A 287165-nucleotide genomic window follows, 5' to 3' on the forward strand; every position below is an offset into this window, starting at 1 on the left:
CCTCTACCTCCTGAGTTCAAGCCATTCTCCTGTCTCAGCCTCCTGAATAGCTGGGATTACAGGCGCCCACGACCATGCCTGGCTAATTTTTGTATTTTTAAGAGACACGAGCTTTCACCATATTGGTCAGGCTGGTCTTGAACTCCTGACCTCAGGCGATCCGCCCACCTCAGCCTCCCAAAGTGTTGGGATTACAGGCATGAGCCACGGCTCCCATTCTGTGGTTAGTTTTTACTATATGTTACAAATAATTTTTAAATTCTTGCCAGAAACAATTCGGCAGGCCACTGGAGGTCTCAATCCCTTCTTAAGAAACTGGTACTTAATTCCAGAAGGTTCATTAGCTGCTGCAGTGGATAGATGCAGTAGTCCAGGAACGTGAGTGAGGATGTGTGTGGACAAAGACGCTCACTCTATATGCTTTTTTCTTGCCCCAGCAGCTGTTTCCTGTCAGTTATGTAGGGATGAGGTCATGCGCTTCATTCTGGCCAGTCATTGATAGGATTTGGCATTCTCTGCGTGCCAGGCAAGAGTGACTGCTCTTCGGGCCTGATCTTTTTTCGAGATGGATGTTATCTCCTTTTTAGGAAGGAGGAAACAGAGAGACCTGGTAACTTGTCATGGCCACACAGTGAGTCACGCAATTAGTAAAGATGGAATTCAAACCCAGGTCTGCCTGACTCTGAGCTTATGAAGTTTAACATGGTTCCATCTCAGTCCCAAGATCATCTTTGCTGTGCCAAAAGGGAAAACTGGAAATAGGGGTGGTCAGAGCAGGAAGTGCCTTGTCTGGTTTTATTTTTCTTTTAAAACAACCTGCGGAGAAAATCTAAATTAAACATTAGCAGGGATAGCGTTCTTAAAATTTTTTAGTCTTCAAAATGTAATTTTAATTACACAAATCATACAGGCTCACAAGCCCACTGGAGGAAAATCATAAAATATAAAAGAAAGTAAAAGGGGAAAACGAAAGTCACCCATAATCCCACTAATCAGAGATGATCATTTAGTGATCACATTTTAGTGATGCCTTTTGATAAGCAAAATGGGATGATTACTGCTCACATTACTGTGTAGCTTAGCCCTCACTTAATAGACATCTTCCTAGGTTAATAAATATGGATTGCATTATTATCTTTATTGGCTGCAAGATAACAAATAATAACCATATTGAGCATCTAATGTCCATCCTTTGTTCCCACCTCACTCGGAGCCTGTTTTCTCACCTGTAACAGGGACAGTTCATACTGTTATTTAACAGACTGAAATGAGCTAATGCTTGTAAACCTGTTAGCACAATGCCTGACAGTAAATGCTCATCCCATTACAAAGAGCCATGGTTATTCATCTAATAAATAAATAAATTCTAACATTTATTAAGTTCTTCCTCTGAACCAGGCATTGTACTAGGGTTCATTTAATCCTGACACCAGTCTGGGTGTGGTGACTAACACCTGTATTCCCAGCACTTTGGGAGGCTGAGGCGGGTGGATTGCTTGAAGTCAGGAGTTCCAAGACCAGCCTAACCAATATGGTGAAACTTGGTCTCTACTAAAAATACAAAAATTAGCCGGGCGTGGTGGCACGTGTCTGTAGTCCCAGCTACTCAGGAAGCTGAGGCAGGAGAATCACTTGAACTCAGGAGGCAGAGGTTGCAATGAGCTTAGATAGGACCATGCACTCCAGCCTGGGTGACAGAGCGAGACTCCATCTCAAAAAAAAAAAAAAAAAAAAAATCCTGACACCAAACCGATGAAGTAAGTCCTGTCATTCTTCCCATTTTTCAGATAGGAATAAAGTGAGTGACCAAGATGCCGAATATCTTCTTCAAAGCCAAAGAGCCAGGAAGTGGCAGAAATCCAAACCCGAGCGATTTGGGTGCCAGAGCTGAAGCAAATCCCCATGTAGCCACTGCCTCCAAGAAATAAAAATACTCACCAGACACTTCCTCTGTGCTAGGTGCTTGAGCTTCTATACCAGTTTCTGCGCGTGCTTCCAGGGCTGGGCATAAGACGAGACAGCCAGTCCCACTACATTGTTAGAATGAGTGCCTCCAGCTCTTGTTATCTAGGATGTCATTGTGCCTGTTTTAATGTTACTGAACCACACAGTGTGTTAAAAACAAAACAAAACAAGGCCGGGCGCGGTGGCTCACGCCTGTAATCCCAGCACTTTGGGAGGCTGAGGCAGGTGGATCACGAGGTCAAGAGATCGAGACCATCCTGGTCAACATGGTGAAAACCTGTCTCTACCAAAAATACAAAAAATTAGCTGGGCATGGTGGCGCGTGCCTGCAATCCCAGCTACTCAGGAGGCTGAAGCAGGAGAATTGCCTGAACCCAGGAGGCAGAGGTTGCAGTGAGCCGAGATCGTGCCATTGCACTCCAGCCTGGGTAACAAGAGTGAAACTCTGTCTCAGAAAAAAAAAAAAAAAAAAAAAAAAGCCTTCCCTATCCTGCTTGATCATAGATACTCCCTGAAGATCTTGGGTTCTCAAGATCTGTCCTCACATGACTTTCCTTCACCAGTGAGGCTCTGAGCTTCTTGGGCACACTCCTCCCTAGATCTCTTAAATCAAGCCTTGCACCTGGCTCCATGTAGGTACCAAATAAATTGATGAGCAAATGAATGAATGTGTAAGTAAATAAGTAAGTGAATGACAATAAATGGATATGTGACAGAGAAGTGAGCGAATGAACAGAGACAGCCAGTGAGTGAGGGAATGAATGAACTCCTTGGGGCGGGGTATGGGTTTGACTAACACCTAAGGACTGTTCTGAGAAGAACCTCTGACCTTTTCTGCGTGTGCACCCTCACGGCAGCATCTGCTCCTGGGTTGCTGAGGGGCAATGACTTCCTTTCTTAGGACTGCCCCCCAACCTCCTTATTCTTGAGCCTGGGCACACACACAGCTGGGTGGCCCTTCAGCTGATACTGCCTCACCTGCTTTAACTCTGCTCGCTCTGCTCCCCAGGCTTCTGCAAACAGCGCAGGTGTGGCCATTCTCCAGAGGTCTCCAACTGACTGTGACTGTGAAGGGACCGGAATAAAACCTAGTGTTAGCAAATTCGGGTTTTTTTTTCTTTCTTTTTTTTTTGTTTGTTTGTTAGTTTTTTGAGACAGGGTCTCACACTGTCCGCCAGGCTGGAGTGCAATGGCACGATCTTGGCTTGCTGTAACCTCCCCCTCCCAGATTCCAGCGATTCTCCTGCCAAAGCCACCCGAGTAGCTGGGATTAAAGGTGCCCGCCACCAGCCTAGGTATTTTATTTATTTATTTATTTTTAGTAGAGACAGGGTTTCACTATGTTGGCCAGGCTGGTCTTGAACTCCTGACCTCGTGATCCGCCCGCTTCGGCCTCCCAAAGTGCTGGGATTACAGGTGTGAGTCATCTCGCCCGGCCGCGGGTGTTTAACAATTTCACTACCGCATGTCAGGGAACACTGATAAACTAGGAGAGAGCACGCGACCTGCCTGAGTGTGGATGTTTGGCTTGCAAGACATCTTCCTCTCGGAGTTTCAGCATCCGGGCATCTGTCACTAAGTTGGAGTTCAATAGGTATGGAATGAATCAACGAAAGGGGGGGCTAAAATTAGTGAACAAATAACACCTTGCATAGAATAAACCCCTTGGGTTCTTAACCTGAAGAAAGCCAAGGCTCAGAGCCCTCTCTCCCCGCCGCCACGGTGACCATGGAGAGGGCGTGGTTGACGTCTCCCTCACAGCGCAGCCGCGACCGGAGACCTTTTATACCAGGGTCTGCGGACGGTAGGGGCCTAGCCAGTGGTTGGGTGGCGCCTGCCCCTCTAGGCATTCCTCCGGGGGTCGGCAGACGAAACGCGGAGCTCGGGAGCGACTCGGCGGGGCCAGGCGCGGGCAGAAAGGGCCACGAGGGCCACAGGTGGGAGCGGGGCGGCCGGAGTGGGCGGGGGTCTGTATGAGGGGCGTGGTCTAGAGGAGGGGGCGGGGCGACGGTCACAAACCCGCAGGCGTGCCGCGGCCGCCTAGTTCCAGAGATAGAAAAACGTAGAGGTAGGAGGGGGCGGCGACTCACCCCTGTAATCCCAACACTTTGGGAGGCCGAGGTGGGGAGGATCTCTTGAGGCCAGGAGTTAAGTAGATGAATAGCCGAGCACAGTGGTGCGGGCCTGTAGTCCCAGTACTTAGGAAGCTAGGGAGCGAGGATTGCTTGAGCTCAGGAGTTTGAGGCGGCAGTGAGCAATGATTGCACCACTGCACTTCAGCCTGAGTGACACAATGAGACCCTGACGCTTAAAAAAAAAAAAAAAAAAAAAAAGGTAGAGGTAGGACACCTTGAGCCCCAGCTACTTTGGTGCATTGCACACGGAAAGCTTACAGTGTGCATCATCTGGAAGCGATGATCGAAGTCCGAATGTGAGGACTCTGGTTAATGTGCAGTCCAGTCTTAGGTCTGTCCCGGAGCAAGCCCCACACATAGGCCTCTCCTTTTATTAGAAATAGCACTGGCCAGGCGCTATAGCTCATGCTTGTAATCCCAACACTTTGGTAAGCCAAGGCAGGCGGATGGCTTGAGCTCAGGAGTTCAAGACCAGCCTGGGCAACAAAGTGAGACCCCCCCGACTCTACAAAAAAATACAAAAATTAGTCAGCTGTGGTGGCGACTCCCTGTGGTCCCAGCTACTTGGGAGGCTAAGGTGAGAGGATGGCTTCAGACTGGGAGGCAAAGGTTTCAGTGAGAGATCACAGCACTGCACGCTAGCCTGAGAGACAGAGCTAGACGCTGTCTCAAAAAGAAAAGAGAAAAAAGAAAGAAGAAATAGTACTACGTACCGGGCACTGTTCTAAACACTCTAAAGGGATTAATTTATTTAATCCTCATAGCAAAGCTATGAAGTACCTACTAAGATCATCCCCACTTCACAGACAAGAAAACCAAGACTGGCCAGGCACAGCAGCTCACTCCTGTAATCCAAGCACTTTGGGAGGCCCAGGCTGGCAGATCACCTGAGGTCAAGAGTTCAAGACGAGCCTCGCCAAGATGGTGAAACCCTGTCTCTACTAAATAAAAACAATTAGCTGGGCATGGTGAGGGGGCGCCTGAAATCCCAGCTACTCCGGAGGCTGAGGCAGGAGAATCGCTTGAACCCGGTAGGGGGAGGTTGCAGTGAGCCGAGACCATGCCATTGCACTCCAGCCTGGGCAACAAGAACGAAACTCAGTCTCAACAAACAAAAAAAGAGAAAGCCAAGACTGAAACGGCGGGAGGGGGTGGTGGGCAATCACCCTAGGATCAGCCAAACGAAGAGGTACTTGGATCCAGTCTCATTCTAAAACCCCACTCTTCTGAACAGGGCTAAACAACTAGGGAAAAGTTTTGCAGAGCCAGGGTTTTGAGTCACAACAATCCTCAAGCATTAGTGCACCTCAAAATCTTGGAGGGTAGGGGAAGAATGCTGCTTTAAATTCAGATGTGTCCCTATCCTACCACTGTCTGGTTTTGCGGGACTGTGGTGGAGCCTGAAAATCTGTATTTTGAGCAGGCTTCTCTGTGATTCTGAAGAAGCTGCTCTACAGATGGCATTTGGAGCCTCGAAATGTTTAAAACACAGGACAGGCGGTGCATGGTGACCAAAGCCTGTAATCCCATCACTTTGGGAGGCCGAGGCAGGAGGACTGCTTAAGCCCAAGAGTCTGAGACCAGCGTGGGCAACACAGTGAAACTCTATCTCTGCAAAATAAAAATTAAAAAATTAGCCAGGTGTGGTGATGCACATCTGTAGTTCCAGCTACTCAGGAGGCAGAGGCAGGATTGCTTGAGCCTGGGAGGTTGAGGCTGTAGTGAACCGTGTTTGCACCACTGCACTCCAGCCTGAGCGACAGAGTGAAACCCTATCTCAACAAATAAAATAAAAAATAAATAAAACACCAGATAATATATACACCTAGACGACCTCTGTAGCCTCCTCTGCGGAGGGAAACGCGGGCAAAGAGAGTGTGCAGTAGGTGAGAGACTACTGACAGGTGTGCCCGTTAAAAGAATACCAGTAACCCTCTACTGCAGGCCCTACACAAGTAGACCCTTGTCCTCACTGGCGCGGACTCTTCCGGGTTCCCAGTACTTGGCGTCGCGCTCCCGGGGTCCCTAGGAATGAGACGTTGCGATCCCACCCCAAGCCGCAGAGGGCGCTATTCTGCTTCACTCCGACGGAAATGGGGCATCGATATCTTTCTGCGCTTGCGCGGCACGGAAGCCTCACTTCCGGTCCTGTGTGCTCGGGTCCTGAGGCCGCTGATAGCCGGCTGAGTGGAGGTTGGAGATTTTTTTTTCGGACTCTGAAGCCCACCGCCCTGCGAGACCTTCCCGTATGTGTCGCGGGGATACATACCACCCCAAAGCTCTCTCTGCGTGACCTCCCGACCACTCATTGCTGCCTAATCCTAACATTCCTTCCTCAGCCTCTAGGTCCCAGTACCAACCTCTCCCCACGACCCCTTTGTCAGTATGTGACCTTCACACATGTCTCACTTTATGTGATAGACCACTCACATGTCCCTTTCTCCTCCCTCAGTTGCCTTTTCAGAGGCCACCTCCCCCGTAGAGCCTTTGTGCAGGGATGGGGAGAAGTGTCTTGGGTCGAGAACAGGCCCCTGTAACCCACGGAGCGCACCTTCATTCCGTCTCTCTCTGCTCTTTGTAGAGGGTCACCATGAAGTTCAATCCCTTCGTGACCTCGGACCGCAGCAAAAACCGCAAACGTCACTTCAATGCCCCCTCGCACGTGCGCAGGAAGATCATGTCATCCCCACTCTCCAAGGAGCTGCGGCAGAAGTACAATGTCCGTTCCATGCCCATCCGCAAGGATGACGAGGTCCAGGTACGTCTGCCTCCGGCGCTAGTGGTGCTCAGACACCTTTGCCTGAGAATGTCATGTGTTCATGGCCGTGGAGCAGTCACAGACTCACAGGCCTCAGGACTCTGGCAAGTAGTGTAACCCTTCAGATATGTTAGGCCAGAGGTAGGGGTCAGAGCCACGAGAGAGTGCCTGTATTGCTTCAGAGCATTTAATTATTTAATAGTAATAGTAAAATTTAATAAAAGAGTATGTCAACCAAGCAAAAACCTGCTTTTTTTGTTTTGTAGAGATAAGGTCTTGCTGTGTTGCCCAGGCTGGTCTCAAGCTGCTGACATTCCTCCTGAGTGTTGCTCCCACCTCAGCTTCCCAAAGCACTGAGATTACAGGTGTGAGCCACTGTGCCCCGCCAAAAACTTGCTTTTGATTTAGCCTTCTGGCTGCTGGTTTGCCAAGTGTTGTTGCCCAGGGTGGCTTGTTGAACCAGACTTTGTAGGGGAAAGTGCTGCTTTGAGAGTAGTGTTTTAGTATATTTGGGTTTAGTGCGATTGATGGATGGGGATTTGTGGGAACTGGCCATGTGACAGTATTGTATTTGGCAGGGAAAATGGTAAAGAAGCAGCAAGTCACTCATAATTTCTGAAACAGTGGCCCATGTGAGAACGTGTAAGCCTTCTTTTCTCTGTGACTGGAGCTTAAAATGCATGAGTGGGGGAAGGGAGTTGGATGTAAGTGAAATAAGCAGGGGCTAGCTTCATTCCTAAGGTATATTTATGAAGCACTTACCAGACACTGTTCTAGAACAAGATTGACAAGGCCCTTGTTCTCGTGGAGATCCCGTTTTAGAGCAGGGTTTCCTAGCCTCAGCACTATTGATATTTTGGACTGGATCATTGTTGTCAGTGGGCTGTCCTGTGCATTGTAGAATAGTTAGCAGCATCCCTGGCCTCTCCCCCACTAGATGCCAATAGCACTCCCTCCCTTCACAGTTGTGAGGAGCAAAAATATTTCCAGATATTGCCAAATGCCCCCTGGGGGTCAATATCAACTCTTCCCTCACTCAATTAAGAACTATTGTTTTAGAGAATGAAATGACAAGATGATGAAGCTTGGTGTATTATCTGAGGCACTGGGATTCTCTTTGAAGATTTGGAGATACGTTAAGGAGGAACAAATTTGGAGTAGGAAAAATGTGTTCAGGAGGAAAAAATGTGGAGTTAAGTTGGGATTATGACAGGAAGAGTGGAAAGAATAGTTCAGAAGTATGATCAGCAGTTTCAACCTCCTCTCTACTGGATCCGTCCCATCAGATGTGGTCTAGAATGGGGGAATTGCAAATACTTACAGGGGATAGGTAGGGAAGTGATCATTTAGGGAAGTGAGCTGAAAAGAAATGGCAAACTGGAAAGCTCAAGCCTCACCTAAAAGATATAGTCATTCACCTTCAGCTCATTGATGCCTGGGGGAAAAGCAGGCTCATTGTTAGATTCTTGGATTTTCAGAGAGAACTGGAAATTTTGGATTCACTTACTTAGCCCCATATTTCCTTCCAGCTACTACTCTCTATTCATAACCAATCTTCTCAAGAGAGCTGTCTATACTTCCTCATCTCCCATTCACTCTTGGATACTCTTCAGTTTAATTCTTGTTCCCACTACATTATAGAACCTATTTTGGCATAGATCACCAATAACCTCTTCATAACTGAATCCAGTGGACACATCAAGCATCTCTTTTTGCTCTGTGTTCTCTACATAGGTAGAGAATAGGTAATATCTATTCTCAGAGCTTTAAATGTCTGCTCTATGCCAACAACTCCCTCTTTTATATCCTGGTCCAGACCACTTTGGACAACCTATATATCTGACTGCCTATATAGCGCAGACCTATAGATCTGACTACCTACTGAACATCTCTATTTAGAGATCCCATTGACATTTCAAAGCTTCTTATCTAAGAGTACTCTTGATCCCAGCCTTCTCACTGCCTGCAGAATCTGACTCTCCTCCCATCTTCCACATCTCAGTAAGTGCCATTTATGTCTCCCTAGTTGCATATGCCCCTAAACCTTTGTTATCTTTTTTTTTTTTTTTTTGAGACAGAGTCTTGCTCTGTCGCCAGGTGCCAAGCTGGAGTGCAGTGGCGCGATCTCAGCTTACTGCAACCTCCACTTCCTGGACTCAAGCAATTCTGCCTCAACCTCCCAAGTAGCTGGGACTATAGGCACGTGCCACCACGTCCAGCTAATTTTTGTATTTTTTTTAGTGGAGATGGGATTTTACCATGTTAGCCAGGATGGTTTCCATCTCTTGACCTTGTGATCCGCCCGCCTCAGCCTCCCAAAGTACTGGGATTACAGGCATGAGCCACCGCGCCCGGCCTACCTTTGTTATCTTTAACAACTCTCCTTAAACCCCCTCTTGGTTTTTTTTTTTTTTTTTTTTGAGACGGAGTTTCACTCTTGTTACCCAGGCTGGAGTGCAATGGCGCGATCTCGGCTCACCGCAACCTCTGCCTCCTGGATTCAGGCAATTCTCCTCCCTCAGCCTCCTGAGTAGCTGGGATTACAGGCACGCGCCACCATGCCCAGCTAATTTTTTATATTTTTAGTAGAGATGGGGTTTCACCATGTTGACCAGGATGGTCTCGATCTCTTGACCTCGTGATCCACCCGCCTCGGCCTCCCAAAGTGCTGGGATTACAGGCGTGAGCCACCGCACCTGGCCCCTAAACCCCCTCTTGTAATCTATCATCAAGGCTTGTTGATTCTACCTCCAAAGTAAGTCTTGAACTTATTTCCAGTTTAGTTCAAGGGAGCTGCAGTGCTCCCTTGAGAGCAGTTCCCCCCTCGACAGCAGCTCCCTCTCTTACCTTTGTCCATTTTCCAAAGTAGTATTATTTGCAAATCAGGTCCTATCTAAAACCTTCTGCAGGCCAGGTATGATGGCTCACGCCTGTAATCCTAACAGTTTGGGAGGCCGAGGCGGGTGGATCACCTGAGCTCAGGAGTTCGAGACTGGGCAACATAGTGAAACTCCACCTCTACTAAAAATACAAAAAATTAGCCGGGTGTGGTGGTGCGCACCTGTAATCCCAGCTACTCGGGAGGCTGAGGCATGATAATCACTTGAACCCGGGAGGGAGAGGTTGCAGTGAGCCGAGATTGTGCCATTGCACTCCAGCCTGGGTGACAGAGTGAGACTCTATGTCTAAAAAAAAAAAAAAAAACTTTGGCAGTTTTATATCTGCTAAAACTGACCTGTACATTTTATTGTATGTAAATTATGCCTCAGTTAAAAATAAACAATTGCGAATTGTGTTTGTTGCTATGAAGAAAATATAAAGGATGGTATGATATTGATTAAAGGATCTGGGAAGGCTTCTCTAAGGAACTAATAAATTAAGAGAAGACCTGGAAAATGAGGAGTTAGCCAGGTGCTTACCAGTGGTGCCTGATATGCTTATAAAATCTAAAATCATGACTGGGCACAGTGGCTTATGCTTGTAATCTCAGCAGTTTGGGAAACCAAGTTGGGCAGATCACCTGAGGTCAGGAGTTCGAGACCAGCCTGGCCAACATGGTAAAACCCCGTCTCTACTAGAAATACAAAAGTTAGCCAAGCGTGGTGGCACATGCCTGTAATCCTAGCTATTCTGGAGGCTGAGGCAGGAGAATCACTTTAACCTGGGAGGCAGAGGTTGCAGTGAACGGAGATCATACCACTGTGCTCCAGCCTGGGCAACAGAGTAAGACTAGGTCTCAAAAAAAAAAAAAAAAAAAAAATCTAAAATCATTGACTGCAAGGCCCCGTATGGTCCATTCCTGGTCTAATTCTCCAACCTCATCTCCTCCTAACCCCCATATGCTCTACACTTCAACCACGCTGGGCTTCTGGCATCTTTAAATACATCTTGATCTTTCTCTCGCTGGAATGTTCCCTCTGCCTGGAGCTCTTCCTTCTCCCCTTTACCTGGCTAACTCCTCATTTTTCAGGTCTTACCTTAAATGTCAGTTCTTTTGGCCAGGCGCAGTGGCTCACACCTGTAATCCCAGCACTTTGGGAGGCCGAGGCGGGCAGATCACGAGGTCAAGAGATCAAGACCATCCTGGCCAATATGGGGAAACCCCGTCTCTACTAAAAATATTAAAAAAAAAAAAAAAAATTAGCTGGGTGTGGTGGCGTGTGCCTGTAGTCCCAGCTACTCAGGAGGCCAAGGCAGGAGAATCGCTTAAACCCAGGAGGCGGAGGTTGCAGTGAGCCGAAGTCGCCCCACTGCACACCAGCCTGGTGACAGAGCGAGACTGTCTCAAAAAAAAAAGTCATTTCCTCAGAGAAGCCTTCCCAGATCCTTTAACCAATATTATAACGTAGCATTCTTTATTTTTTCTCCATAGCAGTAAGCACAATTTGAAATCATTTTGTTTTTAACTGAGGAATAATTTACACACAGTAAAATGTACAGGTTAGTTTTGGTAGATGTAAAACCAAATAGCCATTACCCTAATTATGATCAGACCATTAAAAAGACCTTTTTTCTTTCTTTTTTTTTTTTTTTAATCTTTTTTGAGACAGAGTTTCACTATTCTTTGCCAGGCTGGAGTACAATTGTGCAATCTCGGCTCACTGCAACCTCCTCCTCCCGGGTTCAAGCGATTCTTCTGCCTCAACCTTCCAAGTAGCTGGGATTACAGGCATGCACCACCATGCCCAGCTAATTTTGTATTTTTAGTAGAGACAGGTTTCTCCATGTTGGTCAGGTTGGTCTCAAACTTTCCTAATCTCAGGTGATCCGCCTGCCTTGGCCTCCCAGAGTGCTGGGATTACAGGCATGAGCCACCATATCCAGTCTAAAAAGACCTTTTTCAATCATCCCAGTAAGTTCCTATGTGACTTATTCCAGTTAGTGGTCATGTATTTGTGTATGTACTTATTAACTGCTTACTGGCCATCAGGCTAAGCTCCATGAAACCAGAGAGTTCATCTTGTTTGTTGCCTGACCTCAGTGCTGAACCTGACACTTGGGGAGGGGAAGAGTCAGTCAGTATTCGTTCAATGAATGAAAAAAATTTTTTGACTAGATAAGATGTAGAAGATGAGATAGAGAAGGAGGGCAAGGAGGGAGAAGGAGCTGCTATTAAGAATATGTATATATATATATTTATTATTATTATTATTTTGTAGTTTTGAGATGGAGTCTCACTCTGTCACCCAGGCTGGAGTGCAATGGCATGGTCTTGGCTTACTGCAGCCTCCGCCTCCCAGGTTCAAGTGATTCTCCCGCCTCAGCCTCCTAAATAGCTGGGACTATAGGCGCATGCTACCACTCCTGGCTAATTTTTGTGTTTTTAGTAGAGACAGGGTTTCACTGTGTTGGCCAGGTTTGTGTCAAACTCCTGACCTCGTGATCCGCCCACCTCAGCCTCCCAAAGTGCTGGGATTACAGGCATAAGCCACTGCACCCGGCTGTATATGTTTATTTTGAAATAGAGACATTTTATTTATGTATTTATTTATTTTAAAATAGGTATTACTTTGCTGCCCAAGCTGGTCTCAAACTCCTGGCTTCAAGCAGTCCTGCTTCAGCCTCCCAAAGTGCTAGGAGTATAGGCATAAGCCACTGTGTCTGGCCTGCTGCCATTTTTTGAATGCCCAAAGGTATGACATGTTTCACCCAAAGGCTATACTGGCTCAACACTTCTCCATCAGAAGAATAAAATATCCCTGATTGGGTTTGTTAAAATTGCCTCCTTTTACAGGATCTTCTGAATCTCACCTTCCTCTTTCTCTGAGAAGGTGGTGGTTCCTCCTACTTTACAGTTAAAATTGAGGTTATCAGCCAGGAACTTTCTGAAATCCTCGTTCCACACCTACAAATATACCTGTAGTTCCACCCCTCTTCTTTCCCTCCTGTTAGAATTAAAGAAATATCCCAGGCCTGGTGCAGTGGCTCACACCTATAATCTCAGCACTTTGGGAAGCCAAGATGGGTGGATCACTTGAGGTCAGCAGTCCGAGACCAGCATGGTGAAATTTCGACTCTGCTAAAATAAAAAGCAGCTGGGCATGATGACACATGCCTATAATCCCAGCAACAAGGTAGGCTGAGGCAACGCGAATGACTTGAACCCAGAAGGTGGAGGTTACACTGAGACAAGATCATGCCACTGCACTCCAGCATGGGTGACACAGCACGACTCTGTCTCAGAAAAACAAAAAAAGAAATATCCCTATTTCTACCTAAGCCTAATCCATCTGCCACTGGGTGCTGCTGTCCGCCATTATTCTTCTCTTGGAGTTTTTTTGGTCCCTTATCTTCTTTCTCTGTAGTTTCTTTTACCTCTTCCTCCATACTTATTCCTTCCCATTAGGATTTAAACACAATCATGTTTTCCCTTCTTTAAAAATAAAAAATAAAAAAAAAGTAAGTTCCCTTAGCTTTCCATCCCTCTCAAACATCTATCCCCTTATCATCTTTAGAGCCAAGCTCCTTTGGACTATCTTTTCTCACCTTCACCTTCTCACCTGGTACACTCATCACCCTACTATGTAAGTGGCTTCCATCCCACCCCTAACTGAAGGCATTCCAGCCACAGCCGCTGGTGATGATCTTGTTGTCAGATCTGTTAAATATCTTATCTTCTCTGTACTTGATGGTTCCGCAGAATTTGACATTCTTCTTGTGGCTGCTTTAACACCACACTTACATGGTTTCCCATTCTCTCTAGTCACATTAATCTCTTACAAGCTCTTCCAAAATGGTGGCTTTTCTCATATGTGTACATTCTGCCCTCTTCTCATACCATCAGCTCCTTGAGCAATGAAGCTTCTAATTGCATCTCTGTGGATGACTCCCACGTCTTTATTGCTGGCCCAGTTGACATTCCACCTGTGTCTGAATTCTCTACTAGAATGTCCCCAGATGCCTCAAATTTAGAATGTTCCAAACTAAACTATTTTCTCATAAAATATGGGGCTTCCCCTATGTTCCCTGCTTCTGGCAAAGGCATTTTCATCCATCTGGTTGTCCAAGCCAGACTCTGAGTATCATCCTTCCTTCTTCATCCTCACCTCTCCAGTCCAGTCAACCAGTTAATTTAGTCTTATCCTGTCTCCTGTCCCCTTCTTCGCTAGGTCCAAAGGTTGCCCACTTCTCTCTCTCTCTTTTTTTTTTGAGATGGAGTCTCACTCTGTAGTCCAGGCTGGAGTGCAGTGGCTCAGTCTCGGCTCACTGCAACCTCCACCTCCCTGGTCCTGGTTTAAGCAATTCTCGTACCTCAGCCTCCCAAGTAGCTGGGATTATAGGCACAAGCCACCATGCCCAGCTAATTTTTGCATTTTTAGTAGAGATGGGGTTTCACCATGTTGGCCAGTCTGGTCTTGAATTCCTGACTTCGTGATCCGTCCACCTTGGCCTCCCAAAGTGCTGGGATTATAGGCATGAGCCACCACAACCATCCACCCAGTTCTCTTTTTAAATTTTTTTAAATTAATTAATTTTTTGATTTTTATTTTATTTTATTTTGAGACAGGGTCTCACTCTTGCCCAGACTGGAATGCAGTGGTGCAAAAACAGGTTGCTGCAGCCTCAACCTCCGAGGTTCAAGTGATCCTCCCACCTCAGCCTCCCAAGTAGCTGGGACCATAGGCAGCCACCATGCCTTTTTTTTTTTTGTAGAGACAGGGTTTTGCTATGTTGCCTAGGCTGGTCTCCAACTCCTGGGCTCAAGCAGTCCACCTGCCTCAACTTCCTAAAGTACTAGGATTATAGGCATGAGCTACCATGCCCGGCCTAAGATTGTCCACTTCTCTTTATTCCAGCTGTCCCTTTGGATTCATTGTATTAATATCTTTTTTCACTCTTGGCCAGGTGCGGTGACTCACACCTGTAATCCCAGCACTTTGGGAGGCCAAGGTGGGTGGATCTCTTGAGCACAGGAGTTTGAGACCAGCCTGGGCAACATGGTGAAACCCCTTCTCTTAAAAAAAGTGTGTATATGTGTATTTTTCTTCAGTTTTGATGATAGTTCACAGACTTTTTCCTGGTGTGTTCCAAGAGTCTCTGGTCATGTAGTCTGTGGTAGATTTTTCACTGAGGTATGGTTGTCCTCTTTTCAACCTAAAAATCACTTGGGAAAGTAAGCTGAACAACCTATATGTAGACATTTTAGGAGTATTGGGGTTCTCTAGTTCTTTATATATGGTATTTCTCTGTGCTTATTAATTAGAGTCACATTGTACCTGGTATTTAATAAGCTCTTGCAGCCAGGCGTGGTGGCTCATGCCTATAATCCCAACACTTTGGGAGGCCAAGGTGGGCAGATTGCTTGAGGAGTTAAGACCAGCCTGGCCAACATGGCGAAACCCTATCTGTATTTAAAATACAAAAATTAGCCGGGCGTGCTAACACGTGCCTAAATCCCAGCTACGTGGGAGGCTAAGGCAGGGGAATAGCCTGAGCCTGGGAGGTGGAGGTTACAGTGAGCTGAGATCATGCCACTGCACTCCAGCCTGGGGGACAGAGCAAGACTCCATCTCAAAAATAAAATAAAATAAAAGCTCTTGCTTTCAAGGAAACCTTAATCTATTTGGTTTTGTTAATAGAGTAATTTTTAGTACAATAAAACAGTGTGTGAGATTTAAAATTTTTTTCTGACTATAAAACATTTGTATTAAATTTAGAAATCTTGAAATTTAGAATAATATAAATCTAAAAAATGGACATCTGTAATCCTACTTCCTACCTAATGGCAGCTGTTATCGATATTTATATATATTTTCATCACACTGCATCATACTATATATACACGAAATGTGTTTTTATATATGTGACATATATACACATATGCATATATATTACATATAAATATATATTCACACATGCACACACATACAGTTTGAGTATCTCAAATTCAGAATGCTCCAAAATCTGAAACTTCGAGTCTCATTGTGATGGTCAAAGGAAGTATTCTTTGGAGCATTTTGGATTTCAGATTTTCAGATTTGGGATGCTTAGCTACTAATGTAGATATTCCAAGATCCCACAAAACCATAAATCCAAAACACTTCTGGTCTCAAGCATTTCGGATAAGGAATACTTGACATATATATAGTTCAGAGTATATTCTATATGTAGGTTTGTATTCTCCTTTTTTTTCTAAAGCTCATATCACACATTTTTGTGGGATTCAGATAAAAAATTTCCAGCCAACATAACACAGCACAGATTTATACCAGAAAAATAGCTAACTTTTGACTCCCAGGATTAAGCTGTTTTTGTACAAAATTATATATTTAGCCCATGAGTTCCTGATGGTTAGCTTCCTCGTTATGATCATGCATTACAAATGGAGGGGGATTCTCTTGTGTATTTTCTCTTAGGTAGTTCGAGGACACTACAAAGGGCAGCAAATTGGCAAGGTAGTCCAGGTGTACAGAAAGAAATACGTCATCTACATCGAGCGGGTGCAGCGTGAGAAGGCCAATGGCACCACAGTCCATGTGGGCATTCACCCGAGCAAGGTATGGTCAAGGACTGAGTGGCAAGAGCAGTCATGGAGTATGTCGATACTGTTAAACTTATTGCTGTTTTGGTACTCCCTGCACAGGTGGCTGAGGTAGGCCAGGTGGGCTTGATTGATTCAGTAGCTTTGTGATGTTATCAAGGATCCAGATTTTTCTTCTCTTTTCTGTTTTGCCTTTCTTGGTGATGGCTGTGTCTTTAAACTGCAGGAGGCTTCCAAGTGTTCCAGGCATCACTTCCCCACTATGTAATATTCAGTGGGATAAGAGAGAATATATCTTCCTGTGGCCCTCATGCCTGCCTAGTGGAACATGCTATTTATCCTTTGTGTTCCTATTTGATATTGTGTTATAGGGTCTGTTTTCCCTCCAGAGTTTCAGTTCCTTAAAGGCTGAATGGTTGAGGTCTTACTTAACTTATGATGTCTGTATTGCTCAATAGCTGGTGAGAATGCGGAAATAAAGATCTATTTTCTCACTCCCAACAGGTGGTTATCACCAGGCTAAAACTGGACAAGGATAGGAAAAAAATTCTTGAACGCAAAGCCAAGTCTCGACAAGTTGGAAAAGAGAAAGGCAAATATAAGGAAGAACTTATTGAGAAAATGCAGGAATAAATATAACCTGTTGTGCAACCATGGTTTAACTGTAGATTTTTAGGCTAGTGTGTGTTTCTTTGGAACTTTTCAGAATGTCTCTGGGACGTTTCATTTCCTGTTTTGTTACCTGTGGCTCTGTAAATCTACTTTTACAATTTTGATTAATAATGTTTTGAATAAAGATGTTCTAATTCCAAATGGTATTTGCTTTGTTTTATAAATAAAATCCACTTGCTATCAATTCCCCTTTGCCAGTCTTTCCTATTTAATGTGTGGAACAGCAAAATCCCAGGGGTAGGGTTAAATAGCACTCCTCTTGCCTGGACCCCTGTGCTAATGGAGTAGAAAGGGCAGGGCTCTAGTCCTTTTTTTTTTTTTTTTTAATATAGACAGGTCTCACCGTCTTGCCCAGGCTGGTCTTGAACTCCTGGGCTCCAATGATCCTCCTGCCTTGGCCTCTAAAAGTGTTGGGATTACAGGTGTGAGCCACCATGCTTTGGTCCTTGATGCCGGGATTTGCCCCACTCGGTAGCAGTCATAATATGCACTGGTGTACTCAGGGCCCCACTGTCACATCTCAGGCTTGATGGATTGCTCTCTGGCCTACTGACTTGCACTTCCCCAGCTTTCCCTCCAGGTGCTAACCAAACCAAATCATGTGCAGCTCCCTGACTGGGCTCATCTTCCCAAAGTTTTGACTTTGCAGGTGCCATTTTCATGTGACTAAAATGCCCCTTTTCCTCTGGAACTAACTTGGGAAACTGGCAACCTACAGGCAAGATTTGACTCAGATGTTTTTTGTCCATATATTTTAAAATTTAAAAAAATTCCCATCATTTAAAATGTGGGAGACTCCACAGAGAATCACCTGATTCACCTGGCTGCACAGGGCTCCCTCTGTTTTGCACAGTGTTAAGTGCAGCCGAGGGCTTGGCGGGTCCCTATCCCACCTGCTGTGCTACCATACCCTTCTTACCTGGCCTTCATTGACCCCCCACATTCAATTCCTGGTCCAACGTTCATTCAAGATTTAGTTCCAGCCGGGCATGGTAGCTCGCACCTATAATCCCAGCACTTTGGGAGGCTAAGGCAGGCGGATCACCTGAGGTCAGGAGTTCGAGACCAGCCTGGCCAACATGAAGAAACCCTGTCTCTACTAAAAATACAGAATTAGCCAGGTGTGGTGGCGCACGGCTGTGATCCCAGCTACTTGGAAGGCTGAGGCAGGAGAATCACTTGGGAAGCAGAGGTTGCAGTGAGCTAAAATCACGCCATTGCACTACAGCCTGGGCGACAAGAGCAAAACTTGGTCTCAAAAAAAAAGATTTAGTTCCTTTGGCCAGGCACAGTGACTCATGCCTGTAATCCCAGAACTTTGGGACACTTTTGGGAGGATGGCTTGAGCCCAGGAGTTTAAGACCAGCCTGGTTAACTAGTGTGACCCCGACTCTACAAAAAATAATGTATTTTTTTTTAATTAGGAAAAAAATTTAGCTCCTTTATCTGAGAGGTAGATAGTGGATAAAATTTTTAAAAAGTTATCTCCAGGGTCACATCTAAAATCCCCTGTCCCTGTGGAAAAAAAAAATTTTTTTTGAGACGGAGCTCTCTGTTGCTTAGGCTGGAGTGCAGTGGTGTGATCTTGGCTTACTGCAACCTCTACTTTCCGGGTTCAAGTTAATCTCTTGCCTCAACCTCTCAAGTAGCTGGGATTGCAGGTGTGTACCAACACAGGGTTTTGCCATGTTGGTCAGGTTGGTCTTGAATTCCTGACCTCAAGTGATCCACCCACCTCAGCCTCCCAAAGTGCTGCAATTACAGGTATGAGCCACTGCACCTGTCCTAAAAAAAAAAATTAAGACAGTCTTGCTCTGTCACCCAGGCTGGAGTGCAGTGGTGTGATCTTAGCTCACTGCAGCCTTGACATCCCAGGCTAAAGCGATCCTCCTACCTCAGCCTCCCAAGTAGCTGGGACTACAGGCATGTGCCACCACACCAACTAATTTTTAATTTTTTTTGTAGAGATGGGAGTCTCAGTATTTTACCCAGGCTGGTCTCAAATTCCTGGCCTCAAGTAATTCTCCTGCCTTGGCCTCCCAAAGTGCTGGAATTAGATATGACCCACCATGACTAGCCTAAAAAATAATTATTGATTAAAATGTATCAAACAGCCTTTTATGACTTTCTAGTAATGGCTTATCTGACACATTGGAGTTTCTTAATAAATGTTGATTGAATCAGTGTTGTTTCCCATTTTGACTGATGAAGAAAATGAACTTAGGGTAATTATCCAAATCAGAGCATAAAAAGCCAGGATTTGAACCTGAGCCTGACTGCATCAAAGGCCATTCACTTCCCACATTAGCTACTTTATCAGCCTTTCTTCACTGGAGTCTGTTAAGAGACTGGACATTTATGTGGAACAAGCAAGAACCTATGTGTTTGCAGCCAGTAGTGCTACTTACGGAGAAAAGCATTATCACCAGCCGTCCAGGTCTAATTCCCTCTGCCACTGAGCGGTCATCAGCCTTTGAGCAAGTTACTCATCTCTGGGCTTCCATACAGATGATGGTAATACCTGCTCTGCCTTCCTATCTCATCAAAAATACAAAGATAAAATGGCAAGATCAGATGGATGCCATTTCTGAGTACTCTTAGAAAGCTGTGAGTATACAAATGTTAATTTCACTATTCAGTTTACTTATATGTCCAATTCTGACATTCATTTTGCACTCACAGAGGCAATTATTTTTCACAAAAGAAAGTGAGTTCAGCTGGGCACAGTGTCTCACACCTTTAATTCCAGCACTTCGGGAGGCCGAGGCAAGTGGATCACTTGAGGTCAGGAGTTCGAGACCAGCCTGGCCAACATGATGAAACCCCGTCTCTACTAAAAATATAAAAATTAGCCAGGCATGGTGGTGCATGCCTGTAATCCCAGCTACTCAGGAGGCTGAGGCAGGAGAATTGCTTGAACCCAGGAGGTGGAGGTTACAGTGAGCCAAGATTGTACCACTATACTCTAGCCTGAGAGACAGAGTAAGACTCCATCTCAAAAGAAAAAGAAAAAAGAAAAAAATCAATGAGTTCAAAAACCACAAAACTCAAGATGTGTTCTCTGACTTGGCATTGCTACATTGAATTCACTGATACAAGGTAGACAGATACTGTCCTGTCCCTGAAGTCAAATAGATTTGGGTTCAGATCCTGCTCTTGTCCTTGGGAGATCATTTTTCTGATCTTCTGTTTTTCTGTCTATGTAAAAAGCTGTCAGGAATGGTGGCTCACACTTGTAATCCCAGCACTTTGGGAGCCCGAGGTGGTAGGATCGCTGGAGCCCAGGAGTTTGAGACCAGCCTGTGTAACATAGTGAGACCCCATATCTACAAAAAAAAATTTAAAAACTAGCCAGGTATGGTGGCCCATGCCTGTAGTCCCAGCTACCCAGGAGGCTGAGGTGGGGAGGATTGTTTGAACCTAGGAGGTCAAGATTGCAGTGAGCCATGATGACACCATGGCACTCCAGCCTGGGCAACAGAGCAGAATCCTGCCTCAAAAATAAAATAATAAATAAATAAAACAGAGTAGGTGTCCGCCATACAGCAGCTGTATACTCATTAACATGCTGAGCTATGTATCTAATGAGTATAATGAGTAGGTTAACCAGTAAATTCTGTAATTTGTATTTTCTAATTTGATTCTTGTCTTCGTTCTCAACCAATACATATTTTAGGACTCCAAGAGTTGCATGAAGTCAGATTTCATACTAAACTCATAGCTCCTTACTGTATAGTCTGATACCTGGTCTGAGCCCCAGATTCCAGCCATTACTTTCATCAGTAAATTTAAGTTATGGAATCTTCTAGGAATCAGATTTGGCTTGTTTTCAGCAACTTATCCCAATAAAAATGATCTATAAGAGCTTTGAGAGCTGCAATCCCCTGTAGGCATCCAAATCATACCACATTGCTGCTGCTGAGCCAGGTGAATATAATGCACGATCAAGAGTAGGAACTAGGCCTCAAGTTGAGTTTTTCCTTTTTTTGAGATGGAGTTTTGCTCTTGTTTCCCAGGCTGGAGTGCAATGGCACAATCTTGGCTCACTGCAACCTCCGCCTCCCGGGTTCAAGCAATTTTCCTGCTTCATCCTCCCAAGTAGCTGAGATTACAGGCATGCGCCACCACGCCCAGCTAATTTTATGTTTTTAGTAGAGATGGGGTTTCTCCATGTTGGTCAGGCTGGTCTTGAACTCCCAATCTCAGGTGATCCACCCACCTGGGCTCCCCAAAATGCTGGGATTACAGGCATGAGCTACTGCACCTGTCTCAAGTTGAGTTTTAATCTTAGCTCTGTCAGTTCCCAGCTGTGTGACCTTGGGCAAACTGCTTAACCTCTCTGGGCCTCAGGTTCGTCATTTATAAAATGGAGATAAAACTAGTACTTACTTCATAGAGTTGTCAGATTTATTACTTGAGATACTGTGTATAAAGCACAGTGTGCTCAGGAAGGTCTAGCTATCATCTCTTAAAGGAGATTGGCAATGGAGTTCATTCACGGGAACGGAGTGAAAAGTTTTTCTCAAGGGAGTTCAGACAAATACTGGTTCTTGAAAAAAGGGAAGGGTTTAAGGGCTACAGTGATGTGTTGGAGCTGCTGCAGGAAATGGGGATTGGAGAATGCAAGAAGGGTGGGCCTGCCTATCGAAGTTCAGGCCATGGGGTATTAGCTTGTTTCCTGGAATGACTGCATTATACAGGTTTGTTGTTGTTTAAGACAGAGTCTTGCTCTGTGGCCAGGCTGGAGTGCAGTGGCACAATCTCAGCTCACTGCAGCCTTCACTTGCTGGGTTCAATCAATTCTCCTGCCTCAGCCTCCCGAGTAGCTGGGACTACAGGCATGCGTCACCACGCCCAGCTAATTTATACATATATTTTTAGTAGAGACGAGGTCTCACCATGTTGGCCAGGATAGTCTCAATCTCTTGACCTCATGATCCACCCTCCTTGGCCTCCCAACGTGCTGGGATTACAAGCATGAGCCACCATGCCCGGGCCCGAATGGGGAACAGTTTTCTGCTGACCTTTTCATCACGTTTGCAGATGTCCATTCCCTTGAGTGGTTCCCTTCTGCTATTCTGGGAAGATACCAAACTTTAAACTTCAGATAACCGCTTTCGAATGTCTGCTTTCGCATTGTAGAGCCATGAGATGTTCAGCCACATAATTTTTTTTTTTCAGACAAGGTTTCACTCTGTCACCCAGGCTGGAGTGCAGTGGCATGGTTTCAGCTCACTGCAACCTCCACCTCCCAGGCTCAAGCGATCCTCCTACCTCAGCCTCCCAAGTAACTGGGACTACAGGTGCATGCCACCACTCCCAGCCAATTTTTGTGGTTTTTGTAGAGACGGGTTTTCGCCATGTTACCCAGGATGGTCTTGAACCCCCAGGCTCAAGCAGTCTGCTTGCCTTGGCCTCCCAAACTGCTTGGATTACAGGCATGAACCACCACATCCAGCAGCCACAGAACGTTTGTTGTGAGGTGGATGGGCAAGTAACTGAATTTTCCAGGAACCAGACAGAACTCTACTAACCAAGAGTGCACCATTCTCTGCTGACGCTGCACACTTTGAGTAGTTCCTATCCGGTAGTTTACTAGAGTCTTTGTTCATTGGCCTTTTAAACTGGTATTTCTTAATACTTATATATGGCACAAAATAAAAAGGTAAAACAAAACAGTAGATGGTGAAAAGTATGTTTCTTTGTCACCTTGAGTCTCAGTCACTCAGGTCTCTCCAGAGGCAGTTTCTAGTTTCTTTTGTATCCTTTCAAAAACAGTATTTATTGTATTCATATACAATTGAATGTTTACTGAAATTTTGATCCATGAGGAAGTCCTCATGAGAAAAGCAGCCCATTCAAATTTAAACAGCTTTATAAGGTTGATTTATTGTCTGAACGCCATAATTACAAAAGCATGCACAAATATGAAAATGTTCTTTGCCCATCAGAAATAACTAAATCAACCACGTTCTAATCTATTCTTAGCAGGAGGGCAGCTAGTTCTAGAACAGGCTTTTAAAGGTCTCATCTCATGCAGCAGATGATGTCTGAATCTTGTGAAGTTGTGTGTAATTTAGAATTCTTTGTATGCTCACTTATTACTTGAAATAGGAGAGGCAACATGGCTTATTGGAAAGAACAGGAGCTATAAAGAGCCACATTCAGATCCCAGTTCTGTCACTTAAAACAGCTATGCTTTGGACAACTTACACATTTAAGCCTTTTGGGGCTTGTCACGGTGGTTCACGCCTGTAATCCCAGCACTTTGGGAGGCCAAGGAGGGTGGATCACCTGAGGTAAGGAGTTTGAGCCCAGCCTGGCCAACATGGTGAAACCCCGTCTCTATTAAAAATACAAAATTAGCCAGGTGTGGTGGTGGGCACCTGTAGTCCCAGTTACTCGGGAGGCTGAAACAGGAGAATCCTTTGAACCCTGGAGCCTCCAGCTCCAGGGGTGAGCCAAGATCGCACCACTATACTCCAGCCTGGGCGAGACAGAGACTGTCTCAAATAAAATAAAATAAACCAAATCTAAGCCTTTTAAAAATCCGTACGATAGATTTTAAAAGATCTATATTCAGTGTTGTGACCATTAAATGAGACAGATAATTCAAAGCGCCTAGTCCAATGTCTGGCAGATAGCAGTCACTCCAGCAATGGTGGCAGTGGTAGTAGCGGTAGCCATACGCAGTGCACGTTCCATGTACGCTACTGGGCAAAGGAGCCATAAAGCCTGCTAGGGTTTTCAGCTTCCCCCATGACTTCCAAACCTCCAGAGGAGCTTTGAAAAGAGCTTTATGACAGCGTAGCTTCGTGACTCTGCCTGCCTGTTTTTACTTATAGGACTGGGTCTAGGAAGGTTTTTACTTAGAGGACTCGGCTCATTGCACAACAGTGTTTCAGTCAACTCTTGTTTACTCAGTGCTGTTGGGGGGCCTCTGAGGTTTTTCCTCTAGTGGTGCTGCTCAAACTTTTTGGTCTCAAGACTTGTTTACACATTTAAGAATTATGGAGGATCAAAGGGACTTACATTTATATAGGTTATAGCTATTGATATTTTCCATGCTAGAAATTAAAACATCACATTTTAACACTTTAATTTTATTATATTATTGTTATTTGAGATAAGGTCTCACTCTTCACCCAGGCTGTAATGCAATGGTGCAATTATAGCTCACTGTAACCTTGAACTTGTGGGTTCAAGCAATCCTCCCTCCTCAGCCTCCTAAGTAACTAGGACTGTAGGAGCATAACACCACATCAAAATTGTTTTTTGTAGAGATGAGGATCTCATTGTGTTGCCCAGGCTGGTCTGGAACTCCTGGCCTCAAGTGATCCTCCTGCCTCAGCCTCCCAAAGCACTGGGATTATAGGCATGAGTCACTGCATCTGACCAACATATTTATTTTAAATTAATATAAAAACAGCAATAAGAAACCCATAATATGTTAACATAACATTTATATGGAAAATCGCTGTTTTTTCCAAAACTACAAAAAATGTAGTTGGGGGCCGGGCACGGTGGCTCACGCCTGTAATCCCAGCACTTTGGGAGGCCAAGGCAGGCAGATCACGAGGTCAGGAGAGCGAGACCATCCTGGCCAACATAGTGAAACCCCGTCTCTACTAAAAATACAGAAAAATTGGCTGAGTGTGGTGGCGAAAGCCTGTAGTCCCAGCTGCTCGGGAGGCTGAGGCAGGAGAATTGCTTGAACCCAGGAGGCGGAGATTGCAGTGAGCCGAGATCACGCCACTGCACTACAGCCGTGGCAACAGTGCGAGACTATGTCTCAAAAAAAAAAAATGTAGTTGGAAGAGTAACATTGTGTTACATTTTGGGAAAATTCCTTAACCTCTGGCTCAATAGAAGACAAATGCATTCTCATACTATTGCATTCAATCTGTTGTGATATGTTGTTTTAGATGAACTACAGGAAGAAAATTCAGCCTTACAAAGATTCACAGTTAGAAACGACCTGCTGGGAGAGTCGCAGGGACTCCCCGGGGGTCCTTGGACCACACTGCTCAGAGTCCTATTTGTTTCCTGAAGACTTTAGCACCTTGAAGGCAGAGAATATTTCTTCATTTGCTGGGTCACTGAATGGGGACAGTTTTCATCTGATGTGTGATAAAATGCTTTTGACAGATTGACTGATAGAGGGAGCTATAGGCCAATACTAGCCCGCATATATAATATTGAGATACTAACTTTTCTCATTTCACAGATGAAACTGACAGACTTAGACAGAATTGGTGTCTAAAGAGTTACATCCCTGGCCGAGGTGGTGGCTCACACCTATAATCCCAGCACTTTGGAAGGCTGAGGCAGGTGGATCACCTGAGGTCAGAAGTTCGAGACCAGCCTGGCCAATGTGGCGAAAACCTGTCTCTACTAAAAATTTTAAAAAAATAGCTGGGCATGTGGAACGTGCCTGTAATCCCAGCTACTCGAGAGGCTGAGGCAGAAGAATCACTTGAACCCAGGAGACAAAGTTTGCAGTGAGCTGAGATTGTGCCATTGCACTCAGCCTAGGCAACAAGAACAAAACTCCATCTCACACACACAAAAAAAAAAAGAAAAGAAAAGAAAAAGAGTTATATCCCTGCATTTCCAGACATTGCTTCTCAAAGAGACTGCCTAGAAGATAAGGCAAAGGTTAGACACTCAAAGGGATCAATTTAAGACAAAATATTTGCTATGTTTAAGAAATGGGAGGTAATTCACAACAGCCAAAAAGTGTAAGCAGCCCAATGTCCATTGATGGATGATTGGATAAACAAAATGTGCTACATACATATATGGAATATTATTCAGCCTTAAAAACGAAGGGGACAGTCTGACACTTGCACAGCATGGATGAATCTTCAGGATATTATGTTAAGTGAATAAGCCAGCCACAAAAGGACAAATGCTGTATGATTCCTCTTGAAGAAACCTAGGGTCATCAAACTCATAGAGACAGAAAGTAGAATGGTGTTTGCCATGGGCTAGGGGAGGTGGTTGGTTTTATGTTGTTGTTGGTGGTGGTGGTTTGTTTGTTTTTTGAGACAGAGTCTTACTTTGTCACCCAGGCTGAAGTGCAGTGGCGTGACCTCCTGGGCTCAAGCAATCCTCCCACCTCAGCCTCCACAGTAGCTGGGACTACTGGCATGCACCAACATGCCCAGCTAACTTTTGTTTAAATTTTTTGTAGAGATGGGGGTCTCACCACTGCACTTGGCCAGAGGTGGTTGTTTAAGGGATATGAAAAAGTTCTGGGCTGGGCACAGTAGCTCATGCCTATAATCTCAACACTTTGGGAGGCCTAGTCGGGCAGATGACTTGAGCTGAAGAGTTTGAGACCAGCTGGGGCAACATGGCTTAACCCCAACTCCACAAAAAATACAAAAAATTAGCAGGGCATGCTAATGCATGCCTATAGTCCCAGCTACTGGGAGGCTGAAGTGGGAGGATCACCTGAACCTCGAAAGTCAAGGCAATGAGCCATGATCATGCCACTGCACTCCAGCCTGGGTGATGAAGTAAGAACCTGTCTCAAAATAAATTTTTAAAGAAAGGAAGAAAGAATAAAAAAGTTCTAAAGATTGGCCAGGCGTGGTGGCTCACGCCTATAATCCAAGCACTTTGGAGGCCAAGGTGGGCGGATCACCTGAGGTCGGGAGTTCAAGATCAGCCTGGCCAACATGATGAAACCCTGTCTTAAAAAAAAAAAGTTCTAAAGATTGGTTACACAACAATGTGAATACATTTAATGAACACTTTTAAAAAGTTAAGAGGCCGGGTGTGGTGGCTCACGCCTGTAATCCTAACACTTAGGGAGGCCGAGGCAGGTGGATCACTTGAGGTCAGGAGTTGGAGAACAGCTTGGCCAACATAGCGAAACCCTGTCTCCTCTAAAATTACAAAAATTAGCTGGTGGTGGTGCATGCCTGTAGTCCCAGCTACTAGGGAGCCTGAGACAGGAGAATCATTTGAACCCAGGAAGCGGAGGTTGCAGTGAGCTGAGATCACACCACTGCACTCAGCCTGGGTAAGAGCAAGACCGTGTCTCAAAAATAATAATAATAATAAAAAGGCTAAGATAGTACATTTTATGTTACCTATGTTTTACCATTATTAAAAGGAAAGGGCGTGGGCACAGCAGGTTATATCTGTAATCTCAGCACTTTGGGAGGCCGAGGGAGTAGGATCCCTTGAGGCAGGAGTTCGAGACCAGCCTGGGCGACATGGTGAAACCCCATCTCTACACCTCTACACACACATATACACACACACACAATTAGGAGGGTCCCTTGAGGAAAGAGTTTGAGACCAGCCTGGGCAAAATGGTGACACCCCATCTCTACACATACACATGCACACACACACACACGAGGGTCCCTTGAGGCAGGAGTTCAAGACTAGCCCGGGAAACATGGTGAAACCCCATCTCTAACGCGCGCACACACACACACACACACACACACACCACTCTCTCTCTCTCTCTCTCTCTCAGGCCGGCATGGGGGCATGCACCTGTAGTCCTAGCTACTCTGGAGGCTGATGTGGGAAGATCGCTTGAGCCCAGGAATTCAAGGCTGTAGGAAGCTATGATTGCACCACTATACTCCAGCATGGATGACAGAAGGAAACTGTCTCAAAAAAAAAAAACAAAAAAAAAAACAAAGAAAGGGGCCTGGCGTGGCCGGGCACGGTCGCTCACGCCTGTGATCCCAGCACTTTGGGAGGCTGAGGCAGACGGATCACCTGAGGTCAGGAGTTAGAAACCAGCCTGACCAACGTGGTAAAACCCCATCTCTACTAAAAATACAAAATTAGCTGGGCATGGTGGTACATGCCTGTAATCCCAGCTACTCGGGAGGCTGAGGCAGGAGAATTGCTTGAACCCAGGAAGCAGAGGTTGCGGTGAGCCGAGATCACGCGCCATTGCACTACAGATTGGGCAACAAGAGCAAAACTCCGTCTCAAAAAAAGAAGAAGAAAGAAAGGGGTCTGGTGCAGTGGCTCATGCCTATTATTCCAGCACTTTGGGAGGCTGAGGCAGGTGGATCACTTGAGGTCAGGAGTTTGAGACCAGCCTGACCAACATGGTGAAACCCCATCTCTTCTAAAAATAAAAAATAAAAAATTAACCTGGCGTGGTGGTGTGTGCCTCTAATCCCAGCTACTCGGGAGGCTGAGGCAGGAGAATTACTTGAACATGGGAGGTGGAGGTTGCAGTAAGCCAGCATTATGCCACTGCACTCCAGCTTGGGTGACAGAGCAAGATTACATCTCAAAAACAAGAAAAAAAGAAAAGAAAGGAAAGAAGAAAAAAAGAAGGAAGAAAGGAAGAGGAAAGTGGGAGTAAACTTCTTTCTCTAATTTTGTTCTGACTGATCTCATCCTTAACTACTCAATTCAGTTGCACAATTACTTACTGATCACATTATATGTAGAAAGTGCTTCCAGAAACAAAGATCAGTGAAACAGTGCCTATTCTCAGGAGTTGGCCCTCTAGTAGAGGGTTGGTCAAGATACATATACAACAGGGCCAAAGACACGTGCTAACAGGAGGAAATGGGTCTTGGAGAAGGCAGTGCTTGGACTAGAACTTAAGGACCATAGGATTTCTGCTGGGGCTAAGTTTTGGGGAAGCACTGTGAGCATAAAGGAGACCAGCTAGTTTCCCACATTACTGATCAGGTTAGAAGATTAGAATCATGTCTGAAACGTTGGTACAGACGTTGAAGAGTATTGGTCCAGTTTCTCATTTAATACAGGAATCCATTCTACTTGATGAAAGTAATCAGGAGGTAATGCAATGTGGCTACTGCAAGGAAACCATGGTCCCTGGTAAAGCACATTGCATTTATAGACCTGCTTTCTATCTTGCTTTCACTTGTAGGCTTTATCAAGCTCCTCAGCCTCTCTGAGAACCTGCTTCCCTGTCTGTTCCAAGCTTGGCACATACTATAACTAACATATGTGAAAATTCTCAGCAAGTGTTATAAGCTCTGTTTATCAGCTGAGCACAGTGGTTTATGCCAGTAATCTCAGCACTTTGGGAGGCTGAGGTAGAGGATCCTTTCAGGCTAAGAGTTGCCTTGGCAACATAGTGCAGCTCTGTCTCTACAAAAAATTTTAAAAATTAACCAGATGTGGTGGTGCACACCTGTAGCCCCAGCTCTTCAGGAGGCTGAGGCAGGAGGATGGCTTGAGCCCAGGAGTTCCAGGCTGCAGTGAGCTATGGAACACCAATGAATTCCAGCCTAGGTGACAGAGCAGGGCCCTGGCTCAAAAAACAACAACAACAAAAAACCCGTTTTACCTTTTTTTTTTAGGTGGAGTCTCACTATGTATCCCAGGCTGGAGTGCAGTGGTGCAATCTCAGCTCACTACAACCTCCGCCTCCCAGGGGTTCAAGGATTCTCATTCCTCAGCCTCCAAGTAACTGGGACTACAGGTGCATACCACCATACCTGGCCAAATTTTGAATTTTTTTTTTTTTTTTTTTTTGAGACGGAGTCTTGCTCTGTCGCCAGGCTGGAGTGCAGTGGCGCAATCTCAGCTCACTGCAACCTCCGCCTCCTGGGTTCAAGCGATTTTTCCGCCTCAGCATCCCGAGTAGCTGGGACCACGGGCGCGTGCCACCATTCCTGGCTAATTGTTTTTGTATTTTTAGTAGAGATGGGTTTTCACCATGTTGGCCAGGATGGTCTCAATCTCGTGACCTCGTGATCCGCCCGCCTCGGCCTCCCAATGTGCTGGGATTACAGGCGTGAGCCACCGCGCCCAGCCCAATTTTTGAATTTTTAATAGAGATGGGATTTCACTTTGTTGCCTAGGCTGGTCTCCAACTACTGACCTCAGGTGATCTGCCCGCCTCGGCCTCCCAAAGTGCTGGGATTACAGGTGATCCACCATGCCTTTCCTGTTTTTTTTCTTACTATTCTGGCTAATTTCTACTTGTCTTTCAAGGCTCAGCTGAGGACTAGTTGGGTGGAAAGCCTTGTCTGGTCATCCACTTACTTTCACACTGCATTGAGTGACCTGTTTGTAAGGTCATCGGTTCCCTAGAATGTGAACTCCCTAAGGGGGGGTCTGACTGACTTCTGTAATTCCAGAACCTGGCACAGTGCACAAGATATACAGTGGTGCAGTAGTTAAGAGCTCTGGCCTTGAAAATCAGATCATCAGAGGTTGAATCCTGGCCCTGCCACTTACTATGTGACTTTTGGCAAGATCCTTAGCCTCCTCCCTGGGCCTCAGTTTCTTCAACTGCAAAGTGGGGATAATAATTATAATTACTTCATAGGCTGAAGTGAGGAGTTCAACACCAGCTCATGCACTTTTTTTTTTTTTTTTTTTTTTTTTGACACAGAGTCTTGCTTTGTTGCCCAGGCTGGAGTGCAGTGGTGCGATCTTGGCTCACTGCAACCTCTGCATCCCGGGTTCAAGCGATTCTCCTGCCTCAGCCTCCTGAGTAGCTGTGACCACAGGTGGGCACAACCACACCCAGTTAATTTTTGTATTTTTAGTAGAGACAGGGTTTTGCCATTTTGGCCAGGCTGGTCTTGATCTCCTGACCACAAGTGATCCACCCGCTTCAGCCTCCTAAAGTGCTGGGATTACAGGCGTGAGCCACCGCACCCGGCCGTGGGCTCATGCACTTAAACATCATGGCCCAGTGCCAGGCACAGGGAATTCAGAATAGTAAGTTGCTATTGTTAAGTTCTCTATATGTCTGTTGCACGAGTAGATGAGGCTGTAAATAACTACACTCTGTCTAAAAGGGCCAAGTTCTCATCAGAACACTTTGCTGAGCCCCTCGTGACCAAACCCCTAGCTCCGGGGTGAGAGACATGCCTCTAAGGAACTGCAGCCGGGAGTCAGCCAGGCGAGGGCGGGGCTCTGCCTCTGGGCTCCCAGAGGGATGGAGGCTGGCGCGCGGGTCACGAGGGGGCTCGGGAGGCGGGGCTTCCGCACGCTGGTCACGCGGTCCGCTGTTGACACTTCCGGGTGAGACCGAGTGAGGCGGCGGGGTAGGGGCTGGCGCTCAGGCGGCCACCATGGCGTATCACGGCCTCACGGTGCCTCTCATTGTGATGAGCGTGTTCTGGGGCTTCGTCGGCTTCTTGGTGCCTTGGTTCATCCCGAAAGGCCCTAACCGGGGGTAAGTGCGCGAGGCCCGCGTTGGGAGGGACGCGCGGTGAGGAGAGGGCTGGCGGGGAAGGACACGACCCCCAGACGGGTCTGAGAACCTGGCAGGGGCACCCCCTGCACTCCAGAGTCAGGCCCCCGACGCGGCGGAGCTCCTTGTGTTCCTTTTCGCAGCAACTTCAGTGTCCTCCGGCCTGAGCGAGTGGAGGGTGACCTTTGGCGGACCCTCGTTGGAAACGACTTTCAGGGGAGTTTTTTTTCTTATCATTGTCCTGTGTGGGGAGGTGCAGTCGGAAATGAGCAGGCCGAATCTGGGAGAAACGGGTTTGTCCCAAGTCGACTGTCTCCCTTTAGCCCTGCCTTTCACCCACAGGAGGCCTCGTTTGCCTGAACTTAAGAAAAGGATCAAATTAATAAAACAAATTGCCCTCTCTGCCTCCCATGCTGTCGCCGTTGCCTACAGAACAAGCTTGTTCGACAACATTGAGCCCAGGCCTTGCATCTAGTGGGCGCCAGGAGGTAGTTGGGGCCTGATCTAAAGCGAGATTAATTACCAAAGAGCAGGAGGTATTGTTGAGAAACCCCTGCGTCATACCTTTTGGAGGGCGCTCCGGCTCTTGTATGTGAGTGTAAGAAGTGCTTAGAATGATTGGCTAAAAAAGATTTTTTTTTTCCCCAGACTTCTTTGTTGATTAGAGAGCTTTGTCTATTTTGGAATTAAACTTTTTAACTGTAGTGTAAAATAGAGGGTTATCTTCAAAGGAACCTTGAAACACCCTCTTTCTGGTTCCTCTTTTCCTTTTTAGTCATTTTTTCTCAGTTCAAGATCATGAGAAGTACAACTTCGACTGAAGTCAGTTTGTCAGATTGAATGATCAATCTGTTGCTTCATTCCTTGAACCTAACTGGTGGCTTCATAGTGCCTGGTTTTCACAGTACCTTGTTTGCACCGGAAGCACCCAGTAAACACCTGTTGAGTGGATACTTCTATTGTCTTTATTAAAAGAAAAAGATTTCTATTACTTCCTTAATATTTTGTGACCTCAACCCCTTTTGCTCCCTGGAATACACTTGATTTATTAGACTAAAATAAATTACATTTTTTTTTAAAGAAAGGAAAAATGGTAGATGAATTTTTATCGTTTTTAAGTATCAAATTCCTCTTCCTTGGTAACACCAGTTATATGGGGTTGTCTCTCCTACCTCTGGAGGTTGATGGGCAGAGTCAGAATTCTGGCATTATTAAAGCAATTGTATTTCCCGAATTTAATTAGACTTGTTTTTCCTACTGGAGTTAGAGAACAACAAAGTGTTCCTTTGTTGTGTTTATATCTTCAACTGTTTCGTTACCCTACTGTCTGCCTTTCTGGCTTTGTACTCAGAAAAGCATTTATTAATGTACTGATAACACTGACAATTTCTTTCTTAAAGACCACCCTCTCCCCTTCCTTGGGATGTCATTGCCATTATCCAGGGTAATGAAACCTGTCCTGTTTCCACTCAGTTTCTAGCCCTAATGAGTGTCATGATTCAGGTATTTGACCAACTGGTGATATATAGACATGTGTCACTTTACAAAAGGGATACATTCTGAAGAATGTGTTGTTAGGGCTTTTGTGTGAACATCAAAGAGTGTACTTACACAAATACATGGTACACACCTAGGCTATATGGTAGAACCTGTTGCTTCTAGTCTACAAACCTGTTCAACATGTTACTGTCCTAAATACACAAATACCATTGTGTTACAACTGTATAGGCAGTTGTAACACAATGGTATTTGTGTACTAAACATAGAAAAGGTACAGTAAAAATACACATCAAAGACTTAAAGTGGTCCACCTGTATAGGGCACTTACCATGAATGGAGCTGGCAGGACTGGAAGTTGCTATGGGTGAGTCAGTGAGTGGTGAATGAATGTGAAAGACCAAGACATTGCTTTATACTATGGTGGACTTTAGAAACACTGTACACTTAGGCTACATGAAATTTCTGAAAAAATATTTTTCTTTCCTCAGAAATAAATTAACCTTAGCTTCCTGTAACTTTGTGTGTGTGTGTGTGATGGGGTCTCGCTCTGTTGCCAGGCCAGAGTGTCATGGTGCACTCTCGGGTTCAAGTGATTCTCCTGCCTCAGCCTCCCGAGTAGCTGGGATTACAGGCACACGCCACCACCTCCAGCTAATTTTTGTATTTTTAGTAGAGACAGGGTTTCACCATGTTGGCCAGGATGGTCTTGATCTCTTAACCTCGCAATCCACCCACCTCGGCCTCCCAAAGTGCTGGGATTACAGGCGTGAGCCACCGCGCCCGGCCAGCTTCCTGTAACTTTTTTACTTAAGCTTTTGAATTCTTTTTAACTTTTGACTCTTTTGTAGTAACACTTGGCTTAAAACACAAGCAAGGCTAGGCATGGTGGCTCATACCATAATATGCAGCACTTTGAGAGGCCAGACAAGGATTGCTTGAGACCAGCCTGAGCAACATAGTGAGACCCTATCTCTAAAAAAAAAATTTTTTTAAATTAGTTGGACATGCTGGTGCATGCCTGTGTTCCTAGCTACTGGGGAGGCTGAGGGAGGAGGAGTCTTTGAGACCAAAAGTTCCAGGTTGAAGTAAGCTATGATCATACCACCGTACCCCAGCCTGGGCAATAGTGAGATCCTGTCTCTTCAAAAATGAAACAAGTCCAGTGGCAGCGTCTGGGGAAGAGGCTGCAGGTGCCATGTCCACCTTCATAGGTGGCAGGAAGAAGCCCCTGAAACAGCCCAAGAAGCAGGCCAAGGAGATGGATGTGGTAGATAAGTTTTTTAAACAAAAAGAGGAGTAGGGGAAACTGGAGGATCTAAAAGCAAAGGCCACAGGGAAGGGGCCCCTAGCCATAAGTAGAATTAAGAAATCTGGCAAAAAGCAAGCTATTCCATGTGCCCGAGGCAATCGATGGTGACCCTTGATTCCATTTGTATTTAAACATCTGGATTACCTGCTATAACATCTTTTTTTTTTTTTTTTTTTTTTTTTGACATGGTCTCCCACTCTGTCACTCAGGCTGGAGTGCAGTGGCACAATCTTGCTTACTGCAACCTCTGCCTCCTGGATTCAAGCAATTCTCCTGCCTCAGCTTTCTGAGTAGATGGGAGGATGCTTACCACCACATCTGGCTAATTTTTGTATTTTTAGTAGAGATGGGGTTTTACCATGTTGGCCAGGCTGGTCTTGAACTCGACCTCAAGTGATCTGCCTGCCTCAGCCTCCCAAAGTGCTGGGACTACAGGTGTGAGCTGCTACACACGGCCCCCTGCTGTAACATCTTTTGCCACCTGTAGTCAGAATGAAGTGTTGTCTTGCAGCCTGTTGTACATTGTACATGTAAGAGTATTTGAGAACAAATCAAAACACAGACACACATTGTATAGCTGTATAATTTTTTTTTTTTAAAGAGACAGTCTTTGTCACCCAGTCTGGAGTGCAGTGACTCCATCATAGCTCACTACGGCCTTGAACTCCAAGGCTCAAGGGATCCATCCACTTCAGCCTCCCACTAGCTAGGACTATAGGTGTGCAGCACTACACCCAGCTAATTTGTTGTTGTTTTGAGAAAGGGTCTTGCTTTGTTGCCCAGGCTGGTCTCCAGCTCGTGGCTTCAAGCAGTCCTCCCATCTCGACCTCCCAAAGTGCTGGGATTACAGGCACGAGCCACCTCATCCAACTTATTTTTTTCTTTATATCCTATCCTGTAAGTTTTTTTCCAGTTAAATTTTTGTTTAACTTTTTAGACTTTTTTGTTAAAAACTAAAACACAAAAACATATTTTTCTATGCCTACACAGGTTCAGGATCATCAAGATATCACTAGGCAATAGGAATTTTTCAGCTCTATTATAATCTTATGGACCACCTTTCATTTATGCAGTCGTTGACTGAAAGGTCATTATGTGCCGATTGCCAGGTTCCTGTATTATCTGGGCCCAGTTCACAGCCTCTGCTGCAGTCCTTGCATTTCCTGCTCTGGCTGGATCAAGCAGGTCTTGGAACAGTGTCTCTCCTAGGAGGAGTTGCTATAATACATTTTGAGAAACACTGCACCTAGGTTGATGATCCCTGTGACCGTGAACAATTTAGTTAACTTTTCCATATTCCCATTTCCTCATTTTAAAATGGCAATATGCTTTTCTGTAGGGATTTTTTTAAAAAGGAAATAAGAGTGCACAATTTAGTTAACTTTTCCATGTTTCCATTTCCTCATTTTAAAATGGAAATAAGCTTTTCTGTAGGGATTTCTTTAAAGGAAATATGAGTGTACAATTTAGTTAACTTTTCCATGTTCCCATTTCCTCATTTTAAAATGGAAATATGCTTTTCTGTGGGGATTTTTTTTTAAAAAAGGGAATATTAGTGTTGACTTGTGCTACTTCCCCTTTACCTCTTGAAAATACTGCAAATCATTTTGTTTGTTTTTTTTTGTGACAGAGTCTTGCTCTGTCACCCAGTCTGGAGTGTGGTGACACGATGTTGGCTCACTGCAACCTCTACTTCCCAGGTTCAAGCACTTCTTGTGCCTCAACCTCCATAGTAGCTGGGACTACAGGTGCACACCACCTTACCCAACTAATTTTTGTATTTTTAGTAGAGACAGGGTTTTGCCATGTTGGCCAGGCTGTTCCCGGACTCCTGGCCTCAAGTGATCCGCCCACCATGGCTTCCCAATGTGCTGGGATAACAGGTTTGAGCCACTGCACCTGGCTTGTGGTGAATTTTTAATACAGGAGAGCATTTCTGATTTAAATGATCGAAAATATCTTCAAAAAATAAAAATGGGCCTGACATGGTGGCTCACGCCAGCACTTTAGGAGGTCGAAGTGGGAGGATCCCTTGAAGCCAGGAAATCGAGACCAGCCTGGGCAATAAAGTGAGACCTGGTCTCTACAAAAACAATCTTTCAAAAATTATGTAGGCATGGTGGTATATACCTCTGGTCCCAGCTACTCAAGAGGCTGGGCAGGTGGATTGTTTGAGCTCAGAATTGAGCACAGGATTGTTTGAGCCTCCACCAAGGCTGCAGTGAGGTATCTAGCCTAGGCAACAGAGTGAGACCCCTGTCTCTTAAAAAAATTCCCTTCTGCCCTTTCTTTTCACTGCCTCATCAGGTCCTATAACCTCCTAATCACCCAACTTTAGCATTCTGATGTGCAGGGGTCTCTTGGGGAAGAGAATTTAACATCAAATATGTCTTCTTTTCTCCCTTCTTTCCTCCTTAAAGGGATCCTTTATTTATCTCCTTAATGAATTTTTTTTTTTTTTAACAGAGTCTCACTGTCGCCCAGGCTGAAATGCAATGGCACCATCTTGGCTTACTACAACCTCCGCCTCCTGGGCTCAAGCAGTTCTCCTGCCTCAGCCTCCTGAGTAGCTGGGAATACAGGCATGTGCTACCATGGCCGGCTGATTTTTCTATTTTTTAGTAGAGACAGGGTTTCGCCATATTGGCAAGGCTGGTCTCGAACTTCTGACCTCAGGTGATCTTCCCTCCTCAGCCTCCCAAAGTACTGGGATTACAGGTATGAGCCACCATGCCTGGCTGAAGATTTTTTAAATGTATTTTTCAAAACAGGGTCTTGGCCAGGCATGGTGGCTCATGCCTGTAATCCCAGCACTTTGGGAGTCTGAGGCAGGCAGATCACGAAGTCAGGAGATGGAGACCATCCTGGCCAACATGGTGAAACCCCATCTCTACTAAAAATACAAAAATTAGCTGGGCGTGGTAGTGCATGCCTGTAATCCCAGCTATTTGGGAGGCTGAGGCGGAATTGCTTGAATCCTGGAGGCGGAGGTTACAGTGAGCTGAGATTGTGCCACTGCACTCCAACCTGGGCGACAGATCGAGACTCCATCTCAAAAATTTAAAAAAATAGTAAAATAATAATAATAATAGAGATGGGGTCTCACTGTGTTGACCAGGTTGGTCTTAAACACCTGGCCTCAGCCTCCCAAAGTGCTAGGATTACAGGCGTGAGCCACCATGCCTGTTTTTTTTTTTTTTAAGGGTCTCCCTGTGTTGTCCAGGCCTGGAGTGCAGTAGCGTGATCATATCTCACTGCACCCTTGATATCCTGGGCTCAAGTGATCCTCCCCCCTCAGCCTCCCAGGTAGCTGAGACTACAGGCATGCCACTGTGCCCAGCTAACTCCCCTTTTTTCATGAATATTTTCAAACATATAGAAAAGTAGGAAGAGTAGTACAATAAGTGCCATATGTTACCACCTAGATTCAGTTATTGTTTAACGTGTTCATATTTGCTTTATCCGTGAGTGTGTGTGTATATAATTTTGCTGAACCATTTGAAAGTAAATTGCAGTTATCGTGAGATTTCACCACTCAGCATGCAGCTCCTAAGACCAAGCACATTAGGAGCTGACACGTCAATGAGGGAGCTTTTATATGTAACTATTAATATTAAACAGGTGATACAAAGGAGCCTCAACTCTTTCAGTTCTCTGAGATGGTCTTTTGGAGAAGAGAGAAGACAGGGAAGAGATTCCACAGTGGGGCATGGAATGGGGAAGATGAATAAAAGCTTGACATTGAGAATCCTAGACATAATGGGTTTTGGGGGACATTGAAGGCACCTGCGCCTTCAGGAATGAAGGACTGATGTTTGAACTTACGGAGAGGTGAGAAGGATGGGTTGGAGGGAGTTACAAGTGAGGAGGTGGACTTGATTCTGTAGGTCTTCAAATATTTTTATTGTGCAACTGTCAAAATTTATTTAGCACAATCCCCCATAATATTTATTTATATTTTATAAGTATAATGTATAAATTATGTATTTCAGACAATCTCAGCAACTCTTACTGATCAGTGCTGCCAGCCTGATCTACTTGGATTATTATAATTCCTCTCAACTGGTTTCTCTGCTTTCTTTTTGCCCCTCTTTCCCCAGTCTCTTTCATCCCAGCAGAGAAATCCCATTAGAATTCGAATCATATTTTATCAGTCCTCTCCTTAAATCCCTCCAAATAATTTCTCTTTTCACTCAGAGTCAAAGCCTTTTAAGAGTGGAAGTCCTTTCAGAGGCCACAGGGCACCTCTTTGACCTCGCCTTTCCCCAGGATCCTTTCTCTGCTTCAGCCACACAGACCTCCTTCCTCTTTGAACACCAGGTACTTTCTCACCCCCTGCCTTTGAGATTAATTCTGCCTGAAATGCTCTGTCACCTTGTTCAGGTCTGCACTGAGACGCCACTCCTCAGCAAGGATTTTCCTGACCATCTTCTAAAATTTCAGCCACAATCTGCAAGCCCTGATAGACTCTGTCTCTTTTTTCCTGCCTTATTTTCCTCCATCAGCACTTACTGACCATCTGGCATATATAGGTGGATAATTGTTGTTTGTTGTGTGTTCACCTTGTATGTTGTCTGTCTCTGCCAGTGGCACATAAGCTTCATGAGGCAGGGTTTTTTTTTTTCTTTCTTCCTTTGTTTTTTTTTGAGGCAGGGGTTTTTTATCTATTTTGTTTACTGTTGTCTCCCCAGAACCTAATACATACTGGACACTCAGTGAGTGAAACTCTGTTGAATGAGTAAATGAATGTGCCAATATATTAATCAAAGAAAATACACACGAAGTGACTCATGCCTGTAATCCCAGCACTTTGGGAGGCATAGGTGGGTGGATCGCTTGAGGCCAGGAGTTCAAGACCAGCCCGGGCAACGTGGAAAACCCCATCTCTACTAAAAATACAAAAATCAGCCGGGTGTGGTGGTGCATGCCCATAATCCCAGCTACTTGGGCTGAGGCACAAGAATTGCTTGAACCTGGGAGGTGGAGTTTGCAGTGAGCCAAGATTGTGCCACTGCCCTCCAGCTTGGGTGACACAGTAAAACTGTCTCAAAACACACACACACACACACACACACACACACACACACACACACACACACACACACACCCCTTCTAGGAGATGAGTTAAAAATAATTAAAAATAGGAGTTCTGGGCCAGGCATAGTGGCTCACACCAGTAATCCTAGCATTTTGGGAGGCTGAGGCAGGAGGATCACTTGAGGCCAGGAATTCAAATATAACCTGGTCAATATATCAAGACCCCTCCCGCCCATCTCTATTATACATACTAGCCAGGCCTGGTTGTACACACTAGTAGTCTTAGCTACTCGGGAAGTTGAGGTGGGAGGATCACTTGAGCCCAAGATTTGGAGGTTACAGGGAGCTATGATCACGCCACTGCACTCCAGTCTGGCGACAGAGATCCTGTCTCTAAAAAAATAGGAGTTACAATATTTGGTTCCCAAGTTCTAGGAAATGGTCTTGTTCTTCTTAGGGTGTGGACATGCCTTTTGGAAACCAAATGATGGATGATGGGGGGGGTCATCGAAAGTTTTTTTTTGTTTGTTTTTCTTGAGACAGGGTCTTACTCTATCACCCAGGCTGGAGTGTAATGGCATAATCTTGGCTCACTGCAACCTCCATCTCCCAAGTTTAAGTGATTCTCCTGCCTCAGCCTCCCGAGTAGCTGTGATTACAGGCACCCGCCACCACGCCCGGCTAATTTTTGTACTTTTAGTAGAGATGTGGCTTCACCATGTTGGCGAGGCTGTTCTTGAACTCCTGACCTCAGGTGATCTGCCTGTCTTGGCCTCCCAAAGTGCTGGGATTACAGGCTTGAGCCACTGCACCTGGCCCTGAAAGGTCTTAAGTGGAGAATCCTGGTGAATGTTTATAGAATGAAGGAGGAGGAGGAAAGTTTGACTCTACCAGCAGTTATTTAGCCAGGGGAACCAGGTGAATTTTGTTGCTGACAATGGGAATGGGAAGAAGGAAATACACATGGGGAGAGATACTTTGAAGTATGAATTCACAGTATTTGGTGACTGTGGAGGTGCAGAAGAGGCATGAGCAAAAGATGATGGATTTGAGGGTGGGTCGGATGGGTGAAAATGGCAGAGCTTATTCTGAGGAGTAGGAGATTTAGAAGGAGAGCTTTTAGAAAGAGAGATGGGAAGAGAATAGCATGAACTGAGGTTTAGAAATGTTGAAATTCTGCTGATGAGAGATCAAAGTGTAACTTTCAGACATGAATGGAGATGGAAGAGCTCACCACTAGAGAGTCATATTTTTAGAAGTACAGTGTTACTTCGTTACAGAGAATACTACCAAATAAGATAATTACTTAGGTGTCAAAACTAATTGTCACTGTGGCGTTTCCTGTTCAGTTTCAGATAAATTTGGATTGGACATCTACACTGTGGCATCAGCACATATCTCTTTAAATGCAAATGTTTAATTACATAAACTTATCCCAGGCATATCCTGGGCACACTGCAGTCTGCTGGATATTTGAGCAGATGCAGATCCATTTTCTTGGTGCATAATCCATGCCAGTTTGATAATTTGGAAAGGGGACTTAAACCATTCTGTGATGTTTGTGTAGTTTGCTAGTTATTTAATGACATTTTTATTTTTCTTTTTTTAGAGTTATCATTACCATGTTGGTGACCTGTTCAGTTTGCTGCTATCTCTTGTAAGTATATTGTCTCTTATAAGTAGTTTTTTCTTTCTTTATTATTATTATTATTATTATTTTTGAGACAGCGTTTCGCTCTTGTTGCCCAGTCTGGAGTGCAATGGTGCAATCTCTACTCACTGCAACCTCCACCTCCTGGGTTCAAGCAATTCTCCTGCCTCAGCCTCCCAAATAGCTGGGATTACAGGCATGCACCACCACACCCAGCTAATTTTGTATTTTTGGTAGAAATGGGGTTTCACCATGTTGGTCAGGCTGGTCTCGAACTCCTGACCTCAGGTGATCCACCCACCTCAGCCTCCCAAAGTGCTGGGATTATAGGCGTGAGCCACCACGCTCTGCCAAGTAGATTTTTCTTAAAATAATAAATAATTATTCTTGGTATTTGTAATGTGTGTGGTTTACACATTTGTTTTATTGGAGCTCGTCCCTCATGTAATATCTAGAAATAGTGCCCTGAAACTGAAAATATCACACTTTCCATGTGCTCAGTATATTTACATAGAGTTGTACAGATGCTGTATCCTTCTGGTAATACAAGTGCGCTTTAATTGGCACAGATTTAAAGCTTCTAATTAGCTGTAAATTATGATTGTACTACTTTATATTTACTATGGTGAAGTATTTATTTATTTATCTATCTATCTATCTTTTGAGTCAGGGTCCCGCTTTGTCGCCCAGGCTTGAGTGCAGTGGCATGATCACTGCAACCTCAGCCTCCTGGGTTCAAGTGAATCTCGTGCCTCAGCTACCTGAATAGCTGAAATTACAGCACACACCACCATGCCTGGCTAATTTTTGTATTTTTAGGAGAGATGGGGTTTTGCCATGTTGGCCAGGCTAGTCTGAAACTCCTGACCTCAAGTGACCCTCCTGCCTTAGCCTCCCAAAGTGCTGTGATTACAGGCATTAGCCAATGTGCCCAGCGTATTATTGTGAAGTATTTAAATCTACTTATTTCACTGAAATATCTCACTAATGGAGCTAATAAAGCCATTCTTTATTGTGACTTTTGTTTAACTGATGGACAGAAATTGAGCTAGAATTATAATCAAGTAGACTAAGGATAATTTTTTAACAATTCATTGTAAGTTGTATCAAAATATACATATTGATCACATATCATAAAAATCCTAGGGATTTCTTTCAATTTATTTTTTTGAGGCAGGGTCTTGCTCTGTCACCCATGCTGGAGTGGCTCCATCGTACCTCAATCATAGCAGCCTCAAACTTAGGCTCAAGGAGTCCCCCTGCCTCAGCCTTCCAAGAAGTTGGGACTATAGTCATGCGTCATCATGCTCAGCCAATGTTTTAATTTTTTGTAGAGATGGAGCCTTACTGTGTTACCCAGGCTGGTCTTGAACTCCTGGTCTCAGCAATCCTTCCATCTTAGCCTCCCAGAGTGCTGGGATTACAGGCATAAGTCACTACACTCAGCCAGGATTTCTTTTTAGAGTTTAGAACCAGTTACTCTCTTTTCTTTTCTTTTCTTTTCTTTTTTTTTGAAGAAAGAAAGAAAGAAAAAAAGAATGAAGAAGAGGAAGAAAAAGGAAGAGAAAGAGAGAGAGAGAATGGGAGTATTGCTTTCTTGCCCAGGCTAGAATGCAGTTTAGTAATGGGTATTGAAAACCTCTTTTATACCAATAATTATACTTAATGATGTAGACAGGAAGGAATAAGGGAAGAAAATAACAAAGAAGCAGCCAACCAATATTTCATTTAAATCTATGAAATGCTATGCAATTACTGAGGAGTGATTTACTTACAATTATGTAGTCATTTTTGGAATATGTGTGAGGTGGTAATGTATTATTTGTGTTATTTGAAGTGGAGAGTTCTTTAAATGTTTATTAAGTTTACTTGTTCCAGGTCTGAGTTCAAGTCCTGGATGTCCTTGTTAATTTTCTGTCTCTTTGATCTATAGAATCGTTAGCTCTTCTTGTTACATTGATCCTTTTGCCATTATGTAATGTCCTTCTTTGCCTCTTTTGATCTTTGTTGCTTTAAAGTCTACTTTATCAGAGGCAAGAATTGCATCTCCTGCTTTTTATTTGTTTATTTTTACTCTCTGTTTCTAAACCTCAGTTCATGCTATTCTCTTCCCATCTCCTTCTCTTTGTTTTTTTTTTTTTTGAGACGGAGTCTTGCTCTTATTGCCCAGGCTGGAGTGCAATGGAGCAATCTCAGCTCATCGCAACCTCCGCCTCCCGGATTCAAGTGATTTCCCTGGCCTCAGCCTCCCGAGTAGCTGGGATTACAGGCGCCCGCTACCACGCCCAACTAATTTTTTTATATTTTCAGTAGAGACGGGGTTTCACTATGTTGGTCAGGCTAGTCTCGAACTGCTGACCTCCGGCAATCCACCCGCCTCTGCCTCCCAAAGTACTGGGATTACAGGCGTGAGCCACCGCGCCCAGCCTCTTTGTTTTGAGTCTTTGTGTATCGTTGCATGTAAGATGGGTCTGGATGCAGCATACCGATGGGTTTTGGCTTTTTATCCAATTAGAATATATATAAGTTTAATACTGGCATTTGATGCTAGCTGGCTGTTTTGCCCATTAGTTGGTGTAAATTTTTCATTGTGTTAATGCTCTTGGCTTTTTGATATATTTTTGGAAAGGCTGATATTGGTTGTTCCTTTATAAGTGTAGTGCTTCTTTCAGAAGCTCTTGTAAAGCAGGCCTGGTGGTGGTGAAGTCTCTAAGTACTTGCTTGTTCGCAAAAGATTTAATTTTTCCTTCGCTTATAAAGCTTAGTTTGGCTGGATATGAAATTTCTGGTTGAAAGTTCTTTTCTTTAAGGATGTTAAATATTGGTCCCTACTCTTTTCTGGCTTGTAGGGTTTCTGCTGAGAGATCTGCTGTAAATCTGATAGGTTTCCCTTTATGGGTAACCTGACCTTTCTCTCTGGCTGCCCTTAGTATTTTCTCCTTCATTTCAACCCTAACAGATCTGGCGATTATGTGCCTTGGAGTTGGTCTTCTTGAAGAATATCTTTGTGGTGTTCTCTGTATTACCTGGAGTTGAATATTACCCTGCCTTGCTAGGTTGGGAAAGTTTTCCTGAATGATATCCTGAAGAGTATTTTCCAACTTGGATTCATTCTCTTCGTCACATTCAGGTACACCTATCAAACGTAAATTAGGTCTTTTCACATAGTCCCATATTTCCTGGAGACTTTGCTCATTCCTTTTTATCCTTTTTTCTCCAATCTTGTCTTCTCGTTTCATTTCACTGAGCTGGCCCTCAACTTCTGATATCCTTTCTTCTGCTTGATCAATTCAACTGTTTAAACTTGTGCATACTTCACGAAGTTCTCATGTTGTGTTTTTCAGCTCCATCAATTCACTTATATTCCTCTCTAAATTGTCCATTCTCATTAACATTTCGTCAAACCTTTTTTCAAGGTTCTTAGTTTCTTTGCATTGGTTTAGAACAAGTTCTTTTAATTCACAGAAGTTTCTTATCACCCACCTTTTGAAACCTGCTTCTGTTATTGGAACACACTCGTTCTCCATTAAGCCTTGTTCCGTTACTGATGAGGAATTGCGATCCCCTGTAGAGGGAGAGGCACTCTGATTTTGATTATTCTCTGCCTTTTTAGGCTGGTTTCTTCCCTTCGTTATATATTTATCCGTCTGTCGTCTTTGTAATTACCGACTTTCTAACTAGGTCTCTGAGCGGACATCCAACTTGTTGATTCCCAGCACCGAAATCTGAGCAATCCACTGCGCCGGCCAAAACAGTGGTGTTAAGATTGATGGTGCTTTTCTGCCCGGGAATCTCTGGACTCTGCACCAAGAACTGCCGCGCTAAGGCGCCAGCAAAACCGCCGCGCCGGCCACAAGAGTCGCCCTGGCGACCCGTGGGGCTCCTCCGCTGGGAATCTCTTGGTCCGTGAGCAACAAATATTCGTCTGAAAGTGTGGCGTCCTCTCATTCTCTGCGCTTTCACTGGGAGCTACGAGCCCGAGCTGCTAGTGATCAGCCATCTTGGATCTCTCTCTACTCTCTTTTCTTGAAGAAAGCTTTCTAGCTTCCTGAGATTTCAGTGACATGGAAAGTGTTAGTGTTCACTGAAGTGTTGTTTAGTGCCCATGTGAGGTAGAAAGCAACAGTTCTGAACCATCCAATAGATGAAAGACCATGACACTTTTCTCTTCCAGAAATATTTTTAATAAAAAGTGGTCATTTCCAAGAAATACCCACTGCGTGCCCATCACTAAAAGAGAACCATAACAAAATAGAAAACAAAATCATATGGCTCTGATTTAGAGAGAAAAAAAATGCAGACACGAGCACATCAGCAAAGTCCAATATTAAAGTCACATTCCTTCTTATGAGCTATGATTAGGAATGTGATTAGATACCAGAATAAAACTTAAAACAAATGCTGAACTATTTAGGTCAAAGAACCTCTATAGAAGCATCTGTCTTCAAAGGTACTCTAGTTTGAGACTCAATTTTAGAATAAGGCATGACAAATATGTCAATAGAAGGCATACGAGGTGATGAAAGATGGATTTTACTATTCCCCACATACTCTGAACCTAATAAAACAAATCTAGATTTTTTTAAAATTCCCATTTTTCTTTAAACAATTGCCAAGACTGAAATCAAAGATAAATAGAAGGCACAACAGTTTTGCTCTGGTTGTTATCTGGGTTTTAGGAATTTTTTTGTTTTTTGTTTTTTTTTAAACAAATACAAATTAAACATGAAAGAACTCTGCTTCCAAAAAACTAACAGTTCAAGAAAAGCCTATCAGTTGCATTCTAGACATTTAAAATCTATATCACAATTTAAATTTCAATGGTAAAAACAGTAGGTTTTAGAATTGTTTTGTGATCCTATATCAAAAGAAAAATTCTGTTCCTTTTATTCAGTTTTTAAACATACCAGTGAAAACCAAACTTGTTCAAATTTTTCAGTGGCAATTTCTCCACACCAGAAGGTAGTCATGACTCTCAAAGAAGAAACAATTTGAGTTTTTTCTACCTTCAAAATGCTATTAAATCCTGTATTTCTCACAGGCTTTTGAAACAAGTAGAAAATAAGAAATATTCCAATGAATGAAACATACCAAATGTCAGTAATACGCAAGACACATTCCTTTGGGGAAATGGCTGTTAAAAAAATATATCCATTCTGTATATGCAGAGTAAGCAAGAAATTCATTTTTTTTTCTTCTTCTTTAAAAATCTGTTACTCCTAAAATATCCACAAAATTGGAAGTGAAAGACTAAAGGTCAGGAAAGGGAAGAGAGGGAGAGGGAACACACAAAAAAAATTACACAAACTTGAGCAGTTTATAACAGATTGGTGTCATACTGCAAGATACTAAAGCCTGGTCAAAGAAATTCACTGTTCTGTAGGAACTAGGGTTTATATGGCTGCATGAAGATCATGAAGATTCCCTGCCATGGAGCAAGCTCCCTTCCCACTCCAAATCATGGTTTCTGCACTATCCCTCCATGGGGAGGGCCTCGAAAGACCATGAATTTTCTTTTTGACTCTGAATCTGTGAATGTTCAATAGTGGCTTCTGCCATAAGGTTTTTCCAAGAAGTTTATGGAGAAGAGCCAAAATCCATCTTTGCCAGAGTTACTTCCATGAATTTTGGCTATCTGGCTAATCATTTGGTCACTTGTTAAATGCAACTCAGGTGTTTAAAGCTGAATCATAATACATTATAAAAGTTGTTCTAGGCTGGGTACGGAGGCTCACGCCTGTAATCCCAGCACTTTGAGAGGCTGAGGCAGGCAGATCGCTTGAGCCCAGGAGTTCAAAGCCAGCCCAGGGAACATGTTGAAACACCCTTTCTCTACGAAAAATTATCTGAGTGTGGTGGCACATTACTGTAGTCCCAGCTACTGGGGAGGCGGAAGTGGGAGGATCACCTGAGCCTGGGGAAGTCAAGGCTACAGTGAGCCGTGATTGCCCCAGTGCACTCCAGCCTGGGGGGGCACGGGCAGAGTGAGACCCTATCTCAAAAAGAAAAAAAAAAAGTTGTGCCTAATGATGTTGTTTGACTGTTTAAACACTAAGGCTCAGCTGATGAAACTCTAAAATTTACTTTAGTCTTTTTTTTTTTTTTTTTTTTTTGGTTAGAGTGTTAAAAGAGGCTTTTTTTAGGTGATAACTCAGCCTCCAAACTGGAAGTCTGACAGGTAGCATGTGGAGGGAATTCTTATCACTGTCTTTGGCTCTAAAGAGTACATAAGGCCCGGCACGGTGGCTCACACCTGTAATCTCAGCACTCTGGGAGGCTGAGGCAGGTGGATCTGAGGTCAGGAGTTCAAGGCCAACCTAGCCAACATGGTGAAACCCCATATCTACTAAAAGATATTTTAAAAATTAGCTGAGCGTGGTAGTGTGCACCTATAGTCATAGCTACTTGGGAGACTGAGGCAGGAGAGTCGCTCAAACCCAGGAGGTGGATGTTGCAGTGAGCCAAGATTGCACCACTGCACTCCAGCCTGAGCATCAGAGTGGGACTCCATCTCAAAAAAAAGAGTAAATGAGGGCAAATATGTATATTATCTATAACTTGTGTTAGTATGGATGATTGACCATCAGCCTATCCTACTGAATCGCCTATGGGAATTAGAATAAGAGAGCACTGTATCAATCCAGGTGTCAAGGATTGGTCTGTGATTGAAAAGGCCTTTGTTTTTATTGCTTTGAAGATACCTGCAATGTGAGCAGTAAGGTCAGCGGTGGTACCTTATAAAAGGGAAAATGGGGGCCGGCCGCATGGCTTAACGCCTGTAATCCCAGAACTTTGGGGGCCGAGGCAGGTGGATCCCAAGGTCAGGAGTTTGAGACCAGCCTTGCCGACATGGTTAAACCCCGTATCCTAAAAATACAAATTTTAGCCGGGTGTGGTGGCATACGCCTGTAATTCCAGCTACTTGGAAGGCTAAGGCAGGAGAATCACTTGAACCCAGGAGGCAGAGGTCGCAGTGAGCCGAGATCGCGCCACTGCACTCCACCATGGGCAACAAGAGTGAGACTCTGTCTTGGGGGAAAAAAGGGGGGAAAATGATTGCACAGAGGAATGACTTGAGATTAAACCAAAAAAGGACCAAAATATTTTGCAACTTCCTGGTTCTCTACAGAGTTCTTTGAAATGTGGTTAATTTTTATTATATTGTCTTTAAAAGAAACCAAAAACCTTTCCAGTCAGTCCCATGTCTTGCATTTCCACTTTTTTTTTTCTTTCTGAACACATGGTCTTGCTCTGTCACCCAGGCTGGAGTGCAGTGGTGCTACCATAGTTCACTGCAGCCTCAAACTCCTGGGCTGAAGTAGTCTTCCTGCCTCAGCCTCCTGAGTAGCTGGGACTACAGGCACACACCACCACACCTGGCTAATTTTTTTTAACTTTAGTAGAGACGAGGTCCTGCTGTGTTGTCCAGGCTAGTCTTGAACTCCTGAGCTGAAGCAGTCCTCCCACCTCAGACTTCCAAAGTGCTGGAATTACAGGCGTGAGCCACCACGCTCAATTATTTTTCCACTTTCAAGTATAAAATGAATAATTGGATTTGAGCCCTTGTCTCTTGCTATCTAGACGTTAGTCCATTTTTTCCTTTGTTCCCAAGCTCTGGTTAATGCTCTGTTGATGGTGGATCAGTATATAGTGATGTATTAATAAAGGTAGTACACAGTGTTCAAACATTAAATGCTTCTGGAGGCCATTTTATGGGGAAATGAGCTGGATAGTATTTACTTTATGAAATCATTTTTCTTTTGTTTCTTTGAAATCTGATCATATATCCTATTTAGCATAATATCTGAGTGAAAAATGTAGATGGAATTCAAACCCCAAAATTTTACATACCTTATCCCACAAAGGAGTGAGATTCTATTAAAAAACAAAACTGAAATTCAAAGGAAACTTCACTGTTTGGCACTGGTACATTGTCTTGAAAATGCCCCTTTGCAAGTAAGGCACACCCAAAAAGACTTTGGCTTTCCTAAACAAAGTCCTGTTTTGAAATGCATTAGTGGACTTTTAAATTGCCCTCTGTTTGTTGCAGTTTTTTTCTGTTTCCAGTTGTTCTCGTTTAAAGCTTGATTCCGTGAGGCTCAACTTGTTTGAGCTCTGTATAAATTAGGTTCTCTGCCAGTAGAACCCAGTTTCTGTTAATAGTTCAGCAGAGGAAAATCTGAATGTTTTGTCTATTTCCCTCTTTAAGGCACAAGATCACTTTTGTCTCTTAAACATACAATCTTGTTAAGTTACTATACTATATTTCTGGTCTTAGGTTAATTTTTAATGTTGGATTACTTTGTTTACTCAGTCACCAAACTCACATGAAATTAGAAATGTTAATGTTGTATTGTGAAGATAAAGTTGTTTCTTGGAAAACATGCTATGTCTTAGCACTTGACTAACTGTAAATCAAATTGGCATCATGATACAGGAAAATAAATACTGTATAAGGGTCAGGAGACCTAGGTTCTTTTAGGTGAAAGGATACTTGGCACAATTATGTTGTAGGGTGGTTTTGAGTTTTAAGTAAGATGCTGTGTGTGAAAACTAATAGTAAAGCACAATAAAAATTAAAGTAATATTATCAGTGATTTTTTTTTTTTAAGGCAAAGTCTCACTCGGTCGACTAGGCTGGAGTGCAGTAATGAGATCTCAGCTCACTGCAGCCTTCACCTCCCAGGTTCAAGTGCTTCTCTTACCTCAGCCTTCTGAGTAGGTGGGACTACAGGTGTGCGCCATCATGCCTGGCTGTTTTTTGTATTTTTAGTAGACGGGGTTTCACTTACTTGGCCAGGCTGGTCTCAAACCCCTGACCTCAAGTGATCCACCCACCTTGGCCTCCCAAAGTGCTGGAATCACAGGCGTGAGCCACCGCCCCTGGCCATTCAGTGATTTTTAAAATAAGTTATTTTAATTCAAAGAACTGTGTTATTTGTAAGCACAGTTTGCTTACAGGATTGGTATAGTGTATATTTTACTGAGCCTTATTAGAATTTATTCATTCAACGTATATTTATTTTGCATGAGCACCCACTGGATCTGGACAGTGGATGTGTAGCAGTGAATGAACAAAGCAGACAGCCTCCCTGTCCTCTTTAATGAGAAGAAGCAGATAAAACAAATCAAGAGCCAGAGAGGCCTAGTCACTCCCCTCATTGTCCCTTCATTCACTTCCCAAACAAGTTCCCCCATTCACTCATTTCCACATATACTTACTCGGTTATGACCTCAGAAGACTCCTCCTTACTCGTTCTTCAGCTGCCTATTGCTGGCCATCACACAGGGACCTGCACAGACCACAGAAACTCCACCTCACATGTCTAGGAATTTGCAAACCCAGAGCTGAGCCTCACCTCCTTCATTGGTCTTTCTGGATCCTGGCTCTAGAGCCAATTTCAGCACAGCACATAATCACCTGCCAGGGGCCAGGGTACACCACTTCGGTCTCCAACCAAGTAGCCACATGTGGTGGCTCACGCCTGTAATCGCAGCACTTTGGCCAGTTTCAGGGCTGCTATTTACTTTAACATGTATTTCTTTTTTAAGTTTTTGGTTTTGAGTTTTGAAAACATACTATTTTCTTTGTACAAAAGTAGAAAGATTAGGATAATAAACCTTCATTTGCTTACCACCCACCTTCAAAAATGATCAACTCATGGCCAATCTTGTTTTATCCCCACTCTTTTCCTCTCGACCCCAGATTATTCTGAAACAAATCCCAGATGTGCCGGTTTATCTGTAAACATTTCAATATGTATCTCTAAAAAGATACTTTTTTTTTTAAAGTATAACCACAATACCATTATGCACAAAAAAAGTTAATTCCTTTATATCATCAAATATCTTATATTTAAATTTCCCTAATTGTCTCATTGTCTTACAGCTTGCTGGAATCAAGGTCCACATAAAGACCACACATAGCAATTGGTGGATGTCTCTCAAATTTCTCTTTATAAGCTTCTTCTCCATATCTTTCTCTTTTTTCTTAGAAATTTTAATAGAAAAACTGGGTTGTTTGCCCTTTAATGTTGCAGAGTTTGGTCTTTGTTAATTGCATATTCATGGTGGTAGCACATTCTTCCGTATTTTCTGTGAGTTGGTAGCCATATCTAGAGGCTGATCAGATTTAGCTTCAATTTTTTTGACCAGTCTCCTTCATAAGTGTTGTTGAGTACTTCCAAGAGGGGTACATAATACCTGATTTTTCTTTGTATTGTTGGCCATCATTTATGATACTCTGTTTCTGTAATTTCTTGTTCATTCATTAGCTAGACTATATTGATAAATAAAAGCCAAATCTGGTGGCTCATACCTGTAATCTCAGCACTTTGAGAGGCTGAGGCAGGAGAATTGCTTGAGGCCAGGAGTGTGAGACCAGCCTGGGCAACATAGTGAGACCTCATCTTTACAAAAAATAATGATAAAAAAGTACATCAGCCAGGTGCAGTGGCTCACACCTGTAATCCCAACACTTTAGGTGGCCAAGGCACGTGGATAGCTTGAGCCCAGGAGTTCAAGAGCAGCCTGGGCAATACAGCAAAATCTTGTCTCTGCAAAAAATATAAAAATTAGCCAGGCATAGTGGCATGCACTTGTAGCCACAGCTACTTGGGAGGCCGAAGTGGGAGGATCACTTGAGTCCAGGAGGTGGTAGCTGCAACGAACCAAGATTGAACCACTGCACCCAGCCTGGGCAGCATGTGACAGAATGAGAGCCTGTCTCAAAAAAATAGATCTGTAGAGGTTTACTTCATCGACTACTTGTTTATCCAAATAACTGAAAAATAATTCATAAAGAAAAGATAGGATAAATGTGTATTTTCCCTTACCAGTTTTCAAAACAATTGGTTCCCTAGCATTTTTTTTTGAGACGGAGTTTCGCACTTGTTACCCAGGCTGGAGTGCAATGGCGCGATCTCGGCTCACCACAACCTCCGCCTCCCGGGTTCAGGCAATTCTTCTGCCTCAGCCTCCTGAGTAGCTGGGATTACAGGCATGCGCCACCATGCCCAGCTAATTTTTTGTATTTTTAGTAGAGACGGGGTTTCACCATGTTGACCGGGATGGTCTCGATCTCTTGACCTTGCGATCCACCTGCCTCGGCCTCCCAAAGTGCTGGAATTACAGGCGTGAGCCACTGGGTTCCCTAGCATTTTCTAGTAATGAGCAATGATTTTTGGTTTGTGCTAGTGTTGTTATGATCATATACATACACTTAAACATATTTGATATATTGCAAGTGCAATTAATATCCTTCTTGTTCAGATTGTCCCATCATTGGCCAGGGGGAGACTACTCTAGTTGGTTCCTGAGTCCCTTTGACAGGACGGCAGCATGTGTTTTATTTAGCCTTTCATTGGCTGGTTGTTAGTCTCTGTCTTCACCCCTAGCTTTGAAGTTCCTTCAGGACAGGAAGTATATTTTGTAAAGGTAGAATCTCTGCCTTCGCTTTTGGCATGTCTCCTATCAGATTTGGTGATGGCTGCTAATAAAAGGAGATAATGGCATTGATAATGGAAAGGGTGGGTAACTCAAATTGAATGTGTTCCTAATTTTAGACCTTCTTGCCTTTCATCCTTTCAGCTTAGATCTCCCACGTGGATAGCTAGAGAAAGCCATGTGTGTCTTATTTATTATTTATTTTTATTTTTTGAGACAGAGTCTCAGTGGAGTGCAGTGATGTGATCTAGGCTCACTGCAACCTCTGCCTCCAGGGTTCAAGCGATTCTCATGCCTTAGCGTCCTGAGTAGCTGAGATTACAGGCTTGCACTACCACACCCGGCTAATTTTTGTATATTTTGTAGAGACGGGGTTTTGCCATGTTGGCCAGGCTGCTCTCGAACTCCTGGCCTCAAGCAGTCTGCCCACCTCAGCCTCCTAAAGTGTTGGGATTACAGGCTTGAGCCACCCCACCTGGCCGCCATGTGGGTTTTAATTTGCTTGTTTCCTTCATTGAGTTTTTCTCCATTTGTATCTTTTATTTATAGTACTGTTATTTTCACCCAGAATTCATCCAGCAAGCATTTTATAGAGCACCTACTGTATACCACTTCTGTTTCCTGGGTATACAGGGAAGAACCAGATCTCTGCCTTCCTGGAGCTGACAGTCTAGTGATGAGAGTTAAACCAGCAGATTAACAACACAACAGCAAAGTTTCTTCCTCTGTAACAGACAATTTGAAATAGTACTTTAAGGGGACAGATAACCTGTTGTGATAGAAAACAGTGAGGGTGGTGGCAGGGAAAAAAAAGATTTATTCATGGTGGGGGGTCACAGAAAGCCTGTCTGAGGAGGAATCAGCCATAGGGGAATTGGAGGCAGGGCTTTCTGCAAATGTAAAGGCACTGAGGGGTGAAGGGCTTAGGATAGCCAGGGACAGGGGCTGGCTGTGGTTCCCGCTACTTGGGAGGCTAAAGCAAAAGGATTGCTTGGACTCAGGAGTTTGAGACCCGCCTGGGCAACATGGCAAGACCCTGTCTCTTTTTTCTTTCTTTCTTTTTTTTTTTTTAAAGCAGCTTGGAATGTTCTGGCAGGGTAGTGTTGTTGCACTTAATAGTGAGGTGCGGCCGGGCGCGGTGGCTCACGCCTGTAATCCCAGCACTTTGGGAGGCCGAGGCAGGTGGATCACGAGGTCAAGAGATCGAGACTATCCTGGTCAACATGGTGAAACCCTGTCTCTACTAAAAATACAAAAAATTAGCTGGGCATGGTGGCACATGCCTGTAATCCCAGCTACTCAGGAGGCTGAGTCAGGAGAATTGCCTGAACCCAGGAGGCGGAGGTTGTGGTGGGCCGAGATCGTGCCATTGCACTCCAGCCTGTATAACAACAGCAAAACTCCGCCTCAAAAAAAAAAAAAAAAAAAAAAAAATAGTGAGGTGCGGAGTGGTAGGTTCAGGGTTTATGCAAGGCCCAGGCCAGGGCGGATTTTATGGGCTGTGCCGGTCCTTGTGTGATTGATAGCAGTGAGGGGGAATCTTCCAAGGTCATAATTGAATAGGTATTTGTGGAAACAGTAGATGCGGGAACCTGTTTGGGAGGTGAATAAAGGGGCTATGAGAGAAGTGATTAGGCTCTTGATTTGTTTACTGTCTGCTTCTCATTAGAGAGGACAGTGAGGTTGTCTGATTTGTTAATTCATTGCTATACATCTAGTGCCCAGATCCAGTGCCTGCTGATGCTAAATAAGGAGTTTAGGTTTATATTAAGTGAATAGGACACGTTTTAAGATTTTTAATGAAGGAGTAATTCGAGTGCGATGATCATTCTGGCTGCTCTGTGGAGAACAGACTGTTTGGCGGGGAGAATGGAAGCAGGAACACCTATCAGGAGGTGACTGCATACATGCCAGTGAGAGATCATCATGGTTTGGTCTGAGGTGAAGGAGGAAGGCACGCAGATTTGAGAGCAAATTTAGGGGGTAGAATTTATTGGTTGTACTGATGGATTAGATATAGGAAGCAACAGAGATGGCTCCCAGTTGTAGGTTAGGCCGTTTACTAAGATGATGAAGACTTGAGACTGGATGAATTTGAAGAGAGATTCAACTGGTACATGCTAATTAGGACTGAGATTGCTCTGAGACGCCCAAGAGTTGTCAGGAACTTAGCTATAAGCAAAGAGATTTGAGGCCATAAGAACACATAGAATCACCTAAGGCAGTGGTTCTTTACTGAAGTTCCTGCTGGCCTCTAGGGACAGAGACCAGGGATGCTGCTGAACATCCTGTACTGCACAGGACAGCCTCACTTTCCCCCAACGAAGAATTACACAGCCCCAAATTTCAGTAGTGCTGAGGTTGAGAAGCCCAGACCTAAGGGAAGGGGTAGAAGAGAAAAGTAAAGAAAAGATCCGACCAAACCTGGGGAATGCCAACATTTTTGTGTTGGATAGATGAGGAAGAGCCAGAAAAGGGCAACCTTGAGCCTCCTTTGGTGAATAAGGATGGTGACTGGGAAAGCATGAAGGGATCAGGGTGGTGATCAACAAGCTTGAACTTCATTTGCCTAAGGACGTGCGGTTGCACTTCTTTAGAGTCAGCTTTTCACAAGGATGGGGGAAAATTGGAGGCAGCACAAGGGGAGGAAAGAGTTGCTAACCCCAGTTGCCAAAGCCTGAGATACCTGGCGTGTAAAAATAAGCAGCCTTCTCTGCTTGAGAGAGCTTGGTGAGAAGGGATGGGAAGCTAGGTTTCAGTTAAGCTAGAGGCAATGGAAAGTGCTGGAAGAGAAGGAGGTACATGAACAAGTAGCAGATCATCGAGCAAGAGTTACAGAGAACACAGTGGAAGGATTTGGAAGAAAAGGAAGGGATGCACCATTGTTGCATCAAATGGTGAGATGAGTGGAGCAGTCTGGGGATGGGTAGTAATAGATGGTCCTAGGAGGTTTTCAATGCCGGTAAAAATTGAGGTAAGCAAAGATATGAGACCTGTTGAACTTAGTTTGTATGTTCTGTTATTAGGCGAGAACTTGGACCTGAAGGCTTTCCAGAATAGCATGGCAGTGGAGAGGGTTTTTGCAGTTAGACATGACTGCTGTAGATACTAAAATGGTACAGGTCTTGCCTTGTTTTCATTTTTCCGTTTTGCTTTGTTTTCCCAGCATAGATATCCAGTTGTTACTGCACCGGCTTTTGAAAATCCTTTCTCCGTGAAATTGCTTTGGCATTTTCATCCAAAATTACATGATCATATCTTATGAGTCTGGCTCTGGATTGTCTCTTCTGTTCATTGATCTCTTTGTCTAGCCTTGTGGTAATATTATACTATCTTGAGTATTGCAGATTTGTGTTAAAATCAGAAAGTGTGAGTCCTCCATCTTTGTGCTTCAAGATTGTTTTGGTTATTCTAAAATAGCCATATATATTTTAAAATCAACTAGTCAGTTTCTACCAAAAAAAAAAAAAAAGAAAACTCTGTTGGGATTTTAACTTGGGTTGTGTTGAATATATCAATTTGAAGAGAACTGACATCTTCATGATGTTGAGTTTCCTAATCTCTTTTTCTTTCCTTTTTTTTTTTTTCCTAGCTTCATCAGAAGAGTTTCCTAATCTCAATAGCATCTCTATGTCCAGCCTCATGGGATCTCTCCATGTATTTAGGTTTTCTTTTGTTTCTCTCAAAAATATTTTGTAATTTTTGGTGCAGCGATCTCGCATGTCTCTTGGGTTTTAGGGGTTTTTGTTTTTTAATAGAGACAGGGTTTTGCCATGTTGCCCAGGATGGTCTTGGTCTCCTGGGCTCAAACAATCTGCCTGCCTTGGCCTCCCGAAGTGCTAGGATTATAGGTGTGAGCCACTGCGCCTGGTATGTCTCTTGTTATTTTAATGTATTGAGTATTTTAATGTCATTTTTAATGCTCTTTTAATGAAGTAGTTAGGGATTTATCAATTTTATTAATCTTTTCAAACAATCAAAATTTTAGCTTTGTTTCTTTTCCGTATTTTTTTGTTCATTTCAATGTTGCCATCTGCACATTATTATTTCCTTCCAATTCTTACTTTGGATTTAGTCTTTTCTAGTGTAATCATTTAATACAATAAAATTCCCTGTAATCACTGCTTCGGTGACATCCCACGAATTTTGATATGGTATGTTTTCATTTTACTCCTTTTGAAATATTTTCTAATTTTTCTTGTAATTTTTTTAAACCAATTGGTTATTCAGAATTATGGTGTTTAGTTTCTGTTTTTTTTTTTTTATTAATTTATAAATATCTGGTGCTTTTCCAGATATCTTCTTATCATTAATTGATTTATCATTTAATTCCATGTGGTCAGAAGACATACTCTTTAAGATTTCAGTCTTTTCAGATTGGGACTTACTTTATGACCCTGCATGTGGACTATCTTAGCCATTTCGTGTGCACTTGAAAAGAATCTATATTCCGAAGTTTTAGTATTCTATATCAGGTCAAGATGGTTCAAATTTTCTGTGTCCTTATTGGGTTTTTTTTTTTTTTTTTTTTTTTTTTTTTTTTGTCTACTACTATTAATTAAGAAAAGAGGGATGCTAAAAATCACCAGCTATGATTGTGGATTTTTCTGTTTCTCCCTTTCTTTCCTCTTGAGTTTTGATTGATTTATGCTTAATTCAAGGTATAATGTTTTAGGGTCCTAGTTTTTGGAGGGGATGAAGATTTTATTAAACTCGACTCTGGACAGGCCCTGGGCCTTGTCTACTGTTTCCTGTGCCCTTTCAGGTCTGTAAACAAAAGCTCAAGTTCATCTTGTTTGTTACATACACTCAAGGTGTAGAAAGCAACCTGTAGTCACCTTCCTCTCTGAGTAATTGCCTTCAGTTGGGTTTGTTGTTGTTGTTGTTGTTTTTGGCCTAAGAATTGCTTGAATTTCTCATGGATACATTTGAGACGTTTGTTTATAGGGAAAGGGAAGGGAAATCTAGGTACCTGGCCCAGCATATTACCTGCTATATGGAAAAGTTTATTTTTCTTAGTCTGACTTTATAATTTTTTTCTTCATAACTTGGCAGATAAGAGGAATTTTCACACTTTGAGGTGGAAGAAAATAAGTATGGAGAGAAAAAAGGAAATATATTTCAAGTTTAGAATTGTCAAAAATAGAGCATATTTCTTTGGTAGTGAAATAGCCATAGGTTGGCATTAGGTTAATGGAAAACGTGTTTATGACTTTTTAAATTTTTATTTTCTTTTATTGAGATGGAGTCTCACCACGTTGCCCAGCCTGGTCTTGAACCCTGAGCTGAAGCAATCTGCCCATCTCAGCCTCCCAAAGTGCTGGGATTACAGGAGTGAACCATCACACCTGGTCATGTTTATAAGTTCTAATCTGAAGCTTGATCTTCTCTTCCAAACTCTCATGGCTGTCAGAATTCAGTTCCATGTAATTATAGAACTGAGATCCCTGTTTCCTTGCCGGCTGTCAGTTGGGACCCCTCTCAGCTCCTAGAGGCCACCTGCATTCCTGGCCATATGGTTCCTCCATTTTCACAGCCAGGAAAAGAGAATCTCCTTTGTGTCAAATCATCTCATCCTATAGCAGTCTAGGGTTCAATAAGGAGATAGAAACCACATAGTTAAACAGGAGAAAATTAAAGAATTATTATTTTTTTTTTGTGAATTAGGTAGCCACCCAAACCAAAATAGATTGAGAGAGATTTCAGAATTATTAATTATGGCAAAATAGTTACTAAAAGATATAAAGAACTATATTTGGTTCCCTAGGACTGAGGGAGAGTACCCAAAGGACAGACTTGAAAGGGGTTCAGACCTCACTAGAGAAAGTATGGTTGAACCCATCAGATAGCAAAGGAGTTTGTTGGTTTGGCCAGACCAGAGTTTGCCTGGAGTTTCTGGGGAAGCAGTTGGCCTCTTCTGGAGTACAAGCAGCGGGAGAGGTCATCGGGGGCATGGATGTAGTGGGAGTCCCTGTCTCCATAAGAACAGGAGGCCTTCAAAGCATGTATACCTTGCAGGGGCTTTGTTGAACATGTCGAGAGGGCTGCTGAAGTTATTGCCAGGGCAAGGCTACAAGATCAGAGAGATACCATGTTCTGGCCTCAAGCCTTAGTAGGCTTCACCAAATGTTCTCACACCCACTCTGTGACCTCCAGCCTACACCTGAAATGTCCCTCCAGCTTCCTCTACTGAGAAAGCTTAACAGCGTGCTCACTTTATAGGAGAAATAAAGTAATTCACTTGTTTATCACAAAGCACACATTGAGGGGTGTGTTCAGTGCTGAGAGGCAAAAAATTAATGACTGAAACACAGACTCCAAATGTCTTTGTCAGGGACAGTCCTGTTCCTTTTAAGAACTCATCTGAGGGCTGTGTGGGTGGTTCATGCCTGTAATCCTAGCACTTTGGGAGGCCAAGGCAGGCAGATCAGTTGAGGCCAGGAGTTCAAGACCAGCCTAGGCAACATGGTGAAACCCTGTCTCTAATAAATTAAAATAGAAAAATCAGCCAGGCATGATGGCATGCACTTTTAATCCCAGCTACTCGGGAGGCTGAGGCACAAGGTCACTTGAATCTAGGAAGCGGAGGTTGCAGTGAGCCAAGATCACCCCACTGCACTCCAGCCTGGGTGACAGAGCAAGCCTGTCTGAAAAAATACAAATTAAAAAAAAAAAAACTTGCTTGAAGCCCTGCCCAGTGGTGGCAGCTCATGCCTGTAATCCCAACTACTCAGGAGGCTGAGATGGGAGGATTGCTAAAAGCCAGGAGTTCAAGACCACCCTGGACAACATAGCCAAATTCCCATCTCAAAGAAAAAAACAAAAATTCACTGAATAGGTCACATTCACTCAGGATAATCACTTCTTTTTTTTTCCTTTCTTTCTTTGAGATGGAGTCTTTCGTTGTCACCCAGGCTGGAATGCTGTGGTGCAATCTCAGCTCACTGCAACCTCTGCTTACTGGGTTCAAGCAATTCTCCTGCCTCAGCCTCCTAAGTAGCTGGGATTAGATGGGATTACAGGTGTGCGTCACCACGCCTGGCTAATATTTTGTATTTTTAGTAGAGAGGTATTTTTACCATGTTGGTCAGGGTGGTCTCAAACTCCTGACCTCATGATCCACCCGCCTCAACCTCCCAAAGTGCTGGGATTACAGGCGTGAGCCACTGCATCTGACCTGGATAGCCACTTTCTTAAAGCCAGCTGTATCAGATAATATAATCTAACCATGGAGTGACTGTCCTGTCAGATTCATGGAGTTTTATACGGAGAGTATATACTGAGAGGAGGGAACCTCGGGAGAATTGAAATCTGCCTGCAACAGAGTGGGTGGTCACGGGAGAGGAGATGGAGATGAGAATGACTCAGTGCTACATGAGAAACTCCTTTGTGAAGTTAAATAGGTTGTAGTTCATTCTTTGGCTTGAATACATTTTTAGCTGTCTTACAGAGAAGAGAAGGAATAACTAGTGTTTATTGAACATCTATTTGTCAGCCACTGCATAGAGCACTTTATTTATATTATCTCTTTAAATTGTAATACGTTGAGGCAAGGACTATTATCACCATTTTACAACAGGAGACACTGGGGCATGGGGTTTTAAGGACATTTGCCTGGGTTCATTTCACCAGTATTTAGTGTTGCTGGAATTAAAATCCAACTCTAATACCGAATCCCATGTTTTCTAGGAGTATCTACTAATGTTGCTGCTCTTGAAAGTATTTGTATCATTCAGTAGGGATGAGAGGATTTGACAGAGGTCATTTTACTGGCACTGGGGCAAATCACTTACCTGCATTTCTGCTGTCTCTTAAGGAGCTCACAGACAGAGGTCACTCCTGTTATGGCCCTGGCTGGAGGGACAGTGGATCAGAAGAGAGGTCCTGCCTGGACTTCCCCATTCCAGCAGGGAAACTGAGACTGCTCAATCTGTGTGTCACCAGGAAGTAACCCGTGCCTTTGTTCCCTGTTCTTATAGCTGAATGTGGAACAGAGGAACAAAGCAGCACTTGAGAGAGCTGAGTATAGTGGTGAGGGCATATTTTATGCTGGGAGAGTTCTAGTAACCAAGAGCTGAGCTCCTAAGAAGTAGCCAGGGAGGGTTTATAGTATGAAGCACCCATGCAAAACTCTATGAAAGCACACTCTGCTACTCTCCTTGGTTTATTTCTCACAGCTCACGAGTCCCTTTGGGTTGGCCCCTCAACCAACTCCTCTTCACATCCTTAGAGGCTAACATGGAACATGGCACTGCTAAATGAAATAAATGAAGAATCCCTAGGCTGCCTGATTTATCTTTTTTTTTTTTTTTCTGTGAGACAGGGTCTTGCTCTGTTGCCCAGGCTAGAGTGCAGTGGCATGATCATGGGTCACTGCAGCCTCGACCTCCAGGGCTCAACTCATTCTCCCACCTCAGCTTCCTGAGTAACTGGGACTATAGGCATGCACCATCACGCCTGGCTAATTGAAAAAATTTTTTCTTGTAGAGATGGGGGGTCTCACCATGTTGCTCAAGCTGGTCTTGAACTCGTGGGCTCAAGCAATCCACCTGCCTTGGCCTCCCAAAGTGTTGGAATTACAGACATGAGCCACCACACCTGGCCTGTTTCATCCTTTTTTTTTTGAAACAGAGTTTGACTCTTGTTACCCAGGCTGGAGTGCAATGGCGCGACCTTGGCTCATCTCAACCTCCACCTCCCAGGTTCAAACAATTCTTCTGCCTCAGCCTCCCAAGTAGCTGGAATTACAGGCATGCACCACCACGCCTTGCTAATTTTGTATTTTTAGTAGAGAAGGGGGTTTCTCCATGTTGGTCAGGCTGGTCTTGAACTCCTGACCTTGGGTGATCCCCTCGCCTGGGCCTCCCAAAGTGCTGGGATTACAGGCATGAGCCACTGTGCCCGGCCTGTTTCATCCTTAATAGCCTATACAAACAGCCTGGTATAATGGGACTCAGGAGTCCAGGGTTCCCCTCTTCCAGCTCTATCACTAATTCTCTCTGGGGTATTAGTAGGCTCACTAGGATTTGATTTCCTAATCGTTAAAATGCAGACTTGAACTTGACCTCAGATCCATTCCAGCTCTGCAGTTCTCTGAAGACATTATTCCGCCATAGCTACCTCAATTGTTTGAATAACCTCAGATTGGTTATCAGGGTAGCCTTCAGGTTCTGAAGACATGCAGTACAGTTTGGGCAAACATGAAAGGTACATTTAGTTCCTTTTCTTGTACACATGAAGCAATAGATTCATTGGAATATGATCTCTTCCTCCACCCACTTCCATCAATTCAGAGTGGATTTTTTTTCCCTTCCAGTTCTCTACATGTTTATCAGCTTTAAAGGGAAATTTTAAGTCAGGAGGTAGTCAGAGGGGCAGGCACAGAGCTCAGCTGATTGGGGGGTAAATTCCTCTGTGAAATTTCAAATGAACTGGACTAGACTGTTTCCCAAGGAATTTTTTTTTTTTTTTTAATCTCACTCTGTCACCCAGGCTGGAGTGCAGTGGCACAAACTCAGCTTACTGCAACCTCTACCTCCCAGGTTCAAGTGATTCTCCTGCCTCAGCCTCCCGAGTAGCTGGAACTACAGGCATATGCCACCACACCCGGCTAATTTTTGTATTTTTAGTAGAGACAGTGGTTTGCCATGTTGGCCAGGCTGGTCTTGGACTCCTGACCTCGGGTGATCAGCCCACCTTGGCCTCTGGAATTTTCTTGAACTGTGGTTTCTTGGTTTTTTTCTTAAGTGAGAGGAGTGTGTGTATTTGTGTGTGTGCATGCGTGTGTACTTTGATAACCATATGCAGAAGAGTGAAATTGGACCCTTTCTGTCACCACATACAAAAGTCAACTCAGGATGGATTAAAGATTTAAACCTGAAATTATAAAACAACTGGAAGCAAACATGCGGACAACTCTTCAGGGCATTGGTTTTGGCAAAAATTTTTTTTTCTTTTTCTTTTTTTTTTTTTTTTTTTGAGACAGTCTCTCGCTCCATTGCCAGGTGCCAGGCTGGAGTGCAGTGGCACGATCTCGGCTCACTGCAACCTCTGCCTCCCGGGTTCAAGCAATTCTCCTGCCTCAGCCTTCCCAGTAGCTGGGACTCCAGGTGCGTGCCACCATGCCCAGCTAATTTTTGTATTTTTAGTGGAAATGGGGTTTCACCATGTTGGCCAGGTTGGTCTCGATCTCTTGACCTGGTGATCCGCCTGCCTCAGCCTCCCAAAGTGCTGGGATTACAGGCGTGAGCCATCGCACCCAGCTGGTTTAAGCAAAAATTTTAAGACTAAGACCTCAAAATCACATGCAACAGGCTGGGTGCGTGGCTCACACCTATAATCCCAGCATTTAGGGAGGTTGAGGTGGGAGGATCACTTGAGCCCAGGAATTCGAGACCAGTTTAGGCAACATAATGAGACCCTGTTTCTACAAAAAATTTTAAAAATTAGCCAGGCGTGGTGGCAAGTGCCTGTGGTCCAGGCTACTCAGGAGGCTGAGGTAGGAGGATCGCTTAAGCCCAGGAGCCTGGGAGAGCAAGGCTGCAGTGAGCTGTGATTGGGCCACTGCAGTCCACCCTGGGCCACAGAGCAAGATGCTTGTCTTTAAAAAAAAAAAAAAAAAAAAAAAAGCACAGGCAACAAAAACAAAAATAGACAAATGAGACTATCTGTATTAAACTACAAAGCTTCTGCACAGCAAAAGAAACAATCAGTAAAGAGACAACTTGTTGAATGGGAGAAAATATTTGCAAACTACTCATCTGACAGGGGACTAAGTTCCATAATAATAAGGACCTCAAACAACAGTAAAAAACAAAAACAAATAATCTCATTGGAAAATGGATAAAGGACATGACTAGATATTTCTCAAAAGAAGACATACAAATGGACAACAGTGCTCTATGTTACTAATCACCAGGGAAATGCAAATCAAAACCACAATGAGATATCATCTCCCTCCAGTTAGAATTGCTATTACTAAAAAGCCAAAAAATGGCTGGGTGTGGTGGCTCACACCTGTAGTCCCAGCACTTTGGGAGGCCTAGGCAGGCAGATCACCTGAGGTTAGGAGTTCGAGATCAGCCTGGTTGGCCAACCACAGTCAACGTGGTGAAACCCTGTGTCTACTAAAAATACAAAAATTAGCTGGTGTGGTGGCAGGCGCCTGTAATCCCAGCTACTCCTGAGGCTGAGGCAGGAGAATCACACCACTGCACTCCAGCCTGGGTCATAGAGGGAGACTCCATCTTTAAAAAAAAAAAGCCAAAAAATAACAGATGCTAGCAAGGATGCAGAGAAAAAGGGAACTTTTATATACTGTTGGTGGGAATGTAAATTAGTACAGCCAGTATAGAAAACTGTATGGAGGTTTTTCAAAAAACTAAAAATAGAACTACCATATGATCCAGCATTCCCGCTACTGGTTATTTATCCAATGGTAGAGAAATCAGTATATCCAAGGGATACCTGCACTTGCATGTTCATTGCAGTGCTGTTCACAGTAGCAAAGATAGAGAATCAGTCTAAGTGTCCATCAACAGGTAAATGGATGAAGAAAATGTGCTGTATATAAACAACGGAATACTATTCAGCCATAAAAATGAAATCATGTCATTTGCAGCAACGTGGGAGGAACTAGAGGTCATTATCTTAAGTGAAATAAGCCAAGTGCAGAAAGACACATATCATGTGTTGTCACTTATATGTGGGCGCCAAAATAATTGATGTCACAGACATGGAGAATAGAAAAACAGGAGAGACTGGAAAGGAAGGAAAGGATAAAAAGAAGTTAGTGCAATGGGTACAAACATTAAACATAGAAGAATTAAGTTCCTTCTATGTTTGATTGCAGAATAGGGTGACTATACTCAGCAACAGTACTTTGTATAGTTCATACCAACTGGAAGAGAGGACTTGAAATGATACCAACACAGGCCAGGTGTGGTGGCTCATGCCTGTAATCCCAGCACTCTGGGAGGCCGAGGCAGGTGGATCACCTGAGGTCGGGAGTTCAAGACCAGCCTGACCAACATGGTGAAACCCCGTCTCTATTTATAAATAGATAGATATGATACCAACACAGAAATGGTAAATAAGAAGAAAAAAGTTTCCAAATACTGACCTGAGCAAGCAAAGTGGTCTTCATTCTTGCTTCTGGATATTCTTTAGCGAAGGTACCAAAGACTTGTCAATGCTAAGTGGATGGACTCTCATTTTCTGAATTCTCAATTTAGATTTAGCTATATTCATGCCTTCTGAAATGTTCTCAGTTCAGATATTCCAGAAGGTCACTTTTTGAAGTGGGAACATTAATCTGATCTGATTCCTGGTCTAGGATCTACTACTACCTAATTAGCATTGTGACCATAGGCCAATTACTTAGCCTTTCTCTGCCTGTTTCCTAGTAGAAGAATTAAATGAAAAGTTCAATGTGAAGTTGTGATGTTGTGAAATATAAGTTAGTCTTTGTCTCCATTTCCTGGTATACAACTCCTAAAATCCCTGGAATCTCCAAAGTCTTATGTTTCTTTGTATGCTAATAAGTTGACTGATGATTGGCAGCCCCTTGGTAGCTCCAGGAGGGATCTGATCACGAGACAACCAAGGAAAGATTAGAGTCAAGACTTTAGCCCCACAGCCCAACCTCAGGGGAAGAAGGAGGGGCTGAACGTTAAACTGATCACCAGTGGCCAGTGATGTAATCAATCGTGCCTACACAATGAAGGTTCCATAAAAACCCAAAAAGACTGAGTTCTGAGAGGTTCAGGAAAGCTAGAAGCTGTTCCTGGAGGGTGGTGTTCTCAGGAAGGGCATGGGAACTTTGTGCACCTTTCCATAGCTCACCCTGTATATCCCTTCATCTGTATCTTCTGTAATATCTTTTGTTTGTTTGTTTGAGACAGAGTCTCACTCTGTCACCCAGGTTAAAATGCAGTGGTGCAATCTTGGCTCATTGCAACCTCTGCCTCCCAGGTTCAAGTGATTCTCCTGCCTCAGCCTCCCAAGTAGCAGGGACCACAGATACGCACCACCATGCCCAGGTAATTTTTCTATTTTTAGTAGAGACGGGGTTTCACCATGTTGGCCAGGCTGCTCTCGAACTCCTGGGCTCAAGTGATCCACCTGCCTCGGCCTCCCAAAGTGCTGGGATTACCAGGTGTGAGCCACCATGCCCAGACTGTAATATCTTTTATGGTAAACCAGAAAAACGTGTTTCCCTGAGTTCTGTGACCTGCTCTAGCAAATAATTGAACCTAGGGAGGGTTGGGGCCTCCCCAGTTTATAGCCAGTTGGTTAGAAGCACAGGTAGAACAACCTGGCGCTTGCGATTGCCATCAGAAGTGAGGGGCAGTCTTGTGGAACCAAGCACTCACCCTGTGAGATCTGATGCTAGCTCCAGATAGATAGTGTCAGGATTGAATTGGAGGACACCCAGCTGGTGTTCGCTGCAGAATTGATTGTGTGCTTGTTGGTGGGGAGAAATCCCCACACGTTTGGCTGTAGAAGTCTTCTGTGTTGATTATCGTGGTGTGAAAGCAGAGGAAAAGGAGTCACTGTTTTTTTCCACTCTCAGAAATAGCATCAGTATATTTTACAAGTTCCCTGAGTGATTATAATCTGCAGCTGGGGAAGAGAATCACTCTGATACAACATCCTACAAAGTGCTGGGAAGTGGTGTTTTCATTCTGTGCTATATATTCTTAGCTACGAAAGGAGACGGGCTAGTTTAAATTCTAATGTATTTTTTATTTAGTATTTCTAAGCATTGGCCAGTTGTCTCAGTCTCTTACGAAAGTGTTTTTTCAGGCAGCTTGTATTGCCTGCTGGGATTGGGGAAGTCCTCGGTTAGTTTGGAATTTTCCATGACTCTTAGCTCTGCACCATTAGCGTTGACTGCAGTCACAGAGCTCTTGAGTGTGTCTGCCTGTGCTGTTCTCCTCCTCCTTTTTTTGTAATGTCAGATGATGTTAAACCTCAACTACAAGTCTTGGTATTATGTTTGTGTTTAATACCCTAGTTCTGAGTATGGATCAGAGAATCTCATCTGAATGAACTTTTTGTTTATTAAGTGAGTGAGCTTGAGCTATTTTGGCCTGGTTTCCTCAGGTGTCATGTTTCCTCTCACAAAATCACCTTTTGTTTCTGTAGGCACAGACTTCTGATGCGGTGCTAGCTAGTTCTCCAGCATTCTCTCCATTGGTGATCAGAATCAGTCTTTTGATCCTTTTATTGGAAAAGCACTAAAAATGACAGCAAATGGGAGAAAAGAGATCCACCCAGATAATGACCTAGTTGAGGTTTGGCTCGTTCCCCTCTTATAGGGAAATTTAAAGTCCTGAAAGTTTAAAAGGAGACTGCTGTAGTGATATATCTGCTTTTCCTTAGAAAGCGATTCCCGGTCAGGCACGGTGGCTCACGCCTGTAATCCCAGCACTTTGGGAGACCAAGGCAGGCAAATCACGAGGTCAGGAGTTTAAGACCAGCCTGGCCAACACAGTGAAACCCTGTCTCTACAAAAATACAAAAATTAGCCAGGAATGGTGGCCCAGCTGCTCTGGAGGCTGAGGCAGGAGAATTACTTGAACCCGGGAAGTGGAGGTTGTAGCGAGCCAAGATTGCGCCACTGCACTCCAGCCTGGGCAACAGAGCGAGACTCCATTTCAGAAGAAAGAAAGAGAGAGAATGGGGGAGGGACGGAAGGAGGGAGGGAAGGAAGGAAAAGAAAGAAGAAAAGAAAGAAACTGATTCCCTAGATTCCATGCAGAAAGGATAGCAGTATGGGCTGGGTACGGTGGCTCATGCCTGTAATCCCAGCACTTTGGGAGGCCAAGGCAGGTGGATCACCTGAGGTCAGGAGTTCAAGACTAGCCTGGCCAAGATGGTGAAACCCCATCTCTACTAAAAATACAAAAATTAGCCAGTCATGGTGACAGGCACCTGTAATCCCAGCTACTTGGGAGGCTGAGGCAGGAGAATCGCTTGACCCCGGGAGACGGAGGTTGCAGTGAACTGAGATTGTGCCACTGCACTCCAGCCTGGGCGACAGAGTGAGACTCCGTCTCAAGGAAAAAAAAAAGAAAGGAATGCAGTATGTTACTAAATTTCACTTTCCCAGATCTGTAGTTGGAGGTTGGTTGGGCTTGTTTACCTTAACCCTGCCCTCCTCCCCCGACCACTGCCCGCCAGTAAGAGAAGTTCAAATTCATACACAGTAGACCTTTGAATAATGTGGAGGTTAGAGGTTCTGATCCCCTGCACAGTTGAAAATCCATTTATAACTTTTAAATTCTCCCAGATTTAACTACTAATAGCCTACTGTTGATCAGGGGCTTTACCAATAACATAAACAGTCAACACATAGTTTTTATATGTATTATATCCTGTGTTCCTATAATAAAGGAAGATAGAGAAAAGAAAATGTTAAGAAAATCATAAGGAAGAGAAAATATATTTACTATTTATTAAGTGGAAGTGGATCGTCATAAAGGTCTTCATCCTTGTTGTCTTCATGCTGAGTAGGCTGAGGAGGAGGAAGAAGAGGGGTTGGTCCTGCTGTCTTACGTGTGGTAGAGGCAGAAGAAAGGGTGGAGGAGGTGGAAGGGGAGGTGGAAGCAGGAGAGGTGGGCATATGAACAGACCCAGGCATCCAAGTCAATCTGCATGGTTCAAACCCATGTTGTTTCAGGGTCAACTGTATTTTGAGTAGGAACTAAAGGCAGTGTGTATTCTGCTTCATTCCCCTGTCTGCTCAAGTGTTACCTCCTTCTCTGACCACCCTGTCAAAGTAATGCCCCCACAAGCCATTCTCTATTCCTTCTCCCTGCTTGATTTCCTTTGTAACAGTTATCACCTGACATTATATTATGTAACCTCTGTGAGGATAAGGACATTTCATTTTTCTTCACTGTATTTCTGAGGCCTGGAACCTAGTAGGTGCTCATTAAATATTCCTTTAGTAAGTGAAAAATGGTTTGAATAGCCAGATATTTGCATGTTGTCTTTTTGTTCTTTGCTTTTGTCTGAGCTCAAACTTTATTTGGCATATGAATTACCATATCATATATAAGACCGTTTATGTAGAACTTTGTAATATAAGAAAATTTAAAGATAATTTTTTTTTTTTTTTTTTTTAGAGACAGAGTTTAACTCTGTCACCCAGGCTGGAGTGCAGTGATATAATTATAGCACTGCAGCCTTGAACTCCCAGTCTCAAGGGATCCTCCTATCTTAGCCTCCTGAGTAGCTGTGACTACAGGTGCAAGTCAGCAAACCTGGCTTATTTTTAAAAATTTTTTGTAGTGACAGGTTCTTACTGTATTGCCCAGGCTGGTCATAAACTCCTGGCTTTGACTGATCCTCATCCTTTCAAAGTGCTGGGATTAAAGACATGAGCCACTGCACCCAACCTATTTTTCACTTTTAACCCTGAAGTAAGATATGACATCATTGTACTTAATTTATAGTTAGTCTGTAATACAGAGCAATACCTTGTTATTTAGATTCTGAAGTAAACTGGGGACAAGGTAAATGCCCATTTTGTTAAGTTCCACAATAGGATGTGTTACATATTTTAGTGGCGATGGGGATTAGAGAAGGGGATCTTACATGTTATAGTCTAATTGGAAGATGATAAGCTGAAATCAAACCTTTCCTTTACCAGTAAAAATCAGTGTGTCATATAGGTTGTGGGTCTTAACATCTGGAGAATGGATAAAATAAGACCTGTTTTTCCTGAGGTTGGACGTTATGATGATGATAAATTGAGATTAGGTGAAAATACTTTGAAGCAAAGATATCATGAATTCAGGAAATCTTGGATATTTGGAAAGATAATCAGGTAATGAGAGAAAAGACAGAAACATACTGCGATGAAGCCTCACTGCCTTGTGATATGTCTCAAGATGAAGGCAGGCTACGTCCTGGGAAACGTTTTGTTATCAGACGTGCTGCTGTTAGCACAAGGCATGTGGAAGGTTTGGTATGAATGGAATAGATTTAAGTTTCGCTAGTACACTTTTTCCATGCTAATTAAAAATGGTCATTTTCCAACATGATTTCACCACTTTATTGTTGTTCTCTCCCATCCTTCTTTTAGTTGGCTAATTGCAATTCTGGCCCAACTCAACCCTCTCTTTGGACCACAGTTGAAAAATGAAACCATCTGGTATCTGAAGTATCATTGGCCTTGAGGAGGAAGACATGTTCTACAGCACCCAGTCTTTGAGGTGACTATGTTTGTGACCTTTCCCATCAGTATGGTCAGGAAGTCAGAGTCTGCTGTGACTTTTTCTCAGCATTTTATGGCCATTTTAACACATGACAAGGGCAAGCTGCTGAATGCAAACACGATCTGAAGTGCAGAAATAAATTTGGTACTTAAGCCATTCACCTTACCTAAGTCTCTCAGTAAGATTCTCTTTAGATTCTGCTATTACCCTGCCTTTTTGAGTGAATACAGTTTGATTTATAAAATTAAGCTTGCATGTACTTTTTCAGACACAGATCAAAAAACTAACTATTTAGGGCTGGGTGCAGTGGCTCACGCCTGTAATCCTAGCACTTTGGGAGGCCGAGGTGGGTGGATCACCTGAGGTCAGGAGGTCAAGACCAGCCTGGCCATCATGGTGAAACCCCATCTTAAAAAAAAAAAAAAAGTAACTGTTTGTACTTAGCATTGTGAGATCCAGCAACTTTAAAAAGTGGCTGGCAGATTTAAAATTGAGCAGGTTTCTTTCCAGTAGTAGTCAGCCGTCCGGACAGAACCGTTCCTGTGATGGTGTTACACTGCTGGGAGAGGAATGTCTTGTCTTCATCCAGTTGCCTCCGCCACCGTTCTGGTGGCTTCTGGCACTGGTGCAAGACAGAGCTGTGCTTCCCTGAGAGTGTGCTAAGCATTCACTTTGGCTGCTTAGTTCTAGTCTGGGAGCAGACAGAAAAAAAAAATTAAGATGGTTTCTGAATGCTTTGGTTGAAGAAAGGTGCCTGTGTTAGTTTGTTTTGTGTTGCTATAAAGGAGTGCGTAAGACTTGGTAATTTATATTTGGCTTACAGTTCTTCAGGCTGTATAAACATGACACCTGCATCTGTTTGGCTTCTGGTGAGGCCTCAGAAGGGTTTTACTCATGGCAGAAAGCAAAAGAGAAACAGGCGTGTCATATGGTGAGAGAAGGAGCAAGAGAGAAAGGAGGAGGTGCCAGGCTCTTTTAAACAAGCAGCTCTTGTGTGCATTAACAACTACTTCACTCATTACTGTGGGGTGTATTAGTCCATTTTCATGCTGCTGATAAAGACATACCCGAGACTGGATAATTTATAAAGAAAGAGAGGTTTAATGGACTCATAGTTCCTCATGGCTAGGGAGGCCTCACAATCATGGTGGAACATGAAAGGCACTTCTTAACAGAACCAAGCAAAAGGGGTCTCCCCTTATAAAACCATCAGCTCTCATGAGATTTACTACCATGAGAACAGCATGGGGGAACCGCCCCCATGACCCAAACACTTCCCAGTAGGCCTCACCTCCATCATTGGGGATCACATTTCAACATGAGATTTGGAGGGGACAAAAAATCCAAACTATATCAGTGCCTTTTTTTTTTTGCAGTGGGGGGTGGGGGCGCAGGGACGGAGTCTTGCTCTGTCATCCAGGCTGGAGTGCAGTGGTGGTGTCTCAGCTCACTGCAACCTCCGCCTCCCGGGTTCAAGCAGTTCTCCTACCTCAGCCTCCTGAGTAGTTGGGACTACAGGTGCATGCCACCCAGCTAACTTTTTGCATTTTTAGTAGAAACAGGGTTTTGTGTTAGCCAGGATGGTCTCCATCTCCTGACCTTGTGATCCCCCTGCCTCAGCCTCCCAAAGTGTTGGGATTACAAGTGTGAGCCATCACACCTGGCCCATCAGTGCCTTTTGAAAATCAGTTGTAGCTTCTATTTTGTTCTGAGGGTCAGAGAGGTTAGGAGTGGTATAGTGGAAAGATTTATTCGCTGGCTGAGAGTCAGGAAACCTCTTATTTAATTTGTTGTGTTGTTTTCATTATTTTGTTAAGTGGAGGTTAGCTTTAAATGCCTTGACTAGATTTGAGTGCAACTTTTTTAGCTTTTTCGGTGTTACTGTAAACTGTGTATTGCCTCCCATCAGGAGAAACAGGATGTCTGACTCTCCTATTTTTAGTAATGCTAATGTGATCACTGGGTTCAGGTAAGTTTCCTTCAATTGTAAAGTTCTTTTTTGTCAAGTGATTTTATCCATAGATGATCATAGCCTGACGGCAAATGGTGATTTGCTGCTGCTTTTTTTTTTTTTGAGACAGGATCTCACTCTTGTCACTTAGGCTGGAGTACAGTGGCACAATCACAACTGACTGCAGGCTTGACCTCCCTGGATTAAGCATCCTCCTGCCTCAGCCTCCCGAGTAGCTGGAATTATAGTCATTTGCCACCATACCTTAATTTTTTGGTTTTTGAGACAGGGGCAGTGGCACCATCATGACTCACTGCAGCCTTGCACTCCTGGCTCAAGTGATCCTCCTGCCTCAGCCTCCTGAGTAGCTGGGACTTCAGGCATGTGCCACCATGCCTGGCTAAATTTTAAATTTTTAGTAGAGACAAGGTCTCGGTATGTGGCCCATGTTTTGGCTAATTTTTAAATTTTTATTTATTTTTTTATAGAGATAGGGTCTCTTTCTGTGGCCCAGGCTGGAGTGCAGTGGTGTGATCATGGCTCACCGCTACTTGAATTCCTGGGCTCCAGGGATCCTTCCGCCTTAGCTATCCAAACAGCTACAGTCATGCAGCACCACATGTGACTAATTTTTTTTTTTTTTTTTTTTTTTTAATTTTTGTAGAAACCAGGTCTCACCATCTTGCCTAAACCGGTCTCAAACTCCTGGGCTCAAGTAATCCTCCTACTTCGGCCTTCCAGAGTGTTGGGATTAATAGCCATGACCCACTATGCCCAGCCACAAATGGTGATTTTCCAGTTCTATCATTATTTATTTATTTACTTCCAGCCAGAGTCTTGCTCTATCGCCTAGTCTAGAGAGCAGTGGCTCGATGTCGACTCACTATAACCTCCGCCTCCCGAGTTCAAGGGATTCTTCTGCCTCAGCATCCCAAGTAGCTGGGACTACAGGCATGTGCCACCTGTAGTGGCTAATTTTTGGTTATTTTTAGTAGAGATGTGTTTTTACCATGTTGGCCAGGCTGGTCTTGAACACCTGACCTGAGGTGATCCATCTGCCTACACCTCCCAAAATTCTGGAATTATAAGTATGAGTCACCATGCCCACCCAATTTCTCAGTTGTATTATTACCTATGTATTCGATGAATTGAAATGCTTCTATAAAGATTTCCTGCTGGGCACAGTGGCTTATACCTGTAATCCCAGTACTTTGAGAGGCTGAGGCAGGGAGATTACTTGAGCCCAGGAGTTCGAGACCAGCCTGGGCAATGTGGTGAAACCTTGTCTCTACAAAAAATACAAAAATTAGCCAGGCAAGGTGGCGCACACCTGTAGTCCCAGCTGTTCAGGAGGCTGAGGTGGGAGGATTGCTTGAGTCTGGGAGGCGCAGGTTATAGTGGACCAAGATCGTACCACTGCACTCCAGTGTAGGTGACAGAGCAAGACTATGTCTCAAAAAACAAACAAAAAGCTTTTCCTCATCGACAAATTATTCAGTAGCCTTGAAATATAGATCATAGGACTGGGCACAGTGGCTCATGCCTGTAATCCCAGCACTTTGGGAGGCTGAGGCCGGTGGATCACGAGGTCAGGAGTTCGAGACCAACCTGACCAACATGGTGAAACCCTGTCTCTACTAAAAATACAAAAATTAGACGGGCATGGTGGCACGTGCCTGTAATCCCAGCTACTCAAGAGGCTGAGGCGGGAGAATTGCTTGAACCTGGGAGGTGGAGGTTGCAGTGAGCCGAGATGGTGCCATTGCACTCCAGCCTGGGCAAAAGCAAGACTCCATCTCAAAAATAAAATAAAATAAAAATAGGCTGACGTGATGGCTCACGCCTGTAATCCCAACACTTTGGGAGGCTGAGTCAGGTAGATCATGAGGACAAGAGATCGAGACCATCCTGGCCAACATGGTGAAACCCCGTCTCTACTAAAAATACAAAAATGAGCTGGGCGTGGTGGCACACGCCTGTAGTCCCAGTTACTTGGGAGGCTGAGGCAGGAGAATTGCTTGAACCCGGGAGGCGGAGGATGCAGTGAGCCGAGATCATGCCCCTGCACCCCAGCCTGGCACCTGGCGACGGAGCGAGACTCTGTCTCAAAAAAAATAAATAAATAAAAATAAAATAAAATGAAATAAATAAATAAATACAGATCATAAAGAAATACAGGAAATGTAGAATAAAGATTTAGTTCTTTTAATTTTCATAGTAAGATGTTGGTGGCCAAGTTACTTCCAGGGTATTCAATGAGATTTTTTTTTTTTTAATTTTAAATAATTACATTTTTTACCTTTTTTATCCTTTTTATGTTGTTTTGGTTTGTTTGTTTGCTTGTTTGCCCATGAGAGCCTGTTTAGGCTGGCTTCTACGTCCTTTTAAAGTTAGTTTTTGGTAGTTTCCTCACTTTCTGACAACATCAAGATGTCCAGGCCCCTCTTGTATATTTCCTGTCCCAGACTTAGATTTAGCTGTTCCTTCAATTGCTTTCTAAATTTCCCACTAAAAGGATGTCTGGTTTACTAGTCAGTTCTCAGGCCCACTTGACCCTAGTTCTGTTCAGTGGAAATGGTGTTTAAAAATCATGATGTGAGTGCTAGGTGTGTTTGTTGCTGCTGGGGTATAATTGCTTCTAAGACTTTTCAGTGGAAAGAACCAGGAAGTATGTATTTTTCAGAAGAAAAATAATCTTAAGTTTACGTTAGTATTTTCTCTTCAAATATAACATTACAGAGTTTTTATTTCTTTGGTTTTATACTTGTATGTGTACTCAAAATCCTTGTTCCTTTTTTTTTTTTTTTTTCCCGAGATGGAGTCCCACTCTGTTGCCAAGGCTGGAGTGCAGAAACCTTCACCTCCAGGGTCAGGTGATTCTTCTGCCTAAGCCACTTGAGTAGCTGAGACTACAGGCACACTCCACCACACCCAGCTAATTTTTGTGTTTTTGTGTTTTTTTGTTTTTCTTTTTTTCGAGATGGAGTCTCACTCTGTCACCAGGCTAGAGTGCAGTAGCACAATCTCAGCTCACTGCAACCTCTGCCTCCCAAGTTCAAGTGATTCTCCTTCATCGGCCTCCCGAGTAGCTGGAACTACAGGCATGTGCCACCACGCTCAGCTAATTTTTCTATTTTTAGTAAAGATGGGATTTTGCCATGTTGGCCATGCTGGTCTTGAACTCCTTACCTCAAGTGATCTACCTGCCTTGGCCTCCCAAAATGCTGGAATTACAGGTGTGAGCCTAACCTGAAAATTCATTTCATGCCTGACCTGAAAATTCTTGTTCCTTAATAACAGTAACTTTTATTATTCTATTTTATCTGAGGGTCTCTGTCACCCAGCCTGGAGTGCATCACCACAGCCTTTGCCTCCTGAGCTCAAGTGATCCTTCTACCTCAGCCTCCCAAGTAGCTGGGACTCTAGACACACGACACCACACCTGGCTAATTTTTTGTATTTTTGGTAGAAACAGGGTTTCACCATGTTGCCCAGACTGGTCTCAAACTCCTGAGCTCAAGCGATCCACCTGTCTTGACCTCTCAAAGTGCTGGGATTACAGGTGTGAGCCTCTGTGCCCAGCAAAATACTTTCTAGATAACGCTAGTATAACTAATAGATATGAGTTCATCAAGTTCTGTTTTCTGAGGTCACTTAAAATAACAGCTGGTACAATGGTATGTGCCTGTAATCCCAGCTGCTCAGGAGGGTGAGGCAGAAGGATCTCTTGAGTTCAGGAGTTTGAGACAAGCCTCGGCAATATAGCAAGACCTCATCTCAAATAATAATAATAATAATATATATATATATTTTTTACTGCAAGATACATATTTTTATTTTGAGGCAAGGTCTCACTGTTGGTCAGGCTGGAGTGCAGTTGCATGATCTTGGCTCACTGCAACCTCTGCCTCCCAGCTCAAGCAATCCTCCCTTCTCAGCCTCCCAAGTAGCTGGGACTACAGGCACGTGCCACCATGCCTGGCTAATGTTTAAATTCTGTAAAGATTTCGCTGTGTTGCCCAGGCTGGTCTCAAACTCCTGGGCTCGAGTGATCCACCCGTTTCAGCCTCCCAAAGTGATGGGATTACAGGTCTGAGCCACCACGTCTGGCCTGTGATTATTATTATTTCCCCTGACAGTATTGTCACCAGTTTGTTAATACAGTTAGACTAAGTTGTGTTCAATTTATTGTGTTTTTTTCTATTTTTCTTGCTGCTGTTTTTTGAATATGTAAAACATATTTCCAAAGTCAAATTATGAACAAGATATATTCAGAGAAATCTATCCTTTCACTGTTTCATTTTGCAAAGATTAAGCAAATACATCTATTTATATACATATGTATTCACACACATACACACTGCTGTTACAGAAAAGATCATCAGTTACATATCCTATTCTGTACCTTGTTTTATTCACTAAACAATATATGCTAGAGATCGCTGCATGTTGGCATATACAGATCTTTCTCATCTCTTTATAGCCATTGATATCCTTTCGGATTATTTCTAGTCTTTTGCTATTACTCATAAAGCCACAGTGCCATCCTATGCATATGCCATTTTCTGATTTTGCCGGTGCTCTTTAACGTAGCCTCCTTGAAAATGGAATCTGTGGTTTAAAGAGACATACAATTTTTCTAGATACTGCTGCATTGTCTTCCATAGAGATTATACTGTTTTTGCATTCCTACCAACAGTACATGAGTTTGTTTCTCCACAACCTGAACTTTGCCAATTTCCCCTTAAATATATATATTTTTTTATATATGTTTACACGTGTGCGTGTGTGTGTGTGTGTGTGTGTGTGTAAGAGATGGAATCTCACTATGTTACCCAGGCTGAGGTGTCAAGTGATCCTCCTGCCTTGGCTTCCCAAAGTGCTAGGATTGTAGGCATGAGCCAATGTGCCTGGCAATAATACCAATTTTTTTTTTAACCTGCCTTTTTCATCAAGTTCTGTTTTCTACTCTTTATTTCAACTATAGTGAATGTTAGCTAAGGCTGTTGATTGGGGTTTAAAGCTGAGAACTTCAGGCCTCAGTTGGATCTGGTTCCAGCATTACTTTTCACTTAACTTCTCTGAGTTTCATTTCCTTCCATTATAATGAGAGAACTGGGCCCTTTGACACTAAATAACACTGGATGGGTGGATCTGAAGACATTTTATCTGCTTATTCTTTTCACTCTCAAGTCTCTGTCAACCTGAATAGTTGACAGATTCCTCATGTTTTCACTCTGGTGAAAACAGCACAAACTTGGGCTGCTTGAAACCTTTATACTAAAGATGGTTTCTTTAAAAACAAAATGCCAGGAAGTAGGAGGGCACAGCCAGGCGATCCCTAATTATGAACATCATGTCATGCCTATTCTGCATTCAACAGAATTATAACAGTAGCGAACTCTAAGACTTTGGAGTTAACATATCAAGAGAGCTAATCTCTGCCTAGCATTAGAACAGACAGGCTCTTAAGACAGAAGGACTTGACTTTTTGGATGGTAAAGTCGAAGGACTGAGCTCTGTTTACCTTTTGAATTTTTGACTTTTACCTAATGATGAAGTGATAAAGGAATTTAGAAAGTAGATTTGGGTCTGACCTCACCTGATAAGGAAAAATGTTTGATTTTATACATGATTTATTTTAAGAGGCCAGATTTGGAAAGTAGGTATAAGCCAGTCATGGTATTCAACAGAGAAAAATGGGGACCAGTTATGAAAGCTTTAGAATAATCTTATATAGATGAAATGGAATCAATCCAAAGAACACACTGTTAAATACATAGCTGATCTTTTGCTGCTTTAATCACTGTAATTGTCATGATTATCTTTCCCGAATTAAAGAACTGAACCACAGCCTAATGAGAGGCTGAGTTATAGCACGTTATGTTTATTGGCTGGAAATAAACGTGTCCAGTGCTCACTCCATCCCTGGCTTTGCCAGCCTTGTCTGCTCCCCTTAGATTCCTAAGTGTGCCTTCATAAGATGTATATGGGACTCTGATGTCAAGGTTGCTGTTTTTGTTAATGTTCACTTTCCCACAGCCTTGTGGGTTATAGTGCTACTATGGAATCTCCTTGGAGGAGTGGCTTTGGCTTCAGACCCAGTGTCCTGGAAGTTACTTGGTTTAGCACAGCATTGTTACCTGGTAGATGAGCTGATATGGTTGACCACAGTCTGAAGCCATAGAAATGCTATCTATTTTATTATAAAGTCTGGGCCAGGAAGGAAATAGAGGATATTGATAATTAGGCCTCTGCCCTGTGCAAGCTGTTTTTCTATGCATTGCAAAAATACTTGGGTGCTTATGAGGTGTATGGTACTAAGTAGGGATTTCAAAGAAGACTGGGCTTCAAAGGGGTTTGTGATCTGTTGGGAGGTTGAATTAATGCATACTTGGGAAAAGTTCAACAGTGCAAGGTGTTGTGTGGTTAAAAAGTATATTTTTTACTCTGACCACTCTGGCTGAGTATTCTGCTGCCACTTCAGACTCAGCCATGTCTCCATTTCAGTTCCCAATATCATAGTTTTCCCTGTCAGTGTCGGAACTTGTCGCATCTTTTTTCTCCTCTTCCTCAAATCCATTTGCTCTTGTTTTGTCTCTTGTGTCTGCCCTTCCTTTGCAATTCCTCCTTCAGGCATCCAGACTTCTGCCTCAGCTTACTACAGCTCTGAGTTATGGCAGGGGCTCCTCATCTGGTGTCCCTGGCTCCACCTTCATTTTCTGCAGAACACCACTCTGTTTCTTTTCTGATGTAGCACTTCCTGAAATAGATCGGCTTGCCTCAGAAACTGTCAGTAGTTGTCTGTGGCCTGCAGCAGGGTTTTTTTGGTTTTTTTTTTTTTTTTAACCTAAGGGTCCCTGATTGTAGAGTACATGCCCTTTGAAATTTGATATAAAATGTTGTAAGCACACAGCTGTTTTACCAGGGTCACCAGCAGTCCCATGAGCCATAAAAGATAAGAATGGCTAACTGCAGATCATGTCCAGCTCTCTGACTTGACGGTCAAGGCCTTCCCTTCCCAGTCTGCCTTTCTTCTCACTGCTTTCTGCCCCAGGCCCTAGTGATACGGGCCCTACTATTTTCATGTTCTTGATCTTATTAGCTCTACTTGGTTTTTCCCGACTCTCACTACCCTACTACATTCATCAATTTAGAAAACAACTTAGTAAATACACTCTCCTGTGAAAATTCCTTCTGCTTTCTAGCCTTAGTTCACCCATTCTCTCTTAATTCTTTCTGGTGCTTTCTCTTTCAGTTCCCAGCTGGCAAATCCTAGCACTTCCTTCCTTGGCCACTTTGTTTCAAAGTGATTTCTTTTCTTCCTAAACGTATTAAGCTCTCCAGTTTTTGCCATTCATTTGGTGGTACATTGCCCTGAATCGTTACATACATGCTTAACTCCTTGTATTTAACCTCTTACAATATATATAACCTTACATATCATAGTAAAGAAGGAATTATTTTGCAAATTTATCTGAAATTTTTAAAAAGATAAAAATTAAACCCAACATATCCTTTAAGAATTATATTCACTTACTCTTTCCTGAACAGATTTCTTGATTAATATTTTTATGTTATCTTCATTGTCAGTTTTATCTTTTTTTTTTTTTTTTTGAGACAGTCTCACTCTGTTGCCCAGTCTAAAGTACAGTGGCACGATCTTGGCTCACTACAACCTCTACCTCCTGGGTTCAAGCGATTCTCGTGCCTCAGCCTCCCGAATATCTGGGATTATAGGAAGGTGCCACCATACCCGGCTAACTTTTGTATTTTTAGTAGAGATGGAGTTTTACCATGTTGGCCAGGCTGGTCTCAAACTCCTGATCTCAGGTGATCTGCCCCGCCTCCCAAAGTGCTGGGATAACAGGAGCGAGCTACTGTGTCTGGCCCATTGGCAGGTATTTGTTTGTTTGAGATGGAATCTCATTCTGTCACCCAGGCTGGAGTTCAGTGGTGCGATGAGGCCAGTGTTACAGTGAGACAAGATCACACTACTGGCTGGAGTACAGTGGTTTGATCTTGTCTCACTGCAACATTGGCCTCCCAGGTTCAAGTGATTCTCCTGCCTCAGCCTCCCTAGTAGCTGGGATTACAGGCATGGACCACCACGCCTGGCTAATTTTCATATTAGTAGAGATGGGGTATACCATGTTGGCCAGGCTGGTCTCAAACTCCTGACCTCAAGTGATCCACCCACCTTGGCTTCCCTAAATGCTGGATTACAGGCATGAGCCACCAAATCTGGTCCTCTGTCAGTTTTATCTGATGGTAACCTTAATGACTCCTTTATTTTGCAAAATGAGAACATGGACCCTTTGATTACGTTCTCCAGCCCCACCCACAATCAGCTATTTCATATCAAAGATGATAAGAATATAGGCTTCCTTAATTTACTCCAAAATCAGCTGGACACAGTGGCTCACACCTGTAATCCCAGCACTTTGGGACGCCAAGGTGAGCAGATTGCTCAAGCCCAGGATTTTGAGACCAGTCTGGGTAACGTGGTGAAACCCCATCTCTACAAAAAACAATACAAAAATTAGCCAGGTGTGTTGGCACACACCTGTAGTCCCAGCTGCTTGGGAGGTTGAGATGGGAGGATCTTGAGCCCTGGAGGTGGCAGTTGCAGTGAGCCGTGATGGTGCCACTGCATTTACTCCAGCCTGAGTGACAGTGAGACCCTATCTCAAGAATAAATAAATAAATAAAAATTTACTCCAAAATCAAACCACGTGAATTTTCCATGTAACATATGCACGTTTACATTTTATCTATTTGTTTATTTATTTATTGAGATGGAGTCTTGCTCTGTCTCCCAGGCTGGAGTGCAGTGGTGCAGTCTCTGCTCACTGCAACCTCCACCTCTCAGCTTCAAGCCATTCTCCTGCCTCTGCCTCCTAAAGTGCTGGGATTACAGGCATGAGCCACCACGGAAGCTGGGACTACAAGCATGTGCCACCACGCCCAGCTAATTTTTTGTATTTTTAGTAGAGATGGGGTTTCACCAGGCTGGCCAAGCTGGTCTTGACGTCCTGACCTCAAGTGATCTGCCCTCATCGACCTCCCAAAGTGCTGGGATTACAGACATGAGCCACCATGCCCGGCCTACATTTATTTTAAACTGGCATCATTGATCTTGAGTGAAAACTATCCCCCATTTGTATATAGTTTTTCAAAAGTGAAGGCCTATTTTTCTTTTTTTTTTGGATTGTTTCTTTGTCAAAAAATACCTATACTACGAAGAAGTCTAATCAGTGTGTTCTTAATGGAAAATTAACAAACCATATATATTCACTACTTCAGTATTCTCAGGTAAAATTTATTTTATTGGCCAGGTGTGGTGGCACATACCTGTAATCCCAGAGCTTTGGGAAGCCAAGCCAAGAGGAAACTTGAGCCCAGGAGTTTGAGACCAGCCTGGGCAATATAGTGAGACCCCATTTCCACAAAAAATTTAAAAATGAGCTGGGCATGATGGAGTGGGCCTCTAGTCCCAGCTACTTGGGAGGCTGACGCAGGAAGATTGCTTGAATCCGGAAGATCAGGGCTGCAGTGAGCTGTGTTTGTGGCCACTGTACTCCAGGTTGGGTGAGGGAACGAGACTGTCTGAAAAAAATATTAGCTTTACGCAGTGGCAGTATTGTAGCCAATGAGGTTTATCCAAGGCACGATTATTGTTCATTGAAAGCTTTTCCCAATATCCCGCCGTGACGACTTGCAGCATAGTCGGCATTGGCAATTTTTGACAGTCTCTACGGAGACTGAATTAAAAAGAAAAAAGAAAAGAAAAAAAAATTATTTAATGATTAGAGATAGGGTCAGGCTCTGTCACCTCGACTGGAGTGCAGAATGGCATAATCATAGCTCACTGTAACCTGAAACTCCTGGGCTCTAGTGATCCTGTCACCTCAGCCTCTGGAATAGCTGGGACTGCTGGTATGTGTCATCATACTGTAGAGAGTCTCACTATGTTGCCCAGACTGGCCTCAGGCGATCCTCCCACCTTGGCCTCCCAAAGTGCTGAGATTACAGGAGTGAGCCACCATGCCTGGCCTAAATTTGTAATCTGCCTGGTACTGATATTTGTACAAAGCGGCTGTTCTGCTGGCCTAAGGAAGAGAGCAGAAAATTATCGCTAGATTAAGTGAAAGATTTTATGAGGCTTTCAAACTACAAGAAACAAGTAGCTCTGGTAATTGCCACTCCTTGGCCTGATGTTGTTTTCCTAGTACATTGTAAATATAATCTGATTAGGGCATGATAGCTCACGCCTGTAATCCCAGCACTTTGGGAGGCCAGGATGAGCAGAACGCTTTAGCCCAGGAGTTGGAACCCAACCTTGGCAACATGATGAAACCCCATCTCTACAAAAAATATAAAAATTAGCCAGGTGTGTTGACGTGCCCCTGTAGTTCCAGCTACTTGGGAGGCTGAGGTGGGAGGATCATTTGGGCTTGGGAGGTTGAGGCTGCAGTGAGCCGAGATCACGCTACTGCACTCCAGCCTGAGTGACAGCGAGACCCTGTGTCAAAAAATAAATAAATTAAAAGATGGCATTGAGTTTAAGCTACTAGAAAAAGAAAAGTGTCATTTGTCACCTACACTCGAGATAGCCAGAATGGGGAGCAAGCTAGAAGACAGCCTCGAGTACAAGACCAGTGCAAGGAGCCTGCTCCCTGGGAGCCCGGCCCCAGAGCAGAGCTCGCCATGCCTTTGGGAACCTTGCTTCCATGCTGTCAGAGGGAAGGGAAAAATACAGATTCTTGAAACTGTGATGAATTCATTAGATTCCTGCACCATCAATCTCAGTCAGCTTCACTCTTCCTGCTTTCTGTGACATAGACTGTTACTTGTGTTCTTCGGTTCAGCAGTGTCCTTGATTACTGGACCTTTTGCCACAGCCCTACAAAACCTGGCCAAACTTGCACCAGACTGATTATCCTGTGTTTCGTTTATTGTTTGGCATCTACGCATTTTTAAACATTGGCCTGGTTAACTTTCTTGATGTTAACTTTTTGCCTTCCTGAGGATTGAATGTATGAGGATCAGTTACCAGAATGGTTTTGTTTTGCAGGTCACAAGAAGAGAATGCCTTCTAGATGCAAAATCACCTCCAAACTAGACCACCTTTCTTGACTTGCCTGCTTTGGCCATCAGCTGCCTTAAACGTTAACACCACATTTGAATGCCTTATTCTACAATCCAGTGTGTTTTCCTTCACCTTTTTTATACTTTGGCGAATTATGTGCCTACTTAACTTGAACTGTGTCGACTCCACAAAATGACTATGCACTCTTCTGAGATAGAAGATGCTGTTTTTCTGATATATCCGTTACTCTCTCCTTGGAATCTGTGGATTTGAAGATGGCTCCTGCCTTCTCACGTGGGAATCAGTGAAGTGCTTAGAAACTGCTGCAAGACAAACAAGACCTCCAGTGGGGTGGTCAGTAGGAGAGCACGTTCAGAGGGAAGAGCCATCTCGACAGAATCACAGCAGACTCTATTTTCAGGATGAATTTCTTATTTCTGCCATCTTTTGGAATAAATATTTTTTTCCTTTCTATGGAAATCTGAGTTCAGTGTTTGTAAAGTTCATTTTTATAAACTTTTCTATTGCTACATAATGCCTTTAAAAAAATAATTTTGTAGTCTAAACATAGGTTGGATATATAAACCCTACCATGTAGTTTGAGATGCCCGAAAAGACTGGTAAATGCTTTTTAAGCATTCAGTAACCATTTAAGTGCCTACTGTAGCCAAGGCACTGGAGAGATCAAAGATGTGTACATTGGAGTCCCTGCAAGTTCACAAGCTATTTGGAGAGATATGATTAGTATACATAGAGCTGTATATAAGGCTGTGTTTGAACTTTGTCCTTGAAAGTGGTAACATGGTGAGCAGGTCAAGGATATCTGCTAGCCGTAGAACAAGGCAGCAAATGCTGCTGAGATGGAACCATCACAGCCTCAGACACAGGACTCAAGAAGTCGAGAGTGATCAAAAACCAGGGGCAGGAGACAATAATTTTGTGTTTCAGTAGCAGGCATCTTGATACACTAATTTGAGGGCTTTATTACTTTTAAGAAATTAAAAATTAAAATGAACCTAAATGTTCACCAGCGCGTGGCTTTTGACAGCCAGCCAAGAATGGATTTCCTGTTTTTCAGTTCGTACTTTTCTATTCCTCTCAAACTGTCTGAACTCATTACTTCGCTATTCTTATTACCAAAGTGGGTTTCAAGTTGAAGTGACTCTCCTGCTCTCATTTCTTTTCTTTTCATTCTTTACTTTTGTTTTGAGCAGTCTGTTAGGCAACTCCATACTTCATCTTTCCAGCAGGAGGGCCGCATTAGCTAATTTCGTGGAATCCATGAAACACTGATGATTTGAAGTTGAAGGGGCCATGGTGATATAGGCTAATCCCATCATTTTATAGATAAGGAAGCTGAGCCCAGACAGGGAGAATTTCTCACCCAGCTTAATGCAGTTGGTCAGAGGCAGACCGGAGTAGGATCTATGTGTTTGTTTGGTTTTGTTTTTGTTTTTGAGACAGAGTCTCACTCTGTCACCCAGGCTGGAGTGCAGTGGCACAATCTCGGCTCACTGCAACCTGCGCCTCCCAGGTTCAAGCAGTTCTCCTGCCTCAGCTGGGACTATAGGCACACGCCACCATACCCAGCTAATTTTTGTATTTTTAGTAGAGATGGGGTTTCACCATATTGGCCAGACTGATCTTGAACTCCTGATCTTGTGATCCACCCGCCTCGGCCTCCCAAACTGCTGAGATTAGAGGTGTGAGCCACCGTGCCTGGCCAGGATACATGTTTTCTAATTTTCATGCTAGAGCTCCTTTCACAGGCTACCCTGCCTCCCTCAGAGTTGTCTTGGCCAGGAGCCAACTCTGGGTCTCTGGTGGGAGGGAAGAATTCTGCCATTGCAGATTATCAAGCTGTCTCCTACCAGAACAACATACATGGCCCTCAGTCAGTATTTGTCATCTGAGAAAGTAATGCTGGTGGTTACTGTGGGTACATAAAAGGATGTCACAGTCTGAGCTCTGATGGTTTGAGGAAGTGTGACTCCAGTGCTATGGTGTTCCCAGATTCTACAAGTCAAGCCCTGCAGCCCATCATCACTGGGGATCAGTCTGACACCTTCCCCACTCCCACCCTAGACTGCTTTCCAGCAGATTACAAGGTTTTTGAAACTTTTCCAAGCTGAGCCTCATGGTGACCTTAATGTGGCAGCACTTCCCTTGAGTGTGGCTTTTGTCTATCGTGAGTTCAGTTTATGCATTAGCTGACAGGGAGCCTGCATAAGTTCGACACTGCAGATCTTAGCTGTGGCGTGCCTTCCACTAGTGATGGAGGGTAGCTTTAGGGGTTCTTCTCATTGGTCATCATAGTTTGGCATGTTCCCAGTTAAATGGTGCAGTTGAAGGCAGAAGTCATTACCCTGACTGATTCAAGATTATGAGTTCTGCTTTATTCTGTCAGTTGGTAGTAGTCCATTTTTTTAGAAACCCCATCTTTCTTTTCTTTTTTTTGAGACTTAGTTTTGCTATTTTGCCCAGGCTGGCGGGCAGTGGCATAATCTCAGCTCACTGCAACCTCACCCTCTTGGGTTCAAGCAATTCTGCCTCAGCCTCCCAAGTAGCTGGGATTACAGTTGCCTGACACCACGTCCAACTAATTTTTTTGTATTTTTAGTAGAGATAGGGTTTCACCATGTTGGCCAGGCTGGTCTCAAACTCCTCACCTCAGGTGATCCACCCGGCTCAGCCTCCCAAAGTGCTGGAATTACAGGTGTGAGCCACCACACCTTGCCAGAAGCTCCACCTTTATTTTTAATCAAAAATTAACAGACTGAATTACTTTTATTACTATGCACATCAAGTTACTGAAATGATGATTTCATGTAGTAAACCCCTAAAGATGGCACTTGCAGGTACAAAGATACAGAAATGTCTACAGCCCGCAGAGGTTTACTTGAAAAGATTCTTCAACAGCAGTTTGTTATTGGGTTTCCTCGTCTAGCTAAAGATTCTCTGATTCTCCATAATCAAACTGATGTCTATGATTTTGATGACTAACAAAATTTCTAGTGAAGTGATCCACTTGTATGCTTCTGACGTGTCCTGAGTTACAGGAGACACTGGGGAGTGAGCTGGATTATGTTACTGGTTTCCTCGTGGGCTTGCTTGCTATTTGGAGGGAGTGGGTTCCTACAGACATGAGTTAGGAAGATCAGGGTGTTGACTGCACAACAACTATGGGAAACACGGGAGATGGGAGCACAGAAGGGCCTGGTGCAATGCCAATGAGGTTTTGTTCATCCTCCAGTAGTCCTCTAGGGAAGTAAAAGGCCCTAATGAGGCAGCAGCTCAGGCCTGAACTTACAGGGTTCTCTCCAAACCCTACTGTGATGTAACTTTTAATGAGACCCTGCTGGCCTCAGCATAAAGCAGGAGATCACCTTTGCCTATGAAGAAGAAAGGAGCTCATTTCCTAGCCAAATTGTTTGTCAGACATCTCCCAGAAAAATTGCTTGCAAGCTCCGAAAGGCCAGGTACTGTAACAATGCCACCACCTAACTTATACTATGGTTGAAATGAGGGAGGGAATGATGAAATCAGCTCAGGGGTTGTGAGAGGAAACTCACTAAGTTCCCTTTGCCCAGGAAGTCACTACCCTTGAACTCTAGTTGTCTCATTTATTAAATTTCTTGAGAAGATTCAATGCTGTTAATACATAAATCCAGGTATATGTTCTCTCCTCAGCTCACCCTTAAGGATGGAACTATTTTGTTACATGATCAGACATCTGAGATGGATGTTTGTGAATCATACTTTCTTAAGCATTCCCTTACCCCATTCAGTGTATGTCAGGGCCCAGTCTGGAAGGAGCTCCATTTAGCCCTTTCAGAGTTTACCAAAAATGTTCCTGTGTAATATTTCATGTGATGTGGCCTCCTGGGACAATCACTAGACTAGAAGTCCTAGGTTTGCAGTCTTATTCCATCACTTGTTAGCTGTGTAACGGGGTAAATAATTTCATTTCTGACTCTTAGTGTTTTCATCTGTGAAATAGGGATCATGCATACGTTTTCTACTACATGAGGTTGTTACAAAATGAGATATTGGTGGTGAAGATGATTTGTGAATTATCATAATACATCAGGAGTATTTTCCAAATAAATGACCAAATCCCCAGGGCACACTGACCATACTTTTCTATTAAGATAGGACCCAGAGGGACAGCCAAGTGATTTTTTTTCTACATATGGTTACACTTTGGGTTTGTTTTGTTTTGTTTGAGACGAAGTTTCGCTCTTGTTGCCCAGGCTGGAGTGCAATGGCATGATCTCGGCTCACTGCAACCTCCGCCTCCTGGGTTCAAGCAATTCTCCTGCCTCAGCCTCCCAAGTAGCTGGGATTACAGTTGCCTGCCACCACGTTCAACTAACTTTTGTATTTTTGGTAAAGATGGGGTTTCACCATGTTGGCCAGGCTGGTCTTGAACTCCTGATCTCTGGTAATCCACCCACCTCGGCCTCCCAAAGTGCTGGGATTACAGACGTGAGCCAGTGTGCCAGGCCTATGGTTACACTTTGGATTAGTCATTTGTACTTGGAGGTAGGGGTTTACAGAAAAATAAAAGGCACCCTTATCAGGCCTCCAGGCCTGAGTTCAGAGCCTAAGTGGCTGGGCCACACCCTTCCTACCCTTCCATGTTCTACCAGCTCTTATACCAGGAGGGAAGTATTTCTGGCATGATTTTGAAGATGAAGTGTGAGGATTGATTGGTTTCTTTTAGCACTGTTTTTGTTGTTTTCTTTAAGCATATAATGATGTCTAGACGTATGTCACTGCCCCAAATTTGTATTTTATCTTTTCTTTGATGTTGCTTCAAAAGTAGCTCCTTTTTGTTTAGTTTTTTTTTTTTTTTTTTTTTTTTTAAGCAATGGTAGGTGTTTGGTCATGCTGAAGTAAATTTAGAATTTGAGAAATGATTTAAAATTGTTGCCAAGACTCATGAAAAATTTGACAAGAGTCAGTTGCTCCTTTATTAACATAAATTGTTTTTAAAAATATATGTCTGCACATTTTAGAACAGTTTCATACTCTATCCTCTATATAAAAGTTCTTTTCTGTTTGGGAGAACATATGTGTTGAAAATGGAGATGGAGGCCAGGCATGGTGGCTCACACCTATAATCCTAGCACTTTGGGAGACTGAGGCAGGCACATTACCTGAGGTTGGGAGTTCAAGATCAGCCTGGCCAACATGGTGAAACTCCATCTCTATTAAAAATACAAAAATTAGCCGACTGTTGTTGCAAGTGCCTATAATCCCAGCTACTCGGGAGACTGAGGCAGTTGACTTGTTTAAGCCCGGGAGGCAGAGACATCAGTGAGCTGAGATTGCACCACTGCACTCCAGCCTGGGCAACAGAGTGAGACTCCATCTTAAAAGAAAAAAGAAATGGAGACGGAAGCAAATGTTATGTGTTACTTTTCCCTTGGCCCTTTTATTTCAGCTTTCTCTCAAGAGTTGAGTGGATGAAATTAATTGCAGAAAATTCATACTTTTCAAAGGATAGTAAAACATAAAATATCATTGTAAAGAATACTTAGTACAGTTAACTAGAAATAACCTAATGCTGACATAAGGAGCTGCTTAAATCATGTTGCTGTATCCAAATGAAGGAAAATCAATTTTGTTTTCAAAATATATGCCTAGAAAAGAGAAAAGAACAAAATTACTAGCATTGCTTGCCTCCAGATGGTAATTACAACTCTTCTTTTTCCTTTCAGCATTTTCTCCAATGAAAATGTAATAGTGTAGTAAAAAGAAACAATATAAGTTACTTTAATAGCAAAAGATAATGGTCAGATTATCATGCTACAAGAAAAAAAAAACAGGATTTTAAACTTCTATGCATAGAAACAGCCTGGTATGAAACAGACCAAGATGTGGAAAGTGATTATTTATTTTACAATGTTGTGTGTTTTCCAAATTTTCCATAAACAACATGTACTACTTTCATAATCAGGAAGAAAAAAGTATATTTTTGAGGGCATCATTGTCAGAAGTGTTAGTACTTCATTCAAACATAATTTAGTGCACACACACACACACATTTTTTTTTTTTTTTTTTTTTTTTGAGACGGAGTTTCGCTCTTGTTACCCAGGCTGGAGTGCAATGGCGCGATCTCGGCTCACCGCAACCTCCGCCTCCTGGGTTCAGGCAATTCTCCTGCCTCAGCCTCCTGAGTAGCTGGGATTACAGGCACGCGCCACCATGCCCAGCTAATTTTTTGTATTTTTAGTAGAGACGGGGTTTCACCACGTTGACCAGGATGGTCTTGATCTCTTGACCTCATGATCCACCCGCCTCGGCCTCCCAAAGTGCTGGGATTACAGGCGTGAGCCACCGCTCCCGGCCACACACACTTTTTTTTTTAAAGTTATTCAGGGTCGGGGAAATGAAGTCACTTAGATTTATGAAAACACTGAAGTTATTATGAATCAATGAAAATCAGTGAGTTCATACAGAAATTGTGATTGTTTTCATTGTGCAGGACAGAGCGCTGATCATTCCGTGTATAAGATCTAACCTCCTTTTGTACAGGTGCTCACGGTGACAGCATGGGGAAATCAAAAGGGAGCATTGATTTTGATTCTTCCCACACAGAAAAGTGGAAGCCTAGGGTATTAATGCTCTGGGGTCCCACCCAGGTTAGAAAAAGCCCAACTGTTCTTCCATGCCTAGCTGCTCCACGCAAAGCTTTCATTCAGGGTGTCACTACTTCAGTTAGAATTCCATCTCAGTGAAATGTATTGACCCTCTTTTTCCAACTCCCACCACCTCCGAGGCCAGCTCCAAAAGAAGGGAGTATTCCAGTAGCTGAAGATGCTCAGCAGCTAATACTGCCACCCCCATGAATCCAATCAAGATTCCATTTCAGTTTCTGACAGGATATTGACATGGTTTCCTTACACTGTCCACAGTGTGGGTTGCCACTCCAGAACAGAATAAGCAGAGCAGATATTTTGTCAAAGTAAGCCTGTTTTGAAGAAGCGTGAATTAAGAAGCTAAGTGTAACTTTGTCCAAGCTGCAGACACTTTTCAGCAACAGGTTGAAAAGGTAGTTCAGCCAGTTTCAACCAGGTTGCACAAATATCATCAGCTCCTGTTTTTGTCCTGATATTAGCTGCTTGAGCAAAAAGACTCAGCAACCGGACTTCCTACAACCTAGAGTTTAGCAGAGAAGAAAATTAAATAGTAATGATGAACGGTTATTTATGCTACACCATTGCTTCTCAAATGGTAATGTACAGATTGCCTGGGCATTATATTTTAACAGATTCTGATTAAATCAAGAGGGAGTAATGATTCTGTATTTCCAACAAGCTCCCAGGTGCTGGTGCTTCTGGTGGGTGGACCCCATAGGAGCAAGGTGCTGTATCTTAGGGAAGTACAGATTGCTAGGTAAGAGTGAGCACTAGAAACATTAAACTCGTGGTGGGAAGAAGGGTTCTTGAAGGAAATGACCTTTAAGAGTAAACCCGGCCGGGCGCGGTGGCTCAAGCCTGTAATCCCAGCACTTTGGGAGGCCGAGGCGGGTGGATCACGAGGTCAAGAGATCGAGACCATCCTGGTCAACATGGTGAAACCCCGTCTCTACTAATACAAAAAATTAGCTGGGCACGGTGGCGCGTGCCTGTAATCCCAGCTACTCAGGAGGCTGAGGCAGGAGAATTGCCTGAACCCAGGAGGCGGAGATTGCGGTGAGCCGAGATCGCGCCATTGCGCTCCAGCCTGGGTAACGAGCGAAACTCCGTCTCAAAAAAAAAAAAAAAAAAAAAAAAAGAGTAAACCCCAAGGATGAGTAAGAGCTTAGCAGAGAGGGTGGGGTGCAGTGGCTCACACTTGTAATCCCAGCACTTTGAAAGACCAAGGTGGGAGGATCACCTGAGGTCGGGAGTTTGAGACCAGTTTGGCCAACATGGTGAAATTCCATCTCTTCTAAAAATACAAAAATTAGCCAGGCGTGGTGGTGTGCGCCTATAGTCCCAGCTACTTGGAAGGCTGAGGCAAGAGAATCGCTTGAATCTGAGAGGTTGCAATGAGCCAAGATCACGCCATTGCACTCTAGCCTGGGCGACAGAGTGAGACTCTGTCTCAAAAAAGGCTTAGCAGAGAGGAGCGGCTGAGGTATTTCCAGTAGACCTGTGAAGTTGTTGCAGGAGTCCAGGAGAGATCGGTGTCCCAGAGTGTGGTAATGGAAATGAATTCAGAGAAGAAGCTACATTGGGGTCATAATTATTAGTTCATATACATAAACTTCAGTGAGTGATTGGTTATGGCGGGGGGGGTAGTAAGGAACAGGAAAGAATTGAGGATTATACCAGGATCCAACTGGGTGATGGAGCCCTTTACTAGTGTGGAGGCGCAGGGGATACAATAAGCTTGTTATAGCCTGATGGGTTCTTCTTGCCAGCTACCCAGAAAAGCCAATGCACTGAGAATGGCCTGAGTGTTGCAGCAGAGAAAGAATTTAATAATCACAATGCCAGCCAAGCAGAAGGACTGGAAATCATTCTCAAATCTGCCTCCCCAAGAATTCAGAGGCTAGGGATTTTAAAGGAAAGTTGGGTGGGCAGGCGGCTAAGGAATGGGGAATACTGATTGAGTTGGGGATGAAATCATAAAGGGTTGAAGCTGTCTTCTTGCACTAAGTCAGTTCCTGGGTGGGGGTCACAAGACCAGTTGGGTCAGTTTCTTGGTTATCAGTTCCCATCTGAGTGGCACCAGCTGGTCCATCAAAATGCACGGTCTGAAAGGTAACCTCAAAACCAGTCTTAGGTTTTACAATAGTGATGTTATCTATAGGAGCAACTAGGGAGGTTACAAATCTTGTGACCTCTAGCTACATGACTCCTGAACCATACTTCTGACCTTGTGGCTAATTTGTTAGTTTTATGAAGGCAGTTTGGTCCCTGTGTGATGAGGGGGGTTAGTATTGGGAAGGGATTCTTATCATCTTTGTTTTAAAGTTAAACATAAACTAAATTTCTCCCATAGTTTTCTTGCCCTACACCCAGGAGTGAGCAAAGACAGCTTGTGAGGTTAGAAGCAAGATAGAGTCAGCAATGCTAGATTTCTGTCACTATCATAATCTTTGCAAAGGTGGTTTCAAGCTTGAGGACACTGTGGAGTCTAGTTGTGGACAGAGTTGCAGGAAGCTGAGGTGTACATTGGGGGACACCCAGTGGGCAATTGTTATTTGGGCCTTGAGGTTAAGAAGGATCAGACTGGAGGTTAGAATGTGGGCACCAACACAGAGACCATGGAAAATATGGGTGTGGATAAGGGCCAGGAAGAACGTGGTGGAGTGAGAGGAGAGGCTGTCAAAGCTGCAGACCTGAGGAGCACCCACTCGTCAGGGGTGGGCCGGGGAAGAGGAGGACTCTGTAACGGGCAGCCATTGTAAATGGTCCTGGTTTGGATAGCTGTCAGCACCACTCTCACCCCCAGCTTATTAAGTATTTCACATACATTATCCTAGTAAGTAAGTGGGACACATACTGTTCCTCTTTTATAGCTGGAGAAATAGATCAACAGTACAGCAAACCTACTCTTATTCCAACAGCTCGGCTGCCTTTCATCTGGTATGTTTACAGGGCCTCCAACCAGCCCTCACTCACCCCACAGCTAAGCTGCCCAATTCTGAGATTCTAGAAGCCACTTACAGCTGCAGTTTTTTTTTTTCCTGATTTTTCTTCATTGTTATCAGTCTTATGGCTAATAATAATGCCTAACACATAGCAGTTCCACATACAGATGTTATTTTTTTTGTTATTATTATTATTATTGAGACAGAGTCTCGCTCTGTCACCAGGCTGGAGTGCAGTGGTGCGATCCCGGATCACCTCAACTTCCGTTTTCCAGTTTTAAGCAATTCTCCTGCCTCAGCCTCCCGAGTAGTTGGGACTACAGGCACGCACCACCACTCCCGGCTAATTTTTTGTACTTTTAGTAGAGACGGGGTTTCATCATGTTGGCCAGGATGGTCTCGATCTCCTGACCTCGTGATCCGCCCACGTCGGCCTCCCAAAGTGCTGGGATTACAGGCGTGAGCCTCCGCGCCCGGCCTATTATTATTTTTTAAGACAGCATTTTGCTCTGTCACCCAAGCTGGAGTGCAGTGGCGCAATCTCGGCTCACCGCAACCTCTACCTCCCTGGTTCAAGCAATTCTCCTCCCTCAGCTTCCAGAGTAACTCGGACTACCGGCACGTGCTACCACATTCGGCTCATTTTTTGTATTTTAGTCGAGACGAGGTTTCACCATGTTAGCCAGGATGGTCTTCATCTCCTAACCTCGTAATCCGCCTGCCTCAGCCTCCCAAAGTGCTGGGATTACAGGCATGAGCCACCGCACCCAGCTCACAGATGTTATTCTTAATGTTTCACATATGTTAACTTGTTTAATCCTTACAACAACCCTATTAAATACATTTATTATCTTCATTTTATAGATGAAGAAATTGAGGTCTAATGTTGCAAGCTGTTGTCAAAAGACAAAGGTATAACAAACAGTTTTAAAGATTTCAATTGGCTTTATCTGCATTCTAGAATCAGGCAACACTTCATTCCAGAAAACTGAGTAAGTCCCGAAGAGCTGAGCTTTATACACAGAGAAGGGCTGAAGAAAGCAGAAGCAAGGAACAGAGAGTATTAGTCACTTTTAGACAGAACAATAGAAATGTAACTGTTTAGTAACATCGGGTTGCTTCAGGCTATCTTTTTTGTTTAAGGATTAAAGCAGAGGAACTTCCCTATGATACTGATTGGAGAGTGAAACTGGCCTCTTTGGGAAAGTGGTTGTTGTCTGTCTCTTCTATTTCTTGCAAGATCAGAAAACAGTTTAGGTTTGGTGATCTGGAACTTTAACATGGCTGACTCCATTTTGATTTTTAGCTGGTCTGTTGGGGCCTAGTGCAGGAGCTTATTCCGAAACAATGGGCTCCTATAATGTTCTATTTAACACTGTTAAGTAGAGGACATACGGGGTTTAAATCCAGGAGAGTCCGACTTTAGGGTTCAGGTCTGTCACTGAGGCTCCACGGCATGTTTCTGATGTAAAATCCCTCACCTTACCCACTGTCTTGTAGTCTTAGCTTCTTGACCACACCTTCAACCTTTCAGTGCCTATCGTTCCCAGGCCTGAAAGGTCACATGGTTCTCATAATACCTTCCATTAAGCCAATAGATCCTGAAAATGAGGCCAGAGGCCACGTGGAGAATCCTAAACCTACTGCCTGGGCATGGGCAGGGTCCTGTGGTTCTGAATGGCTCAGAATGAATGAATTTCCTCCCATCCCTGGGATCCCAGCTCCCCTCTACCCCCAGCTCCCCACCCAGACAGGCTTGGAATTGCTAATCCCCTGCCTTAGGGGCAGACTATCAGGCCCGAAGGTAGTTCTTTCATTTTTTTTTTTTTTTGTGACACTTCAATGCCCTCATGCAATAAAAGGGACTGGCTTGATTTCCCTGAGTTGCCCAAGGGGGCTGGCACCTGCGTTTCTCGGGTAAGGTGCAGCACTTCCTGCTCTCTGCCAGCGTTTCTGAAATGTGGAGTCAGAATGGGATTTTCAAGTGTTACATTGCATGTGCATAGACAGTGCAGGTCCCCGAGAAAGCATCATCCCATCTTACCTCCCTCTGCCTGGAAACTTTCACCCCTCTCAGCTCGACCCCAGGGGCGGGTCCTGGAGGCAGTGTCTCTCCTCCTTCCCTCCAGAGGTGTGCACCCTCTGCTTCCCACAGCGACCTTTGCTTAACCCCATTATCACAACTGTACAGGACTCTCATGTCTTTTCCAGGGGCCGCAGAAGCTTTACTGGGCAGGATCACCTGTTTGTTTAAGTCTGATCCCTACCATCTTGCACAAAAAGGTGCTAAGTAAATGTTCATTCACTGAAAGTTGGCTTGTAAAAAAATGTCTTGTGAGAGATCAGCCTTTTTTTTTTTTTTTTTTTTTTGTAATTTTAGTCTCTAAGTATTGAGTTTGCTTAAAGGAAGGTAAAACTGTCTGACCTGGAGCTGTAAGTTCTTAGTAGGTGAATTTCATGTGACAGTCACACAATGCCCTTCGCTTAGAAGAGCCCTGCACGTGGTTTGATGCTCTGCTCTTGTATTGAAATTCTTAGAATTTTTTTTTATTTTTGAGACAGAGTTTCACTCTTGTTGCCCAGACTGGAGTACAATGGTGTGATCTTGGCTCACTGCAACCTCTGCCTGCCAGGTTCAAGTGATTCTCCTGACTCAGCCCCCCAAGTAGCTAGGATTACAGGCATGTGCAACCACGCCCTGCTAATTTTGTATTTTTAGTAGAGACGGGGTTTCTCTATGTTGGTCAGGCTGGTCTCAAACTCCCGACCTCAGGTGATCTGCCCACCTCTGCCTCCCAAAGTGTTGGAATTACAGGTGTGAGCCACTGCGCCTGGCCTTGAAATTCTTAGTAATTTTTGAACATGGTCCCTGCATTTTCATTTTGCACTTAGCCCTACAAATTATCCAGCTGGCACTGCATGCTAGAGGGAGACCCTCCAGTCAATCAGCAGGTCCTAATTGGGATCTACAACTATCTGTAATCCCTCTGAAAGCACCTGCACAATTAGGGGTGTGTATATTTGTGTGTGTTTTTCTGGAGAGCAAGTCTATGGCTTTCATCAGACCCGAAGCAAAGTTCTGAGCAGTGGCTAGCCATCTTTTACCTAGTGCTTATTGTGTGCCAGGCCCCAAGGACATTAGGTAATTGTGATAAGGACAGGAGGCAGGGAAATACCAGGTAGAAGAGAGTGGTTCTCTGGCAAAGGCCCCACCCACAAGCCCAGCCCGTGGCCGTAACTGAGAACTTTACACCCCTGTTTTCCCACCTGAATGTCGCTTTTTCCAAAACTACCCTGGCCTGCCAGACCCTCCCATCCTGTACCCAAAAGAACCCCAAACTCCACTGGCAGAGAAACAGAGCAGCGTGGCAGAGGACAGAAGAGAAGAAGCATCTGAATGTCAAAGAGGCAGCTGGTCGCCTGGTTAGTCCCCAGCCAAACTCCAGGGGAAGATCATCTTCCCACTCTATCCCCTTTTCCTGCTCCCCATCCCACTGACAGCCACCTTCATCACTCATTACAACCTCCACATTCACCATCCTTCAAGTCTGTGTGACCTGATTCTTCCTGGATGCTAGATAAGAACCCAGATGCCAAGAGGGCAGGGTGTAAAAGGCCGTCACCCCAACTCTCCTCTGAGCTGGTTAACATTTAGCTGTCCACAGGCAGCAGGTGCTAATAAGAGCATTAATTGTAACAAACCCCTAGAGGCTACAGTGGGGCCAGAGTCCAAAAGTGCTGGCCCTGGCCTCAGCACCTGCTCACCTGTGTGCTCCCCCTCCTGCAAGGGGTTTGAGTAAACAAGCCACACCCCTGTTGGAAGTCCCCCACAGTGGGGCAGGGAACTCTCCTGTCTCAACTGTGATAGGTTCATTATCTAATGCACAGCAAGTCAATACATCATGACAGCAGGTTGCAGCAGAGAAACAGGTTTAATCACAGGGTCATGAAACAAGGAGATGAGAGGGAACCTTAAATCCATTTCACTGAGGAGTTTGGTGCTAGGGTTTCTAAGGGTTTTGGAGTGGGCCAAAGTGTGGAGATGGTTGACGGGTTGAAGAGTGCAGAGTGGGGGGTGGGGGGAGCAAAAAAAAAAAAAAAAAAGAAGAGTGCAGCGTGAAGTCGTGGGATAGGGAGCTGAAGAAGCTGGATTCTCATGCTGATCCTGTTCCTCTGTTCCCACAGAACTGGGTGCTGGAGGTGGGGTCTGGAAAACATCTTTTTTTTTTTTTTTATTTTTGAGACAGAGTTTCGCTCTTGTTACCCAGGCTGGAGTGCAATGGCGTGATCTCGGCTCACCACAACCTCCGCCTCCTGGGTTCAGGCAATTCTCCTGCCTCAGCCTCCTGAGTAGCTGGGATTACAGGCACGCGCCACCATGCCCAGCTAATTTTTTGTATTTTTAGTAGAGACGGGGTTTCACCATGTTGACCAGGATGGTCTCGATCTCTTGACCTCGTGATCCACCCGCCTCGGCCTCCCAAAGTGCTGGGATTACAGGCGTGAGCCACTGCGCCCAGCCTGGAAAACATCTTAAGTGAGCCTTAAGCAAAAGGCTTGTGATTCTAATGTCAGAGATCCTGTCTATAGGAACAATGGGGATGGAAATCAATTCTTTTTTTTTCCTTAGATGGAGTCTCGCTCTATTGCCCAGGCTGGAGTGCAGTGGTGCGATCTCAGCTCACTGCAACTTCCACCTCCTGAGTTCAAATGATTTTCCTACCTCAGCCTCTCGAGTAGCTGGGATTACAGGCACATGCCACCACACTTGGCTAATTTTTTGTATTTTAGTAGAGACAGGGTTTCACCATATTGGCCAGGATGGTCTCGATCTCCTGACCTCGTGATCCACCCACCTTGGCCTTCCAAAGTGCTGGGATTACAGGTGTGAGCCACTGCACCCGGCCAGGAAATCAATTCTTAAGTGGTCTCATGACCCTGATGTCAGAAGTCCTGCCTGTAGGAACAACAGGGATGCAAATGATCAGTGTCTAGTACTCCATGCCTTTTTTTTTTTTTTTTTTTGAGATGAAGTCTCACTCTGTTGCCCAGACTGGAGTGCAGTGGTGCAATGCAACCTCTACCTCGCAGGTTCAAGCAATTCTCCTGCCTCAGCCTCCCAAGTAGCAGTGACTACAGGCATGCACCACCACGCCTGGCTAATTTTTGTATTTTTAGCAGAGACAAGGTTTCACCAAGTTGGCCAGGCTGGTTTTGAACTCTTGACTTCAGGTGATTCACCTGCCTCTGCCTCCCAAAATGCTGGGATTACAGGTATGAGCTACTGTGCCTGCCCGTGCTCCATGACTTTTAGCAACAAGGAAGTGGGGGGCCAGAGGGCAGCCTGATGAATGCTTAATTGTATTTCTGGGCCGGGCGTGGTGGCTCATGCCTGTAATCCCAGCACTTTGGGAGGCCGAGGTGGGCGGATCACCTGAGGTCAGGAGTTCGAGACCAGCCTGGCCAACATGGAGAAACCCTATCTCTATTTAAAAAAAAAAATTATATTTCTGTCCAGAACCTGGCATGCAATTCTTGTCAACCCTGTGGGGACAGTTTCAGTTACATTTGTTGCTGTATGCTTCACCAGATTTTAATTGGATTGGGGCAGGGCAGAGAGTAGTATTGCACATTTCCTGCCTTCTTAATACTTCCAACTCCTCTGTCCTCACCCAGAGAGGAGAGGAAAAAACCATCTACTGGGTCCTCCCTTCTCCCATGGTGCTCACAGGAGCCTGAGCCTGTCATTACTCTCTTCGTTAGGAGGAGGGGAGAACCACCCCCTACTTTGTCCTAATCCCTACTTCAAGTCCCACCATTACTCCCAATTTTCCCAAAGGCGGTTTCTTCTTTGGCCACACTGGGGAGAGGCGACCGGGTAAGTAAACAAGAGGCTCCTTCTCTTTTTTTGAGACTATTGCCCACGCTGGAATGCAGCCGTGTGACCATAGCTCACTGCAGCCTCAACCTCTCAGGCTCAAGCGATCTTCCCACCTCGGCCTCCCAAGTAGCTGGGACTACTGGCATATGCCATCACATCCCACTAATTTTTAACTTTTTTGTAAAGACAAGGTCTCGTTATGTTGCATAGGCTGGTCTTGAACTTCTGGCTTCAAGGGATCCTCCCACTTCAGCCTTTCAAAGTGTCGAGATTACAGGTGTGTGTCACCATACTCAGCCTAAGACTGGCTGTCATGCTGATGGGTTGTCTGGCATCAGGAAAGAGGTGTAGCCAGCTCACTCGTGACCTGTGGCCAGAATCCCTCTGGCTTTATCTATAGGTAGATACTGAGTTACGCGGACTGAGTAATGAGAAGGAGACTTGGTCCTTCCTCCTGGTACTGCCTCTCTTAACATAGGACAGAAGCTACAGCTGGCATTCAGGTCTGTTGATGTGCTTTATGTCCCACTGTGGCAGTTCCAGAATGTCGTACCCATTTATTTTACACTTTTCATCTTGGAGTCTGGGCCTTGTGAAAACAAGATGAGAACTCAAAAAAAAAGCTGTTGGGTATAGTCCCAAGTTTTGCTGTCACATGAGGGCACTCTATGACTTTGTGGATTTGTGGGTTAAAAAAAATACTTTGGAAAAACAAAAAAAAAAACAATAAAACAAAAAAAATTTAAAAAAGAAAAAAAAAATACTTTGGATAATAGGATCCCCTAACTTCACCATCAATTCTCTGATTTTTAGCAGCCTCTCTAAACAGTTTACTTTCTTCACTTGGGAATCCAACTTCACTGTGTTAATGGGATTGGGTTATTTGGTCGACGCCTTCATTTGTATTTCAACAAACTGTTCTCATGGCTTCTTATCGATCTGTTCCTCCACTTTCTGTTTTTATCATCGCACTTCTGACCTCATCAACAGAATGTCTTATTGCACCTGTCATTTGGGAGTATTTTCTACAACAAATGCTAGATTGTTCTCACTCCTTAGCTTCCTGGTTTGCTATCAGTTAGAGTTGCTGATACTACCAGGGTATGTTCAGCTCGGCACTGACAAAATAAAACAAAACAAAAAAGCTATAGGAGCTATTAGTTGTCCTAGGAGTTTCTAGTCTTAGTGAAATAGTCAAAACAATTTTGAGACGAATGCTGCCTTGGAAGATAACAGAATCCTGAAGCCCCCGAGTCTCTGGCTGCCTTCCCTTTGCCGGGCTACTTTCCCTTCTCTGCTGTTTCCCTACTAAGAAGCTTCCAGGCACATTACTCCATGGAAAGTGGAGAAGGGGGGCATCTATTTTTAAATGTTATTTATTTATTTTAGACAGAGTCTTGCTTTGTTTCCCAGACTGGAGTACAGTGGTGCAGTCTCGGCTCACTGCAATCTCCACCTCCCGGGTTCAAGCGATTCTCCTGCCTCAGCCTCCCAAGTAACTGGGATTACAGGCACCTGCCACCACACCCGGCTAAATGTATTTTTGGTAAAGACAGGGTTTCACCATGTTGGCCAGGCTGGTCTCGAACTCCTGACATCGTGATCTGCTCGATCCTGCCTCTCAAAGTGCTGGGATTACAGGCATGAGTCACTGGGCCCAACCTAAATTTTATTTTAAAGAGACAGGGTTTCACCATGTTGCTCAGGCTGGTCTTGAACTCCTGGGTCAAGTAATCCTCCTGCCTCAGCCTCCCAAAATGCTGTGATTATAGGTGTAAGCCACCATGCCTAGCTGGGAGGTATCTAGTATGCATCGGGCCCTGCATTTAATCCTCAGAATCAACCTGTGAGGCACGTTATCACAGAATTAAGGAACAAACAGGTTAGCTACTTATCCAAGTAAGTTTTTCTAGCAAAAAAGCGGCATTGAAATGCATATACATCCTGCTCTTCACAAACTTCTAAGGCCTCCCTTCTGATAAACTCTACTGTTGAACTGTGGGCTTTCCAGGTCAGTCTTCTCTACTAGGTTCTGAGTTCTTCCAGGAGAAGGATTGTGTCTTCAGTGCACACAGTAGGCACTCCACAGAGGTTACAGTTATTTCTCTCCCTTTCCTAACCCCTGCCCATCACTAAACATAGGCTGGAAGATGGTTATCTAATGAAGTGCTTTGCATTCTTTCTTCATCACTCAAGGATGTGTGTTTATGCCCACTTTTTACTGAAGAAGTAATATCAACACACAAGATATGAATAATACAAAGCAGTAAGTACATTAAGTGCTTAGTTCGGTGGTAGAGAAGAGGAGATTAATGAGGGAAGAAATAGACATGGTAGAAATAGATTCTATGAAAGGGGTGAGATCTTGAGCCATGGAGGATGAACAGAATTTAGATATTAATCTGTCCTTTCAGACCACAAACAGGATCCTATGCCATGGCAGGACTGGTGCTGGGGATGTGAAATGGGGTGGGGTGAGGAATCAAGATAACCAAATGAGAGACTAGAGAAGGATATTTGGGACCAATTCTAGTGCTTTCTGTGGAAGTAAGAAACCGAGGCTCAGAGCTGTCACATGAAGAACACTGAGTCCTCTTGAGAGATCACACAGTGGAAAGAACTGACCTTTCTTTTCCCCCCAAATAATTATTTTATTTTATTTCATTTTTTAAAGATTAGTCAAGTGCAGTAGTGAGGGAAGGGAGCAGAACAAGGAGTTCCATCTGTAACTGACTGTGAACAATTGAGATAACTCACTATCTTTGGACCAGCCCCCTCCCCGCCAATGTTTTTTTCTTTGAGACAGAGTTTCGATCTTTTTGCCCAGGGTGGAGTTCAATGGTGCGATCTCGGCTCACTGTAACCTCTGCCTCCCAGGTTCAAGTGATTCTCCTGCCTCAGGCTTCCGAGTAGCTGGAATTACAGGCACCTGTCACCACGGCCAGCTAATTTTTGTATTTTTAGTAGAGATGGGGTTTTACCATGTTGGTCAGGCTGGTCTCAAACTCTTGACCTCAAGTGATCCGCCCACCTCAGCCTCCCAAAGTGCTGGGATTGTAGGCGTGAGCCACTATGTCCAGTCCTAAATAATATTTTTTTTGGTAAGATGAATGAAGGATGGAGCCCCATTGCCAACCATCAATTAGTATCTGTTTTCAGTTCACACTCTGCAAAACTCCAGTCTTCTCAGAAAGAAAATCAGTTTCTAGTGTCAGAAGGACACAGCTTTTCCTGGAGCTCTTCCAGCTTTGAGTTAATCTCATGTCTAAAGCTGTGAAGCCTTATTTAACAAATCACACAAGCCTAGAGGGGTCTGGAAATAAAACATTTGGACTTGAAATGATAATACTCTCTTAAAAGATGTCTATGTGAGCAACAGGCATAGCTCAAATCTACTATAATGAAGATTTACACATAGTGCAAATTTATGACCTACAGGTCATGTGGAAAGTTAGGACCTACGCCAACCATTTTAATTCTTTCAGGATGTGGGCTCAGGGTTGACGTTAAAAGGCTCATAGAGAACACCCAGTTTTAGTCCTCATCTCTTGTGGTGAAGAAACTGGAACTCGGAGGTCACCCTGGATCTTACAGTTAGCGGTAGAGCTCAAATTGGGGTCTTGGCTCCAAAAACAGTGTTCCAAACACATGAAGGTTTGAAGTAGGTAAAATGCCTGCACATACAAAGGATGTATGTGGAAGAAGACACAGAATGGGGGTAACTGTGGTTGTTTCTGAGAAGGAAAAATGAGTAGCCAAGAAACAGGAACAGGACAGAGATTTAATTTTCACTGAATACTTTTTTGTACCTTTTGAATTTTGTACTATGCATGTATGTTATCTAATCAAAATTTTTTAAAAATTTTAAGAATTAAATGGAGTTCTAAGTATCCATTGCTTTGTTTCCCCGCATCATATTTGTATAAAGCATGTTTTTCTGACTCATGCTATCTCGGTATGTAAATTATTCCACAGGAGCCAGGTTAAACACTTTGGAAGTGGCGATGCCAGTTGGTTACTACTTTGTGGCTAGAACAAGAAGCCAATGCTATTAGAGAGTTCCAACTTCCTGCCAACTTTGAATGTGACAGAATCTGGCAGGATAAAACCCAGAGAAACACAAATCAATTCAGAGCCAGTGATTTCATTCACTCCGGAGCAGGATATAGTCATTAACAAACCTTGATGGAAAGATCTCCTTTTGCCAAAACCTCATCCTTTCCAAGACAACGGAAGAGGGAAAGGTGGGAATCCAATGTAATTCACTAGTAAACACCTTCAGAGGGCAGAGCCTCATGCTAGGAGATAAACCTGGCTGCCCCCTACCCCAGAGAACTGCCCAGTAGAGATGAACATGCCTGTGTCCAGACAGCAGTGTAACAATGGAAGGGCTGGCCATCTGCTGGAGCTTTTTCAAATATCATATTACAAGAGAGGATGGTCTGTGATGTATTCCGGGGAGATTTAATGCATGAATCTCATGGGAACAAGTCGGGGAACTTGGCTCAAACTTCCCAAGCCAGTTTTTCTCTGTTTCAATTTTAAATTCTAGTTGATGTGGAAAATTAGAATGTGATATGTGTTAGATTTAAAAGAATTGTAATACTGGTACTCACTGTGCAGTAGGGGAAATACTCATTCCTTCATTGGGCATTGAGGCCCTACTATGTGGTTGGTATTGTGGAGGCTACAGAGGGGAGATTTACGCCTTTACTTTCTTCTTAGGTATCTACATATAGCTATCTATTAATTTTGTGTACAAAAGTATTATTTTAGTGGCTGTTAACCTGCTAAAGTCTCTGTACTTGCTAAAGTTATCTGTATTTGCCATTTAGTCCGCAGTACATCTTCCAAATGATGCAATTTAATAATTAAACTATTCATTAAGTGAATAGTTAATTCTTTTTTTTTTTTTTTTTTATAAAGATGAGGTTTCTCCATATTTGTCAGGCTGATCTTGAACTCCCGACCTCAGGTGATCCGCCCACCTTGGCCTCCAAAGTGCTTGGATTACAGGCGTGAGCCACCACGCCCAGCCACGAATAGTTAATTCTTAAATAATTTAATAATTATTCATTAAGTGCTTAGTATATGCCAGGCACTATGATAAGTGCTTTATATGAATTATTTCACTTAGTTCTCATATCATTCCCAAAAGGTACTTACAGAGGAGGTAATTGAGCTTTACAGAGATTAAGTAATTTGTGCTGCTTTACACATGGTGAACAAGGATTCAAATCCAGGCTATTCATTCAACCAGTATATAATGACTGCCTATGTACCAGGCATGAAAGGTAGAGGATAAACACTGCCAGTCCCTGCTTTCCTGATGATTATGATCGGTGGCTTTTTGATTCCAAAGTCCATGGTTTTGGCAATGACACTATACTACTTCTCTAAATCTGTGCAAAAGGGAGTACATTTTCAAAGGCGATTCCTCCTAATAGAAAACTGGCACCCTAGGCAGGTGTCTTTATTCCCCAATCTTCCTTTCCCTGTACTTAAAAAATCAAATTTCTGTTGTGTGTTCAGATCAATTCCATGCCTTTAAGGTGTATAAAAAGCATCTGGAAGAATAGGCTGTGACAAAAGACAAGGGCTCCAGCCCTAGCTAGCTCATTTACTAGCTGCCTGACCTCGGGCAAGTAACTCCTCTCAGCCTTAATTTTCCTGTCTGAAAAATGGATATATTACTACTGTATGTGCTTGCGGGGAAAACTGAGATGATAAGCCCACCATATAGTTCTCATTAAAGGGACGCTGTGTCACGGAGTCTTGTTTGTCTAGGCGCTTCTGTAACAGTGACATTGCTTATACAGTCGTATTTGTGCACTTTAAAAGTGTATGCAGTCTGATTGATACCTGTGTCTCGGAATACGTGCTAAATATTCAGTTGGTGAATGAATGAACGAACGACAAAAGGCAACGTTTGTGTCTAATTAAGACGTTCAGATGGGGAGGTCGTCCATTACCCAGGACATCGAGACAATCCCCCCGCTAATCAAGTTAGCCACTTCAAGTTTCAGCGAACTTAAACTACAAAATGGGCAAATGAACACCTCAGGCCTCACAGCGCATTTTGAGATTTGATAAAACGCTGGATTTGAAGCCTTTGTAAAAGGAACATCCTCTCCCAACCTGGGCCTGCTGCGGGGTATCGGAGACAGCCCACGCCCACACTGCAGAGGCCGGCGCCGAACCCCCGCTCCGCCCTCTCTTCCTGGTTTTTCCTGGTAACCCGCCCCTCCGGCGACACGTGACAGGGGTGCCCGGCCGGACCCAGCTCCTGATTGGCCGGGCTGCGGAACGCCTCGCGATTGGCCCGAAGCCGGCGGGCCCCCGCCTCCCTCCTCCTCCTCGCCGCGTCCCACGTGAGGGGGGCGAGTCACGCGATTTCCGGGAACCCGTCAGGAAGGACATAAACAAAACAAACCTGAGGCAGCATGGAGAGGGGCCGTGGCCCCTGCAGCGGAACCGGACCGAGTCCCTGAGCCGCCCCCACACCCACAGGTGAGCGCCGTCGCCCTCTGCCTGGAGTACCCAGAGGCCTGGGCTTAGGGGACGAGCGGAGCGGGGGGCGGAGGGCCGCTTGCCTAGGAGGCAGCAGCGCCGGGGCTCCGGGCCGGGCCGGCGTGGGGCGGGGGCCGGCACCACGGCCGAGTGCGAGGGCGCGGGCCTGCAGGTCTCGGGGGCTCCACTCCCCTCCCCCACTCCCGGCCCGGGACGGTTACATAAAAGCGCGGGGCGGCGGTGGTAGATGGGACTCGCGGGCAGGCAGCAGGCTAGGCCGAGGGTGGGCAGCGCCGGGCGTCCGTCTTGCCGGGCCGCCCGGCCCTTCCCCGCTGCCTCGGAGCCCCGGGCCGCTGCTGCCGGCAGTCGGCCTGTCAGAGAAGAGAGCGGGTGGGAGGGGCCCGGGAAGGGAGGGGAGGCGAGGCTGGCGGGGGAGGAGGGGAGAGAGGGGCGTGTGAGGAAGGGCCGGGGCCACGGAGATTGGAGCCAGGCTGGCAGGAGACTAGGAGGCGCGGGCTGGAGCTAGGAGGGGGTCCGAGCAGGGGTGTCTCGGGGGTAGCCGCTCCCCCTTCTGTCCCCGCCTCGGAGGCGACGGGCGAGAGGGGCCTCCCTCCCGGGATTTGTTTATATGTCTTCTCAAAGCAGCTCAAAGCGGCTCAGGGGCGGAGACCTCAGAACTGAGTGGCAGGCTCTGCTGTCCAATGAAGCGGGCGGACGGAGACCACTGCACCAATGGGCTCGGGGGAGGCGGTGCCGCGGGCCCCCAATAAGTTAGGCTGTGCCGGAGGTGGGCCGGGCGGGGCGGCCATGTTAGATGGGAGGGGACCAGTGGTGGTGGGTCACTGAGAAGGGAGGAGACAGGGCAAAGGGCGAGGGAGCCGGGCCGGGGGTGTTTCGGGTGTCCGAAGGCGAGTCCGATCGGACCAGGAAGTAGCTCAGGGGAGCCTGACCCCGACTCGCCTTTCTCCTCACACGAGCTGAGGAGGCAGGGAAGTACCGAGGGTAGTCAAGCCTCCCCTGGGGGTGGTTCCTGGGACTAGATGGAGCTCAGTCTCTGGATTCTCCCTCTTTCTCGGCCCTACGCTTCCTGACAAACCTGGCCGCCAAACCCTGTAATCGCCCTCCTTTAACCCAAGAAAGCAAATCTTTCTGCTGTTTCTGAGCTGGCTTGAGCCTTAAGACTACCTTAAGGAGGTACTTGGATAACTAGCGGTCTGAATTTCTGTACCAGGCCTGAGATAAGAGACAGGCAGTGAAGGGGAAGTTTTGCTTTTCTGAATTTTGTAAAAGAGAACGGGACTAGAAAAGCCGAGAAAGTTGAGGGCTGGGCGGGGTTTCTTTTTTTTTTTTATTTCAGTCAGGATGCCTTTTAAAGATTAGGCCTGGTGCTTGTCCTAGTCTTACTAGTAATTTGCCCGTCTTGTTCACATGAGTTGGTAGCCCACATTAATCAGCTTCTTAAGAAAACTGAGCCCAGAGAAAGTTATTTAGCTTCGAAGGTTCTTTAGGACTTTCTCCAGCGAATACCTTGCAGGTGAAAAATAGGATCAAGGCTTGGCATTTCTTTTTTTAAAAAAGCAGAAAACGAGACTTCTGTATAAATCTGGTGATCTGTCGTAAACTGGTTGTCACTTGATTGAGCTTTTAAATATCTTTAATCTTTTAATCCAAAATAGCTGGGATATACACCAGAGGCAGGGAAAAATGGTATGAATGATTCGAAAATCACTTATTCTGTTCTAATTGTATCATGATTTTTTCCTTTTGACCTTGTTAAATACTTAATTTAGATTTGTGTTAACATTGGATTACAACCTGTGGCCACATTGGTATTGTCAAGGGTACCAAGCTATTGATGCATCTTTGGTTAAGCCCTTAGGTGTAGGAACATGCCTTAGATAGATCATGCAGGAGCTAATGAAGAGTTAGCTGTATTAAGAATTTGAATTATCTTCTATTTTATTAGCTGGAGAAAAAGAGTAATTGGCAAATGATTCATCAATTATTCATTTTTCTTTTTTTTTTTTGAGATGGAGTCTCCCTCTGTCACCCAGGCTGGAATGCAGTGGTAAGATCTCGGCTCACTGCAGCTTCCACCTCCCAGGTTCAAGCGATTCTCTGCCTCAGCCTCTCAAGTAGCTGAGATTACAGGCGTGTGCCACCACACCTGGCTAATTTTTGTATTTTAGTAGAGATGGGGTTTCACTGTGTTGGCCAGGCTGGTCTCTAACTTCTGGCCTCTGGCGATTCACCTCCTTTGGCCTTCCAAAGTGCTGGGATTACAGGAGTGAGCTACTTCACCCGTCCCGATTGATCAATTTTTGTAGTACTTTGGCATGACTGACTCAGTTCTGTTAATAATGATACATAAAAACATAATCCCTGATTATTTGATGAACTTGAGTTCTTAAGTATAATTTTTGCAGTAAAAAATAGTTTATCAGTTTTTATTTTTCTTTATTTTTTTTGAGACAGAATTTTGCTCTTGTTACCCAGCCTGGAGTGCAGTGTCACGATCGCAGCTCACTGCAATCTCTGCATCCTGGGTTCAAGCAATTCTCCTGGTTAACCCTCCCAAGTAGCTGGGATTACAGGCGTCTACCACCATGCCCGGCTAATTTTTGTATTTTTAGTACAGATGGGGTTTCACCATATTGGCCAGGCTGGTCTTGAACTCCTGACCTCAGATTATCTGCCTGCCTTGGTCTCCCAAAATGCTGGGATTACAGGCATGAGCCACCACACCCAGCCTATCAGTTCTTATTTTATCGGGTGGCACTGCGTTGCTTTTGAAACCGTAGCTCTTCACAATACCGTAATTAGTTTAACAGAGAAGTATAGTGAAAATTAAAAACTTCATTGATACCTAGAATATTCCAGGCACGTTTCAGTGTTGTCTCGGTTGATAAAGTCGATCAATTAGCATTGCTTATATAATGTTCTCTTATTCTAAGAATGGCAAATAGATTAAATATAACTTATTTGGGTATAATTCTTTCATATGACTGGTAGATCAGCTTTGAGATTTTTAGATTCATAAACATATAGGTGGCTAAATACCTCCAGAAGAGAGTCTGGATGCTCCATTTACCGTCTCATTCTGTCATGTCAGGTGAAAGCAAGCTTTTTAATAAAGACACTGTTCTACTTACTTTACTGGGTGGATGGGTGGGTTCTCAAACACCAGTGTAAGAAGTAAAGGAATAACTAACATGGTTCCTGGTGGTGCTTACTGAATGCAAGTGACAATTAAGTACAGTGAGTTTGTGTGTTGGTTCTATTAATGTAGCTCAGTTTTCTTTTCTTTCTTTCTTTTCTTTTTTTTTTTTTGAGACAGAGTTTTACTCTTGTTGTCCAGGCTGTAGTGCAATGGCGTGATCTTGGCTCACTGAAACCTCTGCCTCCTTGGTTCAGGAAATTCTCCTGCCTCAGCCGCTTCCCTAGTCACTGGGATTAAAAGATGTGTGCCACTGCGCCTGGCTAATGTTGTATTTTTAGTAGAGATGGGGTTTCTCCATGTTGGTCAGGCTGGTCTTGAACTCCTGACCTCAGGTGATCTGCCTGCCTCGGTCTCCCAAAGTGCTGGGATTACAGGGCATAACCCACTGCGTCTGGCCTTGTAGTTCAGTTTTTAAAAGAGAACTAAATTCACTTGCTTTTAAAGCTTAATTTTTGGTCAAGATTGTCATTTATATATTTATTAAAAATATATAATATATGTATATATTTGAGACGGAGTCTCTGTTGCCCAGGCTGGAGTGCAGTGGCGTGATCCTGTCCCACTGCAACCTACAAGTAGCTGAGATTACAGGCATGTGCCACTATGCCCAGCTAATTTTTGTATTTTCAACAGAGACAGGGCTTCACCAATTTGGCCAGGCTGGTTTTGAATTCCTGATCTTAAATGATCTGCCCGGATTGGCCTCCCAAAGTGCTAGGATTGCAGGTGTGAGCCACTGTGCCCCGCCAATTATGTGATTTTGAAATGAATTAGCAGTGGCTTGTTTCCATGTAGGTTTGAACTTGGACTTTTTTCGAGGAGCAATTCACTGACACTTTTACCATATTCAGTAGCTAATTTCGGGATAGATAAACTCTTAGACTAGACATAAATTTGTCAGATAATTAGTTCTGATTATTTTAAAACAGGGGTCGGCAGACTTTTATTTCTGTACAGGATCAAATAGTTAATATTGAGGCTTTTTCAGCCATATAGTCTTTGCCACAACTACTCAACTTTGCAATCTGTAGCATGAAAACAGCTGTAGAAAATAAATATGTTTCTACATATTTTTGGGCTGTATTTCAATAAAACTTTATTTACAAGAACAGGCTGTGCCTCTATTTGTGCTTCCACGGCTATAGTTTGTCAACCCCTGTTGTAAGACATCAGTCACTGAGTTTTAAGTACTTAGATGTTAAGGTATTTCAGAATGCACAAGTAGACACTTTAGGTAAATTTGAGCATTTGCAGATTGTACCTGTCTCCTGCCTTGAAGAATTTTAAGTATAAGAGCATATGGCAACACTGTATTTTGTATTTTTACTTTCATTTACATATAAATGTTTTCTTGAAAAGCTGTTTAAAGCAAATATTGGTACAAGTCCTGTTGATTTTAGAGAAGCATTCTGATTGAAAAATTTGGCCATAAGATATGATGCCTAAGAATCTTAATACATTCAAGATATGGTCCTCTTGAGGTTTCAAAGCACATTTAGCTTATAATCCTTAACAAAACTGTGTAGCTGTTTCAAGAGATGATAGTCACGTGAATAGTCAACACATGTCGTTCTTATATTCAAATATACAGTTAATTTAGAAGCTGTTAATACACTGAGTGCTCATTGCCTGAGATGCTTGAAGAATTACTTAAAGAGAGTAGGATGCTTTTTCCAGACTCGTAAAGATACAGATTACCTTCTCTCTTTTTCCGGGGAAAATGTCAAGTGCCTAGTGAAGCAGAGATGCCATAATCTAAAAATATACACTGGCAAATACTTAACTTTTTGATAGCTTTTGCTTTGTTTTTAATGTAGTATTTCACCATTTTTGTTGACTTGGACTAGATTTCAAGTGGAAGCATAAAAGTTTAGAAAAGAGAATGTATTGACCTTTATGAACTGAAAAGCATCATGTAGCCTGCAATCTGTTTCTAGTTCTAGCTAGTCTAGGGTCTGGCTAGATGACTACAGGTAATCTCAGTTTATTAATTTATAGTGGTAGGGATCAATGATGTTTTCCGTCTCACAAGGGGATACTGGGAAATTTTTAGTTACTGTATTCTTAAACTGTTGTACTTTGAATATGCTAAAATTTTGGGTTGTTCGAAGCCACCTCTCAAATCTGCATTCGATTTTCTTCTGGCTTGTCATCTTATTAAACTGTGAGCTCCTTGAGGTCAGAGTCTTGTGTTTTATTTCTGTATATTCACTACCTCACACTGCCTGATACATTGTAGTGCTCTTGAACTGTTTAAATGAGTGCATGCTTTGCTAAGAACTGCTTATCTGTAAGGTAATAAAGTCTACTATTAGAGATGTTGGGCTTGTCTTAGTTAGAAAGGAGGAATTAAATCGCTGTCTGTTCAAACAAAAAGCCTTCATTCTAAAGTTGATCCGTTCTTTTAAAAAAGTTTGTAGAGAAGCTATTTTGATGATGTTAAAAAATCTCTAATTCCTTTGTTAATTTGTTTTCAGATGAACTCCATTAGTTACACTTGTTGAATACTCCTTCTAGGTGTTAAAAAAAAAAAGTTGTGTTTTGGTCTTTGGATTTGTCCTTAATATTTGGCAAATATGGATGGAATCTCTTTATTTTATATAGATTTGGGATAATTATTCATCTGCATAGCCAGGTATTTTTTTCAGGTCGGGGGCACTGTAAAATCATTCTTGTTAGAAAGTCCGACGATTCACCTCTGTGGGGTAGGCTAGAGTTTGGAGCAAGTTTGATGCAGGGTGCGGCAATGGTATCAGCAGCCAAGACTTATATGCATTTTCTTCCAAAATCTATATTGGAACTCTCCTTCCTAAACTGCTTTCTAAACTACTGCTCTCCCTACTAATTCTTGCCAACTTAAATCATCCTACACTCTGTCTTTTCAACGCCAAAACCACTTTTATACCTTTTGTTATCAAGTCATGTTTTAAATTATATTTGGGTATTACAGACTTTGACAATTTCCTATGAAAGCCTCACAGGTTTGCTGATTTCTTTTTCTTTCTTTCTTTCTTTTTTTTTTTTTTTGAGATAGAGTCTCACTCTGTTGCCCAGGCTGGAGTACAGTGGCATGATCTCGACTCACTGCAATTTCTGCCTCCTGGGTTCAAGAGATTCTCCTGTCTCAGCTCCCCACCACACTCAGCTAATTTTTTTGTGTTTTTAGTAGAGACGTGGTTTTGCCATGTTGGCCAGGCTGGTCTTGAACTCCTGACCTCAGGTGATCCACCCGCCTTGGTCTCCCAAAGTGCTGGGATTACAGGTGTGAGCCATACCGCGCCTGGCCTGCTGATTTCTTTTTCTTAATTTTTAATTTCTTAATTAAATTTTTTTTCTTTTTTTTTGAGACGGAGTCTCGCTCTGTCACCCAGGCTAGAGTGCAGTGGCACAATCTCTGCTTACTGCAACTTCCGCATCCTGGGTTCGAGCAATTCTCCTGACTCCCAAGTAGCTGGGACTACAGGTGCCTGTCACCAAGCCTGGCTGATTTTTGTATTTTTAGTAGAGATGGGGTTTCATCTCAAGTGATCCACCCACCTCGGCCTCCCAAAGTGCTGGGATTACAGTTGTGAGCAAATGCACCGGCCTAAAATTTTTTTTCTTAAAGACCAGTGTGATAGTAAAGCTTGCTGTTTTTTTGTCCTCCAGTTTTCTTTAGATTCTTGTTGTGTACTTGTTTTCTTCAGTATAATGTTTTGTTTGAGGGTTTGAGGTGTTCCTTTTATTTTATAAAAGCAGTTCCTTCTTTTGGCTGCTACACACCATTCCTGATGGAATTACTGCCTTCTCTGTTATAGGTTAGTCATTTACTGAGAAATTTAAAGCATTACAAAAATAAAACTTTTAAAAAGGTCCTTAATGATATGGGGAGGAACTAGGAGTAGGGTAGATATACTTTTGAAAAGATTCACTGTAGAATTCCTTAATACAGCAGGGCTTCTAGCATCCTACTTGTGTGGTATAAACGAGGTAGACTCGTGCAGTTGTTGTTGTTGTTTGAGACAGGGTCTTGCTCTGTCACCCAGGCTGAAGTGCAGTGGCACATTCACGGCTCACTGTAGCCTTTACTTTCTAGGCTCAAACGATCCTCCTGCCTCAGCCTCCTGAGCAACTGGCACTATGGGTGTGTACCACCACATGTGGCTAATTTTAAAAATTATTTGTAGGGACAGAGTTTTACTGTGTTGCCCAGGCTGGTCTTGAACTCCTGAACTCAAGCGGTCCTTCTGCCTCAGCCTCCTGAAGTGTTGGGGTTACAGGTGTGGGCTACTGTGCCCAGCTGTACAGCATTTTTTTTTTTTGAGATGGAGTCTGGCTCTGTCACCCAGGCTGGAGTTCAGTGGCGTGATCTTGGCTTACTGCAGCCTCCGCCTCCCGGCTTCTTGCAATTCTCCTGCCTCAGCCTCCCGAGTAACTGGGACTACTGGTACATGCCACCACTCCTGGCTAATTTTTTGTATTTTAGTAGAGATAGGGTTTCACTGTGTTGGCCAGTTTGGTCTCCAACTCCAGAGCTCAGGCAATCCGCCCACCTTGGCCTCCCAAAGTGCTGGGATTACAGGCGTGAGCCATCATACCCAGCCTGTACAGTTTTTTAAACTACTTTTTAGTAAGGTTTTCATCTTTACCGTTGAATCCTCTACTAGAGTTGTCCATAGACTAGGAGAAGAGATAGACATCACAACCTACTGTTAACGATAGTTTTTCAGAACAAAATGTTCTGAAAATATGGAAGAAGGACTGCTAACTCTGCCTGGGGAAAGTTGAATATTCATAGAAAAAGTGATGTTTCAACTTAGTTTTGAAAATTAGTGAAGGAAGCATTCTAGTACAGTTGAAGTATAAAAGATGTGTAGTGTGGAGTTGGGTATGAGATGGTTTGAGTGAAGGCAGAGGTGGGAGGGAGAATGGAAGAGGAGGAAACTGATTTATAAGATTCAGGAGGAAATAGGTTTTTTTTGCTTTCACTTTGTCCTCGAATTCTCTTCAGTCTGTTCTACGCCGTCATGTCTCCATTCTTTTTTCTCTGTAGCTCCCTGTACCTCTGACTTTGGTTGATTGGTCTTTTCCTCTAGTGTTTCATTTTTCTTTTAGTTCCGCCTTCTCTCTTCTAATGTGTTGGTACTAAGGTACCTTTCATGCTGACTCTATGTGTCTTTTGCCTTTATTTCACCTCCCTCCCTCTCTTTATTCCACCTCCCTCCCTCTCTTTATTCCCTTTGGGTTATATTTCATTCTTTCTTTTTTTTTTTGAGACAAGATCGTGCAGTGGCACAGTCATGGCTCATTGTAGCCTTGACCTTGAACTCAAGTGATCCTCCCACCTCAGCCTCATGAGTAGCTAAGACTACAGGTGTGTGCTACCATGCCTGGCTAATTTTTTTTTTTTTTGGTAGAGACAGAGTTTCCCCACATTGCCCAGGCTGGTCTTAAACTCCTGGACTCAAGCCATCCACCTGCCTTGGCTTCCCAGAATGCGTGGATTACAGGCATGAGCAACTGCACCTGGCCTCTTTGGGCTTCTCTTTGCCCCTACCGTTCCTTTTCATTTGCTGTATTACTATTTTTTGTTTTTTTGAGATGGGGTTTTGCTGTGTTACTCAGGCTGGCCTCAAACTCCTGGCATCAAACAATCCCATCTCAGCCTCCTCAGTAACTCAGGCTGCAGGTGTGTGCCATCTCTCATTATGTTTTATTTAAAAACAAAACAAAATAAATTCTTCCACATTATCTGCTTATTTTGCATATAAATAATGATATAAGTTGATTCCCTCTCGGAAATCTTGTAAGATCAACTAGTTTTTGATACCTGTCCAAATACTAATTATCCATTTTTGTGAGTTTCTTTTTATGAAGCATTTTCCTTTGTATTCAAAGATGTTACTTCTTTGAAGGCCACAGTGTAGAATGTGACTACCTGTGTGCCCTGTTTTCTATTTCTTATGTACCTAGAAATTGTTCTATAATAAAGTCCAATTCACCTTTTTCCTAAAGTTTTCCCAAGCTTTCCCAGGTAGTAGTATTCCCGGTAGTTGTCTATTATTTTCTAAACACCTCTTTTTAAAATTCAGCTTTATTGAGTTATAATTTACATAAAAGAAAATTCAGCCAGTTTTGAGTTTTGACAAATACATGCTGTCATCTAATCACTGTTACATCTCCCACATTTTTATCACCACAGAAAGTTCCTCATGCCGCTTTCATTCAGTTCTCTCCTTGCCCTTGTCTCCAGTCACTGGTTCGCTTTGTATCGCTATTGTTTTGTCTTCTCTGGAATTTCATATAAATCTAGTGGTAGAATCTGTTGTCTTTTGAGTCTGACTTCTTTTCGTTAACAGTAATTTTGAGATACTCATATTGTGTCTTGTATTCGTTGAGTCTTTTTTTTAGACAGGGTCTCATTCTGTTGCCCAGTCTGAGTGCAGTGGCACCATAATAGCTCATTGTATCCTTGACCTCCTGGGCTACAGTGATCCTCCCTCCTCAGCCTCACGAGTATCTGGGACTACAGGTGCCCACCACCATGCCTGATTAATTTTTGATTTTTTGTGGAGATGGGATTTTGTCATGTTTCCCAGGCTGGTCTCAAACTCCTGGTTTCAAACAATCCTCCTGCCAGAGTGCTGGGATTACAGGGGTGAGCCACCTTGCTCAGCCTGAACAGCCGTACTGGGCCTTTGTCATTGCATGCACATACCACAATTTGTTTATCTGTTTAACAGTTGATAGACATTTGCATTGCTTCCAGATTTTAGGCTATTATAAATAAAAATGCTATAAACATTCATGTACAAGTCTTTTAGATACCTTTTTCAACATTAATTGCATTTCATTTGGAAGTTGAGTTGCATAGCCCTCAAAAGTGAACACCCTGGAGTAAGCAACATTCACAAATAGGCATTTTGCTGGTTCTGTGGTTTTGAGCATCTTTCAGCTTAGATTCTTCATCTGTAAAATGGGACTAGGTGGAGATTCGAGCAAGCTAGAGAGCACAGGCCAATTTAAAGAGGATAACTCTTCTTTCAGTTCAAGTGATTATCTTTCTGGGAATATGTACCCAATGTCAGATCTAATTTTTTTCCCCTCAAAGAGTGGTATTTGAGATCAGACATCAAATTTTACATGAAATTTCACATGAAATTTAAATACTGGCAGTTAAAATTTAAAAAACGCTAATGCGTGGGCTGAACACAACTGATTTGTGGGCAGTGATTTCTTGCTGCAGTCTAGTTTGAAACCTCTGCTTTAAATCTTAAGCTAATTTTGTCTTCTGTTTTAAAATGTATATCCTCCCAGTGGAGTGTACTTGTTACGTCCTTTTTACCTTAGTTTTATAGCTTAGCATAATAACTTGCTGGTTCTCAAAATTCCCAAGTTAAAAACTAATGAATTACTGTAAATTTTGTTCTTTCCTCTGATTGGAAGGATATTAAGAATACTGAGTGCCTGATGGAGGAGGAGTGGAACTAGGTTCTGGTTACTTTATCAACTTCTTCTCTGATAGCTGCTAATTCTATTCAGTGCTGTTTTCTCAGCAGTTGGAATAATCTGCCTCACTTGTTTGATTTATCTTAACACTTTTGAGACAAGTATGGTATAGATTAAACTCTGCATGTCTCTTTATTAGAAACTATGCAAGGTATTATGGATGTACATATACATTTTATGTCATTCTGTTCCCTCAAATTGTCCAGAACTGTATGGTGAAGCTAGTATGATTAACTATGAAAAAGTGATAAATTATATGTAATTGTTTGAACAATAAAGAACAGTAATCTCTCTAAAGAAGCCTTTTCCTTTTATCTGCTACTTCTTTTTTTTTTTCCTCTTTTTTTGAGACGGAGTTTCGCTCTTGTTACCCAGGCTGGAGTGCAATGGCGCGATCTCAGCTCAACGCAACCTCCGCCTCCTGGGTTCAGGCAATTCTCCTGCCTCAGCTTCCTGAGTAGCTGGGATTACAGGCACGCACCACCGTGCCCAGCTAATTTTTTGCATTTTTAGTAGAAACGGGGTTTCACCATCTTGACCGGGATGGTCTTGATCTCTTTACCTCGTGATCCACCCTCAGCCTCCCAAAGTGCTGGGATTACAGGTGTGAGCCACCGCGCCCGGCCCCCTATCTGCTACTTCTTTATTGTGTATAAAGATGACTAGTTTGCAGCTTTATGAATTACTTTGTGAGTCCAGAGATTCTTTCGCTGATTAAAACAGCATAATTGACATTCACCCTCATAAGGCTGGGGGCAAGGGTGTTAAGTGTCCTGTGTTGCCTGAGTGTTCCATATCCACCCTGGTTCTAGCTTGGTGGAATGTGGAATTTAGACACTTGAGGATTCTGAGTTGAGTTTGGGTTTATACCTTGATAGCAGCAACATCCAAGGAATATCATATACCAAGGAATATATCTGAGAATAAAAATAGCCACCATTTATTGAATGTCTGTTTTGTGCTAGGGCTAGATACTTTATATATTATTTTATTGTGAACCACAATATCCCCACAAAGTAAGGGGGGATTTTTGCATTTACATATAGAGTAAGGCAGGCAAGAGTCCGGAATGAAATTCCTTTTTTTAAAAAAAAGTATATATATATTTTGAGACGGCGTCTCACTCTGTCACCCAGGCTGGAGTGTAGTGCCGAAATCTCCACCTCCCAGGTTCAAGTGATTTTTCCATCTCAGCCTCCTGAGTAGCTGGGATTACAGGTGTGCGCCACCACACCCAGCTAATTTTTGTATTGTTAGTAGAGAGACAGGGTTTCACCATGTTCGTCAGACTGGTCTCAAACTCCTGACCTCAAGTGATCCACCCACCTTGGCCTCCCAAATTTCAGGGATTACAGGTGTGAGCCACCACTACTGGCCAGGAAATTAAAAATATTCACTTATAATGCATAACCTTTTACCTAGAGTTTGTTCCTCATAAAGCAAGCCTTTTAGGAATATTAGAGCCAAAGAGGCACCGAGCTTTTCTCAGTGTTAAAAGAGATGACTGCAAAACCATGTTCAAATAACCTCTGTACCGGCTATTAAATAGTTTATGCTTGTATAGCTGTTTCACGCAGTAGGAAGGAATTTGAATAGAATTTGAAAATTGTCTCTAGTATATGTTCATGCTGCTTTTGAAAAGGTGCCAAATCTGATAAAGGAGGAAGGAAACAATTTTTTTTTTTTTTTTTTTGAGACAGAATCTTGCTTGTAGTCTAGGCTGGAATGTAGTGGCGTGATCTTGGCTTACTGCAACCTCTGCCTCCCGAGTTCAAGTGATTCTCATGCCCAGCCTCCCAAGTAGCTGGGACTACAGGTGTGTGCCACCACACCTAGCTAATTTTTGTATTTTTAGTAGAGACAGGGTTTTGCCATGTTGGCCAAACTGGTCTTGAATTCCTGACCTCAAGTGATCTGTCTGCCTTGGCATCCCAAAGTGCTGGGATTATAGGCAGTGAGCCACTGTGCCTTGCCCATACCATGTATTTTGAAGAAGAGCTCAAATCTTTGATAACAAGAGCACCAGAGTTGTTAGAGTGTGTGAAGAATGTCTGGTGTCAGTGGAATCCTGCTGTGTTTTTATGTGGCTGCCATTAATTGTACTGTTCTGTTTAACATTTTGTAGATTTCTGCAGAACAGCTTAGAAAACGAAGTGGTTATTTAAAATTTAAATCTTTAACATCTAAAACAAAAATATTTTGTTTTAATATGGTGAGTTTATCTTCCTGCTTTGTAGTTTAAAATATTAAAATAATGACCAGGGAGAGAACAGTGTAACATGTATCAGTCCAGTGCCTGAATTCAGTTAATTTAAATTAAATTTAATTCTACTTCTTCCTGTATCCTCTCTTCCCTAGACAAGAATTATATCAGGTCTTTAAAATTGATTAAAATTTAAAAATCATTCTTCTTGGAAATTAAAAGTTCAGGAGTACAGTTTTTCATATTTTTACTATATGATACTACAGTGGTTCAAGACTCAATTTAACAAACTAAGATGCTTTGGAGCATTTAAAAGATGCTCAATACATATATATTGAGCGATTTACTTTTTTGTAATAGTGAAGAGCGCTGCACTTTTGACTCCTTATCCAGAAGGACCTGTAGTCCTAGGGGATTTCCCATTCATTGTCAGCCAACTCTTATGTGGATGGATGACTGCTCAGAAAGGCATTGCTTTTGGCACTGTAGTGAAGTAGGTGTGAGATATGATGGTCATTCTCAAAGATTTCACAATCTGGTAGTGGAAGCAAGGGGATAGGAGAGAAGAGGAACAATATGAGCTAAGACATGAAGGTCAGAGTCTGACTACTGGAAAATTCTTAGTGGAATGAAGTGGGCCTGTAACTACCTGGAGGATTGGGAAATGTAACTACCTTGAGGATTAGGGGAAATTAGGAGTAGTAGAAGACAGGATCAGAAAGATAGTGTCATTGTGTATGAGCATTTTTTTTTTTTTTTCTTAGTAGACTAGATCTCCCTACGTGGCCCAGGCTGCTCTCAAACTCCTGGGCTCAAATGATCCTCCTGCCTCAGCCTCCCAAAGTGCTGGGATTGTGGGTGTGAGCCACTTGTGTCTAGCGTAATATCTGAGTAGTTTGGACATTATCCAAGAAACGTATGGAAGTTGCTGATGACTTTGGAGCACAATGCTAATATGATGTGCGGTAGGTTGGAAAGAATAATTTTATATTAATCATCATTTTAGGCTGAGTGTGGTGGCTTATTCCTGTAATCCCAGTACTTTGGGAAGCCAAGGCAGGTGAATGCTCGAACTCAGGGGTTCGAAACCAGCTTGGGCAACATGGTGAAATCCTCTCTACAAAAAAAATGCAATAATTATCCAGGTGTGCTGGCACATTCCAGCTACTTGGGAGGCTGAAGTGGGAGGGCCACTTGAGCCTGGAAGGCAGAAGTTGCAGTGAGTTGAGATTGTGCCACTGCACTCCAGTATGGGTGAGCAAGACCCTGTCTCAAAAAATTTATTTTAATAATTTTAATTTTTAATAATTTTAATTTTTTTCTTTTTTAAGAGACAGAGTCTTACTCTGTCACCCAGGCTGGAGTGGAGTGGCACAATCATAGTTCACAACAGTCTTGAACTCCTGTGCTCAAGCAGTTCTCCTGCCTTAGCTTCCCCAGTAGCTGGGACAACAGGCATGTGCCACCGTGCCTGGCTAATTTTCACATTTTTTTTTGTAGAGACAGGGTCTCACAGTGTTTCCAAGACTGGTCTCAAACTCTTGGCCTCAATCCTCCTACCTCGGCTTCCCAAAGTGCTAAGATTATTAGCATGAGAATAATTTTTTTTTATTTTTGAGACGAAGTTTTGCTCTTGTTACCCAGGCTGGAGTACAGTGGCGCGATCTCGGCTCACCTCAACCTCTGCCTCCTAGGTTCAAGCAATTCTCCTGCCTCAGCCTCCTGAGTAGCTAGGACTACAGGCGTGTGCCACCACGCCCAGCTAATTTTTGTATTTTTAGTAGAGTTGGGATTTCACCATGTTGACCAGGATGGTCTCGATCTCTTGACCTCGTGATCCACCCGCCTCGGCCTCCCAAAGTGCTGGGATTATAGGCATGAGCCACCATGCCCGGCCTTAGCATGAGAATAATTTTAAAATGGGAGATAAGAACTCAAGAGAGGGAGAGGAAGAGAGAGACAGGAAGACTATAGAGTAAATATTAGAATGGTAAATATAAGATGATGAAGGCCAAGTAAGGGTTGAGAAAGAGGGAAGGGCAAAGTCAAACAGATGCATTTGTGCTCAGTACAAGGTAAGTGATCTGTATTTCTTTGTTAAAAAGAATTGATATGGTTTAACTAAGTGAGTTGGGGAGAAGGTAAAGAGTCAAGGCTGAAGGCCGGGCGCAGTGGCTCACGCCTGTAATCCCAGCACTTTGGGAGGCCAAGGCGGGTGGATCATGAGGTCAAGAGATCGAGACCATCCTGGTCAACATGGTGAAACCCCGTCTCTACTAAAAATACAAAAAATTAGCTGGGCATGGTGACGCGTGCCTGTAATCCCAGCTACTCAGGAGGCTGAGGCAGGAGAATTGCCTGAACCCAGGAGGCAGCCATTGCGGTGAGCCGAGATCGCGCCATTGCACTCCAACCTGGGTAACAAGAGCGAAACTCCATCTCAAAAAAAAAAAAAAAAAAAAAAAGAGTCAAGGCCGAAATCAGCCTTCTATCCCTGAAGGTCAGAGAGTGATAGTATTATTGACAGAAATGTTTGGATAGGAATGTTTGGATGGGCAGATGGCATGTTGTATCTGAGGTGGTGGAATGTGAACATGGAGATATCCTCATCTCAGATAATAGAGTTCATGCATGCACATGTTTATGTTCAAAATGTAGATTTTGGAGTCCTTTAGATATGATCTTTGAGGCCCTAAGAGTAGAGATAGTCTTTGTGAGGATAGGTTTGTTTGGAGGTATCTATTTACTGAATGACCTTGGACAAATCTCTTATTCTTGCTGTACTTTTTATTTATTAATGTAAAAAGGGTTGGACAGGGACTGGGGGATAGAGGTTATCCTGACACTATGACTACTTTACCTAGATATTTTATCAAAATACTGGTACTTGTTACTTCACCAAGTTGTTTTATCAAATGACAGGATATAGCAATGTACTTTAATCTGTAAACAGCTACACAGATATAAACTGAGTATTTTGTCCCCATTGGTAACCAAAGTTGGCTGGGTTTAGAAATGCATCCCCTGGTTCTGTCTGAAATTATTCTGCACTCTTATTCTTGTGCTCTGAACAACTTAATTGACAGATATCAAGGCTGCAGAAAGCTTCCAATACCTTGCAGTTGATAGTTTTCAGAAATAAAAAGTAATCCTTCCCATTCAACTCAGATTAATCCAGATACATGGTTTTATAGTCTTTTTTTTTTTTTTTTTTGGCCAGGCTAATGCCCATAATCCCAACACTTTGGGAGGCTGAGGTGGGTAGATTACCTTAGCTCAGGAGTTTGAGACTAGCGTGACCAACATGATGAAACCCCATCTATACTAAAAATACAAAATTAGTTGGACGTGGTGGCACAGGCCTGTAATCTCAGCTACTTGGGAGGCTGAGGCAGGAGAATAACTTGAACCCGGGAGGTGGAGGTTGTAATGAGCCAAGATCATGCCATTGCGCTCCAGCCTAGGCAACAAGAGTGAAATTCTGTTAGTCTCAAAAACAAAAATGAGAAAAGATAGTTTTTTCCTTATTGGTTCCCAAAGGGCTTTGATTAAGCTCCCATATGTTGTCTCTGTAGCCCAAAGATTAAATAAAGTTGGATAGAAGCCTTTGGAAAGGAATTGAACAAAATTCTCACTGAGAGTTCTTTAGTCTTCCTGTAACATGGCATTCTAAGGAGAGATCACTTTTGAGATTTAGTATATTCTCTTAGCTTTTTAAGATTCTCAGTAAAATGTGGTTTAACTATATTTTTGTGGCAGACCTAATTCACCTCCCATATTTTATTTTTCATTTAAAAAATTTTTTATTATTTATTTTTTTTTTGTTTTCTGAGACAGAGTGTCTCTCTGTCTCCCAGACTAGAATGCAGTGGCACGATCACAGCTCACTCATCTCACTGCAATCTCCATCTCCCGGGTTCAAGTGATTCTCCTGCCTCAGCCTCCCAAATAGCTGGTATTACAGGTGTGCACCACCATGCCTGGCTAATTGTATTTTTAGTAGAGAGGGGGTTTCGTCATGTTGGCCAGACTGGTCTTGAACTCCTGACCTCATGTGATCTACCTGCCTCGTCCTCCCAAAGTATTGGGATTACAGGCGTGAGCCACTGTGCCTGGCTACCTCCCATTTTTAAAAAACTCTGAGTGTGAGAATAAAAGACTATTGGATTGATCAGGTATACAGAGTTTGCAAGGTGGTATGGCAAAAGGATCACAACGTCTTACAAAGTTATTGTAAGTAATGCTTTGGCTAGGAAGATGATCGTTTTTCACCCAATCAGAGGGAAAAGTTACAACTTCTTCCTCCTTACTTTTCTCTTTTCCCATCCTTCTTCTTTTTTTTTGAGACAGAATTTCGCTCTTGTTACCCAGGCTGGAGTGCAACAATGGCGCGATCTCGGCTCACTGCAACCTCCGCCTCCAGGGTTCAGGCAATTCTCCTGCCTCAGCCTCCTGAGTAGCTGGGATTACAGGCACGCGCCACCATGCCTAGCTAATTTTTTGTATTTTTAGTAGAGACAGGGTTTCACCATATTGACCACGATGGTCCCGATCTCTTGACCTCGTGATCCACCCGCCTTGGCCTCCCAAAGTGCTGGGATTACAGGCATGAGCCACCGCGCCCGGCCCCACATCGTCCTTCTTTAAAGACTAGCAGCAGCAGAATTTGGAATAATAATAAATTATAAGTAAATAATAAGTAAATAATAAGGATGTTTTGCTAATAATCGTGGCATAAAGTGTAATTATCTATTTTGAATTTTACTTGCCTATTTCTAAATTTTGGAGTCTAGAGAACTGCTATCAAAGGGTAAAGTATAGTGATTCACCTGTAGTTTTGGTTACAGGATTCATATTACATAATAAAGGGAGAACTTGAGCCCCACTTTTCCCCCAGTGTGTCCCTTGCATAGGCATCCTCTGCTGCTTCAATGTTTTGGAGACTTTGGGATATCTGATATCAACTGTACCGTGAAAACAGGTAGTGGCCTGACTTAGTAAGCATCTGAAGGACTGTTTTGTTCTACTCTTGCAGTGTAGAGTACTTTTCAAAAGGAAAGAAAGGGAATTATTGAGCAGGACAGATGAAGTATAGCAGGATGGACAGAATATGAGGCAGATGGGTCCTAGTTTGCTAAAGAGCCTGGGCAGTCTGATGAGTTGTCTTTCTAGCCAAACAAGGGAGTCACGTGGGGTGTACACATTGTATAACCTTTTAAATCACCAAGTTCGCCTTCCCTTCCTGCCTCCCTGTTTTCTTGTCTCCTTGCCTCCCTTCTTCACTTTCCTTCTTTTCCTACCTCCTCGTCCATACCCTTCTCTTCCCCTGCCTTCCTTCCTTTCCCTTTCCTGCTTTCTTTCCTGCCCTCCTGCCTACTTCCCTGCCTCCTTTCCTTTACCTCCGGTCTTAGTCTGTTTTCTGCTGCTATAACCACATATTGGATAATGGATAATTTTAAGGAAAAGAGATTTATCGGCCGGGCCTGGTGGCTCACGCCTGTAATCCAAGCACTTTGGAGGCCAAGGTGGGCGGATCACCTGAGGTCGGGAGTTCCAAGAACAGCCTGACCAACATGGTGAAACCCTGTCTTTAAAAAAAAGAAAAAAAGAAAAAAAAAGAAGTAAAAAAAAAACCCCAGAGATTTATCACTGGGCATCATGGCTTATGCCTCAAATCTCAGCATTTTGGGAGGCTGAGGCAGGAGGATCACTTGAGCCCATGAGTTCGAGTCCAACCCGGGCAGCATAATAAGACCCTGTCTCTACAAAAAAATGTAGTTAAGTAAAAAGTAAAAAAAAAAAAGAGATTAGTTTGGCTCACAATTCTGAAGATTGGAAAGTACAAGAACATGACACTGGCGTCTGTTGAGGGTCATCCCATAGTAAAAGGCGAAGGGTGAGTGCACATGAGACAGAGAAAGTTGAGTTGAATTTATTTTTTCTATCAAGAACCTATTCCTGTAACCAGTGATAATGTCATTGATACCTATCTCTTAGGATGGCAGTTAAATTTCAAACATGTTTTGGTGGGGACATTCAAACCATAGCACCTTCCTTGCTTGTCCTCCTTTCTTCTTCTTTCAACTTTACTGAGGATTAAGTCTTAGGAGAAATTATTTATTTATTTATTTATTTATTTTTTAAAGACAGGGTTTCACCATGTTGGTCAGGCTGGTCTTGAACTCCCAACCTCAGGTGATCTGCCCGCCTTGCCTCCAAAGTGCTTGGATTACAGGCATGAGCCACCATGCCCAGCCGAGAAATGATTTATTTAAATTAGGGATCATGGCCAAGCACAGTGGTTCACACCTGTAATCCTAACACTTTAGGAGGCCAAGGAGGGCATATCACCTGAGATCAGGAATTTGACCCCAGCCTGGCCAACATGGTGAAAACTGGTATTAAAAATGCAAAAAATTAGCTGAGTGTGGTGGTGCACACCTGTAATCCCAGCTCTCAGGAGGCTGAGGCACAATTGCTTGAATCCGGGAGGTGGAGGTCGCAGTGAGCTGAGATTGCACCACTGCATTCCAGCCTTGGGGGGAGGGGGTGGACAGAGTGAGACTTTGTCTCAAAAAAAAAATTAGGATTTAGAACAGTTTCTGCCTCTTAGAATTGTGGATCTGGTACAGTTCAAAGACAACAGAGAGAGGACCAAGACCTCTGATTACATGAAAGAAATGAGCATGAACCAGCAAAGGTTAGGAAAGATCAAAGTAGACCATAGTACATTAACTATACAGCAGTATGAATTTATTGGCATTTCTCTTTTTTTGGTGGCGGGGGAGATGGGAGTCTCACTCTGTAGCCCAGGCTGGAGTGCAGTGGCATGGTCACGGCTCACTGCAGCCTCTGCCTCCCAGGTTCAGGCGATTCTCCTGCCTCAGCCTCCCAAGTAACTGGGATTATAGGCACCTGCCACAATGCCTGGCAAATTTTTTGTATTTTCAGTAGAGACGGGGTTTCACCATGTTAGCCAGGCTGGTCTTGAACTTGTGACCTCAAGTGATCCGCCTGCCTCAGCCTCCCAAAGTACTAGGATTACAGGCATAGGTCACTTCTCCTGGCCTATATTGGCATTTCTTACCTAAAAAACTTAAAATTGTTATGGTAAAAGGTACATAAAATTTACTATTTTAACCATTTTTAGCTGTACAATTTTATGGCATTAAGTACATTGATAGTATGATGTAATCATCACCACTGTCTATTCCAGAACACTTTTTTTAGAGACCGAGTCTCACTCTGTTGCCCAGGCTGGAGTGCAGTGGCACAATCTTGGCTCATCGCAACCTCTGTCTCCTGAATTCAAACGGATTCTCCTGCCTCAGTCTCCCAAGTAGCTGGGACTACAGGTGTGAGCCACCATGCACAGCTAATTTTTGTATTTTTAGTAGTGACAGGGTTTCACCATGTTGGCCAGGCTGTTCTTGAACTCCTGACCTCAAGCAATCCACCTGCTTCGGCCTCCCAAAGTGCTGAGATTACAGTTGTGAGCCACCACACCCGGCCTCCAGAACACTTTTATCATCCCAAACAGAAACGATGTACTCATTAAATAATAACTATCCCAGCCCTTAGTGACCTCTATTCTACTCTCTTTCTCTATTCTAAACACCTCATATAAGCCTAACCATACAGTATTTGTCCTTTTGTGTCTATGTATTTTACTTACCATAATGTTTTTAAGGTTCATTCTTATTATAGTATGTGTCAGAATTTCATTCCTTTTTTATGGCTGAATAATATTCTGTTGTATTTTGTTGATCCATTCATCTTTTTGTGGACACTTGCGTTGTTTTTACCTTTTGGCTTTTGTGCGTAATGCTGCCACGGACGTGGGTGCACACATACCTATTTGGGGCCCTGCTTTCAACTCTTTTAGGTATATACCTAGGATTGGAATTGCTAGGTTATATGGTAATTGAATTTCACTTTTTGGAGAAATAACAAACCATTTCCCGCACCAGCTGCACCATTTTACAGTCCTACCAGCAATGCGTGAGGGCTCTGATTTCTCTATATCCTTGCCAATACTTGTTGTTTTCCATTTTTTTGGATAATACCCATCCTAATTGATGTGTCAGAAATGTTTTAACATTTGCTCTGATGAATGTTAGATGACTCAGAAGAGCTACTTACTGTTGTGAGGAACCAGTTTCCTTAAGTTGCTAAAAGGGGCCAATGGCCTAAGTCAGTTTCATATAAAAGGGGAGCTGCAGGGATTCTGGCCATCATAAATAGCATCTGCTTATTCATAGAATACTCACATTTAAAAGAGGTTTATTTATTTCTTGATGTGAACTTTTTCTTTATATGTGGACTCAGGGATTAGCTGAAACTCTTAGATTCAGAAAGAGCATAATTTAGGAGCTCTTGAATATATGTAAGCTGCCAGGACACACCAGTCAACTCTTGGGTTTGACTTTTAAAGTTTTTGTTACTTATTTCGGCAGTTCTAGGGATGAGCTTTTTGGAAGAAGATTGTACCTATTATCTTACTTTATCTTTTATCTTGTGTAACATGCATAGTAAGCCTCAATATATGTTCAAGCAGAGAAAACAAAACAAAACAAAACAGAAACAAAACCAAAAAACCCAGGGTAAGACCTAGCAGAAGGAGGCTGTATAAGAACTTGAAGCTATGGCTATCTTCAGGTGGTACCATCGCAGCCAAAAAATCATGTGTTCCTCCTCATTGCTTTAGCCATCTAGGATCTGGTTCTGTTAAAGGAGTATCTTTCTCTGCCTAACAGCTTCTGTTGTTTATTTTTGAATGAGCTCAGGTACAGGAAATCTATTGATAAATAATATTTCTAATGTACCACAGTCCTCCCTTGAAAAACTCATAAAAATTGTATTGGGGGTAGGGCGTGGTGGCTCACTCCTGTAATCCCAGCACTTTGGGAAGCTGAGGTGGGTGGATAACCTGAGGTCAGGAGTTCGAGACCAGCCTAGCCAACATGATGAAACCTCTTCTCTACTAAAAATACAAAAATTAGCTTAGTGTGGTGGTGCATGCCTGTAATCCCAGTTACTTGGGAGGCTGAGGCAGGAGAATCACTTGAACCTGGGAGGCAGAGGTTGCAGTGAGCCAAGATCATGCCATGGCACTCCAGCCTGGGTGACAAGAGTAAAACTCCATCTCAAAAAAAACAAAAAACAAAAATTGTATCAGGAACTGGTGAACCAGTGCTGTGAATCAAAGAAGGTAACAACTAGAGGAATTTAGCCTTTCCCTTTTCCCCACAACTTCTCTGGAAGAAATACAAATCTTGAAGTAGGCTTCAGGGCAAGGCGGAAGATTTAATGATCAAATAAATTTAGGAAATGGTATCTGGTATACTCACCTTCTGATGATTTATAAAACACATTAACAGTATTTCCAAGAAGTCCTGTAGTGAAGGCAGTATACAGCTTTGTTTAATGTGTTTTTCAAACCTCACGACTCGTTTGTTGAGTAACCATTGAATATTCTTTGGAACAAATATTCCTTGGTTCACACTTTGGGAAATTAGATGACTGCTTTTTAAATCTAATTTTCTATATATTTTTATTTTAAAAAATAAAGACAGGGTCTTGCCGTTTTGCCCAAGCTGGACTCGAACTCCTGGGCTCAAGCAATCTTCCTGCCTCAGCCTCTTAAGTAGCTGGGACTACAGGCATACACCATGGTGCCAGGCTACTAGAGCATCGCTTTTGTTGTATTTTAATATCAAAGCTTCAAGTAAAATATAGATATTCTTGAGTGCAAAGAAGTGTAAAGGCATTCTGAAAAGCAAGTTGTTACACCTTCCTCTTCATTGTTATTATTCTGCTTTCTAAATATTAATGTGCCCTTTGCATATGATTTGCTGGTACAGGATGTAGTTTTTGAGTAGTGTATCATGGAAGATGCTATGTAATGGTAATTTCTATGGAAATTTTTTTTCTTCTTTTACTTTTGGGTGGGCAATTTCGTTCTTTATGGTTGTGTCGCATTAATGTTTTGGAAGAGTACTAAGCTAAGCATTTCTAGAAGATGGGTGCAAAATGTTGGGGATGAAGATAGTTTGTTGTGAAGTTGTCTCATTAGTTTTAGAGACTGGGAGAGTTTATCACTGAAAAGGAGTTCCACGGCTTAGAGTAGAATTGGTCCTTTCCCTGTCCTGTTTGCTGCCACTTGCAAGACTAGGAGAAACAACTAGGTGAAAGAGCTCAACCTATTACTTGGTAGATCTCTCTGGGAATCAGTGCCTTGAAAACATTTAGCGCTAGTGCTAACAGTTACCACAGGTGTTGAGCTTCTGAGCTAGACTAGCTGTGGGACAAATAATGAAAAAAACAAAAAAACAAAGCATTGGCACAATATACCTATTATAATCACCTTTCCAAATTAATTTTATTACTACATCTTAGTGTACTATCTCATTCATTCTCATAACATTTCTATTACATAGTTAGGAGAGTATAAGTATTCTCTGATCTGGGAGCTAAGGCATAAACTTAACAAATGTGCTCTAATTCATATGGCTGTTTCAATTATGGGATCAAACCTGGAACCCAGGTCTCCTAAACAATTGCTCTTTTTGCTAACTGCATTTACTGAAGTTTGTTTTGATGTTAAATAAATACATATATTTGTATTGAAGTTTTATGGCTTAGATAATTAAATGGCCAGGAAAGAGTATTGCTTTTTCCCTTAAGATCAGAAAAATTAGGCTTAGAAAGATGACCTTACCTAGTGTTGTATACTTTGCAGGTGGTGAGAGCTGTGACTAGAATTTAGCCCTTTTTTGTCCACCGTTTCCCTGAGAAACCAAGATGCTGGTAGATAGTATCTTTACTAGATGCCAATAATTATATGTTGAACAGAACTCAATCTCTTCCTGAGTCTTCAATCCTATTTTTTTTTTTTTACTTTTAAAAATATTTTAATTTTTTTGAGACAGTTTCACTCTCCGTCATCCAGGCTGGAATGCAGGGGCACTATACTGGCTCACTGCAACCTCTGCCTCCTGGGTTCAAGCGATTCTTGTGCCTCAGCCTCCCAAATAGCTGAGACTACAGGCGCGTGCCACCATGCCTGGCTAATAAGTGATCCACCTGCCTCAGCCTCCCAAAGTGCTGGGGTTATAGCTGTGAGCCACTGTGCCCGGCCAACCCTATCTAGTAACGTTAAGTTTTCAGATTTTGAAGGACATCAAACTTTTCTTCCAGATCCAGGTTTTACACCAAAATTATACTGGTCCACTTTATTTGAACACATGACTTTAATTGGATGCCTTTTGGGGGGCCTAAGTCATAGATCTAGAAAAGGTAACTGATCTTTCTTCTCATAGGAATCAGGGGAGATAATTAGGGCAATGACTATGACTATATACCAGTTGTAGGACGACAGCATGAGATCATGTAAGGAGAAACTGAACAAGAACTGGCCTTTGGCAGGAACAGGGAACAATCTAGTTACACTGTAGCACTGAATTGAAAAGCATAGTTAACTCTGTTTCTAGGCCCAGGCTGGGCACTTCACATTGTTTCCTACGTTAGACCAGTGAGCTGAGAATGACAGCTCACTGGAGGAGAGAGAGCAGCAAATATCCAGGAAATACAAATTGTAGTCAGTTTATTAATCTAATTAAGTAGAACAATTATTGAGTCCCTTGTTGACACTATCTCTTAATTGAGCTCTTTGAAATTAATGTGATCTCCTGTAATCCCAGCACTTTGGAAGGCTGAGGCAGGCAGATCATTTGAGGTCAGGAGTTTGAGACCAGCCTGGCCAACATGGTGAAACCTCCGTCTCTACTAAACATACAAAAATTAGCTGGGCATAGTGTTGCATGCCTGTATGATCTCAGCTACTCGGGAGGCTGAGGTAGGAGAATTACTTGAACTCTGGAGGTGGAGGTTGCAGTGAGCCAAACTGGGCCACTACATTCCAGCCTGGGTGACAGAGCAAGACTCTATCTCAAAAAAAAAAAAAGAAAGAATTAATATAATGTACCATGCAAGCCCAGACAATGTGCTGACTTCAGAAGGCAAATTCAGTGTAAATTGACTCTTCAATGTAAGAAGTGACACTGCATTTAGACTGAATTAGATCAAAGATAGGACAGTGGTTCTCAAAACTTTGGAGAGGACCAGAATCACCTGGAGAGCTTATTAAAAAACATTGTCGGTACCCACTTCTAGAGGTTCTGTTTTGATTTTGCATTTTGAACAAATGTTTAGTTTGATGCTGTAGTTGGTACTGCTGGTCCTTGGATCGCACTTTTGAGACCCACTGATCTAGGACAAGAAGATGAAGCAAGTATAACTGTTTAGTTCCTCCTGATTAAGGTCTTCACAGGGAAGGGAGAAAACATTAACATTTAAGCCTCTACTCTGTCAAAATCATTCTGTGCCAGATGATTTGGTAGTCATTGTTTAACTTAACCCTTGAAACCATTCTGCAAAGTAGTCCTTGGCCCATTTTCCCTCAAACATACTCCTATTGAAAACTTGCTAGAATAATTCTTTCTTCAATGACAGCTTTTACTTATAACTGAAAGAATAATGTTGGGATATACCATTACAAGTATGATTTTATTTAATGTAGATAATATGTTAAGTTCCATTGCTATTATATATTCATTACTCTTCCTGTTAACTTATGAGAGACATAAAATGTAGATTAATTTAGCAGTAATGATTATACAGTAGATGGAATTAAATTTTGAGATATGTTTTCTCATAAAGAACATAAAGTGAATGAGAATTTGACTTTAAAAGTCAGCATATTACATCTTTCAGATCACAGAAAAAATGAGCCTATGATAATTTTGTGGGTTTTTTTAGTGTTGCCAATTTGTTATTTACCAATTCTATTTTAGAAAAATACAAGAGGAGGAATGGTAAATTGTAGAATAGTCAATACTGAGATGTGACCAAATCCTTGATAACTCAACCGTAAGACTTACTCATTTAAAGCACAGTATTCTCTGTTAATATTGTTTTTGAAAAGTCAGCCTGTTTTTTGAAAAGTCAACTTGTTTTTAATGGAACTCAGTGAAGTCACTTTGTATTGTTTGACAGACCACATCGCACAGAGTTACTAAAAAATAAAAGTGGTGATCTAAGCAGTTGAATTGGAAGCACTCTGGGGAAACCTGCTGTTTATTGTGAAAATCGTCTTTGGTCTTGAAATTAAAAGGAAAGCTGGAAAGGAATTTACAAACGAGAAAAAAAAGAAGTTTGGAATCTGATTCACAGGATCTGGGCTTGGAAATGCCTCAGGTAAATCATACAGAGTAGGTGCAAAGTTTTATATTTTCCCACTACAGAAAGTCAAAACTGTTGGTTCTATAAATTTCTTCATCTTAACACGACTTTGCATACTACCTTTTTAAGATATCTTATTTCTGATCTCAGCTAGTTTTGAGTACATGTTCTTTCTTCCATTGCTTTCTATTTTTTATTTTGTTATCACCTGAAGTTTAATGAGTTCTACATATAGTATGGTGAACAGGTAGAAGGTGGACAGATCTGCTGGCTTTATGGGGTAAAACCAACTCCCCTGAAAATTAGTCTGCCGCAGCAATCCCATTTCTATCTCCTCACTCTTCCTATTTCCCAATTCTTACCTTTCGTTTGTGCCAGCTGAATTTAGAAGTAATTTAGAGGAAATAGTGAGAGACTTCAGGCTCCCTCCCCTCACCCCTCTCATCTCTCTCTCTCTCGTTTTTTTTTGAGACAGAGTCTATCTGTGTCGCCAGGGTGGGGTGCAGTGGCACGATCTCAGCTCACTGCAACCTCTGCCTCCCAGGTTCAAGCGATTCTCCTGCCTCAGCCTCCCAAGTAGCCGAGACTACAGGTGCGCACCACCATGCCCAGCTAATTTTTGTATTTTTAGTAGAGATGGGGTTTCACCATGTTGGCCAAAATGGTCTTGATCTCTTGATTTCGTGATCTACCCACCTCAGCCTCCCAAAGTGCTGGGATTACAGGTGTGAGCCACCATGCTCATCTCTCTCTTTCTCATAGACACACACACATACGTATGTGGGCACATGTAAATACCTCCCCACAAAATATATCTAAGAATGATTATATCTGTTTATATTATGGCAACTATTCTGAATTGATCAGTTTTGGTTTGAGGCAATCACTCAGACAATCAATGAAGCCCTGTTACTCCATATTCTACTTATCTAAACCTCGTTTCTTCTCCAGTGGTTAGCACTTGCCCCTCCCCTGTTCAGTGGTGGGGAGAAACCTAGAAGTAATGAGTGGGTAGGGATTCTTGGGTGGCTTTTTGTGTTGCCATACTGAGCTATCCCTTGAGCACAGGGAATCAACAATTTGCTGGGATTGTTTGGTGACTTGGAGACAGGCAGAAAAGACAAAGAAAGGGAACTTTGTAATGGATATTGAAAAGACCAGGAGCTGGCTGGGCCTGGTGACTCACATCTGTAATCCCAGCACTTTGGGAGGCTAAAATGGGTGGATTGCGAGGTAAGGAGATTGAGACCATCCTGGCCAACATGGTGAAACCCAATCTCTACTAAAAATACAAAAATTAGCTGGTTGTGGTGGCATATGTGGCTGTAATCCCAGCTACTCGGGAGGCTGAGGAAGGAGAATCACTTGAACCCAGGAGGCGGAGGTTGCAGTGAGCCAAGATTGTGCCACTGCACTCCAGCCTGGAGACAGAGTGAGACTCTGTCTGAAAAAAACGCCACCCCAACCTCTGTGACAGATGGACTGCTTATGCCCTTTTACAGTGGTTGCCCATTCAAGGTTTAGTTTTACATTTATTGAGTACTTGCATTTGGGGCTTAAACTTTAAACTTATTTTCTCAAGCTAACTTTTTCTAGGAAGAAAGGTCCCGTGGGCCTGGAAGTGTTGGGAGAAGATAAGAGAAATAAAAATAAAATGAGATGGGAAATACCAATGAAGAAAAATATGATGAGAAAGTCTATGAAAAGGCCAGTTTGTGGAAGATAGAAAGTATGCAAAAAGAATAAGCAAATGGATTTATACCATTTAAAAACATTCTACAGAAACTTGCAAAAACAGAAAAACTAAAAAAGAAATTTTTGGCTGGGCACAGTGGCTCACGCTTATAATCCCAGCACTTTGGGAAGCTAAGGCAGGCGGATCACTTGAAGTCAGGAGATCGAGACCAGCTTGGCCAACATATAGTGAAACCTCATCTCTACTAAAAAATACAAAAATTAGCTGGACATGGTAGCACGTGCCTGTAGTTCCAGCTACTTGAGAAACTCAGGCAGAATAATTACTTGAACCTGGGAAGCGAAGGTTGCAGTGAGCTGAGATTGTGCCACTGCACTCCAGCCTGGGCGACAGTGAGAATTCGTCTCACCAAAAAAAACACAAACAAAAAAAAAAATTAAAAAAAAATCCTTTCTCTTAAGTCATTTGGATTTGGTTAAAAAAATAAATAAATAACAAGAAAATTCTTTCTCATTCTCTTCCTTCATCTTAGATTTCAAAGTGAGGCTTTACTACTACTATTTGACCCACTTTAGGAGGGTGAGCCCAGACTTGACTCTGGAGGGATTCATATAGATACTAAAATGTAAAAAGAAGATGGAGAAAAAACAAGAAGGAGAATTAATGCTGGGTCTCAGGACTTTTTTTCCCCTTTACTTATTTTGGAATGGACTGTGCCCTTTTCAGGAATCAGGATTAAGGCTACACAGCTCATGCCCAAGTTACTGGTCTTACCAAGGAGATTTTTTGGTATTTAGTTGATTCTGTTTCCATTATGTTCCTGCAGGCGTTGGTTGTACTAGATAGTGATGCCCGGCCTGAATTTTAATTTTTAATCTTTAGTTTGATTTCAACATTACTTTTAGTATGATGCCGACACCAGCTGTGCAGAAAGGGCTCTGGAGAGATGTTCATAGCAGCACACACCTGCGGCTCTTCTTTGATTCTGGAGGCTCCAGGGCAGCCGATATTGTTTCGTCAAATACATTTTTTTTTTTTTTTTGAGAAGGAGTTTCGTTCTTGTCACTTAGGCTGGAGTGCAATGGTGTGATCTTGGCTTACTGCAAACTCTGCCTCTCAGGTTCAAGTGATTCTTCTGCCTCAGCCTCCCAAGTAGCTGGGATTACAGGCGCTCGCTACCATGCCTGGCTAATTTTTGTATTTTGAGTAGAGATGGGGTTTCACCATGCTGGTCAGGCTGATCTCAAACTCCTGATCTCAGGTGACCCACCTGCCTTGACCTCCCAAAGTGGTGGGATTACAGGTGTGAGCCACTGCACCTGGCCATCAAATACATTCTTTAGGCCTTTCTGTGTGAGTGCAGAACACTCCCACATACCTGATGGCCTTCAGGTCATGGGCCAGCTTTTTAGCACTTTCTGGAGTGATAGCCTGTTTGTTCTTGGCAAGTTTCTCAATTGGAGAGGGATCATCTCTGAGATCAGTTTAGGCCCCAACAAGCAAGAAAGGAGTATTTGGACAGTGGTGAGTCATCTCAGGCACCCAGTTTTCTTTTACATTTTCAAATGGAGATAGAGAGACTGCTGAAAAACAGACTAGAAATACATCTGTTTGTGAATAACTCAGTGGTCCTAATTCGTCATAATCCTCTTGCCCTGCAGTATCAAAAAGTCTGAGAGTATATGGTTCTCCCCCAATCATAACTGTGACTGCATGGTTGTCAAAAACAGTCAGTGCATTATTGGATGTACTTGGAAATTTGTCGTGTAGGATATCAGGAGACATGTTTTACCAAGAGCACTATCACCCACAACACGCTTAATTGTCCGCATTGCTGAAATAGTTTTGTATCCACTTTAAATATTTCAAATCTGATGTTGACCTTCGCTTCTCCACCAGGGTATTGACAGCACTCTATTTTTTTCTATTTTTGGGTATTTTCCTAATTTAAGTCTACAGTTCAGTGCTAGCCAAAGCTCTTAAATATACTATGCAGTAGGAAAAGTATAGAAATGTTTTCTGAAAAGAATAAGTTACTTTGTGGGAGTAGGGTTGGGGCTCATATGTGATAAATTGGTCTCAAAGTAATCTTTAACTTTCTAAAATAAAAATCACTCTGTTGTAGCCTAGTGTAAGCGGAATGGATCCGCCTTTTGGGGATGCCTTTCGAAGCCACACCTTTTCGGAACAAACTCTGATGAGCACAGATCTCTTAGCAAACAGTTCAGATCCAGATTTCATGTATGAACTGGTAAGCAACATTTTCTTGGTGTTGGTCTTGATTGATTTGGGGTAAAAGTTTGTGGGAGAGTTTTTTATTTATAAATGCCTGAAAAGAAAAAAAAAAAAGAAGTGCTTGGGTCAAGTTTAATTCTTATGATTATACATCTAGTAATTTTATTTATTTATTTTTATTTTCATTTTTTTTGAGACAGAGTCTCACTCTGTCGCCCAGGCTGGAGTGCAGTGGCACAATCTTGGCTCACCGCAATCTCCACCTCTGAGGTTCAAGTGATTCTCCTGCCTCAGCCTCCCAAGTAGCTGGGATTACAGGCATGTGTCACCACATCCAGTTAATTTTTGTATTTTTAGTGGAGATGGGGTTTCACCATGTTGGCCAGGCTGGTCTCAACTTCTGACCTCAGGTGATCGCCCGCCTCGGCCTCCCAAAGTGCTAGGATTATAGGCATGAGCAATTGCACCTGGCCTGCATCTGGTAATTTTAAAAGTATGCATGAACCCATCAAAAATGGTAAAAGATTATCTAATTATCTTCAGATCTAGTTTTTGATAAAGAGAAGAGGCGACTTTTTTTTATCTCTCTGTCTAAAGGCTAAAGGGCTTTTCAGCAGGAAACTATGGAATAATAACATTGAGCAAGGCATGTGACATAAAGAATGTGACACAAAAATAGCAATTCCAAGCAGGATCTGAATATACTTACATTTATTCTTGAGGGAAATAGACACTTAAAATTCATAAGAAAAACATTTTAGAACTGTTTTAATTACATAAAATTGAAGCAACACAGAAATATATAAAAACTGGAAAATTGAATGCTCAAATGCATAAATCTACTAAAAATTATTGAATTGGGGCTGGGCGTGGTGGCCCACGCCTGTAATCCCAGCACTTTGGGAGGCCAGGGGGAGTGGATCACGAGGTCAAGAGATTGAGACCATCCTGCCCAATGTGGTAAAACCCCATCTCTACAAAAAAATACAAAAAGTAACTGGGTGTGGTGGCGGGCGCCTGTCGTCCTAATTACTCGGAGGCTGAGGCAGGAAATATCTTGAACCCGGGAGGGGGAGGTTGCAGTGAGTTGAGATTCCACCATTGCACTCCAGCCTGGGCAACAAATTGAGACTCTGTCTCAAAAAAGAAAAAAAAAAAATTAACTCTGGAAGACTGAAAATTTCTTCATTTTCTTCCTGTAGCTCCACCCTCCAAACCTTTGATCAAAATATAACTAAACATATGTATATACTTTTTTTTGGCATATACTTTTTGTTTTTTGAGACAGTTTCACTCTTATTGCCCTGGCTGGAATGCAATGGTGCAATCTCGGCTCACTGCAACCTCTGCCTCCCTGGTTCAAGTGATTCTCCTGCTTCATTCAGCCTTCTGAGTAGCTGGGATTGCAGGGATGCACTACCACACCTGGCTAATTTTGTATTTTTAGTAGACATGGTGTTTCTCCATGTTGGTCAGGCTGGTCTCGAACTCCCGACCTCTGATGATCCACCAGCCTCAGCCTCCCAAAGTGCTGGGATTACAGGTGTAAGCCACCATGTCCGGCCTGTATATACTTTTTAATTGGATAATAGAGATAACAGTTTTCTGTAACTTGCTCTTTTAAAAATAAAAATGGCTGAGTGTAGTGGCTCACACCTGTAATCCCAGCACTTTGGGAGGCTGAGGTGGTCGGATCACGAGGTCAGGAGATTGAGACCATCCTGGCTAACATGGTGAAACCCTGTCTCTACTAAAAATACAAAAAAAAAATTAGCCAGGCATGGTGGTACGTGCCTGTAGTCTCAGCTACTTGGGAGGCTGAGGCAGGAGAATTGCTTGAAGCGGGAGGCGGAGGTTGCAGTGAGCCAAGATCGTGCCACTGCACTCCAGCCTGGGCAACAGAGCAAGACTCCATCACAAACACACACACACACACACACACACACACACACACACCCACCCCCTCCCTCCCTCCCTACCCCCAGTGGCTTTCAGAGTCTTAAGTGGTATTTGAAATTGACATCTCCAGTGGCACACGCCTGTAATCTCAGCACTTTGGGCGACCATAGTGGGCAGATCACTTGAGGTCATGAGTTTGAGACCAGCCTGGCCAACATGGTGAAAACTCATCTGTACTAAAAATACAAAAACAAAATTATATCCCTAAAATTCATGAAGAGTATTTTACTCTGCCTGCCCAAGTATTGTTATGAGGTTTTGAAAAGACTTACCATTCTGTGGCTGAATTCCAACTCTCTTTAGATTGCTCTTTGCTTCCATATTAATTTCCCACTTAAGACATCTTCTTCTGTAATGAAGTTGTCTTTATTATTTGCTTTTTTGTTTATTTTTCATTTTTATTACTATTTTAAATTTTTTTCTCTCACATATTACATTGTTGTTTAATTGAAGCTACCCCCCATCCCCTGCCACTAAGGCGATTCCAAAATCCTTCTAATATCAAGAAATGTAAACTTTTTTTTAGGAAGAATGTTTATGGTAAAACTCAAGAGCTCTTGATATTTGGATCATACCTGAGCCTCTCAAGGGACACATTTTCCCTCTCTTTTCAATTTAATTTTTAATTGTTTTTCATTTGTTTTATTTTTACTCTTCTTTTTCTTGCCTGAGGAAATAATAATAAAGTGTCATGTCAGTAGCCTTTATGTTAAAACAGACCAAAAGTCAAGTGTTGATTTATCAATTTGATATATGGAGGTGCATATTTCCTTCTTAAAATATGATGTGCAATTTCTTTTTTAAAACCTTTTTCAGGATAGAGAGATGAACTACCAACAGAATCCTAGAGACAACTTTCTTTCTTTGGAGGACTGCAAAGACATTGAAAATCTGGAGTCTTTCACAGATGTCCTGGATAATGAGGGTGCTTTAACCTCAAACTGGGAACAGTGGGATACATACTGTGAAGACTTAACAAAGTATACCAAACTAACCAACTGTGACATCTGGGGAACAAAAGAAGTGGATTACTTGGGTCTTGATGACTTTTCTAGTCCTTACCAAGATGAAGAGGTTATAAGTAAAACTCCAACTTTAGCTCAACTTAATAGTGAGGACTCACAGTCTGTTTCTGATTCCCTTTATTATCCCGATTCACTTTTTAGTGTCAAACAAAATCCCTTACCCTCTTCATTTCCTGGTAAAAAGATCACAAGCAGAGCAGCTGCTCCTGTGTGTTCTTCTAAGACTCTGCAGGCTGAGGTCCCTTTGTCAGACTGTGTCCAGAAAGCAAGTAAACCCACTTCAAGCACACAAATCGTGGTGAAGACCAACATGTATCATAATGAAAAGGTGAACTTTCATGTTGAATGTAAAGACTATGTAAAAAAGGCAAAGGTAAAGATCAACCCAGTGCAGCAGAGCCGACCCTTGCTGAGCCAGGTTCACAAAGATGCAGCAAAGGAGAACACCTGCTACTGTGGTGCAGTAGCAAAGAGACAAGAGAAAAAAGGGATGGAACCTCTTCAAGGTCATGTCACTCCCGCTTTGCCTTTTAAAGAAACCCAGGAACTATTACTCAGTCCCCTGCCCCAGGAAGGTCCTGGGTCAATCGCAGCAGGAGAGAGTAGCAGCCTTTCTGCCAGTACATCAGTCTCAGATTCATCCCAGAAAAAAGAAGAGCACAATTACTCTCTTTTTGTCTCTGACAACTTGGGTGAACAGCCAACCAAATGCAGTCCTGAAGAAGATGAGGAGGATGAGGAAGATATTGATGATGAGGACCATGATGAAGGATTTGGCAGTGAGCATGAACTGTCTGAAAATGAGGAGGAGGAGGAAGAAGAAGAGGATTATGAAGATGACAAGGATGATGACATTAGTGATACTTTCTCTGAACCAGGTATTATAATGCTTGCAAGCTTACCAGACAGATCTTTCTATTACTATTTTGAAATAGAAAGGTTTTGCTGGGCATGGTCGCTCATGCCTGTAATCCCAGCGCTTTGGGAGGCTGAGGCGGGCAGATCACAAGGTCAGGAGATCGAGACCATCCTGGCTAACACAGTGAAACCGTCTTTAAAAAAAAAATAGGTTTTGTTTAGATGATTTCTCTTAGTTTGGGAATTAAATGACTTAAATCTTGGCTTGGATATGTGATTGGTTTCTCTATTCAAATAGCTCTAAAATGATGACTTTTGCTCACATAAGGGTTCATAAGCTGATTCCTTGAGGGCTTATTTATTATTTTTTTATTTGTTATTTTAAAAATTAAAATAGAGATAGGAGCTTGTCATTGTTGCCCAGGCTGGTCTCGAACTCCTGGGCTCAGGTGATCCTCCTGCCTTGGCCTCCCAAAGTGTTGGGATTACAGGCATGAGCCTCTGTGCCCAGTCGAGGACTTAATGTATTTTATGTTAAGTGACCTGTTTTGTAACTCTCTTGAGCATTTGTGCAAAGATGCCAAGAATTTATTGTTTTAAAAAATATTCCTGTTTATGCATATGTCTCTCTATTATAGTTGAATTAAGTTAGGAGTATACAGAATGTTGCACCAAGTGATGATGGTTTATATTACTCATGCCAATAGCCAACAAAATCTTTTTATGAATAATGTAAAAGAGAGGTTTCTTTGTGTCTGCTACATTTTAATTTATATCATATTTTCCTATTTAAGTAAAATACATGCTGTCATTTGGTGAGCATGAAGGAGCTTCAGCTTTATTTATATGCAGTGCATATAAATAAAAGGGACAAAGAAAATGAAATGTGTGGGGGAACTGGTTCACTTCAGCATTTACATGCTTGGGCTCTTGGCACCGTTGGCTTGTGCAGTTTATTTATGAAAATGATATTGCCAAGTGGCACATGGTTGAAAATGCACAAAGAAATAAAGATTTCAAATTTATACGTAAGTTATTTTCTTCAAAAATAGTATTGATATTAACTATGCATGAAAACTAAGTTATTGTTATAAAAAAAGAAACTAAAATATCAAAGAGGGTCTTTTTGTTAAAATGATGATTGCTGGAATTTCAGGCAATATAAACATAGACATTTAATTTTCTGAGAGGCGTTTAAGGCATAGTACCTATATTGTAACCAGTGAAACACTATTATTGCTGAAAGACTTTTTCCTGTGGTGAAATCTTTCTATTGCATAAATGCTTAGATTTATCCACGTGATACAAACAAATTTTTTGATCTGGATGAAGTTTCAAGTAAGCAAAAGGTACTTGAATATGGAAGAAAAGGATTTGTGCCTTCTCCGTGGTTCTGTGTCGTCTAGGTAGAATAATTGTCTTTTTACTATACAGGAAAATTTTTTCCTTGGCAAATGAATAAAATCTTCTTGGAGATGTTTCAAGGAGACTTGTCTTTGTAGGTAGGGGTAATTTATATAACTCTCTGCACGTGGAAGGATCATAGTGCTGTTCATGAGTTGTCCTTAAAGTCTTGACAGATCGGTCCTGTTGCTTTGAGTCTTGTATTTAGGAGTAGGGGAAGGGTAATTAAGGGAAATGGAAAATGTGGGGAAGGAAATGCTTTTAGTAGCTGGTGTATAAAGGAATATAGAGATCAGAAGGAGTCAGTAAAACCTACAGTAAATCCTACCATCACCAAGGCAGCAAGGACTATGTTCTCTACCTGACTTTGGGTTGTAGTTTTGCTTTTCTTTGACTTTCCCCCCTCAACTTTATTGAGGTATGTTTGGCAAATAAAAATCATATATGTTCAAATTGCACAGCATGTTCTGATATGTGTATACATTGTGAAATCATTACCAAAATCAGGCTAATTAACATACCCATTACCTCATATAGTAGAGTAGTAAGAACATTTAAGATCTACTCTTAACAAATTTTGTCTACACAACACACACAGTTTTTCTTTTCTTTTTTTGAAACAAGATCTGGCTCTATTGCCTAGGCTGGAGTGTGGTGGCACAGTCTTGGCTCACTGCAACCTCCACTTCCCTGGCTCAAGCCACCCTCCCACCACAACCTTCCAAGTAGCTGGGACCACAGGCATGCACCGTCACACCTAGTTTTTATATTTTTTGTAGAGATGGGTTTTGCCATGTTGCCCAGGCTGGTCTTGAACTTGTGAACTCAAGCCACCCACCCACCTCGGCCTCTCAAATTGCTGGGATTACAGGCATGAGCCACTGCACTCAGCTCAGTATTGTCTGTAGTTACAGTGCTGTATGTTAGATCTCCAGAGCTTATTCATTCTGCATAACTGAAACCTTGTACCTTTTGGCCAACATTTTCTCATTTCCTCCACCCACCAGCCCCTGGCAACCTCCATTCTACTTTCTACTCTCTGATCCTGAGTTTGACTTTTTCTTTAAGATTTTGCATATAAATGAGATCATGCTGTATTTGTCTTTCTGTGCCTGGCTTATATCATTTAGCATAATGTCTTCCAGGTTCATCCATGTGTCACAAAGACGCGATTTCCTTTCTTTTTAAGGCGGTATAATATTCCCGTATGTGTGGGTGCGTGCGAATAACTCACATTTTCTTTATGTATATGTTCATTGTTGGCCCCTTTGTTGATTCCTTATCTTGGATTTTGTGAATAGTGTTGCAATGAACATAGGAATGCAGACATGTCTTCAAGATACTGACTTTATTTCTTTTGGCTGTATCTCCAGAAGTGGGATTGCTGGATCATATGATTGTTCTATTTTTAATTTTTTGAGGAACTTCCATACTGTTTTCCATAATATCTGTGCCAATTTACATTCCTACCAATAGTTTACAAGAGTTCTCTTTTTTCTGCATCCTCAACAACACTTGCTATCATTTATCTTTTTGATAATGGCCATGCCGACAGGTATGAGGTGATATTTCATTGTGGCTTTCGTTTGTATTTCCCTGATGATTAGTGGTATTGAGCATGTTTTCTTATATTTCTTGGCTGTTTAGATGTCTTTCGAAAAATGTTTATTCAGATCCTTTACCCATTTTTGTTTTTTTTTAGATTTTTTTTTTATTGCATTTTAGGTTTTGGGGTACATGTGAAGAACATGCAAGATTGTTGCATAGGTGCATACATGGCAGTGTGATTTGCTGCCTTCCTCCCCTTCACCTATATCTGGCATTTCTCCCCATGCTATCTCTCTCCAACTCTCCACCTCCAACTGTCCCTCCCCTGTTTCCCCCCAACAGACCCCAGTGTGTAGTGCTCCCCTCCCTGTGTCCATGTGTTCTCATTGTTCAACACCCACCTATGGTTAGAACATGCGGTGTTTGATTTTCTGTTCTTGTGTCAGTTTGCTGAGAATGATGGTTTCCAGGTTCATCCATGTCCCTACAAAGGACGCGAACTCATCGTTTTCGATGGCTGCATAATATTCCATGGTGTATATGTGCCACATTTTCCCTGTGCGGTCTATCATCGATGGGCATTTGGGTTGGTTCCAGATCTTTGCTATTGTAAACTGTGCTGCAATGAACATTCGTGTGCATGTGTCCTTATAGTAGAACGATTTATAATCGGTTGTTTTCTTGCTATTACATTGCTTGGGTTCCTTGTATATTTTGTATGTTAGCCCCTTGTCAGATGTATGGTTGCAGATACTTTTCTTTCATTTCATAGGTAGTCTCTTCACTCTGTTAATTGTTTCTTTTGCTATGTGGAAGCTTTTTAGTCTGATGCAATCTCATTTGTTTATTTTTGCTTTTGCTGCCAGTGCTTTTGGAGTTATATATTTAAAAAAATCATTACCCAGACCAGTGTCAAGAATTCTTTTTCATGTTTTTCTCCTAGTATTTTTATTGTTTAGTTCTTACGTTTAAGTGTTTAATACATTTCGAGTTGATTTTTTAAATATGGTATGAGATAAGGGTCTCCAGTTTCATTATTCTGACTTTGGATATCCCGTTTTCCCATTACCATTTATTGAAGAGACTATCCTTTACTTATTGTTTGTTTCTGGCACCTTTGCCAAAGATTAATTAATTGGACATAATGTGGGAATTTATTTCTAGGCTGTTTTATTGGTATATATGTCTGTTTTTATGCCAGTACTATACTGTTGTTATTACTATAGCTTTGTAATATATTTTGAAATCAGATAGTATGATGTGTCCAGCTTTGTTTTTCTTACTCCATAGGTAGCTTTGGCTATTCAGAATCTTTTGTGATTTCATATGAGTTGTAGGGTCTTTTTCCCCTCTATTTAAGGATTGCATTGAATCTGTAATTCGCTTTGGGTAGTATGGATATTTTAGCTGTATTAATTCTTCCAATCCATAAACACAGGATATCTTTCTATTTATTTGTGTCTTTGGTTTCTTTCACCAATGTTGTATAGTTTTCAGTGTATAGACCTTTCACCTTCTTAATTAGTTTTTTTCTTTCTTTTTTTTTTTTTTTGGTGTGACACTATTGTAAATGGGATTGTTTTTTCTTTTCTTATAGTTGTTAGCATATAAAAATAAACTGATTTTTGAATAATCATTTTGTATCCTGCAGCTTTACTTAATTAGTTTATTAGTTCTAACAGTTTTATGGTAAAGTCCTTAGGGTTTTCTATATACAAGATCATGTCATCTACAAAGAGAGACAATTTCTTTTCCTATTTGGATGCCTTTCCTTCTTTCTTTTTTTTTCTCTTTTTTTCTTCTTTCTTTTCTTTCTTTCCCTGCCTCTCCTCCCTCTCTCCTTCCTTTTTCCTCTCTCTATCTTTTTCTTTCCTTTCCTATTTTGCATAATTTCTCTAGGTAGGACTTCCAGTATTATCAATGTATTGAATAGTAGTTGAGAGAATGGGTATCCTTGTCTTGTTCCTAGTCTTAGAGGAAAAGCTTTCAGGTTTTCATCACTGAGAATGATGTTAGCTATGGGTTCATTGTGTATGGTCTTTATTATGTTGAGGTACATTCCTTTTATATCTAATTTGTTAAGTGTTTTTTAATCATGAAAGCATGTCGAATTTATTTGAGCAAATACTTCCAGATCTTGAAGCATGTTGAATTTTGTCACATGTTCTTTCCATATCTATTGAGATGATCATATTGTTTTTATCCTTCAGTCTGTTAATGTGGTATATCATTGACTGATTTACATATATTGAATCATCCTTGCATCTCAGAGATAAATCCTGCTTGATCATGGTATATCATCCTTTTAATGGGCTGTGGAATTTGGCTTGCTAGTATTTTGTTGAGGATTTTCGCTTCCATGTTTATCAGGGATACTGGCCTGTGATTTTCTTACCTCATGTGTGTTCTTGTCTGGTTTTTGTATCTTGATAATACTGGCCTCATAAAATGAGTTTGGAAGTGTTCTCTACATTTCTTTGGAAGTATTAGAGAAGGATTGGTATTAATTCTTCCTTCAATATTTAGTAGAATTTACCAGTGAAGTCAGCAGGCTCTGGACTTTATGTCATTGAGTTTGTTTGTTTGTTTTTTTGTTTTGAGATGGAGTCTTACTCTGTTACCCAGGCTGGAGTGCAGTGGCACAATCTCGGCTCATTGCAGCCTTTGCCTCCCGGATTAAGTGATTCCCCTGCCTCAGCCTCCTGAGCAGTTGGGACTACAGGCACTCACCACCACACCCAGCTACTTTTTGTATTTTCAGTAGAGATGGGGTTTCTCCATGTTGGCCAGGTTAGTCTGGAACTGCTGACCTCAGGTAATCTGCCTGCCTTGGCCTCCCAAAGTGCTGGGATTACAGGTATGAGCCACTGCGCCCAGCCAAGAGTTTTTAATTACTGATCCCGTATTCTTACTTGTGATTGGTTTGTTCAAATTTTCCAATTTTTTTCATGATTCAGTCTTGGTATGTTTCTAGGAAATTACCCATTTCTTCTAGGTTATTCAATATGTTGGTGTATAATTGTTCATAGTTGTCTTAATGATTCTTTACATTTCTGTGGTATTAAATCAGATTTCTCCTCTTTATAATTTTATTTATTTGAGTCTTACTTTTTTTTAGTTTAGCTAAAAGTTTGTGAATTTTGTTTTCATTTCAACAGAAAACTTCATAGATCTTTTCTGTTGTTTTTTAGTGTTTATTTCATTTATTTCTGCTCTGATCTTTATTATTTTCTTCTTTCTGCTAACTTTGGGTTACTTCTTCATTTTCTACTTCCTTGAGGCGTAAAGTTTGGTTGTTTATTTGAGATCTTTTTTTTCTTGATATAGGTATTTATTATCATAAGATTCCCTCTTGAATTTGCTTTTGTTGCATCCCATAAGTTTTGATATGTTGTGTTTCCATTTTTGTTTGTCTCAACATATTTTTGTATTTCTCTTTTGATTTCTTCTTTGACCCATTGGTTGTTCAGGAATGTATTGTTTAATTTCTACATATTCGTGAATTTTCCAATTTTTCTTCTGATTTCTAATTATATATAATTGCCAAAATGTCATACTTGGTATTATTTCAGTCTTCTTAAATTTGTTAAGACTTGTTTTGTGGCCTAACATATGATCTAAACAGGAGAATGTTCTGTTTGTGCTTGAAAAGAGTGTATATTCTGCTGCTGTCAGATGGAATGTTCTATATATGTCTGTTAGGTCTATTTGGTCTGAAGTGTTATTCACATCTATTGTTTTCGTAATTGGTTTTCTGATGAGTCTATCCATTGTTGAAAATGGAGTGTTGAAGTCCCCTACTATTGTATTACTGTCTGTTTCTTCCTTTAGTTCTATTAATATTTGCTTCATTTACTTAGGTGCTTTGATGTGGGAATACATATATTTACTATATATATAATCTCTTGATGAATCAACCCCTTTATTATTATATAAAGACCTTTGTCTCTTGTGACAGCTTTTTTTTTTTTTTTTGAGACAGAATCTTACTCTGTTACCCAGGCTGCTGGACTGCACCAGTACTATCACAGCTCACTGTAGTCTCAACTACCTGGGCTCAAGCGGTACTATTGCTTCAGCCTTCTGAGTAGCTGGGACTATAGGTGTGTGCCACCTCTTGTGACAGTTTTTGATTTAAAGTCTATTTTGTCTGATATAATTATAGCCAGCTCTTTTTGGTTGCCATTTCCATGGAATATCTCTTTTAATTTCTTCACTTAGAGCTTACATGCATCTATTTTTTTTTTCTTTTTTGAGGCAAGGTCTTGCTCTGTTGCCTAGGCTGGAGTGCAGTGGTGTAATCACTGCTCACTGCAGCCTTGATCTGCCAGACTCAAGCAGTCTTCCCAACCTCAGCCTCCCGAGTAGCTAGACCTACAGGCATGCACCCCCATACCCAGCTAATTTTTGTATTGTTTGTAGAGATGAGGTCTCCCTATGTTGCCTAGGCTGGTCTCAAACTCCTGGGCTCAAGTGATCAGCCTGCCTTGGCCTCTCAAAGTGCTGGGATTACAGGTGTGAGCCACTATGCCTGGCCACATGCATCCTTAAAGCTAAAGTGCTTTTCTTGTAGGCAGCATATAGTTGGTTCTTGTTATTTTTTTTTTATTCATTTTGCCACTCTATGTTTTTTTGTTGGGTATTGATAGGTAAGGATTTACTTTTGCCATTTTGTTAATGTTTTCTGACTGTTTTATAGTTCTTTTATTACTTCCTCTTTTGCTCTATTCCTTTGTGATTTGTTGGTTTTTTATAGTGGTAAGCTTTTATTTCTTTTTCTTTATCTTTTGTGTTATCTACTACAGATTTTTCTTTGTGGTTACCATGGGGCTTACATAAAACATAAGTCCTTTTAAAGCTGGTAATAATTTAACTTCAGCTACATAAAAAATTTCTACACTTGACACTTTTTATTGATACCACAGTTAACATCTTTTCGTATTGTGTATCCCTTAAGAAATTATTTTATATATAGCTTTTTTTTTTTTTTTTTGAGACAGTCTCACTCTGTCATCCAGGCTGGAGTGCAGTGGCACAATCTCGGCTCACTGCAGCCTCCTTCTCCCAGGTTCAAATGATTCTCCTGTCTCAGCCTCCCAAGTAGCTGGGATTATAGGCACCTGCCACCACACCTGGCTAATTTTTTGTATTATTATTATTTTTTTAGTAGAGACTGGGCTTCATGTTGTTGGCCAGGCTGTTCTCAATCTCCTGACCTCAACTGATCCACCCACCTTGGTCTCCCAAAGTGCTGGAATTACTAGTGTGAGCCACCATGCCTAGCCCAAATTGTTTCATATATAGTTATTTTTAATGCCTTTTTCTTTTAACTTTTATACTAGCATTAAAAGTGTTTTTCATACCACTGTTACAGCATTAGAGCATTCTGAACATGACTGTTGTTACTTTTACACGGTGAATTTTGTACTTTCTTTTCTTTTTTTTTTGAGTTGAAGTCTCACTTTGTCTCCTAGGCTGGAGTGCAGTAGCACGCTCTTGGCTTACTGCAGCTCTGCCTCCTGAGTTCAAGTGATTCTCCTGCCTCAGCCTCCTGAGTAGCTGGGATTACAGGTGACCACCGCCACGCCTGGTTAAGTTTTGTAATTTTAGTAGAGATGGGATTTCACCATGTTGGCCTGGCTAGTCTCAAACTCATGGCCTCAGGTGATCCACCTGCGTCAGCCCCACAAAGTGCTGGGATTACAGGCTTGAGCCACCACGCCCGGCCTATGTGTTTTCATGTTGTTAGTTAGCATCCTTTCATTTCAACTTGAAGAACTCCTATTAACATTTCTTGTAAAGCAGTCCTACTGGTGATGAACTCCCTCAGCTTTTGTTTTCTGGGAAAGTCTTTTTTTTTTCCCCTTGAGAGATAGGGTCTCAGTATTTACTCAGGCTGGTCTTGAATTCTGAGCTTAAGCAATCCTCCCAGTTCAGTCTCTTGAGTAGCTGGAACTACTGATGTTCATCATCATGCCCAACTTAGGAAAGCTTTTATTTATTTTTTTCATTTGTGAAGTACAGCTTGCTCACTGGGAATGGTGTTCTTGGTAGGCTTTTTTTTTTTGGTCTTACTCTGTTGCCCAGGCTAGAGTGCAGTAGCATGATCCCAGCTCATGGCACTCTCAACTTCCTGGGCTCAAGCAGTCTTTCTGCCTCAGTCTCCCAAGTAGCTGAGGTATATGCCACCACACCTAGCTAATTTTTGTGCTTTTTGTAGAGATGGGGTTTTACCATGTTGCCGAGACTGGTCTTATACTCTTGAGCTCAAGCATTTTACCTGCCTTGGTCTTCCGAAGTGCTGGGATTACTTGTGTGTGCCACCATGCCCAACCCAGTAGTTTTTTTTTTCTCAGCACTTTGAATATGTTATCTCACTCTCTTCTAGCCTTCCAGGTTTCTGCTAAGAAACTGACAGCCTTATGAGAGTTCCATTGTATATAACAAGTTGCTTTTCTCTTGCTGCTTTCAAAAGTCTCTTTTTGTCTTTGACTTTTGAGACTTTGATTAGAATGTGTCTTAGTGAAGTTTTTTTTTTTTTTTTTTTTGAGACCAAGTCTTGCTGCTCTGTCACTCAGGCTGGAGAGCAGTGGCACCATCTTGACTCACTGCAACCTCTGCCTCCTGGGTTCAAGTGATTCTCCTGCCTCAGCCTCCTGAGTAGCTGGGATTACAGGCACCCACCACCATACCCAGCTAATTTTTGTATTTTTAGTAGAGACTGGGTTTCACCATGTTGGCCAGGTTGGCCTCAAACTCCTGACCTTAAATGACCCGTCCGTCTTGGGCTCTCAAAATGCTGGGATTACAGGTGTGAGCCACCGTGCCTGGCCTGACATTATTACTTTAAATAAGCTTTCTGCCCCTTTCTCTTTCTTTACTTTTTTTACTGTTCCTATAATGTGCATTTCATTTTGCTTGATGGTGTCCCAGAAATCATGTAGACTTTTTTACTCTTTTTTTTTTTTTAGATGGAGTTTTTTTTGTTCTTGCCCAGGCTGGATTGCAATGACGTGATCTTGGCTCACAGCAGCTTCCACCTCCTAGGTTCAAGCGATTCTCCTGCTTCAGCCTCCTAACTACCTGGGATTATAGGCATATGCCACCACACTTGGCTAATTTTTTATATTTTTAGTAGAGACGGGGTTTCTCCATGTTGGTCAGGCTGGTCTCGAACTCCCAACCTCAAGTGATCTGCCTGTCTCAGCCTCCCAAAGTGCTGGGATTACAGGCATGAGCCACCACACCAAGCCTAATTTTTGTATTTTTAGTAGAGATGGGGTTTCACCATGTTGGCCAGACTGGTCTCGAACTACCGACCTCATGATCCACCTGCCTCGGCCTCCCAAAGTGCTGGGATTACAGGTATGAGCCATCATGCCTGGTCTCTTTACTGTTTTTCATTCCTTTTTCTTTTTGTTCCTCTACCTGGATAATTTCAAATGACCTGTCTTTGAGGTCACGGCTCCTTTCTTCTGTTAGATGAAGTCTTCCGTTGAATCGCCCTATGGAATTTTTCAGTTTAGTTATTGTGTTCTTTAGCTCTGTATTGCATTTCGTTGTCTATGTTCTCTTGTTGCTCACTGAGCTTCTTTAATACAATTATTTTGAATTCTTTTTTAGGAAGTTCATAGATTTGCATTATTTTGGATCAGTTTCTGGTGCTTAATTTTCTTCCTTTGCTAGTGTCATTTGTCCCTGATTATTTGTGATCCTTGTGGCTTTGAATTAGTGTCTGTACACTTAAACCTGTGGCCACCTCTTCCAGTCTGTATAGACTGGCTTTGTCAAGGAAAGCCCTTCACTCGTCAGCCCAACTTGAGGTTCTGGGTGGACTTGCTGAAGGGCTCTGCAGTCAAGTTTGCTCCTGGAGTCCTTGGGTAGGCTGGCCTATTGCTGGAGTCAGCGGGCAGGGGGACCTGAGGCTTGGGTCTGTAGAGGTCATCTTGGTGCCTAGAACTGTGGAAGCAGGCCTGGAGCATGGGTCATTTGGGGCCCGTCTGAAACCTGGCTCCATAGAAGTTGACCTGGCTATAGGGTAGGCTTTGAGCCTGAATCCATGAGACCTTACCTGACACCTGTATCTGTGGGGGTGGACTTGGTCCTGACTCCACAGGCACCAGCGTGGCATGGCGGTCTACTGGGGAAGACTTGTCAACTGGGACTGTGGGTGTGGGCCTGGAGTCCAGGTCTCTAGGGGTGGGTAGGCCCTGAGCCTAGGTCTGCAGCTGCTGGCTTGGTGCTAGGGTGGGCCTGTGTTCTGGTTCTGTTGGGGCTAGCTTCGGTCCATGGGAACCATTTTGGAACTTGGGGCCATACTTTTCTATGATCTTTAACTCCACTCTAAATTCATCCTTGATCCCTTGACTTCATTCCCTCTGGATATGTTGAGAGATAAGGGTCTGTTAAGGGAGATCACATGGTTAATTGATCCCCATTTTTATTTTCTTATCCCTGTGACTCTCACAGGGAGGCAGAACTAGTGTTATAGTTGTCCTGTCACGTCACATTCTCTTCTCTTGACTTGTAGGAGAAACCTTATTTGTTGCATGTTGTTCTTACATAACAAGGCAGTGGCTTTATACATTAGCTGGCATTTGGGAGGGTCAAATTCTCTCCTTGGACCTATTTGACAATTATCCTAAATTTGTAGATGGCATTTAGTTCATTAACTTTCAGTGGACTTTTGAAGTAAAACTCTTTTGATTAGTATGATTTGGACAGTTCTCACAAATGTTAATGAGCAGCATGCTTTAAACATAAAACTAACACAATTTTGTGGCATTATTTGGGCTTTATTCACTTTTGCTAGTAAAATTTTCTCCTTTTCGTAGAAGAGCTAAACAAGTGACTTTAAAGATGCAAAAGTGAGTTACTGGTGAGGAACAGGAAGAAATTCTTTGTAGCAAAAGAGTAAAGATAGCTATAGTTTCTTCAGTGCTAGTGTAGGGTGGGTTGATTGGTTTAATTTATAGCTGACAGTTTACAAAGGCCCTTTTGTGATGACTAGCTCCCTTGATGCTGTTTCGTGGCACTTGGCTACAACAGTTCATGAGCCTACAAAGTTTCAGGAAAGGTGCAAAATGGAGTTTTAGTCTCTTTTCTGGATTGGCTCCCAAATTTCAATAGAGTCTTTTCTGTGGACAGGCTACAACTGTTTAGGGTCATGAAATTACATGGTTGTAAGACTAAGAATTGGGGTCCCAGAATGAGAATTTATTTTGTAATCTTCACTAATCATTTTCACAGTTGACTGTACCAGCTTATTGACAGTAGTCTGTACTAACCAGAGATGTGTGATTGAAATTTTAGGCAGTAAATGTGGTCTTTTCTTACTTTTTTTTGGTAATCATGTCAGATAGGAGTCAGATCAGCATGTTAGTCTATCACGTGAAAAGAAAAGGGAAAGGGCTTAATGGGAAATGTTGCGTTAAACAAAATCATTGATAAAATTTTGAGTACCTACTTTTGTGGAAGGCACTATATATATTAGGTATTGGCTATACAGAGATGAAAAAAGTAGACATCTTTATCTTCATGGAACAGTGTTAAGTGAGTTTATTTACTGTTATGATTTCTTAGATAAGTGAGTTTATTTACTGTTATGATTTCTTAGAGTCTTTTAATGTGTCTGTGTGTGCTGTGATTTGGCAAGAGAGGTATACAGGATGAGAGATCCTTAAACTTACCTGACTACAGAATTCACTTCGGGTAAAGCCGTATCTTATGATGATAGTGTTCTTCAGAACCTAGTTTGAGAAATATTTAATGACCGTCTCTAAGTGCAAGACCAGTGATCTAGGGGTATAATTTTTTTCATTCTGTTTGATCATTGGTAGTCTCTATATTGAAGAAGTCTCTATATTGGAAGTCTCTATATTGATGGTAGCTGCACATGGTAGTTCATGCCTGTAATCTCAGCACTTTGGGAGGCTGAATTGGGAGGATTGCTTGAGCCTGAGTTCAAGACCACTCTGGGCAACCTAGGGAGACTCCTGTCTCTACAAAAAAAAAAACAAACAAATTTTCTCAGTGTGGTGGCATGTGCCTGTAGTCCTAGTGACCCATGAGGGTGAGGAGGGAGGATTGCTTGAGCACAGAAGGTCGAGGCTATAGTGAGTTGTGATCACGCTGCTGCATTCCCGCCTAGGTGACAAAGCAAGTCTCCATCTCAAGAGAGGTGGATGGCTTTAGGCAACAAATTTGGGGGCGGTGGAGGAGAAAGAGAGAGAGAAAAAGAGAGAATACGTGTGTTTGTGATGGTGAATTTGTGGTGTATGCTATTAGAAAATGTTGTTATATTAAGTCGTAGAAAACTGATGGCTACTTCTGGGAGACTGAGTGTGGTGGCTCATACCTGTAATCCCAGCACTTTGGGAGGCCAAGACAGGTGGATCACGAGGTCAGGAGATTGAGACCATCCTGGCCAACATGGTGAAAACCTGTCTCTACTAAAATATGTTTTAAAAATTAGCCAGGTGTGGTGGCGTGTGCCTGTAGTCCCAGCTACTTGGGAGGCTCAGGCAGGGGAATCACTTGAATGTGGGAGGAGGAGGTTGCAGTGAGCCAAGATCGTGCCACTGCACTCCAGCCTGGTGACAGAGCCAGACTCCATCTCAGAAACAAAAAAAAAAAACAAAAAAATTAGTTGGGCGTGGTGGTGTGTGCCTGTAATCCCAGCTACTCGGGAGGCTGAGGCAGGGGAATTGGTTGAACCAGGGAGGTGGAGGTTGCTGTGAGCCAAGATCGTGCCACTGCACTCCAGCCTGGGTGACAAGGCAAGACTTCATCTCAAAAAAAAAAAAAAAAAAAAAAAAAAAAGAGAGAAATACATGCAGGAAAAAAATCTATTCTTAAATTAGGCACAAGAAAAGTGGGAAGCCCACTTGGAGCGAGACCCCTTGAGTTGTGAGGCCTCACTCAGTCCCAGCTGTGTCAAATCATGTCAAGCCTCCATGAGCATTTTAGTTTGTATAAATGGAGCTAATAAGTTCCTTCCTAACCAGGGACAGTGTTTTGCCAGAGTTCCAGGTGAAGTTCCCCATGAAGAGGCAAAGGTAGTTACTATCTAAGGGAGCATATCAAATAAAGCATCCAGGACGATGTTAAAAACACACACACACACACACACACACACACACACACACACACGGAAGCTATATGTAAAATTTTTTCCCTTATGCTTTGGGCTAGGGTAGGCTTAAGTGTGGAATACCAATTACTGACATTGATAGGAAGGTGGGAATGTTTTGGTTGGTTCATCTGCTTCTTGGAGGTATTCGCAGTCAAACTAGGGTAATCTATGTGAGCCAGTAATTTTTGCTTACCTAGTGTAACAAGGGCCTTTTTATTTTTCATTTATTTATTTTTTGAGACAGACTCTTGCTCTTGTTGCCCAGGTTGGAGTGCGGTGGCATGATCTTATCTCACTGCACTCCACCTCCTAGGTTCAAGTCATCTCCTGCCTCGGCCTCCCGAGGAGCTGGGATTACAGGTGTGTGCCACCATGCCCAGCTAATTTTAGTATTTTTAGTAGAGATGGGGTTTCGCCATGTTGGCCAGGCTGATCTTGAATTCCTGACCTCAGGTGATCCACCCACCTGGGCCTCCCAAAGTGTTAGTATAACAGGCATGAGCCACTGCACCCCGCCCCTCATATTTTTTTTATAGTCATCCCTTTCCTTCAACCCCTGGCAACCACTGTGACCATATAATTTTTCCTTTTCCAGAATATTATATAAATGGAAGCATACTCCTGATTCATTCTTTGTTTGGAGAAAATTTAGTAAAATTCCAAAATTTGAAGTTTTACTCAAAGCAAACATATCACCTTCTTATGTTTTCAGGAGGGAGAATGACCATTTTACATAGGACCAATGCTGCCTAATTTTTTCGGCTTACCTTAGGTTTGGATTGTGTACATTCTTTGCACAGCCCATTTCCTCTTCCTCATGTACCTAGCATTAATGATCTGGAGTACATCAGAGGTGGCCATTCTCTGATGGTATTTTAAATTTATAGGTCATTCAATATTGGGTCTGACCAACAGTTCTAGCAACTCAGAATTAAGTATTTTCTGAAACTTTCCATTAGTCAGGAAAATCCCCCCTTCTTAAAAAGTGAAGTTAATGGCTGAGCATGGTGGCTCACGCCTGTAATCCCAACACTTTGGGAGGCCGAGGCAAGTGGATCACCTGAGGTCAGGCGTTCCAGACCTGGCCAACATGGCAAAACCCTTTCTCTACTAAAAATACAAAAATTAGCCAGGTACGGTGGCAGGCGCCTGTAATCCCAGCTACTTGGGAGATTGAGGCAGGAGAATTGCTTGAACCCGGGAGGTGGAGGTTGCAGTGAGCCAAGATTGTGCCATTGCACTCCAGCCTGGGAGACAGAGCAAGACTCTGTCTCAAAAAAAAAAAAAAAAGTGAAGTTAATACAAATAGCTTTCAATAAAATATTAACTAGAATAGGCATATAAGTTTTTTATCTGATAACCAGTGTGAGAACTGTCATCTTTTATGCTTTTCCAAAAGTAGGGTGAGAAGTAGGAAGAAAACTAATGTAACCTCATAAAATTCTGCCCAGTAGAACGCTATCATAGAAATGTACACGGCTAGGGCATGGTGGCTCATGCTTGTAATCCCAGCACTTTCAGAGGCCAAGGCCAGAGGGGCTGCTTATGAACCTAGGAGTTCAAGACCAGCCTGGGGAACATAGCGAGATCTCTATTAAAAAAAATTATAAATAAATAAAAATAAATAAATAAAAATTTTTTTTTTTTGAGACAGAGTCTCATTCTATTGCTCAGACTGTAGTGCTATGGCACAGTCTTAAATCACTGCAATCTCCACCTCGTGGGTTCAAGTGATTCTTGTGCCTCAACCTCCCAAGTAGCTGGGATTACAGCGTGCACCACCATGCCCTGGCTAATTTTTGTATTTTTAGTAGAGATGGGGTTTTGCCATGTTGGCCAGGGTGGTCTTGAACTCCTGACCTCAAGTGATCTACCCATCTGAGCCTCCCAAAATGCTGGGATTATAGGTGTGAGCCACTTTTCCCAGCCTACAAAAATTTTTTTAAAAAGAAAAACCAATTAAAATATACTAAAATATATGTATTTTTCTGTCTGCGATGTTTCAGATACATAACTATTAGAAGGAAGACATTTAATAAAGTCATGATATATGTGTCTAAGTACTATTATCTGATGGTACTTTTGATAATCCTGTAGCTATCCTGTAATTATTTTCTTAATCCTGTGGAGATAATAAAAATAGTATCATATGCTAACTTATAAAAAATCAAAGAGAAACCCAAGGAAGATTAACAGTGTAGTTATCTATGTTTATTAGTCTCTGAATGTTTTATGAGTTAGGGATTTGCATATTAAAAGTTCTCTTATAGACCTGGTTTATTATCTTTGACATGCCAGTGATGTTTTCATATGTAAGGGAATGTACCAAGTTACAAATAGAAGGGATCTTTTTGTTTGTCCTGATTGACTTATTGAAATTTATGGAGCTTAAAAATTGGGGGACCTTTTTTTTAAGGCTATGAAAATGATTCTGTAGAAGACTTGAAGGAGATGACTTCAATATCGTCACGGAAGAGAGGTAAAAGAAGATACTTCTGGGAGTATAGTGAACAACTTACACCATCACAGCAAGAGAGGATGCTGAGACCATCTGAGTGGAACCGAGATACCTTGCCAAGTAATATGTATCAGAAAAATGGCTTACATCATGGTAAGAGGGAATTGCAGTCAGATATTTATTGTCCCTTTAAGTTGAGATACTAATCCATAATGCTTACTCTGTGTACCTAGGCATTCAACCCTTCCTAGCAAACTGGAGGCAGGGACTTTAGAGCTGCTACATTTGCCTTATTGCCCTGCATCACTCACAAATAGCTTTTACCAGTGTTAGGAGTCCTCACCTAAGCAGGGAGGAAGGACTGTGCAAACATGATTTCATTTCTAGTCCCTTCTTAATCTACTTACCCCATCCAGGAACCGACTGCTGGTTTCTGATCTGTCACAGTTGCTATAACCAGAAGGGTTGAGGAGAAAGTGAACAGGCTCTCTTGCATTCTTGTCTAATCCCCAGATCTAAATATAATGGGGGGACTGGAATTCAAATGGTAGTGGGGATAAAAGGGTAAGGAAAGAAAAGAAAGGAAAGATGGTTATAGAGAAAAGGAGTAGTAGAGAAGAGTTGAATACCTGTAGGAGGAATCAGAAGAAGTTTATAATCTTAAGTAGGTCAGGCCGTGTGCTGTGGCTCATGCTTGTAATCCCAGCACTTTGGGAGGCTGAGATGGAAGAATCCCTTGAATCCAGGAATTCAAGCCTGCAATGAATTGTGGTTGTGCCACTGCTCTCCACCTGGGCGATAGAGTGAGACCCTGTCTCTAAAAAATTTTTAAAAGTGACCATCTTAGGTAGGTCAAATTTTGAATTGTGAACTCAGGAAGCTGTGATTAAGTAGAATTTATTCTGCACAAATGTTATTTTTAAATCTAAAGTTTCTAGTTGTTCTGCTCTGAGTGAAAAAAAAAAAAAATTCAAAGTCTACTGAAAAAAGTGGGGAGGGGAACTTCTAGTAAGCCTGATGGTCAGTAAACAGGCATTTACTCATCGTACAGATGTGAGTTGCTAAGAATTTTTAAGGACAAAAATTCCATCTGACATATGTTTGTGCCTCATTTTCCCTTTCCACTAGCATCCAGGTGTACTATATTGTCTCTCAGTAAATTATTACCAAGTTTTTACCCTCAGATAAGTTTTCTATTGGAAATGAAACATTAAGTCCAGTCAATAATTCCAAGTAGCATATGATAGGTACTAGGAAAGTTATAGGAGTTTGGAGGACAGAGCCATCCCTTTTGCCTGGAATGATAGACCAAGACCCCTTGGGTCTTCTATAATGTTATTTATCAAAGTAACCAAAGAAGAGCTTTTTTTTTTTGAGACAGAGTTTTGCTCTTGTTGCCCAGGCTGGAGTGCAATGGTGCGATCCTGGCTCACTACAACCTCTGTCTCCCGGGTTCAAGTGATTCTCCTGCCTCAGCCTCCTGAGTAGCTGAGATTACAGGTGTGTGCCACCATGCCCGGTTAATTTTGTTTTTTTTTTTTTTTTTTTTTTGAGACGGAGTTTCACTCGTTACCCAGGCTGGAGTGCAATGGCACTATCTCGGCTCACCGCAACCTCCGCCTCCTGGGTTCAGGCAATTCTCCTGCCTCAGCCTCCTGAGTAGCTGGGATTACAGGCACGCACCACCATGCCCAGCTAATTTTTTTTGTATTAGTAGAGACGGGGTTTCACCATGTTGACCAGGATGGTCTCGATCTCTTGACTTGGTGATCCACCCACCTCGGCCTCCCAAAGTGCTGGGATTACAGGCTTGAGCCACCGCGCCCGGCCCAATTTTGTATTTTTAGTAGAGATGGAGTTTCTCCATGTTGGTCAGGCTGGTCTCGAACTCCTGACCTCTGGTGATCCACCCACTGTAATCCCAAAGTATTGGGATTACAGGTGTGAGCCACTGCGCCTGGCCCAAAGAAGAGCTTTTAAACAAGGTTATGCTTACTTGTTGGATTTTCGAGTTCAGTACAAAAATGTGTATGTCTGACAATTTTCAGGCATAGCATCAGAAACATCTTGGTTTGGGTAAAATCTCTAAACTCTCTTCTGACTGTATCTTATACCCTAGTCCTGATTTTGGTGTTTAATTGAACTTATACTCTGATCCTAATTTGAGGTGCTTAGTATGCCATGCAGATAATTAAGAATCCGTCATTCTGGGACTAGAAGCCTAGGGTATGGAAGAACTTAGAAAAATTAGAACTCTGCCATATCACCCCTGTTTCCTGCAGCCACAAGATGGGAAGGAGAAGAGGCTAGCCCTTCTAGGATAGATTGTTAAGCTTGCTGACTTCTGAAAAGAAAAGGTAGTGGTGGGGAGTGGTTAAAAATGTGGCTGTGAAAAATGTGTCTCTTGTTAATTAAAGTGATCTAACTTAAACTTCTTTTAAACTGTTTGTAGGAAAATATGCAGTAAAGAAGTCACGGAGAACTGATGTAGAAGACTTGACTCCAAATCCTAAAAAACTCCTCCAGATAGGCAATGAACTTCGGAAGCTGAATAAGGTGATTAGTGACCTGACTCCAGTCAGTGAGCTTCCCTTAACAGCCCGGCCAAGGTCAAGGAAGGAAAAAAATAAGCTGGCTTCCAGGTAAATGCTAATAATGTTCACTCATGTGAAGAAAGTTTAGGAGGTGAGGTTAGTCCCTAAGTGAGTTTTTATAGAAGGTCAAACACTTAAACCATTATTCAGAAATTGTATTTTTCTTTTATAAATACTACAATGAGAATATTATAATTTTTCTTTTAAAGTAGAAGATGGTATTTATGTTTTTTTAAGAGGGGAAAGATGAATGGACTCTGGTGCATTATGTTATAGTATAACAATAAAAAAATTTTTCATAGCTTTATTTTTTGTTTTTAGTAAGTTAGAGTTATTGAGCTATAACTTACAGTAAAATGTATACCTTTTAATGTATATACTTTTATGAGTTTGACAAACATATCCAATCATATAACCACCACCACAATCAAGATATTGAACATTTTCATCATCTTAAAAAGTTTCCTTATGTCTCTTTGTAAAAGCAAGCACTTTCCTGCACCTGAAGCCCCTCAAAACCACTGATCTGTTTTCTGTCTCCATAGTTTTGCGTTTTCCAGAATGTCATGTAGATGGTATATGTATGTAGCCTTTGATTTAATCTGTGTTCCTTTTTTTTTTTTGAGACAGAGTCTCACCCTGTCGCCCAGGCAGTGGCCTAATCTCAGCTCACTGCAACCTCTGCCTCCCAGGCTCAAACTATCCTCTCACCTCAGCCCCCTAAGTAGCTGGGATTATACATGTGAGCCACCACGCCCAGCTAATTTTTGTATTTTTTGTAGAGACAGGGTTTCACCATGTTGCCCAGGCTGGTCTCAAACTCCTGACCTCAAGTGATTCACCCAGCTTAGCCTCCCAGAGTGCTGGGATTACAGGCATGAGCCACCACACCCAACTGAATCTGTCTTCTTTCACTCAACATGACACATTTGAAATACTTCCATATTGTTGCCTGGAGTAATAATTTTTTCGTTTTGGTTGCTGAGTTGTATTCCTTTGGTGGGGACATAATACAATTTTATCCATTCACCAGTTGAAGGGGATTTGGGTTGCCTCCAGTTTTTGGCAAGTATGAATAAAACCACCATGAACATTCACTTAAACATGTTTGTGTGAACATAAGTTTCCATTTCTCTTAGATAAATATCCAAGCATATATGTTTATAAGAAACTGTCCAACTATTCTCCAAAGTAACTGTATGTACTGTATGTACTAGTAGGAATGTAAATTCGTCCTGGCAACATGTGAGTTTTCCCATGCTTTACATCTACAACTTTTGGTATTATCAGTTTTTGTTTGGTTGTTTTTGTTTTCTAGCCACTTTAATAGGTTTGTACTGATCATAGCTTTATTTTTAAATGTGTGCTAAATTTTTAAAAATCAATTTGCACAAATGATTATGCTGTGTTTTCTGGTAACTCATTTGATAAACGTCAGTAGGCAGTGGTTTTGGGTTGCTATTAGAAAATGAAAGACAAATAGTCACTTAAAAAGGAAAGTAGACTGGGCATGGTGCCTCATGCCTATAATCACAGCACTTTAGGAGGCCAAAAAGGGAGGATCACTTAAGCCAGGAGTTGGAGAGTAGCCTGGGCAACATAGTGAGACACCTTCTCCATAATTAAAAATAATAAAATTAAAATTAAAGAAAAAGAAAATGAACTAATTGCTCCTTCCTTTCACAGAGCTTGTCGGTTAAAGAAGAAAGCCCAATATGAAGCTAATAAAGTGAAATTATGGGGCCTCAACACAGAATATGGTAAACCTAAAGTTTTAAGAAGTTGATTAACCACCTATCGATTTGCTGATCACTCTCTCTTTTCTTTGTTTTGTGATTTGCGTTCCCTGTATTCTGCCTAGTTTTTGGCTAGCCTTCTATATATTTATCTATTTGGTAAGCTACATGCTCGCTTTTCTTCATTTTTGTCCTCCTTTTAGTATAAGTTTCTGTACTGGTGACTTCCCAATCCAAATCTCACTGTCTACTAACAAGTTGATCCACATATGACCACAGTTATTTCTTTTTTTTTTTCCCCTGTAAAAGATGTGGAAAGTTTTATAAGGATAGACAGCAAAAGCAACCTGCATTTCTCAAAAGATCACAGTAATTTCTTACTTCTATTTTCTAATTGTGTTACTGGGTCAGCCAGTTTTATTGACAGATTTTAATATTTCCCCCAAATTGAATAATGCTATTTTAGGTTTTGTATGAATAACTTAGATCTGTGTTTTTCAGATTTGATTGCTCATTGGAATTGTCTGTGTACTTGGTTAAAATACACATTTCTAGGCTTCTCTGCAGATCTCCTGAATTAGATTGTGTACAAGTAGAACTCAATAATCCATCTTTTTAACATGTGTCAGATTACTCTTTTTTGTGTTTGTGTGAGAGAGGGTCTTACTCTGTTGCCCAAGCTAGAGCGCAGTAGTGTGATCACAGCTCACTGCAGCCTCAACCTTCCGGGCTCAGGTGATCCTCCCACTGCAGCATTTTGGGAAGCTAGGGGTACAGGAGTGCGCTACCATGCCTGGCTGATTTTTTTGCATTTTTTATAGAGATGGGATTTCCACTATGTTGCTCATGCTGTCCTCAAATTTTTGGGCTCAAGCAATCCGTCCATCTCAGCGCCCAAAGTGCTGGGATTAGAGGCATGAGCCACTGTACCCAGCCAAGATTATTATTTTTTTTTTGTGAGGCAGAGGCTTGCACTGTCGCCCAGGCTGGAGTGTAGTGGCATGATTTTGGCTCACTGCAACCTCTGCCTCCCAGGTTCAAGTGATTCTCCTGCCTCAGCCTCCTGAATAGCTGGGACTACAGTCCTGCGGCACCACACCCAGCTAATTTTTGAATTTTTAGTAGAGACGAGATTTCACCATGTTGGCCAGGCTGGTTTCAAACTCCTGACCTCAGGATTTTGAAGTGATCCACCCACCTTGGCCTCCCAAAGTGCTGGGATTACAGGTGTGAGCCACCGAGCCTGTCCCCAAGATTATTCTTAATGCAACCATTCTAGCACCTATTTGGAAATGATTAGTTTTTATCTAAACCAAAGTGCTTCTTGGCTTTTCACATTGCAGCACATGTAGAAAATTGTCATCTTTGAGGCATCATGGAGTATAATAAGAGTAGACTGCTCGTGGGAGGAGGTCGCTATGAGCTGAGGGGATAATTATCTTACACATTTGGAACCCTTTTACAGCACTTCAGGGGTATGGGAAGCTCTGGTTTTGATTTTCTGTGATAAGAACATGTCTTTTCTCTCTTACTTTGTTTAAGCCTGGTACTATAAGAGTTAGTGTATTCATTTGCCTCAAAAATTGTCCTCTTCAATATGTAGTTCTCGGGTAAATTGAAAGTGAAACAGTGTGAAAAATGATCAGTTATTTGTTTCTAGAGGTTTTCTTGAGTTTAGCATGTCTTGCACATAGGTACTCAATAAACTTTGTGCAGTTTTTCTAAATCCTTTATTATTTTATTTCCTTTGTTGAGGGGAGGAAAAGAATTTCTAACTGTAAAGTTTACAGCTGTAAAGTTTATGGGTGAAATGAACTCATGTTTTATTTATTAGCAGCCACTCAATAAATGAATTAGATAAAAATAATTGTTGGTGTGTTCAAATGCAAAGCTATCCATTTTCCTATTATTCTTTCTTGCTATTGAAACATTTTGACCTTGAGCTCAGTTAGTGGTGCCCTGGCCTCCTAGATATCTGGAAGCCACTCTGTTACTTCTTTGTGGAACACTTATTATCCATTATCCATCAGCCCAATGGTTTCTAGAATTTGTGATTTACAATTTGAAAAAGATTTTGAGACTTGAGAACATGGACTTACCAACTTTATATTTTGCCAAGTGAGAACATTAAAAAGAACATCATCTAGTATTACTATAATTTCATATGAGGAAGAATATTTTAGTATTTAAAAAATTGAGAAGGTCATAATCTCATAATAGAAGATAAATTTAGCTTTATGAAAAATGTACTCTGTTGTCTTTATCAGTTTTAATATGTCATGAACTGGAGCGGTTGCAGGGACTAGCTTCAGGGGCCCACTGTACTACTCATCTCATCCTATCCCACCAAACTTCCTTCTTCTATTCCTACTGCCAAAGCTCACTGGAGATTGCTCTGTGAATCCCGTGGAAACTTGTTGACTCAGAATGAGAAATAGAACTGTTAGCCCTTCACCCTGACTGATGGTATTTTGTCCCTAAGAAAGCTGTATGGAAAAATTAACACCAGAAAATTCCTTCATGAATATGACATCAGAGGAGGAGGATCTGTTTATGAGTTGAATGTTTGGACTCAATTTCTGAGAGCCAGGTGCTTCTATTTCCTAAACCAGAGGTTTGTGGTAGCATGAGAGCCCTTTCCCTTTTTTCTCTCCCTGCCCCATAGTGTGCTTGGACACTGTCAAGGCTTGAGAAGAACTATTCTACTGTTTTACTTTAGATTTTATAGTGTTTTTTCTTTTTTTTTTTAAATTATACTTTGGGCTCTGGGGTACATGTGCACATACTGCATCCTGCAGGATTGTTGCATAGGTACATACATGCCATGGTGGTTTGCTGTCTCCATCCCCCCCAAACCCGTTGCCTACATCTGGCATTTTTCCCGGAGTTAGCCCTTCCCATCTTCACTGTCCCTCCCCTCCCCTCCACCCTTCTGCCTAGCCCAGTGAGTGTTGTTCTTTTCCCTGTGCCCAAGTGTTCTCATTGTTCATCATCTGCCTATGAGTGACAACATGCGGTGTTTGGTTTTCTGTTCTTGTGTCAGTTTGCTGAGAATGATGATTTCTAGATTCATCCATGTCTCTACAAAGGACACAAACTCGTCTTTTTTTATGGCTGCATAGTATTCCATGGTATATACGTGCCACATTTTCCTTGTCCAGTCTATCACTGATGGGCATTTGGGTTGGTTCCAGGTCTTCGCTGTCGTAAGCAGCGCCACAGCGAACATACATGTGTGCATGTGTCTTTATAATAGAACGATTTATACTCCTTTAGGTATATACCTAGTAATGGGATTGCTGGGTCAAGTGGAATTTTTATTTCTATCTCCTTGAGGAATCGCCACACTGTCTTCCACAATGGTTGAACTAATTTACACTCCCACCAACGTGTAAAAGTGTTCCTATTTCTCCACATCCTTTCCAGCATTTTGTCTCCAGATTTTTTAATGATCGTCATTCTAACTGACGTAAGATGATATCTCAGTGCGGTTTTGATTTGCATTTCTCTAATGACCAATGATGATGAGCATTTTTTCATATGCTTGTTGGCTGCATATATGTCTTCTTTTGAAAAGTGTCTGTTCATATCCTTCACCCACTTACTTTAAACCTGTTGAGTATGGGAGAACCCTATTGTGCAAATATCCTTGAGTAAGTAGTATTCTCTTTCAATTATTCATGAAGAAGAAACAGATTTTTTGTTGCAAGTGATTTAGGAAGTTAGCTGTACTTTCCTTGTTCATTGACACATTTTACATATATTGGCCCTGAATATAGTTTTTAAATTGTCCCTCTCCCCCATTATTTCTCACTTTCCTCTTCAACTGCAGTTTAGATTGGCCCCTTCTCAGTATTGCTAGATGAAGAATAACAAATCACTGGTTTCTACACCAGGCGTTGTGACACGCTTCTGTAATCCCAGCTACTCAGGAGTCTGAGGTGGGAGGATTGTTCTGGATGATAGAGAAATACCCCGTCTCTTTAAAAACAGAACAAAACCCCCAAATCACCAATGCAGTCTCTGAAGAGGTAGAGATTAATTTCAGACCGTAGGAATCCTGTGTGCTGAAATAAAAACTGTGTTTTCCTCACAGTTTTACTGAGGTGTAATTGAAGTACAATATCTCTACAGATTGAAAGAGTATAATTCAATTAGTTTACATATATGCATATATATATGAAACAATCAAGATAATGAATATTTCCATTTCTTCCGAAAGATTCCTAGTTCCCCTTTCTGTCATTCCACTTTCTACTCCTATCCCTGGGTAGCCACAGTCTGCTTTTTGTCACTGTAGACCAATTTACATTTTCTAAGATCTTTCATTAATGGAATCATACAATACGTTTACATTTTTGCCTGGCTACTTTCACTCGGCATAATTATTTAAAAATTCCTCCATGTTGTTACCCGTATCAGTAGTTAGATCCTTTTTATTGCTAACTAGTATTCTCTTGTATGGATGTACTACAATTTGTTTATCTCTTCACCTGTTGATGGATACTTAGGTTGTTTCAAGTTTTTGGCTATAACAAAGGGGCTATGAGTATTTGTGTAGAAGCATTTGGATAGACATATGTTTTCTCTTGGTTAAATACCTAGATATAGAATGACTGATTCTTAAGTCTGTATTTAATTTTATAAGAAACAACTAAACTGTTTTCCAAACTGACTGTACCATTTTACATTCTTAAAAACAGTGTAGGAGGGTTCTAGTTGGTCCACAGCCTTGCCAACACATGGCAGCGCCCATCTTCATATTTTTACAAATCTAATAGGTGTGTGGTGGTATTTCATTGTAGTATTTTTGTTTCTCTGATTAATAACACTGAGCCTCTTTCCTGTGCTTATTGACTATTCATATGTTTTCTTTTCTGAAGTGTCTGTTCAAATAGTTTGCCATTTAAAAAGATTGGTTTCTCTTCAAAAGATTCTTTATTCTGGGCTGGGCGCTGTGGCTCATACTTGCAGTCCCAGCACTTTGGGAGGCTGAGACTGGTGGATCACCTGAGGTCAGGAGTTCAAAACCAGCCTGGCCAACATGGTGAAACCCCATTTCTACTAAAAATACAAAAAATTAGCCGGGCTTGGTGGTGGGAGCTGTAATCCCAGCTACTTGGGAGGCTAAGGCAGGTGAATCACTTGAACCCAGGAGGCGGGGGTTGCAGTGACCCAAGATTGTGCCACCTAGGCAACAAGAGCGAAACTCTGTCTCAAAAAAAAAAAAAAAAAAGTAAATAAATAAATAAATATTCTTTATTCTGGATATAAGTTCTTTGGCTTGGCTTTTTGTTTTCCTCATTGGTCTCCCCCCTCTCTCCTCTCCCCTCTCCCCTCTCTTTCCCTCTCTTCCCTCCCTTTCTCCCTTCTTTCTTTTCTTTTTTCTTTTGACACAGAGTCTCGCTTAGCTGTCCAGGCTGGAGTCCAGTGGAACGATCTTAGCTCTCTGCAACCTCTGCTCCCGGTTCAAGTGATTCTCATGCCTCAGCCTGCCAAGTGGCTGGGATTACAGGCATGCACACCACGCCTCGCTGAATTTTGTATTTTCAGTAGAGACAGAGTTTACACCATGTTGTCCAGGCTGGTTTCGAACTTCTGGCCTCGAGATCCACCCACCTTGGCCTCCCAAAGTGCTGGGTCCCAAAGTGCTGGGTGGAATTATAGATGTGAGCCACCGTGCCTGGCCCTCATTGGCATCTTTCAAAGATAAAACATTTTTAATTTTGATGAATCAATTTGTCAGTTTTTTTTTATATTTCATGATTTTTTGTGTTGTAAGAAACCTTTGCCAACTCCAACATTTACAAATATTTTCTTGTATGTTTTTCTTAGAATTTACATAGTTTTAGGTTTTGCATTTAGGCTTATGATCTATTTTAGGTCAATTTTTGCATATGGTATAAGGTAAAAGATGATGTTCATTTTTTTCCATATAAATACCTAGTTAATCAAGCACCATACATTGAAAAGGCTTTCCCTTCCCTATTGAATTGTTTTTGCACCTTTGTTCAGTCAATAGACCATATATTTATGGGTTTACTTCTAGATGTTGTATTCTGTTTCATTGATACATTTATCTTCCTTTATGTGGATATAAAACTTCTTTTTTTTAAATAGAGATGGGACTGGGCATGGTGACTCATGCCAGTAATCTGAGCACTTTGGGAGGTCAATTGGGAGGATTGCTTAAGGCCACAAGTTCAAGACCAACCTGGCCAATATAGTGAGACCTCGTCTCTACTTAAATTATTTTTAAAAAAGAAAAAAAGGTTAAAAAAAATAGAGACAGGGTCTTGCTGTCTTCCCCAGGTTGGTCTTGAACTCCTGGGCTCAAGCTATGCTCCCATCTCAGCCTCCCAAAGAGCTGGGATTACAGTCATGAGCCACTGCATCTGGCCATGTGGATACAAAACTATCTTGATCACTGTACAAAACTGTCTTGATTTACTGTAAACCTTTTAAGTCAGGTAGCGCTAGTTCTTGTTATTCCTCCAATTTTGCTCTTTTTGTTTAAATGTTTTGGCTATTACAGGTCTTTTGCATGTCTGTATACATTTTCAGGTTACTTTATCACCTTTTACAGAAAAGCTTACTGGAATTTTGATTGGGATTGCTTTGAATCTTTAGATCTATTTGGAGAGAATTACTATCTTAAAATAGAGTTTTCTGATCCATGGATCTAGTATCTCTTTCCACCTAGCTAAGTCTTCTTTAGTTTCTCTCTGCCATCTTTTACAGTGTTCAGTGTAGAGTGCTTGAACATATTTATTAGATGCAATCCTGAGTATTTTATATTTTTTAGTGCTTCTGTAAATGGAATTGTTTTTGAAATTTTATAATTTTCTTTTATAATTTTTTTCTTTTTTAAAGATGGGGTTTCACCATGTTGGTCAGGCTGGTCTTGAACTCCTGACCTCAGGTGATCCACCCGCCTTGGCCTCCAGAGTGTTTGGATTACAGGCGTGAGCCACCATGCCCAGCGAAATTTTATTTTTGAGTTCTTTGGTATTAATATATAAAACATATTTTTGCTTTGTATATTACTCTTAGTTCCAGCAGTTGGTATGTAGATTCCCTGGGATTTTCTGCTGACACAGTTATCATCTGCAAATAGGAATGGTTTTATTTCTTCCTTTCTGATATTTATGCCTTTTCTTTTTCTGTCTTATCAAAATGTCTAGAACAGCCAGAATATTAAATACAGTGGTGATTGCCTTGTTTACAATCTCAGGGGAAACCTTGTATCTTTAGAAATGATATTTGTGTTGTGCTTTTCTGTAGATGAATTGTCCTTTATCATTTTGAGAAAGTTCCCTTCTATTCCTAGTTTCTTTTATTATGAATGGGTGTTGATAATTTTTTTTGCATCTGTTGGAACAATCATGTATTGTTCTTTTTTATTCTGTTAATACATCACATATTCACCTGTTAAAGTGGCAAATTACATGTGCTAATATTCGGATGTTAAGCCAACCTTACATTCTTGGAATAAACTCTACTTGGTTAGCCGCATTTTCCTTTTTTTATATTGGAGTCTATTGCTAATATTTCATATTATTCTATCCTAATATTGTATGTTGCATTTCGTTGTTAGTGTTTTGTTAAGGATTTTGTGTCAACATTCAAGAGGGACATTGGTCTATGATTTTTCTTTTTTTGTAACGTTTCAGTGCTAGGGCTATACTGGCCTCATAGAATTAATTGGACCATGATCTCTCTTTCTTTTCTGTTTGACAAAGTTTTATTAGATCAATTTTATTTCTTCATCGTATTTATGATAGAATTTGCTATTAAAATCTTCTGGTTCTCTTTTGGGAAGACATATGGTAATTTCAGTTCTTTTACTAGAAAAAACTATTTAGATGCTTTATTTCTTCATGTATGGGTTTTTTTTTTTTTTTTTTTTTTTTTTTTTTTTTAAGACAGTTTCTCACTCTGTTGCCCAGGCTGAAGTGCAGTGGCACGATTTCAGCTCACTGCAACCTCTGCCTCCTGGGTTCAAGCAATTCTCATGCTTCAGCCTCTTGAGTAGCTGGGATTACAGGTGTGTACCATCATGCCCGGCTAATTATTTTTATTTTGAATACAGATGGGATTTCACTGTGTTGGCAAGGCTGGTCTGGAACTCCTGGCTTCAAATGATCTGCCTACTTTGGCCTCCCAAAGTGCTGGGATTACAGATGTGAACCACTGCACCTAGCCTCTTCTTTTTTTTTTTTTTTTTTTTTTGAGACGAAATCTTGCTGTGTTGCCCAGGCTGGAGTGTAGTGGTGCAATCTTGGCTTACTGTAACCTCTGCCCTCCTGGGTTCAAGCAATTTTCTTGCCTCAGCCTCCTGAGTAGCTGGGATTACAGGCATCTGCCACTATGCCCAGCTAATTTTTGTATTTTTTATTTTTTATTTTTATTAGAGATGGGCTTTCACCATGTTGGCCTTGAACTCCTGACCTCAGGCAATCCACCCACCTTGGCCTCCCAAAGTGCTGGTATTATAAGCATGAGCCATCACGCCTGGCTTTCCTGGCTTCTTCGTATATGGATTTTAAATTGTGTTTTCAAGATATTTGTTCATTTCATCTAAGTTGTTAAATTTGTTAGCACCATATTTTCTTTTTATCTTTTTAATATCTGTAGATTCTAAAGTGATAACACTTTTTTCGTTACAGATGTGAGTGATTGGTATTATCACTTATTTTTCATGATGGAGCTACCTGGGTGAGGGGTTGTCAGTGTTGTAGATCATTTCAAAGAACCAGCTTTTGGCTTTGTTAATTTTTATTGTGTATTTGTTTTCTGTTACATAAATTTCTGCTCTTTATTAGTTCCCTCCTTTACTTACTTTGGGTTAACTTGCTTTTTGTTTTGTTTTAAAGCTTTTTAAGGTGGGAAAATTTGTTTTTAAAGCTTTTGTTTTTAAGGGACTTGGTTTGATTTATTTAATAAACATTTACTAAGGTCCTATGATTCCATATAGCAGTCACTATCAGGTCTTAAAGCAATGAAGACAAGTAGGGCAAGTTGCTTACAGGATAGTGGACATTGATGCATGTCTACAGTGTGTTGTCTTTTTTCATTGCCATTTTTTTCTGTTGGAGATGGGATCTCACTGTGGTGCCTAAGCTGGAGCACAGTGACTGTTCACAGTCACCATGCTAGTGCACTACTACCTGCAACTCCTGGGCTAAAGTGATTCCCCTGCCTCAGTCTCTCAAGTAGCTGGGACTGCAGCTGCACACCACCACACCTGGCTACAGTGTGTTATCAAGAGTGCATACCCAGTAATCTTGAGGGTTTTGTTGTTGTTGTTTTGTTGTTTGAGACGAAGTCTTGCTCTGCCACCCAGGCTGGAGTGCAGTGGCATGATCTTGGCTCACTGAAGCCTTACACCTCCTGGGTTCAAGTGATTCTCCTGCCTCAGCCTCCCGAGTAGCTGGGTTTACAGGCATATGCCACCACACCTGGCTAATTTTTGTATTTTTATTAGAGACGGGGTTTCACCATTTGGCCAGGCTGGTCTTGAACTCCTGACCTCAAGCAATCTGCCTGCGTTGGCCTTCCAAAATGCTGGGATTACAGATGTGAGCCACTGCACCCAGCCAATCTTGAGATATTTTTTAAAAACAGGTACCACATCATTTGAAATTAGTCTCTTTGGATAGGAGCTGCTTATAATAATTACTTCTTAATGTTTTCTTACACATTCTCCATTTCTTAATTATCTGTTGTACATAATTAAAAGGAAAGTCTTTCATGGTAGTGACATATTCCAAGTGTTTTGTTCTGTCTTTTCAGATAATTTATTGTTTGTAATCAACTCCATCAAGCAAGAGATTGTAAATCGGGTACAGAATCCAAGAGAGGAAAGAGGACCCAACATGGGGCAGAAGCTTGAAATCCTCATTAAAGATACTCTTGGTAAGAATAATATTAGATAAATTCATAACAATGATAACATGTAGTATAAGATGTATGATTTAAGGGGATATTAAAAGTTCTTTAAGGAAAAACTCAAGTGCTCTCATTGTAGTTACTCTCCTTTATGAGTAATTTTATCTTTTGGGATTTAGTGTTCATAAACATGTATTGCAGGTGACCCCGATTTGTAATTTAGACTTAATCATGAAACTATTTTAACACTTTAGAAAAACAAACTTGTAGCAACTTTACCCTTTCATAGAAGACAGACAGTCCCAGAGCTGTCAAGCCTGCAGTTTGCACTTTAGTGTAGAGATCCTTACTTGTTTTACTCAGTAGTGCATTTCACAGGATTCTGACAAAGTTGGCTCTCTCGTTTCCCATCCCTGAACAGATTGCACAATGTGGGGAGGATCACAGAAGCAGGCATCTAGATGTCAGGCCAAGTGAGAGCTGACAGGAAAGAGAGAGCTAGCTAGTGTAGACATAGACGTGAGAACTCAGCTCATAGGAGCAAGTCACCTGACAGACAGTAGCATCGAAGGCACCCAGCATTATACAACCCATGAAAACCACCCAAATTAAATTTATACAATAAAAGGTCAAATGTTTATCTTGAACAAAACTCTATTTATATTGAGAACAATCAGGTGGAGAATAGACCCTAAATGTCAGTATTTTCCTCAGCAATCACTTACCTCCCGCTTCCATATGGATTAATTCAGGGCTTGACTTTTTCTTCAAATAGGTTGATGCTATTTTAATGTTTTATATATTCCTTCATAGCATTTCTTTCTTTTCTTTCCTTTTAGTTTCTTTTTTTTTTTTTTATTGCATTTTAGGTTTTGGGGTACATGTGAAAAACATGCAAGATTGTTGCATAGGTGCATACGTGGCAGTGCGATTTGCTGCCTTCCTCCGCTTCACCTATATGTGGCATTTCTCCCCATGCTATCTCTCCCCAACTCCCCACCCCCCACTGTCCCCCCCACTCCCCCACAACAGACCCTAGTGTATAGTGCTCCCCTCCCTGTGTCCATGTGTTCTCATTGTTCAACACCCGTCTGTGAGTGAGAACATGGTGATGTTTGATTTTGTGTTCTTGTGTCAGTTTGCTGAGAATGATGGTTTCCAGGTTCATCCATGTCCCTACAAAGGACGCGAACTCATCGTTTTTGATGGCTGCATAATATTCCATGGTGTATATGTGCCACATTTTTCCTGTCCAGTCTATCATCACTGGGCATTTGGGTTGGTTCCAGGTCTTTGCTATTGTAAACTGTGCTGCAATGAACATTCGTGTGCATGTGTCCTTATAGTAGAATGATTTATAATCCTTTGGATATATACCCAGTAATGGGATTGCTGGGTCAAATGGAATTTCTATTTCTAGGTCCTTGAGGAATCGCCACACTGTCTTCCACAATGGTTGAACTAATTTACACTCCCACCAACAGTGTAGAAGTGTTCCTATTTCTCCACATCCTCTCCAGCATCTGTTGTCTCCCGATTTTTTAATGATCGCCGTTCTAACCGGCGTGAGATGGTATCTCAATGTAGTTTTGATTTGCATTTCTCTAATGACCAGTGATGATGAGCATTTTTTCATATGCTTGTTGGCCTCATGTATGTCTTCTTTTGTAAAGTATCTGTTCATATCCTTTGCCCATTTTTGAATGGGCTTGTTTTTTTCTTGTAAATCTGTTTTAGTTTGTTGTAAATTCTGGATATCAGCCCTTTGTCAGATGGGTAGGCTGCAAAAATTTTTTCCCATTCTGTTGGTTGCCGATTCACTCTATTGACTGTTTCTTTTGCCGTGCAGAAGCTGTGGAGTTTGATTAGGTCCCATTTGTCTATTTTGGCTTCTGTTGCCAATGCTTTTGGTGTTTTGGTCATGAAATCCTTGCCTACGTCTGTGTCCTGAATGGTTTTGCCTAGGTTTTCTTCTAGGGTTTTTATGGTGTTAGGTCTTATGTTTAAGTCTTTAATCCATCTGGAGTTAATTTTAGCGTAATGTGTCAGGAAGGGGTCCAGTTTCTGCTTTCTGCACACTGCTAACCAGTTTTCCCAACACCACTTATTAAACAGGGAATCCTTTCCCCATTGCTTGTTTTTATCAGGTTCGTCAAAGATCGGATGGTTGTAGATATGTTGTGTTGCCTTCGATGCCTCTGTTCTGTTCCATTGGTCTATATCTCTGTTTTGGTACCAGTACCATGCTGTTTTGATTACTGTAGCCTTGTAGTATGGTTTGATGTCCAGTAGTGTGATGCCTCCTGCTTTGTTCTTTTTGCTTAGAATTGACTTGGCTATGTGGGCTCTCTTTTGGTTCCATATGAAGTTTAAGGTGGTTTTTTCCAGTTCTGTGAAGAAGGTCATTGGTAGCTTGATGGGGATAGCGTTGAATCTGTAAATTACTTTGGGCAGTATGGCCATTTTCACGATATTGATTCTTCCTAACCATGAACATGGAATGTTTCTCCATCTGTTTGTGTCCTCTCTTATTTCGTTGAGCAGTGGTTTGTAGTTCTCCTTGAAGAGGTCCTTTACGTTCCTTGTTAGTTGTATTCCTAGGTATTTTATTCTCTTTGTAGCAATTGTGAATGGCAGTTCGTTCTTGATTTGGCTCTCTTTAAGTCTGTTATTGGTGAATAGGAATGCTTGTGATATTTGCACCTTGATTTTGTATCCAGAGACTTTGCTGAAGTTGCTTATCAGTTTCAGGAGATTTTGGGCTGAGATGATGGGGTCTTCTAGATATACAATCATGTCGTCTGCAAATAGAGACAATTTGACTTCCTCCTTTCCTAATTGAATACCCTTTATTTCTTTTTCTTCCTTTTAGTTTTAAAAGCATATTTATTCTTCCTTTTTATTCTTTACCCTACAGGGGGAAATTTAACATTACAAGAAAAAATTATTTTTACCTTTTTATTTTTTAATGTAAACATCTTATGTGTTTGATAAGCTTGTGTACTCCCTTTACACTTGAAAGTCAAGTTTTACGAAGTATGAAATCCTTGACTCATTTTCTTTCCTTAAGTATCTTGAATATGATTCTCCATTTTCTTTTGGCATAAAGTGTTGCTGTTGAAAAGCTAATATTGGCTGGGCATGGTGGCTCACGCCTGTAATCCCAACCCTTTGGGAGGCTGAGGCAGGTGGATCACTTGAGGTCAGGAGTTCGAGACCAGCTTAGCCAACATGGTAAAACCCCATCTCTACTAAAAATACAAAAATTAGCTGGGTGTGGTGGTGGGCACCTGTAATCCCAGGTACTCAGGAGGGTGAGGCAGGAGAATCACTTGAATGCAGGAGAGGTGGAGGTTGTAGTGAGCTGAGATTGCACCACTGCACTCCAGCCTGAGAGACAGAGAGAAACTCTTGTCTCAAAAAAAAAAAAAAAGCTAATATTCTCTGATTATTTTATCTTTATAAGTACTTTGCTGATTTGTTTAGGTGCCAAAAGGATTTTTTCTTTAAGTACCAGTGATTTTACTAGATTGTATCTTAAGAGTTGCTCATTTTTGGTTGGCATTTTCATGTTTATATTGTATTCTTTCAATATGTAGTTTCAAATGTTTTTAGTGTTTGATCTGTTCCCTTGCTTTGCTTTTCTTCTGTAGAGACTCTTATTACCTATAGATTGGCTCTTCTTTGCTCATCTTTATTAAATTTGTCACTTTTCCCCCCTCCCCTCCCCTCCCTTCCCCTCCCCTTTGTTTCTGTCTTTCTTTCTGAGACAATGTCTTGCTCTGTCACCCAGGCAGTAGTGCGGTAGTGCTATCTTAGCTCACTGCAGCCTGCACCTCCTGGTTCAAGCAATTCTCCTGCCTCAGTCTCCTGAGTAGCTGGGATTACAGGTACCCGCCATCATGCCCAGCTAATTTTTGTATTTTTAGTAGAGATGGCGTTTCACCATATTGGCCAGGCTGGTCTCAAACCCCTGACCTCAAATGATCTGCCTGCCTTGTGTGACTTTTTCCTGAATCATTTTTATCTCTTCATTTCTTTTTTATTTTAACATTATTTCTCCATTTTACCTTATATTTCTCTTAAAGCATTGTTTTCTGTGATTACTTGGCTGATCTTAGGTTCCTTTTAATTTCAGGAATGAATTTTCCTCTGTATTTCTAATTCTTTTCTGAATTCTGTCATCTTATTTCTTAGGTATTAAGTTTTATGTTCTTTCATGTCTCGTGACATTTAATATCTTTTTTTTTTTTTTTTTTAGAAAAGTTTTTTATGGGATTCTGACCTTGATACTTTCCTGTTGCTCATATATATGTGAAATGAGTTTCTCGGAACTTTTAAAAGAAGGTTTGACTCAGAATAGCTTTTCTTTTTTCACAGTTTCTCCTTTGCAGTTAACATTTAAAAACATGGCACGCCAAGTTTGGTGGCTTGCGCCTGTAATCTCAGTCACTTGGGAGGCTGAGGCAGGAGGATCGTTTGAAGTCAAGAGTTCTAGACCAACCTGGGCAACGGGGCAACCCAACTCTGAAGAAAAAACAAAAAAATGCACCTGGCTTTCTGAGATTTCTTATTCTGCTCCCCTCTCTCATTTTATTTGGACCATCTCTGTTTTGTATCTTTAGTTCCTTTCTTGCTTGATTTTAATTTCAACCTGAGGGTTTTTTGTTTTGTTTTGAAACAGAGTCTCTCACTCTGTCACCCAGGCTGGAGTGCAGTGGCGCGATCTTGGTTCATTGCAGCCTCTGCCTCCCAGGTTCAGGTGATTCTCCTGCCTCAGCCTCCCGAGTAGCTGGGATTACAGGCACATGCCTGGCTAATTTTTGTGTTTTTAGTAGAGATGGGGTTTCACCATGTTGGTCAGGTTAGTATCAAACTCCTGACATAAAGTGATCTGCCCACCCTGGCCTCCCAAAGTGCTGGAATTACAGGCTTGAGCAAGTGCCCTTGGCCAGTTTTTTTTTTTTTTTTAATTTTATCATGACTGACTCTTGTCCTGCAAGAGAGTCCTGGCTGGTCCATTTTCAGAGTTCACAGAGGCTCAACTGTGGGCTCCTTCACATCTGACTGTGGGTTCCTTGCACTCACCTTGTATTCAGCATTGGTTTGGAGAAAATCTCTCACAGCTTTAGCTGCTGTTCTCAAGTTGACCCCACTGTACTTTCCAGTGAGTAATCTATTGACTACTTATACATTTTTTTGGTTCTCATTTCCATTACTTTCTTTTGGCCCATCCACATAAATATTGATAATGCTGATGCCATACACGTCTTAAGCTTTTGGTAGTTTGGTGGGGCATGGTGGCTTATGCCTGTAGTCCCAGCACTTTGGGAGGCCAAGGTGGGTGGATAATGAAGTCAGGAGTTTGAGACCAGCCTGGCCAAGATAGTGAAACCCTGTCTTAGTAATACAAAAATTAGCTGGGTGCGGTGGTGGGCACCTGTAATCCCAGCTGCTTAGGAGGCTGAGGCAGGAGAATTGCTTGAATCCAGGAACAGAGGTTGCAGGAGACAAGATCATCCCACTGCACTCTAGCCTGGGCAACAGAGCAAGACTCTGTCTCAAAAAAAAAAAAAAAAAGCTTTTAGTAGTTTGTTCCCACATTCTTGAATGTTGGGGTTCTTATGGATACATTATCACTTGTAAATGTTTTCCATGGGTTTATGGTTTTGCCATTTAGTTGCTCTGTTTTTATATGGAGAAATGAAGATCAAAAATCTGTGTGGTGGTGTGGTGGCTCATGCCTGTAAACCCAGCACTTTTGGGAGGCTGAGGCAGGCAGATCATGAGGCCAAGAGATTGAGACCTTCCTGGCCAACATGGTGAAACCCTGTCTCTACTAAAAATACAAAAATTAGCTGGGCGTGATGGTGCGCGCCTATAGTCCCAGCTACTCGAGAGGCTGAGACGGGAGAATCCCTTGAACCCAGAAGGCAGAGGTTGCAGTGAGCTGATATCATGCCACTGCACTCCAGCCTGGCAACAGAGTGCGACTGCATCTAAAAAAAAAAAAGTCTACGTGGTGACTGAGCATAGTAGCTCATGTCTGTAGTCCCAGCACTTTGGGAGGCTGAGGTGGGAGGATCGATTGAGGCCAGGAGTTCAAAACCACCCTGAGCCTGAAAGGTTGAGGCTGCAGTGAATGGTGATGGTACCACTGCACTCCAGCCTGGGCAACAGAATGAGACCCTGTCTCAAAAACAGCAACAACAACTATGTAGCTGTCTTCCCAAATTTGCCTCTCGACCAGTTTAAATGGGTTGGAGTTTCCTTTTCTTTTTCTTTCCTTTTTTTTTTTGAGACCCTCTCCCTCTGTCATGCTGCAGTACAGTGGCACTATTTCAGCTCATTGCAACCACCACCTCCTGGGTTCAAGTGGTTCTCATGCCTCAGCTTTCTGAGTAGCATGCACCACCACCACGTATGACTAATTTTTGTATTTTTAGTGGAGATGAGATTTCACCATGTTGGCCAGGCTGGTCTCAAAGTCCTGACCTCAGGTGATCTGACTTCCTCAGCCTCTCAAAGTGCTACAGTCATGAGCCACTGAGCCCAGCTGAGTTTATTTTTCTTAAAGGTAATTTCTCCATTAGGTTACAAATTCTTCTGGAATCATTTTTGATAATTTACATATTCCTGGAAAATTACCTACTTCCTCCTGGCCCTCAAATTTATTAAAATTGAGCAAAGCATTTTTGTTTTCTGATTTCTTCTGCATCTGTCATTAGAGTTCCATTTTCCTTTCTTATTTTATGTCTGTTCTCCCTTATTTCTTGATTCATTATAGGTTATTCTACTTTCTTCCCCAAAACCAGCTCTTAATTTACCAGTTAATTTCTTGAGTTATTAGATATAGATGCTTAATGTATTTCTTTTTATTCTTTCTTGATCATTCATATAAATAATAGCCTTTGAAATGTCTTCTGAGAGCGACTTTAGCTGATATAAATTCTGACATAAGTTCTGATGTGTCATATTTTCATTGTTTTCTGAATACTTTGAAATTTTAGGTTTGATTTACTCTTTGACCCCAAAATCATTTGAGAGAGATTTAAAATTTTTCCCAGCAGGTAGGGATTATTATTTTCTAGTTTTATTACTGACCTCTAGTTTTTTGTGGATTTATTGAGATTTTCTTAGCTGCCTAATACAAGATTACAATTTTAAATTTTCTGTGGGAGTTTTAAAAGAAGATGTAATTTCTGTTTTATAGTAAGATTCCCACATATTGACTAGATATTTTTAATTAAGTCTTTTCATTTTTTGGGGGGTGTGTGTGGCCGTTCATTTACTCTGTGTAGAACTGAGAAAGGTTCCCACTAATGTATTTCAGTTTCAGCTCAGATTTTCTGTGTTTTTGCTTCTGAATGTTAGGATGTTTGAATAGGATTTATTAGTACTAGATCTGCATTATGAATTATAGTTTTTATCATCTTGAAGTACACTTCTTGTCTGGTATTATAATCACGAATGCAGCTTTATTACTGTATTTGTTTGGTATTATTTATAGTATTATTTATACTTGGTATTCCTTTGTCTACTCTTTTATTTTCAATCCTTCTGAATCATTTTATATTAGTTACATCTTTTTAAAACATTTTAGCCAGGTGCAGTGGCCCATGCCTATAATCTCAACACTTTGGGAGACCAGGGCAGGAGGATCACTTGAGCCCAGGAGTTTGAAGCCAGGTTCGGCAACATAAGGAGACCTCATTTCTAGAAAAAAAAAATAGAAAAAATTAGCCCAGCATGGTGATGCAAGCCTTTAATCCCAGATACTTGGGAGAGGGAGGTGAGAGGATCGCTTTTTCTTGGGAGATGGAGGCTTCAGTGAGCCAAGGTCATGCCATTGTACTCCAGCCTGAGTGACAGACCTCACCTCAAAAAAAAAAGAAAAAGAAGAAAAAGAAGAAAAAACATTTTAGTTAAATTAAAATTTAACTTAATTTTAATTCAGATATCAGAAGATCTTTTCTTAGATTTTTATATGTAGCACATATTTGGATTTTCTTTGTTATTTATTCTGGAAGTTGTACTTTAATAGGTGAGCTCGTTTTTAAAAATTGATATCTATGTTTGGTTTAAGTGTTATTATCAAAAGATCTGCTAGAATTTATGTGACCTTTTTTTGCCTTTTAAAATAGTTTACCGTATGATCTATAATGGTTTCACTTTTGTTGGTGTCCTCTGATAATTTGCAAAGCTTTGTGTTTTTATCTTGTGGACTGGCTTTTAACTATAACATAAAATGTATACTTATTTTGTCTGTCAACTATTCATTTAAGATTTTAATCCTATAGAAAAGTAGAAAGAATTATACAATGAACATCTGCATTTCCTTCAACTAGATTCATCAATTGTTTTTGTTGTTTTTTAAAATTAATTGCCTTTTTTTTTTTTTTTTTTTAAGAAACAGAGTGTTGCTCTGTCATCCAGGCTGGAATGCAGTGGTGCTATCATAGCTCACTGCAGCCTCAAACTCCTGGACTCAAGCCATCTTTGGGCACCAACTGTAGGACTACAGGTGTGTGCCACCATGCCCAGCTTATTTATTTATTTATTTATATTTTTATTATTTTTCACTCTGTCTTCCAGGCTGGAGTGCAGTGCCTTGATCTCGGCTCACTGCAACCTCCACCTTCCAGATTCAAATGATTCTCCTGCCTCAGCCTCCCAAGTAGCTGGGATTACAGGCACGCACCACCACTCTTGGCTTATGTTTTTGCATTTTAGTAGAGATGGGGTTTCACCATGTTGGGCAGGTGGTCTCAAACTGCTGACCTCAAGTAATCCGCCCACTTTGGCCTCCGAAAGTGCTGGGATTACAGGCATCAGCCACCGCATCCAGCCAGCAGTGAATTTATTTTTATGTTTGTAGAGATGGGTTATTGCTATGTTGCCCAGGCTAGGCTCAAGTGATCCTTCTGCCTCAGCTTCCCAAAGCACTGGGATTATAGGCATGAGCCACCTTGCCCAGCCCTCACCAATTATTAATATTTTATTACATTTGCTTTTTTCCTACCTCTATCTACATGTGTATTTTGGACAGGGAATATTTGAAAATAACTTGTAAAAATCGTGATTCTTTGTCTCTAACTATTTTAGCCTGTATTGCTTGAAAACAAGGACATTTTCTTAGCCATAATGCCAGTGTCACATCCCAGTGCTTCAACATTGATATACTATCCGATTTGGGTTCCATACTTAAATTTTCCCAGTTGTCTCAATAATGTAGTCCACATCTGTCTCCCCATCTTATTTTATTTTTATGAAAAATTGAGGTCTTGTAAAATGTTTCAACATTTGGATTTATCTGTTTCCTCATGACTAAATGCAGTTAGATGTTCTAGTAGGAATGTATCATATATCCTTCTTATTCCATCAGTCAAGAGGCATATAATATCAGATTGTCTCATTATTGGTCATGCCAAGTTTGATCACATGGTTAAGGTTGTGTCTGTATATATACTTTTTTTTTTTCTGAGATGGAGTTTCGTTCTTGTCATGAACGCTGGAGTTCAGTGGCATAATCTCAGCTCACTGCAACTTCTGCCTTTCAGGTTCAAGTGATTCTCCTGTCTCAGCCTCCTGAGTAGCTGGGATTACAGGTACCTGCCACCATGCCTGGCTTATTTTTGTATTTTTAGTAGAGACAGCGTTTCAGTGTGTTGGCCAGGCTGGTCTCAACCTTCTGACCTCAAGTGATCGGTCTACCTTGGCCTCCCAAAGTGCTGGATGACAGGCGTGAGCCACCACACCCGGCTAATATTTTTTATGGTATCCTTTGACTTCTTCCTATGAGCAATGACAAATATATTCCTTTTTTTTTTTTTTTTTAATCTGAGAGTTTCGCTCTTGTTGCCCAGACTGGAGTGCAGTGGCACAACCTTGGCTCACTGCAACCTTTGCCTCCTGGGTTCAAGTGATTCTCCTGCTTCAGCCTCCTGAGTAGCTGGGATTACAGGTGCCCACCACCATGCCCAGCTAATTTTTTGTATTTTTAGTAAAGATGGGATTTCACCATGTTGGCCAGGCTGGTCTCGAACTCCTGACCTCAGGTGATCACCTGCTTCAGTCTCCCAAAGTGCTGGTATTACAGGCATGAGCCACCTTGCCTGGCTGACAAATATATTTCTTCTTCCATCCTTTTTATTTTTCTAATACTTTAAAAACTGTACTTGTACCTCTGTTATTTGATTTACTGATTTTGTCTTTTGACCTTACTATGGAAAATGAGGAAGATGAGAAAATCTACATACTTAATGCTGCTCCCACATTTCTCCCTCCTCTTCCAACATTTTTTATTTATTCATTCACTTTTTTAAATGAAGAAAAGGAAACTTAAACTGTATCCAGTAATTATAAAAATGACCAAAAACATCCTTCAGGTCTTTATTTTCAGTTCCATGGATGAAACCCACCCTTGGAATTTGGTGAGGTTAGAGTAATTGGAAGAGACTGGTGAGAGAACAGGGAAAATCCTGTTCAGTGGACATGGGAAGTGGTGCCTGTTGGTAGGCTTTGGGTTTGGATTTGGACTGTTATTTGGACTGTTACACTTGTCATCTACCCCACTTTAAATGTTGATTTATGATTTTTCATGATTATTCTTGGTTTGACTCTTCTAATCTTAAAATTTTAGACAGTAATGTGAAGGGTAGCATTATTTTCTGAGCTGCAATACCAAGTGGCAGGGAATTCATTTGGAACCAGTATCAAGCTGAGGGCCACACCTGATCCTCAGGTGTTACCAACCCCTCCCCTTCCCTTCATGCCTTTCTATTTCTATGTCTAGATGTGTCTTTTATTCTTCTCTTCAGGTCTACCAGTTGCTGGGCAAACCTCAGAATTTGTTAACCAAGTATTAGAGAAGACTGCAGAAGGGAATCCCACTGGAGGCCTTGTAGGATTAAGGATACCAACATCAAAGGTGTAATCAGCCTCATTGGACCACTGGTCAGAAATGTCTGCGTTTTGTCACGTTATCCATTGTAAATTTTCATTCTGTTTTGCATGTCAGTTAGCATTATGTAAACATTTACAATTAGGTTACATTGTTTTAAGAACTAAGTAGCATAAGTGAAGCATGATCCAAAATACTTGATTATTGCATTTTCAGAGCATAAACCATGATTAAAACTGCTACTGGCATCAGAATTGAAAATCATATGTTTAAGTAAATGTTTAGGTACAGATTACAAAAATCTGTTAAAGAAAAACATTTTGGAGGTGTGAAATAGTAAAATGCCAAGTATTGTGGCAGATTTATGCTCTGAACCACACAAAAAAATTGAGGAAGCATTTTTTTAAACAGTTGGTTAAAATTGTTTTTAGAATTATTGCTTTTTGTTCTAATTTTCCACAACCATTAATCTCACTTGTACATGGCACACCCAGCACTTGTGCCTGTGGGCCATATTAGATGTTCATTGTCAGAGCTCAAGATGATATATATAAATATATATATACACACACACACACACACAAATGTCTGTGCAAGTAAGAAAAAAAAAAAGCATATTCTTTGTGCCTTGTATTTTGGGGAAACTATAAAACTGGTAATATTTTGTATGATGAAAACCCTAATGAGAAACAAAAAGATATATAGATGGAAAAATTATGGGGTTTAAATGTTTTTTTGTTCCAACTCTTTTTCAGATTTTTTGAATGTATATAGGACTATGTTGAAATGTAGATATATGCCACAGAGTCTGTGTATTGTATAAAAAACAAAACAAAAAAATAACAAAAAAAAGATGGCTCTAGAAAACTCATATTTCGGTACTTGACCGGAAGAAGACAAATACTTGCACATTATTGCGATTGTTTTATTTTTTTGTACCAAAGACAAATGCAACTGATATGGCAAACTGCCAGTCTAAGTAAAGTTTTGCACAGCTTACATGATACTGTATGAATGTATGAAAAAAAGGAGAAAAAAAGAAAAAAAAGGTCAGGGTTAGGGATCTTACTGAACTGTGAATTTTATTTCTGTTTGGGTCCAATTATCTACAGAAGGAGCATCCATACATACAAATATTATTTTGCTGTTCCTCTAGTTCGCTTCCATAGTAGATAAGTTGGTGGCCATTTAGATGTCTTTTTTTCTGCACTTATTGTAGGAAATTTTAATATATTTCATTTTAGTAAGCTATTGGTAAAATAGTTTTTGACTTTGAAAATTAAAATGTTTATTTAGCTTATTGTAGTATACTTCCACCAAACAACAAAATAGATTATTTTTATTGTATTATGTATATATATATATGTAAAAAAGAAAAAAGCTAAAAACACCTAATTCTTTAGTTGCCACTTTTCCGAAAATTGATGTATTATTGTGCATGTAATATTTTCAAAGATCAACACAGGCTTAAAACAAAAACAAAAATTTATAGATTTTTATATTTTTGTACAGGTATTTTCAAACTAGCTTATTCAAACTTAACATGTGACTTATTCTTCTATAGTTTCTAGAATTGAGAAACATTAACACATTTAGTTTTTAGGTGCTCTTTTTTGCTCATATAAAACAGCTTCGTTAGTCAGTGTTTTAACTGTGTTCAAGCTTTACCTCTTGAGAAATTTATTATGTCAAGGCAGCATTATAAACCTTCCCCCACAGATCTTTCCATCCTGTCTCTCTTACTGTTTTATTCTCAAATCTTGTGTTTTGAACTCTGAAAACTGGTGGCTTAAAAACTGAAAAAAGAAAAAAAAACAGTAAGGAAAAAAATACCAAAAATTTCAGGCATAGCTGCTGGAAAAATTACCTATTTCTCTATTACCCACTGTAGGATTTATTTCTTAATTATGCTCTGACTGTAAAGTGTCAAAGTGTAATTTGTTCTTTTCTTTTACTTCTGACACCCCATTTGTAAGCTATAGCACATGAAGCTATAGCTTGTGAAGGTTTGATCAAGAACACACAGTAAAAGTGAACAATGTTGCTTACCTGCTTCTTTGACATCTTAAAAAAGAAACCCAAGAAGGATTGTAAGGATTTTCTTACCACCTTAGCTGAACTGTGATGCACAAGATTTTTCTGTGTGTTTGGTGGAAATGTACCTGGTTAGTACATTCACACTAAACAGATGATAAGCTCAAGTCTAATGGTTTCATAGAATGTAAGTTCATTGTTTAAAGTTTTTCCTTTTTAGGTGGGAGAAGGCAGAGCACAGACAGGCTTGCAAGTTGGAAAGTACATGAACTCTTGACAGAGTGTGTCTGGTAAATCGAAAAGTATTTCAAACTATGGCAGTTTTGCAATCAGGTGAAAATTGCCTCATGATATTCAGCTGATAAGGTTTATAAAATTGCCCCTTTCTAGCTGCTCTGTTAGGAATTCTGGTTTTTGATACCTTTTCCCTGTCTGCAAACCAGAATTTGGTTTTTTGGTCTTGCATTTCAAAAAAAAAAAAAAAAAGACTTTGAATCTGTTTAGTAGATTCCATATCCTTGAGTTTCAGTGTTTTATATGTACTACTTAAGTTAAATAGTTAAAAGCTTTTAAATAGTTGAGCTTTTTAATGTTGACACTTTATTTTGTACCTATTTATATATGTATGTATATCTTAGAAAAGCACTTTGTTAAAAAAAAAATTGCATTTTATATGATTCCTGCCATTTGCTGCTAAATCTGGGCTGGTCAGAATGCTGCAGCGATACTTGATCTAAATAAAAACCTGGCAGTAAAATGTAGAGTGAAAGTTAAATCCTCTTGCTGTTTTAACTTTATCATAAAGATGACATAGGCAAGCTGTGCAGCTTTACATTTTAACCAGGGGACTCTGTGGCATTTAAAACCGTCTAGAAATGGTTGTACTTTAATGCCAGTAATAATCTGCTTCCTCTATTGTCATTAAAATATATATGTTTAGTGTATCACACAAACAGATCTTATAAGGGTAATGTAAAAACCCCAACAGTTGTACATGTTCTGTTTTTGAAAATTGTGGCATGTATTTTTGAGTGAAGATCATTAGAGAAGAGTTCTCTAAAGGTTTTCTGTGTTCATACATGGTATACAGATAGCTCATAACGAAGTCCAGAATCTTACTTTAAGTGAAGGCATTGTGAATTCACCTCAAGTAAACCCATTGTTCCAAAGCAATTATAAACTTTGACTCTAGTACTACTATGATTTTTTTTTTTTAAAAAAAAACCAATGGAAACTTTTTTCCTAGTTTCAGATACACTGGATTCTTTATAGAGTTTGTCTCCATATGAAAGCATGCTGTCCAGTCGCTCTTGTTAAGATCTTGTCTGAGTTTTGAATTGGGTGCCACACTTTTTCAGTCAATATAATTGCTTGTTCTACTGTACCATGTATGATTCTTGTCCTTTCCTAGATCCTTCATGACAGATTATGATGTGGCTTTATATTGTGCCTTACTTGTACATTTAAAACTAAACGTCTTCATTCCCTTTCACTTCCTACATCTTTGACCTTTTTGGTAAGAGATCAGAACTATTAAAAAAGCATCATGAAGGATTTCAGATGGGTATGGTTTCAAATTCCCTCTCTTTATAGTTATTTTATATTTGTATGAAAGACCAGTTTTGGATGGTCTTTGAATATGAGGGGGAAAGATTAGCAGTAATTTCACTACATCCCCTTTCTCTGACTTTCATGAATTTCTCATACATCTTCTTTCTGATGCTTGACTTTATTTGCTTCCTAGCAATAGTCTGCATTTAAAGAAAGGTGTTTTCAGTTCATCAGCTCAAAATTGACTATTTCATTTTTCCAGGATTTTTTAGGAGAAGAGTACCCATTTTGTTTGTTTTATAAAAACAGATGACAAGTCTCTCTTTAAAAGAAACAGAAGTACAGTACTTTTGAAATACAATGCTGTTAGTTTGAATTTCTTTTTATATATATATAATATTCATACAATGATCTGATGTTTGCCTTCATAAATAAAGCTGTTAGTTTATTCACCAAAATGTCAAGAATGGATGTGCTTTTCTTTATTCCATACATTCAAAAAAATTTAGCTGCTAAGATTTAGTTAATGTTCTAAGAAATGAATTCAAGTTGCCTTCAGCAGGAATTAACAAAAACTTATGTTCCCTTTCTTTATATAGTTTCCTAAAATTCTGTTCAAGTGTTTTCTAGTTAATTATGTAACAGAATGTTAGCATCTCTCCATATCTTGAAACTTGAATTTTGAGAATGCATTGAATTATGCTTTCAGTGTTAAAGTAAAAGGTTTCAATTATCCTTCTAGTGAAGTCTGTTGTGGAATACCGTTTCCCATGGAACTGAGGCCATTTCCACAACTTTGCACAGAACTGCAGTCTTGTTCTTCCCTCGGATCATGACAAATAAGTCTCACACAGTGCCGTAATACTTGTGGATTCTTTTGTAATCTTTGTAATCTTAATAAGGGCATTATGCGAAGACGACTCCATGTTTTTTTAATATTTCAAACACATTGGGATGTAACAATGAATGTCAACTGTAGGAATGGTGGTTTCGTTTTAAGGAATAAGCATGTTGGGGAAAGATGATGAAAATGTACTACTGAAAGTTATACACTTCCATAGGCAAGTGGGATTATGTGTTGAAGCATGATCCTCACGCTTAATAAACTGACTGAAATTGTAGAAATTACACCTAGGAACTGAGCTAGGCCAAATTGCCATTTTTGTTTAGATAAGAGAGGTTTGGAGGTAGTAGTGAGGGAATAGAACCTCAAAACTACTTCCAAACAGTATTTTGGAATTGAAGACTTGGTGACTAGTGAAGAACATCAAAGTTGGGTATTTCAATGTGCCAAGTTTGGGTGAACTAGGTTCGGTTTGCCTCTTTCATAACAATGTAAACACAATGGTGTAGTTAATTAAATTCTGGGTGGATAGGAGCAGGACTGATTACTATGTCTTGCCCTTCGCCCTTTGTTTTTTTCAGAACCAAATAACAGAAATGTGTATGTGTGTACTGTATCTGCCTTTCCACCACATTTTTATGACACTGTATTCCACTGCCTGCTTTTTTACCTTCTTTCCCTAGGATTTGTCCTATAGCTTAGCATTGTGGTTGACAGCAATACTGGGGCTGACAGCACAGAAGTCACAAGAGAAGTGTGGAAGGGCAAGAATTCAAAGCATTTGTTCACACAATGTGGCAACCTCTTTTGCATAGTTGCGTAGGATCCTGTTTGTAATGCTATCATAAATATTCTGTAGTTTTTTTTTTTCCCTCTCTCCCAGCTGGAGCTATGACACTTTTTATTGGATTCAGTCTTGTCTCTTGTCTAGAAAGAATTTTATCTTGTTGACGCATGAGCTGTTTAAAAATTATTCTATTAAATGTTGGTTAATAGTTGTGCAGTTTTTCATTTCAGAAGGAAAGGCAATGCAAATTTTGCCTTTGTTTTCTGTCACCTTCCAACCCCTGAGCACTTCTAGTCAGATACAGATTCATCAGTGTATGCAACATCCTTTGTAATTTAAAATAAAAAAATGAAAAGAAAAGGTTCTGAATTGTTTGCCTCATGTTTTCACCCTTCCTTTCTGTACTTGTATCTTGCTTACCTAGGTAACCATCCACTTCTCAAGAGAACCTATTCAACGAAATTCCAAATCACAGAGAGTAGTGAACTGCTGGTCGTGCTGCCCCTCTCATGGTAGTACTCAAAGAACTAACTTTTTTTGACACTATAGGTTGAGTTTTCAATATTTTAGGGACATTTAGCTATTATATAGAATTATTTGCTGATATAAGCATTTGCATTCTTCACAGTTTAGAGGATAGTTTATTCTTATTTCTCCTCTTTGAATCTTGGGGCAAGTGTTCTCCATGGGAAATAAAATATTTTGGGTCTCTCCTGATTTAAACATTTGCATGTGTGTGTGTGTGTGTGTGTGTTTAATCATTGTAAGTAAGTCTCCAAGCTAAGCTGGGCATGTACACAGAACCTTAAGTCCAGAGACCTAAGTGAAAGCTACCATCAGAGTATGTGTTCTTTCAGCCAGCAAATATTTATTGAACACTCACTCTGCCAGGACCTGTGCTAGGTACTGGGCAATAGAGAGATTAAAGAGAACTCCAGGAACCCACGGATTGCAGAACACAAGAGCTGTTACAGATATGCAAAGGGCTCTATAGGGTACATTATCCTTACCGAGGTGTTTTCAAGGAGACAGGTACCACATCCAGTGGTGTATATTACAGAATCATAGACTTGTGTTCTTCATGTGAGTGACACTGGGGCCATCAAGAAGCAAAGGGGAGGGACATGGCCTCCCGTGGACTGGTTCTGCATCAGGACTCGGTATCTCAAGACCACTGCTCACAGGAGCCTCTGTCAAGGTCTTGAGAAGGGCTGGGTGAACCAGATCAGTATAGTTCTTAGGAAACTCAACCTTCTGTGGATAGCATCCAGTTAGATGGGTCATTCAACTGGTTAGCTCTTTAGCCACACAGTACAGTGGAGAATTTGAAAGAAAGAAGATGGCTGGGAAATGGTTTAATATCCCAGCTAAAAGGTTCAGAGCGGGAAGAAGGTGTTAGAAAGCCCAAGGGGGGCCAGGCGTGGTGGCTCACACCTGTAATCCAAGCACTTTGGAGGCCAAGGCGGGCGGATCACCTGAGGTCGGGAGTTCAAGACCAGCCTGACCAACATGGTGAAATCCCGTCTTTTTTTTTTTTTTTTTTTTTTAAAAAAAAGCCCTAGGGGATGGAGTGGCATTCCTTAAGACTCTACTAGGTGCTTTTGTTATAGGAAACTCGGCTGGTATTCTTAAGGGCCCAGTGAGGCTGGTAGTCATGTCCATTTTACAAAAGAGACTAGATTAATATGAGGAGACTAGTTCCAAACCTAGCTTATATGATTATAGAGTTCCAATTCTCCAGTCGGCTTTCTGCACCAATTCGTATTCATCTCTTTGGGATCAGGCCAAGTCACAGGCAATATTTGGGAGGACATTTCTGTAGGCGGGGGATAAAGGCCTTAGAATCTAAAAACCAAAAAGAATTAAAACCAAATCCTAGCAGATAAACAAAATCTAGTCTCAGGATCTGTGGGTAAAGGTAGTAGGGGAAGCAAAACAGAGTTGAGAGGAATCAGTGATTGGGTATAATGATCACCAGACTGCACACCTGTTCCTCGAAGATGGTCTCTAGCTTAAGGATTTAAGATTGGGTCTCCTTATTGGAAGGAAGTATATTGGAGGGTAGAGAAAAAGGTAGCTGTTTTTTCTTCTTTAGCTGCAGCATAGAGATGCGACTGGGGACTGTTGATTGCATGAGAATATCCAACAAGAAGCATGATGCGAAAGAGTAGGCATGTGTGCACGTCTGCCAACTGCTAGCTTTGGGGCTTCTCTGCTGTCGTCCTAAACAGGGAGCTTCTATGTGAGTATCCAAAACATTGGAGTGACCTGAAGAAAGGAAACCTCAGTTTCTCTAAAAGGTTTTGACCTTATAAAGTAGGTGCTTAAAATATTACCAGGAATAAACTTAACAGAAAATGTATACAAGGTCTAGGATAAAGAAAACTTTAAAAGTTCTTTGAAGGACATAGAAGGAAACTTGAATAAATTGGAAGATACACCAAGTTCTTAAATAGGAGCAGTGACATAAAACAGTGCTAAGTTAAATTAAAAATATAATGTTGCTTAAAAATGTAATGTCATCCTAAGAAAACATACCAAGAGGGTTAAAAAAATTTTTACACAGAGAAAAAATAATAGCTGGAAGATGCTGGTTGGCAGTGAGGGCGAGGGGGCAGCAATGGAGGGTGGGGGCAGGAGGAAGAGGTATTTAATTCTAGCAGATACTAAAGTCGTTACAAAACTATAATAATTAAAACTGTCATTTTGATGCATGAATAGACAGGCCAGTCAAGGAGAATAAAGATCTAAAAATAGACTCAAATACATATGACAATTTTGTATGGCAAATGGGATGTCCAGAACCAGTGAGGAAGAAGGCAGACTCTTCAGTAAATAGTATTGGAATAACTAACCTCCAGAAAAAGTAAAATTGGCTTAATATCTCACAACATAAGCCAACATATATTTCAAAACAGATAATGATCTAAGTGTAAAAAAACCTCACAAAATACCCATAAATCTCTGTAAGTGGGGAAGGCTTTTCTAACTTGGACCCCGAATCCAGGAATCATAAATGAAGATTGATAAATTCAGTGCAAAAAAAGTTTAACAAAATATTTAAGACTGAAACACCATAAGCCAAATCAAAATTCTATAGACTTTTTAAGTCTATAGAAGTCTTTAAAAAAAATTAGACAAGCTTTGAAACTCATCTCTAAGAACTAATCCTCCTAATATATAGAATTCCTGGAAATGGATATTAAAAAAACCAGCAACCCCATAGAACAATGAGTGGGCAATAGAGTAAATACAAATAGCTCTGAGACATAGGTAGAGTTCCTCAACCTCTTTCATGATCAGAGAAGTGCAAAATAAGAGAAGGCATTTTCACCTAATCAGATTGGCAAACGTGCCAATGTTTGTTAACCTATCATGTTGACAAGGCTATGAAAAACAGACATTTATGCCATGTTGCTGGAGGGAGTATGGGTTGACAATCCCTATGAAGAGCAATTTGGTAGTACGTAAGAATTTTTTTTTTCAGACATGATTTGTCAGCCTTTATTAAGAGTAAAGCCAAGCCCTAGAGTTTCCTTAACAAAAACAAAAACATCAACCTTATTTATGGCAAACAGACTTAATTCTTAATGACTGTTCATTATATTTTTAACACCACAGAGCAAGAATTGATCTCTTTTCAATCACTTATTATTCTGAGATTAAAATACAAGTTTAAAACCAGTTAAAATAAAATTCACCCCAATGATTTAAAAAATAATTCCAATTGAAAGACATTTCAAACACTATATGTAGAACTCAGGACCAAAGAAGACCTTAAAACATTTTTTACTGTTGATGTAGCACAATAACGCTGAATCAGATTTCTTTTATTACAGTGAGCTTAAAAAAAAACACGGCATCTACCCTTTGCTCAAGGTGGGCTAAATGGTTTTATGAAAGCCCCCATGAGGTTAGTGACTGTTCTTGTCCTTTTTTTTTTTTTTAAGTATAAAGATAGCCCTGCAGTGTGTAAAATGAAATCTGTGGGAAAGCTGCTTCCCATAAAATAGACAATAGAATAACTGAGGAACGTCAGCAGTCAAGACAGGAGGAACAAGAGGTAATCAGAGTGAAAAACCAAAACAACTCATCTTGGCAAGATTGGTTTACAAGTGCATGACAAGAACAAAAATCCCAACATCAGCCAACTGAAAATAAAAGAAGATGACATTCACGAGTCTTCTTACTTTTTCTCTGTGTAAAATGCTCTTTTTTCTAAATGAGAGAAGCTTGTACAATGTGACATAGGTGCTAACAGCACCCCTCACTGAATACAGTATCACTGTGCACAGAGAAAATGGGCAATTAGAGGATAAACATAACCTCTCCTAGCTGGATAACCATTTCTTGTCACTTTGCTGCTGAATTCACTCATTAAACTGTTCAAAGGGAAAGCTCTACCCTGATTTCTGAGAGTCTACAGCAATATATGTAACACAATTATGTATGAAGACTATTGACTAACAGGAAAACAGCACAATTGTGTTACATATATATATGTAACGTATATAATTGTGTTACAATATATGTAACACAATTATATATGAAGACTATTGACTAACAGGACAACAGCTCATGTACCTTTTCTTCAGAGAATTCAACCAAGAGAAGAGAGTGGTGGGATATGCTGGGGGCCAAAAGGAAGGGTCTCAGGAATATTCTCTACCATCCAAAATCAACAGCAAAGCCAGAAATGGGGTATGAGCGCTAACTCATTGAAGAGAACAACATAAAATAGTTGACAAAGGGATCTCTTCCCAACACATGCTCCTCTCCATGAGGCTCAACCATCAGTGCAGGGTTTGCCTGATGTGGACAATGTGGATACCTCAGCCCTGAGTTGAACTTGGTCTGCCACCTTTGATTCCCCATGCTGCAAAAAGAATTGGAACGCTGTCAGGTCCTGGCACTGTGGTAATGGCTATATCCTATTTCACTCACACACGTCCTTTTAAAGTCTCCCTTCCTCAAGCTATTAAATAGAACCCCCTAGGAATCCTGTATGCAGTAAAGGTCTGAACTGATGATCCATATGTCAATTAGTAGTTAGAGGAGGATGACTTTTTTTTTGGAGACAGGGTCCCACTTTGTCCCCCAGGCTGGAGTGCAGTGGCACGATCATGGTTCACTACAGCTTCAATCTCCTGGGTTAAAGCAATCCTTCCACCTCAGCTTCCTGAGCATGCACTACCAGGTCCAGCTAATTGTTTTGTGTGTGTGTGTGTGAAGAGACAGGGTCTCCTGCTGCCCAGGATGGTTTGAAACTTCTGGGCTCGAGCAATCCTCCCACCTTGGCTTCCCAAAATGCTGGGATTACAGGTATGAGCCACCATGCCCAACCTGAGCAGGACGACTTAAACCTGATCAATTCTACTCCAAAACCATCAAGTCAGGGATGTCAAGGAGGGGGTCTGTGAAGAGAAAGACTAGACTGGGATTGTGTGAGAATGGGATGAGAAGGCCCATCCCTAGCAGACTGCAGGAGTGACTCTGGCATAGAATTCACAGCCAGCCCTAACTAGTGTGATGGGTGGTAGGGAGGAGGCATCTGCTCAGTGTTCTAACAAAATCTTCACAAGTTCTAGGGCTGGACCTCTGTGTCACTCCTGAGACCCAATGTACCTGTTACCTTTGCAAGAAACTGGTATGGTTCTTGTCTGCTAAGTACAAGACCTGCTTTCTGAATTTATTTGATAATAAAGTAACACTATGGAGAAAAAGAACCTCAGAAAAATGTGGGATCACCACATGGTCTTTCCCAGTGCTAACTGCCTGTTTGGGAGTATTAATTATAACCTTTCACTATTCTGAAAGCTTCAATGTAGGCTACAGAGGGCAGTCTCAAAAGAGTCCTTCTGCTTTTGCTTTGTGAAGCATAAGAAGAAAAGAGAAATTACCAAGGTTGTGGTGGGTTATTTACTTTGGAAATATCTTGGCCACACTGTCTGTAGCAAAAGCAGAAAGCCTAGCTTATGTGGACAGTGGAAGGTGACTGTGCGGGCCATCTTTATCTACAACAGGAATGACTCAAGCCCTAGCATGTAATCTCTTAGGGACTTACTGAGTTATACAAGTTAAAAAAACAAAACAAAACAAAAAATCATATTGGAATGGGCCTCTTGATTTAATATTAACTTGGTTACAACATTCAAATTTATCTTTATGGAAATTTCACACTGCTCCTAGGAACCCTTACAGCATCTGATTCTAAGTTATTCTGAAGGAAAAAAATTATTCTGAAATATGCCTTGTTAGGGTGATCACTGGAATTCTACCTGAGAGAATTAAAAAGCTAAATGGGTTTTAAATAAAAACAAGTGAAATTACCTTCTTCTGGGGTTAACAATTAGAATTCCAAATACTCCAACATCTTACCTAGAAAGGCCTTCACAGTAATTCTATGGAATTGTAAATGATGCCAATTTTTGAAAACAGATTTCATCTTTAGGATAAATGCCTATGTCAGCTGACAAACTCCATATATATGAGTATGTCCAAGTTAAGTTACCTAAAGAATAATTTTTTCTTTTCCTTTTCTCGAGACAGAATCTCACTGTGTCACCCAGACTGGAGTGCAGTGGCAGGATCACAGCTCACTGTAGCCTCGACCTCCTGGGCTCAAGTGATCCTCCCCACCTCAGCCTCCTGAATAGCTGGGACTACGTGCAGGCACCACCACACCTGAAAAATGAAAAAAAAATTTTTGTTTTTGTAGAGATAGGGTCTCACTCTGTTGCCCAGGCTGGTCTTAAGCAATCCTCCCACCTCAGCCTCCTAAAGCACTAGGATTATAGGCATGAGCCATTGAGCTTGGCCTGAGAAATAATTTGTTTTAATTTCAAAAAAATAGCTGCTGCTTCTTTAAGGAGTTTAAAAATTGGCGGGTTCAACGGCAAAGCTACACAGTAACTCTCTGGAGTAGAAGGAAAGAACTCTCTTTGTAGTACAACCCCTTGCCAGCCTACTGCCATTAGCCAGTAGGGGTAACTGCAAACAAATGGTAGGAGTTGCCCAGGAAGGTATTTGGGTTGGACAAAGTGATAGCAACCCTCCAGATCCTGGCTCCTTATAAATGGATAGTAATTCATTCATGCAAACTGCACAGAGGTTAAACAAAACCTACTAAAAAAAAAAAATATCCCCCAACCCAGAAAACCTTTCCTGGCTCTCTACTAACAGTAAAATGTGCTGAGACCAAATTTTCTGCCCTAACATGGGTCCCACTGACAGATCAGTCTGCTCTGGGGTGCTGATCTGCTGGGTCCTGAGCAGGGTCTTTCCCTAAGCATCACCGTGGGTTTGGCGACAGCTGTCAGCAGACAGTACAACGCCACTGGGCTACATATGCCCATCTCATCCGCCACCATTTCCCACTGTAAAACCAAAGGCTGCAACTGTGGACAAATGTGGACTTTCTCAAAGGACAAATGAGGAGACTGAAGGCTACATTTCCTCCTTTGAGAAAGATTAGACAGCGTCTACACTTATACAACAGGATTCTGCAGACCCTGTGGTAACTTCCAAAAGCAAGAGTAGCAGCAAGAGAGGAGAGGAGCATGTTTATACTTCGGACTTTGTATCAGGCACTTAAATTGTTGGAGAGACATGCCGTTCTGAACCAAAGATGTGAAAACTGGGTTGGAGTAATCTTTACAAGTGGTCTAATAATGGGCTTTCAGAAGCAAAGTGGAGGTGTGGGTTGAACCTCTGCCATCCTTTAATGCTGACTTTCAAGTTTTCTAAATGCCCATAACCACAGCAATGGTAGCAGTGGTGGCAACGGCAGGAATGGTTGTCATGTTTTCTGTATGTGTTCTGTGGCTGACCAGAAGGTTTTGGTGTCACACTAAGAAGGCTCTGAGGTGTGGCACACCTACTGCCCAAGGTTGCCCAAATCCATGCTGGAGCCAAACATCTTCACCAGCCGTTTCTTACAGTGTGAGAGGTTCCTCTTCATGATGTCCATGAAGGGCCCCAGAAGCCTCTCAAATGCTCATACATCCATAACTAAGCATTTGACATCTCCAACTGCATAAGCTGAAGCAGCTCTGGGTTTGTTGGTTACTAGGACAAGCTCTCCAAAGTACTGCCCCTTATGGCAACGGGCAATCTCGACCTCCTGGTTTCCACCATCCCTGTTTGATTTAGTCTTGCTTCTAATCAAAATGCTCACTTCACCAGACTCTATGATGTAAAAGCTATCAGCCTTTTCACCCTGAGTGATTATGCGTTCTCCATCCTTATAGATCTTCTCTCCTATTACATCCACAATCTTCATTCGTTATGACAACTCCAGCGATTTAAGGAGGGGCACAGACTCAATAAATGATTCAAACACCTTCCTCTCCTTTGCATTATTTTTCACTATGATTCTTCTAAAAGTCACCCGGTCCAGTCCCCAAAGGGAGCCTTCTGAGGTAGCAACAATGGTGGCAGCTCTCGGGGTGTGGTGCATCAGAGCTAAGTCTCCAAAACTGCCATGGCTGTCATATTGACCAACAGAGCGGGTTTAATTATCTTTTGTTACTAAAATGTCATAAGTTCCCCATTCTATGATATAAAAGTTGTCTCCATCATCTCCTTGGTCAATGATATGCTCATCAGCTTTGACTATCCTTTCAAACATGGCATCAAGAACTTGAGAAAGCCGTTCCTGATCAAGATTTTTGAAGGGGAGAATATCTTTGCAAGTTTCCTGAAGTCTGCATCTCTGTTCATCAGTTTTACGGTGAATCACCCTCGGATCTGTATCTTCCTCTTCCTCATCAGGGTTATGGGTCTCAGCACAGACTGATACTTGTCTATCAAATGTGCTAGGAACTGGAACTTCCAAGTCCTCGTCCTCCTCCGATTCGCTGTCCCCGTTGGCGTCGGCGACGTGGTCCGGGCCGGGTTCTGGCGTGGGGTGGCCCGGGCTCTGGCGTGGGGTGGCCCGGGTTCTGGCGTGGGGTGGCCCGGGCTCTGGCGTGGGGTGGCGGCGGCAGGACTGAGGCAGGGCCGCGGGCCTCGCGCAGGCGGGTGAAGTAGTCCACTGCGAATTCGGCGCGGTCAGGCGGCTGCTGTCGCAGCACCTCCACGGTGTAGCCCTGCAGCAGCTCCGTGAGCCCCGGCGGGATCTGGATGTGGCTCCTGCCGGCGGCGGCCGAGGGGACGGACGGGCTGGGCCGCCTGCGGCCACTGTCTCCGCGCTCACTCACGTCGGCCTTTTGCTCCCCGCCCGCGAGGTCTCTTCGCGCGCGGCCCGGGCTCGGCCTTCCTCGCGTCGCGCCGCTCTTTGGCCGGCTCTGCGTTTCCGGGCGGTGCAACCCTACGCTACCACGGCCGGCCTGGCACCGCCGCCGCTGTCACTGGGCAGCCGCTGCCGCCGCGGGGACCGACGGGCAGACGAGCTGGACGAGCGCGGCGGGCACCCTGGTTGTGACGCACCAGTACGTAAGAATTTAAAAATGCCTATGTCCTTTGATCTAGCAACTCCATTTGTTCTGGGCAAGTCATTATTCTTCTCTGTCCTGTTTGTACCTCACAGAGTTGTGAGAGTTAAACGAGACACACGTGAAGCACTTAGTACAAAGTTCCTGGCACGTAAGAAGTGCTCCCAAAATGCTGGCTAGTAGAAGAATAATAGCAGCTAACGGGCATTGAGATCTTACCACATGCCACATTAGCACACAGTGCTTGATGCTTTTCATGTATTACTTAATTCTCCAACCTGTGAAGGTGCTATTGATTACCACCAGTTAGCCTCTGAGGACACAGGCACAGGCATGCAAAGTATGCTGTGGACAGGATTTGAACTCGGGCAGATGTGAATCCTGTGATACACTGTCTCTCTATTAGATGCAGTGGGGTGATGAGTACCTTACGAGAGGGTGTGTACAGGGCTGTAGGAACACACAAGCACAGAGCCCCGCTTACAACAAGTGGGGGCCATGTTGATTTTTTGGGGAAAAGATGGCTTTCAGTAGAGGATGTGACACTTTCAGGATGGGTAATCTTGGGGCAGGGTTGGTTGTTTTCTTTTGTTTTCATCTTTTCAGCCCATCTCCTGATCTATAATACTAGTGTAGTACAATTTCAAGGATGGTTGTGAGAATTAAGAGAGATGAACATGCAGGTCCTAGGCATTCGGGTCTTCACAATCTATGCTTGCTGAAGTGACATGAACAAAAGCAGATGGAGGCGGGTCGAGTGGAGAAAAGCATTCTAGGGAAAGGGAACACCACATTCTAAGGCTACACATCCAGAAAGCTTGAGGAATCCAGGAAGGGTGCCTGCAGGATGGGGTGGCTGGTGGCTGGGGTGGCTGGTGGCCGGGGTGGCTGATGGCCTTGAGAACCAGCTAAGAAACTTGGATTATTTACTAACAAAAATAAAAGAGTCACCATTTGTTGAGGGTATACAAAAGAGAATCATCAGGAACCATAGAAAGGCTGCATACAGGGAGGTGACTTGATCAATTTCATGTTTTACAAAGATCCCTCGAATCGTGTTGGAGTGCTAGGAGGAACTCTACTGACCTGCCCTGAACGCTATACTTTAAAAAGCATATAACGTTTATCATTTTCTCTTTTACTCCACAATTTGTACTCACTGTAGAAAATATTAAAAATATAAGAAAGTTTAAAGAAACAAAAAATTGTTACTTGTACTTTCCAGAGACATCCCAATTGATACTTTTCTTCCCATCTTTGTTTTTTCTATGCAAAAAATACGTAGTTATTAGAATGCCTGACAGAAGGAAGTTGGAAAGAGATCACTGTGAAGCGTTCTTGATACTCCCTCTTCTCCTCCTCTCCATGTTATTAGGGTCATACTAAAAGGAGAGGCTGATTTCCCTCCACGTGTCAGGTAAAGTTCCAACTCTAAGCAGGGACCCTCGCTTGCCATTTTCGCCGGTCTCTAGGGGGCGCTGCCCCGAGACTGGGAGGGGAGAGAAAGAAGGCGGTGCGAAAACGCGTTTGAACTTGGGCCCTGCCGCTGCCTGTAGCCGGCGTCCATCCCCAACATGGCGGCTCCCCAAGATGTCCACGTCCGGATCTGTAACCAAGAGATTGTCAAATTTGACCTGGAGGTGAAGGCCCTTATTCAGGTATTGATCCCGGGACCCTTGCCGGGCTCCAGCAGCCCTAACCCAAGCTCTGCTGGTCTGTGAGTGCGGCAGTGTCACTCTGGAACTTTCCCCAATTGGTTTCTCAGGCCACTGGCTCCACCCCATGGCCGGCTACCCCCTGGTCCCCATTTGGTCGTGTCCCCGTGACTGCTGGCCTTGATCCTCCTTCCGAGTGCTTCTGGATAGCCCATTTCCAGAGCGCCCCACCGTTCTCCGCCTCTGACCCGTGCTTCGCGGCTCGGCTTTGCCCCTTCTACCTGCTGCCCTAGTCGTCGCCTCGCCCGTGACCACCTCACAACATGCCACCCCGCTTGGCCCCGCCTTCTGACATTTGCTTCCCCATCACCTAGTAGCGTCCGAGAGGCCGCTAGCCCCGCCCCCCGCCCCCTGGCACAGGAGGCACCAAAGTAACCTGGGCCGTAGTTGTGATTTTATGCTTGAGGAAATCGAATATAGCGCCAAGGCCCAGGTTAGAAGGCAGATCTGGGTCAATGGCAAAACTGGGACCTGGACTGGGAAAGTCAGCCTAGGAAAAACACCTAGAGTGTTAATCTGTTTGTATGGATAGGATATGAGATGCTTTGCCTTAAGCCATTTAAGGGTAGATGTAAGATAAACGAGTTGATGTAGGCAAGAATTAGGAACATAGACACGGTTCCATGAGTTTAGCAAAAAGAAACCAAGAGTTTTAAACTTTGGTTTAAAGCAAATAATTTTCAACGAAGTCACTAAACATTAGATGTAGACTCAGAATGAGTTTGTAACAAGGTGTGGCAAAAGTGCAGGAAAGTAGGGCTCCCCAGATAAACCAGATGCAGAATAAACCAAATTCGTAGTTTATCATACGGTGCAAAGAAGTGTGATTAAATGAATAAGCCAGAGAAAAACTGAAATTTGATGGAGATATTTAAAACTTACAGAACTTCACTTCTCTGACATATACATTACAGAACTTCTGGGTCAGTTATAGAAAAATAAACAAGTTTCATACAAATGAAGTTGCATTTTCTCTTCTGTACCCTTTCTAACATTTGGGTTCTTGTGATTCCTGATGAGAAAGATTGATAATAGTTGGACGTATTGCACTCTTATTGTGTTCCATTGCTCTGCTAAGTGCTTTACATGCATGTATGATCTATGATCTGTGAGGTAAGTAGTGTTGTGATGAGGGGGAGAATTTAAACTGAGACAGAGAGAATTTAAATAACTTTTCCAAGTAACTTTACACAACTAATAAGTTGCTACAGCCAGGATTAGAATCCACATGGTCTGTCTCCAGAGCCTGCTCTGAAACCTGGCACCAGCTGTTGCTGAATGTCCAGGAACAAATTCTAAATCTGCCCTTAAACATGTCTATATAAACACTCTGACTTATCACTGATGGTTTGTCAAATCACACTGAAGAAGTTAATCTTACCATATGATGGCAGATATTTAAGCATCCTGATCTTCAAGTTGGAAGGATCTCAGATTCTGAAGTTAAAGTATTGCTTTTGCATGTCCATTCTTGTTGGGCATACAAGCTGTTTTAAGCTTTTTCATACTGGCCACATAAGATTTTGTTAAAATTTAGGAACTAAAAATTAGGTCAAAGCAATTGTGTTTCTTTCTAAGCTTTTATAGTAATTCAACATTAAAGAGAAATGAGAAAAATGTAAATGATAATGTTTTTGCTCATGTTGCAGAGGTAAACAGCAAAGATCAGGATGAATTACAGTCAGTACATTAATATTAGTTGGTCTAAACCAACGCTAACTTTATGGATGGTGTCATTTCATTTCACTGCCTTGAGAAAGGCTTCTTATCTGTTCGATGTCTCCTAGGATATCCGTGATTGTTCAGGACCCTTAAGTACTCTTACTGAACTGAACACTAAAGTAAAAGAGAAATTTCAACAGTTGCGTCACAGAATACAGGTGGGTATTCTAAGAACTGAGATGCTGAGTATCTCAGTTCAGCCAATGAAGGGGCTCAGTCCTGGGTCTATCCTCTGCTTGAGAGCTGTCCGGGTTCTTCAAACACCAGCTGATGGGAGTAGTAAACACTTAGACAGTGAGGGTGACTCTGTACTAACCTGCTTTCTAGGTAAAAACGAGAAACTTTTGCATGCAGAACAATGCCAGCTGTGTCAACAATGGCAGTTTTTTTTTTTTTTTAGGCGAAGTCTCGCTCTGTTGCCCAGGCTGGAGTGCAGTGGCATGATCTCGGCTCACCACAACCTCCGCCTCCCACGTTCAAGCGATTCTCCTGCCTCAGCCTCCCAAGTAGCTGGGACCACAGGTGTGCGCCACCATGCCCGGCTAATTTTTGTATTTTTAGTAGAGATGGGTTTTCAGGTTTTCACTATGTTGGCCAGGCTGGTCTCGAACTCCTGATCTCGTGATCTGCCCGCCTCAGCCTGGGTTTACAGGCGTGAGCCACTGCACCCGGCTAATTTTTTTTTTTTTTTAATAGAGATGGAGTCTCACTATGTTGCTTGGGCTGATCTTAAACTCCTGGGCTCAAGCAATCCTCTTGCTTTGGCCTCTGAAAGGGCTGGAATTACAGGCATGAGCCCAGCCTATTCTGTTTCTTTCAGACAGAATTTGGATCCAGGTTCTAATTGTTTCCAAGTTCAGGATCTAGATCAGAATCAGAAGGTGAAGACTGCTGTTTCATGGGTCTGGGGGCTGCCGAGAAAAAGGCAGGAAACAGGTTATGGACCTGACCATGGAGGGCTCATGTTTTAAAGCCCCCATCTGGGCACCCAAGGATCCTGCACGTAGCTCATGGGTAGAGGGGCCCACAGTGGTCCCTCAAAGTGAATAGGAATGGCCCAGGCCCAGGGCCGGAACTCAGGAGTTGGAAGGATGACTATGTCTACACACCTAAAACGATGTGTTCATCTGTATCCTGGAATTCTGTGTAGGCCTTCTCCATGAGGACAGGGCCAGGGTTGGCTCCTTGGATTCTAGTTAGCCTCATGAGTAGTCCTGCAAACTTGTCATTATCTGGAAACATTCCTGCCAGCTCCTCTTCATGCCCTTCTACTTGAGACACTAGGCAGTTACTTTAGATTGTTCATGATTCATCTTCCTCAGTTCTTCAGATTTGAGATGATTGCATTCTTTTAAGAAACTCTGGATCTCTTGGTTACTCTAAGAGTTGATTACTGTTCTGATGGTTTTTCTGGTTTCTTGGTTTCTTCTTCCTTCTTTATTTCCTGAGGGTTTCAAGTAATTTCAGTCTGATGTCTCACTTTCTCCATTTTTTTAAATTTATTTTTTATTTTTATTTTTTGTGTTTTTGAGATGGAGTCTCATTCTGTAGCCCAGGCTGGAGTGCAGTGGCACGATCTTGGCTCACTGCAACCTCTGCCTCCCAGGTCCAGTTCAAGCAATTCTCCCACCTCGGCCTCCCAAGTAGCTGGGATTACAGGCATGAGCCCCCATGCCCAGCTAATTTTTATATTTTTTAATGGAAACAGCGTTTCACCATGTTGGCCAGTCTGGTCTTGAACTCCTCACCTTGTGATCTGCCCACCTCGGCCTCCCAAAGTGCTGGGATTACAGGCGTGAGCCACCATGCCCGGCCCACTTTCTCCGTTTTTATGCCTGAGTTTTCTCCTGGGATTCTTCTCACTGCAGCCACAGGACCTAATGTTGGGTTGGCAGAGAACTAGCACTTACTCTGCCCTAATGGGACCCAGGAGAGTCAGGAGGTACTGGAGCGTGGAAACGTGCTTGCTCCTCTAGACTTCTGGAGGTCTCTTAGAAGTAGTAATTTGAATAGTGGAGATGTTTCCACTGCTGTGCCTTCAGTGAGGGCAAGGTGGGTGTCATGGATCTGCCCATCTGTATTAGTCTGTTTTCATGCTGCTGATAAAGACATACCTGAGACTGAGAAGAAAAAGAAGTTTAATGGACTTCTGACATGGCTGGGGAGGCCTCACGATCATGGCAGAAGGACAAGAGGAGCAAGTCATGTCTTACATGGATGGCAGGAGACAAAGAGAGAGCTTGTGCAGGGACACTTCCGTTTTTAATACCATCAGATCTCGTGAGACTCGTTCACTATCATGAGAATAGTGCAGGAAAGACCCACCTCTGTAATTCAATCACCTCCCACCGGGTTCCTCCCATGACATGTGGGAATTGTGAGAGTTACAATTCAAGATGAGATATCGGTGAGGACACAGCCAAACCATATCACCATTGCTGGATGGGTCTTGTGGCACCTGGTCTTGTGGTATTGGGGTTTGTATTAGGCCTTTCTTGCATTGCTATAAAGAAATACCTGAGGCTGGGTAATTTATTTTTTTTAAAACATGGGTTTAATTGGCTCATGGTTCTGCGGGCTGTGTGGGAAGCATCTCGGCTTCTGCTTCTGGGGAGGCTTCAGGAAGCTTCCAGTCATGGCAGAAGGCGAAGAGGGAGCAGGCACTTCACATGATGAAAGCATGAGCAAGAAAGAGATTGAGTGAGAAGTCACTTACCACCAAGGGGATGGCTTATGCCATTCGTGAGGGATCCACCCCCACAATCTACACACCTCCCATCAGGCTCCACCTCCAACGCTGGGGATTACAGTTTAACATGAGATTTGAGCAGGGACAAATATTCAAGCTATATGACTTGTGCTTTTTTGGCCAGCACAGTGGCTCATGCCTGTAATCCCAGTACTTGGGGAGGCTGAGGTGAGTGGATCACCTGAGGTCAGGAGTTCGAGACCAGCCTAGTCAACATGGTGAAACTCCATCTCTACTAAAAATACAAAAATTGATTGAGTGTGGTGGTACGTACCTGTAATCCCAGCTATTTGGGTGGCTGAGGCATGAGAATTGCTTGAACCTGGGAGGTGGAGGTTGCAGTGAGCCAAGATTGCACCACAGCACTCCAGCCTGGGTGACAGAGCCAGATCCTGTCTCAAAAAAAAAGATGTGTGCTTTTCATATAACATGGCCCCCAAAGCCCACTAGCAACTCTGTTGTTGCTTAACAGAGGAAGACAGTATTATAAAGCTGGTGGAAAAGCTGGCCAGTTGGACTCCTGAGCAACAGTATCTGTGTCCTGTGTTTTGCCTACCTAAGAGATTTTCAAGGGCAATTTTGAAAATGTATGATTTTTGCTATAGGAGTTAACTATAGAATTTCAACAGTGCTACCATTCCTAGCTGACTGCTTTCTGTCTCCATCTCCAGTACTGATTTAATCATCTTAATTTTTTATTTTTGAAAGGATGTTCCTTTTACATATTTTATGTGTGTGTCTGTGTCTGTAAGTATCGACATTCAGTGAAAAGCCTCAGTTACGCCCCAGTTTTGATTTTTGTTTCCCTCTTCCAAACAGGTAACCACTTTTGTTACTTATATATCATTCTAGAGTTTCTCTACTCAAATATTTAAAATGACAAATCTATTTTCTTTTTTTTTTGAGACGGAGTCTCTCTCTGTCGCCCAGGCTGAAGTGCAGTGGTGCGATCTTGGCTCACTTCAATCTCCGCCTCCCTGGTTCAAGTGATTCCCCTGCCTCAGCCTCCTGCGTAGCTGGGACTACAGGCACGCACCACCATGCCCAGCTAATTTTTTGTATATATATATTTTTTTTTAGTAGAGATGGGGTTTCACCATGTTGGCTGGGATGGTCTCGATCTCTTGACCTCATGATCCACCCACCTCAGCCTCCCAAAGTGCTGGGATTACAGGCGTGAGCCACTGCGCCTGGCTGACAAATATGTTTTCTTATTTCTTCCCTGTTTCTCATCTAAAAGGTAGCATACTAACACACAGTTTTTAAAAACTTATACTTATATTGGAAATCTTTCCATTTTGGTAATTAGAGATTGCCCTTATTTTTCTTTTCTTTTCTTCTTTTTTTTTTTTTGAGACAGGGTCTTGCTCTGTCACCCAGGCTAGAGTGCAGTGACACAATCTCAGCTTGCTGCTGTCTTGATTTCCCATGCTTAAGCGATTTTTCTCCCTCCTTAGTCCCCCAGATAGCTGGGACTACAGGCGCATGCCACCATGCCCAGCTAATTTTTGTGTTTTTTATAGAGACAGGGTTTTGTCATGTTGCTCAAGCTGATCTTGAACTCCTGGACTCAAGTGATCGCCCGCCTCAGCCTCCCAAAGTGCTGGGATTACAAGTGTGAGCCACTGCACCTGCCCTCTCATTCTTTATTTTAAATAGCTGTAATTTTGTTTTAGCCAGTTCAGTATCAAAGGGCATTTATTTGGACTGGTTCCACTTTTTTTTTTTTTTCAAAGCCAACTTATTCTGACTAGGCATGGTGGTTTATGCCTGTAATCCCAACACTTTGGGAAGCTTAGGTGGGCGGATCACCTGATGTCAGGAATTTGAGACCAGCCTGACCAACATGGAGACACCCTGTCTCTATGAAAAATACAAAATTAGCCAGGCGTGGTAACACACACCTGTGATCCCAGCTACTCGGGAGGCTGAGGCAGGAAGCATCCCTTGAACCTGGGAGGTGGAGGTTGTGGTGAGCCGAGATCGCACCACTGCACTCCAGCTTGGGCAACAAGAGCAAAACTCCCTCTCTCTCTCTCACACACACACGCACAAAGCTAACTTATTCCCTGACAGACTTTTCTTCAACTCAGCCTGACTTCAGCTCTCCAGCTACACCTGTTACCTTGAGTCTGAGTATTTTCATTTCTTTTTAAATATCTGGGTGCTCACCCAATGTTTCTTTCTTTCACTAATTGAAATTACCTCACCAATACATTTACATTTACATGTTTATTATGGCACCTAGTAGGGACCTAATGAGCACATGGCCAGTAAATGAATAACCCCATCCCAGTTTTAATCTGCATTTCTTAAGTGTTTACATACTCTTTTTATACCTGGAAATAAATACAAGATTCCTGTTTGCTTGCCATTGTTAGCTTTTATTTGAATGTCTTTTTTGTGTGTTTCCAACAAGATTGTGTGATACTAGAGAATTGGCCTCAGATCCTCAAAACTGGGTGTTCTGCACGTGGTGAATGTTGGGCATTGACTCTGTATAAATATCTGTGTGTTTGTCTCTGTACATATAGCTCTTAAACTGGAATTTGAGAACTGCTCTACCCGCCCCCTTTCCTTTCTCCAGAACTATCACTGGTTCTTTATGGCAGAACTTCCAGGCACTCTTTCATGAGTAAATTGTACATTTCTCCCTTTTAATCCCTCCCTTTCCCCATGCGTTCATTCTTCCATTCAGTAATTCAATGCCCAGTATGTGCCAGGCACAAAGACTATATGGAGTGAATAATGCCAGATACAGCTCTCCTTATTTATAGAATTTATATTCTAGTAGGGAATACAGATTTTAAACAAATAATTATGAAAATAATTGATGATGTTTGTAAAAGTTTTCCAGTCACAGTTGATTATTTCTTTTATTCTCTACGTCAGCAATATTTGGGGGCATAAATTGAAAGTCATCCCTGAGCTATTGAAATGGTGGATGCACATACTTGTTCCAAACCAGCATGTGCAAATTAATACGTAAATAAGTAAATTAGTGTATAAATGAGCAAATACAGTGATGTTTCAGATCAATGGCGTGATTGAAGCTAGAACCTGTTTTAATTTGTAAACCAAAAAATGTGACTTGAGGTGTAATGCTATCTTTAATTATAGTCTCTCTGATGGTTCCATTCCCTAAAGTTCTTGGGGTTTAATACTTCTGGGTATATCTGCTGACCCTCACTCTTGGTGGGTTATTTCCTTGGTGTTTGGTTATTTTGGACTGTGAGCACTCATCTTCAGCAGACCTTATCTGAGGGAACTTGTGCAGCTGGGTTGAGGCGAAGTCTCTACGGAGGTTTTTGCATTAGCTTTCTGCCAGGTCTCCTGGGATGATCCCGTTTGGGAACACTTTTTATGTTAATTTCTCCTCATGGAGTTTCACGAATCACTCAGGGAAAATAAATTGAACCCTAGATCAGTGGGAGGAGCAGCTCCCTGGTCAGAGGAGATTTTTTTTTTTTTTTTTTTTCTGAGATGGAGTCTTGCCCTGTCGTCCAGGCTGGGTGATGTGATCTCAGTTCACTGCAACCTCCACCTCCCTGGGTTCAAGTGATTCTCCTGCCTCAGCCTCCTGAATAGCTGGGACTATAGGTGTACTTCACCACATCCAGCTAATTTTTGTATTTTTAGTAGAGACAGGGTTTCATCATGTTGATCAGGCTGGTCTCGATCTCCTGACCTCATGATTTGCCCACCTTGGCCTCCCAAAATGTTAGGATTACAAGCGTGAGCTACCTCACGCGGCCAGGAGATTTTTTTTAACCCCTCTATTTGGAACTCATAGCAAAAAAGTCAGGCATCCATGTTTTCACTAGGTGCTGGTGGATGGACATTTTTCTGGACCGTCTTCCTGTGTCTGTAACCTTTTGCGGGTCTTGGATTTGTGGTGATCTCAGTTCACCTTCCCAGCCTCAGCCTTAGATGGCCCAAGACTTCATTTTTCTGTGCCTGCATGAGCTCTCAAACCCTCAAGTGCTCAAACTGCTTATTACTGGTCTTTAATGATATAGCCACAGAAATTGTGAGTATCTGGAAATGAACAGCAGTTTGATATTCCATAATATCTAAGTGTGGGATCATTGTGCTCGTATTTTGTCATTGTTTTTCTTTTCCTTTCGGGCCAGCCCTAGATGACAGGAGCAGCAGCTCTGATGCCAGGGCAGCCATACATCATTCCCAGGCTGGCTGTTCCAGCTCTTGTTCCCTTCCCACTTTTGGGCCCTAGGGATCTTCCTTACTTTCATGCAGACTTAGCTATATATTTAAAAGATTGTGTGTTATATGTTACCTAGCATTCCTAAGTGTTGTTTTAAAAGGGTGCTTCAAGTGCTATTATGCCCTTGGCAGAAATAGAAATGTTCTTCTGTTTTCATGTTGATCATTTTAACATGGAGTATTTTTCCTCAAAGGACTTGGAGCAGTCAGCTAAAGAGCAAGACAAAGAGTCAGAGAAACAACTTCTACTCCAGGAAGTGGAGAATCACAAAAAGCAGTTGCTCAGGTAGGCAGGGCCTGCTCCTGCCAGTGGCCTCTACTGGCTCACTTGTTCCCTATGAGCCTTGCACATGTGTTTGCCTGATGAATCTGGTTTAATGCTGACTTAATTGTGTCCTTTTTTTTTTTTTTTTTTTTTGAGATAGAGTCTTGCACTATCACCCAGGCTGGAGTGCAGTGGCGTGATCTCTGCTCACTGCCACCTCCACCTCCTGGGTTCAAGCAATTCTTCTGCCTCAGCCTCCTGAGTAGCTAGGATTACAGGTGTGCGCCACCACACCTGGAGTTTCGCTGTGTTGGCCAGGCTGATCTCTAACTCCTGGCCTCATGTGGTTCACCCACGTTGGCCTCCCAAAGTGCTGGGATAACAGGCGTGAGCCACCATGCCCAGCCAATTGTGTCAGATACATACAGGTGGAATGTTCTCTCCCAATCAATAATTCTCAAGGGAGGGGCGAGTGGTGAAGGGATAGATAGGGCCCATCTGAGCAGGTGGAGCTGTGCATAGTTTACAAAAGCATATTTAACATTATACTATATTGTATATTTTTAAGCAAAAAATATGACTGCTTTTGTAATACAGGGTCATTTTTTATCAAAGATAATTGGCAACAGAAAAAATCTACAAAAAGAAGACCTACTTAAGGTGGACCAAAATTTAGAAGATTTGGATGCTATCTAAAAAAAAAATGCAACAAAAACCGTTAATTAAACAAAATTGAGGTCAAAAAATAAAACCAAAATTGAGGTTATAATTGCAGGTGCGTGCTAATCCTTGATTATATAATTACAGCTATGTGCCATTTCTTGTTATTGAATTGGGAGAGGTTTAACTTTTCCAATGAAATTGTCAGACAGCATGAAACAGTACCTTTCCCTTCACAGTTGACTTTTGTACCAGTCATAAAGAAGGTTTTTCCAAACATATTTGAGGTATTCAGATCATTCTCTCTCTTTCTTAAAAATTTATTTTTGGCCAGGTGTGGTGGCTCATGCATGTAATCTCAGCATTTTGGGAGGCCGAGGTGGGGTGGATCAGCTGAGGTCAGGAGTTTGAGACCAGCTTGGCCAACAAGGTAAAATGCCATCTCTACTAAAAATACAAAATTGGCTGGGCATGGTGGTAGGCACCTGTAATCCCAACTACTCGAGAGGCTGAGGCAGGAGAATTGCTTGAACCTGGGAGATGGAGGTTACAGTGAGCCGAGATTGCGCCCCTGCACTCCAGGCTGGGCGACAGAATGAGACTCCATCTTAAAAAGATATATATATTTTTATTTTTAAAAAATTAAAAAATTTTGGCGGGTTGTGGTGGCTCACGCCTGTAATCCCAGCACTTTGGGAGGCTGAGGTGGGCAGATCACAAGGTCAGGAGTTTGAGGCTATCCTGGCTAACACAGTGAAACCCCATCTCTATTAAAAACTACAAAAATTAGCTGGGCATGGTGGCAGGCACCTGTAATCCCAGCTACTCTGGAGACTGAGGCAGGAGAATCGCTTGAACCCGGGAGGCAGAGGCTGCTGCAGTGAGCTGAGATCGCACCATTGCACTCCAGCCTGGCGACAGAGTGAGACTCTGTCTCAAAAATAATAATAATAATAATAAAAATTAAAAATTTTAGAAATGAGGTCCCACTCTGTTGCCCAGTCTGGAGTACAGTCATAGCTTAATGCAGCCTCGAACTCCTGGGCTCAGCGATCCGCTCACCTCAGCTTCCCAAGTAGTTGGCACGCTCCACTGTGCCTGGCTAGATCATTCTCTTTTGAAGCCCCTGCTAAGTCATCATTCCCATGGGTTTTCTCTTTATCTCTTATTCGGTGTTCTGCCTCTGCCAGATCTGTATTTGTGGCTTTGCTTCTGATTTGAGCAATTTGCCAACATCATCTTCCCTGAAAGCAGCTGTGTATGTAACAGTCAGCTGTCAGGAAGACACTAACTGGCAAAAACACAAGCACGGGGAGGCCGGTGTAAGCAGGGAGGGCTGTATGAGTGATGGGCAGTTATCCAGGGCTTGGCTCTTTCGGGATTACTTTATATTATGATGGCTTTTGCTTTCCTGAGCCACCAAGCCTACTCAGATTATAAACACTGAGTACAGAGAAGCCCTTGTATAAAGTATAGTAAGTTATGCCAGACACACTCAGCTTAGCATGGGTTTAAAGCAGGGAACGGCCATCCACGATGTGGCGTTACAGGCCAGAGCAGAGAAAGCAGTCAATTTATACTTTGGGGCCAGGTGCAGTAGCTCACACCTGTAATCCCAGCACTTTGGGGGCCGAGACAGGAGGACGGCTTGAGCCCAGGAGCTTAAGACCAGCCTGAGCAACAAAGCAAGACCCCATCTATTTAAAAAAAAGAAAAATTAGCTCTGGGAGTGGTAGTGTGTGCCTGCAGTCTCAACTACTTGGGAGGCCAAGGCAGGAGGGCAGTGGGCTTGGTTGAGGCTGCAGTGAACCGTGATCATGCTACTGCACTCTAGCCTAGGAGACAGAGCGAGACCCTGTCTCAAAAAAAAAAAAAAACCTTTGGCGGTTGAAACAGTAGTTGTGCTTGCTTGGGTCATCATGCTTGTCACATCATACAGTGAGTATGTTTGCTTGTCTTTTTCTTAAATGAATGTATGAATGTGAGGCCTTTGAGGAGCGGTACGGCCCCTCAGTCATCTCTGGATCCCAGGGCCCTGCAGAACTCTGCAGAACTCCCTTGCAAACTGTTTCAAAATGTAATGGATTCTTTCAAAGTCGCAGGTATGAAATGGCAGAGTGGGTGCTCATTAAAACCTTCAGCATAAAGGTGCTATTAGAAAACCACCCTGTCAGTTCATGTACTCTGTGTTTTGATTTTTTAGTATTTCCAGGGGTTAGCACAATTGGTTTGAGCTGGCTACGTAAGAATTCTGAAGTATGAGTTTGATTCTTAGAGGGACTCAGTTAGCTTCTGTATAGTCTATCAACAACTGTCACATTTCTTTTTTTTTTCTTAGAGACGGAGTCTGACTCTTGTTGCCCTGGCTGGAGTGCAGTGGTGCGATCCCGGCTCACTGCAACCTCTGCCTTCCAGGTTCAAGCGATTCTCCTGCCTCAGACTCCAGAGTAGCTGGGATTATAAGCGCCCACCACCATGCCCAGCTAAGTTTTGTATTTTTAGTAGAGATAGGGTTTTACCATGTTGACCAGCCTGGTCTAGAATGCCTGACTTCAGGTGATCCACCTGCCTTGGCCTCCCAAAGTGCTGGGATTACAGCTGTAAGCCACCACACCCATCTGTCACATTTCTAACCCTAGAAAGCTGTTCACCAAATTTCTGTTATCACCCACAAGGGAGCGCAGGTGAAGAATGTAGATCAGCCATAGCAGTCAGGGCTCTGCTCATCCACCATGTTTGTGTCATTCATGATCGGTCTGTAGTATGGAAAGAACAGCAAACCTTGAAGAAATATTTTGAAAGAGTGGCTTTTTGTGATTTTTTTTTTTTTAATCTTGAGACAAGGTCTTACTCTGTCACCTGGGCTGGAATGTAGTGGTACCATCATGTCTCACTGCAACCTCCACTTCCCAGGCTCAGGTGATCTTTTCTCCTCTGCCTCCTAGGAAGCTGGGACTATAGGCGTGTGCCACCACCATGCCTGGCTAATTTTTGTATTTTTAGTAGAGACGGGGTTTCTCCATGTTGCTAAGGCTGGTTTTGGACTCCTGGGCTCACGCGATCCACCCACCTTGGCCTCCCAAAGTGCTGTAATTACAGGCGTGAGCCACTGTGCATGGCCATGAGTTTTTATTTCCTACAGTATATATGAACTCAGCAGCTGAAGGGCCAGAAATGGTTGTTCAAGGTACTGGAGATGAGTAAGTCATGGTTTTAAAGGGATGGTACGAACTAATACACAGGCCATAGCAGTACAGCCTTAGAAGCAACTGGACAGAAGAGGGGCCTATGTGCCCAGTTGGAGAGTTTGGATGCCTCCCTGAAGTCCAGCCATTGTGGAGCTGTGCACAGAGGAGTGCCATGTTCACAGCCCCTCGGGATGACAGGGGCAGCGGGACAGCTATAGAGCCTCCCTGTGGTGGCCTCCAGTGTCTGGTTGAGGGTTATCAGGACCTGAACAAGAACAGTTGCTGGGGGACCAGGAGGAGGAAATGGCAGGAAGTAGGACGGGCTCTGAAGGCCATGCCTGGGTGGCCTTTCCCCACACTCCTTTGTTGGTGGGAACTGCTGTGAATTGAACTGACTTATGGCCTGGTGGAGTAAACACACTCGCACGTGAACCTTCTCATTCCAGCAATCAGACTTCATGGAGGAAAGCTAATCTTACCTGCAAAATTGCAATCGACAATCTAGAGAAAGCAGAACTTCTTCAGGGAGGAGATCTCTTAAGGCAAAGGTACCTGTTCTTTTGTTTTTCTGGGCTCTCATAATAAAATAGATAACAATTGGCAAGGTGTAAAATCCATTGTAGGGAACCCCTTCTTGTTTGCAGCTTGGTGTTTAATTTTATTATATAGGTAATTTTTTAAAGTTTGAAAGAAATGCATACTTATTTGTAGTAAATTGGTAAAATAAAGTATGAATTACAAAATGAAAATATCGAGTCTTTTTTTTTCCTCCGGACAAAGTCTCGCTCTGTAGCCCAGGCTGGAGTGTAGTGGCTCATCTTGGCTCACTGCAACCTAACGTCCACCTGCTAGGTTCAAGTGATTCTCCTGCCTCAGCTTCCCTAGTAGCTGGGATTACAGGGTTGTGCCACTGCACCCCACTAATATTTTGCATTTTTATTAGAGACGGGGTTTCACCATGTTGGCCAGGCTGGTCTTGAACTCCTGACCTCAGGTAATCCTCCCGCCTCGGCCTCCCAAAGTGCTAGGATTATAGGCCTGAGCCACCGTACCCGGCTGAAAATATGGAATCTTATTACTCATGAGTATTTTGGTATATTCTCTTCTCTCATTTTTTCTTCTACATTTCTTACAAAGTCACAATTGTACCATACATAAAGTTTTATATTCTGCTGTTTCAGCACAAAAGTTGCTCATTTAAAAAAAAAAAGAAAACTTTTAAAGCCTAATTCTAACAGTACATAGTATGTAGATTGTATGTTAATACTATCCCCTATGTGTGTTTGCATTCCTAGCGTTTTGGTGTTGTAAGTAATACACCAGAGCATGTCTTAGAACATAAGGCTTTATCTGCATTTTGGATGTTTCCTTTGGAGGGATTTTCAGGGATGAGATGATTGAGTCAAAGGAATGAACATTTCTAAGGCTCCTGCATTGGCAAATTGCTTTTCAGAAGGCAGCACCGGTTTCTGTTCCTACTAGCAGTCCATAGGGGTGTGGGTCTCAGCATACCCTTGCCAGCACTGAATGTGATCACTTAAAATATATACACTAATTGGGTAGGCAAAAAGTGAGATCTCATTTGGATATGGGGCCTTCTTGCAGGGAGACTTTTGTTGACATTCTTCCTCTTTCTCTTCCTCTGAACTTTCAGGAAAACTACCAAAGAGAGCCTGGCCCAGACATCCAGTGCCATCACTGAGAGCCTCATGGGGATCAGCAGGATGATGGCCCAGCAGGTCCAGCAGAGCGAGGAGGCCATGCAGTCTCTAGGTAAAGTGGGCCCGGAGTAGGAAGCCTCTCCCAGAGACACTGCTCTAGCGCCCTTGCCCCGGCACCTCCACCCTAGGCTTCTCCACCACAGCCCACACGAAGTTCACTGACTTGGGGGGCTTCTTCCTCGTGAGATGACTTGACACCTTGGTCTTATCCTTAGTGGGGATGTGCTGCTCTTATTTCTCTTTACTAGAAGACCCCACACCCCCATCAGTGTTTCCCCAGGGCGGGCATTCCCAGGGGCTCAAGTGAAAAGCAGAGGTCCCCAGGCCCTTTCCTAGAGAAGGCATTGGCAGAGCTGGGTAAGAGGCCTGGGAGTCTCATTTTCAGCAAGGCTCTGGGTACCCATATGGCCAGGCAAATTTGGGAATCGTTGCTCCATGGGATGTTTGGTGAATTGGCTGATGGTAAGACTGCTAGGACCTTAGTTTACAATTATACTCCCCAACGTTATTTTTCCTATGAGTTCTTTTTAAAAGATGAGAGTCAGAGACTGCAGGAGAGACTGCTTGAGACCATCTGGTTCCCTCCAGTAGTTTTCCCAGAGTGTCTCCTCTGTGACACAGAAAAGCATCAGCCCTCTCCAGGGTCCTTCAGTATGAGACAACAGAAAAAGAGGGTTTACTCTTTGAAATGCTTTTGGAACATTGCACACAGGGACAAAAGTAGAAAGCATGGTATCCTGAATCCCCTGAGCCCTGAGCCCATTATCCCAGCCAGACTCGTTTCAATTCTACCCTCAGCCCATCCCCCATCTGGATTATTTTGAAGCAAATCCCAGACATTGTCCATAAATATCTCAGTACATGTCTCTAGAAGATAAGGGACTCTGGGGAAAAAGCAGAAACAACCCCAGAACCACAATACCATTATCACCTCTAGAAATTATCTTTAATTTTGAACCACTTTTTTTTCAGTGCAGCAAACAGGCAGAAGCAAAAGGAAAGCAAGCAGGTGATCCCATGGTCACTCTTTGTGTTTACAACTTACCTGAACATTTCAGCTCAGAACCAGCCAGGGGCCTTCTCTCAGTGTGTCCTGTGGGAGAGGCGTTGGAGAGAGGGAGCAAAGAGGCAACTCAGCCTCTGAGTCCAGGGCATTTATGCTCTGGTGTGGTGAGAGGATACCCCCTTGCTAACAGTGGGAAGGAGACACAAATGCTGGTGGTTTCTGGGGTATTGAGAGGGTCCCAGTGTTCTTGGGGCCCATTTTGTAGAAGTGATAGCTATTGAAAAAAAGAGAAGAATATAGTTCTTAACCCTCTCCTTATGCCTCATAAATTCAGCTTGATTTAAAAGCCTATTAGGACCATAATTTTGAAACAAAAATCTTATTAGGAATATGGTATTTGGAATTTGCTGCACAGTTGTAGGAGTAGGGGAGGTGGGGTGAGGGGGAACAGGATTTCAGAGGTTGGTGGTTCTTGGTTATGGGTGGTAGACACATGACATTTCATGATACTATGCTGTCTGCTTTGCGATGGTTCAAAATTCTCCATAATAGTAAAGTTTATAAAGAAAGACCTGTTAGGTTTTTACTTAGCAAGTTCTTAGGGTTTTGAAATGGCAGCAGGCAGGCGTGGAGAAAGAGAGTGAAGAGGGATTCCTGTTCTGTGAGTGTTTGTTTTTCTCCTTTTATCTGTCATTTTCAAAATGCTGCTGTGTTTCCTCTGATAATTTATCTTATTTACTTATTAGCTTTTAATTTGTGAAAAGGAAACACATACAAGATAGAGAAGGATAAAAAACTCTAGCCCAGCACTGCCAGTAGAAACATAACAGGAGCCACACATGTTAACTTTAAATTTTCTAGTAGGCACATTTTAAAAAGTAAAAAGAAACATAAGAAATTAATTTTAATAAGGTAGTTTATTTAGCTCGTTATGTAAACTATTACAGTTCCAATGTACAACTAATATTAAAAAGTACTGAGATATTTTACCTTCCTTTTTTTCATATTAAGTCTTTGAAACGTTGTGTGGATTTTGGCCAGGAAAGGTGGCTCACGCCTGTAATCCCAGCACTTTGGGAGGCCGAGGTGGGTGGATCACTTGAGGTCAGGAGTTTGAGACCAGCCTGGCCAACATGGTGAAACCCTGTCTGTACTAAAAATACAAAAAAAAAAAATTTAGCCAGGCTGGTGGCACATGCCTGTAATCCCTACTCAGGAGGCTGAGGCAGGAGAATCGTTTGAACCTAGGAGGTGGAGGTTGTGATGAACCAAGATCACGCTACTGCACTCCACCCTGGGTGACAGAGTGAAACTGTCTCAAAAAAAAAAGAAACGTGTGTGGATTTGACACTCGTATGTCACTGACATATCCATTTGCATTTGTCATGTTTTATATGCGCAAGAGCCTTGCATGTCTAGGGGCTGCCATATTGGCCAGCACAGCTCTGGACAGTACAGGAGGGACACAAAAAAGCTGACCCCACCTGCCAGCACTCTGGTCCACTTCCCAGAGGCAACCACTGTTACCAGTGTCTTTAAAAAAAATATATCTTGTGATCCTTGAAGCTTCTGTAACTAAAGCAAATGAAATACTATTTATCTCCCTGTTTCTTACCTAAATGGATACACTTCACAGGCTTTCCCTTTTCACTTAACGTATTTTATTCGATGGCTGTTCTGATGACGCCTCACTATGTTTTAAGGGGGAACCTTGCCAGGTACACCTTCTACCCTCAATGTCAGGCCCAAATACCCATGCTCAGAAATACATCTGACTCTAGGCACAATGATCCCTTGAGGGACGTGGGCCTCTTCTTAGGTGTCACCTTGTTAAAGCTACAGCCAGTGTCCCTGGCCTGAGGGACTGGTATGTGTGAGGGCTTGTGGCAGAGCCCGGTGCACTCTTGCCCTTTTGAGATCCTGCAAAGAGCCGGTCTGGTCAGCAGATGTCCTGGAGGGCACACCTCACAGGTGGAAGGTTCTCGTGTCTTCAGCTGTTGCCCCAACACAGACCTCACAGTGCCCGCCCACGATCCCTGGGTTGGTTTTGTGGCTGGTGGTTCTCCTGAGCAGTGTCTGTCTGGTTCAGAGAGCTGAGCCGGTGTCCGGGTAAGCAAGCCTCTTCTGCCCTTCTCCCGAGTGACGTTCATGTTCGGGACTCCCAAACAAACCGTCTCACTCTCTAGAGCTGATGGGACCTGAGGATGAGCCTTTCCTTGTCGGCATCTTGACTGGTCTCCACATGCTTTGATTCCAGCTCAGAGGAACTCGCTTGAGAATGCTTGTTTTTACCAGCACCCCAGCCAGCAGAGTGAGGTCTTTGGATCTCAAGCTGCAGTCTCTGAGTCGGAACCCATCCCTCTTTTGTTCCAGTCACTTCTTCACGAACGATCCTGGATGCAAATGAAGAATTTAAGTCCATGTCGGGGACCATCCAGCTGGGTCGGAAGCTTATCACAAAATACAATCGCCGGGAGCTGACAGACAAACTTCTCATCTTCCTTGCTCTGGCCCTGTTTCTTGCTACGGTCCTCTATATCGTGAAAAAGCGGCTGTTTCCGTTTTTGTGAGATCCCAAAGGTGCCAATTGTGGCCTTTCAACTCCTGTTTCAGGATCTGTCCTGGTTCCTGAGCTCTAGGCTGCCAAGCTGAGCCACACACCCCTCTGTTTGCGCCAATTGCCTGCAGATTGGATGGAACACAGTGCCCCACTTTTCTGCGAGTGGCTGACTTGTAAAGGGTGAACAGAGCCTTGGGAGGCAGGCCTGTGACTGGGATGCCGCCTTGGGGACATAGGAACTGCCTCCCTCCCCCATTGTGCACTATGGGGGGCCACCACGTGGAGCAAAGTCCAGCCTCCAGGACCTGATGCCCCTCCTTTCTCCCTCTCCCACTGTGCCCTTTACTGCTAGATCTGGTGGAGGGAAGAGAGAAGAGTAGGGAGAAAGGTGATGAAAACTCCTGGTCATTCCTTGAATAAACTTGATTTTATTTAATAGAATAAAATGTATTTGATTTTATAAGATACCCCTCTGGGAATGTGTGTTCCTCTTTTCTTTTTTCTTTTTTTTTTTTTGAGATGGAGCCTTGCTCTGTCACCCAGGCAGGAGTGCAGTGGTGTGATCCTGGCTAACGGTAGCCTCGGCTTCCTGGGTTCAAGAGATTCTCTTGCCTCAACCTCCCAAGTAGCTGGGATTACAGGCATGCACCACCACACCTGGCTAATTTTTGTATTTTTTTAGTAGAGACAGAATTTCTCCGTGTTGGCCGGGCTGGTCTTGAACACCTAACTTCAGGTGATCCACCCGCCTCGGCCTCCCAAAGTGCTGAGATTAAAGCCACTATGCCCAGCCCTCTTTTTTGATGTCCAGATTTTTAGGACATGAACTTAGATTATTTATTTATTCATTCATTCAACAAAGAATTATTTTCTTTCTGTTCCCAACCAATAACAAGGAACTATTAAACAGCTGCCACACACACGGTGTTATAGACACTGCCGAACATTACAAATACATTGGTAAACCAGACGAGGTTCCTCCCTCAAGGAGGAACAGAAGGAGGCATGGAAATAAAATCTCACAGACTGTCAGGAAGGAAGGTCCAACAGCTTCTGTTCAACGAGGTGTGGTGGGGATGCCTCTATTCCTAGAATTTTGGGAGGCTGAAGTGGGATGATCACTTGAGCCCAGGAGTTGGAGACCAGCTGGGCAACATAGCAAGACCCCATCTGTGTTTTAAAAAAACAGAAATGGAACAGAAAACAGCCCATGTTGGAAGTGGCTCATACCAACATCTGAAGAGGCTGAGCGATGCCTTTCTCTGCCATAGCAGCTTGGCCAGGCCTGGGGGCGTGCAGTGATTTGGGCTGGCACATGCCTTTCTCTCTGATGTCCAGAGCTAAGTATAACTAAGGAAGGAGAAGCTAGTGAGAAGCTGAGACCATGTGAGCCTGAGTTCTGTCCAGACCAGAGGGAGAAGGCCCAGGTTAGGCCAGCGTTGGAGGTGCTGTCTCCTTGTGCTACAGGCCTGGCTGACCTCGAGTTTGAAATCCCAGCCTTTCCCACTATTTATAGCCCCAGAGTACCTGGGAGGGGCAGTGTGGAGGCTGAAGGGAAAGTGGAAAGAATACAGACTTTGACCCTTGGCTCAAACACTTGCTTTTGAGATTTGGCTCCACTGCTAGTAGACCACAGGACTATTGGCAAGTTACCTTATGTTGCTAAGCCTCAGTTTTCCCATCTGTAAAATGGAGGTGATAATCCATATGGGTCCTTGTAGAGTTAACTTGAGAATCCAAAGACAATGTAAAGCAGCAAGTGTAGCTGTCTTCAGACCAGGCCTGCCATGGCCTTTTAAAATGCCGCCACCCCAGGGCTCTAGGCACTGAGGTTTCCTGCCGCTGACAGCAGAGGTGCTTCAGGAGAAGCTGGGCCAGGCACCAGCAGTTCTGTTGGAGGTGTTTGAGCAGAGGATGTCAAGAGTTAAGGCCTCAGTTATAAAGTGGCAGATCATCATGGGACCAAGTTATAAAAAACTAGCTACACATCTCAGACTAGCTTAACGGGTAGATTCCAAGTTGGATCTAAGTATAGATCCACACTTTGTGTACACACACACACACACACACACACACACACACACACACACACACACACTTTGTAGGCTGTATATCATCCTTAAACAATTCCTGGCCCCAAAAGACACTCAGAGCAGATTGTGCACACATGTGTCTTATTTATAGTTAAATTAAAGCTGAGAATAAAGCACAGATGGGAAATTCCCACTCAGATTCCAGCTGTAAGTGCAGCAGATGGATGTCATCAAGTTAGGGTTTTCTTGTCTTAACATTTGTCTTTACTGCTTCCCACTAATTGTCAACATCCTCCTCACAATATGGAATTGCGTGGGCTCTGTATGCCCTAAAAATGCTCCCTTTGACGCTTTATTCCTCTTTTACTTGCCTCCTTCTGAAAATAGAGTCAAATGTGACCCATTTTGAAATGTCATTGATAACAGCTTGCAAGCTCCACCAGCCACCAGGGTTAATCCTTCCCCAAAGCAGAACACGGCCCTCTCCATGCTCAACCATGAGAGGGCAGTGTCCACATTTGCTCTACAGTCTTGCAGTAGGTGTGGTAATCTTCATCAGTCCATTTGAAATGCTCTTATAGAGATACACACACACACACACACAAACACACTGCATGTGTACGTATGCATATTTATATGTACGTTTCAGATTTTTAAAAACATAAATGTATGAAGCTTACCTATATTTTGTTTTTGGAATATGTTTCCTAAGTGGTCTTAATTTTCACTGTTAAACAGTAATGCAAGCTCAGATGCTACTTTACCTTTTTTTTTTTAAGGGGTCTCACTCTGTTGCCCAGGTTCTAGTGCAGTGGTGCGATAATGGCTCACCACAACCTCCGCCTCCAAGGCTCAAGCAATCTACGAACCTCAGCCTCCCAAGTAGCTGGGACTACAGGTGTGCACCACCACGCCTGGCTAGATTTTGTTTATTTTTTGTAGAGATGAATCCTCACTTTGTTGCCCAGGCTGGTCTCAAACTCCTGGGCTCAAGCAATCCTTCCACCTCAGCCTCCCAAAGTTCTGGGATTACAGGCATGAACCACTGTGCCCGGCTTAGCTGTTACATTTTGGTTAGCTGACAGTCAAGGAACTAAAAGTATGGAGCAGCCTCTGTGAGGCTTCCACACAGAGGTAGCAGCTAGAGTCAGGCAGGGGCACACTGGCACATCCAAGGAGGGCAAGCAGGGCCGCATGGCAAGAGCTGAGCGTAGGGCCTCAGTGACCTCACCCGCCTACCTGGAGGCCACCTCCTGCCCCTACCCACCCTTTTCTTACCTCTCACAGTCGTTGGCCCTGTTGGGCATTGGTTCTTCCAGAAAGCTCCCCGGCTATGTGGTGCCACACTGTCTTGGTTTCCCTCTTACCTCTCAAGCAACTCCCCTCCTATTCAGGCTTAAATGCCTCAGATCTTGTTCCCTTTGTATCAAAGGCAAGGTCATCCATGTCCCTACAGCTTTGACCATATCTACAGGATGCTCAGCCATCATTCAAAAGTTAAATGTGCCATGCAGGCAGGCCTCCCCCAGGCGAGCTCCGGACCCTGATCAGCTCCACTGCCCTGTGGCTGAGGCTCCTCACCCACCCCACGTTAGTGATCGCTGCCCACACTGCAGCCTGGTTCTTCCCGGCTTCCCTAGCACGCTTCCTATTTTTCCCTTCTTGGGTCCCATTTCCCTTCACCCAGCCCATGTCCTTGAAACCTTTTTCCCACCAAACCAGGAGATGAGAATTTGCTTTATTTCAACAGATTCACTGAAGCTTGTTCTGAAAAGAAGGTGTCAGTACGTTGTGTTAGTGTGTGTATGTGGCAGAAAAAAGACAGTGAAGCAAGTCTGTGTTCTTCCTTGGCTAATGGTGGTCTTCCCTGGGGCCCTGCTGGAGGGTTTGCCCAAGCTGTGTTTCTTCCCTAAGCAAGAGCAGAATAAAAATAGCTGTGGGCTAATCTAAGAGATAGCAGACAGGAGTCTCAGCCCTGTTGTCAGGAATGAAGGACTCAGCCTGGGGATGAGGGGAGGGGTGGTTGTTATCACCTCAGTGTCCCTTCAGTCCCCAACAGCAGGCCGAGGCTGCTATACACCCGAAGCTTCAGGGTTCGTGGTGTTGGTCAGCATGTATCTTTGATGGGCCACGGTGCCTTGGTCAAAAGTGTGGCCTCTGGTGGCAGAGGCCTGGGTTCTAGTTGTTCTCCTCCTGGCCATATACCCTCAGCAATGGATTGTCTCCTCCACAACAGTTCTGACCTCTTAGCGGTGCTGGGATGATCAAAGGACAAGACACACACCAGGAGCTCACACAGTGCCTCTCGCACAGTAACCCCCCGGCTGCCGCGTTCGCTCCCAAACGAAAGCAAGACGGCCTCATAGTCCTTTCTGTTTGGGGTCTAACTTTAGAAAAACAGCGCTTAGGCAAAGAAGAAGAGGATGCCGGGGTAGGCCAGCAATCAGGACCCAAAGACAGAGCAGAGTTTCCCAAATGGCAAAGGGCTGAGAGGGGCAGAGCAGGCCCAGGCAAATTGGCTATCTTTCCCAATCATGGAAAAAAAAAGTTAATGGGTAGAATTAGCTGAATGTGCAATGTTACCTTTTTTCTTATTCTTAAATCTTTGCTCTTCCCTTTTTCCCCCTGCAATCTTGTTTGCTGGCAAAGAGTACCCCTAGATAAGATGAATCCATAGAGTAGCAAGTGAGTATGATGGAAGAAGGAACAAATGGTGAATCCGTTTTAATCTGATAGCCTGACTGGTACGAAGAACAAGAGTGCTCCTGGCAGAAACTTCATAATTTTTAAGAAAGGCATTCTTGGTTTGCAAGAGATAGCTTTTTCATGGCATTCTCCACCACCACCTAAACAGGCTTCAGAAGCAGTGAGCAGTGGACCAAGAGGGTGTGAGCTGTCAGACTCCGCAAGCTCCTGCTGCTGCCCTGATGGACCTGGTACTCCCATCCATTCCCGTATCTTATTGAGTGTGTACTAAAGCTACACTCTGCTGCGTCCTGTGGACAGAAGAGTCAGATCCCACCTGCCTTGCAGAGCCAGCAGCTTGTGAGAGATTGACGTGAAGTCAGACAGACACACGAGAGGGTATATTGGAATTCCACTTCACTACTACTGCTGCTCAGGAGGGTGAGATGGGAGAATCACTTGAACCCAGGAGGCAGAGGTTGCAGTAAGCTGAGATTGCACCACTGCACTCCAGCCTGGGCGATTCACTATGCTGAAAGAAAATAAAATTAAGCTGAAAGCTGAGTCACCCAAAAAATTGCCTTTCCTTTGGTTCCTAAGCAGATAGTTACAGATAAAAGGTTAACTTTGGAAAAATAAACCTTTAAATTGATAGAGAACTGTCTCAGATACCTTTTTGTTTACAAAAGCAATATATGTTCATCGTGGAAAAATTAGGAAATATGTTTAACCAAAACAAATTCCTCCCTCAAAAGATAATATGAAGTCATAATTCGGCCAGGTGTGGTAGCTCATGCCTGTAATTCCAGCACTTTGGGAGGCTGAGGCGGGCAGATCACTTGAGGTCAGGAGTTTGAGACCAGCCTGGCCAACATGGGGAAACGCTGTCTCTACTAAAAATACAAAAACTAGCTGTGCGTGATGGTGCATGCCTGTAATCCCAGCTACTCAGGAGGCTGAGATGGGAGAATCACTTGAACCCAGGAGGCAGAGATTGCAGTGAGCTGAGATTGCACCACGGCACTCCAGCCTGGGCGATAGAACGAGAAAAAAACCCACCAACTCATAGGGAGAATTGCCATTAATGGTTAGGGGTGGAATTTGTGTCTTTTTCTTCTTTTCTCCCTCTTCACCCTTGGTGTGACCATAGCTCCATTTCCTGGACCCAAGCAATACTCTAGGCTCAGCGTGCCAAGTAGCTGGGCTTACAGGCAGGAGCCACCACACCCAGCTAATTTTTATTTTTTGAAGAGACAGAGTTTCACCATGTTGCCTAGGCTGATCTTGAACTCCTAGGCTCAAGCAATCTACTGGCCTCCACCTAGAATTTTTATGGAATAAACTTTACATAAACTGTACAATTTGATGGGTTTTAGAATATGTAAACCACAATTAAGATAACAAACCTATCCTGTTCCAGTCCGTGGTCTGCACTTTTCTCCGAGATGATTTTGAGGGCTTCAATATTTAAAGAAGAAAAGCTGGCTGGAAGTGAAAGAGGGAGGGTGTATGGTCATCCACAGGTTGCGAGGGAGAAGGAGCAGGTAGGGGAATTGTCCATGATGAATTCTCTGGTGCTCAGTAAATTAGCACTTTACATAACGTAAGGTGAACATAGAGTAGCCACCTGTGGAGATATTTAACCTTTTAGGTCAATGATAAGCTAATGATTAGGTCATTAGGTCATGAGGGTGGAGCCCTCATGAATGGGATTAGCGCCCTTAGAAAAGAGGCCCAAACCTGGTGCGGTGGCTCACGCCTGTAATCCCAGCACTTTGGGAGGCTGAGGCGGGCAGATCACAAGGTCAAGAGATCGAGACCATCTTGGCCAACATGGTGAAACCCTGTCTCTACTAAAAATACAAAAATTAGCTGGGAGTGGTGTTGCGCACCTGTAATCCCAGCTACTCAGGAGGCTAAGGCAGGAGAATTACTTGAACCCTGGAGACAGAGGTTGCAGTGAACTGAGATCGCATCACTGCACTCCATTCTGGGCAACAGAGTGAGAGTTTGTCTCAAAAAAAAAAAAATTAGCCTTTCTGGTGGATGTGTAGTAGTCTTTATTGTGGCTTTAGTTTCGATTTCCTAATGATAATGATGTTATGTGCTTATTTGCTGGCCACATATCTTCTTTGATGAAGTGGCTTGCTATGGTCTGAATGTCTGTGATTTCCTCTCCCTGTCCCAATTAATGTGTTGAGATTCTAACCCCCAAGGAGAGGGTAGTAGAAGGTGGGGCATTTGGGAGGTGATTAGGTCATGAGAGTGGAGCTCATGAATGGGATTAGTGCCCTTATAAAAGAGGCCCAAAGAGGCTCCAGAGAGACACTCTACTCCTTCCACCATGCAAGGACACAGCGAGAGGATGTAATCTAGGAACCAGGAAGTTGGCCCTCACCAGACACTGAATCTGTCAGTGTCTTCCTCTTGGACATCCCAGCCTCTGGGACTGTGAGAAATACACTTCTGTTGTTTATAAACCACCCAGTTTATGGTATTTTATTATTGAAGCCCGAATGGACTGAGATGCGTTTTTTCAATGTTGAAATGGAGTCTTGCTCTGTCGTCCAGGCTGGAGTGCAGTGGTGCTGTTTCAGCTCACTGCAACCTCCACCTCCTGAGTTCAAGCAGCTCTCCTGCCTCAGCCTCCCGAGTAGCTGGGATTACAGGTGTGTGCCACCATGCCCGGCTAATTTTTGTATATTTAGTAGAGACAGGGTTTCTCCATGTTGGCCAGACTAGTCTTGAACTCCTGACCTCAAGTGATCTGCCTGCCTCGGCCTGCCAAAGTGCTGGGATTACAAGCGTGAGCCAATGGCACCCGACCCTTTGCAAATATTTTGACCATTTTTTATTACGTTGTTTGGTTTCTTATTGTTGAGTTGTAAAAGTTGAGTATTAGTTGGGTTAGCTAATCTCCTTTTCCATCAAAAGCTTTAAAATTAATACACAAGCACTGCCATGAGCTTCTTTTATCTCCTTCCAAACAGGTTCTTTTATATCCACAAAAGAAGGCTCAGGCTTAGCATTCAGCTGGGACACAGCAATGCAGCACACCTGCCAGCCTCTGAGCTAACAGGTGGCATCCTTCTCTACCAATGGTTAAATACTTTGCCCCTGTATTCAATTATCTGTGAGTTTATATATATGTATGTATACATGTGTGTACATAAAATTATCCAAATGGAAGAATCCTATGCACAAGGTCTTGGACTATCATCAATGTATCTTGGTGATCTTCCATGTCAGTTTCCATGGAGCTGCGACATTCTTTCAAATGCCTATGTAGCATCCCACTGTGGGACACACTGTAAATAATTTACTCTGATGGCCAGGCGTGGTGGCTCACGCCTGTCTGTAATCCCAGCACTTTGGAAGGCCGAGGTAGGCAGATCACCTGAGGTCAGCAGTTCAAGACCTGCCTGACCAACATGGTGAAATCCTGTCTCTATTAAAAATACAAAATTAGCCAGTCTTGGTGGTGGGTGCTTGTAGTCTCGGCTACTTGGGAGGCTGAGGGAGGAGAATTGCTTGAACCCGGGAGGAAGAGATTACAATGAGCCGAGATCATGCCATTGCACTTCAGCCTGGGCAACAAGAATGAAACTCCATTTCAAAAATAATCCTAACAACAATAATAATAATAATGTACTCTGTTCTCTGTTGATGGACACTGATATGGTTTGGCTGTGTGTCTCCTCCAAATCTCATGTCGAAATGTGACCTCCTGTGTTGGAGGCGAGGCCTAGTGGGAGATGTTTGGGTCATGGGGGCAGATCCTTCATGAATGGCTTGGTGTCTTCCCTGCGGTAATGAGTTTACCAGGGATCTGGTTAAAAAAAGAGGTCATGCGTGGTGGCGCACACCTGTAATCCCAGCACTTTGGGAGACCAAGGCAGGCAGATGAAATACATTATTTTTTAATGATTCTGTCATGCTCCATGATACAGTTATCCAATGCCATAGTTCCAAGGGTATTTCAGTTAGCTTTTTTCCTGCTACGTTAATAATGCTCGGTTACTATCTTTATATAGACACACTTTTCCTCCCGGCCTAGATGATTCAGTCAGGCTGTTTGCTAACAGTAGAAAGATGGCGACCGCGCACATTTACCATCCAGTCAATTATCTTGGTGGTCCACGGTCAGCATCTCGTGATTTGCACAAACACCCTGGAGATGCTGCGCAGGGAAGGAGTAGGTGGGGTGGTAATCAAAGAAGCATATTGCAAGTCTTGGGTTTGACATTTCCTTTTTCATATTAACAGCTTTATTGAGATAAAATTCACATGCCATATGAATGTATGAGTGTATGACTCAGTGGATTTTAGCATATTCACAGAGTTGTGCAACCATTGCCACAGTGAACATTTTCATCATCATAACGACTCTGTGCCTTTTAACGATCACCCTCTGTGCTAGACTCTTCTTCCAGAGGATGCTCAGATCAGCCTGCGTCTCTTAATGTAGTGGTCCCCAACCTTTTTGGCAGACAGTTTTTCCATGGACGGAGGTGGGGGTGGGGAGGTTTCGGGAGGTAACATCCAGCATTAGATTCTCATAAGCAGCGCACAACCTAGATCCCTTGCTGCGCAGTTCTCAATAGGGTTCTCTCTCCTATGATGAGAATCTAATGCTGCTGTTGATCTGACAGTGGGTAGAGCTCAGGCGGTAACACTCGCCGGCAGCTCACCTCCTGCTGGGCCACCCAGTTCCTAACAGGCCATGAACTGGTGCTAGTTTGAGGTCAGGAGTTGGGGACCCCTGTCTTAATGGGCTCCTGTGCCCTCTGCAAGTTTTGGAAGGTGCTTGTCAGAGAGCTTGTCGAGGTCTGGGAAGCTCTGGTGGGTTAGCTTGGTGGGAAGGGATTACGGGCAGTTGGGGCACTGACTGGAGGCTGGGTCTCACTCTCTTCAAGGCAAGTCGATCTGCTGACTGGGACGCCCCAAAGCTACCCAGTTGTTGGGAGAAATAGAAACAGTGAGCGATGAAAGGATGCCCCACTGTGACTCAAAAATCCCTGACAGGGGACCGAAGCCGTGAGAGGGCATTTCTTGCCACCAGAGTGACAACGGTGAAAACGATGATTATTTGTGTTGCCAATGGTGCGGGTCAATGGGAACAAGCATCCCTCCTTATCCAAATCCTGAAGCTCGCGGGATAGTGCACTTCCTGAGAGCCAGAGGCTATGCAATTCTTTATTTAAATGCGTTTTACATAAATTTCCTGTTCATCCAAAAATTCCAATCCGGTTTCCTAAATATCACTCTGCAGTCTTAAACATCCAGAGGCACAACTCATCAAAAACTTCCACAAAATGGAAAGCATTTGAACAACTGTTTCATGTATAAAGTGGTATGTTTGTGTTCAGTAAAAATAATGTTCAGCATTGCCCGGACATAGTGGCTCCAGTCTATAATCTCAGCACTTTGGGAGGCTGTGGTGGGAGGACTGCTTGAGCCCAGGAGTTTGAGACCAGCCTGGAAAACACTGTGAGACCCCATCTCTACAAAAATGAAAACAAACAAAAATTAGTGTCATACGGTATTAAATACAAATGACATTTTCTTCCATATTTATTTTGTATCGATTTATTACTTTTTTGTCCCCTTTTTTTTTGAGATTGAGTCTTGCTCTGTCACCCAGGCTGGAGTGCAGTGGTGTGATTTTGGCTCACTCTACCCTCCACCTCCCGGGTTCAAGCGATTCTCCTGCCTCAGCCTCCTGAGTAGCAGGGATTACAGGCACTTGCCACTACGTCTGGCTAATTTTTGTATTTTTAGTAGGGACAGAGTTTCACCGTGTTAGCCTGGTCTCGAGCTCCTGACTTCAAGTAATCCGCCCACCTCGGCCTCCCAAAGTGCTGGGATTACGGGAGTGAACCACTGTGCCTGGCCATGCTTTTTGTCACTTTCAACTTCTCTCCTAAGTCTCTGAGGAGATACACTTTCTTCAGAATCTGTTCTACTTCTTAAGAAGACGTGTTCACTTCATTGCATGGGGCGTTGGATATGATAGTGGCTATGATAGGTTTAAAGACTGTGAGCGCGAACAGCCAGCCACCCTGAAGACTTGAGGCACAGCCACATACGCCGCCCCCTCCTGCCCAGGCTCCTGCACAGATTCAGTGTTGCTGGTACCCACATGCAAATTCATCACAGTGACTTTCCCATTAAAGTGGTGAATTTGGGGTAAAAATTTTTGCAAGCTGTCACGGTGATTCTTCAGCTAGTGAGTGCCACTTGCCCCCTTCCTTCTCCTCTAGGTGAGGATGAACTGCTGTTGCTTCTAAGGACAGTTTGGCAATAACTATTTGAGATATACAATGTGGATTCTTTTTGCCAAGGAATTCCACTTCCAGGTGTCTGTCCAAAGAAATATCTGCACGTGTGCCAGAAGAGGCGTGTGCAGCGTGTACTAGCAGAACACTGGAGACAGCCTAGATGTCCGCTAACCAGGGATGTTGGGGAGCCCTTCTGTACTTTAATTTTTTTTTTTTTTTTTTTAAGACAGGGTCTCACTCTGTCTCCCAGGCTGGAGTGCAGTGGTGTGATCTCAGCTCACTGCAAACTCTGCGTCCTGGGTTCAAGCGATTCTCATGCCTCAGCCTCCCAAGTAGATAGGATTGCAGGCATGCACCACCATGCCCGGCTAATTTTTTGTATTTTTAGTGGAGATGGGGTTTTACCATGTTGGTCAGGTTGATCTCAAACTCCTGGCCTCAAGTGATCTGCCCACCTCAGCCTCTCAAAGTGCTGGGATTACAGGCATGAGCTACCACACCCAGCCCCCTCCATGCTTTCTGAGACATCCATGCTGTGGGGTACAAGGCAGAGTGAGGAAGCCTGAGAAGACCGTCTGTGCGGCCATGATGAGCCTTCCAGAACACACCACTCTGGTAACAAAGGACGCCAGAACCCGACTTCGAGGATGAAGCCATTCATGTAAGATCATCTAAATTTACAACTAGTCGATATGTTTTCATATGGGTATATGTGTGTGCAAATGTGTAAAATGGACCGGAGGACAATGTAACCCACTTGACATTAGCAGTGCTGTCTCTAAGGAGGCAGCAGCTGGTGGGGGCATGGGAGAAGGAGGATTTTCTTTACAACTCTACAGGCCTAACATATGATGTGACATTTTGCAATGATAATGGATTCATGTGCTATTTCATTTAAGTAAATCAATTAATAAGTAAGCAGGCCAGGTGCAGCGGCTCATGCCTGTAATCCCAGCACTTTGTGGGGCTGAGGCGGGCAGATCACTTGAGGTTAAGAGTTTGAGACCAGCCTGGCCAACACGGTGAAACCTGGTCTCTACTAAAAATACACAAATTAACCGGGCGTGGTGTTGCGCGCCTGTAATCCCAGCTACTCAGGAGGCTGAGGCAGGAGAACTGCTTGAACCCAAGAGGTGGAGGTTGCAGTGAGCCGAGATCGCGCCATTGCACTCCTGGGCAGCAGAGCAAGATTTCATCAAAAAAAAAAAAAAAAAGTAAGCAAAAACGAAAACAAAACAGATGGAAGTCAAGTGCTTACCTCACACAGACTGTGATGAGGGCTGAGAGAAGGGTGTCGTGTCCCGGCCTCCAGGGCCCCCAGCCAGACTGGTCACTTGCACTCAGTCCATGTGGAAAGGCCACTGGTGGCTGCCGGTGCAGAGCTCAGAATCAGGTGGGTGGGGGTCAGGAAGGACAGAGCTAGGCAGTCTGCACCAGTGACTAAGGGGTGGATGAGGTTCTTGCAGAGTACCTCTGGGAAGAGAAAAGGGCTCTGAGGCTGACTCTGGGGCACATGGTGAAGAAGGGCAGTGGGTGAAAAGAACCAGCAGAAAAGGCCCTGGAAGGTGCAGAGGAACCCTGGAGGGGGCGGGGAGCCAGGCGGCCCCGCAGGCAAGTGGAGAGGAGGAGGGGAGTGTCTCGGTGTCAGGGGCAAGGGGAGGCCCAGGAGGCTGAGGTCTGAGGAGAGGCTGTTCTATCAACCTCTGGGGTGCCCAGGGCAGTTTCGGTGCATGGGGCGGGCAGAGGACAGCTCGAAAAGGGACACGCCTGTCAGTGTGGACTATTCCGTCAAAAAGTCTCATGAGTTGAGTAGAAGGGAGACTGAGTGAGGAACGGGCTGAGAAAGGAGGCCCATTTCGTAAAGTGAGAAAAGGAAATTTACTAGGGAAGACGGTGTGGGGGTTTCTCAAAATCATAGAATTACCACACAATCCAGCAATTCCACTCCTGGGTATGTACCCCAAAGCATTGCAAGCAGAGACTCAAACACGTTTGCACACGCCTGTTCATAGCAGCATTATTCACAGCAGCCAAAAGCTAGAAGAAACCCACATGTCCATCAATGGAGGAAGGAATGCATGAACAAAGTGTGGTCTATCCACACAATGGAATATTAGCCAGCCTTCAAAAGGAAGGAAGTTCTGATACTTCCTACAACATGGGTGTACCTTTAACGTGCTACACAAAGTGAAATAAGCCAGACACAAAGGACAAACACTGTATGACTCCACTTAGAAAGTCAAAGTCATAGAAAGTAGAACAGAGGTTAGTTGGGGGCGGGGGTCGAAGGGAATGGAGAGTTATTTAATGCGTAGAGCTTCAGTCTGGGAAAGTAAAAGTGCTCTGGATGGGTGGCGGTGATGGTTGCACAGAGACGTGAATGCCACTGAACTGCATGCTTGAAGATGGCTAGCGTGGTCAGTTTCACAGCTGCAGTTGGTTCTGATTGCATTTGTTCTCACTTCTCACACCCCCAGAACCTGCCTCTAATAGATTAGAGGCACCAGCAGTGGCCAGGCAGAGCCCCACCCCAGATCCAGGCTTTTGGATTCTGAGGACCCTAACTTCTCCCCGCTCCCACCCACTTGCAGGAGTGGCAGTGACTCTCGGTGTGAATTCAACATTCACTTTTGTTTTGCCTTTTGGATTGTTTGCCACGGCTCTTTGCTGCCCTGTTTAACAAGTCCGTATATTAAATTCTCTCTATTGGGAAAACAAGGTAAATTTTACGTTGTGTATGTTTTACTGCGATGCATCTTGTTGTTGTTTTTTTCTTTTTGACCTGAAATCTTGCTCCATCGCCCAGGCTGGAGTACAGTGGCACAATCTCGACTCACTATCACCTCTGCCTCCAGGGTTCAAGTGATCCTCCTGCCTCAGCCCCCGAGTAGCTGGGATTAAAGGTGTGTGCCACCACATCCAGCTAATTTTTGTATTTTCAGTAGAGACAGGGTTTAGCCATGTTGACCAGGTTGGTCTTGAACTCCCGACCTCAGGTGATCCTCCTGCCTCAGCCTCTCAAAGAGCTGGGATTACAGGCGTGAGTCACTGCACCCGGCCTGCAATGCATTTCTTTTAAGTGGAAGGGATTTTTGGGGGGACATCCTGAAGGGGCTTCCAGGTTAAAGGGAGAGCAATGGAATCCTGGGCAGCTCTGGGACCAGGTCCTGCCTCAGGGACTCACAGACCCAGGCCTCCACTCCTGCCCTCCTCTCATCTCTGCGGGCCTCTGGAAGCAGCTTCTTTTCAGCCTCTTCACAACAGGATACATGGCCATTTGCTGCTCTGGAATTTAAAGGGACAGAAGAGATCTCTCCCAAACCTAGTAAGAAAGATCCCAAGCAAGGATTCATAGGATGCAGAAGTTGGGACCTCGAAGTCGTGTTCAAACCTCCCTTATCCCCAATACCATCACCTTTGGGGGATGACCCTTCTACTTCCAAAACGAGCTTTCTTTTGGCCTTCCCTTTCTTTTTTGCCTCCTGCCCGGATCTGACCTTGGCTGGCTTATTACAGACTCCTTCTGAGTGATCTTCCCACCCCAGGCTCAAGGGATGGGTTTACTTAAGGGAAAGAAACCTAGCACATTCCGAGAATGTGAGGGAAGGGAAGAGGAAGGATGAGAACAGGTTGGGCGAGGTCGTGGAGGAGGCAAAGTGTCTCCAGACTCAATGCAGGATTCAACATGGAAATGGGGTTCAAGTTCAGCACCAAGGGTGTCTGTCAGGGGGATGTGCTGTCTCAGCTTCCCTTTCATGAGGAGACAAGGTCTGCTGAAAGCAGAGAGTCTAAAGTGGAGTTTAGTGCTGAGAAGATGCACAAAACAGGGACTGAGGGGCCAGTGGGTAGGAGGATTAGTTGGTGTTAAAGTGCCACCGGGGCGTGTGGGAACTTTCGTTCAGGAAAACACTGTGTAGTCCTTTTAAAAGATGTTTGCAAGTTTATTAACAGTTCGCTCAGAAGGTGGAGTCTGAGTCTTCTCCCCTTGAATATGGTTGGCTTGCTTCTAATAATAGGCTGTAGTGGAGGTGACGCTGTGTGATGTCTGAGACCAGGAGAGAAGGCAATAGAGCATCCCTTTTGTTCTCTTTCATGGGACAGTCACCCTTGGAACCCAGCCGCTGATGCTGTGAGGAAGCCTGGGCCACACAGGGAGGCCATTGCTGGTGGTGTAGCTCAGCTGAGCTCCCAGTCAGCAGCCAGCAGCAAATGGCAGACACATGAGCAAGCTCTTCACTGACGCCAGCACCAGCCGCCATCTGACTGCAGCTGTAGGAAAGCACCCGAGGAAGAGGCACCCCGCTGAGCCCAGTCGATCCCCAGAAGCGGAGAGAGAATTGTGATGAGTGGATGTTGTTCCTTGATGCCACGCAGTGTGGGGCGATTTGTTAGGCAGCACTAGATAACTGGAGCATGCTGCTAAACCACTCTCAGAAAGTCCGTTTCTTTGGTTGGTTTTGTCCTTAATGAACGAACATCAGGTTTTTTTTCTGATAATAAAAGTGATACATGCTCATTTTAGAAAATTTGGAAAACTGGAGACATTCTGAAGGAAAAAAAAGTGGCCTGAAAATCACTATACCCAGAGATAATCACTGGCACACAATAGGTGCTCAATGAATCTTTACAGCATAGGTGAAGGAACCTGACAGGTGGAGTGGATTTGGTTTGACCGCCCCCCCGACCGGTGCCTCCTCCCCACAGTTGGGCATTTAGGTTGTTTGCAGGTTTTTAGGGTGGTAAATTCTTTTCCTTTTCTTTTGTAGCCACATTAGAAGATAAAAATAGTTGATTCTTTTTTTTAGGTAATTTTTTATTTTTATGGATTTGGGGGCACAAGGACAGTTGTGTTACATGGATATATTGTGTAATGGCAAAATCTGGGCTGTTAGTGTTCCCCTCACCTGAGTAGTGCACATTGTAAGAAGTGGTCTATTCTAGACTTCCGGAGTTCACTGTGTCAAGCAAGAGACAAGAGGGGAAGCAATGAATTAGAGTCAGGCAAGCCACCCTGAGGTTTGGAACCTCAAACAGTAAGTCTTTCCGGGCAGAGAAGCATTTTCCAGAGCCTCCAGCATCTTCCTACCTAGAGCACTGATTCACCCCAGAGGACACGGCGGGTCAGGAAAGAGATTGCAGACATCTTCCTTCTGGAGAATGGATTTGCACAGGAAGCAAAATCTGTGATAAAGTTTACATCCATCTTTCAGCCTCGCCACTCATGTTACACAGCATCACGCTGACTTCAAACACTCCGACACGGCAAGTGTGGGCGCTGCCTTCTGCTACTCTCCGGAACAAATGTATGATCCCAGGGCCTACAAGGAATGTGGCAGATAAGTGCAGCAACGGAGCCCAAATTATTAACCATTTCCTATTTTTTTTTATTTTTTGTCACTTCACAGTTCTTTTATGACTGACATTAACCATTTTCTAAACCAAAAACCTGGAAAGGGATTAGCAGAGATACTCTTGAGCAGATTGTGTTAATGATCCAGAATTTTATCAACCCTGCAACTACAAACACTTCCAATTTCATCTGGCTTGAAAGACAACACTCACAAAGTTAATGTTTTTCCTTATGCATATTTTAGTAAATTTGGAATTGCTTTCTTTCCCTGGTTTGTAGCAGTGACATAACTGGTAAAAACAGGTGTGAATCAGGGTTTGAGGTGGATCCCCATGGCTAACCAGAAGTACTTCCCACCTGTCTTTAGGGAAGTGGGCCTAGCTAAGCAGAGATGAGATCATTTAGTTCTGGTAGGGATGGCCTGGGAGAAGGACCCTTCCTTTTCCACTGGGTAGAGAAGCCCTCAGTGTTGAGGGACGAATGCCACACAGAGCCATCTACTGCATCTGTCTGCCCAGCACCCGTTCCCCTTCATCTGGGATCAACATCTAGTTTTCTTTTGGGAGACTATCCTTCCCCAACTCAGTCCATCTGGGGACAGAACTGACCCAACCCCTGATGCCAAGGTTGAAGAGGTGACCTGGATGGTCAGGGTCAGAGTGATTGGTTCGCATAAACAAGCCAGGCAACTGAGCATCGGTCCTGGGATGTTTCCTGGAATTCCAAGGAAAAAAGGATTCTCTTTCTCTGGGGTCACCAAGCTGGCAGGAAAGGACCCTGGAGCTACAGTGAGGCCATCTTTAGGGAAGTCTGTCAGAGCAGAGCAGAGCAGAGCTGAGAGGCAGAGAGACAGTATCCTAGTCACATGATTTGAGCCCCTGGATCCAGCCATGCCTGAAACCCATCATATCTCTAGTCTTCCTATTTAGGTCAGCCAAAAACTAATTTCTTTTACTTGAGTTTCTGTCACTTACAATCCAATGGGTCCTCAGTACTATAACCCTTGTGTGCCTTATTGAAAGAGGGAGAGATTAAGAGAGAAGAAACTGGCAGGCCAGCCATCCCCCCAGTTAGGCTTCCAGAGAGGAGGCCTCCACATCAGTATGGTCAAAGCATAAATGTGTCTGTGCAGAGCTCTTCCTGCAGAGGCCCCAGGCCTGAACGCAGGACATTGGCCTTTGTGGCTTACTTTTACCACCACTGTTTTGATTGACTGTGAACTGGTATAAATATTGCCCAAAATCCAGAGCTGGAATAAAAATTGCCCTAAAATCTGGGATTTGGCCCTTCTTTTTAATTTTTATTTCTTTATTTTTGAGACAGGATCTTGCTCTGTCATCCAAGCTGGAGTGCAGTGGCAGGATCACGGCTCACTGTAGCCTCAACCTTCTAGGTTCAAGTGATACTCCCACCTCAGTCTCCTGAGTAGCAGGAACTACAGGTGCATGCCAGCCACCATACCTGGCTAATTTTTAAATTTTTTTTTTTGTAGAGACAGGGTTCCACTATATTGCCCAGGCTGGTCTCCAACTCCTGGGCTCAAAGGATCCTCCAGCCTGGGCCTCCCAAAGTGTTGGGATTACAGGTGTGAGCCACTGTGCCTGGCTGGATTTGGCCCTCCTTGACATCAAGCATGTTCCTCAGCTTCACTGCAGACACTGACCCAGACCGGGTCCACCTGAGCACAGTAGGTAAGTGAAGGATGCCTATTTGAATCAGGCCAGTGACCAAGATTAAAGAAACCAGATGTGTCAAAACCACACTGAGATATCATCTCATGCCAGTTAGAACGGTGATCATTAAAAAATCTGGAGACAACAGATGCTGGAGAGGATGTGGAGAAATAGGAATACTCTTACACTGTTGGGAGTGTAAATTAGTTCAACCATTGTGGAAGACAGTGTGGTGATTTCTCAAGGATCTAGAAATAGAAATTCCATTTGACCCAACAATCCCATTACTGGGTATATATCCAAAGAACTATAAATTGTTCTACTATAAAGACACATGCACACGTATGTTCATTGCAGCCCTGTGTACAATAGCAAAGACCTGGAACCAACCCAAATGCCCATCAATGATAGACTGGATAAAGAAAATGTGGTACATATAAACCATGGAATACTACGCAGCCATAAAAAACGATGAATTTGTGTCCTTTGTAGGGACTTGGATGAATCTGGAAACCATCATTCTCAGCAAACTGACCCAAGAACAGAAAGCCAAGCACCATATGTTCTCACTCATAGGTGGGTGTTGAACAATGAGAACACATGGACACAGGGAGAGGAACATCACACACTGAGAGCAGTTGGGTGGGGTGGGGGAGAGACAGTGGGGGATGGGGAAGGAGGGGAGGGTGGGGAGGGATAACATAGGGAGAAATGCCAGATATAGTATGCACCTAAAGTAAAATAAATAAATTAAAAAAAAAAAAAAAAGAAAAGCAACCAGATGTCAAAACCGTTACCAACTCCGGGTGACTTCTGCCCCTGCATTCCCTATTTTGGTTGCAACCAAGTGACCACCTGGAAGCTTCTCCTACGCTTGCTACTGACTCCCGGTGTTCCCTAAAAGAAACTCAGCCTCTTCATGTCTCCTGTGTCTTTCTCTCTTCTGACTGGTCAAGGCCCCCATTTTTACATTTGGCCTCTGCCTACCTCAGGCCTCCCTGTACCTTGCTTGGGTCATTCTGGCAGCTTTGGACTGGGCCCAATGCAGCCAGCCTGTCGGTGCAGTCTGGGTCCAATGCAGCCATACTGTCATTCAAGTTGGTACCCATGTGCCAGGCCCTCTCTTTCAGAGGCACATGCTATACCCTTCTGAGAACTCTCCAGCGGCCTCCCTGCCTGAGGCAGGGGCACAACACAGATGTCTTTGGGCCAAGCAGGGACATGAGCCTAGTGACACCACATTTTCAGATTTTTCTAGAAAAGCCAAATACTTGAATTTTGGGAGGTAATTCACTTGATTTTTATGTGTTAGCCATTAATTAACAGAAAACGGGCCAGACGCAGTGGCTCACGCCTGTAATCCCCAGCACTTTGGGAATCTGAGGTGGGTAGATCACCTGAGGTCAGGAGTTCTAGACCAGCCTGACCACCATAGTGAAACCCCATCTCTATTAAAAATACAAAAATAAAAAATAAAAATTAGCTAGGCATGGTGTAGGTGCCTATAATCCCAGCTACTCAGGAGGCTGAGGCAAGAGAATTGCTTGAACCTGGGAGGCAGAGGTTGCAGTGAGCCAAGATCGCACCACTGCACTGCATTCCAGCGTGGGTGACCGAGCAAGACTCCATCTTGAAAAAAAAAACCAAACCCACACATAGAAAACAAACAAGAAAAAACAAAAACCCAACGCAAACACACCAAACCTGCTGCGTTTGTGCAGTATGGTCATTTGGGAGACTAATTTGGCAATATCCGGTAAGGCTGAATTTGTGTCTCCTCCATTGCTCGGCCATTCCACACTGAGGTAGGGATCCAAGCGCAGGCGTATTCAAACTTTCAGGTCTCAGTACTCTTTTAGTCTCTTAAAGATTATTGAGGACTCCAAAAGAGTTTTTATTTATTAGGTATTAACATTTACCATATTAGAAATTAAAACTGATAAATATTAAAAATATTTATTTATTAATTTAACAACAATGCCAGATCAATAATAATGTAACATAACATCTTTCTAGTAAAAAAAATCATGCTTTTTTAAAATGGAAAAATTAATGAGAAGAGGGCACTGTTTTGCATTTAAAAAAATTTTCTCAGTGTCTTATTCAGTAGAAGGCACTGGAGTCTCATTAATGCATCTGCAGTTGTTTTGGTTAAAATACACAAAAACCGATGTGACTTTAATCACCTGATATGTAGGTAGAAAAGGGAGATTCTCTCAAACAAATCAGCAAGAAAAACACAAACAATCCCATCAAAGAGTGGGCTAAAAACACGAATAGACAGTTCTCAAAAGAAGATCTACAAATGGCCAGCAAACAGATGGAAAAATGCTCAACATCACTCACGATCAGGGAAATGCAAATCAAAACCACAATGAGATATCACCTTACTCCTGTAAGAATGGCTATAACAACGACAAAAAAAATAATAGATGTTTTTGGTGTGGATGGGGTGAGAAGGGAACACTTTCACACTGTTGATGGGAATGGAAACCAGTACGACAACTATGGAAAACCGTGGAGATTTCTCAAAGACCTAAAAGTGGATCTACCGTTTGTTCCAGTAATCCCACTACTGGGTATCTACCCAGAGGAAAAGAAGCCATTATATGAAAAAGATACCTGCACACTCATGTTTACAGCAGCATAGTTCACAATTGTAAAACTGTGGAACCAACCCAAATGCCCATCAGTCAGTGAGTGGATAAAGAAAATGGTATATATATTGTGGATACAAGTCAGCCATAAAAAGGAATGAAATAATGGCATTCACAGCAACCTGGATGAGACTGGAGACTCTTATTCTAAGTGAAGTAACTCAGAAATGGAAAACCAAACATCATATGTTCTCATTGACGTGTGGGAGCGAAGCTACGAGAATGCAAAGGCGTAAGAATGATACATTGGACTTCAGGAATTTGGGGGAAAAGGATGAAGCATAAAAGACTATACATTGAAAAAAGAAAAAAGAAAATGTTCTCACAGACCCTGAAAGGGTCTCAGGGACTCCCCAGGGTTCCTCTGAGCACACTTTGAGTACTGACACCTTAGAGTTTCTCTTAAACAGGTTCATAAATGCACGTCTATACAAGAAGAGCATTAACACATTGTCTGTAATAGCAAATATTTGAAACAACTTAAATGCACGTCTACAGCTTAAATACACTCCAATAAAGAAATTGGAGTGTATTTCTTCAGTGGGCTACAATGCAGTAGGAAAAGGAATGTATGGCATCTGTGTCTATCAACATGGATCAATCTTGCAATGTCAATCAAAAAAGCAGCTACAGAAGGATTCTAACAGTTGACTACTGTTTGGGTAAAGTTACATTTTTTGATTATGGTAAAAATATATATGTAACATAAAATTGACTATCTTCACCATTTGTAAGTGTACATTTTAGTGGTATTAAATACACTCGTGATGTTATGCCATCATCACCACCATCCAGCTCCAGAAACTATCTTGTGAAAGTGGCTCTGTCCCCATGACACAACTCCCCACTCTCCCCTTCCCCCAGCCCCTGGCAACCACCATTTCACTTCCTGTCTATATGATTTTGACTACTCTGCTCTGATAAGTGGAATCATCCTGTATTTATCTTTTTGTGATGGGCTTATTTCATCTGGCCTCATGTCCTCAAGCTTCACTCATGTTATAGCATAGGCCAGAATTTCCTTCCTTTTTTTTTTTTATTGCATTTTAGGTTTTGGGGTACATGTGAAGAACATGCAAGATTGTTGCATAGGTACACACATGGCAGTGTGATTTGCTGCCTTCCTCCCCATCACCTATATCTGGCATTTCTCCCCATGCTATCTCTCCCCAACTCCCCACCCCCCTCTGTCTCTCCCCTATTTCCCTCCAACAGACCCCAGTGTGAGATGCTCCCCTCCCTGTGTCCATGTGTTCTCACTGTTCAACACCCACCTATGAGTGAGAACATGTGGTGTTTGATTTTCTGTTCTTGCATCAGTTTGCTGAGAATGATGGTCTCCAGGTTCACCCACGTCCCTACAGAGGACATGAACTCATCATTTTTTATGGCTGCATAGTATTCCATGGTGGATATGTGCCACATTTTCCCTGTGCGGTCTATCATCGATGGGCATTTGGGTTGGTTCCAGGTCTTTGCTATTGTAAACAGTGCTGTAATGAACAGTCATGTGCATGTGTCCTTATAGTAGAATGATTTATAATCCTTTGGAGATATACCCAGTAATGGGATTGCTGGGTCAAATGGAATTTCTATTTCTAGGTCCTTGAAAAATCACCACACTGTCTTCCACAATGGTTGAACTAGTTTATACTTCCACCAACAGTGTAAAAGTGTTCCTATTTCTCCACATCCTCTCCAGCATCTGTTGTCTCCTGATTTTTTAATGATCGCCATTCTAAATGGTGTGAGATGGTATCACAATGTAGTTTTGATTTGCATTTCTCTAATGACCAGTGATGATGAGCATTTTTTCATATGTTTGTTGGCCTCATGTATGTCTTCTTTTGAAAAGTGTCTGTTTATATCCTTCGCCCACTTTTGAATGGACTTATTTGTTTTTTTCTTGTAAATCTGTTTTAGTTCTTTGTAGATTCTGGATATTAGCCCTTTGTCAGATGGGTAGGTTGCAAAATTTTTTTCCCATTCTGTTGGTTGCCAATTCACTGTAATGACTGTTTCTTTTGCTGTGCAGAAGCTGTGGAGTTTGATTAGGTTCCATTTGTCTGTTTTGGCTTTTGTTGCCAATGCTTTTGGTGTTTTGGTCATGAAGTCCTTGCCTACACCTATGTCCAGAATGGTTTTGCCTAGGTTTTCTTCTAGGATTTTTATGGTGTTAGGTCTTATGTTTAAGTCTTTAATCCATCTGGAGTTAATTTTAGTGTAATGTGTCAGGAAGGGGTCCAGTTTCTGCTTTCTGCACACTGCTAGCCAGTTTTCCCAACACCATTTATTAAACAGGGACTCCTTTCCCCATTGCTTGTTTTTGTCAGGTTTGTTAAAGATCAGATGGTTGTAGATGTGTGGTGTTGCTTCTGAGGCCTCTGTTCTGTTCCATTTGTCTATATCTCTGTTTTGGTACCAGTACCACACTGTTTTGATTACTGTAGCCTTGTAGTATAGTTTGAAGTCCGGTAGTGTGATGCCTCCCGCTTTGTTCTTTTTGCTTAGAATTGACTTGGCTATGAAGGCTCTCTTTTGGTTCCATATGAAGTTTAAGGTGGTTTTTTCCAGTTCTGTGAAGAAGGTCATTGGTAGCTTGATGGGGATAGCGTTGAATCTGTAAATTACTTTGGGCAGTATGGCCATTTTCACGATATTGATTCTTCCTAACCATGAGCATGGAATGCTTCTCCATCTATTTGTGTCCTCTCTTATTTCGTTGAGCAGTGGTTTGTAGTTCTCCTTGAAGAGGTCCTTTATGTTCCTTGTTAGTTGTATTCCTAGGTATTTTATTCTCTTTGTAGCAATTGTGAATGGCAGTTCGTTCTTGATTTGCCTCTCTTTAAGTCTGTTATTGGTGTATAGGAATGCTTGTGATTTTTGCACATCGATTTTGTATCCTGAGACTTTGCTGAAGTTGCTTATCAGTTTCAGGAGATTTTGGGCTGAGACAATGGGGTCTTCTAGATATACAATCATGTCGTCTGCAAACAGAGACAATTTGACTTCCTCCTTTCCTATTTGAATACCCTTTATTTCTTTTTCTTGCCTGATTGCTCTCCTTCCTTTTTAACACTGAATAATATTCCTTGCATAAAGTTTTAAACATGCAAAATAATTATATATTTTGATGGATATATACACATGTGGTAAAATAGAAAGAAATGAATGAAAAGAATAGACACCAAAGTCAGGATGCTGTCTGCCTCTGCAGGGGTGAGGGGAGGTGGTACTGGGAGGGGCGTGCGCAGACTTCAGTAGAGTCAGCAGTAACTCGCCTCCTAGCCAGGGGGTGGCGTGCTTCAGGTTCCCTGTGCTATTCTCTTCACCAGAGAGCTTCATTGCACATCTGCCATGCCCAGCATACACATGTGCTGAGCTCAACACTCAGGTGTGCCTGAGGCATCCATATCTTGAGTCCTCTGGGCAGCCTAGCAGAGCCTGGGGCAACTGGAGCCCCTGGGCAGTGAGCTGACTTTGGGGAGGCCCAGCTGGGTGGCAGGATCTGAGAGGCACCCTGTGGTGCCCCAGTGGCCTCAGGAGCACCATGAGCCTCTATGGCATGCCCTGATCTGGGGAGGGTCCTGGGTGCAGCCAAAGAGGAGCTGTCTGCTGCCTGCATGTGGAGGACAGTAGCCAGCTGCCGAGCGTTGTGCCATCTGGTTTGGGTGAGAGCCATGGGGGCTGGTGACTTGCATTGCAGCTGCTCAGGAGTAGTGGGTAGTTTACCTCTGAATCAGAATCATATAGTATAAAGATGTGGTAGGTTTTTTTTTTAGAGACAAGTCTTGCTCTGTTGCTCAGGCTGGAATGCAGTAGCGTGATCACGGTCACTGCAGCCTTGACCTTCCTGGGCTCAAGCGATCCTCCCACCTTGGCCTCCCAAGTAGTTGGGACTATAAGCATGCACCACCATGCCTGGCTAATTTTTGTATTTTTTTTGTAGAGACAGAGTTTTGCCATGTGGCCCAGGCTGGTCTCAAACTCCCGGGCTCAAGTGATTCACCCACCTTGGCCTCCCAAAGTGCTGGGATTATAGGCGTGAACCACCGAGCCAGTCCAGATGTGGTAATTTTTTTTTTGCTAAGCCTCATAGGGACACACCTAAAGCTCCCTTCGTTTCCACAGTTTACCATAGGAACTACCATTTTCAATGGTAAAACTGCTTTAGACCTCATGGTGTATCTGAAATGTCTTATTTAGAAGTGTGAAGGCTGGGAACCCAGAAGCCTTGTCATTATCTTCCCAATCAAGGACACGGCATAACCTAGTCCTCTCTCCTGCATCCACCTCAGGTATCCATCCCTCTGAAAGCTTGCAGGTGGTCCACTATTAGAGTTCAGACTTGTTAGAATTAAAAATAAAACATCAACCACTGATTTCAGTGTCATCTTATGTAAATGGTGGTACAATGCCTGACCCTTTTATACTTTTCAAATTGGTTATGAGAATAATTAGATTTCCCTTGGATAAAACTGAAGCAAATATTCTCTCGCAGGTGGCGTCTGTATAGAACAAGCCCCATTTTCAAAACCAATGTTAGAACAAGATGATTTCCCTTTATTTATTTATTTTTATTTATTTATTTGAGATGGAGTGTTGCCCTGTCACCCAGGCTGGAGTGCAGTGGCACAATCTCTGTTCATTGTGATCTCCACCCCCAGGTTCAAGCGATTCTCCTGCCTCAGCTTCCTGTGTAGCTGGGATTATAGGTGCCCGCCACCACGTCCAGCTAATTTTTGTATTTTTAGTAGAAACAGGTTTTGCCATGTTGGCCAGGTTGGTCTTGAACTCCTGACCTCAGGTGATCCACCTGCCTCAGCCTCCCAAATTGCTGAGATTATAGGCGTGAGCCACCATATCTGCCCTGATTTCCCTTTAGAAAAGTGACTAACTACATGTCTCCTTAAAACACAAAATCTAAAGCTTTTGCAGAGAGTAACTTCTTTTATTTTTATTTTATAGAGACAAGATCTCTCTGTCATCCCAGGCTGGAGTGCAGTGGTGTAGTTACAGCTCACTGTAGCCTTGATCTCTTCGGCTTGACTGATCCTACTGCCTCAACCTCCTGAGTAGCTGGGACCACAGGCACATGCTTCCATGTCTGGCTAAATTTTTTATTTTTATTTTTTGTAGATATGGGGTCTAACTATGTTGTCCAGACTGGTCTCAAACTATTGGCCTCAAGCGATCTTTCCTCCTCAGCTTCCCAAAGTGCTAGGATTACAGGAATGAACCACTGCTCCCAGATGCAGATAGCCATTTCTTAGCAGAGGTGTACTGGATAACAGAGACACTTAAAATGAAACATTTACTTAGGTATTCATCTCAGCACAATGAAAACTTAGGTCTATACAAACATCTGTACACAAATGTTCATAGCAGCTTTTTTTTTTTTTTTTTTTTTTTTTGAGATGGAGTTTTGCTCTTGTTGCCCAGGTTGGAGTGCAATGGTGCAATCTCGGCTCACTGCAACCTCAACTTCCTGGGTTCAAGTGATTCTCCTGCCTCAGCCTCCTGAGTAGCTGGAATTACAGGCATGTACCACCAAGCCTGGTTAATTTTGTATTTTTAGTAAAGATGGGATTTCTCCATGTTGGTCAGGCTGGTCTTGAACTCCCAACCTCAGGTAATCCACCCACCTTGGCCTCCCAAAGTGTTGAGATTACAGGTGTGAGCCACCACACCCAGCCTTAGCAGCTTTAATACCCCAAAAAAGGGACACAACTCAAATGTCAAACAGGTAAATAGTTAAACATACTCTGGGACATCCGTACAATGGAATACTACTCAGCCATGTGGAGGGTCCACCTATTGTTTTGGGCAACTGCTGAGATGGACTGTAAGGAAGTGATGCTGAGTGAGAAAAGCCAATCTCAAGTGGTTACATACCATCAGCGACCACGTCCATAACATTCTTCTTTTAGAAGCAGCTTTATTGATGTATATACTCACATATAATTTACCCATTTATCATGTACAATGCTGTGGCTTTTGGTATATGCACAGAGTTGGACAACGGTCACCACAATCAATTTTAGAGCATTTTCATCACTTCCAGATGAAATCCTTTAATCCCTCAATCCCCCTCTCAGCCACCCCATCCCCAGGCAATCACAAAGTACTTTGTGTCTCTGTAGATTTGCTTATTCTGGACATTTCATGTAAGTGGAAACACACAACATGCAATATTGTGTGATTGGCTTCTTTCACTTGGAATAATATTTGGTTGTTTTAAAATTTTAGATTCGAGGGTGCATCATGCGCAGGTTTGTTATGTGGGTGCATTGTGTGATGCTGAGGTTTGGGCTTCTAATGATGCCATTGCCCAAGTGGTGAACATAGGACCCCACAGGCAGCTTTTCAACCCTTAGCCCTTTCTTCCCTCCCACTTGTGGAATCCCCAGTGTTTACTGTTCCTGTCTCTGTGTCACGTGTACCCATCTCTAACATTCTTGAAATGACAAAACTACTGAGATGGAGAACAGAGTAGTGGCTGCCAGGGTACAGGAGTGCAGAGGACTACGCGTGTAAAGGGGCAGCTTGAGAGAGTTCCTGTGTAGGAATGGGACTGTTCAGGACCTTAATTGTGGTAGTAGCTACACAAATGTAGTCCACAGGATAATATTACTTAGACAATCCTCCCACACAGTATGTCACACATATGAATGCATGTGAAAAATCTGGAGGGAATGGATTCAGGTGGGCGGTCCAGCTCACATGATCAAACCCATGTCAATTTCTTTTTCTTTTTTTCTTTGAGGTGGAGTCTTGCTCTGTTGCCCAGCATGCAGTGCAATGGTGCAATCTTGGCTCACTGCAACCTCTGCCTCCTGGATTCAAGCAATTCTCTTGCTTCAGCCTTCTGAGTAGCTAGGATCACAGGTGCCTGCCACCATGGCTGGCTAATTTTTTTTGTAGTTTTGGTAGAGACAGGGTTTCACTATGTTGGCCAGGCTGGTCTCAAACTCCTGACCTCAAGTGATCTGCCTGCCTCAGCCTCCCAAAGTGCTGGGACTATAGGCATGCGCCACTGTGCTCAACCACAATTTCCTTTTGATGTTGGACTGTGTAAGACATCACCACTGGGGGAAGCTGGGTGAACGGTACACGAACTCCTATGTACTATTTTTTAAAATTTCCTGTGAATCTGTAATTATTTCCAAATGAAAAGTCTTTTAAAAGCCCTACACATTAGGAGCTCCTGCAGATGAATGTAACTAAAATAAGAAGTCTTTACAACGGACCCTGAGATCAGTTTACCCAGGCTTGATGCACTGAATTCATTACAACCGGACCCTGGGATCAGTTTACCCGGGCTTGATGCACTGAATTCATTACAACCAGACCCTGGGATCAGTTTACCCAGGCTTGATGCACTGAATTCATTACAATGGACCCTGGGATCAGTTTACCCAGGCTTGATGCACTGAATTCATTACAACCGGACCCTGGGATCAGTTTACCCGGACTTGATGCACTGAATTCATTACAATGGACCCTGGGATCAGTTTACCCAGGCTTGATGCACTGAATTCATTACAACCGCACCCTGGGATCAGTTTACCCAGGCTTGATGCACTGAATTCATTACAATGGACCCTGGGATCAGTTTACCCAGGCTTGATGCACTGAATTCTTTACAACCGGACCCTGGGATCAGTTTACCCGGGCTTGATGCACTGAATACCTTTTGGATGAGCAAGCCTAAGCACAGGCCCATGCTATTGACCTTATATGCTTGTAAATTTGATGTGCAAATCCCCAGATAATTCGTTCTTGTCCAGGAGACCGAAGATCTGAAAACCACACCTCATGGAATGTGGGTGGTTCCAAGGTGGCAGCTAGCACAAGCAGCTCCTTTAAAAACCTCCAAACAGGATTAGAGTCCAGTCTTGTATCTTCACATTTCAGGGCCCCACTTGGAAATTTAGTAGAGGTGAGAGTGTCTTCAGAGCCAAACCACAGCCAGCGTTTCCCAACCTCCTACCAGCTGCCAGGCTGGGCTCCAAGAGCCTCCTTGAACGCATGCCTGCTCCCTCCTTCCTGCCACCCTGGGAAGTGGGTGGCACCCCTGCCACACCTTGGGAAGGTAGGGAAGCTGGTCCTGTGTATTTGTTTCCTGTGGCTGCCAGGACAAATGTCCACAAACTGGGTGGCTTTAAACAGCACAAGTGTATTCTCCTACAGACCTGGAGGAAATCAAGGTGTGGGGCATGCTCCCTCCAAAGGCTCTAGGGGAAGAGTCCTACCAGCCTCTTCCAGCTTCTGGTGGCTCCAGGAATCCCTTGGCTTGTGGCGACATCACTCCACTCCGCCTTCACATGGTCTTTTTCTTCGTGTGTCTCAAGTCTCCCTCTGTGTCCCTTATAAGGGATGCTTGTCATTGGAGTCAGGGCTGGCCTGGCTAATCCATGATGATCTCATCTCAGAATCCTGAACTAAATTGTATCTACAAAGACCCTTTTTTTCAAATAAGGGCATACTCACAAGTTCCAGGGATTTGATAAGGACCTGTCTTTTAGGCGGCCACCATTCAGCCCACTATACCAGGGAGACTTGGCTGGGGAGTGGCAGGGCCAGGATGAACTCAGGCTGCTCTGAGGATCAGGAGGATGAGGATGGGGTGGAGGGAATTTGTCCTGGTTATCTGGTAACCTCCAGAGTCAGGCCCAGCAGAGCCTGTCTAAGGTGGGCTCTCTGTGAATACCACTTGAATGAATGAGTGAATGAATGAAGGGAGGGGGAAGGGAAGAATTGACTAAAGTGAGAAGGGGCTTTGTTTCTGGACCTTCTATCCCTCTGGTCACCTGCTTTGGTGGGGATCACAGGTCCCTGCCGGCAGTAGCACGGCCCTCTGGTCGTCTCTCCAGCTCTTACGGCAAGGGCTAGATCCTTTTAAAAGAGTGGCCCCTCCAGGTCTTTGCGGTGCTTCGGGGCCTATTCAGTGCTCCACTGACGGCTTCAAAGGCGGCCCTTTCAAGGGGGCAGACAATGCTCAGCTGTCTGTGCTCTTGAGTAGTTATGAATTTGGATGGCAACTCCAGAGAATCACAGGCAGCTCTGATTCCTGTGCTTAGGGCCACTCAATCCACTGGCTTTGAAGCCCCAGATGGGGCCTCTGTGCAGCTTCCAGTGGAGCAGCGTTCAGGAAAGGGAGACAGATGGCTGAGTCCCTAGTGGAGGACACAGGGAAAGCACCCTTCAGCTGGAGATCCAGAGCTCCAGATGGGTTTGCGGTGTCCCCTTTGGGAGCTCTGAGGTTCTAGAAGTCTATGGGATGCCACCAGCTTCAGTAACACCTTTGGTGGGTAAGAAAAGGCTGTCCAGGCCCAGTGCAGTGACTGCCACCAATAATCTCAGCACTTTGGGAGGCTGAAGTGGTAAGATCACTTGAGTCTAGGAGTTTCAGACCAGCCTGGGCAGCATGGTAAGACCCCCATCTCTACAAAAAATTTAAAAATTAGCTGGATGTGGTGATGTGTGCCTATAGTCCCAGCTACTTGGGAGGCTGAAGTGGGAGGCTCACTGGAGCCCAGGAAGTTGAGGCTGCAGTGAGCCCTGGTTGTGCCACTGCACTCCAGCCTGAGTGACAGAGCAAGACCCTGTCTCAAAAAAAGGAAAAAAAAAAAAGAACAAAAAAAAGAAAGAAAAACATGTGTCCGTCTGAGGGCTGCAGTCCTCAGAACCACAGTGGCATGCTTGCGTGAGAGCATTCAGCCAACTTGGGGAAACGCAGAGGACCAAAGCAGGATGCTGGAATGCAGGCTGGACCCAGGCCAGGTAGGACTTCGGGTTTCATGCAAGGGATTTGGACCTCATCCTGTACTTGATGGAAGAGCCAAGTGTTGACAGTCAAGTGAGGTGTATTCCCAAAACCTAGAGCTAAGGGAAATCTGGGTTCCTATTAGTAATTAACTGTGTAATGACTATGTAATTACACATGTAATACTGTGGTGGTTTTAATTACATGTGTAATTACACATGTAATTTACTGTGGTGGTTTTAATTACATGTGTAATTACATATGTAATTTACTGTGGTGGTTTTAAAGTGTGGTTGCAAACCCTTTGACATTCCTTCTATGGAGAACAGGTCTATTTTCATGTCCACGACTTTAAGTCCTTCCCCCTGACTCTAGAAGGACTTGGGACCGCTCTGATCAACAGAATGCAATGGAGATGATGCTATATGACTTCCAAGGTTAGCTCATAAAAGGCTCTCCAGCTTCAGCCTGGTCTGTTGGAATTCTTGCTCTTTGAGAATTGTGCCGTCATGTAAGAAGTCCAACTATCCTTGAGGCCACCATGCTGTGAGGAACTCAAGCCATGTGGAGAGGCCGCAAGAAGTCGTTCCAGTTGACAGCTGCGATCGAGTCTAGTCTTTGAGTCATCCCAGCCCAGGCTCCAGACACTTCCAGCCCCGAGCTGTTCCAGTCTTCCCAGCTGAGGCTGCAGACATCGTGGAGTAGAAACCCAAGCCGTCCACGTTGTGACTATTTGACCTACAAAAGATCAACATGGTGGAGGATGCATGCCACTACTTTTGGGGTAGTTGCTCACACAGCAGTCACAGCAATAGATAAATGGAACATCATCAATGACTCAAGGAAGCCAGAGATCACTGATGATTTCAACTGGGTAAGGCCGGCAGTAACACTGTGAGGGAGCAGAGGGACCTGGGGCAAAAGCACTGCACCCTGCAAGCAGGACACCCACTGGATGGCCCTGGGATGAGCCCTTTGTGACACCTGGATTACACCAGTAACACCTTGCTAAATGTGAATGAATAGTTCTGGGGACACCTCCAACTTCAACCAGCCTCATCTGGGACAATCTCGGGGAGGCCTAGCTATTGCAACAGGCCTGGAGTTTATGAAGCAGAAGCCTCAGCCATTGTGTTGGGCCCATCTAGAGAAGCAAGCTGTGGATCAGTCCACCTGGGAGGATTGGAAAGGGCTGCCCAGAGGCTCCACTGAGAGTCCCCCAGCTCCATCCACCAGGAAGGAATGGGTCCTCTCCGTTCCTGCCTCTGGCCCTGTTTCCTCCACAAACACCTCTCCAGGAACACACAGCTCACAGTGCCCTGATCCTGCCACTTCTGTCCCAGGCCTGCACCAGCCTACTCTCTGGCCTCCCAGCCTCCAGACGTGCTCCCAGCACCTAGCATAGGTCCTGTGAGTGGTAGTTGCTCAGTAAGTCCATGGTGCTTGAATGAGTGGCTATGAATTGGCTTCCCATGGGGCTCGTGTTCAGGGAGAGAATTTACTGATCTGACGCTGAGCGATTTGGTTCACGGAGTGATGCATCTTCCACAGCCAAGCACTAAGTCACATCAGGTTTTCCACATCAGCCTGTGAGCTCTTGTGTGAGTTTCCTAGAGCTGTGCATAACAAAGTACCAAAAACGAAGGGACTTAAAACAAGGGAAGTTATTGCTTCGCAGTTCTGGAGCCTGGAAGTCTGGAATCAAGGTGCTGGAGGGCCGCGCTTCCTCCGAAGGCTCTGGGGGAGAACCCTTCCTGGCCTTTCCCAGCTTCTCGTGCTGCAGCAATCTTTGGTGTTCCTTGGTTTGTAGATGCCTCACTCCAATCTCTGCCTCTGTCATCACGCGGCTGTCTTCTCCCTCTCTGTCTTCATGTCGTCTTCCCTCTGTGTGACTCTGTCATTGTGTCCAAATGTACACTTTTTAATTTTATTTTTTTGAGACCGAGTCTCACTCTGTCACCCAGGCTGGAGTGCAGTGATGTGATCTCGGCTCACTACAACCTCTGCCTTCTGGGTTCAAGCTATTCTCCTGCCTCAACCTCCCGAGTAGCTGGAATTACAGGTGCTCGCCACCATGCCTAGCTAATTTTTGTATTTTTAGTAGAGACAGGGTTTCACCATGTTGGCCAGGCTGGTCTCGAACTCCTGACCTCAGGTGATGCACCCTCCTCGCCTTCCAAGGTGCTGGGATTACAGGTGTGAGCCACTGAGCCATAATTTACGCTTTTTAAAAGGAGACCAGTCATATTGGATTAGGACCCACACTAATGACCTCATCTGGGGGTTAGGACTTTAACATATCTTTATGGGGAACATAATTCAACTCATAACTTAGCTTGGCTAACACAAGTTCCCTCTAAGGCAAAGGTCTGCTCCCAGGATGCTGATCAAAAGACTTCCCAGTCAATGGGACAAGGATGAGAACTGAGCCTGGGGATTCGCCAGGTTACCAGTGGCACTCCCCACTGCCCCGCATGGGTGGCTTGTGGGGGCCCCCAATGCACCAGCTATACCATCAATTTATTGCCTCATTTAAAAGTGCCACCCCCTTTAACTGTTCCTCTGCATCTCTTTACACATGGTGGCACTCATGACCACAGGTCACTATTTTTTTCACTATCATCTCTAGGAAGCATTAGCTCCTATATCCCCAGCACGATGCTCCAGTAAACACTGAGGGCATGAGTGAATGCAGAGTGAGTTGTCAGAGGGAGAAAGGTTTCAGAAAGCTCCCTTTGAGCCACTGTGGAGGGGCAGAGACTGAAGTCAATGAGACCAGGAAGCGGGCTGCAGCCACCGGCTGTCACGTAGAAAGTGTTTGAAACTGGACTGGTGGAGGTTTAGACCTGAAAGCAAAATGCCTCGTGGGCCTTGCAGGGAGATAAAGCATTCACGTACAGTGATAACAGCGCCCCTGGGAGCCAGGGAGGCGCTGGGCAGGGATCAACGCACACCCACCAGACGGACAGACCGACGGGTGGTAAATATAGAACAACATGAAAGCAGGCAGCGCTGGCCCAGCCCGTCCTTTCCAGCTGTGTGGTGGGCAAATCCAACAGAGCGAGGCTTTTAACCCGCCCCTGCCCAGGCCCACCTTGCCTCTGCACCTTTTTTTCCTGGCGTCCAGGGACAGTGATAGCAGGGTGATGTGTGTGCTTGGCAAGCCCCCTGGCAAGGAGGGGCACACACAGCAGACATGTCATATCTTTCTGTTCAAACCACATTACACAAACCCATTCAATGACTTCCAAATCCTTTACCAGCTCCCATTCAGGGGGTGCTTCTGTGTCCCAGTGTCCACCGCTCGCAGCTCCACTCGGGAGAACCTCTGTTATCCCAGGGAGACGGAAGCAGAGCCGGTGCTCAGCAGTGAGGTGTCCGAGCCAAGGTCATGCATCTGGTGAGCAGAGCCCAGGGCTGTCTGAGTCCAAAGCCTGTGCTCTGATCACTCTGTTTCCGACCTCCAGTGCCACACCTGTCTGGGAGGAATCTCAGCTTTGGAGGCCTTAGGTCCACTTTCCTGCTTGAGGTTGAGACCCACAGGAAAGTGGGGACGGGAGCTGACATTTCTTGGGACTCTATCCATTTTATGCTTCCAACCACAGGGCTTGGCGGTCTTTGTTATTCCCTTTTACAGTCAAGGATATCAAAGCTCCGAGAGGTGGAACAAGTTGGCTTCATAATGGCAGAGCTGGGATGACAACCTGGGTCAGAAGGCGCTAAAGCCAGTGTTATCTTCACTATTCCACGATCTCTTCCAGAAGAGGGCCTTGCTGCACCCGATTCCCCTTGGCTCACTCACACATCAGGTCCCCGTTTCTCCTCCCAGGGCTTCTTGCTCCAGGACTGGTCAGCCATGGGCCCTGCTGGCTTTGTGGCTGTAGAATGCGGCCAATCCCACCACCTGAGGGCTGTGCTAGAGATAAGAGAGCCGGGACTGCTGGGCTGTGTGGCATTTAGGGGTGGGAACCGCCTAGCCCAGGTGGAGAGACACCTGGGTGGCCATAGCCCTCGGGGCCTTTGGTATAGATTAAGGAATGAGGACAAGCTACAGTAACCAGTGAAGGCTGACGAGCCCTGGATGAGACCACTTAGAGGTGGCCCTTGAGCTCCAGTGGGAAAATCACTGCTGGGGCCACAGCATTCACTAAGTGTTTATCGAGCACTGGGTGTGGGGAGGAGGGATGGGAGGAAGGAGAGGGGGAGGAGGGATGGGAGGAAGGAGAGAGGGAGGAGAGAGAGGCCTTTGAGTTCTAAAGGCAGACTGCCTGGCACATGGCCCAGTTCCTCTAGCTGTTGCTGCCATGACAGCATTTGCCATGTCAGGTTACACTTGCCTGTTGATGATTCTTTCTCTCTGTGTTGTTAGCTATGGCTGCAGTAATGCTGCCTAACAGCTGAAGAACCGCAGAGGTGTCTGGGCGCTGTGGCTCATGCCTATAACCCCAGCGCTTTGGGAGGCCTAGGCAGGCAGACTATTTGAGGTCCGGAGTTCAAGACCAGCCTGGCCAACATGGTGAAACCCTGTCTCTACTAAAAGTACAAAAAATTAGCTGGGCCTGGTGGTGTGCGCCTGTAAAATCCCAGCTACTCCGGAGGCTGAGGCAGGAGAATCGCTTGAACCGAGATCACACCATTGCACTCCAGCCTGGGCAACAGAACCAGAGTCAGTCTCTGTGTGCCTCATTGCTGTCAGGCACACAGCGATAAGAACTACCTTTGCTCTGTGGCTTTTGTCAGCCACCTGTGTATTGACTGGGGAAGGACTGATCTCGGCCGGCTGGCTTCACTCCCAAGGTCTCTCCCCGCCTCCTAGAACCAGCGGCCCAGCCTGGGCTTGCTCTTCTCCGGATACGGCAGAAATGCAGGAGTACAGCCCAACTGTGCAGGCGCTGCCCCAGCCTCTGCTGCCATGTTATTGCCAACATCCCATGGCCAAGGCAAGTCACAGGGCCAAGCCCAGCGCCAAGGGGGTGGGCTAGGGGGACGCAATTAATATATTGCAATGATAAACGAATCTACCACACATCTACTCCATGGTGTGAGCTCCAATGGGACGCTTACTGATTGCTGGATTCCTTGTCCTTGGCACAGGGCTGGCCACAGAAAAAACACTCAACACATAATAATGATGATAATGGCTAATGTCTACCGAGTACCTACTATGTGCCAGAGATTTGCTTCTTTTCCTTTTTTTTTTGAGATGGAGTCTTGCTCTGTTGCCCAGGCTGGAGTACAGTAGTATGATCTAGGCTCACTGCAACCTCCAGTTCCCTGGTTCAAATGATTCTCTTACCTCAGCTTCCTAAGTAGCTGGAATCACAGGCACGGGCCATGACATCTGGCTAATTTTTGTATTTTTAGTAGAGACAGGATTTCACCATGTTGGCCAGGCTGGTCTCGAACTCCTGACCTCAGGTGATCCACCCACCTTGGCCTCCCAAAGTGCTAGGACTATAGGCATGAGCCACTGCACCTGGCTCTTTTTCTTATTTGTCTTAGCAGCCCTGTGATGTAAGTCCTAATATTCTCATTTTACAAATGAGAGCACTGAGGTCCAAATAAGTTAGTAGCTGGCCCTAGGTCACAAGGCCCTGTAAGAGCAGAATGCAGCCTCAGCAGTCTGGCCCTAGAGTCTGAGCTTTCACTGAGTATAAAATAAACCCTGGAGAGGGAATGCTGGGCTCAGCTGGGGCAGGTGGCAGAGGCATGATGGAAGTGGCATCCCTTGACCCGAGACTTGAGGGACGAAGACGACTTACAGAGAGTGAGGCTGGAAAGGGCGTTCCCGACAGAGGGAGCAGCCTATGCTAAGGTGCAGGGTGAGATGACTGTGGCTGCTGGGAAACTGCACGTGGTTAAGTGCTGCCGGAGAGTAAATTTCTGGAGGCAGCAGGTGGGAGATGATGCTGGTCTCAGGGTCTTCTGAGGGCTTTGTCAGGGGCAAAAAATCATCATCATCATAAAAAATACAATAAATAACAGCATAAGCAGTGAGTAGCCGTGGTAGAGGGTGGAGGTGGGACACGGCTTGAACTGTGATTGCCAACTCCACCAGCGAGTTTTGAATTCCTTTGGCTGATTTGCATGTGCTGGGCATGGGCTCAGTATTTTTGCACACAGCACGTCACCTGTTTACTCACAAGTCTGCCTGAGAAAAGCTTTTCATCCTCATTTAAGGATAAAAACCTAAAAGATCAAGTGTCTGGCCAGGTCCGTGTGTGGCTGGTGGGGGCAGGGTGACGGGGGGGTTGGGGAGAGTCTCACTGCAAACTGCTTTGGGAAACTGGGCTGGGGGAGGAACCCACTCTGTCTGGGGGCGGACACTTCGCCCTCAGGGGAAGGACATCTGCTTGCTGTGTTGAGCACTGGGTAGAGCTGTTCCGAGGATGCCTGGAGTGCAGCCTGGCACTTGGGTCCAGGTTCATAAGCTCAGAATCTAGGGGAAAGCATCTTTTAACTCGTTATGTCTCCCTCTTGACCCCATTTTTCTAGGACCCAATCAAGTTGCTTCCCAAACATGGAAGAATTCTTACAGGCCCCTGGCCTTTTCTTCAACTCGCAGGAAGCTCTGGTTTCTGCCGTGGTGGTCTGCTCTTCTCCCTCCTCTCCAGTGGTCCTGACCCATCTGCCCGCAAAGTCACTGCAAATAATAAACACAACAACAGATCTAATATCAAAGGCATGGGAGGTTGAAAGTGGACGCAGGTAACGTGCACGTAGATGTTCCGTACGCCTCATCCGTCTTCAGGTCACCACGGCCACGGCTGCAGGGAGTGCCCCTCTGTAAGCGCTGTCCAGATGCACGCAAGTACAACCTGAGAGTGGGCCTCGTGCCCAGGCTGCCCACCTCTCACCTGTAGCCCGAGGGCTTCCCTATTGCTGCTGAGGAATGAGGCATTGAGTGTCCTCTCGGTCCCATGCGTGCAAGACCTGGAACTGCAGGGGAGTCCATCTCTGTGGGGCAAACCCTCTGCCTATGGGAGATGGGAACTGCAGGGGAGTCCATCTCTGTGGGGCAAACCCTCTGCCTATGGGAGATGGGAACGGGCAGGGGGGTCCATCTCTGTGGGGCAAACCCCTGCCTATGGGAGATGGGAACGGGCAGGGGGGTCCATCTCTGTGGGGCAAACCCTCTGCCTATGGGAGATGGGAACTGCAGGGGGGTCCATCTCTGTGGGGCAAACCCTCTGCCTATGGGAGATGGGAACTGCAGGGGAGTCCATCTCTGTGGGGCAAACCCTCTGCCTATGGGAGATGGGAACGGGCAGAGCACTCCCCTCCTTCCTTCCCTCCCTCCCTTCCTCCTTCCCTTTTTCCCTCCTTTCCTCCTCCCTCCCTCCCTCCCTCCCTCCTTTCCTTCCTTCCTTCCTTCCTTCCTTCCTTCCTTCCTTCCATCCTTCCTTCCTTCCTTCCGTGCTGTCCTGAGTGGCAGTTATGCGTATGACCTCTGGAAGATGGTCCCATGAGGCTCCCAATCAGATGTGCTGGGTACCAAGTAGTGACTGGCTTGGGAACCCACCTTCATACCACGTGCGCCTCCTTCCCACCTCATTCCCTCTGCCCCACTCCTGCTGCTCTGGTAAATGCAAACAAAATTGAGTCATGGTGTCACAACATCAATAGCAGACAAAGCCGATTCAAGGCAATAAGGATAAATGGACAAAGGTTGTTTGTATTGATCAAGGGTGCCAACTGCAACAAGAGACAGTGTGGTGTAGTTCTCTGGAGCCAGACTGCCTAGGTTTAAAACCCCGGCTTTGCTACTTCTCATCTATGTGACCACAGAAAGCTACTTAACTTCCCTCTGCCTTGGCTGTCCTGCTTATAAATGAGACATTAATTCACTGCTATTAGGTGCTTAGAATGCTGCCTGGCACATAGCAGGTGGGCTATAAATAAATAAATGAGACTGGGCGTGATGGCTCATGCCTGTAATCCCAGCACTTTGGGAGACAGAGGTGGGCAGATGACGAGGTCAGGAGTTCAAGACCAACCTGGCCAACATGGTGAAACTTCATCTCTATTAAAAATACAAAAATTAGCTGGGCATAGTGGTGCGTGCCTGTAATCCCAGCTACTCAGGAGGCTGGGGCAGGAGAATTGCTTGAACTGGGACCCAAGTGGCAGAGGTTGCAGTGAGCTGAGATCCCGCCACTACACTCCAGCCTGGGCTACAGAGCAAGACTCCATCTCAAATAAATAAATAAATAAATGTATAACATTTATAGATCTTTATGTGCCAAAGAACAAGCTATTACATATGTAATACAAAACTTTATAGAAATACAAGAAGAATGTGGCAAGATCACAATTGTCATGAGATACTTTAACAAAACTTTTTGGTGTTGTGTAACAAAGTCGACAAAAAAATCTATAGAAGATTAGAATCATATAATTAACAAGCAAAAATTAATATTCTGTGCTTCCAACTCAAGAGGAGAAAAAAATAAATGTAATGCACATCAGAAGTGGGAATTAATTTTAAAAAAATGCACAAATTAAGCAAGGCTCAATGCAGGTTATTAGCAGTGGTAAAGATGAGGAGGAAATGAATGAACAATATATTGAGTCAGTTAGCTATTGCTGCATGACACACCACAATGGCGTAAAGCAATAGACATTTCCTATTGCTCTTGAGTTTACAGGTAACGGTGGTGTTTCTGGTTTGGGGAGGGCCTGCGCATGCGCATCCAGTCAGCTGCATGCTGCCTACACAAGCTCTGCTCACCTTGGGGACCGGCTAGCTGTAGGATGGTCTCCAGTGGCCTCAGCTAGGATGGCTCTCTTCACATAGTCTGTCATCCTCCAGCAGGCTGACTCTGGCTTGTTCCAATGCCAGTGATGGGGTGCCAGGAGAGCAGGCAGAATTGAGGTGTCTTGAGGACCAGGCTCAAAATCTGCACACTGTCTCTTCCACCATGTTCTACTGGCGAAAACCAGTCACAAGACCAGCCCAGGCCCCAGGGGTGGAGTAGACTCTACTTCTCGATGGGAAAAGCAGCAAAGTTACACTGTCAAAGGGCATGAATGCAGGGAGAGGTGGATGATAGAGCCAAGATAGATTTCAAGAGTGATCCTGTGGCTCAGTTGCTGGGTTGGCAATCCCTCCCTCCCTCCCTTCCTTCCTTCCTTCCTCCTTGTCTCCCTCCCTCCCTCCTTCCCTCCTTGTCTCCCTCCCTCCCTCCTTCCCTCCTTGTCTCCCTCCCTCCCTCCTTCCCTCCCTCCCTTCCTTCCTCCTTGTCTCCCTTCCTCCCTCCTTGTCTCCCTCGCTCCCTCCTTCCCTCCCTCCCTCCTTCTTTCCTTCCTTCCTTCCTCTCTCCCTGTCTCCCTCCCTCCTTTCCTCCCTATCTCCCACCATCGCTCCCTCCTACCCTCTCTCCTTCCCTCCTTCCCTCTCTTCTTTCCTTCCTTCCTTCCTTCTTTCCTTCCTTCCTGTCTCCCTCTCTCCTTTCCTCCCTCCCTGCCTTCCTCCTTCCCTTCCTCCCTTCCTTCCTCCCTTCCTTCCATCCTTCCTCCCTCCCTCTCTCTCTTCCTTTTTCTTTCTCTCTTTCCCTTTCTTCTTCCCTCCCTCCCTTCCTTCCTCTGCTTCTTTATCTTCTCTCTTTCTTTTGATAGTAGCCATTCTAATGGGTGTAGAATACAATCTCATTGTGGTTTTGCTTTGCATTTTCCTAATGCTAGTGATGCTGATCATCCTGCCATGTGCTTACTGGCCATTTGTATATCCTCTTTGGAGAAATGTCTATTCAAGTCCTTTGCCCGTTTTTAAATCAGTCTATAAGCAATTGTGTTGAGCTGTAGGAGTACCTCATATATTCTGCATATCAATCCCTTGTCAGATACATGATTTGCAAGTATTTTCTCCTGTTTTATGGTTGCCTTTTCATTGCTGATAGTACTCTTTGATGTGCTAAGGTTTTTAATTCTGATGAGTCCAACTTACCTGTTTTTCCTTTTGTGGTCACAGATCTGTCTTCACTTGTTGTCTAGGAGTGCACTGTTCATGCTGTTACTAGCCTGGTGGTGTCTCTGGAACTTGTTAGTACAGAGTGAGGCCATTCTCAAAAGGGACCTTGGCATTGAAAGCATGTGGCATCCAATGCTGTCTCAGAGGGAGACGCTCCTCACTTGCACAGCTCAGGACAAAACCTCTCCTGTTTCTGGTAAAAAGATTAGGTACATAAAAAGGAGCAAGTGTCTGGGCCTGGGGGCTAATTGCTGCCAGGGCCTCACCTGCTACAGCCCCTGTGGCTCAACCCACATCTGACTCAGGACCACAGGCCCCAGAAGGCTGCCGGATGAAAGGGCAGAGGGGAGGAATTCCAGCATCTTCATTTCAGCCCACAGCTCGGACAGCTGTGTGAAGCAGGCCCCTCATTCCACAAGAGAAAGCCCAGCCATCTGGTTGGTGGGAGTTGGGGGCATGATTCGTTTCTTCTAAATGCTGTGCTTAAGCCAGGTTGTCTGGCTTTGAAGATGATGCCTGCAGGACCAGCGTGTTCATTTCCTTGTGGGGAAACTGTCAGGTTGAAATCCCTCATGCTCCAGGTGGCTCTATCCTCATCTGTAAACACTATTAAGGACTTGGTTTCTGCTCTAACAAGATGAAACTCCTAGAGCTTTTCACTTAATGGGGACAGGGTGGCACAGGGAACAGGTGGGCAGCTGGGCCATCAATAGCCCAAATAGCTGGATGTTGTTATCTTTTGATTTTCACTTGTGTTTTATTTCAATGATGCAGCTGTGTTCTTCTGGCATCATTACTCTTCCCATCAGGGACACCAAATTCTCAACTCTGTGACTGCCCCTCTAGGGAACATCCTTTCATTTGCTATGTATTTACTGAGCACCTACTGTGTGCCAGGCAGTGGTGGACCAAAGAGAGGCAGGTGAGTCCTGTGGATAAAAGTCTGGGCTCTGAATGCAGGCTGCTTGAGTTCAGTCTTGGCTCTTCCCCTTATTGTCTGTGTCTTATTGGCTAAGACTGTGGGCCTTGTCTGTAGAATGGAGAGAATGATAGTGTCTATCTGTAGGCTTGGCCGGAGGATTAAATGTCCTGGTCCAGGAGCAGCACGTGCAGCCTGACACTTGGTAACTGCTGAGTAGGTATCAACTGTGACTGCATCGTCCCTGCCTTCATGGTGCTTACTTACCTTCGAGAAAGGAGTCAGGAAAGCCAGGCACTTGCAAGTGTGTAAGTAGCAGGCTGGAATGCAAGGCTAAACCAAAAGATTTGGGTGGCCGGACCTGATAGCTCACACCTGTAATCCCAGCACTTTGGGAAGCTGAGGTGGGCGTGTTGCTTGAACCCAGGAGTTTGAGACCAGTCTGGGCAGCAAGGTGAAACCCTGTCTCTACAAAAAATAAAATAAAAGAATTAGCCAGGCATGGTGGCATATGCCTGCAGTCCCAGCTGCCCAAGAGGCTGAGGTGAGAGGGTCATCTGAGCCTGGAAGATCAAGGCCGCAATGAGCTGTGATCGTGCCACTGCACTCCAGCCTTGGTGACAAAGTGACACCCTGTGTCAATAAATTAATAATAAATAAATAAAAGGTCTTGGAAGGACCCAATTTCGACTCGGGCTTGGGAAGGTCTTCTCTGAGGAGCAGCGGTAAGGCTGAGTCCCGAGGGAGGAGGAGGAGATACAGGCCAAGTGTGAGCAGAAGGGGGAGATCTGCAGAAAGGAGCTGAGGAAGGGCGGGTGCGGCTGGAGCTGGTGACCAGGAGTGGGAGATGGGGCTCCAGAGGGCCTTGTTGCCCAGAGAAAGAGTTCAGAATCCCCTGCAAGCGGCAAGGAAGGGGCTAGAGGGCCTGGTACAGGGGAGTGATGGTGCCAGATTTCTGGTTTTGAAAAGATCACTCTGGGCTGGGTGTGGTGGCTCAGGCCTGTAATCCCAGCACTTTGGGCGGCCATGGCGGGTGGATCTCTTGAGGTCAGGAGTTCGAGACCAGCCTGGCCAACATGGCAAAACCCCGTCTCTACTAAAAATACAAAAGTTAGCCGGGTATGGTGGTGCGTGCTTGCAATCCCAGCTACTTGGGAGGCTGAGGCAGCAGAGTTGCTTGAACCTGGGAGGTGGAGGTTGCAGTGAGCCGAGATCGTGCAGCACTCCAGCCTGGGTGACAAAGTGAGACTCTGCTTCCAAAAAAAAAAGGAAAGAAAAAAGAAAGGATCATTTTGCTTTGTAAAAAGCAGAGTGTATGGAGGTGTGTTAGTTTTCTATTGCTGTAAGTTTAGTGCCTTAAAGCAATACAAATGCATTATCTTACAGTCCTGTACCTCAGAAGTCCTAAAATCAAGACCTGAATTCCTTCTGAGGCTCTTGGGAGTAGGTGTTCTCAGGTGCTAGGGTTGGAGGTAGCTGTCACTGGGAGGCTGTTATTCTGTCTGACATAGGGAGCAAGAGTGAACAGGAGGAGGCTGGGTGGAGGCAGCTGCAGCCATCCAGGCAAGAGGTGGTGGTCGCCATGACCAGGGCAGGAAGGGAAGTGGAGGGAATGGAGGGAATGGAGAGAGACTCACTAGTTGCCCTGGCAGAGGAAAAGTAGAGATGGAGACGTGTTCTGGCTCTTCCAGCTTCCATCTGCCTACTCACAGGTCACGCGGCTGTGCTAACCTTCAGGGGCAGGTGTAGGACAGTTCTCCTGAATGACCTCGGACCAACCCAGTTCTTTCTCCTTTCTCACATGTAGTTCTCAAGAATCACTGTAGAATGTGATGGAAATGCAACATCCTGAGATGGGGGAGGGACTAGTGGGAACAGCCTAGGCTCTGTTCCTGCTCCCCTCTGGAAAGAGGATGCCCCTCACCGCTTTAGCCCAGTGCGTGATGTTGTTCCAGGGTATCAAACCCAACAGGGGCTGCTTTCCAGGGCCCCTCAGCTGTGGTGCAAGTGGGGCACATGCAGATGCGACGCCATCCACCCTGTTACCCCGTGCAGCTTTCCTGAGCCTTGGGGGATGCGCTCACGATGAATTCAAGGCTCTGTTGCCCGTTGCTGTCTGTAAGTGATCAGTCTGTTCCATATAACGTGCGTGTGTGTGTGTGTGTGTGTGTGTGTGTGTATGTGTGTGTGTGTGTGTTCAGACTCAGGCAAGCTGGTAACCAACCACTGTGGAAAAGTGAATTATGTCATGTGCCCGCCCCCCACCACCACAGAAGAACAGATACAGTATGAACTGTTTCCCTGACCACCACATCTGCTGTGGAGACACTGGGGCAAGGGCCATCAAAGGCGGCATTCGTGTGGTTGACTTTCCATTCCTCTTGAAAGAAAATTCCAGCTTCCTCCCATGACTTTTCCTCAGCTGACAATATCTCCAATGATGCTGGCAAACAGCTCCTCCCCTCAATCCAGTGACTGACAACCGTCAGTTTTTCTCTTTTGCACATCTTTGGGTTGGCTGGAGTTTTTTTGGCTGGTGTTGGCCGAGCTGGGTCCAGGCCTGTTCCAGGTGTACTCATCTTCCTCGGACTGGTGAGGCCGGCAGGGCAGCTCCTCCCACAGTAATGGCAAAAGCCCGAGAGAGCAAATCCCACCATGAAAGCAAATGTCAAGTCTCTGCCTGGGTCATACTTGCTACATCCCATGCATCAAAGCAAGTCCCATGGGTGAGCCCAAAGTCAAGGGGCGGGGAAGTCTATGCATGGATGTAAGTACTATATGGGGCAGTGGAGACCTTTGACCAATGACCCAATCTGTCTAGGCCTACAAGGCTGACCCCTCTGACTCATGTCACATTCTCCACCCACCCACCAACCACCCAAGTGCTCATTCCAACTACACTTCTTATTTTTTGAACATACTAAGGCCATTCCCACCTCAGGGCCTTTGCACAAGCTGCTGCCTTTGTCTTGAACTCTCTTCTCAGACCTTCCTCCGGCTGCTCCATCTGAACATTCAGGAATTAACTCAAATGTCACCTCCAGAGTGTGGCTTTGCTAGACTATTTGGTCTAAGCTGCCCTCACATGGTCCTCTTTATCATATCCGCGAGCTGAATTCTCTTCTCAGTACTGATTGCTCTAGTATTTCCTATGGTCTTATTTTATATACTTGTTAATTTGTTTATTGTCTGTCCCTCCACCACAGCCTAAGATTCACGATGGCAGGGACCTTGTTTGCTATCAGGTCCCCAGTGCCTTCAAAGTGTTTAATCAATTCATGTTGAACAAATTTCAGGACTGCTAGGGAGGAGCAGAAGAAGGGAGTTTGAAAAGGTGACAGGTCAACTGCAAACAGGCATATTTTAAAAAATCCTGGATCAGGAGCAGTGGCTCATATCTGTAACCCCAGCATTTTGGGAGGCTCAGGTGGAAGCATCCCTTGAGCCTGGGAGTTTGAAACCAGCCCAGGAGTTCCAGACCAATGTAGTGAGCCCTCCTCGCTACAAAAAATAAAAGACAAAATTAGCCAGGCATGGTGGTGCATGTATGTTGTCCCAGCTATTTGGGAGGCGGAGACAGGGGGATTGCTTGAGCCTGGGGGCTGTGAGCCCTCAGTGAGCCAAGATAGTGCCACTGCACTCCAGCCTCAGCGATGTAGCAAGACCTCATCTCAAAAAAAAAAAAAAAGAAAAAAGAAAAAAGAAAAAAATCTGTCTCCAGAAGTGTATTTCTTTATCTTGAATAAAGAATAAATAAATCCATTCATTCACTCAGGCAGTACCTATTCCTTCTCTGCCTGCTGGGAGGCAGGCTTTATGCAGGATGAGCGTGCAGACACTGTCTTCATACCATGGAGCCCGCAGTTTAGCAGCAGAGGCAGGATCAGAACAGGATTCACAAATGCCACAACTGCTGAAGAAAAGAAGTATGGGAGACAATGAGCCTGCAGCTGTGCTGCTTCCTACATGCAGGCTTCATTCATTCACCATGCACTCGCTCATTCACCACACGTGACCACCTACTAGGTTGCACGCTCTGTGTTAAGCATTGTGGACACAGGGAGTAATCAGGCACGATAGGAATTGCATGTTACAAAGCCAATTCTCTAACAGTGAAGGCTGCTTTTCAGGAAAGGTGAGTTCATGACATGGACCTTCATGGATGAAGAGGAGCTCACTAGGTAGAAAGGGAAAACTGCAAATACAAGAATGTGGTTGCTTACGAGACAATGTTCTGTCCTTAAGACAATGAGAACTGGGGATCATTAGTTCTAAGGAAAACTCATGCCAGAAAAAAGCTATTTAAAATAGAGTTGGGACTGGGTCGGCAGTTCATGCCTGTAATCCCAGCACTTTGGGAAGCCGAGGCAGGGGGATCACCTGAGGTCGAGAGTTCGAGACCAGCCTGTGCAACATGGTGAAACCCTGACTCTACCAAAAATACAAAAATTAGCCAGGCGTGGTGGAGGGCGCCTATAATTCCAGCTACTCAGGAGGCTAAGGCAGGAGAATCCCTTGAACCCGGGAGGTGGAGTTTGCAGTGAGCCGAGATTGCACTACTGTACTCCAGCCTGGGCGACAGAGCAAAACTCTGTCTCCAAAAAATAAATAAATGAATTTAAAAATAATTTAAAAATAAAATAAATAGAGTCCAATGTAAAAGCAAATTTTAAGGGAAGAAAAAAAGTAGTTTGAGACTTTGTCTTAAAGAAAATAAAATGAAAACCTGTGAAAATAAATTCATCTTACAGTCAACAAAAATTGTTCTGTTTTAATTCTTGGAACAAATCAAAATGGAACCAAATGTAGATTTGGGTAAAGGTATAGTTTTTCTGGTCAAGTCAGCCACATTCTTCACTTTGTATTTGATTTCAGAGTGCAGGTACCAAGGTTTCCCTGGGGTTGCCTTCTCCTCTGGGTGTGAAATCATTCTCGGGTGAGGCTGCCTCTGTCTCATTGTTTTCCCTTCATTTTTCTCCTCATTGATGGTTGATCACTTGGCCAGTCCCCCATTGTCCACGACTGAGTTGAGATCCGTGAGGTTCCTGATGTCATGGTCCTGATGTCGTGGTCCTGATGTTGTGGTCTTGATGTCGTGGTCCTTGATTCCATGACCTCCTGCATCTGTTGCAAGACTGGCCTTCTCATTTTGCCCTTGATCTGCACCATCTTACCAGATGCTTGTTGGCAAACTCACAAAGACATTAACAAGATTCATGGTGGCCTTGTTGGTGTGGGGTGCGCAGAGCAATGGATCTAGGCAGGCAGGGCACGTGAGTTGGGGCAGACTGGGTAGGTGGTCAGGTCCTCAATGACGCTTTTTCTTCCTGGAGCCTCGGTGTAGCAGGGACTTGCACAGTGCAGACCCTCTGTAGTTGCTGGGTCCAAGGCTAGGGCAAGGGTGAGAGGCCCAGGGAGCTAAGGCTGGGAATGGAGGCCTGAGCAGCCTCCAGTGCTTGGCTTGCCCTTGATGGCAACAGGGAGCCCTGACCAGTTTAAGTGGCACAGATCTGAACTTGGTCAGATCCAACTTCAGAAATCTCCTTCGAGACAGCTGAGTGTACTGGAGGGGACAGGGAGGAGCTGGGTTCTCAGCCACATTGAAGCACGGGCTGTCCCCACTCTGCCCAAGGGTGGCCAGTGGCCCAGGTGGCCTCACCCAGCCCCTGACCCCTCCTTTGTGTAAGCTGGGTCTGAGGGTTGCTGCTCCCTCATGCCTGGGAAGAGGCTCTTCTGGAATCATGGACTGCCAAGGCAGGAGTCACAGGGAGTCAGCTGGGAAGGCGGGGTACTTGGTGTAGGATAGCCAGGGAAGCCTCTCTAAGGAGATGATCCCTAACTGGATGACCAGAGGCTGGGAAGGGGCTGGGGGCAATGAGCCTGTGGAAGGGCCTCCTAGCAGAGAAAACAGCATGGACAAAGGTCCTGAAGCAGAAGAGGCTTCACTGGCTCGAGGGAGGGACTGCAGATCTGTGTTCCTTGTGCAGGAAGGGGAGGGTCTGGGGTGAAGCTGAAGAAGCAGAGGCCTGAGCAGCACACCTTGGAATTTGGACCTAAGTTTAAGGAGAAAGCACCCAAGGGCTTTAATCAGGGGAGCGATGTGATTGCATCTGACTTGTGTCTTCGTAAGATTCCACTGACTGTAGGGGCTGGAGGGGAGCAGGCAGATTGGAGCCTGTGGCTGAAATCTGGGTGAAACCTCAAAGTGGCTCAGACCAGTGGAAACAGAAAAAAGTGCGCAGATGTGAGGTGTTGTTTGGAGGATCATTAGACGGGATCCACAGATGCCCACCCCATACATGTGTCCAGATCTCAGCCCCGCCTCTCAACCTGGAGGCCATAGAGCATGATGGAAAACACATCACATATAGCATGTGTTTCAGAGTGAGGCAGGCCTGGCTGGAGTCCCAGTACCCTATCCTCCTGCAGCGGAACCAGTCCCAGCACCTTTCTGATCCTCAGTTTTCTTGTCTGTAAAATGAGAACAACTTCCTCACAAAGTTAAACAGAATTACCATATGGTCCAGTAATTGCACTCCTAGATAGAGATGCAGAGGAACCAATAGCAGAGACATGAACAGACACTTGTGCATCAATGTTGACAGCAGCAGTACTCACAATAGCCAAAAGGTGAAAGGAACCCAGCTGACCATCAACAAGGGAAGAAAGAAACAGAATGTGGTTTAGCCAAACAATGGAATATTATTCAGCCATGAAAAGGAAGAAAATTCTGCCACATGCAACGACATGGATGAAGGTTAAAAACATTATGCTATCTGGAGGGTCTCTCTGAAGAGGCTGTCATAGAGCTGAACCTGGCGACTGGTACTCCCTTTGTCTATGAATTGGACAAGAACTTGAAGCCCATCAAGGCCATGCAGTTTCTGGGGGATGAAAGACTGTGTATAAAGCCATGGAAGATGTGGCTGCCCAGGGCAAGGCCAAGAAGTGTAGGCCAGCGGGCAGGCTACTGTCCCAGGAGCACCCTCCCTGCCCGTTGTGTCCCTCTGCCCCTCTCTCCTGCACATGTCACACTGACCACATCTATTGAAATCTTGAGTCGTAGCTGTGGATGGGGACCGGTGGCTTCCATTTTTATTTTAGTCATTTTGTGTCCTGCATCCTCCACCTTCATAAATTATAGTCAGAACAGCACTTCCAGGGCACAGGTTCTCAGTTCAAGCTGTAGAAAGGTTCCCCTTATCCAAGAGAGTTGAAAGGTAGTAACTTGGGTCTTTGCAAGTGCTTTGTTTACTAAAGACTTGTAGGGAGGAACCATGCTAAGCCATGACCAATGAGGAGAAGCAAGAGAGCCTGTCTGCCCCCAGGAGCCAGTCCTCTGCTCCTCTGCAGGCTGCTACCTGGGGGCTCTGGCCATTCCACTGGAAGACAGATGTAACCTGCATGGTGATGTGACAACTGTTTCCTCCCTCACACCAGAGGAGCTGGCTCTAGAAGGATGGGATCCATCCTGAATTTACTTTAGGTGTTACACTTACTTTTATAGAAAAAAGTATCGTGTATACAAATAATACAAAACAATAACCCTTCTCGTGTTTCTCATGGTGGTTGAAATGGTCCAACATGTGGTCATCAGAAAGTAAGTCTTTCCTCATATCAATATAGGATCAGCTCCTTGACCTCTGAGGGGCAGGAGTGCTCCCTGCTGTGTGTTTTCGAATCCCTCCCCGCCTTGTTTCGTGGCAGTGAAATGCCTCTTGGTTCTGTCCAAGTGTCTCTTTCTCTGATTTCTGAATCATGTTCTAGTTGCTTGGCCCTGCCACATGGGCCCAGTGTTCATTAGAGCATAACTGTACTAAATCCTTTTTCTAGACCAATATGACAAAGGAGTGATGTGCAAAACAAAAAACAAAAAACAAACAAACAAAACAAACAAACAAAACAGCATAACATCATGCTAATCATCAGGCTGGAGTTCAGTGGTGCAATCTTGACTCACTGCCACCTCTGCCTTCTGGGTTCAAGTGATTCTCCTGCCTCAGCCTCCTGAGTGACTGAGACTGCAGGCAGTGCACACCACCATGCCCAGCTCATTTCTGTATTTTTAGTAGAGACAGGGTTTCGCCATGTTGGCCAGGCTAATCTCGAACTCCTGACCTCAGGTGATCCACCCACCTTGACCTCCCAAAGTGCTGGGATTACAGTCATGAGCCGCCGTATCTGGCCTGCTAATATACTTTACGGGTTTAGACAAATGTACAGGGACACGTATCCACCATTAAAATATCATATGGGATAATTGCCTTGCTCTAAAAATCCTCTGCGTTCCACCTATTCATCTTTTCCTCTCCACTTACCTCTGGCAACTGGGGAATCTTTTTACAGTCACTATAGTTTTGCCTTTTCCAGATGTCGCAGAGTTGGAATCATGCAGTACGTAGCCTTTTCAGATTGGCTTCTTTCACTTAGTAATATGCGTTTAGAGTTCTCCATGTCTTTGTATGGCTGGATGGCTCATTTCTTTTGGTGCTGAATGCTCGTCTGTTGTCAGGATATACCAGAACTTGTTTATCCACTCACCCTTGAAGGACACTGTGGTTGTTCCAAGTTTTTGGCAGTTAATGAATAAAGCTGCTATAATAACCTGTGTGCAGGTTTTTGGGTAGACATAAGTTTTGAACTCCTTTGGGTAAGTAGCAAGGCTTATGATGGCTGGATTGTATGGTAAGAGCACATTTAGCTTGTAAGAAGCTGTCGAACTGGCTTCCCAAGTGACAGTATCATTTTGCATTCCCATCAGTCATGAATGAGACTTCCTCCTACTCCACATCCTTGTCAGCATTTATTACTGTCAGTGTTTTGGATTTTGGCATTCTTGCTTTTCAAGAAGAAGAAGAAATAACGTCCTGCCAACCTCTCCTTGGGCTCCCCAGGGTGCACTTAGGGATTCCATGCCCCACTGGTGTAATGCTGGTTGGCAGGGCCGGCTGGATCCTGATGTCCCCTTCTCTGGGAAGAAACCCTATATCCAGGGTGGGCTCTGAGCTCCTCTCTGGCCCAGCTGATTGAGCCAGGGCGGGAACTGGATCTAAGCTAAGCCTGTCAGCTGCTCTCTCCCAGTTACCTGACAGTGACTGGAGCTTCAGTGAGGCCGAGTGACATTAGTGGAGTCCTCTAGAGAGCATGGCTGTGAACTGCTCCCCCAGGGAGGTCTCTGGGCTGTGCTGACTCTGTGTCCCCTAACCTTGCTGTTTGGATCCCCCGCCTTGGATTGAGTAGGATCTGTTCAACAAATTCCTCTTTTTTGCTTGTTTAGCTAGTCTGGTTCTGTCATCTTCTACCCTAGAACTTTAAGCCAATACCTTTCTCTTTCCCTTTCCCCTCCCTCCTCCCCCTCCCCTTCCCTTTCTCCCTCCCTCCCTCCCTCCCTCCTTCCTTCCTTTCTTCCTTCCCTCCTTCCTTTCTTCCCCTCTCCCTCATTCTCTCTCTTTCTTTCCCTCCCTTCCTTCCTTGCTCCCTCCCTTCCTCTATCTTTCCTTCCTTCCCTCCCTCCTTCTCTTTCTTTCCCTCTTTCTCTTTCTTTCTTTCTCTCCCTCCCTCCCTCCATCCCTCCCCTCCCTCCTTCCTCCCTTCCTTCCCTCCCCCCTCCCACCTTCTCCCCTCCTCCTCCCTCTTTCTCTTTCTTTTTTTCTCTCTCTTTCCCTCCCTCCCTCCCTTCCTTCTTTCCTTTTTTTCTTTTCTTTCTTTTTTATTTTGAAACCGAGTCTCACTTTGTCACCCAGGCTGGAGTGCAGTGGTGCGATCATAGCTGACTGCAACCTCCAACTCCTCAGCTCAATTGATCCTTCTGCCTCAGCCTTCTGAGTAGCTGGGACCACAGGTGTGTGCCGCCATGCCTAGCTAATTTTATTATTATTATTATTTGCAGAGATGAGGTCTTACTATGTTGCCCAGGCTAGACTTGAACTTCTGGGCTCAAGCAATCCTGCCTTGGCCTCCCAAAGTGCTGGATGTACAGGCTGAACCACTGCACTTGGCTCCATTTCATATAACTAGAGATTAGGGATAAATGATAAAATATATAACAGCATTTAAAAAACCCTCAAAATGTAGCATGATACTCTGTGATTAAGAAATAGTCCATGAAGGGATTATTTCTTTCAAGTTATGAAGGACCCTTGAGAAACTTGAAAGACCCTTTAAAAAACGCGTGGTGAAGAAACGTTTCATGTTAATATAGCAGCTGCCAGAGTAAAAAAGAAAATTTCTTGAGACACTGTAGCAGAATATCATCATTAAAAATCTAAATAAAAAATCATAATCTGTTCTATAGATGTACTCACAATTATACAAAATGACATTAATAAAGTTATTCATTGCAGCATCATTTGTAAGACAAAAAATGGAAATAGCTTTGCTTTTTTTTTTTTGAGGTGGAATCTTGCTCTATCACCCAGGCTAGAGTGCAATGGTGCCATCTCAGCTCACTGCAACCTCTGCCTTCTGGGTTCAAGTGATTATCCTGCCTCAGCTTCCCAAGTAGCTGGTATTACAGGCACCCACCACCATACCTGGCTAATTTTTGTATTTTTAGTAGAGATGGGGTTTCACCATGTTGGCCAAGCTGGTCTTGAACTCCTGACCTCAGGTAATACACCCACCTCAGCCTCCCAAAGTGCTGGGATTACAGGTGTGAGCCACTGTGCTGGGCCTGGAAATAGTTTTAAAAGGAACTATTTCCTGTTAAACAAATTCTAGTACATCCATGCAGTGAAATAGTATCAGGTGTAATAAAAAAAAAATGAGGCATCCTTTATAAACTATTATGGAACAATCTCCAGAAATAAAATTAAGTAAAAAAAGGCAAGATGCAAAACAGTAAGATGAAAATCTACCACTTATGTAGAAAGGGTAAAAAGAGAAATCATTGTTTGTTTATGCATAAGGAATCTCTGGAAGTTTCCAATTTGTCACTGTATATCCTTTGACTTTTTGTGAAAATTTTCTCAAAGTATATTTTTAACTATTAGATATACATAGAGCATGAAGCATAAAACACGTAGTCACAGTTATACTTAGTAAAAGTGCATATTCATGGTTTTACTTAATAATAAAGTAACAGCCATATAACGGCCAGCCAGGTCAAGAAATACACCCTTGCTGGAAAAACCTACAATGATTCAAAACCTCCACCCTCTTTCCGGAAACTCACACACTTTAACTCCATTTAATTTCTCCTGACTTAGAAATTATTGTTGTCTGGTATTTTAATCCTAGCTTCCCTGCAACCCCTGCTTTTTTTTTTTTTTTTTTTCTGAGACAGGATCTCAATCTGTCACCCAGGCTGGAGTGAACTGCTCACTCCAAACTTGACCTTCTAGGCTCAGGTGATCCTCTCACCTCAGCCTCCCAAGTAGCTGGGAGTGCAGGTGCACGCCACCATGCCCTACTAATTTTTGTATTTTTTGTAGAGACAGGGTTTCGCCATGCTGTCCAGGCTGGTCTTGAACTCCTTGGGTTCAAGGGATCCTCCTGCCTCCACCTCCCAAAGTGTTGGGATTACAGGCGTGAGCCACTGTGCCCGGCCAACTTCCCCCTTTTTAAATCCTATACTTAGAGTCAAGATTTGCTTACATTTGCTTACTTAAGTAGATCTTTCTTTGCTCCTCATTCATTCTCATTTCAGATCTCATGTTGTAATAAGTGTATTATAATTTTGAAATAAATTAATAACTAGTTGAAAATTGCTTAGTATGTATTTATAATGCATATTAATAAAGCATTAATTAATATTAATGTTTAAAAAATTCTCACTTTTAAATTTCTAATACAATCAATCTCAAGAGATATAACCCATCTGAACAAAAGCTCATTGGGGTTGTCAATAATTGTTTTATTTTATTTTTGAGACAGAGTCTTGCTCTGTCACCCAGGCTTGAGTGCAATGGCATAATCTTGGCTCATTACAACTTCTGCCTCTTGGATTCAAATGCTTCTCCTGCCTTAGCCTCCCAAGTAGCTGGGATTACAGGTGCCCACCACCACACCTGGCTAATTTTTGTATTTTTAGTAGAGACATAGTTTCACCATGCTGGCAAGGCTGGTCTTGAACTCCTGACCTGAAATGATCTGGCCACCTCAGCCTCCCAAAGTGCTGGGATTACAGGTGTGAACCACCATGCCTGGCCTATTTTTATTTTTATATCTATTTACTGTTTTGAGACAGTCTCCCTCTGTCACCCAGCTGGAGAACAGTAGTGCAATCTTGGCTCACAGCAACCTCCGCCTCCCGGGTTCAAGCAATTCTTCTGCCTTACCCTCCTGAGTAGCTGAGATCGCAGGTGTGTGATCACACCTGGCTAATTTTTGTATTTTTATTAGAGACCAAGTTTTGCCATGTTGGCCAGGTGGGTCTTGAACTTCCAGCCTCAAGTGATCCTCCCACCTCAGCCTCCCAAAGTGCTGAGATTATAGGCATGAACCATCACTCCTGGCCCTCAATAATTGTTAAAATATTGTAAAAGCTTCCTGAGACAAAAATGTTTGGGAACCTTTACCCTAGTGAAATTTTACTATTTCACAAGCCAGAAGTACTTGTTTTCAGAAGACAATGGGTTGGGTGGCTTGGGATGGGGAATGCCAGGATATCTGAATCTACTGAAAACAAGGATGAAAGTTTCAGTAAATGATGAAAATGTACTTATTTAATCTCATAAATTTGGTTATAAATGCATTTCTGTACTAAGTTTTGAATGGGAGAAAAATGAATCATGAGTTGACTAGGCATGAGGGTCTTAATTTTTTCCAACAATGTTATATTGCAGCTCACGCCTGTAATCCCAACACTTTGGGAGGCTGAGGCGGGCGGATCACTTGGGCTCAGAAGTTCTAGACCAGCCTGGGCAATAAAGCAAGATCTCATCTCTACAAAAAGTTTAAAAATTAGTTGGGTGTGGTGGTGAGTGCCTGTAGTAGTAGCTACTCAAAAGGCTGACATAGGAGGATTGCTTGTGCCCAAGAATTTGAAGCTGCAGTGAGCTATGATTGAATCACTGTATTCCAGCCTGGGTGACACCAAAACTTTGTTTAAAATATTTATATATGTATATGTGCATGTGTATGTATATATATATGTGTGTATGTATGTGTGTGTGTATATATCTTAAGTGGAGCCTTCTGGTTCTAAGTGAAGTAGTGAAAGCCCATGATTAATTTTGGAAATGAATGTTAAAATTGTGAAATATGGCTGGGCGTAGTGGCTCATGGCTATAATCCCAGCACTTTGAGAGGCTGAGGTGGGTAGATCACCTGAGGTCGGGAGTTTGAGACCAGCCTGACCAACACGGTGAAACCCCATCTCTACTAAAAATACAAAAATTAGGCAGGTGAGGTGGCACATGCCTGTAATCCCAGCTACTTGGGATGCTGAGGCAGGAGAATTGCTTGAACCTGGAAGGAGGAGGTTGCAGTGAGCTGAGATCAAGCCATTGCATTCTAGCCTGGGCAACAAGAGTGAAACTCCATCTCAAAAAAAAAAAAAAAAAAGTGAAATACAGTATGCTAGATATGTACACAATAGAGTGTTATAGTTTGTAAAATTAAGCGGAGGTGACCACTTAAGACTTGAAGTTATACATCAATTAAAAAGCTAAATAGTAAAATAAAAATAAAGAGCATATATATGTATAGCTTAAAGGATAATAAAATGAACATGAGAACCCACCACCCAGACCAGGACATAGACAGTAACGGACCCCATAGCCCCCCTTGAAATCTCCGTTCCATTGTTTTTTTTCTTTCTCTCCCCCAGAGGCAACCATATCTGAATTTTGAGTCAATCAGTCTCCTGGTTTTCTTGATAGTTTTGAAATTTAGGTGCACATCCCTAACTAAAACATCTGTTTGTTTTGCTTATTTTGACTATTATGTAAAAGAAATCACATTGTCTTTATTCTTCAGTGACTTGCTTCCTTTGCTCACCTTTGAGCATTGATTCATCTTTGAGATTAACTCACATTGTTGAGTGTTGCCATGGAACCTTCATTTTCACTGTGCGAATTTCCTTCAACTTAATCATAACTTCCTCCAACTGTTGATAGGCAATTGGGTGGTTTCAAGCCCATACTCTCACACTCAAGGCTGTTTTGAACTTGATTACTTATGTCTCCAGGTACGTATATACAAGGCTATCCCTGGTGTATATTCCTAGAAGAGGAATTGCTGGATCTTGGGAAGGCTCATATTCAACTTTACTAAGTTGTGCCAAACTGCCTTTAAAGTCTTTGTCCTCAGTTGCGCCCCTACCAGAAGAAGAGTTCCCACTGATGCCTACTCTCCCAATTCTAAGTTTTGCCTATCTGGTGTATGAAGTATATCTTCTCATCATGACTTTTTGTTTTTCTAAATAATAAATAGAGTATATTTTAAAATATAATTTGGGGCCTTTTGTACTTCCTTTTCCTTGAAATTCCTGTTCATTTCTCCTGCCCATTTTTGTCCTTTCAGTAATTTGTCTTCATTTGTTGTTTCAGCATCACATTTTTCTAAGCTCCTACAAGTGTCAGGCCCTCTTTCTGGTGCTTAGGATACATCACTGAGCAAAATAATATGTTACATAGTGATAAAGTCTAATGGAAAAAGAAAACACATCAGAGCAAAGTAGGGCTACCAGGAGTATGTGTGGAGGAGTGCAATTTTAAATAGGGTACTCAGAATGGGCCTTATGATAAGGTGACATTTAGGTAAAGACTGGAAGCAGATGAGGAATTCACCAGGCTGACATTCTGGGGGAAGGACATTCCAAGTAAAGGGAACAGCCAGTGCAAAGACCCTGAGGCAGCATTTGCCAGGGTTCAAATAATAGTGAGGAAGTCAGAGAGGCTGGAGTGCAGTGACCAGGAGGAGTTTTAGGATTTCATGATCTATTCCGGTGCTAATGCTTTGTTGGCTATAGGTATTGCAAATATCTTCTACCTTGTGGCTTGACTTGTCTTTTCACTTTATGTGTAGTGTCTTGGGGAGCATGGATTTAACTCCTGGACTTAAGTGTAGAGTTTTAATTTTAATGTAGTCCATCTGTTCCTTTAAGGTTTGTGCTTTTTGGAGTCATGTTTCAGTACTCTTTTCCCACCATAAGGTCATAAAATATTTTTCTATTTTGTTTTTTAAGTTTTACATAGTTTTGCCTTTCACAGGTGGGTCTTTAATTAACTTCGATTTGATTTTGTGAATGATTTTCTCTCTCTGTTTTCTTTTTCACCTTATGGAGAACCACTTATAGAAAAGTTTACCCTTTTCCCACTGAACTTCAAAAATACCTCCGGGCCAGGTGTGGTGGTTCATGCCTGCAATCCCAGAACTTTGAGAGGCTGAGGTGGGAGGGTTCTTTAAGCCCAGGAGTTCAAGATCAGCCTGGGCAACGTGGCAAAACTCTGTCTCTGCAGGCAACAACAACAACAAAACTAACTGGGTGTGGACTATAGGGCGCACCTGTAGTCCCAGCTACAGGGAGGCTGAGGCAGGAGGATCAACTGAACCTGGGAGATAAAGACTGCAGTGAGCTGCGATCGTGCCATTGCACTCCATCCTGGGTGACAGAGCAAGACCCTGTCTCAGAAAAATTTCTTCTACTAAAAAAAACCAAATCTCACTTTCCCCAAAACAAAACTAACCCTGTCACTGATTTTATATATATACTTCTGACTCTAGGCACTCTATTCTGTCTCATTGGTCCATTTTTTCTGCCCTTGAGTCAGTATCACAGTGTTAACTACCATAGTTTTACAAGGCTTGTTAACTGATAGGAAAGAACCCCCCACCTCATTTTCCTTATTTCTTTATTGTCTTGGGGCTAGGTGCAGTGGCTCATGCCCATAAGCCCAGCACTTTGGGAGACTGAGACAGGTGGATTGCTTGAGTCCAGGAGTTTGAGATCAGCCTGGGAAACATGTTGAAACCTCATCTCTACTAAAAGTGCAAAAAAAGTAGCCAGACATGGTGGTGTGCACCTGCAGTCCCAGATACTTGGAAGGCTGAGGTGAGAGAATCATCTGAGCCTAGGAGTTTGAGACTGCAGTGAACCAAGATCATGCCACTGCACTCCAGCCTCGGTGACTGGAATCTAGACATGGTGGCTTATGCCTGAAATCACAACACTTTGGCAGGCTGAGGTGGGAGGACTGCTTGAGTACAGGAGTTCAAGACCAACTTGGCAACACACACACACACACACACACACACACCCCAAATACATATATTAGCTAGGCGTGGTGGTGTGCACCTGTGGTGTCAGTTTTCAGGAGGCTTAGGTGAGAGGATCGCTTGAGCTCAGGAGGTTGAGGACACAGTGAGCCATGATTGCACCACTGCACTCCAGCCTGGGTGACAGAGTGACACCCTGTCATTAAAAAAAAAAAAGAATGTCTTGGCTATTCTTAGATCTCTACACTTCCATGTGAAATTTCTATTCAGCTGTGACAATACAGAATACACAAAAGCACTATTAGCACTTTGACTGAGAGTACACTGAATCTAGAAAACACTGAATCTAGAAAATGATGGGATATTTCAAACCATCATTTATTTATTTATTTACATGTTTAAGCCTCAAATCTTTTCGAAAGGCTTTTGAGGAGTTTACATTAGGTGGTTAAGAAATCCGGATCATGGAAAGGTGTGAAAAGAGCCACCAGAGAGAACAAATATGGTGAGAACTAAGCATCAGATTTGCCTGGAGTTGGGGAAAGAGGAAGTTATTCCTTTTAATTTGAAGGAAGAGGCTAGGCATGGTGGAGCACCTGTAGTCTCAGCTATTTGTGAGGCTGAGGTCGGAGGACTGCTTGAGCCCAGTAGTTCAAGTCCAACCTGGACAACATAGCAAGCAAAAGAAAAAAAATTTTTTTTTTGTAAGGCGAAAGCTAAACTAACGTTGTTAGCAATACATGTTTCCTATTGCTGAAATTGCATGGTAATTTATGAAGGGCCACAGGAGGATAATAATGAATAATTAATGGTTGCATTAATTGAAAATACAAACTCCTTTCCATAACCACTTATCTTATTTTTTATTTTTTGAAGGAAAATTTGTATTGTTTTAATTGTTTTTACGTACAGAAAACTCAACAGTGTGCATTTAACCCAGCTTGGTGGCAAGTTCTTTAGCCTTTGCCTTTTCAAGCTTGGCATTGCGAGCCACAGACTTGGGACCCAGAACATTGTCTCCCCAATGACAGTGGATCTCATCTGTCATTGAAATTGGTCCTGATAGCTTCCACCAGCTTAGCCAAAGCGGCTTTGTCTTCTGAGTCAACCTGTGTGAAGGCGACAGTAATGCAGGTCTTCCTGTGGACTAGACGTCCCAATCTTGCCTTCTCCTTGATAATGCAGTAAGGGACCCCCATTGTACGATACAGGGCAGGTAGGGAGACAGCCAGCTTGATGGGATCCACGTTGTGTGCAATCACCACCAGCTGAGCTTTCCTGTTCTCCACCAAGCTGGTGACAGTGTTAACTCCTGCTTAAAGGACAGGTGGTTTCTTAGTGGGGATGTTCTCTTTGCCAGCAGCTTTCTTCTTGGCCTGGGTTAAAAGCCTCTGCTTCTCCTCTTGCTTTGTCTCTGGTCTGTACTTATGAGCCCTCTTAAGCAGCCGAGTAGTTGTTTGGTGGTGCAGGGCCTGGGTGAACTGGTTCATCGCAGGAGGTACTTTCAGCCTATAGCCACTTATTTTAAAGATCTCACCTAGGGCTGGGAGCGGTGGCTCATGCCTGTAATCCCAGCACTTTGGGAGGCTGAGGCGGACGGATTACCTGAGGGCAGGAGTTCAAGACCAGCCTGACCAACATGGAGAAACCCTGTCTCTACTAAAATACAAAAAAATTCCCACCAGGCATGGTGGCACATGCCTGTAATCCCAGTTACTCGAGAGGCTGAGGCAGGAGAATCACTTGAACCTGGGAGGTGGGGATTTCAGTGAGCCGAGATCGTGCCATTGCACTCCAGCCTGGGCAACAAAAGTGAAACTCCATCTCAAAAAAAAAAACCCAAAAAGCCCCCAAAAACTCACCTAAAAAGCTAAGGGCAGAGGAAATCAGTCAGAGGCAGGGAGTGAGGAGGGTGTTGTGAGGCTAATATGAGCCCATTTCAGGATGTCTGCCAGGCTGGAGTTCAAGATAGATAGGTGGTGATAGTTTGGGGCATACTGGAAAGAAGGGGATTTGGTGATGTAACTCTGCTTGGCTACTTTCTAATTGCAAGAATGGGGAAAGTGAGAAAGCTTTTTTTTTTTTTTTTTTTTTTTTTTTTGAGACAGTCTTACTCTGTTTTCCAGACTGGAGTGCAGCTGGAGTGCAGTGGCACAATCATGACTCATTGCAGCCATGACCTCCCAGGCCCAAGACATCCTCCTGCCTCAGTCTCCTGAGTAGCTGGGACCACAGGTGTGTGCCACCATGCTCAGCTAATTTTTTGATTTTTTGTAGAGACAAGATCTCACTGTGCTGCCCAGGCTGGTCTTGAACTCCTGGGCTCAAGCAATCCTTCTGTGTCAGTCTCCAAAAGTGCCAGAATCACAGCCATGAGCCACCACGCCTGGCCCGACAAAACCTTTTTAAGGCTCACTTTCTTCATCTGTAAAATGGACTCTACAATAAACAGCAGGTTTCAAGCCTTCAGTGAGCTCACACAGAGAGCCTAGCACACTATGGCCCCCACGGAGGCTGGTTCGCTCCTAGTCTCCTTCCTGCAGGATTCCAGTGTGGAGTTTTGGATTTGGGTAGAACAAATAGACTGTCTCTGAATAGTTTCCCCAAATTGCTCTTCTCTCCAAAGCAGCATGGGCAGGACCTGAGCTTCCCAAGCCACAGGGATGGCTTTGGGGTCTGGACCGAGACAGGCATATCCCAGAGTCCCTCTCCCAACCTCTATCATTTCACTTTCCTGCCTGGGGTCCTGAGGGCCTCCTGGCTTGTGCAGCAGCCTCAGCCACTGGATTACAGCAAACACACAGAGACCCCAAGATAGAAGAGCAGAGTCCGGAGAGGGGAAATCTGACTCCAGTTTCTCCCAGGCCCTCAAGAACTGGAGCCTGTGCAGTCTGGGGCGGTTGTGGTTCTCCAACCTGCCAGCTGATGAGAATCACCTGGACACCAATGCAGTTTCGCAGGCCCTGTTTCTGGGGAGTCCAGTTCAAGGGAGCTGGGGCAGGCAGGGGTTTGGGTTGGTCCCGACCTCCAGGCAGTTTGTGTTTTCGGGCAAGTTTGGGAGCCGCCGAGAGTGGGTTGAAGAGTCAGGGCTCTTTGGAACCATCTGGATTCCAGCACCAGCCTCCCCACTCCACACTACTGGAGTGGCCTCAGGTAGGTGATGTTTTTAACTTCTCGGGGTTTCAATTTCCTCCTTGGAAAATGACAGAATGAGATTTGCAGGGTAAGCATTTAGCCCTGGGCCTGGCACAAAGTAAGCACCAACAGATGTTAGGCAGTAATCCATACAGTTATTCCATGCAGCTGTGGCTGCAGCAGGGTGGGGAGCCCATGGTGCTCTGAGGGTCCCGCCCTCGGCTTCTTCACTGTTCACCGCTGGGCTGAGCTCACCTCTGAGACGCAGCAAGAGGGTCAGGTCGCACCCCCAGAGTCCCAGCTGCCACCATCCCATCTGAGATTCCTCTCGGACTCAAAGGGAATAAGTGTGCTTCTCTCGTAATTGGTTGTGACTGGCACACAGAAATCGTCAGGAATTGTTAGCTAGTATCATGATTGTACTCTTTAATGGACAAACATTTCTTGGCGCCTACTCTTTGCCCGTCCTGAACTGGGAATGGCACCACATTAAGTCCTGGTACTCGCGAGCCAGCCTGCCTGGGCTTGAAACCAAGCTCTGACACTGACCAGCTGTGTGACCTGGGACACATACTCCTCCTTTCTGGGTTTAAAATGAATTCTTCGGCTGTTTCTTCACGAGAACCCAGAGGTATAAAAGGGGATTAAATGGGTTCACTTGTAAAGATCTCAGGACAGTGCCTGGCACGCGGTAAACTGTGAGGGATAAATTAAATGCAGGCCACAGGCCCCTTTCTCCGGGAGCTCAGCCTGGTAGGGGAGTCGGCAAGCCGGAGAGGCCGCGAGGCTGTTGCACGCGGCAGAGAAGCGCAAGGCCCGAGCCCTGGATGCTTCCGGGAGGACGAGAGGGGCCGGCGCTGCGGGGAAGACCGCGCTACTCGGGAGGGACCCCGTGAAGTTTCCGAGTCCGTGGTGAACTCTGCGGCGAACTCTGTGGCTTCTGCGCGTCCTTTTCAGATACAGGTATTTAGATACACAACGTGGCGTCGACTTAAGGTGAAATCTAAACAAAATAAAAGGTCGGGAGCTAGTCTGATTTAGCTCAACCTGTGCCTGTGGTCTGGGAATGACCCGGGGAAACGAAGGGACTGCGGGATCCGTGCGGCTGGGGCCGGGAGGGAGTCGGTGGCTTGGGTTCTTGTGCTGGGGACGCCCAGGCCCGGCCCTCCTTTGCCAGGAACCACAGAGCTGACTTTTTTCCCCTCTCTTTTAAAAATAAACCTACCTCCCTTTCCCGATTTTTTTCTTTTTAACATCGCTGTTTATCTCCAGTTATTTTTGTAACTGCAGAGTGTGCTTATTCAATTTTTTAAATCTATTAAAAATAAAATGAATTTCCTAGGTGCCTCCCTGGCGCCCTGGGCACGCACAGCTCATGACTGCGCCACCCTCGTCTAGGTGGTTTTGCCATCTCGGAGGCACCCCACGCTTCTCCTTTGTTTTGCTTTCCTCTGTGCTGGTTGAGTTTTCTTACCCTGAATGCCTCGTTTATACAATGAGCAATTGAAAACAAAACAAATATCACCTATATAATTGGGGTGGGATCACTATGTAAACACCGGGCGTTGTTAGTTTAAGATACTTTTGACCCTGTCCGGGCCTGAGTGCGCGCTCCCTGACTCAGCACCCAGGCGGGAAAGCCTTGCCCCAAGCCAGGCAAGGGCAGTCCCTGCCCCCTCCTTGAGTTCTGCCAACTACAGCTTGCCCCATCATAAGCCTGGATATGAAGTCTGAGATCCTCACCCCTCTGGTGAGAGTCTGGGGTTGCTCAGCATGGCCTGGAGCCAGTGTGCCTGCGTCATCTTTACTGGAGAGACATCTGCAGTGTGGCGGGCTCTGGCTTCAGGAACACACTCCCCAGTATGTGCCCTGTCTGTTTCTCAGCTCCCGCTCCTGCTTAGGGACTGGATGACCTTGACCATCCACATAACCTCCTCAGTTTCCGGGTCTACAAATGAAGATGAATTAGGTGAGATAACTCCTGTATACACTTAGCCGGCGGTGCTGGCATTTGGTGAGCTCTGGCAGATGCCAGCCAGTCACTGTTAGCCTTTGTGAGTGCCTTGGGAAAGCTTTGGGAGATCCTGGGTCACTCAGTTGGTCCCCGAAGGGAGAGTATGACACATAATGAGGGAGGTATCATGGAGATATCCTCATGGTATAATGTTAAGTGAAATAAATATTATTTCTAATGTCACTGCAGACACCTGTAAGATGAAAAAGGCCCACATGAGAGCAGGACCAAGGCCACACTGATATGGTTAAGAGCAAATGTGGGTCATTTCATGTAGAAGGATTTCCCAGTTGTGTAAGTTAGGCCGCCTGCTGGGGCTGTGGGCTGGGGCTGTGGGCTGGGGCTGCCTAGCAGGAGAGCACCCTCCTGCTTAGGAGCTGGTCTGGAAACCTGGAGGAGCCTCAGTGTGCCCCTCCATGAGACTGAGAGGGGAACAAGTTAAAGGCTCACAGCAGGGTTGAAGGCCCAGGAGGCGGAATGCCAGGGCTGAACTGATCATCCCCCTCCGACTCCTGATGGTCCTCTCCAGCTGCCAGCTGGCCTGGACCTCCAGGTTCCTTCTTCCACTCAGTCAAGCCTTGAGCACAGCCCTTTCCTCTTCCTTCCCACAGCACAGTCCAGACCCCTGCGATGGTAGACTGCTCACACTCCAGCTCCCTGGGATCCTGTTGTATCCAGTGGTAACACTGGATATGGACAAGTGGTAGCACTTAGAACCTCCTGGCATCCTCCCCTCTTCCACGGGCGGGTGGCACTTACCCAGAGAGACAACACAGGCACTGGCAGGGCTGCATCGTTCCTGGTGAGGCAGTAGGACAGTTCCTGGTTGTGCCAGGCCAGCCTGGCGACTCTTACTGGGAGTCAGGGGGAAGTTCAGAAGCACTCGGTCCCTGGCTGCCACAAGCTATGCTTCGGGGAGCTCTCAGCTGCATGCCCCAATGCCCAGGCCTCCAACTCAGTGCTTCCTGGGCAAAATATCAGAAAAACCCATATCCAGTGAGAAAACAAATCCTCAACTCCCTCTGGCTTTGGTCCTTTTTAAAGAACATCTTAAACAGATCCTAGGTTAGTTCCTCGGGCCCTGGGGCTGGCGATAGAGGAGCTAGAGGTCAGGTCCCAGCACGTGCTGACTGGCGGGCGATCAGGGCTCAGAGCAAGGTGTGTTTGTTAACCTCATTTTACAAACAACAACAACCACCACCAAAAAACACGGAGGCATGCAGTGGGCAAGTCCTGTAACAAGCAGAGTTTTAACTTGATTTCATCGAGCCTCAGTTTTCTCCTCTATAAAATATTAACATTTGTTGGTCAGAACTATGGCGAAATTAAATGCCTTAAGGAAAGGACATCAGAAAGGTTGGGGCTTAGGGGCTCCCTTGACCACGTGAATTTATGGGGCCTCGCCACAGCTGGAGGTGAGCACTGTCTGCAGACACCTCTCTGGGGCCCAGCCTCTGCACTCGGTCCCACAGCCAGCTGATGAGGGCCTGATGTGGAATCTGGGGCATGGGTTCCGGGGATGCATGTCCATTTTGGGTATCATCATGCTGAGCTCAGGGCCTGAGAACACTTGACAAGGGCTTGGGTTCTTGGCTTATCCATCTGTAAACGGGCTAAGACGTTCTTTTAAGTGGGATGATCATGGTGCTCTCCAGCTGCAGAGGACACAGTTTCTTTTGCTCTCCATTTAATGCCCAGTACCTGGAACGGTGTCTGGCACACATTAGAGTGCAAGGAGGGGAGCTTGGGAGCACAGGGAAGGTGACCTGGGTCTCTGAAGTAAGACATCCAGAATTTAACCTGACTTCTACTAGTACTGACTATTGCTCACAGGTAAGTCATTAAGCCTCTCCAGCCTTCAGCTTCTGAACTTTAAAATATGATTTTTTTTTGACTATTGAAAATTATATGACACAATCTCAGAAAGTGCCCGACACGGAACCAGAATGGTTCCAGCATGGGTTGTTTTTATCGGTATCAGTGTTATCAATTTGCCCAGCAAATGCCTGTGCCTGAGGTCCCAGACCAATCCGGAGCGGCCACCTCTCTCCTCTTTCTGAAGCGCCGCAAGCTGAAAGAAGCACACGTGCGGGGTCAACGCACTCTCTTTAATGGGAAGAGGATCCTCATTTCTTACAGCAATAGGTAAAAACATAAATACGGGCGGGTGGGTGGGTGCGTGGGCGGGCGGCGGCGAGATAGCCAAGGCCCGGGCGCCCGGCCCAGGCTCCGGGAATAGGTGGCCGGATTTTAGGCCCCGCGTGTCCGGGCTCTCAGTCCCAATTCACTGGTAGTTCCGTCGGGGGTGCCCATGGACTCTCGGAGGGCACTCTTCGGGGGACAGCTAAGACACCAGGCTGGAGGGTCACTCATTGCAGGCTGCCTAATTGCCGCCACAAACTCTCCCGAGCGCAAGAACAAACGCGCATGGGACAGAAAAAGTTTCAAGGTTTCCGCAGGAGTGAACGCGAAATCCAGGGGACTCAGAGTCGTATTGGGAGCCCTTTCTCCCCCTGAGAGTCAGTGCCCCTCTCTTAAGGCGGGATCGGTCAGGGGCGCCCCACGCGGGTCCCTTCCCTACCAGGCTCGGATACCATGCAGCGTGGACACTCCCGAGTTGCTTTGCGGAATCCCGGGGCTCTGAACAGCATTCAAGTCCCCGACGCCGAAGTTCACGAAGTTGTTGTTGGCGGCGGCAGTGGCCGGTTGCGCTGGGGAAGGCCCGGTGGGGTAAGCCGCGGCGCAGCTGTAGCCAGGGCTGCAGGCCGCGCCGCCGTAGCCGGGATAGGCGGGGTAGGCGTTATAGCCGTAGGCATTGAGGCCCACGCCGTAGGCAGGCGCGTAGGGCGCCGAGTCCCCTAGGCAAGGCTTGCCATCGCGCACCAGCACTGGCACCGCGATCCTGCGGGCAGGCGGCGGCGGCGGCGGGGGCAACCCCACCAGCTCCAGAGTCTGGTCCTGCCGCTGCCGCTTGCACTTGTAGCGCCGGTTCTGGAACCAGATCTTCACCTGCGTGGACGTGAGCTTCAGCACGCTGGCCAGCTGGTCGCGTTCGGGGGCCGACAGGTACCGCTGCTGCTTGAAGCGCCGCTCGAGCTCATAGACCTGCGCCTGTGAGAAGAGCACGCGCGGCTTCCTCCGCCGTCGCGCCCGGGGCCGCTCCGCGCTGTCCGTCTCTGGCTTCTCCAGCTCCACCGCCTTCTGCAGCGCGCACAGCTCTGAGGGGAAGGAACAGAGAGGCAGAGAGACGCTTGGTAAGAGAGGCTCGACCTGCCGATGCGGGCCACGTAATAATGGTGAGGGATCTTCACGGATGCCGCTCTGTCCTGCCTCGAGCGCCCAGCTGGCTGCAGCTCACTCTGCCAAGTGCACCGGGAGCCACCGACTCGTCTCAGCTTTTGTCGAAAGTCAGGCTCAGCTCAAGGCGCTGGGGAACAAAACGAGAGGTCTCTGCCCTCGGGGCAGTTCACACCCTGATGAGGGAGACAGAGGGCGACTGAAAAATTCAGGCTGCAAAGAAAATAAAACCGGATGGCGCTCTGGGGTGAACTGAATTAGGGTTAGTTTGGTTTGAGGAGTTAAATGAACGGAAGCCAAGTCCTCACTCAAAATTAAGGAATCCAAGAAACAGAAGGCCAGGAGGTGTTGGTTTGGTGATCAGAGGTTCCAGCCTGGCCGTCGCAGGGTTTGCGCAGTGTTCAAGAAGCCGCGGGTGGGCAGGCAGCCTTGGAACCTCCCCTGCTGGCTTCCTCAAATTGGTAGCGATCAGTTCTAGTGATCGTCCCTAGGCCTCTGCTCCTCAACAAACCTACGAATCATCTCCCGACTCACAGCAGCCCTTCGCCCAGCGCCTGCGGCCTCCCGGGGATCGCCCGGGCTCCTCCCTAGGGCGGTGAAGTCTCCCAGCGAGCCCCTTTCTGCGGCGGGGCCGGCCTCCCTCCCTGGTCTTGGGATGGCCTGCCAGACGATCCCGCACTCATCTCGTCCATTCCCCTGCGCCCGCGGTCGCACAGGATTTCCTAACCTTTCCTCGAGGGAACCTCTCCGCCCTGACCGCGTCAGAAAGCTGTGCTGAAAAAATAAAGCGAAGTCAGATTCCTGAGGGTCCGCAGGCTCCCATTTTAAAATCAAGGCCCTCGATCCCAGACTCCACTTTCCTGGCGCAAAGAAGGAAAGGCCCCAGAAACCCTGGTCGCGGGTGGGCTGCAGAAAGAAGGTCCAGGACCCTCCTCCAATTGTACGCAAAAGCGTGTCTGGCGAGCAACATATCTATTTCTATTTAGCGGTTCTCATCAGATCCTTAAAAAGATCCGTAAATCCAAAGGATTTTAAAGCAAAGATTATCTACTTCTCTCTGTTCTGTTTACCATAAACCGATTCCTCAATTTCCGAACAGACCTAGGAGCAGAGCCTAAGCTGCCCGGGGCTTTGTTAGGCCGGGAGAAGAACGGTTTTTGGTCTCTTGCTTCTGATCCTTTCAATCCAGCATTTCCTCTGAACCTCCAATTGGACGCGGGGCACGGGACCCCTTGTGACAAACCACGCATCTTATATTCGGAGGCCCCCCGCCCCCCCGCCGCCCCGCAACCGACCCGGGCCGGAGCCCAGCCCTCAGTCCAGGGGCGCGTGTCTCCTCCTCCTGGCCCTGAGTTTCTTGGGGACGAAAGCGACCCGGGAGGGGAGAAGGGGACCTGTGTTTCCTCCTCACCTTTCTTTTCGGCTCGAGGGTCCTTGGCTGGGTCGGGGTCGCCGTAGGCACGCGGATAGAAAGCGGGGGCAGCGGGAAAGGCAGATGCACACTTGGCAGGCGAAGGCGAGGGGCCCAGCTCTGCGCGCAGCTCTGGGAGGCCCGGCGCAGCCGCCTCGGGCCCGGCGTAGGCCTCTGGCTTGAAGGCGGCCAGCATGCAGGAGGAGGGCGCCAGGGTGGCCTCTAGGCGCGCAGAGAGCTCTCCGGCGGCGGCCAGGCTGCGCTGCTGTTGCTCCAGGTTCAGGATGTCTTTGACTGAGAAGGGCGTGGGTGTGAGCGTAGGGCTGGGGAACATGGTGGCAGCGCCAGTCTCTCACAGCGCCAGGTGGGCGTCAGAGAGCGGCGCTGCCCACGTCCCCTGGCAGCCTCCCTGCATGGTGCCGCCGCCCGCCCGCGCACCAGCCAGCCTGCTCTGGATGTGTCGGAGTAGCAGGTAGCGCCGAGCACAAGGGGCAGGAGGGGCGGGATGAGGCCAGAGGAGGGGGACTCAGCCTGCCATTGGGCCAGGGGCCTCGATGACAGGAGCAATGAGCAGTTTCGTGTCACCTAATATAGTCATAGGGCTAAAAAAAAAAAAAAAAAAAAAAAAAAAAAAAAAAGAGCCGTGCTCAGCTTTTTTAAAGGGGCCACGACGCATTTGGAAGGGTCTCCTTTTGCTCCTGCAGCTTGCGTTTGCTCCCTAATGTGAACCTGAAAAGCCTAGCAGACGCATGCAGACTCAGGCCTCTGTGCAGGGCCGGATGGGTGTGGATTTGAAGAAATATTCCTCAGCACCCAAACCAGAATGGGAGAGTGAAGGGTCGGGTGGGAGGCAGGGGGAAGGCAGTGATTTGGGGAAGGCTTTATTACTGAAGGTGGTGGGATGAGGAAGCGTCTGAATAGGAAGAGAAGCCTGGAGGACAGGGCTGGCTGGGGGATAGCAGGGGGAGGAGATTCTGGACAATTCGGGGTTCTGTTTGGCTTGGCCTACAGGGCTAGTCATGCCCCACGCTCTGGGTGCTCCTTTGCGAGTCAACGCAAGAAAGGGCCAGGTGAGTGATAGCCAGGTGGGGTGGGAGTGGCCGACTCCTACAGTACTGTTACGCACAGCACAACTCCAGGGGGCGTCAGTCACTGCCAGTACCCTCTCAGGGAAATGCCTCTCCCCTTAATAATGAAATAAATCAGGAATCTCAGCGGGTAAGCTCAGCTTCTCAGGAGACACCTGTCTTGTGGGGTGCTCTAGCTACCAGCCGCCTTGTTTCCCCTGTTCGGAGGCCACGATCCTGCCTCCTTTTTTTTCCATGCCCTCGCTGCCTAGCAGCAAGGCCCTCAGGCTTCTGCCAACCCCGAGATTTCAGGGCGCTAGCCCAGGTTTAGCTCTCAGGGAGGTGGGGCTTCTCTGAGCCCAGACAGGCCAGGATTTCTCTGAGGCCTCTGGGCCCGACTCCGAGTGGAGCAGCCCAGCGGTTCGGTCAGGCGCGTGGGGGAAGGGCGATCACGATCAGTTGTGCCCAGGGTCAGTAGAGTAGGGCGCAGAAATCAGACAAATCTGCCAGTTTCAGGAGCGCCAGCTACGTGGCCAGATCCGGCCCGGGTGGGCCTCATTTCTCTGGGTCCCCACACTCCTTGGGAGGTCTGATAAAAGTTTGGGGTCTTCTCCCCCATTCCCCATAACACTGCACAAAGGAGTTTTACTTTGTGAACAATTCAGGAGTTCAGGCAGGCAGAGCGGCCCCAGGTTAAGGAGGCCTTTTAGAGCTGGGAATGACGGAGCTTGTCAGTGGAAAAGCGTTGGTTTCTCACGGGCCGAGCTCGTGCAGGGAACTGCGGGCGGGAAACATGGGCAGGACGCGTGGATTTGCTAAGAATGGAGCCGTGGATGGCTTGGCTCCTTGCAGAGGGCGGGTTGGCAAGAAGCGCTTCGAGTAGAATAAAGGAGGCGCAGCGCCAAAAGCTACCTACAGACACAGCTCCGGCACGCGCGCCCAAGGCGCTGAGGAAACGCACAATGTATGGAGACAAAACGGTGTGATGGTGTCTGTCCAGAACATGCATCTTGGGTGCTGAAGTCCGACAGCGGGCCGTCTGAGACGCCGAAGCAAGTGAAGTCAATCATTGGCCTGATTTTGGGACTTCTCCTGTCCCTAATCAAAGCTACACTCCCAGGGCCTGAGGCCTCCATGCTAGGGCGATGGAGAGGTGAGCCCTGCGGGGCAGCCCTGGAGACGCGCAACGCCCTGTCCCCGGCTTCTAGGCGCCAGCCGTCAGTAACAGGCCCGGGCCGCCACGCCGAAATCATGCCTGGAGTTTCTGAGCCAGGGACTACGGGGGTCTGGAATTGTTAGCCTAGTCTGTGGAGAATGCCTTTTCTTAAATGTGGGCTCTCCAGGCCCAGGAAACCTTCTCGTCCCCCGACCTCTTCACCTCCCAACCCAAATTCCCCTTGGACGGATCTGCACGTCAGAGGCCTCTGCGGCCCTTCCTCGCCTGGACTTTTGGCCGCGTTACCGTTACTGCTCCAAGTTAACCTAGCTTGGGGGACCGCCTCGCCTTTGAAGATTGTTTGGGGTGTGGGGGTTGGAGAGGATGCCTATCGCCTAGGCGGTGACGTCTGGCAAACGAGCCACATCCGATTCAATTAAACGTCTCGCTGAAAAGAGCTCGGAATGAGGGTCCTGGGAGCGCTGTTAAGTGAATCTGCTGGTCGGGCGGCTCGCGATGACAGTTTGAAAGATTAGTGTGAGCCGACGCCTGAAATATTACCGTTTAATGGGGGACATCGAGGCTACATCCGGGATCCCTTTTTTTTTTTTTTTGAGGAGAGTTCTGGAGAAAGAAAAAAATTAGCATTGCCTTTGCAAATCAAGGCGATGGGGATTTATTTCCTATTTTCGGGTAAAGGGGCTTCCTAGAACTGTCAGTCCTGTGAGTCAGGTGTTACCAAAAGGGAAGGAAATAAAATACTCCTTATTTGAACAAAATCAGTGACTTTTACACTCTCTACGGCCATTGTGAATCGGATAATGATTTCTCTTGACTTCCAAAAAGGCCTTGGTGTTTCGAGAGAGAGGAGATGGGGCAAAAACGGATAAATGCATGCAAAATAGAAATTGGGGCGACCCATGCTGGTCCCCGTAGGGAAAAGTGCAAAAGTGATTTGCAACTTTTCAGTCCTCACTGTTTCCGAGTGAGTTAAAAATTTTTTTACTCTAAATAGAAGTTGCAATGGTTGGGGGTTGGGTGGGAGGAAACTTGATTCTCTGGCCCCCAACAGGGACACATCTTTTTTTCCCCAAGGGCGGCTGATCCAACTTGGCCGCCTCTCTAAGCCGCACTTTGACGAAACCAGCAGGACAAACAAACAGCTTTCAGCCTGGAGAAAGGGAGAGAGAGACAAAAGGAGACGGAGAGGAACGATCGAAAATCTATCCGTGTATTTCTTTGCTTTTTAAAGAGTTAGTGCTTTAAGATAATCCAAATTTCAGGGTGGTTCATGCGCATTCTCCGCGAATAAATTATTATTAATTGAAAAGCGATCGGCGCAGTCGGAGCCGGCCCCCCTTTCGTGCAATCAGTAGGGCTGGCCTCAAAAGGTATATATGATTAATTGAAAGATAAGCTGGAACTATCACCGGGAATGTCATTAATGCGCCGGGGAGACGTCCATTGGAGACAGGCGGCGTTATCCGCGGCTTTATCTTCAACAACGCCTCGCTCTCGGCCCGCGCGGGGGAAACAGATGGGGGTTTCTGTCTGGGACGCTCGCCCCATGTTTATATTTTGGGAAGAATCGCAACTCGTGGGAGTCCCCGGCGGGCCCCCTGATAAATGAACATTAGCACTTTTTCGGACTACTGTATCAACAAAGGGGCTGCGGCGCTGCAATAATTGGCGAGAAAGCAAACAGAGGGCCGAGAGCGCGACTCTGCTCTTCATCCGGCTGATGGATGAGCAGCTCCGGCTGCGCGCAGGGCTCCCGGCCTCCGCCTCCGCCTCCGCGCCGGGCCCGACCGCTGGGCCCCTCCGCCGCCCGGGCTTCCTTCCGGGCCGGGTGTTGGGGGCGGGGGGCGACTCTGAGGGCCGCCGACTTCGCCCTTGGCTCCGGAAGAGTCCGGGCGGCCTCCGCGGCACCGGATTTTTCCTGCCCCGGGACGCCCTTCATACAGGTGGCTCAGCTGGCACCAAATCCTTCTCATTCCCGCCCTTGTTCCGCGCCTGCGGGGTGTGCCACGCGCTCTCACGGACCTCAGCGCGGATCCTCTTATTCCGAATGCTAGGCTGGGGAGAATGAGGCTGAGACGTGGAGTGACTTGCTCAGGGTCACACAGATGGGAAAGGACGGTCAGGGTGTTAGGATTCGAACATACAGTTGGCTCCAGAGCTGAGACTGTTTTCATTCATTGCACGTCGCTGCGCCCAAGATCATACCCACTGGAGGTAGGGCAAGACCCCCACCATCACCCCCATCCCGCAGCCAGGGAACAGGACCAGGGCTATTGGATTTGAGACGCTAGGTCTCCCCAAACCTTCATAGACAAGGGAGACTTCCAGCATAAAGATAAGTTGCGGGGGGGGGGGGGGCGGGGAGAAGAATTTAAGATACTTCAGCTAACTTCCTTCCCCCTTCCCCTTCACTCCCTCTCCCGCTTTTCCTCTCCCTTCTCCCCTCCCTCTCCTCTTATTTTGATAACAGCTTTATTGAGATATAATTCGCATCCATACAATCCACCCATTTAAAGTATACAATTCAGTGATTTTTTTTGTGTGTTCACATAGTTGTGAAACCACCACCACAACTTTAGAACATTTGTATCACCCCAAAAGAAACTTGTAGTCTTTAGCCATCACCTCCCAGCCCCCTCTCCTACCTTCTCAGCCCTAGGCAACCTCTAATCTATTTTCTGCCTCTATAGATTTGCCTATTGTCTACATTTCATACAAACGGAATCATACACTGTTTGTGTCTGGCACCACTCACTTAACCTAACATTTTCAAAGTTTGTCCATGCTGCAGCATTTATCAGCATCTTGTTCCTTTTAATGGCTGAATAATATTCCTTTGTATGTCTACGCCACACTTTGTCCATCCATCACTTGATGAACATTGGGTTATTTCTGAATTTTGGCTATGATGAATAATCCTCTATCCACTTCTACCTTATAATCGGAACCATTAGAGTCCTGGAAAGGGCCCTTCTTCCCCCTCCCCCATGATTAACGCTGTCCTTCATGGGCATGGCATCTGTGCAGTCTCATGGGGCCTGAACAGGGCCTAATGTTCTGCTGTTGCTGTCTTAAAACTCTTAATAAGTTTTCCACCAGAGGCGCCACATTTCTATTTTGTGCTGAGC

At 43.9% G+C, this 287165-nt stretch overlaps 5 protein-coding genes, 2 non-coding genes and 2 pseudogenes across 13 annotated transcripts; 6 read left to right on the forward strand and 3 right to left on the reverse strand.

Annotated features, from left to right (window-relative positions):
* Nucleotides 1–6232: 6232 nt before the first annotated feature.
* On the forward strand, nt 6233–17152 carry RPL26L1 (ribosomal protein L26 like 1). 2 transcript variants are annotated; one of them, XM_021672235.2, is made up of 4 exons: nt 6233–6346; nt 6682–6858; nt 16215–16355; nt 16844–17152. In XM_021672235.2, exons 2-4 carry the CDS (start codon nt 6691–6693, stop codon nt 16970–16972), a joined length of 438 nt encoding a protein of 145 aa, XP_021527910.1. In that variant the 5' UTR covers nt 6233–6346; nt 6682–6690; the 3' UTR covers nt 16973–17152. The 2 variants fall into 2 exon arrangements, with proteins under 2 accessions (XP_021527910.1, XP_064232635.1); XM_064376565.1 differs by having other exon boundaries at nt 6260–6293.
* Nucleotides 17153–30979: 13827 nt separating this feature from the next.
* On the forward strand, nt 30980–82885 carry ATP6V0E1 (ATPase H+ transporting V0 subunit e1). The gene is made up of 4 exons (XM_012461153.3): nt 30980–31169; nt 40643–40690; nt 69225–69354; nt 82386–82885. Exons 1-3 carry the CDS (start codon nt 31066–31068, stop codon nt 69316–69318), a joined length of 246 nt encoding a protein of 81 aa, XP_012316576.1. The 5' UTR covers nt 30980–31065; the 3' UTR covers nt 69319–69354; nt 82386–82885.
* Nucleotides 69863–70063, forward strand: LOC135275205 (small nucleolar RNA SNORA74). Its single transcript, XR_010342902.1, has one exon. It is a non-coding gene; the product is annotated as a small nucleolar RNA SNORA74 (small nucleolar RNA).
* Nucleotides 80932–81072, forward strand: LOC135275187 (U4 spliceosomal RNA). Its single transcript, XR_010342888.1, has one exon. It is a non-coding gene; the product is annotated as a U4 spliceosomal RNA (small nuclear RNA).
* Nucleotides 82886–104256: 21371 nt separating the features above from the next.
* Nucleotides 104257–185557, forward strand: CREBRF (CREB3 regulatory factor). 2 transcript variants are annotated; one of them, XM_012461154.2, is made up of 9 exons: nt 104257–104384; nt 130352–130552; nt 134359–134484; nt 137244–138330; nt 154813–155007; nt 157307–157496; nt 159135–159208; nt 168980–169102; nt 179896–185557. In XM_012461154.2, exons 2-9 carry the CDS (start codon nt 130544–130546, stop codon nt 180009–180011), a joined length of 1920 nt encoding a protein of 639 aa, XP_012316577.1. In that variant the 5' UTR covers nt 104257–104384; nt 130352–130543; the 3' UTR covers nt 180012–185557. The 2 variants fall into 2 exon arrangements, with proteins under 2 accessions (XP_012316577.1, XP_012316579.1); XM_012461156.3 differs by having other exon boundaries at nt 104268–104384; nt 130352–130566.
* On the reverse strand, nt 133184–134065 carry LOC105723254 (cell division control protein 42 homolog; annotated as a pseudogene).
* Nucleotides 185558–192771: 7214 nt separating the features above from the next.
* On the reverse strand, nt 192772–194025 carry LOC105723168 (cAMP-dependent protein kinase type II-alpha regulatory subunit-like; annotated as a pseudogene).
* A 2124-nt stretch (nt 194026–196149) lies between these two features.
* Nucleotides 196150–214903, forward strand: BNIP1 (BCL2 interacting protein 1). Of its 3 annotated transcripts, XM_064376566.1 has the most exons (9): nt 196150–196286; nt 198131–198223; nt 202491–202541; nt 202869–202944; nt 203911–203912; nt 205233–205324; nt 209598–209699; nt 210806–210924; nt 214252–214903. In XM_064376566.1, the coding sequence occupies exons 1-9, from the start codon at nt 196203–196205 to the stop codon at nt 214446–214448; spliced, it is 816 nt and encodes a 271-aa protein (XP_064232636.1). In that variant the 5' UTR covers nt 196150–196202; the 3' UTR covers nt 214449–214903. The 3 variants fall into 3 exon arrangements, with proteins under 3 accessions (XP_064232636.1, XP_012316581.1, XP_012316580.1); XM_012461157.2 differs by lacking the exons at nt 202491–202541; nt 202869–202944; nt 203911–203912 and having other exon boundaries at nt 196164–196286; XM_012461158.3 differs by lacking the exons at nt 198131–198223; nt 202491–202541; nt 202869–202944; nt 203911–203912 and having other exon boundaries at nt 196161–196286.
* A 64276-nt stretch (nt 214904–279179) lies between these two features.
* Nucleotides 279180–282252, reverse strand: NKX2-5 (NK2 homeobox 5). 3 transcript variants are annotated; one of them, XM_012461028.2, is made up of 2 exons: nt 281794–282252; nt 279180–280303 (listed from the first exon to the last, which is right to left on the reverse strand). In XM_012461028.2, exons 1-2 carry the CDS (start codon nt 282125–282127, stop codon nt 279663–279665), a joined length of 975 nt encoding a protein of 324 aa, XP_012316451.2. In that variant the 5' UTR covers nt 282128–282252; the 3' UTR covers nt 279180–279662. The 3 variants fall into 3 exon arrangements, with proteins under 3 accessions (XP_012316451.2, XP_012316453.1, XP_012316452.1); XM_012461030.2 differs by having other exon boundaries at nt 279180–280595; XM_012461029.2 differs by lacking the exon at nt 279180–280303 and adding an exon at nt 280344–280558 and having other exon boundaries at nt 281794–282196.
* Nucleotides 282253–287165: the final 4913 nt, after the last annotated feature.

The sequence above is a fragment of the Aotus nancymaae genome, unplaced genomic scaffold, assembly GCF_030222135.1.
Source record: "Aotus nancymaae isolate 86718 unplaced genomic scaffold, 86718_ANA_hifiasm-v0.15.2.pri h1tg000015l_1, whole genome shotgun sequence".
NCBI lineage: Eukaryota > Metazoa > Chordata > Mammalia > Primates > Aotidae > Aotus > Aotus nancymaae.

Bases quoted from the DNA above. Each gene is read 5' to 3' on its own strand.
- RPL26L1 (XM_021672235.2), top strand. From the start codon at position 6,691: ATGAAGTTCAATCCCTTCGTGACCTCGGACCGCAGCAAAAACCGCAAA. The intron at 6,859-16,214 runs GTACGTCTGCCT...ATTTTCTCTTAG, and splicing joins GCAAGGATGACGAGGTCCAG to GTAGTTCGAGGACACTACAA. The intron at 16,356-16,843 runs GTATGGTCAAGG...CACTCCCAACAG, and splicing joins TGGGCATTCACCCGAGCAAG to GTGGTTATCACCAGGCTAAA.
- ATP6V0E1 (XM_012461153.3), top strand. From the start codon at position 31,066: ATGGCGTATCACGGCCTCACGGTGCCTCTCATTGTGATGAGCGTGTTC. The intron at 31,170-40,642 runs GTAAGTGCGCGA...TTCTTTTTTTAG, and splicing joins CCGAAAGGCCCTAACCGGGG to AGTTATCATTACCATGTTGG. The intron at 40,691-69,224 runs GTAAGTATATTG...TCCTTCTTTTAG, and splicing joins TCAGTTTGCTGCTATCTCTT to TTGGCTAATTGCAATTCTGG.
- CREBRF (XM_012461154.2), top strand. The intron at 134,485-137,243 runs GTAAGCAACATT...AACCTTTTTCAG, and splicing joins CAGATTTCATGTATGAACTG to GATAGAGAGATGAACTACCA. The intron at 159,209-168,979 runs GTAAACCTAAAG...CTGTCTTTTCAG, and splicing joins GGGCCTCAACACAGAATATG to ATAATTTATTGTTTGTAATC.
- BNIP1 (XM_064376566.1), top strand. From the start codon at position 196,203: ATGGCGGCTCCCCAAGATGTCCACGTCCGGATCTGTAACCAAGAGATT. The intron at 202,542-202,868 runs TTTTCAAAGCCA...CACACACGCACA, and splicing joins CTGGTTCCACTTTTTTTTTT to AAGCTAACTTATTCCCTGAC. The intron at 205,325-209,597 runs GTAGGCAGGGCC...TTCTCATTCCAG, and splicing joins CACAAAAAGCAGTTGCTCAG to CAATCAGACTTCATGGAGGA.
- NKX2-5 (XM_012461028.2), bottom strand. From the start codon at position 282,127: ATGTTCCCCAGCCCTACGCTCACACCCACGCCCTTCTCAGTCAAAGAC. The intron at 280,304-281,793 runs GTGAGGAGGAAA...CCTTCCCCTCAG, and splicing joins CCCTCGAGCCGAAAAGAAAG to AGCTGTGCGCGCTGCAGAAG.